Genomic DNA, 256,733 nt, shown 5'->3' on the forward strand with positions numbered 1-256,733 from the left:
ACAGTGAAGGGACAGTGAGGACTAGCGTTTGAGCTCCTTCCTGGGTCCTGGCCTAGTGCCCTTTCCCCTCTGTTCCTGGTCCAGTTGTGAGCAGAAACGGATCGAAGTGGGATTACAGGAGTTGTCTAAATCTTCCTTTTGCATGTCTCTGTTTTCTGATGTTTCTATAAGAGTATAAATTGCTTTGGCACAAGATAAAAACACAAAGAGTAAAAGAAAGAATTAAAGAGTTCTATGCAAGGTATTTCACCTGAACTCCCCCTCTGCCATGCAGTATTATTGCCCTCCCATCAGCACTGCCTCTCCAAAGACAGTGGCCTTCAGGGACATTCTGGTTCAGACTCAGGGTCACACAGATCCCAGCTTTGAGCCACAGGGTCCAGGAAAAGCCAGTGTGTTCTGGGAGCACAGATCCCTGGAGCCTGCACACCAGAGGTGGATGAGATGCTAAATGGGGAGAGGCAGGCCATAGGGAGGAGGGACTGCGAGCCCCAGGGAGCCCAGCAGAGGGCAGCAGAGGAAGCTCACCCAAGGCTCCTGTGAGCCTCTGCTGAGAATGTGGAGAATATCCCTGGGGGTCCAGAGGCTCTATGGAGAATTTAAGTCAGGTTCTGAAAGAAGGGAATGGGAAAGCTACTCTAGATTTGTGTAGGGGGGATGATGGCCTGTGTAAAGCTAGGGAGGCAGGAATTAAATCAGAATTGTCAGAGGTGAGGATGGGGACTAGATGCTCCATGCAGGCAGGGAGGAACTGACTATCTGATTCATGCAAGCAGCTATACTATTAGAACAGTGCCTAGCACGCAGTGTGCATTAAATTAATAGTCATTGATCAAATGCACAAATGGAGATACTGTTGGGTTAGGGGAAGGAAGGAAAGGCATGGCAAATGTTTGAGTGGATGACTAAAAAGAAAGGAATTTTTACTTATCGAGCCTACTATTCATTGGGCAATGTGCTAATAATAAGCTCCTTAAATTCATGATCTCTCTTTTTAAAGTGAGTTTTTTAATTGAAAAATAATATACACTTAATGTTAAAAAAATATGAAACAAAACAAAATATCTAAAAATAAGTCTCACTCTCATCCCAGACACTCACGTCTCCTTCTCAGAGGCTAACAATGCATTTTTGCATGTATTTTTAGAAGTTTTACATGCATATCCCTTGAGGGTTACCTGCTCCCTTCCTCATACAGGAAATTGGCCTGTAGTTGGCTTTTCTTGTAGTGTTCTTATCTGGTTTGGGTATCAGGGTAATAATGCTGACCTTATAAAATGAGTATGGGAGTGGTCCTTTCTGTTCAATTTTCTGGAAGAGTGGAGAAGCACTAGTGTTAATTCTTCAAATGATTGGTAGAATTCACCAGGAAAACCATCTGGTCCTAGGCTTTTCATTGTTGGGAGATTTTTGATTACTGCTTCAATCTCCTTACTTATTATTGGTCTGTTCGGATTTTCTGTTTCTTCATGATTAAGTCTTAGTAGATTGTATGTTTGTAGAAATTTATGAATTTCTTCTAGGTTTATCCAATTTTTGGCATATAATTGTTCATGCCAAATGCAGTCTCTTATGATTTTTTGTATTTCTGTAATAACAGTTGTAATGTCTCCTCTTTCATTTCCAATTTTATTTATTTCAGTTGTCTCTCTTTTTTTTTTTAGTCTAGCTAAAGGCTTGTCAATTTTTGTTATGTTCAAAAAACCAGCTCTTAGCTTCATTGATCTTTTCCATTGTTTTTCTGGTCTCTATTTCATTTATTTCTGGTCTCTTTGTTATTTCCTTTCTTCCGCTAACTTTGGGCTTGTTTTTTGTTTGTTTGTTTGTTTGTTTTTGTTTTTTTACTAGTTCCTTGAGATGTAAAGTTAGGTTGTTTATTTGACCTCTTTCTTTTTTTCCTAATGTAGGCATGTATCTCTATAAACCACCCTCTTAAAATTGCTTTGCTGAATCCCATAGGTTTTGGTATATTGTGCTTCTATTTTCAAGATATTTTTAAAATTTCCCTGTTGATTTCTTCTTTGATTGATTTATTAGTTGTTCAGGAGTATGTTATTTAATTTCTACAATATTGCGAATTTGCCAGATTTCGTCCTGTTATTGATTTCTAGTTTCACACCATTGTGGTCAGAAAAGATACTTGATGTAATTTCAGTCTTAAATTTGCTAATCTTAAATTTGTGACCTATTCAAGGTTGCCGGCTCAACTACTGGAGTCCCACAAGGGATGGTAGGCTCTTCCCCCTGCAACTAAGATTGAACACGGCACCTTGAGCTGAGCTGCCGCTGAGCTCCCGGATGGCTCATTTGGTTGGAGCGCGTCCTCTCAACCACAAAGGTTGCCGGTTCGACTCCCGCAAGGGATGGTGAGCTGTGCTCGACTGCCCCTGCAACTAGAAACAGCAACTGGACCAGGTGCTGAGCTGCGCCCTCCACAACTGAGACTGAAAGGACAACAACTTGAAGCTGAATGGCACCCTCCACAACTAAGATTGAAAGGACAATTTGACTTGGAAGAAAGGCCTGGAAGTACCCACTGTTTCCCAATAAAGTCCTGTTCCCCTTCCCCCCCCAAAAAAAAATTGTGACCTATTATATTGTCTATCCTGGAGAATGTTCTATGTGCACTTGAGAAGAATGTGTATTCCGCTGCTGATGGGTGGAATGTTCTGTAAATGCCTGTTATGTTCATTTGGTCTGAAGTGGCATTCAAGTTTATTATTTCCTTATTTATTTTCTGTCTGGAGTACCCATCCATTGTTGAAAGTGTGGTACTAAAGTCCCCTACTATTATTGTATTGTTGTCTATTTCTCCCTTCAGATCTGTTAGTATTTGCTTAATATCTTTAGGTGCTTTGAAGTTGGATGCATACAAGTATATACTTATGATTGTTTTATCTTCTTGACGAATTGACCCTTTATCATTACACAATGACCTTTGTCTTTTGTTATCATTTTAGGATTAAAGTGTATTTTGTCTGATATAAGTATAGCTATCCCTGATCTTTTTTGGTTTCCATTTGCATGGACTATCTTTCTCTATTCCTTTACTTTGAGCCTGTATATGTCCTTACAGTTGAAATGAGTTTCTTGTAGGCAGCATATAGTTGGGTCTTGTTTCTTTTATCCATCCACCGATTCTATGTCTTTTGATTGGAGAATTTAACCACTTACATTTAGAGTGATTATTGATAGGTAAGAACTTGCTAATGCATCTTATTATTTTCTGGCTGTTTTAGAGTTTATTTGTTCCTTTTCTCCTCTCTTGATGCCTTCCTTTGTGAATTGATGATTTTCCATAGTGGTATGTTTTATTCCCTTCCCTTGTTTTTTTTGACTCCAGGGGAAATTATTTATTTATTTCTTTTTAAAAAGATTTTATTGGGGAAGGGAAACAGGACTTTATTGGGGAACAGTGTATACTTCCAGGACTTTTTCCAAGTCAAGTTGTTGTCCCTTCAATCTTAGCTGTGGAGGGCACAGCTCAGCTCCAGGTCCAGTTCCCATTGTTAGTTGCAGGGGGTGCAGCCCACTATTCCTTGCAGGAGTCTAACTGGCAACCTTGTGGTTGAGAGCCCACTGGCCCATGTGGGAATCAAACTGGCAGCCTTCGGTGTTAGGAGCATGGAGCTCCAACTGCCTGAGCCACCGGGCTGGCCCCTATTCCGTTCTCTTTATCTTTTCTTAATCTATTGTAGGTTTTTGCTTTGTGGTAGCCATAAGGCTTACATAAAATATCTTATAGATATAACAGTATATTTTATGCTGATAACAATTTAACTTTAATCGCATATAAAAACTCTACCCTTTTATCCCCTCCTTTTTTGTTTTGGATGTCAGAGATGACCTCTTTTTATACTGTATATTCATTAGCAAATTATTGTAGTTAATTCTTTTTAATACTCTTGTCTTTTATCCTTTATACTGGAATTAAGTGGTTAACATACCACATTATAGTATTAGAGTATTTTGAATTTGTATATGTATTTACCTTTACTAGCATGTTGTATATTTTCATATGTTTTCCTGTTACTAATTAGCAACCTTTCAGTTCAGCTTGAAGAACTCCTTCCAGCATTTCTTGTAAGGCAGATCTAGTGGGTGATGAACTCCCTTAGCTTTTGTTTTTCTGGGAAATTCTTTATCTTGTCTTTATTTCTGAAGGATAATTTTGCCAGATAGAGCACTCTTGATTGGCAGTTTTTTCCTTTAAGCGCTTTTATCATCCCACTATTTCCTCACTTTTAAGGTTTCTGCTGAGAAATATGCTGATTGCCTTGCAAGTTGCTAGTAAGTTACCAGCTTCTTTTGTCTTCCTGCTTTTAAAATTCCCTCTTTGTCTGATTTTTGGCCGTTTTATTATCATGTGTCTTGTAGAGGATCTCTTTGAGTTTAAGTGACATATGAGCTTCATGATCTTGGATACCCACACCTCTCCCCAGATTTCGGAAGTTCTCAGCCATCATTTCTTTAAATAAGCTTTCTAACCCCTTTCTCCCTTTGGAGCTCCAATAATTCACAAATCATTTCTTTTGAGGTATCCTATAGATTGTGGAAGGTTTCTTCACTCTTTTTCATTCTTTTTTCTTTGTTCTCCTCTGACGGGGTAATTTCAAAATTCCTATCTTCTACCTCACAGATTCTTTCTTCTGCTTGATCCATTCTGCTGTTGATGCTCTCTATTGCATTTTACATTTCATTCATTGTAGTCTTCAGCTCCAGAAAGTTTGTTTCTTTCTTTATGATTTCTCTCTTTGTTAAACTTCTAATTTTGTTCATGTCTTGTTTTTCTGATTTCAATGAATTGTCTTTCTGTATTTTCTTGTAGCTCATTGAGTTTCCTTAAACAGCTATATTGAATTACTTGTCAGGTAAATCACAGCTTTCCATCTCTTTGGAATTGATTACTACAAGATTAGTGTAATCCTTTTATGGTGTCATGTTTTGTTACTTTTTCATGTTCCTTGAAGTTTAGTGTTGCTGTCTCTGCATTTGACAGAGCAGTCACCTCCTCTAGTCTTTACTAACTGCCACCTTCAATGTGTTCAAACTTGTATTTTTTGCTCCAGTGATGTGCTAGAACTTCTCTGCTGGAAACCTGGACTTCCACAGACTCCCTCATCTATGTGCAATTATCTAAGACAATGTTTTCCAGGGGCTCCTCCACTGCAGCCAAGATGGACTAAAGTCAGTTCTTGGGCCACTGCAGTGTTTACAGAAGGACCGAGGTCTGTATGCCAATCACCTGATGCATGTGTGGGTAAAACTCCTCCTGGGTTTCTTCGCGTATGGTGCTGGATCCCACACCCCTACAAAACACTTTTTGTCCATGGACTGATGCCAAATCGTTGTTGGGGGGGAATGCAAACAAGGCATATCTTATTCAACCATAATGCTCCCTATATATTAATATTGTAGCATACCATATACACAATTCTGCATCTTTCATTTAATATCTTAGAGACCATTCCATAGCAGTACATAGAGATCTATCTCATTCTTTTTAACAGCTGCATAGCATCCCATTGTAGTATGACATAATTTAATCTGTTCCTTTTTTAAAAATTGAGGTATAATTGACATATAACATTGTATTAGTTTCAGGTATATAACATAATGATTCAATATTTGTATATATTGTGAAATGTCACCACAATAAGTGGTCTAATTAATACCCACCACCCTAGAAACTTGTTCTTTTTTGATAAACATTTAGGTTGTTTCTAGTCTCTTGTAACTATTGACAATTCTGTAGTGAATATTCTAGTACACAGGCCTTTGTGTTCCTGCTTGGGCACTAATGTAGGATAAATTTCTAGTAGTGGAATTGCTCAAATTTAAATACATATACATAGTCAAAAGGTATATGTATTTAAATTCTAACAGCTATTACTAAATTGTCTTCAAGGAGACAACCATTTTATAGTCCCACCAACAATAAACAAGAATGTTTTTCTTTACAATGTGCTTTTTTTTTGTGCCAATTTGATATCTAAAAAATAGTATCTGACCTTAATCTGCCTTTGTCCTATTATGAAGTGGCTGAATGTCTTTTCATTTGTTTAAAAGCCACTTGTGTTACTTTTATGTGAACTGTGTTTATGACCTTTGCCCACTTAATGTATTATTTTAAATCAATGTTTAACAATAAAAACACTATTTTCCGATTGTCATTTGCTCAAGAACCTCCTCAAAGGAAGGATGCCCTCTCAGTATTTTGGGTTCTCTTCCACAATCACACCCATTCCCTCTACCTCATATCGGCCTCCTTCCCCAATACCACCGTCTGTTTCCAAGAAAGGGTGACTATATAGTCTCCTCAGCATCCCACAGCCGGCCCACAATCCTCTTTGCTCTCCTACCCTCCCCATCTGGAGTGCTCTCTTCCCAGTCAAACCTAAGCAGTCCTTCAGGGTCTAGCCGAATTCCACCCTTGGTACGTTTCTGATTAACTAGTGCCCACATTACCTACATCTCACTTTCATGTCAGCCTCATCCCACCAAACTATAGCCTATGTTCCTCAAAGGCTAGGCCTCACATCTCCCAGAGTCCAGCTTCCTCTCTGTCTCCGCTTATTGTGCAGGAGTGTCAGTATGGAGTGTGTTTCATACACTTATTCAGCATTTATTGACTGCATACATGAGTCAGGCACTGTTCCAGGAGCTGGGGACATGGCAGTGTATGGGACAGGCCAAGGACCCTTCTCTCATCCAGCTGACATTTTAGTGGGGGCAGAGGGCTAATATACAACAAGGAAGGTAATAAACAAACAGATAAGAATGTCAATTAAGGGGGCCAGCCCCCGTGGATCAGGCGGTTGGAGCTCCCTGCTCTTAAAATCGAAGGCTGCCCATTGGATTCCCACATGGGCCAGTGGGCTCTCAACCACTCAACCACAAGGTTGGGGTTGGACTCCTGGGACTCCCGAAGCTCCTTGACTCCCGCAAGGGATGGTGGGCTCCACCCCCTGAAACTAACAAAGGCAATTGGACCTGAAGCTGAACTACGCCCTCCACAACTAAGATTGAAAGGAAAACTTGACTTGGAAAAAGTCCTGGAAATACACACTGTTCCCCAATACAGTCCTGTACCCCCTTCCCCAATAAAATCTTTTTTTTAAAAAAAAAGAATGTCAATTAAGTGTACACAGTAATAGAATAGACAGTGAAGGGAAGGAGGGGAATGGTTTCCTTTGGATAGAGGGCTCAGGAAGAGGGATCCCTCAGGAGCTGAGATTAGAGCAGAGACCTGAAGGTGAGAAGGCTTCAGCCATGTAACTTTCCAGGGCCCTCAGGAGAGGCCACACCTGGTGGCTCTGCTCTTCTAACAGATGGAAGAAATTCAGTCTGGCTCTCAGTACCTCTTTCTGTCACTTGACAGGAATTGAAGGCAGAAGCCTGTGATCCCTGCAACTTCAGGGCCATGTGTGGGTGGGTGTGAGTGTGTGTGAGTGTGTGTTGTGTGGGAGCACTTGCACCCTTCTACTTCACGTGCCAGCTGCAAACCTGGGGGCAACGAAATCACGCTTGACTTGGCATGAATAGAGCACCTACTACGTGCCAGGTCCAGTTAAGCATTTCACACCATTGTCACTTCATTTAATCTGCACAACAATCCTGTGTAGTATTTATTATTAACTTTATTTTACAGAGGAAGAAACCGAGGCTCGGAATATGGAAGTAACCTGTTTAAGTTCATATGGTTCAGAAAGAAGCGGAGTTCCGGAGAGAGAAGTTCTGTCGTAGGGATCGGGTGGGGTTTGCTGGACCATTCGGGGTGCACCCTGTTTTCGGAGTTTGCCCCCGACGCCAGGACAGCGGGTCCCCAGCCCCGCCCGGGTCTCCCGCCTCAGGGGCAAAGGGGCGCGCGGCGGGCTGGGGGCGGGGAAGGCGCGGGGACAAAGGCCGCGGCCACCGCGCTCGGCCGGCGGGTGCGGCGGCGAACTTCCGCGGCGGTGCTGGGACTCCGCACGCCCGCGCTCCGAGGCGCCCGCACAGCGATGGAGCGCCCGTGGGTGCCGCCCGGGCCCGCGCGGGCCGAACCCGCAGGCCCGCCGCCCGCACCGCCCCCGCCCCCGCCCCCGCCCCCGCCCCCGCCCCCACCCCCTCTCCCCCGCCCCGCGGCGCCCGCGGCGGCTCCGAGCTCGGCGAACATGGCGGCGGCGGCGATCGGGCGGGACACTTTACCTGAGCACTGGTCCTACGGCGTGCGCCGGGACGGCCGCGTCTTCTTCATCAAGTGCGGCGCAGGGATGCGGGGCCGCGGGGGGTGGCGGTGCGGGGCCGGGCAGGGGTGCGGGCCGGCGGCGGCGCTAACAGGTGCACCTCTTTCTCCGCAGTGACCACCTCCGCTGCACGACCTGGCTGCATCCACGCACCGGGGAGCCCGTCAACTCCGGCCACATGATTCGCTCAGGTGGGCTCCAGGCCGGTGGGGTGGAGCACCGGGGGGGCGCGCGCCGGCACCGCCCAAGTTTCACCCGACTTTTCTCGCGTTTCCGCAGACCTGCCCCGCGGCTGGGAGGAAGGCTTCACGGAGGAGGGCGCCAGCTACTTCATCAAGTGAGTGACCGAGGCGCCGCCGCACTCACACCTGTGCCACGGGGTCCCACCCGGTTCCCGCCGCGCGCGCCGCGGGGGAGAGTTGGCGCGCACAGCGCCGCGCCCGCAGCTGTGTGAGGTTTTATGTGCGGAGTGTGGGCTGCAGGCGCGCTGCAGACGGGAGGTGGCGTGGGGTCCGCATCTCCGAGGGGGAACCGGGGCGGGGGTCCGGGATCCGGCCCGCCGCGGGGCTGGGGCCGCACTCCGCGCCCGGGACCCGCACTTTGGCTGCGGGCGTTGCTGGGAGGGACGGGACACGCCTCCTTGCTGGGGTCTCGGGTTGCACCGGGCCGCGCGGTGCCCGGCCAGGCTGGGCGGAGGGGGGGCGGAGGAGAGCAGATGAGGAGTTCCGTCCGCGGTCTGGGAACTGGAGGTGGGGCGGCTGCGGAGGGGAGAAGGAGACGGTGGGGCTCTCGTTTGGGGAGGCCTTTCCTGTCGGCTGTGCTCCCTGGGGTGGTAGTGGAGAGTCGGAAACGCACCCGACCCCGTCCCTGCGCCGCGCGGGCCTGGCGGGGAGCGGAGGGGGTGGGGAGGGGAACCTATCAGCCAATAAGGTCCCTGGAACTCTTCGGCGGCTCTTTAACTGGTGCTGAGCGGGGACAATCGCTCCTGCCTCCGCTTAGTCAAGTGGTAGTTTTTCTGCCAAAGCCCGGGAGCCTTGTCCCACCAGCCAACTTATCCCCAGACCCGAGTCTGTAGAAATGAACTAGTCAGGTCTTCCCGGACCTGGGTCTATAGAAATGAAATGAAGGCGCCGTTCAGACTCTAACACTAGTATAGTCTTCACTTCCCCACTCCGGGCCTATACTTGTGTTAACAGCGTTCCTCCCTCTGCCTGCTCAGCCAGTGAGCTCCAGGAGGTCAGAAACTGCTTTTCATCCTTTGCCCCAGTGCCCGGCACGGAGAAGGCACTCGGGAAATGTTTGTTCACTGAATAAACGAGCTAAAGGTCCGGAGGTGGTCTGACTATGACTAAGTGTAGGTTTGGGGGCCGAGTCAGAAATTCTTTCTTCACCGAGTTGAAAACACTGCCCGCTGGCAGTGGAACGGCACATTGGAAGCTCAGATGGTCCTATGAAATCCCCGTCTCCCTCCCGCGTTTGGCTCTGGCAGGAGGGTGGAAATCCTAACGGATGAGATTTATAGGACTGTGGCTGTGGTCTTGCTGTCCTGCCATGGTGTGTGTGTGTGTGTGTGTGTGTGTGAGAAGTTGGGGAGCTGGCTGGGACCATCAAAAGCTCTCCATCAGTGGGCCTCTCTGCCTCGTAACTGCATCCATTGATATTTACTAGATTTCTCTGTGTGCCATGCGTTATTCTAGGTACCGGACCTACAGAAGTGAGTGAGGCAGACAAAGTCCTCGTGCTCATAGATGGTCCAATCTACTGGGGGAGGGGAGGGAGCAGAAAATAAGTAATAAACAAGACTAATATCAGACAGTGAGTGGTAACTACTGTGCAGAAAATTGAAATACGGTGATGTGATATCAATAACTGGGTGGCTTAGTTGGATTGGGAAGTCAGTGGGGGGGTTTCTGAGTAGGTGACATTTAAGGTAAAACGTGAATGACAAAACAGATCCATCCTTGTGTTGAGGAGGCAGCAAAGCTTTTCTGGAAGAGGGAACAGCCAGTGCAAAGGCTGTAAGGCAAGAAAGAGCTTCACGTTCAAGGAGCAGAAAGGCCCGTGTGGCTGGAATGTGCTGAACAAGGGAGAAAGTGGCATGACAAGTGGTCACAGATAGGCAAGAGCTAGATAATGAAATGTGAAGCTTTGTGAGCCAAGGTTAGGGGTTTGTAAAATTTGTTCTAAGTCCAGTGAGATGTCACTGGAGAGTTTTAAGCGGAGGAGCAACAATTTGACTTGCTTTTTTAGGAAGATCACTCTATCTGCTGTAGAGTGGGCTGTGGTGAGGACCCGTAGCTGAAAGGATGGCAGTGAGGGGCTGTTGTGGTCCAGGCAGGGCGGGGTCAGTGATGGCATGATGGGGAGTGGCGGCCCTGGAGATGGAGAGGAGTGGTCCGATTCGGGCCTGATGGTTTGGATGCAGTCTGTGGGAGAAAGAGAAGAGACAAAGACGACTCCTGGAAGCTTGAGCACATCGTTGAAATGGAAGGCTGGGGGAGGAGCATGTTTGGGGTGGGAGAGAGCGTGAGATATTGTTTTGCCTTGTTACATTTGAGATGTGAGTATTTCAAGCAGTCAGATGTGTGCATCTGAAGTTATGGGAGAGGACTGAAGAGATACAGTTGGTTATTGGTATAGGTGTTATTCAAGGCCACAGGATTAGATAAAATTACCTAGGAGGAGAGTGTAGACAGGAAAGAATAGATGCCCTAAGCCTTGGGACAGAGCAGCATTTAGAGGTTGGGAAAGAGGCAGATCCAGCAAAGGAGACTGAGAAGGACTAAGAAACCCTGGGAGAATGAAGGGGTCCAGAAGCCTAAAGGACAAAACCCGGCTGGAGTAGGTGTAAGTAGGTGGACTAAGAGAAAATACGGAGTGAGGAAATGGAGACAGTAAGTTAGGGTGAATCTTTCAGGCAGTTTTAATATGGAGTCGAGAAATTAACTGAGAACTGGAAAGGATGTGGGTTTGAGGGAGAGATATGGGAGATTACAGAGCATGGTTTGTTCTGATGGGAATGATCCAGTAGAGAGGGAGAAACAGGGGATGCAGGAAAGAGCTGGGATCATTGCTGGAGCCGTTTCTGAGAGGTGAGGGAAGAGACCCGAGGCATAGTCGCACTGGTGTCAGATGGGAGCGGGAGCGGGGCACTTCATTGATGGGAGGAAGGACTGCAGGTGTCAGAGCTGATGCAAGGAGGCCGATAGGTGTGGTGAGGGGAGAGGTGAGTGTTCCTGTTTGATGGTTTCTGTCCTTTCCCTGAAGTTCTAGGCGAAATCTTGAGGGTAAGGATCCTGGACCATTGTTACAGCCTTCTGCCCTTCATCTCTTTTGCTGACTCTTCTGTGGAAGTCCCTTGTGGTTACTCTTCAGCGGGCGTTGGCTGAGTCCTCTCAGGCCAAGGGGACATTGGCTGAGTCCTCTCAGGCCAAGGGGAAAGCAGTGTGTGACAGTGCCCCTGCCATCGAAGGCAAGCCATGTGGGGCGGCTGGGACCCTCTGGCACCTGATTATATTTTCTACCTCCTTCTGTGACAAGTTCTTGAGAGACTTAAGGGTTTGGGAGTCATTATTCTCCTTTTCCTCACATAAAAAATGTTTTGCGTCACTCTGCTTTCTTGGATTTGTCAGGAGCATTTCTGAATTTTGTGGCATTTGTGTGGGGGGGGATGAGGGGGGGAGTGTTCTCTAATATGGCTCAGTTAGAGGGACAAAGCATCGGCAAAGCTGATTTTATTTTCCCCAGTGTATCCTTGGACTGGAAAGTTGTGTGAGGTTTTCAGGATGTATCAGTCACTCCTGATATTTAGCAGATACTTGAATACTCTCTAGAGCCCATTTCTTGAAGCGGAAAACATTGAGCTAAGGCAAGTGGATTTTAGTTTTGGTTTCTGCATTTTGGGTTCAATTGTGAATTAACTAGGGACAAAATATATGAGGAATCTATTCCCAGTTCTCCCAGTTCCAGACTATGTGATGCTGATATCCTCATATTAGTTTCAGATGACATCCCCTTTAAGAAGACTTCCTGTACTCTACAAGTTCTCTACTTGTCTGGGAGTCTCTTAGCGAGGAAGCAAAATACGCTAGTGCGCGTGATAACAGTGTCGGTAACAGCGGCAGCAATACTAGTGGTAGGAGTTATGTAATAGCCTCATCTTTTCGAGTCCTTGAAAAATGCCAGGAACTGTTTCGTTTTTAATCTTGTAGATGATAGGTCTTCTATCATCATTATTTTTTTAGTTAATTAGGTTTATTAGGGTAATGTTGGTTAAACCAGGAACTGTCTTACAATTAGTATCTGATTCAATTCTTACAACAACTCGATGACATAGGAACTATTACTAGTCTCATTTTACCAATGTGGAAACCCATAATAATTCTGGGCATTCCGACAGCAAAGGCAATTGGCTTTTACTGGTACCTTTTCTTCCTTGATCCTTGTAACAGCCCCTAGAAGCAGAGAGCAGGGGTTAATCCAGGTCTGCAGGTGAGGCAGCTAGGGTCCATGAAGGTTCAGTGATTCGGCCGGAGCGTTAGAGCTGGAGCTAGAAGGTGGGTCTTCAGTCTCTGATATGGTAACCGTCGTAGGAGTGGTGGCTCCCACCCCAGTCCACAGGAGCCCTATGCCATGTGTCGCTGCTCCTACTTAGGCCGTCCAAGGCTCAGGGGGCCAACCCCTTTTTCCCTTTTGTCAGAAGGCGCCTTGGAAAGGCAGCTGCCCATGATCTCTTATGCTGATTGGTGGTGGTGCATGTCTGATTAGTCAGAAACGAGGACGTTAATTATTACTTGGTAAAAACAGTTTGACGGACAGCCTTTCAAACATGAGACCCACGAGGGAGAAGTTCTAGAAGAGGCCTTGGGAGCTAGAGTGAAGACACTGGGCTGGTCTGCAGTGGTTTTGTGGAACCCCGTGCATTGGGTTCTCCCTACAGCAGGTTTTGAATAGGCCCTGAGTCCATGAGGAGGGTGCATGGCAGAGAGGAGGGGTCTTGGCTACGCTGCCTGTGCCAGGGTTGCTCCCTGTCCCCCACCTCTGAGACTGGCGCTCATCCCAGCACTGGGCACTGATTACACATTTGGTATTTATTAAAACAGCAGTGTTTAAAGGACCCAGTGAGTTCAGTAGGTATTTTAGGTCTTGAACTTTTTTTCACAAAACTTTTTTGTTGGGGAGGAGATCAGAGTGTGGGGGAGATCAGGCAAGGTGAAAGAAGCAAAGCAGCCAGGAACCGTGCGTGTCGAGGCTGGTGCCTGGAGCCCAGGCTTCTTGGATGTAGTCACTTGCTGTCAACAAAAAGCACACAAAGCAGGAACCCGGCCTCTGGCTTCTTTATCTGATAGTCTCATGCTCTGCATCTGGGCACGGGGACCTCTGTTGGCCATTGGAACAGGCCGTCCTCCCTCCCTGGTTGCCAGGTCTCTTGGTCCTCTGTGATCTGGCTCCAGGGCCTGGTGGGAAACAGCTGATTGTACAAGGTTTCTTCTAGCTGCATGTGTCTCCGTGTTAGCTTCGGAGCCTTGCAGAGCCATCCTGTGTGGATGCCCATCCCCAAATGAGGGCAGTGAGGCTCTTGGGAAAGGCATTTCCGAGAGTTGGAGGAAGGCTGACTCTCCCTCCCTCACCCTTTGGACCTCAGCAGGTCCTAGGGGCAGGACCGGCTTCATGATTTGCAAGGCCCAGAGCAAAAGGAGAGTGCAGGATCGTTTGTTCAAAAAGCCAAAGAAAAGAGTCATTAAAGGTATTTAAGATGAAAGCTTTTTTCTTTCTTCTGTCGTCTTTCCCTCTACTTGTCATGGTGCTTTTACTTATCATTTAATGTCATTCTGAGTAAAAATATATATATATGTATATATATACATACACATATTTATATACATATATATTAGAATAAGTCTTGTGGTTTGTCTTTGTATTGTGGAACAGACAGTTTTAAATGCAGATATCAGGGCATTGACCTCCTAGGCTGAATGAATCCTACCACCACGCCCACTCCTGAGACACCACACAGGGGAAGAATGCTGGTGCTCAGGCCCCCGGGACAGGAGTGAGGAGGAGGGAGGCTGGCTGGGGCTTGGGGCTCCAGGAGGCCGGGAGTGGGTGGTTAAGAACCTGTCCCAGGGAGGCAGGGAGAGGGGACCAGCGTGAGCCAAGGCTTCCAGCCTCCAAAACGGTTACCCTTCTAGAGATAACGCTACATATTTAGAGGGTATTTTTCAATTTAGCAAACCCATTTGTCAGTCTGACATTAAAGGGGGCGAGGAGGAGTGGGGAGTGAAGGTTGAACGAGAGGTGATAGAATGTCCAGGTGGGGACCCCAGTTGGCCGAAGGCACCAAGTGTAGAAGGCCCTTCGGGCAAGCCTTTGAATACTGGATGACCCAGGAGGCCAGCCGCCTTCTTGAGGTTAATTATACTGTCAGCCAAGGGACGGTCTTCCAGGCCACCCCAGGAAGAAGTCTGTCCTGGCTGCCACGTTTTCCTCCCCAGACAAATGTGGAACTTCATGTTAGTGAAATCTGTCTTGTAGAGTGCCAACCTGTTGGTTCATTTATTTGTCTTTCTCATTGTCATCATTCTGGAACAGCAGTCGCAGAAACTGTATTTCAAAGCAGAGAGCAACAGTTCCACAAAGAATTCCTGGGAAACTAGCAACTTACATCAATTTAGAAGGGAATTTCCAAGATCTCTCGTTGCAAGTTAAGAAAAGGTTCTCCCAGCTTCACAAGTTTTGGCATAATCCCACACTTTACGTTTCATTTCCTGGTTGTGTTATCAAGGGTGAAAGCTGGCTCATGGATCAAAATGTTAGGTTCTGTGCTAAAGGAACAAGAGTGGCGTTGTGCAGAAAGCTGAACGAGGGATTAAGAGCCATGATTTGTACTGCGGTCTCAAAACCATCCCAGGAAAGTTGTGGGAAATCCTCTTTAAGAAACTGGTTGCAAGTTGCTTCTCAAGGCTCTTTTTATCAGAGAAAGGACGGGGGTTGGGTGGTGGGGAGAGGTGTTTTCCCCAATTTGCAGTGCTGTTTGTATGAAGAGGGCGGGTGTAGGTTTCTTGTGCACTGATGCCTCTTTCCATTCTCTCAATGTTTCTGGGAGTAAATTTTGGGCTTCTAAATTGAAGACTTTCGAAAAAGGAGCTTACTTAAGAAAGCACTTCATGATGTGAACCGTTTGGTGATTGAATGAGGTGCCTGCTCCAGTTTCCTGCCTCTTCAGAGGAGAGCCTGGGTTTGAAGCTTTTTGTTCAGCCTTAAGCCCGCAGCATCTCAGTAAACTGGCATGAGGTCATAAGTAAATACTGGTAGAGGGAAAAGCAGGGAGAAATATGGTGTTATGTGCCTGCTGGTTTTAAATGGCTGTCAAAACATTTATGTTTCAATTTTCTGAAACGAGAAGTATTTGGGGTTAACGTTTTGTTTATGAAGTGCTTCATGAACATGATCTGGTGGGAGGCTCACAAATATTGCATTTTTTAGTGTAGAAATGTGGGCTCAGAGTGACAAAGTGACTTCCTAGAGCCACGTGGTGTATTAGTTCAGCGTTTTCAGGGTTCAGAGGAGAGGGTGGGCATGTTGGCTCAGACCAGAACTTCTCAGACTTAGCCCTTATGACAGAAGAGGGTGAAAGCCAACTCACCTGGGAGACTGGATGGTAGCAAACGTCCTCCAAATGTTGGTTCTGTCCAAAAATCCATGTAGACTTTACTCTCAGTTTAACTTATTATAAAATCCCCTCCCATGCCTTCCATTGAGATCAGTACTTTGGCAGGAAGCATCATGCTTGTTGTATGGCTTCTGTTTTCCTAAACAGAAACATATGTCCCCAGGGGCGCCAATTCCCCTGTTCAGTCTTAAGTGACAGGGAAGTGTGGGGAGACTGCTTATTGGCCTGCTAGCCTCTCTGAACCCTGCTTCTCCAAATGGGGGCGTATAGGCCTTGAGGAAAACAACATCAGCAGCTGTTGTGAACCTGGTTTGTCTTTCGCCTGGGCAGAGCTGTGGAAGCCCACTTCTCTCTCTGGCATCCAGCTTATTCACAGTCACCTGGAAGCTGGCCTGGCAGCACGGTGGGTTTTTCTGGAAGCCCAAAGCACAGCCAGGCAACTCCATTGTGCAGAAAAATGCACAGGGGTTGTGCATGTGGTGGTAGCATGTGTGAAGAGGCAGCGGTAAGGATTCTGGAGTCCTGGATCCCACTACTTAGAGCTCCCTGAGCTTGGTAGGTTACCTACTCCCTGTAAGCCTCACTTTCTACCCCAGTAAAATGGGGATAAATGTGAGAATTAAATGAATTAATTGATGGAAAGTTTTTAGCAAGTGCCTGGCTCACCCAATGTGAGCTCCTCTTCTGTACATCCACACAGAGAGATGGGGGTGGAGACGTGGACTCTGAATCCTGATCCCATTCAGCTGCTACTGCAGGAGAAGTCTGGTGACCTTGAACTGGGGTTGTCTGGGTCGGGAGCATGCAAACTGTAGGACTACTCAGAAATTGGCTTGGACCCATAAAAACTGCATAACCATTATAGTTATTAAAAGGATGTCCTTGAGGTATTTGCTCTTAAGTGACTGGGGAGAAAAACTCAGTGTGTGTGCGCGTATATAGGGGAACGGACGACAGAGCAGATGGGGAAAAACGTTACCAACGGGTGAGTCTGGGTGGGGGGCGTCTGGAGGTTCTTTGTGCTCTTCTTACAATTTCTCTGTAAGTTTGAAATGATTTCCAAGTAAAAAGTTAATTGAAAAACAACACAATTTAACCTTGTCCATGAAGGGCATGCTGTCCCAAGGTCACGGGTACCTTGTCTGTCCTGCAAGGAACTGGGGACCAAGAGCCCTGGGTAATGACGTATGAAAACGGCTCCTGGTTTGCCTCTTTCCTGGGCGTTTAGACGGCTGCGCAGATGTCCGCTCCTTAATCCGGGCAGCCACCTGGTTATCGGCTCTGTTGACTAAAGGACAGACTTATGGTCTGGTGCTCCTGGGCCACAGATGTCAGCAGTGATAATCTTCACGCTGCTCTATACGAGTTGCAAGCACATATATTCCTTTTAGAAGCTGATATTTTTATTCTTCTCATTTTGCCGATCAAGCAGTTGAGGCCTGGATGGAGTGGGAGGGGGTTAAAAGATCTTCCCAAGGCCAGAGACAGCATCAGTGGGGGATGGGACCTGAACCTGAGTCTTCTAGGCTCCAAATGTGTGTGCTGTTTCTGTGATGTGGTTCAAGGTGTCTTCTTGCTCCATTGCCACCCCCTCTGTCCTGAATCCTCCTAGAGGGTCTAGTCCCCAAACCTGGTCCTTTCAATCTTTCCTGGTGACCTTGAGACAGAGACCCCCTGGACCTCCCTCAGGAAGTCTCCCACAGGGTAGATGAGTGATGGGTGGATGGCCCCCCAGGCGGGGCAGTGGGTTAGTCCCTGGTGCTCTGGGGGAGTGGATCCTTCAAACTCCCCCCAGATGTCAGCTGACCACAGCTTAGGGGCTGATGAGCCTCTTAAGCCTGCTTAGAGCCAGGCTGTCTCTTTCAGGTTCTGCCAAAAGAGCGCTTCCAACGTCACGGCCAGTGTTCTCAAGATTTTCAAGGGCTTTTCCTGCCAAGGCAGAGCCCTCACCCTCTCGTGGTCTGACAGCTTGGAGTTAGCATGCAGTCTCTTCCAGGGGCTGCTGGCAAGTTTTTGTGCTTCCCTGGAACACTGCAGTGCACGAAGGGTAGGCAGTGTGCTCCGGGAAGGAGGGGGCAGAGGGCCCATTTCAGCCCCGTACTCGGTCCCTGGCTGCACCGCCTTACCACCTGCTGTGTTCTCTCCCCCCCCTGGGTAAAATGGGAGAGGAGACCATCTCCTTCCTGGGAGGAGAGGAGTCAGAGCAGTGTTTTAGGTTAGTACAGTAACCTGTGGAAGCATCATATCCTCTCTATTTGCAAACTCAGTTGTCTGTGCATGTCCACAGATGGCATCAGCAGACCACTTGAAGGAGTGGTGAACCCCTTATTGGGGGAACAATTTAATCAGAGGCTTTTGGTCCAGGATTCATCCATTTAGTCACCAGTTCTGATGAAGGATCTACTGTATGCCAGGCTCCACACTGGGTGCTGTGGAGAGAAATAGAGGTCACCATCTCTGCCCTCTGGCAGTGCCCAGTCCAGCAGAAGAGAGGGACCCTGGACAGTTTCAGTATGGATGACTGGGGCTGGGGGCATGAGGATGGGACCCTAGGGAGCTTCAGAGGGTGAGTGTGAGAAGAGCCAGGCAGCTGTGGAGCAGAGGCGTGCGCAGCCCGAGGCAGGAGAGGCCAGTGGAGGGAATGCGAAGGAGTTGAGGGCGAGGGTGTGTGTGTGTGCCTGTCCGAGCCTGGAAGAGGGTGGTGCTGCCGTGAGGAGTAGGGACTGGTCTTGGATAACATCCTTCACTAGGAGCTGGGCTTCAGGAGAGGGGTGTAATGGGGAATGTTGTCCTAGGGGTTCCCCCAACTCCTGTGTCTGAGGGGTGGTGCCTCATGGGGCTTACAAAACATTAATTCTGGAGTCCAAGTGTCCAGATTGAAATCTTGGCTCTGCTGCTAGCTTGGGCAGGTCACTGAAACCTCTCTATGTCTTAAGATGTTTCTTTATCTGTAGAATGGCGACAGTGCCTTAGAAATGTGCCTGCCAAATCATGCATGCTTTATAAACATGAACTATTATCATCACTGCTCCTAGAAGGAAGCCCCTTCCTATGGGGAAATGTGGCACAGGCAGCAGAGGAACTGTCATGTGTTTTCTTTGGGGAAGTCTGAAGTCAGGCTAGCTGATGGAGAACTGTGCTTTCCTTTTCAGACTTGACTTCAAAGGAAGCTGGCCACTAAATGATCGGTGCTAAATATCAAAGAAATGATTCCTCATCTTTGAAACCCCGTGGGGCTGTGTGCAACCAGAGAGAAAATGCCTAGGTTTCTCACACTGAGGATGGGTGCATTTTCCAAATGGGCTGTTTTGATTTACTCCCCACTTCTTCCACCCCCCCCCCGCCAGTGAGAGGGTTCCCAGGTGTTAGTTTGCACTGCGTGGCAGGGCATCTGTCTGCTTTTTTAAGGCAAAAACCCTGGTTTCTGTATAAGAGCAGTTGGTGAGGGAGCAGTGAGGGTAGACCTGAAGGAGAAGCAGTGTTCTAGAATGCTCAGCCAGAACTTGTAGGGGGTGATTCTATGGACACTGAAAGTGAAAACGTCTTGGGGTTTCAGCTGCCCTAACTGCACAATAATGACAGTGCTACTTCCCTCCCTAGTGTTGTTTGAGAATTAAATGTAATGGCCTATCTAAAGCTCCCAGCATGCTACTTGGCACATAGTAGGTGCTCAGGCATTGTGAGCCCTTTCATTGACAGGAGGCCATGTGACAGAATTGATAGGATGGAGCTGTGTGAAGGCCTTGAGACAGTGTCAGTAAGGAACAGCGGCCTCTAATGTGCTTCCCGTTACCCAGGGTGGATCCTGGAGAGCCAGGCTGTGCTTTCCTCCATAGAGGCTGGGAACGCTCTGCCCTCTCCTCTACCCAGATGATGCTGTGAGTCCCACAGGTGGGCAGTGGGGCTGGTCTTGTAGGTGACCACTGAATGGGGTCTCTGCCTGCTGGGGGGCTGGGCTGGCACCTCCACTGAATGGGGTTTGTGCCTGCTGGGGGGTGGGCTGGCACCCCCACATCTCAGGACCCCATGATCACTCAGAGGGCCTCCTGAGGGCAGAGGAGGACCTGGGGCGAGGGGTGGGTTGTTCTGAGTGATTGCCATTGATAGCCAGAGCAGGCAAGCAGGCTGCCATGAACTGAGCAAATGGAATTCTTCCTGTGTCGGAGAATAAATGTGTCCGGGCAGACAGTGGTGTGATGAGCAAGTCACAGAGGTGCCTGACATTGCAGTCCTTCTGGAGCTGGTCCTGGGGGAGGTGGGGCAGGGGCAGCATTGTGACTCGGTGCCATGAGCAGCTTGCCAGCTCCTGGGGGACTGTGTCAGGCGCAGAGTCGGTGCTCAACCAAATTGGTGTAGGTTAGTTGATTTGACATTTGGCATGACCCTCTCGACACGCAGACATGTAAGAGGAGAGAATTGATTGGAATTGGGGGTAAATTGGGGTTTGTAAGCTGAAGGGGTGAGGAGGGACACAGAGTGAGTGGTCAGAGTTCCAGGGAGGGAAAATGGTTCCCTACCCTGCCCTTGAAAGTGTTTGGAAAGATTTTTTTTTTTTCTCAACACATTTTGACCTGGGGATTTAAAGAAATAAACAGATGAATGCTGTGGAGCTAAGTATCTATAATCACTGTACCCATTAACGCATTTCTAAATGGAATTGGTGGCACCTGAAATTACATCCATTTACTGAGGCTTTGAATGATTATGTTTTTTTAGCCCTGACGTGTGGGTGGGAGCTGGAGAGAGCTCAGTCGGCCTCTGCTTCGGCTTTTCCCAGCCCTCCTCACCTGAAAATGCATAGATGGGTTTGTGTGTTTGGCACCAGATGGTTTCTAAAACCCAGAGGGGATATTAATTCTTTGGAGGAGAGGAAAGTAATTGGCTTCCTATTCTATAGACAGATAGATATTTAAATTAGAATCCAAAGCACACTCTTTTTATTTCCCACACTCCGTGTGTCCAAGAAGCCCAGTGATTTAAGGCGTAATGACCATGCTGTGTGATGAGCTGCTGGGTCTTTCGACAGCGAGGAGCTGGTTGGTGCCAACTGACTTCTTGAGTCAATGGAGAGGTTTGAGAATTCTTTTTGTTGTTGTTCTTTAAGGTCTGTGTTGGATTTTGCTTGGTTTGGGGGTGCAGTAAGCTGAGCATTGGGACAGAGGAACTGTCATACGGAAAAGCCAGTTGCTTTTGTAGAGTCCATGTTTCTTTGTTTATTTTACAATGTTTGTGTAGTGTTCGCCATGGGCACCATTATGAGGGTTTAATAGGCAGGGGCTCATTTAACGCTTGTATCAACCCTATGAGCTACGGCCTGTCATGATCCTCATTTTACAGATGAGAAAGATGAGGTTATGGAACTCGCTGCACCGGTGTTAGGTGGCAGGGATCCACCCCAGGTCCTTCATTGGGGTCCTCACAGTGCCTTTGTGTCCTGCTTGACCTGCGCCCGCCGTGGTCTGTGGCGGGCTGTGCTGTGGAGGCTGGCTCTGCTTTGTTTCAGGGAAACACTCAAGTTTTACTCGTCACTTAAGGGGGAGTGGCCATGGAGAGGGAGGTGAGGGCATGGCCTGGACTGTTGGCCTAGACTCCCTGGGAGCAAACCCTGTGAGGCCTTCTGTCGAGTCAGCTGCTGGACAGAGCCCTGGCTGGTCTGCTAGGAATCGTCCCGACCCTGCCCCAGCACACACACATTCAATTATGGAGAAGCCCCCTGGACTTCACCCTGGGCCCAGAGGGAGGTGTGGTCTGGGCTGTGCCTGGGCTCCATCACGAGGGTCACACCCTGAGCTCAGGCTGAGGCAGTCCCACCCAAAATGGAAAGACTTTTGAAAATAAACTCCTCTTCCTTGTGACAAGTTTTGGCCTTATGAGGCGAGTTAGCATGAAAACCTCTCCCCAGTGCTTTCCTGCAGCCCCTGGGTTATTGCACATGTCTTTGTCCCTGGCCATTCCTGGTGGAGAAGAGGGAGGCAGGAGAAGGTGGCTGGTCCCTTCGGTCCCCATAGGTGCCGCAGGGGTATCGTGAGGTGAGTGGTGATGGGAGTAGTGGCCACCTGGGGAGGGAGCAGAACTGTCCTTAGCTCAGAAGCAGAGCACCAGGGCAGTAGGTCCTGACAAGCCCACCACCCGCCGGTGCTCCTGTGATGTGAGAAAAGGCCCTGGTAGTTGGGGCCAGACCTACAGGCAGAGAGCCAAGAGGTTGAGCTTTTAAGTTATGTTAAGCATTCTGTGGCCCAGGGGACTTTGTCCTTGCTGAAGACCTTAAGGTCTTCTTCTTTTTTTTTGTTTAAATTTTTATTAGGTTTATTTGAGCCAAAACTGATGACATATGCCAGGGAGCAAAATGTCAAATGCCCCAGAGAATAAGTTTTACAGTTTCTTTTATGCATTTGAAATTAAGGAGGGAACGAAAAGGAAGTTTAAGTGAAGGTGGGAGAAAGCAAGACCAGGATTGGATTACAGGATAGTCAAGATTATGTGCTCTCACACTTCAGGTATTAGAAGGAGGGATCTGAAAGGGGCCATTGCAAAGGTGTGTTAAGCGAGGTGCACAAGAACAGTGGACAGGGCTTGCTTAAGGCAAAGATAAGCCTTTTAGTAAAGAAGTTATTTGCCTCGGGTGTAACTACCCACCATGACCTGCCCAGTTAGGAATTTATGATCAGATCACCCTGTGAAGTCACTTTCCATAAAATCCCCCCTATTTTTAATCTACAGTTCCCCCTTTTAGTCATAAATCAATCTGAAGGATGCATTTATGACCAACCTTTTGGTGAAGGGCCTTACGTTCTTAACTTCCTTCCTGTAGGATGATAACATTTCCCTGGCTCTCCCATCCCTGCCCATTTGAAACCTTCCTGGAAAGCCTGGCCTGCCTCCTGTGTGTTTTCAGGTGGGTCAGGTGGAGGGACTTATCTTGAGGTCGCCCTGGAGGCTACGGTCTCTGTGTTGAGCCCTTGTGACTAGACTCAGCCTCGCTGGTGGTTCAGCTGTTCACACTCCAGACTGTAATAGGGCAGCTATAAGGTCGGGAGTGAGTGCACAGGCTTGCCAGCTTCACTTTGTGGCTGTGGAAGCCCGCTGAGGGATTTAACCTCCAAATAAAATGGGGCAAATGCTGGTATCTGCCACATGGATCTTTTGCAATGATTAAATGAGAATGATACATGTAAAGTACTCAGTTCCCAGAACATAGTACACGTCAATAAATTTTAGCAAGTATTTCCATTAACACTGGCTATTTTGTCTTTTCTCTGTAATGGTTCCCCTGGTCCAAGTATATTTGGCGAATTCCTTGTCTTATGTCCTGCAGGGACGCTGTCTTAAAGCCTATACAGAGGGTACCTGTCTGTCTCCGATTCTGTTATGGGACGCCCTTTAATAGAGGGCGTCTGAACATTGGGATTGGTTTCACCAAAGCGTTAAATATACCAGTTCTACTTCCTGTTTTTAACCACAGCTATACCCTAATTATGACCTTGGCTGTTATAGCTTACCAGTTTCGACAGTGTGGATATACCGTGTTTCCCTGAAAATAAAACTTAGCCAGACAATCAGCTCTAATGCGTCTTTTAGAGCAAAAATTAATATAAGACCCTGTATTATGTTATATTATATTATACTATATTAATATTTATATTATATTATGTTTATATTATATCCAGTATTATATTATATTATACTATATTAATATTTATATTATATTTATATTATATCCAGTATTATATTATATTATATTATATTATACCCGGTCTTATAGTAAAATAAGACCGGGTCTTATATTAATTTTTGCTCCAAAAGATGCATTAGAGCTGATTGTCCGGCTAGGTCTTATTTTCAGGGAAACACGGTAGTTGCAGCAAAGGTCGTGTCTGACTCAAGCCCTGGCTTGCTTCCCCTGGGCAAGGGGAAAAATATCTCCAGTGAGAATGGAAAAGTGGAGAGGAGAAGTGGATTCAGTTTAGCATTTCTGTATCCATTTTTGCTGTATTCCTTTTACCATCGTGGTTATCCTTTGGGGGTTATCAGAAAGCCCAGGGAGCTGGCAAAGCAAGATGTCCACACAGCTTCAGGTGCTAGGATGGTCAGGTGGTGATTAGGTGTCAGGATAAGTAGTGCAGGTGCAGCATGGAGAGGAACGTCCAGGAGAAGACAGTTCAGGGGCTGGATGAGTCAGGGAAGACCTGGAGTGTCTTGTGAGCTAGAACAAGAGGAAGAGTGGGTGCATCAGGCAGGGGACCAGCATTCAGCACTCAGGGGTCCCTTCATTTAGCAGCTTTTACTGGGCACCTGGTGTGTGCCAAGCACTGCCGGGGCACTGTGGATACCAATATGAGTAAAACAGAGTAGCGAAACCAGTACTGAGAGGCAGAATGGCCCAGTGTTTGGGATCATGGTCTGGGACAGGATTGTCACAGCCCTGCCACTTACTAACTTGTGGATCCCCAGCATGTTATGTAATCTGGAGCCTCAGTCTCCTCATCTGTGAAATGGGAATAATAATTATGGTGGGGACTAAATGAATTAAAGCACTCAGAACAGTCTTGAATACAGAAATAACTTGTGTGTTGGCTACCATTGTCACTAAAATATTTGTTTTGTCTGTTGTGTTCACTGCTGTATTGATGCTTCCCCAAGGTATCTTGGGGGAACGTAGTAGGCATTCAGGTAATGAATCAAAGTGCCAGTGACCTCAAGGAGCCTGTACTCTGGTGACAACACAGACATGTCAACAACGAGGGGATACTATGCGAATGATTTAATAAGGGAAGCAGGGGTATTGGAGAGGTACAGAGGAGGAGTGGCCAGGGAAGGAGTTCAGGTACGGAGGGAGCCTGCGCTAGACCTTGAAAAACAAGCAGGGATTTGATGGGTGACAAAAGGGAGTTTGGATGTCCAAGAGAGAGGAAGCGGCATGGACAGAGCTTGTGAGTGTGACATGTTCAAGGACACTGAGAGAGGAAGAAGACGGCAGGAAGGGCTGCTCAGAGAGGTTGGGGCTTTGTCCTGAGGGTGAAACGGATCCAGGGCTTAAACGGGATGTGGCCGGGGCCCCACCATGGTTGTGGGGAGGAAAGTGGGGTCTGCGAGGGCTCCAGCTCAGGCTGCGTGTCCGCAGGGGTGCCGCTGGAGGAAGTCGTTTGGCACCTGTGAGGGATCCCACCCGGCAGGTGAGGGGTTTGGCCTCCAAAGGAGAAGCAGGGTAACTGACACCACTACCTGGCAGCACTCCTGCCTTAAAATAGAAGAGACAGAGATAAAGAGTGGGTAGTGTAAGTGTCACAGGGGTGACCTACTTAAAACCTGACCCCCTGGAAGTACAAGAGCCATCCTCACTCTCACTAGAACACCAGGGCCTTCTGAGGGGCCACTGCTGAGGGTGGTGTCTCTCTCCGCGCCTCTCCATCCTTAGCTCTGGGTGGTGGGCAGAAATCCTGCCCTAGAGGGCCTTGGCTCCACCCCACTGACAGGAAGTCTGGTCCCCAGGCCTGTGTGCTCAGTGCTTCTACCTTCTAGGGGAAAGGTAGACTGGCTGAGAGGGAAAGGAAAGGGAAGACGCTGGATTCAAGTTCATGGAACCTATGTATTTAGCACCTCAGACTGAAGAAGACTTTGAGGAAAGATTCTATGTTTAGGCTTTTGTTCCCTTTAATGTATCAAATTCCTCATAAACTTAGTTATCTGACAGATAGTAACATTCTTGCACGCCCTTGTTTCTCCCACCTTCCAACTTCCTTAAATACCACTCAGAGATAGTAGGAAAGAGGAAAAATGGAGAAGACGTTGACTTTTCTCTTAGGCCCACCGCCTTATTTTCCTTTGGTCTGTCCTGATTTTGCTCTGAGGCCTCCAGGACTTATTTCTATGGCTAATCATTTATATGCAGAATCTGCCAAAGCACAGAGCTTTTAAACTTTAACTGAGGTTGTGGGTCTGACAGAAACTCTGAAAATGACGTTTGCAGGCATGTGAAGTGGAACCATCTAACCCCATTGTACCTGATGGGATGTTTTTCTGGTCTGCCACCCAGTGTCAGCAGGGGGCCCCAGGCTTGTTTCCCTCACCATTTAATCACCACTTATCCAGTGCTTCCTGGGTGCTCACTGGCTTTTCACACCAGCCCTGTAAGGTCGGTGCCACCAGCAAGGAGACCTAGCGGAACTGAGACAGCAGAAGTCTCCATGGAGGACCCATAGGTGCCGGTAGTTTCTGGTGGACTGGAGCCTGAGGACACCTTTAAAACTGCCAGGAACTCTTGCTGAGCCCACAGAACTGGGCCACTGATGCTGACCCTGAAGGAGGGAGGAGTGTGAGGCAAGGGTTTTCCTGACGCCTGTTTCCTCCCGTGGTGGGCAGAGTTGGCAGGGCTGAGGTGAAGGCATGGAAAATGACTCAATTGGCTCCGATCAAATATCCCTTGGAGGCCTGGAGGGCCGTCATAGCCACTTAGTTACCTTTCTGTGACCTGTACTTTTCACATGTTATTTGCTGTCGTCCTCCCCATAACCCTAAAAGGTGTCATTTCCCCCACTTTAGAGACGAAGACGCTAAGGCCCAGGGAGGCTGAAGTCCAAGGTCACACACTGGGAATGGTTGGTGTGCTCTGCTTCTAAGCCTGGGGCCAGCTTTGCATCGCATGGTACATTTATTCACTCGTCTACATTGTGAGCCGATCACCACACTCAAGCTAGCTCACGTGTCCGTCACCTCGCATGGTTATCTTCTTTTGTTGGTCAGGAGAGAAAATAATTATTGAATGAAATTATTAACTATGAATTCATTGGTTCGGTGAACTCAATGATATTCTCTCCTTGGGACTCTGCCTGAGAAGCCAGTCAGCTCGGAGGCAGGGAGGCATAGACCGAGCGACCCAGAGGCGGAGCTACTGGCCTTGGACACTCAGCCTCTCCAGTCTGGGGACCACACAGCATCCTTATTTATCTTGGTGCTGGCTACCAGTCACCCCTTCTAGGGAATTATCTGAAAATAGACATTTTCTATCAAACCTTTCTACAGTGACCACAGCAAATTAAAATGGGTTGGCTTAGCAGCTAACCACTGGGAGTATTTAAATGCCCATTGAGTTCTCAAAGTCATACAAATTCTTGTGGCCAGAGGAGATGCCGGCCAGTCATGCGGGGTTCTCCCTGCAGAGTCGGAGCTGAGCCAGGCCCAGTACAACGATGATTCAAGGTCCTGGGATGTAACAGACCAGAAGGAAAGAAACCAAGGTTGAGGGAACATGGCCGCAGTGTTTATACAGTATCTTACACTTGACCATGTTACAACCTTGACGTTGCTAATTGTGTGCCCATTTGATGAGAAAGTAAGGCTCAGAAGTGATGGAACCAAGGCTCTCACTGACTTCAGAGCCTTAGGGATAAGTGGTAAAGGCTTTAGAGGGGAACTCACAAGCAGGCTATGAAGCACGGTTAGTATTTGAGTCCCAGGGACAGTGTGGCATCGAGCAGGGGCACAGTTAGTGAGACAGGGGTACTCTGGCTTGGATGGTTTTGCGATGGCCTGTTGAACACGAACAGGTGTGTCTTTCTTTTTCTTCATATTAATTACCTGGGAACAGGGAGAAGATGTTTTTTAATGAAATCCCAGAGTAGGGTTTCCGGTCAGGAATCCCCGCCCATTCTCAGGAATTTTTTTTGCTTTCCCATTCCCAAATCCCAAGATACAAACTGTTTTTCGTTCTCCATGATGAATCCACAAAGTGATGGCTGATACTACCAACCATCTGGGTTCGAGGAGCCAATTTTCCCGATTTCCCGACCAACTTTTCTTGGGATTCGGAAACGGGAAGGGGAAAGCAATTCCCGAGAATGGGTGGGAATTCCCGCCTGAAAACCCTACCCCAGAGGGCTGGGCTGGAGAAATCCTAGCATCTACACTCCTTCACGTAGGACCTGTGCCATCTCAGGGTCACCAGGGTCCGTTCCAGACAATGCTCATCAGCCTGGCTCCAGGAGCAGCTTAGAACAGACCTCTCGGCACTCTGAGAGTTGTGTGGTGGGGGAGGCCGCACGTTGCTATGTGAAACGGGCTTTATGACTGGGGGAATAGTGCTGGCTGATTCAGTCCCGTAAGCCGGTAGGAAATAAATGCCTCTTGCTACCTAGCTTGTGCTGGTGGGATTGGTGCTGCTGAGAGAGGGCAAAAGAGGTGCCTGTCTTCTTGATATTAGTTAAGCTGTTCAGATAATCATTTGTTCATCAGGATTTACCAGCTCCTACTGTGTAGTAGGTGGCACCATGCCAGATTCTGGGGCTACAAAGACAAAGATGTCTTCAAGGAATTCACAGTCCAGTGCAAGGAGAAAGCTAAACCAGGCAGTGTTCAGTAGGTAAGGGCTGGGGGACAAGAACACAGGGTGGGGCTGTCGTGTGGTGCTTCAGGCCACAAAGGTTTGGGTTGACAGACTTGAGTTTGACTCTTATCCTACTCAACCCAACCGTTTACCAGCTTTGACATTTGGTAATTTCTAGGTCTGGGCTAGGTGCTTACATACTTGATCTCATTCATTCCTCAAATTAGCCTAGTGAGGGGAAAATTTCCCGCATATTATAGCTGAAGAAATTGAAAAATGGACAGGCTAAGTAATTTGTCTGGGTTACTCAGTAAAGAAGTGGCAGGACAAGGATTCCAACCCAGGTGTGACTCCAAAGTTCCTGCACTTTCTCCTCTACCCAGATGAGGAAAATGCGCTTTGTCCATGGCCCTGCCTGGTTGGTGCCCTGTGGAGATGCAGTTCTGGGAAAAAGGGGTTTATTGACCATGGACTTCATAGGAGTCAACAGGATGATGTGACGCCCAGAACACTGATTTTGTTTTAGGTTAGGCTGCATTAATGGAAATATAGTGTTCATAACATGGGAGGTGATGGTGCTTGGGGGAGAGTCCTGGGGCTCATTCAGGGATTATCCTTCTAAGAGCGATGTGGCCAGTCAGGGTAAACCTCGGAGTAGGCCTAGGGCCAGGAGTTGGAGCTGTGGCTAGGGGTAGAGATGGGGGTGGGCCTATGGGTAGGAAGAGCTGTAGGGCCAGAGGTAGGGGTAGGACCAGAGGTAGTGCTAGGCGTAAGCTTAGGGCGAGGGGTAGTGCTCGGGGTAGGGTTAGGTGAAGGGCTAGTGGTTGGCAGAGGCCCACGGGCAGTGTTAGGGTTAGGGCTCATGTTAGGACTAGCACTAGTGGTAGTGGTAGGAGTGGCCGAGGGCTAGGGGTAGGTGTCACGGGAGGGCTCCAGTTCGTGATATGTCTCGAAACAGGTGTAGGGTTCGATTAGGGTGTGGCTAAGGGTGGGTCCAGGGTGATTTCGGAGGACACGGGTTAGTGCTCTGGCTAACGGTAGGGCAAGGTGTACTGGTCGGCGACGGGCAACTGCTAGGCCTCGGACTAAAGGGAGCACTGGGCGTTGGTCTAGGGCCCGAGCTAGGGCTAGTGGGAGCGGTAGGCGTAGCGCTGGGGTAGGCATAGGGCAAGGGGTGGGTGTCGGGGTAAACCTCGGAGTAGGCCTAGGGCCAGGAGTTGGAGCTGTGGCTAGGGGTAGGGATGGGGGTGGGCCTATGGGTAGGAAGAGCTGTAGGGCCAGAGGTAGGGGTAGGACCAGAGGTAGTGCTAGGCGTAAGCTTAGGGCGAGGGGTAGTGCTCGGGGTAGGGTTAGGTGAAGGGCTAGTGGTTGGCAGAGGCCCACGGGCAGTGTTAGGGTTAGGGCTCATGTTAGGCCTAGCACTAGTGGTAGTTGTAGGGGTGGCCGAGGGCTAGGGGTAGGTGTCACGGGGGGGCTCCGGTTCGTCATATGTCTCGAAACAGGTGTAGGGCTGGATTAGGGTGTGGCTAAGGGTGGGTCCAGGGTGATTTCGGAGGACACGGGTTAGTGCTCTGGCTAACGGTAGGGCAAGGTGTACTGGTCGGCGACAAGCAAGTGCTAGGCCTCGGACTAGAGGGAGCACTGGGCGTTGGTGTAGGGCCCGAGCTAGGGCTAGTGGGAGCGGTAGCCGTAGCGCTGTGGTTGGCAATGGGGAAGGGGTGGGTGTCGGGGTAAACCTCAGAGTAGGCCATTAAGGGGGTGACAGTGATGGCCCTGGAGACCTTATCTCCTGAGGAACAGCTGGAGCAGTGGGGATGTTTCACACTGCAAAGTGGAGACGCAAAGGAAAACAAGGGCTGGGTGCAGACATCTTCAGGGCTGTCACATAGAAGAGTCATATTCTCTGGGTAAGAAATTTTGGCTCCAGATTGGGGAGCACTTGAGATCTTGCTCCCCAGCATATGTCATCAGTTTGGCTCATATAAACTTTTATAAAAATTAAAAAAGAAAGAAAAGAAATTTTGGCTCCAGGTATACCAGACCTTATGGAGTATGTCGGGAGGTAGTGAGTTCAGTGTCCCTAGAGATAATCAATGACAGATGGATGTGGTGGAGACCGTGGAGTAAATGCCCCCTGCCATTCTTCTGCCCTGGGTCCCTGGCTGTGGCTGCTCTCTGCTGCTCTGGATGTAACATCTGGTGGTCCTGAGGGAAGGATTTACACTGTCTCTCCCCAAGCCCAGGTCTCCTCAGCAGGCTCCAGGAGTGCACGCACCTCCAGGTGTGGTGGGGAGAACACAGGGTTAGGATCAGAACACCTGGGTTTGGATCCTGGCTCAGCTCCTGAAGCTGTGTGACCTTAGACAACACCTTTGCTCTCTCTGTGAAAGGAGACCATCGTAATCCTCCCCCTGCTGGACTTTTGTAAGGTAGTGAGTGAGAAGGCTCTTTGTCAAGGAGAGAGGTTGCAGACACTGGTTATTAACAGGCACAGTTCTGGCCACGAGGAGCATAGTCAACTTCAAGGAGCCTGGCCTTCTGAAACAGTGTCTGGGAAACTTGACCCAGTGGTGATCGAGGACTTGTTAAATGCAGGTGCTTTCGAGAACTGTCTCCAGCATTGTGCAGAGCCTGAAATATTTTGTGAAACAGTGAGTTCCTCAACACTAGCGATGAATAAGAGTCCTCTGCCCTCAAAGCCTGTTGAGTGGACGAGGCAGGAAAGACTGGGACAGATATTGAGAAGGGGGGGATCCAGGAAGACTTCATGGAAGAAGTGATGTTTGAGTAGAGCCTTCACAAAGAGTTCATTATACAGGGAAGAGGGCAAAGGCCTGGAGGAGGCAGGGGTGTGTGTGTGGGGGGGCACAAATGACATGGAGGGAGATAATAAGATGCTGGGGTGGGTACGGAGTCTTCTTGCTAGGGTGGGGTGTTGCCCCCCAGCTGGAAGACTCTTCCCGATAGCATAGCTTGCAGCTCTCGTTTGAAAGAGATCCAGGTTTAGTACAGTTTCTTGGTGAAATCTGGATCATGGAGAGTCAGGGCAAGAGGTTCCTGGGATGACGCTATTTACATTCCCTTTATTTCTTAGATGAAGGCAAGGCCCAGAAGGGAAGTGGGTTTCCCAGCAGGTGAAGGGTGAGCAGAGGTTGGAACCAAAGCCCAACACCCATTGGGGGCTGTTTTCACTGTGCCCCATGGATGACTCTCTGCCCCGAAGCCATTTTTCCTGGTTCTGCCTCCCAGCTGGCTGTTCTTCCTCAGGAGGAAAGAGCAAAAGTTGTATTTACCAAAGGGGCTGGTTGGGCAGGTCTTTCTGTGGCCAGAGTCTAGGCCAAGGTCGGCTGGGCTGACTCCTAGCGGGTGGAAATGGGTGGAGTTAGGCCTTGGGGGCTTTTGGTTGGGGTGACCCCTGGTAGGAACTGAGGTTTTTCTAAGGCATTGCCCCTGAGAACAGTGGGCTGGAAAACGATTACAACCAACACATTCTTTCTCAGGAGATTAGGGTCATGGGAGATTATGGGATACACAGGAGTCTGTAGGAGGCCTGTAAATTTCCCATTTGCGGCAATTAATTTGATGGATTGTAAAACAGCTCACTACTTCCTCTCCCCCTCCCTGGGCGGAGCTGGGCAGGGCAGTCAGACTGGCCCAGAATATGCCTGAGAATGCCCTTCCTGGAGTTCTGTATTGCCTACTTAGGTTCCTTGTTAAGATATTCCCTGGAGACAGGGGCTGGGCATATCTTTTTCCTGCCTCCTGTTTGGTTCAAGGAAGAGCACACAGTAGGTGCTTTAGAGAGCCATGCAGAGCTGGTTCTTATCTGATTGGAACCTTTCCAGGATGCTGTAAGGGATGGGCTCATGGTGGTAGCTCCCTTTTATAGATTGGGAAGCTGAGTGCCAAGGGGTGAGGTAACCAGCCCAAGGTCACTCATAGGTGATAGCTGGAACTCCCGCCTGGTTTCTGCCCTCCTGGGCCAGGCTGTCTTCTCCCCAGTTCTAGAATGCTCAAAGTGAAAGTGAAATGAATATCGAGTACTTTCTCTGGTTTCTCTTCCCTGACTTCTTCCTTGCCCCCCGCCATTCACAGGGGACCCTGCTTTGGTGACCGTGTACAATGTGTGACATGGTTCTGCTCCCATATCCCCCAGGTAGTTATTTAGCATTTTTTCAGCCCAGGGGCTGTGGTGGGGCTGTACTTTCCTGTGGGCTCAGAAGCGTGATGGGGCTCACCTTGGCTGCCTCCCTTCTCATTGGGGTCTGGTACCTGTGACTGATGAAGGATTCCTGCACAGGATTCCTGAAGGCCTTTCCCAGGTGAAGGCCCTGCCCTCACAGGCTCACTCCTGGACAGGGACAGCTGGTCCTGACTGGCTGTCCTTAGTCCTGTCCTCCCCGGGGACCCAGAGATCCCATCCTGATGTGCTTCCTGTTCAGCGCCTCTCCAGGCGTTCCTGAGTGGGGGCTGCTCCATGGGGTCTGTGTCCTGTCAGATCACCTTATCCTGAGCACATCCCAGCACTACTCCAGTGCTCGTAGCTCTCTCTTGCTTCTGTGCCTTCGTGTTTGTAGTTCCTGTCACCAGGAATGCTCCCTTTCCATCCAACGTCTTCAGACTCAGACATGACCTCGGGAAGCCTTCCCTGACCACCTCCACCCAGGCTTTGGGACCCTCTTCCACCGGTGCTTTCATCCATGTGTTCAATAACTATATAACGAGAAGCTTTTATCAGCCTGACAGTTACAAATGCTGGGGAATGTAACTGTGAAGGAAATGAAGCTGTCTGTGCCCAGTCGCTTACCTTCCAGCATCCTGCTTGCCACATATCACCATAGTGTGCACTGATGTCTCTCTGTCTCGCCCACAGTAACCTGTGACATATCCTCACGTTTTATTTATTCATCTCTCTATCCACTCAGCCCAGTGTCTGGCAAAGACCTTGAAAGTTAATGTTGAACGATGAACAGATGTATGAACGAATGAGCAGGCTTCCCACCTTTGTCTCCCCTCTCATGTGCCCACTAATGTCTAGCTGCTTGTGTGTAGCACTGCCCCCCCCCCCCCGGCCCCATCAGCCCTCTTCCCCGTTGCACTCCTGGCGCTGCATGAGCTGCTCACATGACTGTCCTGCTTCATATTACACCGTCTCTATCTCCCTCACCTGGTTGTAAATTTCCTCAAGGCAGGGTTTCTTTCTAGTCCGACTGTGTACTCAGAATTTCTGCCCTTCCTCGTGTTCAGTAAAATGAAGAGTAATATGTGAAGTGTGCATAAAGAAGTGAAAGAATAGACGGAGTGCCTAGAGGTGGGGTGATTTATTTACAAACGTCTGGGGGCCACCTGCTGTGTGCCCGCTCCGGGCCAGGTGCTGGGCATTAGATGAGGCAGAGGCGTCTGCCTTGAGCAGCCCGATGGAGGAACATGCAGACAGGGTGAGGAGGTGCTCAGCCCACTGTCACCCAAGATACTTGTGTGGGACGCCCAGGGTCTCCCTTTTGGTCCAAGAACATGGCACCACAGAGTTAAGGAGGCCTGGGTTTTCGTGTCGTCTCTGTCTCTTGCTGGCTGTTGTGACCTGAGACTAGTGAGTGAACTTTTCTGAGTTTCAGTTTCCGCAGCTGTGATAAGGGGCTAGTAAGAACACCTACAAAGGGTCATTCATTCATCATTCATTCATTGAATGATTATTTATCGAGTTCCCACTCTGTGCCAGACTGTTCTAGATGCCTGTTCTAGATGCCAGAGATGGGATCGTGAATAAGATCGACAAAGGTCTTGGCTCTCATGGAGCTTCCATTTTAGTGGGAGAGAAAGACTGCAAACAAAAGGGTTCAAACATATAGTATAGAGCACGGTAAGTGCTGTGGAGGAAATTCCCCGGGAAAGAGGCCTGGAGAGCTAGAGAAGTGGGCTGGGCCGGGGAGTACAGTGGTCAGCGGAGACCTCTCTGTGGAGATGACATTGGAGTAGAGATCCGATCAAGCATGTAGCTCAAGCACGGGGGAAGGACATGTCATGAAGAGGGAACAGCAAATGCAGAAGCCCTGAGTATACTTGGGTGTATACTGGAATATACTTGGCTTGTTGAAGGTATAGCAAGGAGGCCAGCGTGGCTGGAGTTAAGGGAGCAGGAGCTGAGGTCAGAGAGGTGTGTGCGTGGAGTGTGGTTTGCAGGCCTTTGAAGGGACTTTGGCTTTCACCCTGAGGGAGGTGGCAGCTCTCACTTGGAGGGCTTTGAGCAGAGGACTGACATCTGTCGGTTGATTTAGAAGAAGTATGATTGTGGTGGTTGTGCAGAGAATGGACTGATCCGAGACCATGTATCCAGCATGGTTAGCACGGGGCCTGGCATAGAATTAGCCTTCATTGAATGGTAGTTTTGATCTGGATGATACTATTATTAACGATTGATTGGATCCCTGCTGATCGTGGCCCGGACCCTCCTCCCATCTACCTCTGCCCTGGCAGGAGCTGCCGAATCTAGGATGCTTTCTCCCTGAGGAGAGCCCGGGGGTCCTGGGCTCGGGAGTGAGAGGAGGGAGAAGGTGTCTGAATCTTTGGCCGTTCCTCTCTAGACCTTCTGTCCAGTGCTCAGGGTGAGGCATGGTGGTAGCAGTGGGGATGGTGGCAGTGGTGCAGGAGACGAGGCAGGAGAACAGTCTGAGCCTTCACAAACCTGGACTGGAGAGGTTGGCCAGCTGACCAGGAGCTGCCTGTCAGTCACACAGTCTCTCTAGGGAACGCCAAGCCAGCTGCCCCCTGGGACGTGTCTCTCCTCCATCTCTGTTCCTCCTGTACCCTGGTTATCTGGGATTCCCACACGCGGCCGGCTCTGTATCCCCAGAGCTGCTCCCCTCCTCCCAGGACTGTACCATGAGACTCTCAGGCCTCGATGGAAAGGTCTTGGGTCCCAGATGTTGTCCCTGATGCAGTGTACCAACTCACCCCATACAGAGATACACGTGGCAGCAGTGCTGATTGAACTGCCTCTACTTGATTCCTGAGGATACCGGGAAGAGCTCACTACCTGACAAGGTAGCCCCTCCTGGAATTGTCACGTCCTCACTGTTAGGAAGTTCCATTTGAGGATGAATTGAAATCTCTTCTGCTCTGACTTCCCTCATTGCTTTTAATTCTGAAATATCGGGGGTCAGTTATGGTCCCTCCTGCCCCTCTTCTATCTCCAACCTTCCTGCCCCAATTAGGGAAAAGTTTCCTAGTGTCCCAAGAGACTCCGTGCAGCTCTGGCTCTGTTACTCAGAGTGATTGGAGAGTACCTGATCCTGGAGTGAGGTCCTAAGGGGTGTGGCTCGTCAGGAAGTGAAGAAAAGCCTTTGAGGCAGAAAGTGAGGTAGTATCTTCAAACAGTATGTGGAGCCCAGGAAGTTTAGGTAGTTCCATATCACTGTGTGCATGCGTGTGTGTGTGTGTGTGTATGTGTGTGTGTGTGTGTGTGTGTGTGTGTGTGTGTGTAGGAAGTGAAGCCGGAGAGGTAGGAGAGGTAGACACAGAATCATAGCATGAAGGGCCATCTGAGACCTGCCAAGGGTCATGCACCTGAGGTCAGAGGGCTGCCTAGGAGAATGGGTTTGTTTGGGGGCTCAAGTAGCACGGGCTTCACATTCTCCTAGAACTGAGGAATAGGTTTCTGAGCACCTCTAACTCTCCTTCCTGCTCTGGTCTGGGTTACTGATTAAACCTGTCCTTGGGACCTCTGCAGAGAGCAGTGGGAACAAGCCAGCACCTTCACTGTGCCAGTCACCCTGGACATCCTGTTTCTGGGTGAGCTCAGGGCACTGAGTGAGCCTGGCTCCTGCCTCTGCCTCTGGAGCACCCCTTCCCAGGGTTGGAGTGGAAGCTGGGAGACTGTAGCCATGGCTGACGGCCTGGCCTCAGCTTGCCGCTGCCCCGGAGTTGGCTGGACTCACAGCCCTGTCTCCGCCCTGCAGGGTTTCTCATTTATACAAGGAGTCTGCGTGACCAGCACCTGGAGTCTGAGCCCTTGGCCAAACATTCCAGATTCTTTGGGTACCGAGATTTTCTAAAAGGACCTGGGGCCTTTCCAGGGCTGTTTATGGCCCATGCAGATAGCTATTTATGTTGGTATTTTACATATTCCCAAAAGTACTTTCCCAGCATCCTGGGGGAGGCCTGTGTGTCTGTCCCCGTCTGGCCCACTCATTGAGAATCTTCGGGCAGACCAGCCTCGCACTGCGGCACATGGAGCGTCCTCCCACCACCGGCTGTCCTTCCTCAGTGTCTTGGATGCTGAAGGGCTGAGGGTGGAGTGGGGCTTTTTGTTTTGTTTTTAAATAGGGGCAGCGTGGGTAAACAGAGTGGTGTTTCTGGTGTTGTCGGGAGGGCCAGGACCCCACATTCCGGTTCCATGACGACAGCCTGTTTCGTTGCCGCTTGCTGGGCTGTGGGCAGTGGCACTTTAGACGGAGACAATGGTGGCTCTGTTGAGATGCTGTTGCTGAGCTCCGGCAGAATGCATTTTAATTGAGCACTTTCCACCCTGAAACCTGTGGGGATCTGGTGGCCCACTCCTCTTCATTCCTTCATTTTCTCTTTGCAGCTCACGAGCCAAGTCCTTGCGGCTCCTTTTCCCCCTCTAATATTAGCAGCCTCTTAGTGGGGGTGGGGGTGGGACGGTGTTTCCAGCCTGGGGATGGTTTACATTTGGCTGACTTGCCAATGGGAAGGGAGAGAAGGGCTGGGGTTGAGGGACTGGAGGTGGCTGGGGGACATACCTGTAACCTGGTCTGGAGGATCACGGCAGAGCAGGGAGCAGCAGGTGCTCCAGGAAGCTTGCCTGGGGTTCAGGAGCAACGACTAGCTCTAAAGTTGGAAATCAGACTGACTGGGTTGGAATCTCAGTGGGAACAATTCTCAGCTTAACTTCTCTGACTAGGCCTCAGTTCACACATCTGCAAAATGGGGATAAGAATAGTGTCTTCACTCATAGGATTGTTGTGAGAATTAAATGAATACAATATAGTGCTAAATGAATACAATATAGTGCTATAAAGTGCTAAAGATAATACCTGGCACATAGTAAACACCCAATAAGAACATTTATCATTATATATGTCATTTTATTTTATTATTATTATTTTTTCATAGATTATGCTACTTTTTTTAAAAAAAGATTTTATTGGGGAAGGGAACAAGACTTTATTGGGGAACAGGGTGTACTTCCAAGACTTTTTCCAAGTCAAGTTGTTGTCCTTTCAGTCTTAGTTGTGGAGGGCGCAGCTCAGCTCCAGGTCCAGTTGCCTTTGCTAGTTGCAGGGATCACAGCCCACCATCCCTTGTGGGACTCGAGGAGTTGAACTGGCAGCCTTGTGGTTGAGAGCCCACTGGCCCATGTGGGAATCGAACCGGCAGCCTTTGGAGTTAGGAGCATGGAGCTCCAACCACCTGAGCCAACGGGCCGGCCCCTTTATTTTATTTTTATTTATTTTTAATTTATTTTACAATTACAGTTGACATTCAGTATGATTTTATATTAGTTTCAGATATACAGAGTAGTGGTTAGACATTTATATAATTTAGGAAGTGACCCACCAATAAGTCTAGTACCTGCTGGCACTATGCATAGCTGTTGCAACATTACTAACTATATTCCCTGTGCTGTACTTTACATTCCTGTGCCTGCTTTGTAACTGCCATTTGTAATCCCTTCACCTTTTTCACCCAGCCCCTCAGCCCCTCTCCCATTTGGTAATCATCAGTTTGTTCTCTTATCTGAGTCTGTTTCTGTTTTTTTGTTTTGTTTTGTTCTTCAAATTCCACATATAAGTGAGGTCGTATGGTGTTTGTCTCTCTCTGACTTATTTCATTCAGTATAAGACCCTCTACTTGTAGGTCCATCCATGTTGTTGCAGTTTTACATTTACCCTTAAAGGGCTTCCTCTGAGAATACAGGAGGAACAGAGCAACAGTGTCTTTACTGTGCCAATTCCATCTTGTCACTCCTTGGCTTAGAAAGCCTCAGTGAGCCCCCATTGACTTCTCTGCATAAGGAGGAAGGAGCTTTTGTTTATTGAAGACCCACTGTGTACTAAATACTGGGCACTTGGTGCAACTCTGCTCATTTAGATTAGGTCCAAAGTCTAGCTTGACGTGTAAGACCCGTCCTCAATTGGCCTTATTTGCCTATCTTTTCTCTCTTACCGACCCCCCCCAAACCAACCAACCAAAAACACACCTCTACCTCAAAGAATGGCTTGTTCTTCTCTGATGTCTGCATGCTTTTGTACATGTTCTCCCTTCTGCTGGAAATGCCCTGTGGTGGTGGCGGCTGTCGATCCAGGGAAACAGGCTGGCCCAGGGGACAGCTTGGGGATTCCCTAACCCCCATCCCCTGTGGACCCAGCCTGCGCGAGAGCCCACTGGCCAGGCTGTCTCTGGGGGGCTGGCTTTGACTGAATCGTGGCTGCACCACTAACTGTGGCCCTAGACGTATCCTAATGATAACACCTGTCTCATAGGTTTGTTGTGAAGAGTTAACCCACATACAGCATTTAGAACAATGTCTGATGTAATGTGAGTGTTCAACCGATGTTAGCTGTTCTTGTCATTGCAATTCTTTCCAGGTGTTTTTCTGCTTGGAGTATTTCTCTTTCCGGGCTAAGACCGGCCTGATTTTCTCTGAGGGAAAGGGAGTTGAAGAGGTACGGTGGGTCAGGGGCCTCTAAACGGGTTCTTTGTCCTGCCCAGCACTTCCTGTAGTCCTTGCTGTGGGTTGGGGCCATTTCTGCCTCACTCCCGTCTACCCATGGCAGGGCCCCTTGAATCTCAACTCCCGACTGAGATCCGCGATGTGGCCACTCCTTGTGGTGACAGCTGGTAACAGACAAGATGTGAGGACCCCGTGTACACAAACCTGCCTGCTTATGGATGAACCTACCTGTCAGCGAATGGGCCACTTGGTATCCAAATGAGGACAAATATTTATAGACCAAAGAGAATTGCTCAGACTTGAGATGAGTCAGATAACCAACCTCTGGTCAGGAAAGGTGCAATATGTCTTTTTTCCCCACCTTGCTGACTTTCTAAAGCCAGGTTCTCGAAGACTGACTATCTTGCAAGTATCTCTCATTGAAAACAATGAAAATGGCAAAAGGTCTAAGAAAGAGTAAGGGGCAGAATTAATTTCAGGGAACTATGGTGATATACGGTTTGTGCCACCTCAATTCTCTGGTTGTTGGGCTCAGTAGTCAGGAGAGCTGGGGCTTTAACCTGGTCTGTCACCAACTGACTATGTGACCTTGAGCACGTTGGGCCTCAGGTTTCATATCTGTAAAATGAGAATAACCATGTTGCTTTGCCTGCCTCCCAGAGTTGTTTTGAGGAACTAAAGATCGTGTGTTCTTATGTATTTGTATTTATTCATTCAACCAGTGTTTGCTAGACCTGTGTCCCAGAGCAAGGCACCTAAGGATAGACAGAATATGGTCTTTTCCCTCTTGGAGTCTAGACATGAAGGTAAAGGTCAGGGGAGGGTGAGTGGAAGGAAATCATGGACATGAGAGTCTGGCAGATGGTTTACCGGCAGATTGCTAGAAGCACATAGAAGGAACGTTGGTCCTTAACTCAGGGAGGTAAGGGAAGACTTCCCAGAAGAGGTGACACTTGAGTGAGGCAGAGATAAGAAAAGGTGGGGTCTCAAGTTAGAGACAAACACACCTTGGCACTGTAGAAATGTGCCAAGGGGTGGGGGTGGGGGGTTGTGGATGTGTGGGGAGGAGGTGGCTCTGCAAATCAGGCCGGAAGAGGGTTAGGGGCTGGGGCTTTGCCCTGGTCGTGTCAGAGGTGGGGGCAGCTGACTTGAGGCACTGAAGTGCAGGATCAGGTTGGTATTTTGTACATCTCAGCTGGTAGCCCTGTGCAGGGAGACCTGGCCAGTGGCAGGGAGACCGGCTGGAGGACTCCCATGGTCATGGAGGAATTCACGAGGCACATTTGTGTATGTGCGTGTGTGTGCATGTTTCTATGTACATGTTCTGGGAAAGGGTAAAGCTCTCTATATGCAATTGGATGGTTTCATTGTTTACTGAGATAATCAAAAGTACAGACACCCAGTGGTTCCATTGCTGTGGCTCCATCCTTCCAGGGTAGTAAGTAGGCAGATTGCAAAGGTGCACGTACAAGGATGTTCACTGCAGCCTTGTTTGTAATTCTGAGAAACTGGAAACAAGCTGTCTATCCATTCAAAATCCGTTACCTCAGTTATGGAGCCATGCAGCCATTAAGTGAGGCTGTGGGGCTCCTTTTCTGAGCATCGTCAGGTATACACCCGCATCAAATGAAAGAGGGGAAGAATGGAAGTGCAGCATTTGGCTGCCACCCCTTTGCCCGATTTGAAAGCCGGTCAAGGCTGGGCTCGCTCTTTTTTTCCTGCGAGGTACTTTCTGTCTTATGTTACTTGATAACTGTTTTGTGTCTGGATCTCTATGAACAAGGCCCATGCCTTATTCTTGCTCCCTTGTTTCCCTTAAGCAGCAGGAGTAGGTGGCCGCTAATTACTGCAGAGTTTAATTGAGGGCTGTGAACAAAAGGCCTTGTTATCAGCATTCACTGATATTAAGCTGTAGGCTCATTCTCCCTCCCTCCAACAAACAGAAACAGTGTGTCTGGCCCATAAAGAAGCTTTTAAATTAAAGTTGTGTTAACAAAGACCTTTTCCAGAGACCTCCCTGCTTGGGGGGAGCTGGAGTAAATTCAGGCTTTGTTTCCTCTGTCTTAGGGAGCCAGCTGGAGGTGAGGGGAGATGAGGTGTGCCTGCTGCCCAACCGGTTTTCATGCACAACCTCTGAGTCAGTGTGTTTTTATTAGGGTGGCAATAGGGGTGGGGAGAGATTTGCCTTACATCTGCTGGGTGCTAGCACCTATGTTATCTTGTTTCCTCCTCACAGCAGCCTAAAGATGAAGGGAATCCTAACTCATCTTTCAGACAAGAATACCAAGGCTCAGAGAGGTTGAATGACTTGCTTAGGTTGCCCCGCTAGGAATTGGTCGAGTCAGGATTTGACCACAGGTCTGTCTGCCCTTGAGCCCGTGTGTTTTGCCTTAGCCACCAGTAATCCTAGAGCGGGACTTGGGGCAGGTAGGTGCTATTGCCTTGTGGGTTTGGCTGTGGGTGGTGAGTGAGGGATGGGCGACTGAGTTGGGGCAGGGTGAGAGTTAACCAGCCAGGTCTTTATTTCCTATGTGCTGCGCATACAGCGTGATCTGGACGCTGCAGGACACAGAGAAGCAGCCAGAAAGGCACTGTCCTCGTCTAGTCTACCATCTGGGTGAACTCACTCGTTCTTGTCTGGAGAGATACAGCAGGGGATGGTGAGGGATAAATAGGGGCCCATAAAACAAGCCGTGGAGGAAGTTGGAAGGGAGCAGCCAGAAGCCAGTGGCACTGACGAGTCAGGGAGAAGAGGAGAGAGGGGTGTGAGTGATGGTGTAAAGATGGTGGGTCTAGGCTGAAGTGGGGGTTTCTCGGAGGCAGGCGAGGAGTGAGCGGGAGCTTGGTTGAAAAGGGAAGGAGGCTGGTGGGTTGGGAGGCCCTAGATGCCAGACTGAGGAGTTTCGCCTGATTTTTCTGGGTGATGGGAAGCTATTGAAGGCTTTTGCACTGAGAGTTGACATGTGGGGCACATTTCTAGGTTGAGTCATCTGGCTATGGTGTACAACGTGGAGGGAGGCTGGGAGTTGCCTCACCTCTAGAATGTTTACCCATCTGCAGGCATAGTGGTTCAAGGGATAAGGATGTCCCAGCTGAGGTGGGCCTGGGATGTCAGGTCTACTTTGACGTGGATGTGTGATGGTCCCGACAGTGGAAAGAAACATAGCGGTGTGTACGCTGGTCCCGGGGTGTGTGACCACACGCTGCCGAATGCTCAGCTTCAAGAATGGTCGACGTGCACATGTGCATTCATTCTACAGTTAGTTGGGTGTCTACCATGGCACTTGAGCTAGGCATATGGTAGTGAGTAACACAGCTATGACTCCCCTCCTTGGGTCTGGTTTTGAAAGTAAATGTCATCGGAGAGGGGGAAGTAACAGGAAAAACTCCTGAGTTGCTGTAAGAAAACAATTTGCTCCAATAGGCTGGTTGTTCCGCCAAAGTGAAAACATTGCTTTGCATTGCAGAGTTAAGATCTTACAGAGGAAACTGCTGCACAGAATTTACCTGCAGGGGTGGGATTTTAGACACAGCCCCCTTTTCTTAGAGGGGAGTTAAGCAGTGGGGCCTCCCAGGGGTTAGGGGAATTCCTTTCGCTGTGCGGTACATTTCTCTAAGGCTCTGCTTCTCAGCACTCCTGCCCCACACCTGGCTCTTCTCCCTGGCAGAGCCAGTCTTTCCAGCCTGGTTTCTGCTCTTGGGTGGGAGAAGGGGCTGGAGGAGAGAAAGGGGAGAGGGAGGACATTCGAAATGGAACAAGGAAAACTTTTCACACAGGGCAAGCCAGAGAGGAGCACCTTCCCTTCTTCTGTGGACCAGTGAGGCTCCAAATAGATCCTTGCCAGTTGCCCAAGGTTCAGTCACTCATTCCCAGGGCTGGTTTCTGAAGGCCCACGTGGAGGGGACCAAAATGTCACTCGCTTCAGAATGCCAAACACCCTGTGAAATTCCAGAGGCTTTCCTTTGAGCCTTGGGGCTCTGGCCAGACAGCGCCTGGTGAGCCTCTGCAGGGAATGGGTTCGAGAATGGAGATTCACCCCAAGTACTTTGCTAGCTGGGAGCAGGACACAGTTTTGGCTAGAAGCTTTAATGGTGGCAGAATTGGAGCTTTTCTGCAAGCACTTAAAAAATTACTTTTTTATTATAAAGGTATTCACGTTCATTGTTGTAAATTTAGATAATGCAGACAAGCAACGAGAAGAAAATAGAAATCCATTGTAATCCCACCACCCAGAGATAATCACTGTTAATATTTTGTTGCATATGTATCTGTGTGTGTGTTTTAACAAAAATAGGATAATACCATATTACGTGGTTTTGTATTTTTTCGCTTAATTATATATTGGAAAAATTTCCATGTCGTTAATTAAGATTCACCTCATCAGTCTTAATAGCTGCATAATATTTCCCTGTATGGTTGTATCCTGATTTACCTCACTGGTAATGGATGAGATTTTGGGTTTTCCATAGGGAAGTATCTTTCTTGTGGTAGCTGACCAGAAAATAAATACTTGGACATGAATTAGAATTTCTGAGGTTGGGGCCCCGGCAGTGTTTCTTTAAGTTCCCAGTGATTTTAATGCACAGCCAGGGTTATTTACCCCATGGTGAGACCTGAATGGCTCCTTCCTCCCAGGACTTAGCACAGTGCATGGCATTTCAGGGAAGGCACAGAGCAAAGTCTCGTCTCAGCTCCATGTTTTCTCCCACTGCTGTTGTAGGGAATGTTGGAGGTTGATTTGGGGGCTCCCCTCTCTGGTCCGTCCCGAATCTGATGTTTGTCTGCTGGTGGCCCTGGAACTGGGATCCTGGCCCCCACATCTCTTTACCTGATGCGGACATGATTGCCAATTTTGAACTTTGCAGTTGATGGTTTTGTGTGGCCCAGGCCCTTGCCCACCCAGAGGGAGGGAGGGGCTGGTAAGGACTGTAAGAGCACTGATTTGGGGTGTGCTAAGCGTCTCGAGGGACCAGAGGGAGGCCACGATACTCTCTACATGTCCAGCGCGCTTTGTTAGGTCCCAAGGAGCTTTCAGATGTCGGCTTCCCAATCCTCACAGCCAGCCCGTAGAACACACGGGCCCTGCGGTCTTAGTCCTGTTTTATAGTTGGGGAAACGGAGGCTCTGAGAGGGGCTGGTTCACAGAGGGACTGAGTCAGACTTGAACCCTTGTCTTGATGACTAGTCCACTTTCCTTTCCCCCACAGAACCATCTAGGTGCATGGATTCGCTAGAGGCCTTGGTTTTATGCCTCTTTGGGAAACCCTTTGTTTTATTGTGTATAGCAAGATGTATGGTTACTGGCCAGAAGGTTTTCCAGGCGTTTATGAAAATTAGCTGCTGAGTGACAGTGCATGTATGTCTATTGGTATGTTAATACCCATTCATCAGAATGTTCAGAGGTGTTTGGATGACAAGAAGGAGGCAAGATTTTAAAATATGCCGATATCTGTATTTTTTTTTTGGCTTCCAAAGAAACATTTTCAAAAGCTTAAAATACTCACCTGAACTTGGATACCTGACTGGAATCTGAGTGGTAACAGTCACAGTGGCCATGGTAGTGATAATAGCTGACATTTATTGAGTATACACTACATTCTGGCACTTGGAACACCTAAGCTCAAAGGGTTGCTGAGGAGATTAACTATTTTATTTCAGAAATCAAACCAAACGAAAAACTCCTACCACTCATTGGTTATATTACTCACGCTGCCTCCATATAGTGAATTACTATGCATCTATTTAAAATGGTGCTGTAAAACATTAACTCACGATATGGAAAATGCGTCCTCTATCTTGGCAGATAAAAGAAAATTACGAAATTGGGTGACACGTGGAAGTTCTCAATGAATGTTTAAATCCACATATATTCAAAGCAATACTACCACCCTCCTCGTTTTATTGATAAGTAAACTGACTCGCCTGAAAGTCACACAGAATTTTGGATCTGGGTCTTTTGTAAGAATTTAGTATTTTCCTCACTGTCCTGATTGGTTTCTGTCTATTAAAAAAAACGGAGAGTAAGACAATCTGTGTCTAACAAGGGCTGATTGCTATGTTTAGAGCAAAAAGACAAGTGAGGCAGGGAGACCTGTTTGAGAACCACATTACTTCGTTTCTATAGCTCTTTACAGTCTACAAGCACCTTGTAGCATTTGTAACTTTTTCGTGATTTTAAAAACAACGCGTCTTTATTGTATGATTAGGAAAAGAGAGAAAAACCCAAAGAAAGAAAAAATATTTATAACTCCTCAGTGATAATCATGGTTAACATTTTTTCTTCAGGGATAATCATTGTTAACAATGTAATTTTTTTATTGCAAATATGTAAATTTTATAGACTTGGGGTCATGGTGTACCTAGGATTTAACTCTTGCTCCTTTCACTAATCTGTTGTAAACATTTCTCCCTATCATTAATTGTTCATCTACAACATGATTTCCAATGGCTGTACACTATCTAGTTTTTATGAGTGATCCTCAATTGTTAGGCATTAAGTTATTTCTGACTTTTTCTGGGGGCGGGGGTCTTTTTGAACATCTCTGGTTGTTTCCTTAGGATAAATTCTTAGGAGAGTCATTGATAGGTCCCAGGATATCAGTGTGTGATAATCTCTTTCCATTTACAGTCTTTCTTTTGATCCCTAAAATAATACCCTGAATCTGGTATGGGAGGGATTATTATCCCCATTGCACACACAAATTGGAAGCTGAAGTTTATAGAAATTGTATCTTCTTCAAGATAAGAAACTATTTTGGAATAATAAAGGGAACTGCTTTAATCCAGTGAGTCTGAGGGAATAGAGACAGAGATGGTTTCAGGTTCATCGGTTTTGTTGTATTATACAGACTTCACAGAAATTCCACTTTCCGTACCTTCCACCAATGTGGTCTGCCCTCTGGCGCATCATAGAACAAGCCTTCTTCCTTTAAGTATTAGAAGAGGCTCCCATGTGGCTCCAAATGTTCCCTTTTCCAAGTTAAATTATCCTGTTCTCTCATAAAACATGTTTTTTTCACTTACTTTCTGTCTTTGGTACCACTCTGGGCATATTCTGCTTTATCAGTAATACTTTTAAAGTGTATTAGTCAACTCTTCAGGTGGGAAGTGACAGAAACCCACCTCAAACTAGCTTAAACAGGAAAGGAAGTTTATTGGCTCCAGTAATGGGGAATGGCAGTGGTACATCTGACCTGGCCTTGGTACTGTTGAACCCCAGTGCTCACAGGGCATTTTAAGGGCTTTGCTCTCTCTCCTGCTTTCAATTAGGCTAACCCTCTTGTCAGGAAGAGAGACACTCACTCTCCCAGGATCTGCATATCACTTCTTAGAGAAGATTCTGATTGGCCCTACTTGGGTCTTGGGCCCACCCCTGACAGTTGCAACATGACAATACGGGGAGGCATGGTTTTCTTTGGATATGTGTGAGCAATGCTTGCCCATTAGATGGTGATATGTAGAGTTGAACACTGTACCAGATAATGTCTGGCTAGCCCATCATCTCTCTTTTTCTCAACATTATAGTTTGATCGATGTACCCTACAAAGTATGTAATATTAATTATACATATTGGTAATATGCCTTATTAATATGTAATCATATTACATCAAGTGCTGCTGTTCAGCCTATCTCGCCCCTCTTGTGCTATCTCTGCTGGGAGATTTTGGACTCAAATTTAGGTCTTTAAGCTTATCCCTGTTAGATTTCATGTGGCTGTATTGGGTCCACAGAATCAGCCCGTTGAGATCCTTTCTCAACAGGTGCACCGGTCTCCCTCCCAGCTCAGTGCCCTCTGCAGTCAGGTATGAGACGTGATTGACATTTAGTGTGAAGCGGGAATGATGAGGGAATGAGAGCTCCAGACAGTCACCTGCAATAAAAGGGCCAGAATTTTCTCCCACCTCCCTCTGTCCCCACAAATCTCTGCACTTTTTCTTTCATAGCCCATGAGGTCAACCTTCTGGGTCCATGGTATGTCAAAGGTCACCAGGAAGGGCATCAGGCAGTCTGCTTTTCTACTGAGGCCCTTAAATGGAAGTAGGAAGGATCCAGGTTAGGCATTAAGAGTTTCTTTGCATATGTGGGTACGGGAGGCATACTAGAGAAAGTGGTAGATCCATTTCTGGAGGCTGTCAGGTACTAGTAGGTTCCAGAGGAGTCTGCAGTGGTGTAGGGTGGCAAGCAGGGTTCTGGAAGTCCCTATGAGCCTTGGTGAGGGCAATCGTGGCCACCTCTGCATACAGGCATTCTGGGTAGTGGGGGGGGGCACGTGGCATTGCTGTACCAGTGGCTTTTGGCCTCCATTGCTGTATTGAAGGCTCCAAACTGTGTTGTTCAACTGCAAAAACAGTTTTCTTCCTCTGCAAGCAAGAAACACAAAGCAGCCCTTCAGAGAGGGCGGGTATGCATGCCGCCGTTCTGGCAGTGTGTTACATCTGAGGCAGCACAGGGTGGAGCGTCCCAGAGGGCCTGGCAGAAGCAGAGTTGGACAGCAGCATCTGGAGGACCCCTGGAGAATGGAAGGGCAGTGTGGGGGGACCCTGGAAGGCCCTGAGTCCACAGATGATGGTAGGAGGAGACCTGATCTAGGCACCGGCTCGCCTGTGAGTTGGGCAGGAACAAGCCTGGAGAGTAGCCATTTCCATGTCGCCCAGTAGGTCTGATGGAGCCTCATGTGTGCTGTGCATGTGTCCAGTTCTGAGTCTGGGAGCAGTTTTTCCCTTGCAGTTGCCTGGGAGGAGACGGAGGTGGGTGTCTCTGTATTAGGTGCCTGAGGCCTCCTTACCCTGGGATGGGCTTACCAAACCACTCAGCACTTGGGCGGCCTGTCCCTTTGACACCCAGATGACTTCCTGTGGGTAGAGCAGCTCTCTATTCCCTTTGCCTGCACAAGATCCTGGTTGGACTTTGGGCTTGGTTTGGGCTGAATTGGGTTCTGTGTGCTTGTCCTCTCTCTGTCTCTCCCTCCCTCGGACCTTCCATCCCATCTTCCTTCTTTCCTTCCTTGTCCGCATCATTTCTTTCCCCTTTCTTTCATGCCCTGAGCCTCCATTCCACCTCAGAGGAGTTGGTTAGACAGGGAATGGCTTCTCAGATTTAGATGAGCCCCTCTTTATGGGCAGTGGTCCCAAGAGGAGTCTAGAGTCCCAGGCTGCAGTTGGCTGCTGAGGGGAGGGTTGAGGCAGCAAACTGGCAAGTCTGTGTGACTAATGGCAGTGCTGAAATCACTCAAGTACAAGAAGGTGCAAGACACATGCTTGCCTGGGTCTTGTTCTGAGCTTCTAGCCTGTCACACAAGAGGAACCTAGTTTGCAGAGATATCTGCATTGGAGAAGGGGAACTAGTACAGGGAGGTGGGACAGGAGTGATAGCTGGTGGATTGCTCTCCCCTGGAGTCAGGTCCAGTGGGGCCCTGGACTCCTGGCAGGAGGTGACTTTTGTCCATGCTATAGCTTGTAAGGGGGTGGGCCTTAGGAATGGAGGCCTGAGGCATTAAGCGGAGCTGTGTTCTCCCTTCCCCTCCCTCCGCCTGGCAGAGAGTCATATGTTGAGTGTGTCTTCAGCACTTGTCCTGAGCAGCGCTGCCCAGACCTCAGATATGGGCCAAGGGTCAATTTGAATTATCCAGATTTCACCTTATCTGTGTTATAGGAGAACAGAGCCAGTTGGGGAAAATCCTTTGTGTGGGGGATGGAGGAGAGAGGGAGCATTAGTTGAGGTTGGCTCTAATGAAACACTGTCTGGGCTCTTCTGGGGGTTGCTGGAGAAATTGCATTTTAATGGGAATGTTCTTTTCTAAACTTTAACTAGCAAAGCCACAGAAGTGTACACCAGTTAATAATGTACCTGGTGAGTTGTTGAGCTGAAATTTAACTGCCGATTTAAAAAAAAAAACAAGGTAGGGAATTTAAAAAATAGGACATGGAGAGCACGCGTGTCCTGGAGTGAGTTCAGTGTTTTGAAGGAATGAGCAATTTTGTGCTGACTGGGAGGGTTTCAGTGGCCCTGTTACCTGCCCTTTCTAGGAGGCCCTGATGTCGGGTTCCCTGCCCCTGAAAAGTAATTTACTGTGCAGCCCATTTGTGGATGAGCCACTTCGTGAAGCCACAGAGCTGGGGCTGCTCTTCCCAGGTGGGGTAGCCCAGTGAAGGTGGCTGAGGCAGAAAAGGGAACCTAAAGCCACAGTGCGGGCAGACGCTCCAGGCACAGAGCAGCAATAAAATCCCCCTGGCCGATCAGGGGTGAGGCTGACCAAGGACTAAAGCTGGGTGTGGAGTTTCTGCTCCAGTATCTGAGATGACAAAGTCCTTCTGCAGAGTTTGCTTTGGAAAAGAGCAGAGGTTTTTTAAAAAAATCTCTGAATGGAAAATTTAGGGAAACTGAAACCAAGGCTCCTCTTGGATTCTGAGTGGTGTGTGATACTGCAGGAGATCGGCTCCTTTTGTTCGAGGCCCTGGATCTTAGGCCCTCTCTAGCTGAAGCTCCCAATTTCACTTTCACACCCTGCTGGTGACTCCAGGTGTCCCTGCACCTTGCTCGTGCTCTCTGGTGCCCTGGTGAGCTTGTGGTTTACAGAGTAGCACCCGGAAATGAGCTCAGAGAATGGATTCTGCCTGGCTTGCACCTACGGTCCTCAAGGAGCCTGACACTAGTGTTTGCTCAGTGGATGTTTGTGGAACATATGGGGTGGTTACTTTCAGCTGTGTGTGGCCTATACACAGACATACACAGACAGACAGACAGACAGACAGACAGACAGACACACACACACACACACACACCATGCCTCTGGTCCTGCCCCTGAGTCTGGTTTTACTCTCCCAGCTCATCCGGGGTTCCCCTTCTCTTGCTTCACTCCTCCCTGTTTTATTAGAAGGCCCGTGAGGCGGCCAATGCACTAGCACTACTCGTATATGTCGACTGTCTCATTGACTCCCCACAGCAACCCTGAAAAGTGGGTGTTAGTATTATAATGTTGCTATTTGACAGATGAGAAAGTCAAGGTCAAAAGAGATGAACTCATTTGCCACAGAAGTTAATGGTGATACCACTGCGCTCCCACCAGTATCTCTGATTCAAAAGCTGAGCTCTTCACTTCTAGGCCGCAAACCTCCCTTTCCTGGGCTTTGAGCTAAGGTGGAGTGGGTGCCTCAGGGAGAAAAAACATGGCCTGTTCTCCCCTCCTCTGCTCCACTGTCTACAGACGTCTGTCTCTCACTTCCCCCAGGAGTAGGAGCATTCTAAATGTGCGCTGCCAATAGAGAAGTGTCGGGCTCTGAGGGGTGGTGGGTATTGAGAGTTTATTTCCCCCTGTTGTTATTATTGTTGCTGTTGGTATAATATATAAAAACCAGGAGGGAAAAAAAAGCAATAAAGGAGAGATTGGTGTAAGGTGGGGGTCTTCAAACTTTTCTGATTAGGTATATCCCATTAATAAATTAGTATGCACCCCATTATATATATTCTTATTTATAAATTATATACATAAACCTTATGCTAATGTCCCTAAAAGACAGACAGACGGACACACACACACACACACACACACACACTTCAAAGGATGATATAAAAATAAATATGAACAGATGTTCTAATATTTTCTTCCTGAACTGCAGTAGGTCATCTTGACCACCTTATGGTTGAGTGTACCCCACTTTGGAGACTTGTGGTGTCCCCCCAGTTATCTGATGAATGCTCTGCTACCATACCCAGCATCCCATGACAGAGGGCAGATCTGGTTGGACTCTCCATTTTTAGGTGCTCTGATTTTCAGAGCAGATAGGCCCTATCCTTCCAGCCCTCATGCCTTTTGCTTAGAGTTTTATGAAATTGACTGGAACCGAGGGAGAAGCTCTCCCAGCTGCTGCTCCGGCTTCAGTCCTTTGCTGTTATTTCTGAGCTCCTCACTCAGTCCCAGCAGTTTGTAGAGGTCCTCAGGGCACAAGGACACGGCCATTTATTGGGGCTTGGGTACAGCCCAAGGATTGTAAGGAGGTGGAGAAACTGGAAATCTTGTGTATTGCTGGTGGGAACATAAAGTGGTACAGCCACTGTGGTAAACAGTTTGATGGCTCCTTAAAAATCTAAATGGAATTACCATTTGATCCTGCTTCTAGGTATATACTCCAAAGAATCGAAAGCAGGGACTTGAACAGATACTTGTGTGCCAATGTTCACTATAGCATTAGTCACAATGGCCAAAAGGTAGAACTATCTCAAGTGTCCATCAGCAGATGAATGGATAAATGAAATGTGGTGTATACACATCGTGGAATATTGTTCAGCCAGGAGAAGGGACAAAATTCTGACACATGGTACATACAACATGGGTGAACCTCAAGACATTGTGCAATAAGCCAGACAGAAAAGGACAAATATTGGGTGATTCCAATTATATGTGGTACGTAGAATAGTGAAATACGTAGAAGTAGGAAGATTAGAAGTTACCAGGGTCTGGGAGGAGGGCAGAGCAGTGGTCACTGCTAACTAGTGGTTATAGTGTTTCTGTTGGGGTAATGAAAATGTTTTAGAAATCGTGGTGATAGTTGCACAACATTTTGTATACAATAAAATGAGAAACCAAAAAACCCTTTTTGTTAAAAAAAAAAGGAGGAAGCAAGGGGAGAAGGCTAGGGGCTGGGGTGGAGGGAGGTTAATTCTTTTGTCCAAATGCGACGCAACTGCGGATCAGATGCCAGCCTATCCCTACCCCTGTGGGCACCTGTGCCAGGCATCGGGCTGCTAGAATGGGACACCTGTGGCCACACCCTGCCCATTCGGACTGGCTGTACAAACAGCTCTCCAGGCCCCCCAGGGGAATGGTCATCAAGATTTAGGCCATGAAGTGGGGCCATTTGTTCCCCTTCTTGTCCGCTCTGCCCAGTCAGCTGATGGCAGCCCTGGTACTGTAGCCCAGCACCCTGCGATCGAGGACACACCTCTCTGGCTGCTTTACTGTCAGAGCTCTCTAGTTTTCACAAGCAGGTGATGGATTTTCTCTAAGGGTTGGGATCATGAAGTAGGGCAGACAGGTTTCTTTGGAGTTAAATTTAGGGCTTAGAATCCAAGCGTGGCTGAGAGAAGCTGTATTTAACTCCTATCCCACTACCAAAAAAAAAATGTCCTCAATTGAGCAAGGGACATGGAACCTGAAGGTACCTCAACAAAATTGGAACACATACCTCTAAAAATAAAAAATGCTGAAATCTGAAAAATACCAATTTGGCTGCTTGGTCAGGTCCTTGCGTCTCTGCTTTTCTATTTTGCTGTGGCTTGTTCCAATGCCGGAGCTGCCCAGGGATGGCGTCACCCTCCTCCCGGAGGACTGGACACTGGACTAGGCCTGCTTTTCCATGATACGCGCTGCCTGAGGTGGGCAGTGGAGGCCACGTGTTCTGCAGATGGGGCTGCTGAAACCAAGAGGGGCTTCAGGGACTGTCCCCAGAAGTCACAGTGGTTACTTCTGCTCCCGAATACCCTCTTTTCCAAAATGTTCAGCTCTGGGGAGGGCTGTCTTTAACTCAGAAAGCCCCTTAGTACCACCGAATTTAGTTGCGATAGTTGTAGTGGCCCAGCCCCCTAGTTTGAGTGCTGGAGTTTTTCTTGTTGCTCCTGAGCACTGGGCAGATGGGGTGCAGCAGAGATTCTCATAAACATAGGTTCCACGGGCGCTGCCCAAGGGCCACATCAAGGTGCCTATTCCCACGGGTAGAACTTGAGTTTGCAGGAAATGGGACTTCCGGTTGTTTTAAGGAGTAAGTGTTGCATGGAGACGATAATAACCTCAGTGAAAGATATGGGACGCTTGCTGCATGCTGGGCCTGTCTCCAAGGGCTTTGGGGCAGACACCCTGACAACAATCCTGTGAGGTAGGTCTTGTGATCAGAGCTTGCCAGGGCCACACAGCCAGCAAGAGGTAAAGATGGGATTTGAACCCAGGAAGTCTGTCTCCAGGGCCTGTGCACCTAACCCCCATGGAAGTCAGTCATTTCTGCCAAAGCCACAGGTTTATCTCCTCCCCTGAGGCACAGTATCAGGACACATGGCCATGTTGCTCCTCCCACGGCCTCCTGTTTGGGCTAAAAGGACAGAATGAAATTGCCCCACTGCCCCCCGACAAACTCCCCTTCTGGAGTGGGGATGCTGTCATCCCGGCTTTGTCTTCCTGTCTGGTGTGTTTGGTCAGGCCCACCACAGACATATTTATTGGGCACCTACTCCGTGCAGGTGAAGACCCTTCAACAGGTGCTTCAGTCCTATGATCTCACCACAGCCAAGGAGTTAGGCATCACTGCTCCCAATTTCTAGGTGAGAAAACAGGCTGACAGAGGGGAACGCCTTGCCCAAGTTAAATTGCTAGTTAGTGGCAGAACCTCAATTTGATCTCAAGATCATCTGACTCAAGAATCTGTGGCCTTTCCACCCTCTTCCAGGAGGGTGCGTTGGAGCTGCCATGACCTTCCTCATTCCTGGCTCTGCCAAAATCCTATCTCTGGCATTGCTGATGCCATGCTAGGTGTGAGGGCCCAGGTTGAAACCACAGACGCCTTTCCAGGAAAGATGCTGGTCAGAGATGGGTGAAGAGGGTCCTCACTGCCTCCCGCAGGTGTCCTGCCGTCCTGCCCTGGGGAGAGGAACAGCGAGGATGCCCCCTTTGGGCGTGGCCAGGGGCGGGTGCAGGGCTGAGGGCCTCTTTTCTGGGCCACTTCTCCGGTTGCTTGTAGCCCGTAACTGTAAACTCTCCGGGGCTCGTGGCCCAGGGAAGCCGGGGGAAGGTCAGTGTCTTTGAGGGGCCAGGGCAGGTGTGAGAAGCAGGTGCTCTTTCCCCTCTTGAGACTTGTCCTCCGATGAGCTGTGTGGAGCCTGGCGTCTGGATCACCGCACACAGCCCTTCCTGGCTCAGTTGCCGAGATTCTGTCATTTCTTCAGGGGTCTGCTTCATCCTGGTGAGTGGCAGAGAAGTCAGCTCGGGGCGTGGCGCAGCTTGGGAAACCCACTGAGGAAACGTTTCTGAATGACCTGGTTTTTCTAAAACTTGAGGGCTTTATATTTGGGGCTTGGCAAAAGCTATAGCCAGACAGTGAGGAAGAGATGTTTCAGAGAATCAGGTTCTTCAGCCAGAGAGAGCTCTCCAGCCACCCCCCCTCCAAGATCACATCTGGCAGTGGGCTTCCTGGGGGTGGGGTGCAAAGCGGAGCTGCTGGCTGTGTCTATTCATGAGAAGGACAGACGAGATGGGGGTGTGGAGAGCACTGAGGTGATGAAAGGAAGCCAGAAGTCTGAGGACACGTTGGGGCTCAAGGAGCTGGCGAGTAACTGGAGAGAGAGCTTCTTCCCTGCCCAGGGCCAGCCCCGTGTGCCTCAGTGTCCCCGTCGGTGTGTTGGGGGCGAAATTCCCTCTTGTTGGTGTGCCTGCCCGAGGCATTAGGAGGCCTGGGCCGTGGGGTGTAGCTGTTACACAGTCGTTGTTGTTATTTATTATTTAAGGACCTCTCCTGTGGCTGAGCGGGGGCCTGGGTGTGCATGTCCCCCTTTCTCCGCCCTCCCCTGTCCTCCCCCATTGTCAGGGACTGGCTCCTGATCCTCACTCTCATGGTGCCTTGCACCTTGGCCTCAGGAAACATCGGAGTAAAGCCAGGGGGCAGTTTGGAATGTAGATCTTGAGTGGCTTCTCGTCTCATTTCCGACTGGTGGCCCAGCTCAGGCCCTGCGTGCCCATGCCCCCTGCTCTAGGTGCCAGACACCTGGGGCTGTGCTGGCTGCTCCATAGCTGGTGGGACTTGAGGCTGTGATGGGTGCGGGAGTACGAGCACTGCCAGAATCTGCATTCGAGACAAAAGGGCCCGGGGACTGAAAGGACGCCTGGCCCAAGGTGGATAGAGAAGACAGTTCACAGCAAGGGGTATGGTTGGTGGAGCCATGGGGCAGTGTGAGGGGTGTGTGTGCTGGTACTCAGCCTGGGTGGGAGGGTGGAGGGCTGGGACATGGGGTGCATAGGAGTCGGGGCCCTTACTCATCCTCAAGTTATCAGTGGGTCCCTTGGAGCAGTAGGTTTCAGCTCTGAAAATCCACTGGTGTCACCTGGGCTCCTTCCCCTGGGTTTGGCCTGGGTCACCTTGGCCAGGTATGGAGGTGCAGACCTCCATGTGTCTGAGTGGAACCTTCAGCCCCCTGCAACCAGGAGCCACATTTTATGGGAGAGCTGGAGCCAGCAAGCACAACTGATAAAGAAGTGTTTTCATTCTCGGGGGCGTTAATTAACACAGATTAGATTTCAACTGAGTGGGCCTTTTGTTGCAGGAGCCTTTCTAATCAAGGTACTTTCAATACTACTGTGGTTTCACTGAGCCAGTTCAAGTTCATTACTTTGTTCTGTTACCACCCTGGGTATTCATCCCTGATGTTATTACTTATGGCCCCACTGGGTCCAATTTTTCAAACTTGATTTAACTACTGGCCTGGCATCTCCCTCAGACATCACCCTCATAGGGTGCCGAGACTGAAAAAGATAACCCAAGCATGCAGGCACGTTTTGTTGGCTCTGTAAATTTTTTTTTTTTTTTTTTTTACGATTTTATTGGGAAAAGGGAACAGGACTTTATTGGGACTTCCTGGAAGAACAGTGTGCACTTCCAGGATTTTTTCAAAGTCAAGTTGTTGTCCTTTCAATCATAGTTATGAAGGGCGCATCTCAGCTCCAGGTCCAGTTGCCTTTGTTAGTAGCAAGGGGTGCAGCCCACCATCCTTTGCCGGAGTCAAACTGGCAACCCTGTGGTTGAGAGGAAGCGCTCCAACCAACTGAGCCATCTGGGAGCTCAGCGGCAGCTCAGCTCAAGGTGCTGTGTTCAATCTTGGTTGCAGAGGCGGAGCCCACCATCCCTTGTGTGACTCAAGGAGTTGAACGGGCAACCTTGTGGTTGAGAGCCCACTGGCCCATGTTGGAATCGAACTGGCAGCCTTCGGAGTTAGGAGCACAGAGCTCTAACTGCCTGAGCCACGGGGCCAGCTCCCTTGGCTCTGTACATTTTATTAAACATTTACTAATGTGTTTTCTTCAGTTTCCTGAAGTAATCTGGCTCAAACAAGATGGGCTTTGGATGGCCTTTCCAGTTGTCATGTTTATTTATTATTATTATTATTTTTTAATTTATTGGGGTGACAATTGTTAGTAAAATTACATAGATTTTAGGTGTACAATTCTGTATTACATCATCTATAAATCCCATTGTGTGTTCACCACCCAGAGTCAGTTCTCCTTCCATCACCATATATTTGATCGTCCTGTTTATTAATAATTCCATTAGTTCCTATTGTATGGAGAGAGACAATAACCAGACAGTGGTGATACAGAAGCCGGGCTAACCCATGACTGGTGGCCCGTCACCAAGTGCAAAGATAGGGAGCTTCCTGGCGTGGGCAGGGGCTTGGGTGCCACCCCCCACCCCCAACCTTGACTCTTCCATTCTTGCAATGGGCACTGCTTGTGCTTCTGGGTGAGGGACTTTATGCTTCTTTGTCTTTTCAGTGTCTTGCTCTGATTACATCTGCTATATAAGTAAGGGATTAACAAAGAAGAAAATAAATCACCTGTAATCCTACCACCCTACAATAAAGATACCTAAGAAGTTAGCGTATTTCCTTCTAGATTTTTGGGGGGCATTTAAAAAACATTATTGAAGTCTTACACTCTCCATATATAAGTCTATATATTATATTATAATTGGCATTTGCAGAATAGTTATTTCTTTTACTTATTACAGAAATGCATATTTGATTGCAGAAAATTTGGGAAACATAGAGGAAAAGCACAGAGAGAAAAAGTAAAAATTAGACTGATTATTCCTCCATTTAGAGATAACCACTCTTTGTGACTGTTTGCATGTATACATTGTCAGTCTTTTCTCAGGCATGTAGCACATTCTCTCACCACAGATTGGGATTATGCATGTACAGTCATCCTTTCTTTCCCTTTTTACTTAAAACTATCCCTCAAATGTGTGTCATGACATGAAGTTTTCCTTTGAGACATGATTTTAAAAAATAATTTGTTTATGTGAAACTTGTGTGATATAAAATTAACCATTTTAAAGAAAATGATTCAGTGACATTTAGTACATTCATAATGTTGTGCAATCAGCACCTCTGTCTAGTTCCAAAACATTTCCCTCAACTCAGAATTAAACTCCTTACCCATTAAGCAGTTTCTCCCATTTCCCCCAGTCTCTGGCAACCAATCAATCTGCATTCTGTCTCTGTAGATTTATCTGTTCTGGATATTTCATGTAAATGGAATCATACACGAGATCTTTAAAGGCCACCTGGTATGCTTTTATTGATTTACATGAACAGGCCCTGGGTGGTCTTTAGCATGAGGTCCCATCATCAAGGAGCTGGAATTCTGTCTTCTGGATGTACCATAATTTATCTAACTAATCCCTTGTTTTTGGACACTGAGGTTTCCAGTTTTTTTCCAAGTCAAGTTGTTGTCCTTTCAGTCTTAGCTGTGGAGGGCGCAGCTCAGCTCCAGGTCCAGTTGTTGTTGCTAGTTGCAGGGGGCACAGCCTACCATCCCCTGCAGTCAAACCAGCAACCTTGTGGTTGAGAGGACTGGCTCCAACCATCTGAGCCACCCGGGAGCTCAGCTCAAGGTGCTGTGTGTGTCTAGTTTTTTTAATGCCTTATAAGTAATAATGTGTTGAACATCTTTGCGCCTAAATTTCTTTTTGTATTTCAGATTAGCAAGGACATGTGTTCTTGGATATCCCCATGTAATTCAGTTTGAAAGTGGTTGCGAGTAAATACTTTTGTTGTTGTTTCCTTGAATGAAACACTCTTGCCTCTAACCCTGGTTGCTTTTTTGACAGTCTTATCTCTTCCCATCAAAGCAATTCCGCAGCCAGGGTGACTAAGGAATCATTAAACCATGAAGATGATAATACCTCACATTACTCAAAGTTAGCATTTAAGAAGGTAGCACTTAAACCTGCCACTTCCTTTGGGATCATCTGGGCTATTTTTGCTGAATCCTTCTGTTCTTCCAGGGTAAAGCATAATTTTTATAGAGACTGGTTAACCTGCTTTAGATTGAGTTGAAAGGGCTGACCTGTGCTTGAGGAGCTTGCAACTGCCAAAGACCTCAGGTAAAGTGAGGTGCTGTTTCCTGTCTCTCATCCAGGTGCAGGAAGTGCCCCAGTAAGACTGGCTGTTAGATGCTTTGCGTAGACAGATTGTGGATTAGGGCACAGCCAGGAGTGGGCTTCCTGGAGAGGCTTCAGACTTCCTGCTAAATCCAAGACTGGCAGGATATTCCTTTATCCCTGTCACAGACCTGGATTAGGTATTATTAAAATACGAGCTCCCCTTTGACTCTTACTGTGGCATGGAGAGCATGGGATCATTGAAGAGTCTTCCTCTGTTTCTGTGGAAGAGGGAGGGAACGGAGTGGGGGAGGAGAGAGAGAGAGGGAGCCAGCAGATGGGAGGAACACTGAAGTGAGATCTAATCTTGGCTGTGCCATTAATTAGCTGTGACTTTAAACAAGGCATTTCTCCCCTCTAGGGATCAGGTGGATGTTGCCTTGCCCTGGGGATTGGTGCCCCACTTCAGAACTGCGCTTGCTAGGTCATCATTGATGACTGTCCCTCCAAGCCTAGCAGTGTCTGGGACAGAGTGAGCGTTCAACAGGCGCGTGTGTGGGCACCGCCGCGCACACACACGTACAGTCCTCTGAGCTGCTCCATTATGATAGAATATACCTATTTGCCTATACCTGTCTCTATGGAAGATATCCAAAAAGAACACATTTCTATAAACTAGATCACTGGGCACGATCCTCCCCCCACCCCGCTTTCTAAGTGGCTGTGTGTGGTCTCTAAAATTTTTCCTTTCTAGATGACTGGGTCTCTAACCATGCCCCGTCATTTTCGATCCCTTGTGTGGGCTCTCTAAGCCTGCCTTCATTTTGGATAACTGGGAGCAGTCCTTAAAATCCCAGCCTCCCCAACCCCCATTCTAGAGCTTTCTGGAGGTAGGCTTTACTGTCCTTTATGGACGTAATGGACTGCTGGCTCATGTTTGACACAGCTGGGACGAAAGAAACTTAGAACTCCATCTGGATCAGTAATTTCCTTTAGGCTTCATTGATTCTGAGCTTAAGTATATATATATATATATATATACATATATATATATATATAAATAAATAATCTCTATTAATAGTCTGTAAGCAACTGACTTACTCAATCAATTCAAACACTAACTGAACTTATGCTGTGTGACAGGCACTGTACTAGATGCTAGGGGAATCAAAGATGAGTAAATCATGGTCCCTCCAGATGCCCCAGTCCAGTGGGGACAATCAGATACATAAATAACCGTAATGTCACATGTGTCCTCATGAGGATTTGTATCAAATGCAATAGGAACACAGATTGGGGGCAATCCAGTCCATGGGATAGGCTCAACAGGAAACAACATTTGAACTGGGTCTTGAAGGATGAGTAGGAAGTTGCCATACGGATGGATCACGAAAGAGTACTCTGGGAAAAACTTGCCATTCTATTCATTCTTCATTCATTCCATAAATCCCTCCTCTTCGCCTGCCACAGTCTGGGCCACCTGATTTTATAGGAGTTTAGGGTTTCTTCTTTGTATTTTCTAGGGTGTCTAGCATAGTGCTTTGTATACAATCGTTGTTTGGGAAGTGGTTGAGTAAATTAAAAAAAATCCATCTAATAAGGGAAGTAAAAATCACTTTGACATTTGTAGAAACTAACTTTCAAATGAAACGATGGATATGCAAATAAAGCAAGAGACAACCGTAAGATATGTAGTTAGTATTTAATTCCTTGTTAGCTATTTTTATTTACTTCCCTTCCTGAGAAATTTATGTGGAGGGTTTCTGTGAGCTTTCAAATAACTACAGCATCCTCTATTATTAGTTTTTATTCTGTGCTCCCTTAGTGCTGGATAAGAGAACATTTATGGTGATATTTTTATTTTAGTTCATGACTTTTTTTTGTTACTGTTTAACAAAATATATAGGGGTTTTTAATTGGTTAAGTAAATTCAAATGAATTTTTATTTCATTTTGCAAAACCCTCTTAACTTGTGGAGTTTCCTTATCTTTGTGTTAAGTTCATTTCCCACCCACTGAAACCCTGAACTTCCTTTTTGACTCCTTGATTCCGTTTAGCTTCCTGTGGGCCCGAGGGGATCAGCTTCTGAACTTTATATAAGTTTCTGTTTGGTGAGCCAACTTTCTAATCATGATAAAGGACAAATTATTCTTTTATAAACCTGGTGCAATTTGTCACATTACCATCTTACCAGTTTCTTGAGGGGGAAGGGAAAGAAAACCATGAGCACTCTCAAAAGCTGCTTTGTATTTTCCTGCGGAGTAAATAATAGACTTTTAATTTATTTGAAGAAAAAGTAAAATAAAAGAAAATATACACAAACTAGAAAAACATCATCCAATCAACCAGGTAAATTTACCTTTAGTAGGTAGCTTAAGTTGGGCCCTAAATACAGTACTCTTTCATCAAACATTGAAAGTTCATCAGTAAAGGGCTTTAATATAAACTTTGCCAGTGTACGTTCTTCTGTCTATTTCGGTACAAAACTATGTAGAGCATAAAATGAAATCTTACACTTGAAACATGTGACCAAGGGTCTTAGTTTATTATCATTCTAAAAAGCCCTGACCCTCATCACTTGGTCTAGCTTATTTAATTTTTAAATTGGAATGGTGTACATCATTGGTCTTTTTGGGGGGGCACAAAAATCTTAGAACTTTAAGGTGTCTTGTAGATTACAGCCACTGTAGCACTCACAAAAGAACTTTCTCTGGTTTCTTCATATTCATTTATTCTTACATTCATTTAGTTAATCAACCAATAGAAGGCATTTAGCTGATTTCCATGATGAACACCAGGTTTAAGACCAGCCTGTGAGAATATATAAGACCGTGGGATCTAATAGTATCATTTCCATGACTCTATGCATGCCATTCCCTCTGCCAAGAGTACCCTTTCTTTGTCCCTTAATCTTTAGCCGTCCAGACTCAAAACTCCATCAAGCTTTCCTTGACCTCCCTATGTTGTTTAAGGGCAGTGGACCCCCAACCTTGGGCTATCTATCGACTTTTTGAGAGGAACCACAGAATTATTGCAGTGGGTCAGCAAATTCACACGGACACTAAACATCTGCAGACGGAGTAAACAATGTCATTTGTCAAAAATATTTTTCAGACGTATGTAGATGCCATGGTGAAATGAAATAAAAATTTATTTGAATGTACTTAACCATTAAAAAGCCTTATTTAATACATAGTGGGTCTTTATCCTTTTGTATTTTTAAGTCAACAAATACTAAAAGTATACCATTTTGATGGAGGTCTATGAGTTTTTCAAATGACTGTTCTTATTTTCAGTTAGGGTTATGTTTAGCTGCAAATGATAGAAAACCTAACAGTGACTTAAACGAATTCATTTCTTTTCACATCAAAGTCTGGAGGTAGTTATCCCAGAGCTATTAGGTTGGCCTCACAAAGTCTTTGAGCTTCTATAACTTTGAATTTTGTTGCTCTGTCATCCGTACTGTTTAGCTTTCATCTCAAAGTGCAAGAAGGCTGCTTGAGCTTCAGCCCTCATGTTTGTATTCCGGGCAACAGAGGACAGGATCACCTCCCTTCCCCCGCTCCCTCCCTAAACACACGCGGTTACACTTACAGAAATGCTTCCCAGAAGTCCTGCATGGTCCTTCTACTTACATCACATTCATCAGAACTCATTCACAGGGCCACTCATCGTTGTGTGGAAATGTCTTTTTCCTGGGTTACATGTGTGCAGCTAAAACTCAGAGGTTCTCTTGCTGAGGAGGAAGAGGAGAACAGGTCGTGGGAGAATTGCACGTACCCACTTTGGGTCAAGCTGAACACCACAGACATAGTGCATTAGCACTCAGAGGTGTAGAGGGCTAGTCATGATCACGATCCAGGTGCTATGTGACGCCTCCCAGGTTTTCTTCCTCCTCTGGGCCTTCGTGGCCTCTGCAATCACACTTGCATTGTCTCGTAGGGTTGGAAATTGAAGACAAATGGAAGCACCGACATGTTAGCACTTAGATATGGTTGAGAATTATGGATACATCTTTATTAGTGCATTGTCATCCAAATAGCCTTGTCCCTTCTGAGCCCCAACTATATTCTTCCTGTCTTTAAAACCGGCAGCTGTGGACCAGCTCTTCCAAGAAGCAGTCCCTGATTAAAACTCAATAGTTACTCACCCAGAATTGCCTCCAACCTTCTCTTTTCCCATGTTTTTTTTTTTTTAATTGCCTTTCTTTTTTTTTATTTGAATTTACACAGCTTACCTAAATGATAGCATTATCTAGGGGATAAGAGCCTGGGTCTCAGAGCTAGGCTGCCTAGATTTATATCTGAGTTCTGTTACTTAACATCTCTGTGCCTCCATTTCTGCATTATAGAGATATATCTATTAGAAAGTATCTACCTCCTAAGATAAGGATTAAGTGAGACAACCAGGTAAATCCCTTCACCCAGAGCCAGATATATGGTAAATGAACCACTGTTATTAACTATCTTCATTGTGTGTCGCCTCTCAGACAAAACATGCCTGGTGGAGGGCACTGTTAGTCATCTATTCACTCCACAAACATTAACTGCACACCTGCCCCGTGCTGAGTGGGGGAGGCTGAAGTGAAACTGCAAAGTGGAACCTCCTGGGATCCTGTGCCAGTAACCCCCCCCCCAACCCCCCTCCGTTTCCAGTCGAGAGACCTTGGGCCAGATACTTAATGCTTCTGAGCTTCAATTGTTTTCACCTTTGCAATATAGATGTTGACTACACACTTTATAAAGTTCTGAGGATTCAATGAGATAATGCAGATAAATTCTTAGTACAGTGCCTGGCACACAGCAAGCACTCAGTAAATGTTATTTAAAATAATAAGAGGATGCTGGGGATATAAATAAGACTGGTTCTCTGTCCTCAGGGAACTCACAGTTTTGAGGGCGAGACAGGCAAATACCGGATGATTTCTCCTCGGTGTGATGAGTGCACACAAGGATTCTCTGAGTGTCGTGGGAAGACAGAGGTCGTACTGTAGTTGAAGAAATGTGAACAGGGAGGTGGGGTGAAGAGTGGGGTAGGCAGGAGACATTTGATCTGAGGCTTTAAAGCCCAAAGCCCGGGAGTTAGGCAAGGGTACCACGTCAGAGAAAGATGTTTGGAAGAAGGTGTTCCGGGCAGGGTAGGCCTGTGTGCATCGGCCTGGAGGTGTGAAAGGCTCAGGTTGAGACAATGGTGACGTGGTGTGTGAGACTAAGGTGTGCGAGGCTCAGCTACCTGTGGGGCCAGGACAACAGGTCAGGCCGAGTAGGTACTTGAGCATTAATTACATTGGACCTCATGGACCAAGCTTAGGAGTTGGGACTTTATACATGAACGATTTGGGATTTGTTGTAAGTTATCTGCTCAGCAATGTTTCTCAAAGGATTTTCCACAGACTAACTGCATGAGATTGATGTGTGTATGATGGGCTGCTTGTTAAAAACATAGGTTTCAGGGCCCTATCCATATACACTGAGCCATAACCTCTAAAGTGTGTATTTTTTTTTTTTTTTTTTGAGAGCCCACTGGCCCATGTGGGAATCGAACCGGCAGCCTTCGGAGTTAGGAGCATGGAGCTCTAACCACCTGAGCCACCGGGCTGGCCCAAAGTGTGCATTTTTAACAAGCACGCTCCCCCCCACCCCCCACCTAGGTGATCTTATTCACATTGAAATCTGAGAAGTCGTGGTTTAAGGGCCAGTGAGCCAACCTTATAAATGCATTTCAGCTGCAGAGCATCAAGTGTCTTCTAGACGAGGCCTAGGAGGTGAGCAGGGTCTCTGTGCACCCCTTCCCACCTGCAGGGGAGACAGGGCTTGGGGGGAAGGCGTGGCTTTTGTGCAGTGATGAATGGGAGGGGAACCCAAAGAAGGTGGGGTGGTTTCCCCTGAATAGGATGGACAAATAAGACTTGCTAAGCAGAGATGGGGAGAGGGTAAACCGAAGGGGAGTTGAGGACTTTCTGGGGAGAGGAACCAACCTGAGCAAGGCATGGAGGTGAGAAATCCAGAGTGTGGGAAGGACAAGGGGTCTGAGCTGGCTGGAGGCAAATGCACGATGGGAAGCAGAAGAAGAAAGACGCGAGTCACAAGGGCTTGCACGCCACGCTTCCTATCCCAAAGGTAATGCTGAGGAGGCTGGAGGGTGGCCATCTATGTAGACCTGTCACCCACTGGACCTGTGAGTCTCTCTGTCCCTGTTGATGATCTCCATGGGAGCAGGCGAGTAGGGGAAGGGCTTCGTGGAGAGGGCTGGGGAATCCTGGAGTCATGATCAAGTCCTAGAACACATTCATCCATGTTTGATGTGAGAAAGTATCTTCTCATTTCAAGTTCCTGGGTTCCCCCCCATCTTCTCCAGCCCCTGTGAACTGGCTGGAGAGGCGGGTGTGTGTGTGTGGGTGTGGGGGTGTGTGTGTGTGTGTGTGCCTCTCCTTCATCCTGCCACACAGCTCACCCAGCCATCTGTATGTGTGTGTGATATATGTATGTGTGTGTGAACATATGTATGTGTGCAGATACTGTCTTACGTCTCCTCCTTCCTTTCTCATTCCTGTGACTGTTGTCACTTCCCTGGTGTGAGGGACATGGAGGGTGAGCCAGTGCAGGACATTCTGCTACATTCGGATGTGTCTTTACAACCTGCTGCTGGAGAAGAGTAGCCTGTTCAGTGGTCACCACAGGGGCTTACAAATACGACAGCTCCCCAGGTCCTGTGGGGCCCAGGCCGCTGTATCTTTTATAAGCTCCCAGGGGAGCTTCCTGAAGTCGCTGCATTTTGGAACCATCGGCCCAAATAACCCAATCCCCTGGCCCTTTCACCCAGGAATTAGGGGCCTACGCATTCCTCAGCTAGGATGGGGGTTTTTAAACTTGAGGATTCCTTCTTCCACTTTGATCAGCAGAGAGGAAAATACTTTACAGAGCAGAGAGATGGCTGAGGGAATGTTCCCCAGGTCTTCTCTGTGGGCTGAGTGCGTTGCCAGAGCCCGAGTCTAACTGGATGCTCATTAGGGCCCATGGCAGGTTGGGGCCTGTCAGTAACGAGCACTCTTCGCTGTTCCTACAGAAATTGCACTTCCACTTCTGACTTGCCTTCAAATACCCTGATTTGCCATTCTAATCAGGCACTGAAGTCGGGCTTGGTGGATAGACTTGTGGCACCCTCTGTGTGTCCCGGTTCTGGGAACCTCTTGGGAGACATCTGAAGTAACATTCTTTGAACACATCAAAAAAGTCCACACAAACAAATTCCAATGATTCCCAAGCCCTAAAAATGTTCCGTGTCTAATTTCAAAGTTCCTACTTCCCCCCTACTTTAGGGTTGGCATAATCCTGCATTGTGATACGTATGAAGTGAGGAAAGAGAGGGTGGGGGTTCTCAGGGTTGGGGGCTCTGGCAGCTGGGGTTAGTATCCAGTCCTCTTCAGGCTGCTTATCCAGTGACTAGACTGTTTGGGAGACGACACTAGGAGAAACCCCAGAGGCTTCAGCCTTGGGCCCCCAGGACACGGGGTGCCCGCTCCCCTGGCTGACTGCCCACCTTTCTGTCTCTAGCAGGATGAGGGCTGTGGGAGCCAGCAGCAGAGGTGCCCTGATGGCAAAACCTGTGGGTGGTGCCACAGGCGGTTCCTGCTGCCCCCGTGAGGAGGACTCGGGAATGTCAGGACCTTTCCGGATGATGGCACCTCTGACTTCCCCTAAATGAGGTGGCCAAGGAAACCACAGTGGAGGGAGTCTGGCTGGGTCTTGTCTGTGTGGCTCCATCATGAGCAGACTGGGATTGTGAGGCAGAGAATATTTTTTTCTTTCCTCTTAAAAATAAAACCAAAAGCACCGGTGACCTAAATGAGAGAGCAAAGCAGTGATGTCCTTTGAGGCCAGAGAGTGAAACTAGGAGACTTTGTAGGACGTTTGTTCCTGATCAGGTCCCTACTGGGCCCACGGTCCAGCTTTTCCTAGGCCCAGATCCCTGTTTCTTTTGAAACCGCCTTTTAATGTGGCCTTGGCTGCATTCAGGTGCTGGGCCTTCTTCCCTTCAGATCTGCTCTCTGTAGGGCATCCTCACTCCGGCCCCCCCAATCTCCACCCCATGTCACTTTGTAGAGAGTGCCAGATACTCCTGGACTAAACTTTATCCTGTCCCTGCTTAGAAACATTATGGAGCTTCCGTTTATCTAGCTGATAAATGCCACTCATGTAGATCTCTCACCCTTCCTATTAGACGTATATCCCTCCCTCCCTCTCGCCTTCCCTCTCTCTCTCCCTTACCAGGCACTATAGGGCTTTGTGAATTTCCTGGGCACAGAGATACGTGTGACAGACAGAGAGGTACCATCCTTAAGGGACTCTCAGACTGTTGGAGAAGGGAAACAACTGTCAAGTCTGGGGCAAGTCTGGTGGATTGTGGGATAACAGCGGAGCAACACTGTGTAGAGATGGGCTGGATCTGTTAATGGTCATCCAGTATTTGTAAGGTCAGCACACATTAGATGCTGGAAAGAAACCCAGCTGTTCTTAGTATTAGGAGGAATGATGATAGTGAAGCTTTTGCATTATACAGGCCTACTTCAAGTTAAGTTTAATTAGCAGTATTATCTTCCTCCACAGGAAGTGGAGAACAGCATAAGGAATAGAGACAGTGGAAATGTAACGGCTGTGCGTGATGTCAGAGGGATAGTAGATTGGGGGCGGGGGGTTATCACTGTGTGAGGGGTATGAATGCCTAACTAGTACATTGTTTTGTACACCTGAAACGAATAATAAGAAAAATAAATAAATAAAAGTACTATCTTCCTCATCTGTAAATTGGGTAAGGCATAATCATAGCACTGACCTCAGAGGATTGTTGTTAATGGTTAAATGAGATACTGTATCTTTGTGGAACATAGTAACCATTCAATAAATATTGGCTGTTGTCATTATTGTCAAAGCCAGAGCAGGAATTATCTTCAGGAGCCTTAGATGGAAGTCACTGAGTCACTGACAATGGAGAGAAATATATCTCCAACAGTTGGCTCAACAAGTCTGAAAACCTGTCATACCTCAGCATACCTGAAAGGAATACCTCCAACAGTTCAATTCAGTGAATGAAATCTGCTGCATGGAGAGGAATGCTCTGTGTTGTCAAGTGTGGGTCTTTGCACATTAAGTTTCTTTTTTTAAAGGAGAGGCGTTTTAATACTTGCCACATCAGCACCACCTGTGAAATACCTTAAAAACTGCAGATTCTGGGCTCCTGCCTTTGCCCCCGCCCCCAAACTGCTGCAGTACACCTGAGCAGGGCCTGAGAGTCTGTGTTTAAATAAGGGCCTCCAGGCAATTCCGTTTTGTGGCTCAGTTAGGGAACCCAGGACAGAACCCAGGGCTCTGAGGCCAAGTCCTGGGCTTAGTTTCTTCTGGTGCCGCCTCTCTACCTAGGGGAACCTCCTGGTCACCAGGCTGCCTGAGGGCCTGGTTATCAGGAAGGGGTGTCTGAGGAAGTGAGGAGTCACTTCTACAGAAGCTCAGTAGATGGAAGGGATTATCAGTCCTATTTTTCATTATAATAATCCTTGCTTCCCAGCCCCAGTCCTCCCCTAATGATTTAATCAGTTACCACCTCCCAACATTTATCTCTTAAGCCTTGGTTGACTTGGACAGGATTTCGTGTTGTGAAATAAGGAGCAAGAGCCTGTGCTTTGGTCTGACAGCAATTTTTTTTTTTTTTTTTTTTTTGCTGTTAAAAAGCCTCCGATTCCGAGCTCTGGTCTGTCTGTCTGTTCGCTTTCCTGTATCAGGCGAAGGGAGAGACTGTGCCAGGCATGTGTGCTTGGGACTTGAAAGCTTGAGGTCTCTGCTGTCCTAACAGCCACTAGTCACATGCAGCTTTCGAGCACTTGAAATTCGGTTGGTCTGGATTGAGGGGTGCTGCGAATTTGAAATCCTTAACAGTATTTAGAAGACTTAATACTACAAAAATAATGTAAAATGTATCAATAATCATTTTTATGCCGATTACATGTTGAAAATGATAATATTTGGGGTATACTCGTATTGAGTTAAATAATTTTATTAAAATTAATTTCACCAGTTTCTCTTCATCTTTTTTTAGTGTGGCTTCAGGAAAGTTTAAAATTGCATATGTGGTGTGAACCACATATATATAATATATATATTTTTTAATTTTTTATTGGGGAAGGGGAACAGGACTTTATTGGGGAACAGTGTGTATTTCCAGGACTTTTCCAAGTCAAGTTGTTGTCCTTTCAATCTTAGTTGCAGGGGGTGCAGCCCGCCATCCCTTGCGGGAGTTGAACCGGCAACCTTGTGGTTGAGAGCAGCTCATTGACTTCATTCTAGTTGCGGAGGGCGCAGCTCGCTGGCCCATGTGGGAATCGAACCGGCAGCCCCGTTGCCCAGAGCTCGCGCTCTAACCAACTCAGCCAGCCATCTGCCCCCACATTATATTTCATCAGATAGTGTTACTTTAGCTTTTAGGTTAATCTTGGGAGTCAGTTCAAAAAGTTTACAGTGTTTACTTCTTTGCAAATTCAAAAGGTGTGTTTTCCATTGGAAATGGACGTCCAGAACAGTTATTCTCAATCGTTGAACTCGACCTTGGATGTTTGCGGTGTTGTTTATTATCATGGTACTTTTTTTGAAGTGGGAATTTCATGAAATTTGGTCTGAATGTCATTTGTGGCTTATCTATTATTTTAAAAGAGAGTCTTCTAACATGTCTAGGAGGGGCAAGAAGAAAGCCTAAGTGGAGAAATTGCTTTGCTCAGATTGGACTTCGCAGAGCTGCAAAGACACCAGTTTACAGTGGACACTGAAATTCATTTTTCGACTATGGGCTGGGGATGAAACTGCTATGAAATATAATAGCAATGAGAGTTCTGCTTGTCCTTATCATTTTTGGCCTCTCCTTAGCCCTCTGCCTTTGCTCCCTCTGCCCGTGATGTTATTTCTTGATTACCGTGTGTGAGGCCCAGCCAGGCACTCACACAGCAAGGCCGAGAAAAGCAGATTTAGCTCCCAAGTAATGGCCAAGCTGGAGTGGGCACTGGCCACTGAATTTCTCTCTAACTGGGAATTCAGAGCAGTTTCTTCATCTCGAAAGTGGCAATGTCAAACTCTCATGGTAGGATTATGAGAAATAAAAGGCAGGCCGTCAGGGGTACAGAAATAGTCTTTAGTAAAAGCCACCTGAAGAAGTCCAAGGTCCCTGCTATTAACTATTTCTGTGGCAAACAGTCTATCTTCTATAACCTCAGATCTTTCTCCTGTTATAAACTAAGGGAATAGAGTGGTTTGATAAAGTTAAAAGAATACAAAGTCTGACCCGAGTTTCAATTCCAATTCTGTTGCCTACTTAGCTTGAGTGACCTTGGGAAACATACTTGACCTCTCTGCCTCATTTTCCTGTCTATAAAATGAGGATAATAGAACCCGTGGTGAGGTTAATCATGCTAACACCTGTAAGGTTCTTAGAACAGTGCCTAGAACATAGTAAAGGCTCTGTGAATATTGGGTTCATTGAGTCACCAATACTTGTGGAGTGTTTTCTGTGTGGCAGGGGCTATTCTAAGTATTGGGCACGGCAGAAGACAAAGCAGCAAAACTCCCTTTGAGAGAGTTACTTTTAGTAGAGGAATTCAAGATGTGTTTATTAATTATAATTATCCGAGTATCTGCACTGCTTTAGGGGTCTTCACACAGTGTTGCTTTATTTTATTTATTGGGTTTTGACAATAAGGTTCTGTGTATTAAATTTTTTTTTAAAAAACAATTAAAAAATTTTTAATTATAGTTGACATACAATATTATATTACTTTCAGGTATACAACATAGTGACTAGACATTTATATAACTTACAAAGTGATCACTTCAACAAATCTAGTCCCCACCTGACACCAGACATAGTTATTACAGTATTACTGACTATATTCCTTATGCTGTACTTTATATCCCCATGCCTACTATGTAACAACCATTTTTTACTTATTAATCCCTTTCCTTTTTTCACCCACCCCCCAACTCCTCTCCGATCTGGCAACCATCAGTTTGTTCTCTGTATCTATGAGTTTCTGTTTTGTTTGTTTATTTTATTCTTTAGATTCCACATATAAGTGAAATCACATGGCATTTGTCTGTCTTTGTCTGAATTACTCCACTCAGCACAATACCCTCCAGGTCCATCCATGTTGTCACAGATGGCAAGATTTCATTCTTTTTTATGGCTGAGTACTATTTCACTATAAGTATGTTACACCTCTTCTTTATTCATCCACTGATGGACGCCCGGGCTGCCTCCATATCTTGGCCATTGTAAACAATGCTGCAATGAATATAGGGGTGCACATGTCCATCGAAGTAGTGTTTTGGGTTTCTTTGGGTAAATACTCAGCTCGGGGATTACTGGGTCCTTCTTTGTCTCTTGTTATGGTCTTTGTTTTAAAGGCTATTTTGTCTGATATGAGTATTGCTACCGCAGCTTTTTTTTTTTTCCGTTTCCATTTTCATGAAATGTCTTTTTCCATCCCTTTACTTTCAGTCTGTGTGTGTCTTTCAATCTGAAATGAGTCTGTTGTAGGCAGCATATGTTAGGGTCTTGTTTTCTTATCCATTCAGCCATGCTATTTTTTGATTGAAGCATTTAGCCCGTTTATATTGAACATCATTCTATTTTTTAAAAGACTTCTTCTGCTAAACAAAACAAAGCAAATACAAACCCTTGGGTTTCATTCCTAACCCACCTGTGTCTTCACTGGGTGACTTTTGGCAAATGATATTAACTCTCTGAGGCCTCATTTCTCAGAAAAATAGAGCTCATAAATAATATCTTCCTCAAAGGAGACTGTGAACATTAAACGTTGTATTAAATTAGATGATGTCTGAGCATATGCTTGACTCCCAGTAAGTGTTCCATAAATGATAACTAGTATTACCATTGCTTCTAGTTCTAGAGATTCTGTAAGTCAGTAGTTCTAAGCTAAAAGTTCCCCAGATTGGTGGAAGGGGAAATGGAATCACCCTGTTGTCCTGTGGACTCCCTCTCCATGGGCTAGCTTGTTCATGAGAAACCTTGGAAACCTTACGCTTTTTCAGAGAAAAACAATAGAGATCCAGATTTTCAATAGAGCTGCCCAAAGTTGGAGTGGGTTTGCTTCAGAGGTAGTGAGTCCCTCATCAGTGAGGGTGTCTAAGATGGAAAAGCAGTCGGCAGAGATGGGCCTTGGGTTTCAAAGATTGCTTCCAGCTCTGAGATTATGGAGCCTCAATTATTTATGGTCATCAACGTTTGATCCACCTGGGTAAGGAAACCCTAGGGAACAGCACCCTGTCATCCCAGTGTATCATCTCAGTACCTTGGGGCATCCATTTCTTTCTTTTCTTTTAAAGATTTTATTGGGGAAGGGGAACAGGACTTTATTGGGGAACGGTGTGTACTTCCAGGACTTTTCCAAGTCAAGTTGTTGTCCTTTTAATCGTAGTTGTGGAGGGCACAGCTCAATTCCGGGTCCAGTTGCCGTTGCTAGTTGCAGGGGACGCAGCCCACCATCCCTTGAGGGAGTCGAACTGGCACCCTTGTGGTTGAGAGCCCACCCTCCAACCAACTGAGCCATCTGGCCACCCAGGAGCTGAGCCACAGCTCATTGACTTCATTCTAGTTGCGGAGGGCGCAGCTCGCTGGCCATGTGGGAATCAAACCAGCAGCCCCATTGCCTAGAACTCACGCTCTAACCAACTGAGCCACCTGTCTGCCCGGGGAACCCATTTCTAAAGAGCAGCTGGTGGTGACCTCAGACTTTCTGTCTCACCCAGTCAGCCCGGGCACTCACTTTCACATTGCCTCTAATACTTTCCTTCTCCCCAATGTAGTTATTTCTCAGAAGCAGGTGCTAGGGTTGAGTTGGAGAGAGGCACGCCACCCATTCACCCCATTGTTTATCCAGAGAGTGAGGGTACCTGGATGTTGGTGCTACACTCATCCTTGACGTCTTTTTTTGAGGATGGAGAAGATTGAAATGACATTAGAGCCAAGTGGTTAGTGGAGGAGCGTGCCGTGTCAGGACCACTCACGTTTGCCAGCCCTGTGGAAGCCACAGCCAGTTTTTAATTTTGGTCAATCCATCCTCTAGCTTCATTTGTCACCCTGGAGCTACCTATGGGAAGTGAAAAGTAAAAAGCACTGTGTTTGCTGGATTCATTTGCTCTTTTTTTTCAAATGATAATTATATTAAAAAAAACCCAACTTGTTAGTTATGTCGGACAGTTTGATTACTTTTAAAAGAATTATTTCCTGAGCATCTCGCTAGGCAGCAGAGGGCACAAAAGAAGAGATGAGGTGCTTCTTTTCCCTTTCCCAAAAGTAGCTCAGTTCTTCCATTCCCTCAAAGTGCCTACTATGTGCCAGGCACTGTGCTAGGGGATACAGGGCTGAGAGGACGATAAAGAAGATACGAGTTGTCTGTTTCCTCTTGGAAGTTTTAGCCCAGCAAGGGAGACCGGCGTTGAGGGTGTAATTTTAAAGTCCTGATTCATTGTGAAGGGGAGACAGACCCACACAGACGGAATGGTGGTCCTTCCCGACTTCTTGCCCCATCCCCTGGAGGCCCTGGCTTTGGTTTGCTAACCCAGCAACAGTGTCAGATCTCTTGCGTTTCTGACTCACTTCCTGTTACCCTGTCTGGGTCTCATCAGACCCTGGGTGTCAATTTAGATTTTGTCGCCTCATCCTGGTCAATTACCTCTGCCTGGCAACTCAGAAGTCTCCAGCCCTTTCATCCCACGCGTGTCTTCTCTGCAAGGGCAACCATTCTGCCTTTATAATCTTCGCAGCAAACCAGGAATCCTCTGGCTCATGGTGGAAGAAAGGCCCAGAGGGATAAGAGTGACATGGGGAGTATGTCTTGCCAAGATCGCTGGCATGGGGGAACATAAGGAGAGAGAAAAGGACAAAACAGTGGTCTCGAATGAACTGCTTTATGAGAATGACTTTTTAAAAAAAATAGATACTTTTTAGAGCAGTTGTAGGTTCACAGCAAAATTGAGCAGAAAATACCGAGATTTCCCGTGTACCCCACACCCCCATATACACACAGTCTCCCCTTACCAACGCCCACTTCCAGAGTGGTATATTTGCTATAATTGATGAACCTTTACTGACACACGATCACCCAAAGCCCGTAGTTTACATTAGGTTTCACTCTTGGTGTTGCACATCCTGTGGGTTTGGACAAATGTGTAATGACTTTTAGCCTGTTTTGAAGGTTTTAAACCTAGATTTTGTGTCTCCCCTATGCAGTGTTCCCTAACTTTAGGCATTCTTGTCCTATCTCCATTGTTTTGCAATAGTCATGTGGTATTTTTCTTTAAATTGGCTCATTTCAAAACAAAACAAAACACTAAATAAATGAATTTTAAAAAATAATTTCAGGGGGGCGACCGGTGAGCTCAGTTGATTAGAGTGCGGTGCTCTTAACACCAAGGTTGCCGGTTTGATCCCCACATGGGCCACTGTGAGCTGTGCCCTCCATAACTAGATTGAAACAACTACTTGATTTGGAGCTGATGGGTCCTGGAAGGACACACTTAAAATAAATAAAAGTTTAAAAAAATCATTTCATATCCATTTTTTATTAATCTTCGTAGCTTCTATCTACATGGTATAGTTATTATTTACAGTATTTACCTTTGTTCAGATGTTCTTGCCACTCTACCGTTTTGGGCACCCTTAGGTATTTGTTCCATTCTTAGGGAAATTCTGCCTACAAAGCTCGTGAATGGACTTTCCGGAGGTCCTTGAGTCCGCTAAAACTGTCCAGAATTGTGTTTATGTATTTTTTTCCTGGGAGAGACAATTCAAAGTTTTCATCATATAAAGCAGGCCAGGACCAAATAAGGAGAAGAGCCACAATTTGCAGTTCTTGGAATTGCATCTAATTATCATTTACAAAGATTTCATCTTCCCAGGAAGAGAAACAGAGTTTTCTACAAGAAATGGACTTTTTGCTCTTAAAACATCCTATTTTTTAAAAATGAGGTACAGATAAACTGCACATTGAAAAAAGGTAATGGCCTCTCCAACATCAACTCTTATTTCTTCTGTTTTCAGCCTTCAACACGTGTACATTAATTCATCATAAGTGGAGAGTGACTGTTTTCTGATGCAAAAATTGTGACATGTGGTCTGATGAAGGATTTGTATGTACATATCATGCCTCTCAGAGGTATAAAAGGAAAATGGCAGTTATATATTTAGTGAGTTGCCTTTATTAAGCAGAAAATTGGGGGGCACGAGTGGTAGGTGAGAGAGCACCTATCCTTGAATATCCAGAATGTAGGCTCTATAAATATAGGTCAGTGAATGTTTCAGAGAAAAATGAGCGAAAGGAAAGCTGCTTGTTAGGGTAGAAATATAGCATGATAAAGTGGCTCTGGGGAAAAAGCACTACCATGCTACATCACACAAATCACACGAATGCACTGCTTGTATAAAATTGGACCAAGCCACGTGTCTTTCTCTGCTTCTGGGGTAACACACCAGGCAGGGACACAAAGGGCAGTCTGTTAATTCTTTCCAGCTCAGCCCTTTAGCCTTAGAAAGAGTATTAATAAGCTTCTACTTGTATCCTGCTTCCTCCCACCAAAGATCCATGAACAGTAAGTGCAATAATAAAATAGAAATTAGGAATTTGAAATCAGGACTAGGGAAAATATAAGTAAGAGGAAGAAGACAAACCAAGGCAAATGGGGAGAATATAAATATGCATGCTTTAAGGGTCTGCATTATTGTTTCACCTTTGACTGAGACTGCTGCTGCTTCCTGGCAGCAAAAACAAAAAGGGAACACAGTAGGTTTTCTGGGTGTTACTGTTAGAGAAGAAAAACATCCTAGTCATGAAGAGGAAGCTAAGTGCTGCCTGGTTTGTTCCTTTAGTTAAATTTCTTACTTAGGGCCCACTGAAGGTATGGAGAGAAGGTCTTCTTTAGCTTTCTTCGTTGTCTTATTAAGCTCTCACCCACGTGCGGCTCCTCAGACTGGGCCTTTTCCTCATTTGAGGTGGCCCTGTCACAGATGGCTGTGTACCGCTCCTTTGTAGTACTTCTCACAGATGTGCATTTACATCGACTCATGAGATTATTTTGAAAGCTTGTCTTCTCCACTAGATGATGACTCATGAGGCCATGGTCATAGTGTCCTCAGTGCTTGGCATAATCCCGGCACTCTGTAGGCCCTCCGTAAATACTGATATGAACACATGAATATGCAAAAGCATGTGGGGATTTTATACGACTGCTTCTTGTAGTGAGTGCTGTCCCAGAAGATCAAGGTCCTTTCAAGGGTGCAAACTGTCTCTTGTTCAGAGAGCCTGATTTCCATGGTTCTCAGGACATCTCCAAATTCATTTTACCATACCCTTCAGAGATTGTTAATAATAATAACTGCAGTGTATTGTGCACCTGCTCTAAGCCCAGTCCTGCAGTAGGCACTTGGTACACATTGCTGCTAGTCCTTCCACATGAGAGAACTGAGGTTCAGGGGAGAGAAATTTTTGCCCAAGGTCATGGAAGAGTCAGAACGTAGATCTGACTCCAGAGCGCATGCTCTTTCCTTCCTGCCTGCTGTGCCTGAGTCTGAGCCACAAGTGTCTGTGTGAGTTACGAGTTCTTATCTCTTGGCGGTTAGAGCTGCACAGCAAGGGTATTTCTGGCATGGGCTGTGGCTGCTTTCTGACAGCTGTTACATTCCGGTCTCTCTTGAGTTTGAGAAAAGAAAGCCCACACCTGGGGTTGGCAAAGGCAGTCTCAGAACTCATTTTCCCTGGTTTTTGCACACAGAGAATGTGTTTCTCGCTCTTTACACACTGTCTCCTGAAGTGCAGGCACATTAAAATTGAGTATTATTTTCATAAAAGTCATTATAGAGAAGAGAGGCTCAATTCGGTCGTCTCAAGGAATAATTGGATTGGCCCAATGATTGGGCAGTGGAGGTGGGAAATGGCAACATGCCAGGAAGTACATTTGGTGGCGGCGCATTTGATTTCAAATGTGTCAGGCATGTATTTTTAATTACTTTCCTGTTGTCCTTATTTTAATAGAGACCGAAATATTTATAGTATAATGGGGCTCATTATTATATGAAACTTTCTCTAGGCAGCAAGACTGGCACATGGGATTGTCTCATGGCTCAGTGTTGCCACCTGCTGTGAACTGCATGGAGTGTCAATCTTTAAAAAAATTGGAAGGCAATAAAACACACTTCAAACTGCTACAAGGTGATATTTGATCTGTCTGTTCTTCCACAAGGTTGCAAATCCTCAGGGTGAGCATTATAAGCATCTGTCATTGCTGCTTGCTCTCCAGTGCCAAGATACTGGTTCCAGGGACTTCTGATGATAGAAAATGCTAGTCAAAAATACCAGTTTTCCTTTGCTCCCTTGAGAAAGAGCCTGCTCAAAAACATTTGCTGCCTACACAAGGGGATCTGAATAATTGCTACATTCAAGTTTATGGGAGAGAGAGAGAGTGTTCTGGAAGAAAGCACTTAGGGGGCTGTTTATAAATGTGGTAAAGCTTTGGTTCTGTCTTTGGCCTCCTCGTCTCAGTAAGGATTTTAGCTCCTGTCAGTGAGTTAGAAAACCTCATCATTTTGATGTCTCCAAAGTTGTGTTCCCACACTGCGGGCGACTGCATATTCTAAAGCTTGTCTGCATTTAGAAGGACACCTGAGAATAGTGGTGAGCACGGACATGCTGTACCTCCCCGCGCCAGAAAGGACTGACAGATTCCAGCTTTGTTTGTGGGTAGATTTAGATTGAGTCTTACTCCGATTTCCTTCTGTGGTTTTGACAAGTCTTATTTGGAAGATGAAGTAGCACAGTTCTCGAACTGGCATCCTGTCATTCCCGGTTTGTATGGTGAGAGCCATGAAATCATCCACATGCAAGTAGGACATAAGATTTCACCCACTTTCCCTATAAAGTATTATTTAGGCAGTTAGGGACAGAAAAATATGAAAAGTGCAGATGATGGTTATTACGAGACTCACTCTCTTTTTTATTTGTTATATAAGGAGATCAAAATTTTAAAGTGCTTTACCCTATTAATTACGTTATTCCCTCCTCCTAACCTCCAATTAATATCCACAATAAACAACCTTTGTTGATTACATGGATCTGAAAGTTGAATATCTCAGAATGTCAAGACTGTACACTATTTGTCTCGTTATCTATTGCTTCACCCTAGACCACCATGGATTTGAGGCAGCTTATGGGATAGGGATAAAATATAAATAAAAAGTAAAACAGTCAGCATCAGCAAGAGGATAAATTATATTAGGAAATTAAGCCTGAGGAGACAAAGAGAATGAGAACAGCCCGGTACGATTTCTGTGAAACTAAAAAGCCATTTCATTGGACACGTTGATGTAGCCTTTTTTTTTTAAAGCTACTTGGAAGCCGCTATCGGTTTGGAAAGCTCTGTGTAAACATGGGCTGCTTCATGTTCCTGATATTTCAGCGAAACTTCAAATATTGCCTCCCCCCCCCCCTTCCTGACCTCCGGCACACACCCATCTGCTTTCTCTGAGCCAAGGAGGTGTCAATACCAAAAGTGTTTTATCATGCTTTTCTGGAAATGCTATAGCCTGGACGCCAGCTGCACATTTGGAAAGCTTGGATGTGGGAGGCTTGTTTTGGAAACTCTTTCATTATTGTCGCACTCAGACCCTTGTGAGCAGTTCCAGGGACTCAGACCCGGATTGGTTTTGATGATAGGGAGACTGATAAAAGGAGTGTTGAAGTGGGAGAGGGGGGCAGAAGTTCCCTCTCACAAGCCAGTAGCATGTCTGATAACCTTCCTTCCGTGGCTATTTCCAACCTCTCCTCCAGGACCTCCAGCCCTTCTGGAGACCTGGTATGCTGCTGGAGGTCATCTCAAAAGAACGCCGCTTGCATGGACTTCCAGGAAGCTGGCTCAGAGGATGGGATTGGGACGCAGCTTTTACTGGACCACAGAGGATGGGCCGGGCGGGATCCTTCAGTCTCAGCAAGTTGTAATCTTGTGCTGAGATGCGGCTATGTTCTTCCCTGTTACAACCAACCAGAGTGGGTCGTTCTCCCAAACACACGGACACTAAGGAGTTACAATGATTTGTTTTCTAGCCCAGACCTCTCCCCTCTACTCCTGCAGTGATCTCTTTACCTAGACTCCCTACTTTTCCCCACTTCTTTTCAAAGGCATTGGAAAAACATTGCAGTCAGACCTTCTGGGTTTGCATATTGGCCCCTTCACTTACTGTGATGGGCAAGTTACCCAATCTGTCTATGCCTGGGTTTTGGCATCTATAGAAGCAGGTCAGTAATGACTGCTATCAGAAATGTTCGTGAGGATTAAAGGAGATCATACATATAAAGTTCTTAGGATAGGTCAGAGCATAGAGCACGTAAGCACTAAAGAAATATTAGGTTTTTATTTCCTTCTTGTCCCCAATCCCCAGGCCCTTCTCCATGTGGCAGCTACAGAAATCTTTTTCAAAAGCAAATCAGATCGTGCCTCTTGCATGGCAGTCTTTTCTTTTAAAACCTTCCATGGCTTCCCATTGTATTTGGAAGAGAAACTAAATTCTCACCAGGTGTCACACGGCCCTGCATAATTAACATAACCGTGACTCCCCAGCTTCATCTTTTACTGTCCTCCCCACTGAGTTCCAGCCTCACTGTCCTTCTTCCTTCCCAGGAATGTACTTCGTTTGTCCCCACCTGTTTTTATGCCAAAAATCTCTTCCCCTAGGTCTTAGTATAAAGGACACATCTAAGGTCTTCTTTACATGTACCCCGAACCCCCATGTCACTCTATCATATGACTTTTTTTCAGAGCACATGTCGATCTCTGAAATTATTTGTTTACTTGTTTATTATCTGTATTTTTGTCCCTCTGTCTCTTTTACCATTACTGTGTCTCCTGTGCCTACAATGCCTGAGGTGTAGAAGACCCTAATAAATAAATGTTTATTCGTGGAATGAATGACAGCCACCATTGATTTAGGACCTGCTTACAAAATTCTGTTATTTCATCCTCAAGACAATACTGTGGGGCTAGATATTTTTAATCCCATTTTAGAGTTGAGAAATTAGTGGTTTAGGGAAGACAAATCTTTCCCAAGGCCACCCAGCTGGTAAGTGTTTTTAGTTAGGTTTTTATCTTATTGTAAATTTTAATTTAAATTTAATTTAGATTAAGTTTAAATTTTAGTAAAGCCCAGATTTTAACTCAGGTCTGGCTGAGTCCATGGAGTTTTTAGGTGATAACACTAGTGAGTTCAGAGTTCCTACCTGGCATATGAGTACAATGTGAGATCAGACAGGTATCAAAAGTACGACATCTTCACCCTTTTAAAAGATACCAGTTTTAGAGGAATTCCTAGGTGTTAAGTGCTTCCTTTCCTTGTTTTCGCCTTTTTCTGGCAGTCTTCATCTTGTCCTAGTTTTATTTGTAATTTTGTTGAGGTTTCACAAGACGTATCAATTGGATTCATTCTGCTTCAGTTATGAACTGATTTGAGCCTGTTTGGGTGACGCCTGCTATTAGGTTGGTGCGAAAGAAATTGCGGTTTTTGCAATTATTTTTAACTAGGGTTTCCGGCCATTCTCCCGCCCATTCTCAGGCAATCTTTTCACTTTCCCGTTCCCGACTCCTGAGAAAAGTTGGTCGGGAAATCGGGAAAAATCCGCTCCTTGAACCCAGGTGGTCGGTAGTATTGGCGGTCACTTTGTGGAAACGATTCATTGTGGAGAACAGAAAACAGTTTACATCATGGGATTCAGAAACGGGAAAGGGAAAAAAATTCCTGAGAACGGGCAGGAATTCCTGCCCAGAAACCCTATTTTTAACCTTTTAAACCGCAATTACTTTTGCACCAACCTAATAGAAGGTAAAGGCAGACAGGTGTGATAGGCCATCCTGCACTTTTAGCTTTGAATATCTGAGTGTGGGCTCCATACTATAAGCAGCCAAAACCTGGGATGCTTGCTAAAATGCAGATTCCTCAGCTCATCCTGGGCTTCTGCCATGATGTTCTCTGGGGGTGGACCCCTGGAATCCATTCTTTTTTTTTTTTTTTTTTTTTTTAAACAATCCCCTGAGGTTTTCCCGATTAAAATGGATGTATGAAGATCACTGGTCATAGACATGTGTTCTAGCTAATTCGGTGTTTTGTTCTTGCTTTAAAAACAAAATATGTGAAGATATATTTACTTATTAATTGTTCATTTTATCTAAACTCTTTTGGGTGTCTTTTGGTCTCTGACAATGGAGCAAGTAGGCTTTCTCTCCCATCTTAATGATCCTTAAGCTCCAAGTCCCAGGCCCAAGTTGGCTTCCTTGGTCAGTGTGTTTAATATTTCTCACTTATGAGGTGCTTCATTTCTGTCCCTGAGCTGTTGCTTGGCTGTGTGTGTGGGTGTGTGTTTGGGGGGGGGCTGTTCTGCCCTCATCGGGACTGGATAGTTGTACAAGAGTGGACCTTCTGATACATTTTGGCCCTGTTAAAGTTATTTCTAAAAATCAGACTTGTTCTTATTCCTTTCTTCTCAGAAACAATTCTGGAATACTCAAAATTCCTAGCCCTTGTAGTCTGTGTCTCCTCTCTGTTCACTCTCTAAACAAAAGCATCGTGTTTTAATAGACACCATAACTGTACCATTAGCTTTATTTGACTCTAGGTGGGTTTAAACCATAATCTAATGGCAACTCTGACTGGCTTGGAAGTCATGTGTTTTATCTGGAGCAGAAAACGTAGTTGCAATACCTGGTAGGGGATCAGATGGTTATTGAATTAAGTTGGCCAAATAACACCTCATCCTTAGATCCTGCCCTGGTGGTTTTTACCAATTGTGTTTTGGGAAAACTGGGCCCCTGGCTTGGAGTTTTAATCCCACCTGTCTTCTGTCCTTGACTTAAGAGCTCCTGAGTTATGCCACAAAAGAACTTTAGCACAGTTATCTTTCTCACTGCAGCCCCCTCACCTTGTTTGCGAGCATCTAGGTTCTTGGAAAGCTGGAAATATGAGGCAAATTGCAGTTTACCAGCCTTGTACCAAAAGCTGGTAATTAGCCAGCTGCCTTCTCCGCTGCAGAGTCCCAGCATAGACCTTCATTAAGTAACACCCTACGCTGAGGTGATGCTGTTCACTGTGTCCTAATGTTTTTATATCCACTCCTTTGAAAGAAAAGGAGTGCCTTTATTAGGTTATTTAACAGAGGGAAACCGAGGTGCAAATAGTCCAACCAGTTATTGGCTGAGCCCTGTCTGATTTATGGCCTCTTCTTTTTCTACTGGTCTTTGCTAGTGTGCTTGGGGGCACCATCAGGTCTGGGAAAAGCAGGTTGAACAGTTTTTGGTCCTTAGGACTAAGGGTATATGTCTTATGTGTTTTTAGCATATTAAGAATACTTGGTACAGTTTCAGGAGTAGGGGACAGATCCATTAGCTGATGGTCATGGCTGCTTCATTTCCGACCCTTCGTTCTAAGCTTCTAAGCCTTAGTATAAATACAGACCAGGAGGTAAATGTGAAAATAATTTTTTTGCTAGTTTTTCCTGCATGATTATCCTAGTGACGTACTGTAATATCTGTCCTGGTGTCTTGCGGCACCAACTGGGGCAGTCTCAGAGCTTACAGAGGGGAGGGATATGAAGGGCATGGTCAGAGTCACCCCTTTTTAAAGTCAAGACATAGCTTCATTTTATTTTATTGTTTGGAGAGTTTTTAACCCACTTATTTCTAAGTAGCATTTTATTTTCTGATTACTAAGGTAGTATATGTTTATTGTCAGATAACTTCAAAATAGAAAATCTCAAGGAAGGAAATAAATATCTAGCATTGTTAACATTTTGGTAAGTGTCCTTCTGATAGTCTTTAAAAAAAAAAAAAAGAAGCACACAAAGCAGTGATTAGGTTCTAAACTCACAGTGTGAGGAGAAAAGAATCTCAAAGTCAAAATTACCCCAAACCACCATGGACAGTCAATGCACTATAAGTTTGGAAACCACTGAACTAGACTCAAGGAAACATCAACTGAAAAATCTATATGAAATGAAAAGTCTGGGGGTGGAAAACCATTACACCTACAAGATTATCTTCAGATTCCTGATGGGAGTGGATGGTGGTGGGAAATTGAGCTCTGTTCCTGCCTGCTTGTGAGGTTTATTTCATTCTGTTTTAATATTAAGCTTCTATAACTTTAATATAGGTGAATAGATTTATTTGTGAGGATGACATTGCAATAGTGGCATCCTGTGTTGCTCTAGGGGCTTGGCTCTGAGTCAACAAGTAAGAAAAATGAACACAGTGCAACCCCACCATCGGTGCTTACCTCACCTCCACCCCCCCACACACGTGTACACATAATTGGGATCATTTGTTTTGTAATCTTTGTTTTATTCAACAGTAAATATTCTATATATCATTTTTAAAGTTACATATATTTCATTGTAACCGATCTCCTGTTGTACATTTAGATTATTTCTAATTATTTGCTGTTACGAAAATGGTGAAATGAACATCCTGTGGATAAATCTTTGTGTTCATCCATAATTGAGAGTAAATTCTTAGATGTGGAATCCGTGGTTCAAAGGAGATGAACATTTTGAAGGCTTTTAATTCATATTGCTAAATTGTCCCCAGGAATATTGTATGCTTCTTTCAAAGTGTCCATTTCCCAGTATCACTGGAAATGATCTTTCAAAAGAATCCTCCACAGCATGCCTTTTTTTTTCTTCTTTCTTTTTCTTTTTTGAATGACCCAGGGCTTCTGTTCACTGCCTGGCCAATTTATCCTGGAAAGAATAAAAGAAACAAGGCGAGAGATGATAAGTGCTGGTGACCAGCGGTTCACATGGGAGGGACGGAGACAGATAACAGGGAAAGGGTGAGCTTGGAGACCGTTTCTTTACTCCTGCCTCCAAGTTTTCTTAAGCAGACAGCTAAAGATAGAATATTGCTGAATACTTAAAGGGCATACACAGCTTTAAAAGCTTACTCAATATTATAATTTTTGATTTGGAAAATTATTTGCTGGCTTGTCATAGATGCTGCAGGATGGGAATGACATTTGTATATTTACCCAAAAGGGAGTATGGGTTTAAAAAAAAAATTCCAACCCCTCATTTTAGATAGAGAAACTGAAACCAGAGAGTGGAAGGGATTTCTGTAGAACCACACAGCAAATTGATGGTGAACTTGGAGCCAGAGGTAAAGCCTCCCACTCCCTGTTCAGAGGTCTTTCACTGAGGTGGGATAGCATGGTTAAGGGGAGATGAGATAAAATATATGAAGTCCTCTCTGGGTAGACTGCCAGGCTCTCTGTTAGGGCCTGTGAGCTGCCCCATGCCCTCACTGGACAAAGGCTCAGGTGTCTCCAGCATGGAGACAAATCTGCTTGGTCATCTCCATCTGTGAATGGAGTGAGCTTACACTTTAATAACCAGGGTCTTTGTTTGAACTTTCCTTCCCCCTAGGTAACTTCTCTTCATACCTCAGCAGCTCAAATGTCACTTCCTCAGAGAAGCCTTTCCTGACTGCAGAGATAATTTAGGCTCCCCTGTGTGCATTCGAATAGCACCTCTTACCTTTAATACCCTTGTCATAATTCTAATTGCCTTGCTTTGTATTAATATCTCTTTCCCTGACTAAACACTCTATGAGTGTAGGAACATTCTCATCTCTGTTGCTCCTGGCACATATGAAGCCTTAATAAATGCTTGAATGTTTCACTGTTTGGATGGATGCTAATGAGTGCATTAGAAGTGTGTGGGCTGCTGGGTGGTGCCGTTTCTCATTGCCTGCAGAACCAGGAGAGCTAGCTGTCCCTTATTGCCAAGGGCATTGAGAAGAGAGAAACGAGACCCAGCTGAGGCCGTTAGTAGAGAGACAAGCTAGAGGGAGGATATGGTCTGCTTCCCTGGGTGCCCCATAGCGGTCTCCTGGGTGACGGGGCTAGCAACCACATCCAACCAAGCGTTCATTGCTGGCTTGGCAGAACGAGCCCCGGATATTTAGTAGGGGTGCTTAGAGAAGAGCTTCCTTGAGTCATTCTGGAGAAGAGAATTCAAGGTCAGGGCTCTCCTTGGCAGGGAGAGGACAGCAACCCCGGGCACCTGCAGCCTGATCTTGACAGTGGATGGGCACTTGCGGCCACGGCTGTAAGGGCTGCTGGCGGCTGGCTGGGCGCCAGAGCAGCGCTGCTGTTAGGCGGCAGGTCCTGCCCCCTCCGCCGGTTTCCCTTCCCCTCCTCCTCCTGCCTACCCACTCCAGCCTGCAGCATCCTCCGCGAGCAGAGGAATGTGCCTGTCTCGGACGCGTTGTCCTGGTGGCGCGGCGACACCTGCGGCGCGCTCTGGGCCGCCGGGGGCTGCCGGCTGGAGCCGCGCCACGTGCTTTGATTCGCGCTGCTGTCCAGTGGGTGTGGGCTCTCGGGGGAGGCCCGGACCTGGACCCGGAGGGCGCGCGGAGGCCCCGGCGCGCTCTGGTGCCCAGCGCCGCTGACGCGGGGCCCGCCAGCCCCGGGACGATCCCCGCCGCCCGTGGGGGCCAGCTCGGGCCGCCGCAGGGGACCTGCAGGTGTGTCGCGCGCCCTAACTTTCGGGGGGCTGAGGGCTGTTGAATCGGCGGGGTGCACGGGCTGCACTGGGGGGCGTTGGTGCCTGGGCGCCCGTGTCGGGAGCGGTTTTGTTCCCGGCCGGCCATCGGCGTGGGCGCCGCTGGAGTTGCACGGAATTCAGTGCTGGTGCCCGGCTTCGGTTACTCGTCGGGAAGGGAGCTGCCTCGTTGCTTTGAGAATTGGGTCTCTAAGTGCAGCCTGCGTTCTCGGTGACAGGATTCTCTCTCCGCAGCCCGCGCGGCTTCCCGAAATCGGCTGCGGTCGGAGGCACCGGCCGGTCCGGGGTGGGGGACCCGGCAGACGCGACCTCGGCACGGGTGTCGCTCCGCGCGCCGCGGCGCCCGCCCCTCCCCCTCCTGCTTGCAGGGAGCTGGCCCTAGGGGAGGTAAGGGGTCAGCCTCTCGCCGGTGACAGGTCTGGTTTCAGACACACCTTTCCAGAGGAATGCGGAGGCTTTGTTCCAGGCGCCCGTCCCAGCCCCGAGCCCCGAAGCCCGCGGGCGTGGGGCCCGGGCGCCGCTGCCATTACTCATCTTTTATGACCACGCCGGAGAGCGCTCGGGTAGGCAAGTTAATTATTAATGTGTCTAGGCTGCACAGAGGGAATCTGGGAATGAGATTGGTGGGTTGCAGGCTTTTCTTTCCCTTGCTTTTGACGCCGGCAATCAAGGTTTAAGCCCAAGCTATTGCAGCCTATTTCCTGAGAAGGAAGCTGGCACCCCCATTCCGCCCCCCCCATGACCCCTCACTGGCACTCCAGTCAAGGAAGGGACCCCCTTTCCCCATCGGTGAGCTAGCCCTGTGTCCCCTGGGAGCGCGGAAAGGGAGCAGGGCTCGTGTTTATCTGCTTTCTAACCAGCTCCTACCCGATCCCCTTTGCCTTTTTTCGAAACCACCCTCCTATCCCCCTGCCTCAGGGCAGCTTCCTGATGAAACTTCCAGGCCAGGTGTGTGAGAGACCTGGGTCCCCTGCCGGCAGTGGGAAGCGTTCTGAAAAGTGCTGCCCTGTCGCAGCCCCAGTGCCTGAAAACCTCCACACCCGCTCAACAAGTGGCCTCGGGTGTATTTCCAAGGCATTGGTCTCTAAGACTGTGCATAGAGGCAAAAGTGTCTGCCAGATGGTCACCTGACCTGCCTCTGAGAACCGAGAGGAAGAAGGAGGTCAAGGTGGGGAAGAGCCCAGGGGGAGTGCAGCTCCTGCTCAGTTTCCTCCGCCCCTGGCTGGGAGAAGGTGGATTCTAAGAGGCGGCAGTGTCACAGGTGTGTTCTGTGTATGCTGGTGTATTGGGGCGAGGTGGGGGGTGGCTACCGAATGGGAATGGAAGGGCCCAGGCTTAAATGGTGGGCTGTAGATACCGTAGGGCTTGGCTTTGTGGTGGTGGGTTTGACAGGGGCTGGTGGGAGGCAGGCCTGAGGAGATTTTGCCCCAGTTTGGGCTGGAGGAGAGTTGCCACACTCAGCCTTCCAGGCAGCGCTGTGCCTTAGAGACCTTGGGAGCTTACTTTGTCCATTTAGGATGGAGTACTCAGCCTTGTAAACTGAAGGGTTCATGGGTCTGGAAAGTAGGCGTGAGGAGAAGATGACCAGTCTTGAAGATGCTGACTCTTGGGAGAAGGTTAGAAAGAGGGATGGGCTTATGCGATGAGGAATGTGTAGAAGGAGGTGGGCTAATGGTTGACAACATGTGCGGGGTGGGAGATTTTAGCTCTAATGTGAGCTGTGCATTGGATCAGAGAGGTTCTGTGAGACAAGCTGCTGTAGGTCCCCACATCTGTCCCCTGAGTAACTTGGCTTGCTAGGCCTCTGGTCTTCAGGGCTGCACTGTTCTAATAGCTGCCCAGGGACACATACTTCCCGTCTCACCCACCCAGCCTTCCAGGAAAAGAATGAATGAAGCAGGGCTTGGCTGCAGAGAGGCTGCTAATCCTGACACCTGGGTTACTGTGGAGTCTGTACTACCTGTCATCCCACCTGGGTTTGTTGTATGTGCCCTCAGTGACACCCCTCCCCCCACACATGCTTTTAGAGTGCCACCTTCTCCACCAGTGCCCTGTTCTGTTGGTGATCTGCTAGCACTCTGTGAGTTGAGTGTTTGGAGATGGCATTGATTAGGAACAAGTTTTTTCTATTCTGGGAAGTCTGCCCAAGGCTGCCATCTAATGTCTGCTTATCTTGCAGCCTGCTGGTCGTGACTGAATATTCATTGATAATAATGGCCTGACTACTGCCTGGGGAAGCTACTCAAGGTGATTCTGTAAAGGGTAGTTGGGTGGTAGTGTCCCTGTGGCACTGTGAAGTGAGCAGGTCATCAAAGGTTGTGGGGAAAGCTAGGCGGCTATCAGAAAGGCTGTGGGATTGTGGGATAAGGAGGGGGTCAGGTCAGTACGGGTTGTAGGGTCAGAGGATGGAGCAGGGCTGATTTGGAGATTCCCCCCTGTTCTGGTCCTAATGTCTGCTGGGCAGAGCGGGCTGTGGCGAGTGCTCCGCTGAGGGCACTGTCCTGGGGTCTGGGAAAAGGGGCAGCCTGTGTCTGTGTACCAGCTCCTGGGCTTGTCTTCTCCCTTCCAGCTTCAATGAGGCATCGGAGTTGATGGTGGGTGTTACTGTGTCCCTCAGCAGCAGCTGTGGTAGGGAGCCTCTTCCTGAGACAGGCAGCTGGAGAAAGTACCCAGGCTAAGAGAGAGGTGCTCTGAAGGTTTGTTCTGAATCACACCAGATCAAGAGGACAAACACAGTAACGACCCTGGCAGCCCTTGCAACCTTGGTTTGCAAAAGCACAAAATTCATCCCTGGGGTTTATACTACGAATCTCTAGTGAGGAGAAAAGAGGCCTGTGTCGGTGGGTGTCCATGAGCGAGTGAGGCCAATGGTGTGTGGCGCTTTCTCTGCACATTTGAGTTCAAACTCAGTCTCTGCTGTTTACCAGCTTTGTGTCTGAGCTTCTGAGTCTGTTTCCTTGCCTGTTAAATAGGGACTGGCTGCCTCTCTTCACCCCACCTTCCACAACTGTGCTTGTTAATTGCTATTATATTTTATTAAAGGTAATTATCCAATACTTGGAGCAGCAGCTGAGAGTTGTTTTATGATGTAACAAACGAGAATGTCAGAAATGCTCTTTGGTGCCCACCCCAGAGGCCATACCCGGGCTCCTCGGGTCAGCTGTGACAACTATCTTAGAAGAGTGTCTTCCAATTGCACATCAAACCTATTTCCAGCCTCAGGTTATTGAAAGAGGCCTTGGAGAGCTGTGAATCCTTGACTGCACGCACACAGCACAGTGGAACTGGAAAGGTGGCGTGCTCAAACTCCTGCTAAAGCAGCTGTCTCTGGTCCAGCCAGGATTACGGGACGTTAGTCCTAAGAGCAGCCAGATACCTAGCACTTTTTAGCTACATGATTCTGGACAAGTCCTTTGATCTCTTTAAACCAGGGTCTGGTGAGAATAATAAAACCTGCCTCAGACAGTTCTTATGATCAAATGGGATACTAGACGCAAAATTGTAAAGCAGCATGCAAACAGTTATTGACAGCTTACTATGTAGCAGACACTGTTCTGAGTGCTTTCATGTATTATCTCAGTTAATTCTCACATAGGATGCTGTTAATTATTGCCCACACTTCAGTGATAAGGAGGTTGAGCTGTTAGGAATTGTCATTCTTAACTGTTGGGTTGCTGACCTCCTGTGGAAATCATACTTCTAAAAGAAGACCTGTCTGTCAGAGTAGGAATAAACCGAAGTTTCTGCACATATGTTTACACACTGCCTTTCTTCCACTGACTGAACATCCCAGGCTAATTCTGGATATAAGTTTTGTAAAAGGAGAAAAAGAGCTCCTTATTGGTCAGTTCTTTGGGTGCCCTTTTCCTGTTCTCTCTGCCCCCACTCACGGAGCTTAGAGAGACAGCCCCTTGGCTGCGACTTTTAAGTGTCATTTGTGTGGGACTGCACCCCTCTTGTGCTCACTCTCTTAATGGTGCCTTTTAAGAAGGAGCTTGCTAGTTGGATCTGAATTCAGGCAAAGTAAATGTTTGGTTTAGAGGTGACCATGAGGCTTGACATTTTCAAGGTCCCATCTTTCTTCCTGATGGTTCTGGTTAGCTGTTGGCCTCCTTCCGTCAGGTCTGAAGTTTTAAATGTGTTAGAAGAAAAAAGAAAAGGAAGAAAGAAACAAATACCTTGTATATACAGGGGTGCCAAAAAATGTATACAAGTGGACACTTTGGTCAACGTTGCTAAGTAGTAGTTTGTCGTAATCAGAAGTGTCTGGATGCTGATGGTAACCACTTTGGGCACCTCTTGTAATTGCAGAAGTCAAACGTGACTTGTATTCATCTTTTGTTATCGGTGTATATTGAGTATTACAATTTTAATACAGTTTTCCTTTCTTAAAATGTGTATGCATGTTTTTGGCACCCTCTGTATAAGGGCTCACGGCTGGTGGTGTTTTAAACACAGGTGGTGCTCATTAACAGACAGTTATACTCACAGCCTCAAATCCATTCTCATGACTTTGGAACATATTTATAGGATAAGAAAAAGGCTGCAGTTTTGTGGGTTACTCTTTCTTTTTATGACAAGAATGATATTTATGACGGTGTGACACAAAGGAATAAAGTAGGGTTTGGAATAAAAAGTAAAAAGCCACTAGTGGGGCTCCAGGCATGTGGAGGGGTTCCACTTTACAATTGCAGAAACTAGGAGGTTAAATGGCCTCAGGTGATAAAATTAACAGCCACCCAAGCTGAGATGGAAATCCAGGTTGTCCCATTACAAAACTAAATGCTCTCTCTTACGAAAAACTGCTGATATAATTAATCCCATAAAAGAAGCACAAAGTCAGTCTTTCAAGATGAGGAAAGGTATAGCATTCACCTCTTTGCCACTCTGTCTCTCTTATCTTTTCCCTCTATCTGGTTTTAAGATGAGTGATTCTAATTATTTTGAGTGGTATTCATTACCTTTTAACAAAGTTCCCTGCTTGGATTCTTTTGCTTATGTGGACCACTTGATAATCTCAGAATGTTGGAACTGGGAGGAAATGGAAAGTTTGTTTAGACCATCCTCTTTATTTTCTTATTTGGGGGAAACTAAGTCTCAGAGAAAGAAAATGACCTGGGCATCAATAACTTTAGTTGAACTGGGACCAGAACTCAGGTTTTTTTTTAGCTAAGTTTCTCAAAGTGTGCAAGGATGAAAGCTAACACAAGAGTAACTATTTTGTATTTGAATAGTGTTATACGGAGTATATACATTTTTCATGTGTGTTTGGAGAGAAATATACCTAGAACATCATACTCATCATTTGTCAGCAGTTATTAGGATGTGGCTAAAATCTATGTGGTCTATTTAAAGGAATAAGTGGAAGTACAAGTTGGACAGGGACATGGCAGAAATCATGGAGGCAGTCAGTGTATGGGCAACACTAGGGAAACTGTGTATACATACCAGTTTGCCTTCTGAAAGGATTTACTTGCCCTTCCTGCTTTATTCTTTCAGGGGCAGGAAGGAGGGGCCAGCCCCTAGTGGAAACATACTACCTGCTAGTATTTTACCTGTGGGTCAGTATTAATGAGCTCATTGTGGGTATATTGAGAAAGCTCAGAGTGGTTGTTTACTATCCCATGGTCACACTGGATACATTGGAATCCGGGTTCAGATCCTAGCTTGAGCTCATTCCATTGCCCCTCGTAGACACCATCTGCCACATTCCACAAGTTGAGTGAGCCCTGGATCCAGCCTGTCCCTGTCCTCTTGGGTTCTGACTCCTTCTTGTTCAGGTACCAGGCTCACTTGGAAATGAATGTGGTTGCGTTGCTAGGTTGCCACCGTAGCTTGCTAATTTAAAGCTTGATTTTGATAGAATTTCAAAGAATGTGCTGTATTTTTAATATGTGTTATTTATCCAATCTGACTCACGCTGCTAAGTGATAGAACCCTTATCTTGCTGCCTTTTGGCTTCTGTTCACATTGTGATGACGCCATGTGGATTGTGAGCTCCAGGAAGACGTGGACTATGCCTGTCAGTCTTTCTGAAGGGCAATTGCCAGATGCTTTTTGAGAGTGATTTATCTACCATGTTTCCCCCAAAATAAGACCTAGCCGGACAATCAGCTCTAAAGCGTCTTTTGGAGCAAAAATGAATGTAAGACCTGGTCTTATTTTACTATAACATAAGACTGGGTCTTATATAATGTAATATACTATACTATACTATAATAATATAATATAATATAATACAATATAATAGATATAATATAATACTGGGTCTTATATTAATTTTTGCTCTAAAAGACGCATTAGAGCTGATTGTCTGGCTAGGCCTTATTTTCGGGGAAACACGGTATCCATACTTGGAGAGTTCAGAGAATCAACTAGTCGGTGCTTACCTAGAATGGGGGTATGGACGTGTAGATGTGGGATTCTTCCAAGTTAGCTGAAGAAACCCAGAGTTACAGGTTATGAAGAGAGGGCCCCCTTTGGGAGATTCTGGCTGGAACAGGTGCTCTAGGCTTTGGGTCCCTCCTAAACCAGCAAAACAGGCTCTATTCCTCAGTGGTTGAGGATCCCATGGAGCATGGCCTCTTTCACGAGGCAGTCACTGCCCATCTGCCATGCAAGAGATGCTGTGATAGTGGGATAAGATGGCCCCTTACCTGAAAGAGGTTCATGTTCTCATCCCCCGCAGCTGTGAATGTGTTACCTTATGTGGTCAAAGGGACTTTGCAGTTGTGGCTAAGGGAAGGATTTGCAGATGGGGAGATGATCTTGGATTCTCTGGGTAAACCCTGTGTAACCAGAAGGGTCTCTATGAGTGTCAGAGTGAAGGAAACACAATGGCAGCAGAGGCTGGAGTGATGCAGGGCCACTGGCCAGGGAATGTGGGCAGCCTCTAGAAGCAGAAAAAGGCAAGGAATGGATTCTCCCCTGGAGCCTCCAGAAGGAAGGCGGCCCTGCTGACACTTTGAGTTGAGCCCAGTGAAACTGACTTTGGACTTCTGACTTCCAGAACTGTAAGATGATAAATTTCTGTTGTTGTAAGCCACTACATTTGTGGTGGTTTCCTACGGTAGCAGTAGGGAACCAGTGCAGATGGGTACTGAAGATCAAACAGCACACAGTCCCTGCCTACAGCGGGGGCGGGGGAGGGAAGTACAGAGCTAATTTTGATAATAGTGGTGAGCACCCCGCCAGAGTATAAGTCCAGGAGTGTGTGGGGCCTAATCTAGCCTGGGGAGAGAAGGGAAGACTTCCTCATTTGGTGCAGGGAAGAGCCTTTACGGCAGAGAGAAGAGCATGTTCAAAGTCATGTCAGTAAGACCTGAAAACTAGGTGGAAGCTAACGGGCCAGGCCTTGCACGGCAGAACCTGCTTCTCCTTAAGTTAGCCTAGGCCCTCACGGCCCTGGTTTCAGACTCAAGCCTTTTAGGCAACGCGTAGTATGGAGGTAAGATGGGAAATTCTTGCTGCTACTCCCTACAGGTTGTGTGATAATAGTCAGCAGCATCCCAGGCACCTGCTAGCTCTTTTACATACGTTGTCCCATTTAATCCTCACAGCCACTGCACCAGATAGGGGCTATTATTTTCTTCATGTTGTGATTGCGGAAGATGAGACTTTGGTTACGTACTGGACCCAAAGCCACACAGCTTGTAAGCAGTGGGGCTGAGATTTGAATCCAGACCTTCAGGCTTCAGAGCCAAAGTTCTTTGCGTTCTCCTGTGTGGTCGAAAGGTCACCGGGCCAGTTGGCCTGAGTTCTAGTGCTACCTGCCCTGCTTGTTAGACTTAGACCAGGTCAGCCCACTCTCTCACCTCGGCGCTCCATCTGTGAAAGTGAATAAGAGGCCTGCTGCTTCAGAGATGTGAGCAGAGGCAATCCTGAAGCAACATGTTTTTTACTGTGAACTACAGGGCTCCCTCCTCTCACCAGAGTCGCAGACACCTCCAGCGAGGGCTTTGTTAGTGAGCCCTGTCTCTCAAGTCTAGGTCGCCCATGACGGCCAGGAAGCAGGCTGAGGAATCGGGCCACAGGGGATCACTGAGCTATCCCCATGGGGCTCATGTGTTCGCATCCATGGGTAGGGTAGAAATAGCAAGTGGGCAAGAAACAGGCTATCTCAGGGTACCGAGAGTGGGGTGTAAGTCTGGGAGGAAGAAGTGTGGTGTGCGTCGTGTTCCCTGCAAAGATGACAATGCTAGAGGAGACTGAGAAGGAAACCTTCCCTGACTTGGAGTCAGACGAGCAGCATTGAGTCCCAGCCCTGCCCCTGATGGTCTGTGCGATATGAGGCAAGTTGATGTGAGTTTTGGAGCCTCGGACTCTTCAGGTGTCAAATTGGGCTAATGATTCCTGCCTTGCAAAGTATGTGAAAGCATCCAGCCCGGTCCCTGGCATGAAGTGGGCATTCAGTAGACAGTGGACGTCCCCAGCTCTGGCAGTGCAAGACTTCTCAGGGTTAATCTAATAAATCCCAATTCTTTGCAGGATTCTACCTTTTTCCCTTGCCTTTCCAACTCACATAGGAACATTGTAATTGGATGTGAAGGGAGGATCTGGCCATAAAATGAGCACGCCATGAATCTTTGAGGGAGAGGACCCTGTCTGTGCTTCCCAGTGGGAAATAATGACGAGTAGTTTTCAGGTGGCTGAGGTGGATATGCTGAGCCATTTTGGAAGCAAGAATATGTTTGTCTTGCCAAGTACAAGATTGAGTGTCACCGTTTTGCTTTCTGGGAATAATGGCCGTGCAGATAACGTAGGTTTATGGCGCTGAGGTACGTCAGAGAACAGACTGCTCTTTTTTTTTTAATGCTTACATTTTCTGATTATTATGTTAATGTGCTTATTTTAGAATGATTGGAAAAGGCAAAAAAAGAGAGAGTAATGTTTACTTCTACACCTAGAAATGGTTACTGCTAATATTTTGGTATATTTCTCTTCATTCTTTTTGAAATGCACATATACTTTAAAAAATACAGTTTAATATGCTTTATTCACTTAACATGATGTCATGTGCATTTGCCAGATCATTGCATATTCCTTAAAAACATTTTTTACTTGCTACATGTGTGATATTTAATCATGCCTCATTCAACAGTTGGGTCTTGAGATGGTTTCCACTAAAATGCATAAATACATATTTTCTCCTAAAATACATACACATATTTGACTTTTTTTTTCCTGCACCATTTTCTTAGATTCCGAGAACTGGAATTCCTTGCTCAAAGAATAAGTACATTTAAAAGTGCCCATTGGTGTGTTCATCAGACTGTTCTATTTCCCTTATATTAACAGGCAAAAAAGTATGGCACGTTAGGGGGCTGTGGGCCAGCCGGCTGAGGTCCCCGCGTCTGCCCATTGCGTCCACAGGCTGCCTCTCCGCTGCTCACTTGCTTCCTGGCGGGACAGTACAATTGGCCTCTTGTGGCTCTTCAGTGAAATTTAAGTAATGGGTCAGCCTTTCCAGTGCTTCCCTCTCTGTCAGGAAGTCCGTCTTTGAATCTAACCTAAATCTCGTCTTCTGCATTTTAAATCCTCACCTGCTGCGGGTTCTCCTCAGTGGAGCAGAGCAGAGCTGGGCACTGTCTGCAGGCACCCTCCTCGCCTGTCTCCCCACTGCCTGACCACCACCACGGCTGCGGCCACCAGCCTTATGTTACCCTGGAGGAAACTTGAGGGTCTCTGGCTACTGCTGTCGCGACTGGGAGGGCGGTCCCTGCATCGAGTTGCTGCCGATAACGCCAGGTAGGGTTTCTGAACCCGAGAATGCGCATGCCATGGAGGCCGGCATCCCGGCCTCTCCCGTGCCCTCTGCAGAGCTCGTGGGGGCAATTAGCATTCACAGTGGTGCTCTCCTATTGACATTGCGGGTCTATCAGATTCGTTCTCTGGGAGAAAAGAAATGTGGCTGGAGCAGGGATTAATTGTGTTTCAGTCCCAAGCGCATTGGCCAGGTGGTAGTGTGCCGTGAAGGAGGACTGCCAGGCAGGGAGAGGCTTCTGAGTGGATTCTGGTGATGGGAAAGTGGGCTGTCAGTGTGGGACGGGAGGGTCCCACTCCGGGCCTCCCACCCCGGGCAGCAAGCAGTCGCTGCGCCCTCCACCCCAACAGCCTGTCTTAGCCAGTGTCCTTTGTTGGGAGCTGACAGCTTTATTACGGGCAGTAGGATATTAATTTGGAAGGGAAATGAATATAACTGCCACTTCATGGGCAGCAACAGGCCCCTTGTATGTCGCTCACTGAGGCATTTTAGAACCGGCTGGCAAGAGGCCAGCAGGGTGGAACGAGTCACACAGGAAACAGACTGGGAACTGAGTCCCGCAGCACCTGTGGGAGTATCTAACGGTGGCTTGAGCCCAGGGCATCCCTGGGGCCCAGCCCAGCCTGGCCCACCTCCTCCAGCTCCTTGCCCTCCCCTCCCTGTCAGCACCAGGAGATCTTGCCTTCATAGGAACTGCTGGATGCTCTCAGTTTTAGCCCCCAGAAGGTCCGCACTCTTAAGATGAGCTACCTTGTTTTGTAATTGCTGTTCTCTGCTTCAGTACCTGGTACAGTGCTAATGATTGATTAACATGAAACCCAGTGGTTTTATGCCCTCTATAAAGAAGCGAGTTCTCTGCTCTTCAGCCCCCACTTAAAATTTCCATGTCAGATTAGTTTTCCTCCTTTTGATGAGGGGAAGCTTTTTCTTCTGGCTATCTCTGTTGCCCCAAATTCCCTTTGGGGCTGGGTATCACTGGTACTTTTAGCTTAGCAAATTGGAGCTCATCCCCACTGCAAGGCCTTAGCCCGAGTGAAAGCCATCCTACCTCATATTAGAATCCCTTGGGGAGCGTTTAAAAAAATATTGATGCCTGGGACCCAACAACAGAGACCAATTTATTTGGTCTGGGTAGGGGCTCTGGCATCATCAGTTTGAAACCATTCCACAGGTGATCGTAATGTTCAGCGATCGTCCCCGTAGAAGGAGAAGGTGTGTGTGCCATGTCCTATCAATACTTTCCCTTCATGGGACGATGTGTGTTAAAAGCCGGTGATATCGACAGCAGAAGGTTGCTCCACATCCTTTATGGAAGTGGAAAGGGCAAAATGACAAATGCCAGGATTGTCTCAGGCCTTTCTTGTGTGGTGCTAGCTTAATGGCAAGCCCCTGTGGACATACCTAGCACCCTGTTCTGTTACCAGGGTGTGCTCTGGCTGTGTCAGTCAGGATGAGGGCACTTTAGTGAAAGTGAAAGATAGCAAGGAACAAATAGAGTATGACTCTGTTTATAATTGGTTCATCAGCCAGGGCGTGGATTCACTTTTTTCCTCAAACTTTTGAAGCGTGGGGTACATGGGGTGGGATACAGACAGTCCTGTGAGTGAATGGCAGGGGTTGGCTTTCAGTTTGGGTCTAGAGGACAGATAGGTACAAGTAGCAGGTACCTGCAGTGAATGTTCAACCCTTCGTGGCTTTTGGTTACTCCTCGCAGGCGGGGATCCCTAAGGCCTCACTTCTAATTGTCCCTCGAATGTTGTAGACACCTCTTCCCAGAGGAGTCAATAGGGGATGGAATTATTGCCATGAATGAATGAGCCCCTTCCGTAAGTGTGTTTGGGTTTGCCTGTGGGTTCCTTTAGTTGATTCGAGAATGTTTGTGCTTCTTGTTGGTTAATACATTGACTTGATGTTCTAAATCCTGCCACCTTCCCCCATCTTCTTTGGGGTGTTTGTGATTGGGGCTGTTCCATGAGCTGCCTCTCAGGTAGAGGGGCTGCTTTGGTGGTGTCAGCTGCTCCTTAGCTTCTGTCTCATAGTTGGGCCACCTTCTCTAAGTTTCTCTCTGCCTTAGATAAGTTGGAGCTCCCTTGAGAGAGCCCCCTGTAGTTTTCCCACAGGGGAGGAGGCTTCTAGACTAACCCCTGGGGTGCTGATGGCACCATTCCTCAAACTCACAAATCCCACTTACAAAAAGCTATACACATTTTTTTTTGGTAGTTTTCTAATGCCATTCAAACTGCAATTTGCTCACCATCTATAACAGGTTCCCTTGGGGTACTTGTTAAAAATGAAGTCTCTGGGAATAGAACTTAGGAATTTGCATTTTAGCCAGAATCCTCGGCCATTACCAGGTATAGGAATGTTTGGGAATCACTTTGTTAAAAAATGTCACTCCTTGTTTTACAGGGAAAATATGACACAGAGTAGTTAAGTGACTTACCCAGAATCACACAGGGAATTAGGACTGGAGCCAAGCCTAGAAGAACCCAAAGCTAAGTCCAGAATGTTAATATGCCTCATACTTGTAGAGAGCTTCGTTCTTTGAAAGGAGAGCCTATCTTTCTGCTTCTCTAGTTTGCTAAGATGGAGAGTGTCATTCATCATCTATTTTTAATAGATTATTCTTTGTTGGGGGGGAGTTGTCCTGTGCATTGTATGATGTTTAGCAGCATCTCTTGCTTCTACTCCCTGGATGCCAATAACATCCCCCAGTTGTGACTATCAAAAATGTCTTCAGGTATTGCTAGATGTCCCCTGGGGCAGGGGGGCAAAATCACCCTGGTTGAGAACCACTGCTTCAGCAGCATAAGCTGTGTGTGAAGGATGTTTCCCTAATGGCATCCTATGACATTTATTTTTATGTTTGGAGACTTCACTTTTAAATTTGTATAGCTGGCTTCTTCCCAACTTGGCTATTGTGCTTGATTACACACAAAAACGAAGTCACACTGATTATAAGCTCTCTTCCCCCTCTGTTTTAGCCTACAGAGGAAAGGCATAAATAAGCTTGGAAAGACACTGAATTTGGACTCCAGTCCACGGTTTCCCTGCCAACCCTACACTGCTAAGCTGTGGGATCGTGGGCAAGTCTCTTAACCATCTTGAGCCCCTTTCCTCATTTGATTATGATAGAGGTGTTTGTTGTGAATGAGAATTAAGTGACACCTTGAATGTGGAAGTGTTTATAAAACACTACTCATCTATTAAGTGGCGATGATAAGATTCAGGTCTAATTACCACTCTTGAGGTTTTCTCAAATTCAAAAGTGTGGAACTCAGCACAGCAATTTTAACACTCGTATTTGTCCAAGTATATTACCCTTGTCATCTTTTGGCCTGTAAAGTTAATCTTCCCCTCTCTTGTCATGAATTTAATCTCCTCCTTCTTGGTGGCCATTGCGATATGTTTTTTTGGGTCATTATCTCTGCAAGATTGGTCCTTAGTTTATTACCTGTGACTGATGACAGCCAGTTTCTTTTCATGGTGAGGTTTCCGAAGGGCTGTCAAATGTTTTGTGAAAATCAAAACCAGTGCCACCTTTTCCCTCATTGCCAGCACACAGAGAGGTGCGTGGTAATTGGTGCAGGAGGCCTGAATGCAGGTGCTGAAGCCAGCCTTAGTCTGCAAGGAGATGCATGCAGATGAACTTGGAGATTAACGTCCCTGAGCAAAGCTCAGCTAGTCCGGCACTTTATTTTGCAGACAAGGAAACTGAGCCCAGAGAGGGACCACGTCCGAGGTGTTGCAGCGGCAGAGTGAGATCATGGCCCAAGCTTCCCAGGTGCTTGGTGCTTGGTGCGGTATTCACACGCGTCCAGACTGCTGTCTCAGATGGTGCCGGGGTAGCAGGCCCTGCTCCATAGCCACGGTGCTATGGCTGCCTTCTATTTTACTTCACATGTTGCCTTGTGGGTCTTGTAAAATCATCTCTTTCTGCTTAATAATTTATGGATGGAAATTCAGCAGAATTCACACAGTGCATAGCATGATTTTCACTGATTCTTCTAGCAGGACATCTTGAGGGGTAAAGGCACTGAGCATAAAAGGGGCTCCACTTTCTGTGTGAAACTGAAGCTCCTTTTGTTTCTTCTAGAGCCTCTAATACCCTGCCTGGGCTACACGTTTTCTCCCACTGTGATAAGCTCTTGTATCGTCATCCCTACTAATAGTCATTGTTATTAGTACTTGCTGCTCTTTACGGAGTGCGTGCTGTATGCCAGCGCATGTGAAGTGTTTCCTCAGTATACATCCTATTTGATATTCCCCAAAACTCTACACAGAGGGTGGTATAACTATCTCTGTTTTGTAAATGAAGAAACAGGTTAAATAAGTTACTCAAGGTCACAGAACAGGAGGGGCAGCTCAAATTCAAACCTCTCCAATTGATGAAGCCCAAATGGGCTCAATCACTGTAAACCCCACCACCCTGCTGCTCCTCTCCAGGCAAAGTCACTGCCTCCAAGGACCTGGTGTTTGTCAGATGGCCAGTGTGAACCTTGAGGGCTGTCCTGTTGTGGTGACTCCCAGCTTACTAGGCCACCACCACCTGCCACCTGGGCGTTTCCTCTGATGGTGTGCTGAGAGCCTGAATGAGAAGAGTTGTCCCTGACTCAGGAGCCTGCAGGTCCCTTGCCAAGGGACACATAGCCTTTACAGATTAAGTCCTGGATTATGGTTGGACATGTCCCTTAACCTTCTGGAGTCTCATTTTCCTCGGCTATGAAGTGGAGGAGATTCCTGTATCACCATTTTTTGTTTGTTTGTTTTTTCCTGAGAGTATTAAATGAAACACTTCATATTGAAAGTGTTTGTAAACTCTGGGGTTAGGTGGGATCGTGAGACTAATGATCACTCAGTGCCTAATCCATCATCATGTTGATATCACAAGAGGTGGAGTAGGAGCCTGGAGAATGGAATATAGGGACAGTTGGGAAACGAAGCCATCTCATCTCCCTTGCCAGTCATTTCAAAAGCCTTCTCACCCAGGCTTTCACCTTCATGCACCTCCATGATGTCATGCAGGTATGTGGAGGCATTTCTGCTTCCCCACCCCGTCTGGAGGAAGTGCTCACAGGCACTGATGGGGGACTAGGGTTTCCTGCAGGTCACGCGTTCCCCCCAACCCCCCACTCCCCTGCAGATAGTCACCTGAGGGTCCCATACTGCTGTTCCCTGGGACTCTGCAGCAAAGAAGGCTGCTTGGGGTTGGGGGGGGGAGTTGAGGAAATTGCTAATATAGTAGGTATTTTGAGTTATGGTGACTTTGAGGAAAGCATAAAATTTTTAAAGTTTTTTTGTTTTATGAAGGTAATATAACTGCATTACATCAAAAATTGGATAATAGAGAAGGGGGGAAAGATACCGATATTTATTTCACCTTAATGTATTTCTTCTGGATTTTGGGGAGGAGGTGTGAGAATAATAATTTTCATTTATTTAATATAGGTAGACATAACATGGCACAAATTTGACAAGGTACAAAGCAGTGAAAAATGTCTTTACAGAACATGCTTTTAGTCATGTTGTACATATGATTTTGACTTTTTTCAGTTAACATTACATTATCTTCATATGTCTAAATATTCCATATTCCCCATTTGAAAGATTAAAAAACATTTGCAAGCAATAAATGCAAAATATATTTATGAATATTTAAATTCATAAACAAAAATTTATGAATTTTTATTCTAAGCAACATGCCAAACTGATAACAGTGGTTGCATGTTACAGGTGATTTTTATTTTTTATGCTTTTATTTATTTTCTTAAATTTTCTACATTGAGCAAGAATATTCAGAGAAGTGTACAGAGATTTTTCCATAAACTTAGAATTAACATTTTGGCCTATTTTTAACCTTCTGTTCAGTCTTTGTGTTTTATAAACATAGTTGAGATTATATTTTACATCAGTGTAGGTCCTGCTTAGTTTTTATTTAAATAAGCATTTATTAAGTTTAGATTCTTTATAAACTTTGTTTTTAATGGTGGTGCAATATTCCATCAAGTAGAGACATATTTTGTTTAACCATTCCTTCATGGTTGGTTACATTCAATTAGGTATTTTTCTAGTTTTTTACTGTAAAAAATAATGCCATAATGAACAACTTAGGAAATATAGAAGTTAGAAGCATCGAATTTGAAAAAAAAATCAGCCTGAAGCTTAGATGAACTGTATACCCAAATGGATGGGTATACAGCAGACACTCAGCAGTTGCTTCATGCGTGAAGGAGCGTGAGTGAAGGCATGTTCTGTATATGATTTCAATGGATGATCACATGAAAGAATAAAAAATGTTTTAAGGCAACAAAGGCCTGTCAAGAGGGACCCCAAGAGGGACCCCAATATTCAAATCTGTCATACTTGGATAGCTCCAAGGTTTCTGAGAGGCTTCTGCAGTTTCAGCCACAAAAGCTATCTGGGGAAGATAGTGATCTGAAAATTGGTCAGCAGCATTGCTCTGTCTTTGCGCCATGTCGAAAAATCAAGTGGCAGTGATCTTCTTCCAGTCTCCGAAGGAAGGGAACTTGGTCAGAAGGACAAAAGCCTAAAGATGGTTTGTTGTCTGACTGTGTGCTGACCCAAGTGGCTGCTGAAACCAGATCAATTTGTGGACGGCTGTAAAGGTTTTCTTGGCTTGACTCTCTCGTTCAGAATTAAATAGGGAAAGAGAGTTTCTTTGAAAAGGGTCTCTTTCTTTGTGCCTGGAGCACTCTGTAATTTGGGCCTTGTCGGAACAGGCTGTCTTTATTTTGAATGTGGAACCACTGAGCTCCCCTTTTCGTTCCACTCTGAGCTATTTATACGCCAAAAAGCGTAAGTGGAGGCCTTTTCACCTTCTCGCTCATGAATTCAAGAAATAAAGAAAGCAGCATTCTCTAGACTCTATAATCCCTGAGCGCTGGCAACAAAGCAATGAAAAATATTCTAATGTAGATGTCTGTGCAATGGGGCTGAATTGTGGACAGGCAGTGAGCCACTCGGCTGTGGGGTCCTAGGTGCTACTGCTCAGCTCTGGGGTCGGGGGTCCTCATTCACTTTGCTAAGCACATATATCCCCAACACATTCTGTTGGTCCATTTATTCATTCCATCCATTCCTTTACACACTTGTGCTATTTGGTTCGGTGCAGTTAGTGGTCACCTGATGTTATATGTCATACAGTGTGCAAGGCTGTAGTGATAACAGCTGACTAAGATTTCATTCCTGTTTCAGTCAGCGTTCAGTGATGATCATGAGAAACAAGCTATTCTACACAGAAATGGGTGTAATACAGGGAACTGGGTGCTTAATCATTACTGGAAATAGAAGCACGACCTAAGCTGGACTTTGGCGGGGACACCCAAAACAAGACTTGGAAAATGAACCCCTAGTAAAACCATTTTTGTTTTTTTTCTTTTTTCTCCCTTTTGTGAGCTCCCCTTGTCTCCCCTTGCCCCAGCTTCTCTGTCCCAGATTTAGATTTTCTCCATAGGGAAAGAACCGTTTCAAAGAATTAATGGATTATAAAGTGTTAACATTTAAGTCTGTTGTTAATAGTAGCTGTCCCTTGCTGACCCTTTACTAGAGTGCCCACTTGTGAGCTAGGTCCTTTCTATGCCTTACCTCAACTCTTAAATCCTCTGCGAGGTAGTTAAAGTAGTGTTTCCGCATTACAGAGAAGGAACCTGACGCTAATAAAAGTTAACTGACTTACCCAAGATACTTCATCTAATAAATAACATTTGAATTCAGGCAATATCCCTGTTCAGAGGTTCTTGCAGTTTAGTTTAAAAGAAAAGCTGGGCCAAAGAAGATATACAAATGACCAATAAGCACATGCAAAGATGCTCACCATCATCAGCCATTCATTAGCCTTCAAGGAATGCAAATCAAAACCATGAGGAGATACCACTGAATACAGCTAGGATGTCTGTATTCAGAAAGACAGGTAATGAAAAAGTGCCGGTCTGGCTGTGGGTGGAGAAATTGGAACACGAATACACTGCTGATGAGAATGTGCAGCTACTATTTTGGAAACCAGTTTGCAGGTCTCAGAAGGTTAAACATAGGACTCATGAATTTCAATCGTAGGTATACACCTAAGAGAAATGAAAACATACATGTCCGCATAACAACTCATCCATAGATGTTCATAGCAGCATTGTTCATACTACTACTATCCCCAAAGTGAAAATAACCCAGAGGTCTACCAACTGATGAGTGGATATATAAAATGTGGTACAGCTGTACCGTGGAATATTATTTGGCAATAAAAAAGTGGAGTACTGATAACATGCTACAAGAATGAACCTTGAAAACATGATGCAAAATGAAAGAAGCCAATTACAAAAGATGACATAGTGTGTGATTCCATTTATACGAAAGGTCCAGCATAGGGAAATCTACAGTGATAGAAAGATTAGGGGTTGCCTAGGCTGATAGGGGATGGAAGATGGTGTCCAAAGGGGTTTCTTTTTAGGGTGATGAAAATGTTCTAAAATAGATTGGGGTTATGGTTGCACAACTTTTGACTATTACTACTAAAAGCCATTGCATTGTACACTTTAAATGGGTAAATTGTTTGACATGTGAATTATGTCTCAAAGTTACCAAACGAAAACAACAACAACAACAACAGAAGAAAGGCTCAAAGGGTGGTGCTTACCCGAATAAATGAATTGCTAATGGTGGAATTTAGGGAATAGTAGATAAATCTCAAATGATTCTCTTAAGCTTGTGACTTAAGTTAGTTTGTCCTCACTAGAATTGACTGTGGGGAAAAAAAAAAAAAGGATTTAACTTAGCACAAAATTAAGTATTTAGTTCCCAACTGATTATCTGGTTGGTGGACTTAGAGGTGATTTCTTTTTCCCCCCTCTGTTTTCTACTTCTCTATATTTTTTGATTTTTCACTAAGGGTTGTGCGTTACTTTCTATAAGTAGGAAACCAAAAATAATGTCATAAAATACGTATTCCATCTCATTATGCAAAAAAAACATCATGACTTCCACATGTTGTGCCACTTGAACTAGTTTGAGAACTTTTGTCCTAGGGAAACGATTTTGGGTGAAAAATAACAAGAGGTATCGCTAGTGTTTGTCCCTGAATTAAGCAGGCGTCAGAATCCAGCCACTCCTTGCAGCTTCCTGCCTTTCACCCTCTCATTTCTCACTAGCCCTTTGAGTCTGGCCAAGGACCACCAAGCTCTTAATGATCACAACGTTGTGTACAATTTTGTGCGCAACTTTGTTTACCCAGAAAAGATGATGGGAGGTGGGTGGTGATGGAGAGTTACGTCAAATTGAATCCGCGTAAAAGGAGAAATGGAGTGGGGTGTCTGTGCCCTTAGGTAATGTGTTCCATTTTATTTATCCAAGTTTAATTGCTGATGCCAGCATTTCATGGTCTACTTGTAACCCAGTAAAATACCTCGTGAAAGTTACAAGACCTTCACAGAACGGGAATTCACGGTAGCGCCCTCTTTGCCACCTGAGCCAAGGGCGGGCTGGAACATATGTATGTTTTTTAAACAGGATTTATGGATCAGCAAAGTTAAATTTATTGAGATCCAACTGTATGTTTGAGGGTAGAATTTGCTGTCAAGCAATCAGAGTAAAAAGCTGAGGATTTACAATCTGTGAGAGGCTTAAATGTGGAGAGTTCTTTTCCCATTACATGTTAAGCTGGTGACTTGGAGCGTGACCTGGATTTCTCGTGCTTGAGGTGGCAAGCGCTGGACTCCGGGGCTTCCTCATTTACTGTATACATGGGTATTTGTCTGCAAGTAAGGTCCAGGTGCCTTCCAGGTAAAAGGGGGAGTGGGGAGTGAGGGTGGGGGGAACAGGTCAACCAGGTGCCTGCACCCCATCCCCCACGAACCCCAGTGAGCCTGCCAGCACTTTCCTGCTCAGCCCTGGCACCTGGGCTCTCTGTCCCCCTGCTGACATCTGGGGCTGCTAAGAGCAGCCCTGGCACAGCTCACAAAGTAGGGTCGAAAGAGAAATCCCAGAGAGAAAGGTCCTTCACCACTTACCAGCTCTTTGCCTATGGGTAAATCACTTATCCTTCTCAAGGTTTTTCTAATCTTTAATAGAAATAATACTACCTGTTTTATGTGCTTGTGGTGACTATTAAATGCACTTCATATGGAAAGAACATAGCATAGTGCCTGGGACCCATTAGACCTTTGATAAAGATCATTACCTCTTTCCTAGTCTGCTTTTCTTACGTGCCTCCCCCATCCCTGGCCAATTGAGGGGGTCAGAGACAGTTACCCACCTTCTTCCACCTCCAGTCAGGGGCCACTTCTAAGTATTTTTATTGAAATAGTTCCTCTCCACTTAACTATTTTTGTGCTACATTTTAGTCTATATTGAACACATGTCTCTAAAATAAAAACCACTGAGACAGATTATTTACTTTAGAATGACATTGTCTCGTAGAACTTTCCAGGATGATGAAATGTTCTTAGCTATTCTTGTCCCTTTGCTCTTTTAAACTTACAAAATCGGTTTGTAAACATCCATGAAAAAGCCTGTGAGATCTTGGTTGGTTTCACAAATAATTTATAGATTAATTTAAGGAAGAATCAACATCTTTATGACAATGGAATTTTCTAGCTTTCCTTTCATTTCGGCCTTTTAAAATATTTATCAGGAAAGTCATATATTTTTTTTTCCATAAACGTATCAGACGTTTATACAGAACAAAGTGATCAGCACAGGTCTGGATTTTGGAATATTGGTTGGGTGGCCGTAAAGACATGAACTAAAGAGAGCAGGTTTGAGAAGGAAGAAAGTCGGTTAGAAGGCTGTTGGAATAGTCCGCATGAGAGGTGAAAGCTTAGATTTAGGGGTGTGAGAAGGGACAGCAGCCAACACATGCCAGAGACATTTCCTAAGAAGAGTGGACAAGGCGTCTAAATTCTTTCAGGGCAAAGTAATAATAATACGTGCTGCCATTTGTTGATAGCTCACCATGTACCAGGGGAAGTGCTGGCATGTTACGGTTATCACTGTTTCTCCACGCATTATGCTTTCCTCCAGATGAGGAAACAGAATCTCAGAGAGGTTAAGTAACTAACCCAGAGTCACCCAGGGAAACAAAGCAAGTCTTCACATCTCGAACGGCTCCTGCCCACAGGCCACAGAACACTCATTTTATCTTGGGTTGTTTCAGAGTTTATTGGAAGTACTTTATAAAAATGTGCCAGACCTTTTGAATTTTATGACTGAAATAAAAATGACCGAAGTCCTGTTCTCAATCACAGTCAGAAAATTAAATTGGAATGTTTGCCTAGTTTTATAATGTTTGATAAAAGATCTGGTCAAGTCTTAATTTATGAGATCTATAAAACTTGAGTTGTTGAGAGGGCAGGAGGGAGGGCTTTGGGGAGGTAGGGACAGATCGCATGACTCTGGAAAGCAGAAGTATTTTTGAATTCTGAAAGTGTGCCTGGTCATGTATTTCTGGATAACATTTTGTTGTTTTTCTTCCATTGGTCAGGAAAATAAAAAAAAGGGAATGGCCTTAATTAAAATTTCTATTGTCTTTGCCCTGGAGGAAGGAAGCCTTTTTGTGGTTGTCATGGTGATATCTGGATGACATTTTGCAGTGGGTAGTGATTGCCATCCAGAGCCCTGAAATGAGCATTTATCATTTTCCTTGCCCTGTGAGAGGCTTGCAGAACCAAACTGCACATTTCCTTAATCGTCTTTGATACTCGTGTTTAAGCCAAATGCGTTCTAATACAGCGGTGATTAGAGTCGTAAAGTCTTGAAACCATATTTCTAATTGCTCTGTGTTCTTGAAGCAAAATGGCATATGTGAGGTGCTCGTGAAAACTCTCGGAAAGTAATTAGGAACTAGCAGCCTTTCGTGTGTCACCATGGGACAGCTTGCCCCCTCCCAGCTCTCCTGCCCCCTCCTAAACACTCAGAAGTCTTACCTGACACACCTTCTCTGTGGGCAGCCCATTTAAAGTGGCTTGCACTTAATGCATGGCAACTTTAAATGCTGCCACTTACTACCAGTCCTCCTGTTTCTCCCTGCACCCAGCCAGCACACCAGAGCCAGCATGCTGCATGCAGGCAGAGTGCGGCTGTTTCTAATAGGAAAACCAGGCTCTTGGTTTGACCATAGCTGGCTTTGGGGTTTCTGAACAGTATGATTGGTGTGTAGGAAGCGTGTATGATGGGGAAGAATAAGATTATGCAGCTGGCTAATGTGGATGGGTTTTTCTGGGCTCTGTCTGCACATGGAGGTGGGTGCACCCCCACCCCAGACCTGAACAGGACAGGACAGGGATACCTATCCTCCCCAGTGGTGCTGTGCAGCTGCATGATGGGGGCGGGATTTTCCAGAGCTCATTCTGCAGGGGAGGTTACCCCCAGGTCTAAAGGAGGCAGGCTTATGACATGTTCCACCCCCAACTGGGTATGTTCTATAATCTTTGATGTAGACTGGTGTTGTGACAATTAGCAAAGAATTTGCCATCAGAAAACCGGGCTGAAGTGTAGCTTCACCTCTTAGTGAATCTAGACAAGAATGTAACCTCTCGGATCCTTGATTTCCTCTTTCATAAAATGGTAAGAATGGCGATAACAACCTGTAGGTCATTATATTGCAGAAGAGGATGCTTTGTCAGCTGTAACTTCTAATTCCTGGGTTGTTTATCAAGCTCATATTGTATACGAGGCTCTGTGCTGGAGAATCAGAGCGGACAGAGAAGTAGGACAATCAGAACAGGATGGTAAGTGCTGTGACCGCAGCAGGCACGTAACTCCGCCTGATTTCAGGGAAGGCTTCTAGGAGGAGGTGACTCTTGCTCTGAGTCTTGAAGGATAGATAGAAGTTAATCAGAGAGCCAGGGAGACAGTGCAAAGACCCGGAGGCCCCACTGGAGCGTCGATATTCCCCGGGAGTGGTGAACCATGAGGCAGGCAACAGAGAAAGGGTGGTGTTCGCCTGTATCCTGAAGGTGAGGGGAGCTATTGGACGATTTTAAGGCAAGGAGTGACAATCTGTAGGTTGAGAGATATTACATGTAGTTGTGTGGGGTGTTGTTGAAAGCTAGGCGGGAATAGGTGGGCAGGTGCGTGCAGAGACAGCATGACAACCTTAGAGGCTCCTGCAGTTGTCCCAGTGAGAGTGGAGGTGCTGTGGGGGTGGAGAGGACGGGCTCGCTGGATTGGTGCTGTAGGAAGTAGAGTTGACTAGGCAGCCACGCATAGGGAATGAGGGACAGCAGTAGGATCGCTGCCAGCATTTCTAAGTGGCATTCGGGGAGGGACAGATTTTCATTGTGCAGGGCCATGCTGTATAGCACCCGGGGCCTCCTGCCTACTAAATGTCTCCCTAGCTGTTGTGACAACAAAAATATCCCTGTCATTCTTCCAAATACCCTGGTTGAAAAATCACTAAACGGTGATTTCACTAAGATGGGGAATAAAAGAGGGAAAATAGGATAGAAAGAACGCATTCCATTCTGGAATATGTTGATTTAAGGGTGTCTTGCGGACATCTTGGTAGACGTGTCCTGTAAGCGGTTGGATCTAGGGATCCGGGGCTCAGGAGAGTGGACAGCACTGGAGGTACAGCCTCAGGAGTCATACCCGGAGCAGCAAGTGAGTTTTCTCGCGGAGGATAAGTGGCATGAGGAAGGGAAAGAGGACAGCAGGACCTTGGGGACCATTGTGTATCTTGTTTGATCTTGCGAGCTGGGGAGGACTGATAGAATTCTAAGGCCATTTTACAGGGAAGGGGAAACTGAAGCTCTGCAAGAACAAATGACTTTTCCAAGTTTCTCTTTTAATCACCTTTGGCAAATTGTGTCCTTGACCCAGCCAGTGTCTAGATGAAGCCGGGGAGAAGTGGGTTGTTTTTTTTTTTCTTGTGTAAACCCTGTTTATTGTGTACAAGTATACCAAAGTATGGCCTCCCCCCAGCACAACCAGAAATCAACATAAATAGACAAATATACAGTGAAAAACGTTTGTATTTAGAATTAGCCAGCTGGACTCAGTTTAGATGATCCCAATTTTGTTGGCATCATCCAAAGCATCGTAGTCAGGAGCCAGTCGAACATATGCCTTCTTCTCTCCATCAGGCCTGATCAGGGTGTTGACGTTGGCCACGTCAATGTCACAGAGCTTCTTCACAGCCTGTTTGATCTGGTGCTTGTTGGCCTTGACGTCCACCATGAACACAAGTGTATTGTCTTCTATCTTCTTCATGGCCGACTCGGTAGTTAGGGGGAATTTGATGATAGCATAGTGGTCAAGCTTGTTTCTCCTGGGAGCGCTCTTCCGAGGATATTTAGGCTGCCTTCGGAGCCGCAGTGTCTTGGGCCTTCGGGAGGTGGGTGACGTCCAGAACTTCTTTTTTGTGTGGCTGTGGACGCCTTTTAGGCCTGCTTTCTTTGCCTTCAAAGCCTTCTCTTTGGCTTCGGCTTTGGGAGGGGCAGGGGCTTCCTTCTTCGTTTTCGGCGCCATCTTCGTAAAAAGGGAGAAGTGGGTTTTGCCTCTAAAGAGTTGAGGGCTCTTGAATGTCGTGCTCTGTGGCCATTAGGAAGAAGTGTCCCCATAACCAGACTATTGCCATCACTTCCCCATCTTGGGTTTGGAAGTCTTTGTGCCTTAGGAAGGCGGCATTTCATGATTTGCTTTTTCCCCACAATGGCGCATTTTCCTTTGGTGCCCTCTATGCTCTTGGTTCACCGATTAATAGACACTTGAGGAATTGCAGGGAGGCGTTAACGTGCATCAGATACCATCACTCGCAGAGAACGTGATTCGCTGAGCTCTGTCTCTGCTGTCGGCATCCCTCCCGCTGACAGTTTGGCATTGGGGAACTGAGCCTGGATCTGGAAACATGCAGTTTAAATGTGTGATTCAGAGTCAGTGATGTGTGGCTGTCTCCCAAGTGGGGAGTGCACAGAAAGGTGGGTGGAGAGGAGTCGGGGAAGTTTTATGCTCCCATTTCCTTTCCATTACCCTCTTCAAAGGGGGGAGTCAGTCCATGTTAAAGATCACCAGCAAGTTCTGAGCTCAAATGTACAGGCTTCCTGCCAGTACCCACACCAGGGAGCTGGGACTTCCAGACAGGGATGTGGAGGGAATGTTTTCAGAGCATGGAAACCCTCAGAAGAATGGCTTCTTCTAGGAAAGCCCTTACCCTGTAACAAAGTTGTCTTCTTGCCTTGGAAATGTAAGGAGCCAGGTGGTCTTCATGGAGAATTAGCTCAAGCTTTGACTCCAACTGTGGAGTCAAAGGACCTAGGTTTGAATGCTGGCTTTGCACAAACCCCTTCATTTTTCTCATCCTTAGCGTCCTCATCTATAAAATCAAGATAATAGTATCTACCTCCTAGGATTATAGCAAGGTATCCGATCATGCCTACAGAGTACCTAAAATATGACACGATGTGCGCACTGAAGTTACATGCATCTCTCTCTTTTGCCTGGTGTGGTTCTTTACCCACTACCCCTCCCCCCTGCACACGGTTTTGCTATCTACAGAAGTCTGGCACACTGGCATCGCGGGCCCTCTATTTAGGGATGTGGAGAGCTAGTAGGTTTTGTTTAGGGAGAGGGGACTTGGAGAAGAACAGTGACCCTTATTGTTTAGCTCCGTGATGCTACGCACCATTTAGAAGTCTTTCAAAGGCCACACTGCAGTGTGGGGCTGTAACGGGAACCCAGTCCTGGCTCCGAACCCACACTCTTCCACGGACTTTGATGTCTCTCCCCTGCCTCATCCCCTCTCCTGTCCTTCTTTGCCCCCACCCTCAAACCAAAAAGGAAAAAGAAAGAAATACTGGAATAAAACCAGGAAAGTCTGTCAGGATATTCCAGCTGGGGTCAGTGGTTTGCTCACTGGAAAGTCCAGGTACTCAGGGTCAAGCGCTTTCTTCCTGCCGTGTTCCCTAACCTGGGGCTCCCTTCCTGAATGGGCATCAGTAGGAAATTGAGTAGGAAATGGGGTTGGGAGGAGGGTTTCCGAAATCATCCCATTTTGCCCTTTTCTAGAAGTGAGATAGGCAGAGAGAACCCCTCCCTGACCGGATGTCCTCTCCCGCCCTATCACTGAGGGTAGGATGGTCCCCCTTCCCCAGGTCGTAGAAGGATGCTGGGCCAGTCCCCGTGTACAGTTGGCTCTGTTCATACCGTTGCCAGAAGACCCATAGAGCGGCAGTTGGGAAACGGGCTTTGGGAAACGGGCGGCCTTAGGAGGAGGCTGCAGACGGGTGTGTGAGAAAGCAGCCATGGAGGGTGGAAGGGTTCCCTAACCAAACAGGCCAGCACCAGGCTGTGGGGAGCAGCTGCACGAGGCTCCTCCCACTGGAATGTGGCTGGACTGCTTTACCTCTCACACCCCACTGACAACTTTATCTTTTCCAAACAAAGACCCTGTGCTTTTAATTCCTCATGGACGTCCCCTGGGCTCTGGCACAGCTAGCCTTCAGATCTGTGTGCTGATACTTTACAGCACAGCTCCGATTTATGGAGTAAAGTGCTAAATGTCAAGATTTATGTGGGTCATTCTACACTGCACACCTGTGAGTGAGCTCATACAGCAGACTTTGTGCCTGTTCTTGGTTTCCTTCTTCCATTACTGCTCTGACCTCAAGGCAGCATGGGAAAAGTTACTAGCTATGTCCCCCTTGTGGTGAGTTCTAGAGTTAGTGCCTCCCCTGTCACCATTTTCTCGGGCCTACTGGTGTGCAGGTGACATAGGGAAAATGAATCCAGTAGAGCAGTGCCTCATGTTAGAGCTCGCAGGGTTCCCTGTGCTCACTCTCTCCAGCCTTTCCCCATTTTATAGATGAGTAGACTGAGGCCCAGAGAGGAAGAGCCATCTGTTTACTTCCCACTTGCCTGGTGGTGTTATTACCTTGAACAAATGAAATGTCCAAAGAAGGGTGTAGAGGAGGCATCGTGATGCAGGGAAGGAGTTTCGCCTCTGGGCTTGGATTCCAATAAGAATCCTAAATCCTTCTGAAATGCGTGGCTTGGACAAATGACTTAACCTCTCTTAACCACACTTCCCTCAGTTGATAATACTTGCAGTGAAGTAACCAGGAGAGGTAGGGAATACGTGCAAGTATCTCATGCAGTTACTCACATTCATAGGTGTTCAGGAAACGGTGATTGTTAAACTTTTCATAGAGCTTGTTATGGATATTGGCCACACTGGACTATTAAAGCTGTGGTTCTCAAAGAAAGCTTCACATAGCTATTATCAATCTCAGTGTAAGCCGCCCGTGAGAAGGGGGCTCACGGAACCAAACCCAGCCTCCCCTCTAGGGCTGTAACCACCTGCTTATGCGGCCGGATTCCTGGGAGTTGAGTCTTGGTTGTAGCTCTGTACAGGGCCTTGTTTCTTTGTGTTCCCACCAACATACCTCCCAATGCTCAGGATCTCTTCATCCTACCCATGTATTTCAGAAACCTCTTGACTCAAATAACTGCTAAATGGTGTTTCATGGATTCATAGATTCACAGAGCTAGCGAGGAACATAAGGTCATCTTGGCAGATTTCAGGCCTGGGGTTTGTGTTCTTTCTTTAGCAACACCTCGCCAGATGGTTTTTTGGCCTAAACTTGAGAACTTCCACCAACAGGAGGCAGCTAGGAGGCAGTCTGTTGTTCAGAGGCCACTCTTACTGTCGCGTTGTTGACACTTAATTCCTTGACAAATAATGTCTCCCACTGACTACCCCACGGATCCTAGCTAGTTCTACTGTCTTAGACCTCGAGGAACAAATCAAATTACTCTTCTTCACGATAGCTCTTCAGAAATGACAATAGTGACGCGCTTAGTCTTCCTACGCCATTCACCTCCAGTTCCTTCGGTGGCGGGGCTTTGATCCATTGGTGTCTTCCCAGACCTGGTTTGTCTTTCCTGGACATGCTCCAGCTTTCCGCTCTGGCCTGTAGGCGTGGTTACTGAAAGTGAACAGAATGTTTAGGTGGGGACTGATCAGTTCAAAATAGAGCATTTTTTTCACCTCGCTTGTTTTGGACTCTATACTCCTATTAGGTAAGTCCCAAGGTCCCAGTGGCTTGGGACAGATTCTCCACACTGTTGACTCATTGGGTTTGTATGAAATCAAAGCCACCAAACCCATACAGATTCTGTTATTTCCTAGGGCTTTCATAACAAGGTACCACAAACCTGGTGGCTTAAAACAACAGAAACATACCCTCTTAAAATTCTGGAGGCCAGAAGTCCGAAATCAAAGCGTTGAAGGCTCTGAGGGAGAATCCATTCCATGGCTTTCTCTTTGCTTCTGGTAGTTTCCGGCAATTTTTGGCATTCCTGGTAGATACATGACTCCAGTCTTTGCCTCAATCTTTAAGTGGCCTGTGTGTGTGTGTTTTATATGCCACTTGAATCCAGACCAAATGCACTGGATTTCTGAGCAAGGTCTTTTGACTGGACATAAGGATTCCCAGCTGTAAAATATATTTTTTCATGTTTGTTAGTGGAAATTAGTCACTGGAAAATGACTGCCTTTGTTTGAGGCAGGAAATTGATTTTAAAACAATGTATGCTTTTTTTTTCATAATCCCTGTTTTCAGGAACCTAGTGTTAATTAATGGTTAGTAATAACTATGATCTTGAGCAATTTTCTAACCTTCCCAGACCTTAGTTTCCTCATCAAAGAGATTGGATGAAGTGAACTCTGTGTCATTTTCGGCTCTAAAACTTTTAATACTGTGATTTCTGGAAAGCGAGGGTTATTCTTTGAGACAAAAGGTTTCAAGTTGATAAAAGATCTCAAGTAGGCGTAATAAACTGAGAATTTATAGCTCTTGACTAAGGAAACAGATTGTCATTCACAAATCTGGATAACTGAAAAACTCTGTCCTTTGGTTCACCTTTGACAGAATATAGAAACTAAGCTGTTACACATCCCCTTTCTCTGCTTGATGACTCACATTTTGTAAGACACTACAGGATTTGTACCTAGTTGGCTCTCAAATATTTGTTACGTGACTGAACGAATATACTTATGTCACATGTCATGATTGGGAGCAAGCAATGCAATATCATTCAGGTCTGATCATCTAGTAATTGGGGGCCTTTGAAGATTCCGCCTAGTGGAGCTGTTATTTTTAAAAGATGATGGTGGCAATGTTTCGAAGTTGCTTTGTGGGACAGTTTCCTTTTCTGTGATGTGGGCAGCTGCCGAGGGCCGGACTCCAGGGCCTGTGCTCTAAATACCACAGTGGACTGTGTATTTTTGGCTTGGGGAAGGGAGATGTATGATCTTGGCCCAGGCAGCACCTGGTCAGATGCTTTCCTGTTGGAGGAGCCCCTGCCTGCTGTCATTGGCTCCTGGGGGTGTCCGTCAGGGGCTGTAGCCACTGGTACCTCTCTGCCTTTGGAATCTTTAGGGACAGCTCCGTTGGTGGTGACGTTCTAGATTTTTGTCACTGGAAGAACAGTCTGCTGGCTGTCTGGGGGCTTACCTCTTCAGGAGACCAAGGGCGAGTCCACTTGGCATTGCCGTTGGGAAGATTCTTCTAAGATATTTTTTGTGAGAAGGAAAATTTGGGGCGTATGTTTCCCATCTTCTTTTAGTTCTTAGTCTTTTGCAAGAAATCCTTACCCTTTACAACAGGTCTCCTTCCTCCATGGAAGATCTCTAGAATCAGTGGTGTTGGTATAAGATTTGGGTCGCAAACTCAGCTGTCTGTAGAGGATTGGCAGATTAAAAACCACACAGTGTTTATGCTCTCCGATTTGCTTTTGCAATACTCGGTCCACTCCATTTATCTTCTGTTTTCCCAATTCTGGTTGAGATATAAGTACAAAGAAAGTTCTTTCCTGTAAGAAAATTAGTAATGCAGGTGTGGTGGTAAATAGCACCCCCTCCCCACCAGGAATCAGCAGGCAATGAAGGGGACTGCAATGAACTGGAAGGGCCGTTCCACCTCTCATGGGGACCCCGTGTTGCCATAGCTATTGTTTTCCAAGATGAGCTGGATTTCACTTGATCTTAGCCAAAAGGCCGGGAAGCGATTGAGCTGGATTTCTATATGAATTTTTCCTATTTTTAAACTTTGCCTCAATTTTAAAAATCTACGTGGCTCACATAAAACTAATTTTGGGGACAAATTGGTTTTCTGTTGGTCATCAATTTGAAAACTTTGATGCATTGTTGGAGCAGATTAGCACATGGGATGGGCTCCCAGATCATTTCTCTCAATGGGTTGGTCTGGTGTGGGGGTCCTAGGGGAGTGGTGTGTGCAGGGGACTGCTTATGTTCATCCTTGCATGCAGATGGGGAAGATTCAATGATATGTAAAGTAAAACACAAGTTATAGAATGCTATGTATAGTTTTATTCTATTTATGTAAATTGTTTCCTATATAAAATTTTAAATGCATACGAACTTAATAAAGGCAAAAAGCCAAAAGCATACACAAGAAATTGGTAAAGGTGTTGCCTCTAGGATTGACATTGAATTGGAGGCAAGAAAGGGAACTTCTGCTTTTTTTAGTGTATACGCGTACCCTTGTATGACATGTAGTACTTAGTTTTTGGAAGGTGAAAAGAAAAGAGTTGTTGGGAAGTATTGCTATATGAAGAGTGTAAGCCTTCAGTGCTGAGAGTATTGAGAAAGTAAGAAAGCAGAATGGCCTGGAGTGACCTGGAAATACGGCTGGGAAGAGAAGGGAGCTTGAAGGTTGGGCAGCATTCTTTAGGAAAAAGGACAGCAAGAGCCCACGCCCAGAAGGAGGAAAGGCAGGGTGAGTTGGGGACTGGTGAGCTGCTAAATAGGGCAGGAGCCAAAGGTACGGGGAAGTGGTGAGAGATACAGAGGCTTAGGAGCCACAGAGGGTGTGTGACAAGAGACAATGGAATGAGAGCTGTGCTCCAGCATGATGGGTTTGGCAACAGGGACAAGGAAGTTTGGAGGCAGGGCCACAGGGTGGGAGCCTCTCACGTGGCCTCTTCTGGCTCCCTGGTCGCTGTCACTGATTTCTGCTAGGGTGGTGCTTGATGAACAAGGGGTTTATCTATACACCTTTTGAATAAGCTCACGGCATTTCCTGTTCCTCTACTCCCAGGAGTGTGGGCTTTGGAAGCTTGCCAACCTCTGCTGGGGCTCCAGGTGGTTCCAATCCCTCTGAAGCCAGCGTGCCTCCCCAGACAGTTTGGAGGTTCTGTAGAGCGACTGGCCATTGACTGAAGTGGAGCCACTAAGAACAAGCCCACACTTTGGAGCCAGGCAAATCTGGGCGTGAATTCTGACCCTGTCACTTACTGGTTATGTGGCCTTGGGATGGCACTTGACTCCTTTGGGCCTCAATATCCCCGTTAGCAAAATGGGGGTGATATGATCTACCTTCTAGGATTGTGGTACCTAACAGATTGCTGCTTCGCCAGTAGGTGTGCCTTGCTTTCCTCTTCTATTATGGCGGCCACTGTGATCTGTAGTTATGTATATTTGCATTATTTATGTGTGACATATAAAATATGTGTTTATTTGTATCTGTATATGACCACATCAGTCTATTCTAGTGGGGATAATTATGTTCTAATCATCGTTTTGCCCGAAGACACTCAGAATATTAAACACATAGTAGGGCTGAATAAATGTTGACAAATGGAGTTTGTGCTCTCAAACCTACTCCAATCCTTACAGCAATTGAATTGTGACCAAGGAGGCTGTAGGCTAAGGCACGTCTCCTCTGTGGTTAAAACAAGTTTTGTCAAACCAAGTGCCCTTGTTAGGATGACGTGTCAGGATGGCTTGTGAGTCATTCCTTCTGTCATTCTCCTGTGGCAGGTCTGTATTTTTATATTTTGTGGGGCTTGATGTTTATACATTTCGGGAGGCCCTTTTTAAAATTATATAAAATTGCAGAAAGCATGTCAGCACATTGCTAGCACCCTTCCTGGGTCCTTGGAAAGGGCTTGTGAACGTGAGGGGCCTAAAGCTTTAGCTTTATTCGTTTCACAGTAAATCAGCTCCGCATTTAAAGATGTATGGTCTACTCACGCTAGGCAGTAGTAGGCGTTAGGAAGGATGTGGAAATTTCTAAAAGGGAAAAAAACGGTGGTAAGGAATACAGAGTTTAGGCAAACCGACAACCCAAGTAGACTCAGAATAAAATCTCCTTTTTTCTTTTCATTCAGTAAATATTTATTGAGCACCTACTGTGTGCCAGGCACTATGTAGGCACTGGAATAGCTTTGAAAATGGAAGTCCTTCTCCCACGGAGCTTATATTTCAAGTGGTCACCTGCATGATGACTGTGTTTAGACGTCGGTTGCAGTGAAGAACCACGGTATTGATCTGAGGCTGTGGGGGTAAAACCACAGGCAGCAAAGGCGCCGTAGTTTCTCTTTCTGACCCCTCTTGCTTTCTCTTTTCTGGGCCTGTTTTGGGAGTGAGAGCCGCATGGTTAAGTCAATGCTGACTGGACCTTAGCCATCCCAAGCAGTGATGAAAGAATAATAGATTGATAGGGGGAGTGCGTATGGCGGCTTGTAACTGCTCAACACCTTCCTGGCTCTGACAGTGTGAAATACAGGTTTCCCCTGCTATCTGAAAGCAGAGCCTTCCTGCGAAACTTCTCGTAAGCCGAAATGGCGTAAAGCGAAGAAGCAATTAACTTAGGATACATCTTGCTACTGGATACACAAAATAAGTCGAGATAAAGCACAGATGTTCAGCGGCTTGACGCTGAGTGTAGTTCCCTGGGAAGGAGCTTGGCAGTGCCCCCCTCACTGCTCAGGGTACACAATGCCTCTCTGCCGGCTCGCTGCAGAACAAACGCTGGACACTAACGTGTTTCCCCGAAAGTAAGACCGGGTCTTATATTAATTCTTGCTTCAAAAGACGCATTAGGGCTTGTGTTCAGGGGATGTCATCCTGAAAAATCATGCCAGGGCTTATTTTCCGGTTAGATCTTATTTTCTGGGAAACACGGTAGTTTTGCTTTTTGCCTTTTTCTGTAAAAGCACCAGTCCTCTTCGGATTTTTGTTGGTTCGTGAACACAGGTACTTAATGTAGGTCTTTCGTAAAAGCTAGAGGTGTGACTTGAACTTTTGAAATGCAGGGGGATACCTGTAGTAATAAATGAGCCATCGTTTCGCCATCAAACCCTATTTTGGGGCTGATTTCAGCCACAGCGTGGCAGAGCAGATCCGAGCAGTTCATTCTGACTCCAGAGCTCAAAGGTGGGGTGTTTCTTACGTCCTGTTTCTAGAGGGGCAGCCCATCCCACAGTCTACGAATAGAAGAATCGAGGCCTGAGGCCCAGAGACAGGGAGTGCCTGCCTTGCTATTGACCCCCAGCCAGTGTTGTTTGGCCACAGCGGGGCGGTGACTCAGAGCTAGAACTGAGTTCCTGCCTTGTTGCCAGATTTTGCGTCAGGGGAGGGGAGGAAAGAGAATGAATGACTCGGAGCCAGTGGCTGCGGGATTTGTAACACCTTGGGAGGCAGCTGCTCCAGAACCGAAATTGAAAGCAAGCAGGTGGCTGGAAGCCTCTGCTTCACCTCTGCAGGCGGTTAGGTCCTCCCTCCCTGTCTGAACTGGATTGGGGTTTTCACAAGACCAGCATGGAGCTCAAGGGAAGAGTGAGTGTGTCTGCGGCCTTTCCCAGCAAGAACGGGAGAACAGGTCAGTATGGTACTGGTTTCATAGGGGTTCAATGTACTGCCATGCATTCTGGTGCATGATAGTCAGTCAGTAATGCCTGAGAAAGGGAGCGTTTGATGGCTTGACTTGGAGCACCTCTAGTTAAAACGAAAACGAAAACACCCCAAACAATCTGATTTAATTGGGAATAAATAGGACAAAAGTATCATTAGCTACACTCCCCCATGTCATTACAAAGGCTATATCTGTTGGCACATGAGACTGGGGAGGACAGCTGGTCTGCCTGTTTCTTTGTGTTTTCAGTTATGCCTAGGTAGTGTTGTTACATTTCTGTCTGTGGCTCCCGAGTACTCTGAGATGAACCTCAGCGTCTTAAGATGTTATAGCTAGAAGATCCCTAAAACATCACATGGTCCAGCCTTTCCATTTCACACTTAAGGAACTTGACTTGCTGAAGAGTATTAAACAGAAGCATAAAACTGGGTGTTCTCTGAAATCGAAAATGTTTCCTTTGCAGTTTTAAAACTTCTCTAGAGTGTGTGTTCCTAGCTCAGTGTGCAGGCTGTCGGGGGGCCTCTTGGGCTGCGCTTTTTGAGCCACGGGACACAAGCCAGTGAGTGTCGTGCCTACACTCTAAAGGAAGAAAATGTGTTTTTGAGCCGCTATTCTATGGAGTATCTAATAATACGAGAGTTTGCAACATGAAAAAAGGCAAAACAACTCAATTAGAGTGGAGTTTTAGAGCTAGTGAGAGAAAAATCTGACAGACACTGAAGGTTGAATGCCTGCTGTAGGCCAAACACATTATCAGCACTCTCTTCGTAATAATCTTGTCAGGTTGGAATGGTCTTCTCTTTTCACAGATAAAGAAACCAACTTTCAGAAAGGTCACTAACTCATTCAAGGTCGTGCATTGCTAGTGTGTGGCAAAGCAGGGATTTGAACTCCAATCTGTACGACCCGGAACAGTTTGGGGTTCATGCTCTGGAGGCCTCGTGTGTGGCTTCTCCAGCTGGAGAGTCTATCCCCCTCTTGGACAGATGAGGAAACCAAGACTATTTGCTCAGCGGCTGGAACTGGTTTGGTAGTAACAAAGTTGGTACCTCAGCTCCTGCGACATTGCTTCTCTGCCACTTTTCTTTAAAAAGAATTAGGGAAGGGGACGCTATCTGGGTTTGATTTCCTCATTATATCAGGAGTTTGACTTTAATCCTTTCATGATTTTTGAGGTCCCATGAAGCCAAAATTAAAACATCATATTAACCAAGTAGCAATCCTGAGTATTGGGGCCCCATGTGAGAGCTTGGAAAGCAGACGGGTTTGCAGCGTGGGTTACTGGGTCGGAAAAGATAATTTATGAAATGTGTTGGACACTGAATGGATCTGAAAACATCTGGAGAGCCTAATGAAATAGAGTTTTTCAAATTATGCTGGAAGGCTTTAGTCTGGTAAATTCAAAATTTGGAAAGGACAGACTTCCTTCTTTGCAAGAAGAGCGCTTTAACTTTGTGCAGTTAATTTTGTGACTTTCTTATGCCCAGCTGTCTGTGCCAGGCTCTGCTCCTTTTGGCACCTTTGGGCAAGGAGAGAAGTTACTGACTGCCCCTCCAGGTGGTGTGTCTGGAGTTTGGCTGGATTTCAGTGTTTCTGTCTAGTTGGATGTGTGAGTGAGTGAGGTGGTGGGAGTGGGGAAGGCTCTTCCTGGATCTGTGTCATGCTCCCAGGACGATGGAGTCTTCCAACCTGGGTGTAGGATCCTTTATCAGGGCCTGTGGGGCCTTGCCTCCCCCACTCTCTGGGGGATGTGTAACATCAGAAAGTGAGATGGGTTCTGTACAGCCTCTCCCTGAAGGTGATGTGTGTTTGTGCTCAGGCTGTTGAGATAAAGGAGTTCCAGTGCACGCTCTGTGGGTATTAATGTTCTGTGCTGCAGGAGGTTCATGAGAAATAAGTGAATGACTGCTATCAGCCCTCCAGGCACGTAGGATCTTACTGGAGGTAGGGGTGGGGGGAGGAGAACAAACACATATGAAATATGTAGAGAGCAATATGAGAGAGCATATAATCTGTCACCAGATTGCAGGTTGCATACCATATAGTCTCCCAGTTCACAAAAGGGTGATAAGACTGATGTTTGTATTACCCTCCTATGTGTTTTTAATCACTCAGTCATTTCCTCTTTAGCATTGGTTGAGTGTATTCACAGCCTTGCAGGGGTCGGGGGATGTTTCAGGGAGGGCTAATTTCTCCAAATTGTACTGTAACATAGTGGGGAGAGAGCCAAGGATGATGCTTCTTGGCATGTTGGTGTCTCATTCTTCCTCTGGCAGAGAGCAGAAAGCCACTGCCTTCTGATGGCTTTTGACCCTTTAGGGTCCTGTCTCTTTGTTACCTGAATCTAGACTTCTGTAGGGTTAGTGAGCCTATTTGGAGGCATGGCCTCACTTTAAGGTAGGAGTCTTCGTCATTTCTCATTCATTCATTCAGCAGCTATCACCCTGCCAGACGCTATTATAGGGTGAAAATAGCAGTGAAAAGGCAGACAAAGTCCTTGTTCTCCTGGAGTACACATATTAGCCAGGGAGACTGATAATCATCAAACACATACATATGTAAGAAAAATAACAGTAATAATTAGAATAGGGTGGTGTGATACGAAGTGACTGGGAGCCTACTTCAGTGGGTGTTTGGGAAGGGCTCTGAGACGGTCATGATTCCGCTGAGGTCTGAACTACAAGAAACCAGTCATGAGAGTATGGGGGAAAGAGCATCCAAGCTGAAAGGAAAGCGGGTACAAAGGCTGTTAAGCAGGAAAAAGGAAAAAGCTTGTGTTCAAAGAGCAGAAAGGAGGCCAGTGTGACTGAGGAAGGATGGGGAGTGAGGAGAGTGGTACAAGAAAGAGGAGGATCTAGGCAGGGATCAAGTCATCTAGAATCGTCTAAGCCAAGGTAAGGAGCTTGAATCTTTTTCTTTTTTAGATTTTCTTGGGGAAAGGGAACAGTGTGTATTTCCAGGACTTTATTGGGGAACAGTGTGTTTTTCCCAGGGCCCATCAGCTCCAAGTTGTTGTCCTTCAATCCTAGTTGTGGAGGGCGCAGCTCAGCTCCAAGTCCAGTCGCTGTTTTCAATCTAGTTGCAGGGGGCGCAGCTCACTGGCCCATGTGGGAATCGAACCGGGAACCCTGTTGTTCAGAGCCTGAACTCTAACTAACTGAGCCATCCGGCCACCCCAGGGGCCTGAATCTTACTCTTCAGTGATGCTGTTACTGGAAGTAGGGAAGCCTGCAGGAGGAGTATCAGGTTTAGTGGGAGAGTGGGGAGGAGGCTCATTCCGTGTTTGGCCCTTTAAAACGTAGATGCCAGTGGTCATTGCCACCGTCAAAGCAGAGTCAGGTTCAGCAATCATTAACTGAGTACCTTCTGTATGCCAGGCACTGTGCGATTCTCTTTAATGCATGTTCCCTCATTTTACCCTCACAACAACCTTTCGGAAGGATATCATTATTATTCTTTATTTGCAAATGGAAGAACTGAGGCTGAGAGGTGAGGTGGCTTGTTCTGTTTTGAACTCAGATCTCCTGACCCTCGGGCTCTGGGCTGACTTGTTGCCCGGGGTGGATACTGAAGGAGGCTGGTTAATGCTGTTTCCACTTGGAGAGAGTATGGGGACCATATGTTGGCTCATCATGGCCTGATTCCCATGCTTCTGGAAGAAGGGCCTGTCAGAGTAATGCCTGTGTGCAGCGAGCTGTTGAAAATCTTGACAGTTTCAAAATAGTGCAAGCTCCAAAGACTACTTTGGTAAGACTCCCAGCCCCCTTACGAAACACCAGCAACGCTGACACTTTGCACTAAACGAGCAATTTTGTAAAAGTGTTAAGTAAAATAAAACCAAAGGAGCTTAAGAAATGTTGAGGAAATGTGGAATGCTGCTTCAACTCATGATTGCTCTCTCGTGACTCTGCACCCCAAATGGGAATTGAAGAAGGCGGGGAGGCAATTTCTTGTGTTCTTGGAGTTTCAGGTACCAATTTTGGGACCTAACTAGGAGCATGTTAGGTAACCCAGAATCGTTGGTTGTCTTGAGACACTGGAACAAAGATAGTAAGTGCCTTAACAAGCCTGGAGGCAGTGCTGAAAGTGGCGTCAGGCCTGCAGGGTGACTCTCTTTACAATATTCTGGGAGCCGGAAGGTCCCAGAGTGGCAGATGCCGCCGAGCATCCCAATGAGAAGAGCCTTCAGAGCCCCTCCTTAGGCTTTGAGGCTGGATACTCTTCTTACATTTTAAGCTGTTTCTTCTTTTTATAGCGTGGGCCAGATAAGGGCTTATGCTGGCAGAGCAGCTTTGTCACACTTTCAGCATATCAATAGCACCGCTGTCAAAGAGCCAGATCAAGGAGCTCTGACCTCCACTCTTGAGCACAACTCACAGAACTCCAGAACTTCTTGTCATGCCCCCAAAATTGCCATGCTGCGGAATTGGTACCTTTATGTTTAACCAACCAGAGGCACTGCTCACATTATAGTCAAAATCTATATGCGTAGGAAATTAACCTTGCAGAAACATTGCAAGAAACTACAGGACCCATTTACATTTGACTAGCCCTGTTTGTGGTTGTAGGTGCACTCCTCCTTACAGCGAGCTCCCAGTAGTCTCCACTTCTCCCTAGTTCTCTTATCAAGTCTTTTCTGTTTGTTGTTAGACTTCTTTAGGGCCTAACCCAAGTCGTTCCCGGCCTGGGGCCTGTGAAGACGTGCTTATTTACGTGGATGGTTACCTGTGGCCTGCCTTCACGGGGATCATCCTTCCCTGTTACCTTCCATTTGTTCTCCCTGTTCCTCTCCCATTGGCTGCCATTCAATGTGGAGGGGCTGCTCCTGGGAGGAAGAGTAGGATTGAAGAATAAAAGCTAGGTCGTGTTTTACCTCGTTCGCCAAGTTGCTTTCTCAGTAGCCTGAAGAGAAACAGAAGCCCTTGTATGGAGGAGAGTTTCTGTGCTCCTGTGAAACCAGCCAACTGGCTCCTAGCCGGGCCATCTCCATCTCTACCAAGGAACAAGGTGGCAATTCAGGTTTAAGAACAGGTATTTCGGGGGATTTGTCTGTGCCTGCTACATGCGTCTTGAGATAGATAGCGTTGTAGTACATGAGGTTTTTCATGGGTTTTAGAAAAATCAGGAAATGGAGCAGGTTAGGGGCTTTGTGGGCTAAGGGGTCTCAGGAAAGGAGATGGAAGTGGAGGACTTGGCCATCTCCAAATGGGTGTGGGGATCCAGCATTTACTAGGAAGCCATCGTTTAGCAGGGGTGAGCCTGGAGTAGTATGATAGGAAGAGATCAGAATGATGGTGGTGTGCAGAAACACAGGAGTTGACTGGGGGCAAGTCACCTACTCTTTTCGGGCCTCACTTTCCTCACCTGTGGCCTGGTGTGATGAAACACGGCCTGCCCTACTGGGTATTTGGGAAGACTGAAATAAAATAGCCCAAGGACCGAACTCATCTTCCCTTTGATCAAAAAGTTCTGAACCAGAAACTTTGCCGTTAGCAAGGTGGGTGAGTTTGATCTTAACGATCAAATGTTAAGACCTCAATATTCTGGAGACATGACTCTGGTTCATCTCTTTTCTCAATGTAGGAGTCATCCCCCCCCCCCCCCGCCTTTTGTTTTTTTTTAAATTTAGTGTTCTGATAACATTCTGTAACCTGATCTTCCTAACATGGGGATGAGAATATCTGCCCTGCCCAGCACCGTGGGAAGGTCAGATACTATAATGAAGGTGACCGCATTTAAAGCTTTGTGTGAATGCAGGAAATTTGGGCAGAAAGGGCAGCATCCAGATTAGGGAAGAAAGGTTGGGGAGCTGCCTCTAGGTCTGATGAAATGACTGTTATATTTTTGTCCACTTTTTTTTTCTATTTATTTTTTAATTAAAGTTTATTGGGGTAACAATTGTTAGTGAAATTACATAGATTTCAGGTGTACAATTCTGTATTACATCATCTATAAATCACACCGTGTGTTCACCACCCAGAGTCAGTTCTCCTTCCATCACCATATACTTGATCCCCCTTACCCTCATCTCCCACCGCCCACTCCCCTTACCCTCTGGTAACCACTAAACTATTGTCTGTGTCTATGAGCTTTTGTTTCTCATTTGTTTGTCTTGCTCTTTTGTTGTTTTTGGTTTATATACCACATATCAGTGAAATCATATGGTTCTCTGCTTTTTCTGTCTGACTTATTTTGCTTAGCGTTATACTCTCAAGATCCATCCATGTTGTCACAAATGGTCCTATTTCATCTTTTCTTACCGCCGTATAGTATTCCATTGTGTACATATACCACAACTTCTTTATCCATTCATCTGTCGAAGGACATTTTGGTTGTTTCCTATTTTTGTCCACTTTTAAAAACTATCTTTCTTCTAACGTTAGAATGTAAAATTCATCTTAGTGGCTATACCATCCAACTCAGGATTTATATACCTAAGACTCTGGGCTTATTGAAGCTGGTACAAGTTGGGTGTCGGGAGCCCCAGTTGCTGTTAAAACTGTGCATTGTGTACGAAGTGGGTGCTGGATGCTGTTCTAAGAGCAGGGAACATTCGCTCTTTGCCTGCGTTTACCTGAGATCAACCAGCTGATCTCCTGATGGAACCAAAGGCTGTTTGGGGGCTACTGAATGCCACATTGGTGTTGTCATTCGGAACCTTGGCTCTGGGCACAAGGGGTAGAAAGGAGAGGGGAGGAAGATGGAGTAGCGGTGGATGGTGCTGTCTTCCTGATGCTTTGTCTTTAGGGATTTCTGATCATGGCCAGGAAGCTGCCAGCCCCACAGACTCTTACCGGGATGGCAGATTATCATGCAAAGAGCATCAAATGTAGAAATAGAAGACCTAGATTCATGCCCTAGTCTTTTCACTTACTGACGAAGTTATCTTGAGCGAGTCACTTAACCTCTCTGAGCTATGTCCCCATTCAAAAAATGGGGGTCAACAGTGTTAACAGTTAAGACGTGTAACAAAAGCCTTTGTGGACTGAAGAACCCTTGAGAGGTGACAGTGGGTAGTGGTGGTGTTGCTTTATTGTTATTCCCATTATATGCAGGGCATTTTTTTTCCTCCAGGTGGAAAGGAGGCAGGCTCAGCGCATGCATTTTCAAATTCCCTGATGAATGGAGAGGATTCTCTCAAAGAAACTGGGTGTAAATAAAGCCAAACCCTTAAACGTGGTGCAAAGATTGCTGAAACAGGTGTTCAGCGGCCTGCTTCTCATTCTTATCTAGATGCTCATGTCTTACTCTGTTTTGGGGGCAAGATCAGGCTGCTGCCTGCCAGATGAGGTCATAGGATTCCACGGGCTTGTCTGGAACCAGGAGCTGGAAGTCGGGAGGCTGGCAGTGGTTGGGAGGAGTGTGAGGGTGCTGGGTGGTGCAGAGTCGTGGGGCCAGGGAGCAGCCTGGCTCTGCCTGCTTCACATTTGGCTTATTCGGATTCAGGCTGCTCTCACCTTAGTGCCAGCTTATCCCAGACACAAGAACTCAGGACGCTTTTACCAGGCCCCAGGGCAAAGTAAGAAAAAACATGATAGACCCAGAGATTTTTTTTTTTAACCTTTATGCTATGCTCATTTAAACCTACTAATCTCTGGGATGGCTCAGTGCTTAATCTGGAGATGAGGCTAATATTTTAACACTACCAAACTGAGATGATACCGGTATATTGACTCTGACAGTGAAAGCATTTTAACAATCTGTATTAAGAGACTTAAAGAACTGACCATGTTCTTTGATTCAGTAATTTTACCTCGGGATTTTAGCCCAAGGAAATAATTTGAATTGCAGAAAAAGCCTGTATTCAAAAATATATTTATTATAATAGTCGGTGGAGGGTGGGGGAGCACCCAAAATGTCCAGCGTTAGGAGAATGTTAATCTTTCTAGAATGTAAGCTTCATAGCGTAAGGAATTTTTTTGTTCACTCTGTATCTCCCGCACCTACAACAGTGCCTGACACACAGATGGCCAGTAAATATTTTTTGGTTATATGAAAAAAATTTTATATCCATATGATTTGACTATTATTCAGCAATTTCAAATGAAGTCTTCATTTGGCATAAGACATTTTCTATGTTAATAGATTTCTAAATACAGTAAAATCACAACTTTTTTTTTAATAAAAGGGGGAAAAAGCTAGGAAGGAGAAGATACCCAAGGTATATCTCTAGACAGTGAGATGATGGTGACCTTTTTTTCTGTATTTTATAAAATTTCTCAAATGACTGTGATTTTGTGATTGGGGAACAAAACATTTTTAAATAAATCATATTATTTTTTAAAAAGGAGGAGGTTAGGTTAGCCCGTTCACGGAGCAAACCGGCAGCATGTAGAACTAGCCCCTCCTCCCTTTCAAAGAACCAGGTAGCCTTTGCCAATGCGCAGAACACCCCCATGCTTTGGTTGTGTCTGTCAGCTTGGCGTGGAAGCTGATCCCTTCTAACTTCAAACGGGTGCTCGAAACTACACAATGTTGAAATTAGGCAGATCATGTTGCAGAGACGTGCCCATACATTTATATCCCATCACCGAAGTGAAGACATTTTATAGTAGAGAGAAGAATTTTAAGAAGATCTAGTTTTCTGGGTGTGGGGGGTGTGGGGGTGGTTAATTCTTAGAATTCTTTCCCTGGTTCACGGTTTTTGGAAGCTGTTGAAAGTGCCATCTGCTTTCCTTCACTCTTGTTTTAGCTCGTGCCATCTGAAAGTCACTTTTTGCTAAGCCTCTCAATTTGTTAGAGTCAGTGCTTCATGGGATGTCTCTCTAAGAGGCAGCGTTCTTTTGGAGCCAAGACGTCCCTAGAATTAAAATCCCCTCGTCTTAGGTGGCCTCTGGCACCTGAGCTGGAAATTGTTGGCTTTTAAATGCAGCTGGGTTCTGACAGAGTAAGTGCCTCTCAGCAGAAAAGCCCACATTCTCCACCGGGGAGGAATGTGATGGTCAGCGTCCTGAGACGTTACTGACCTATTGTTGTGTCTGTAATCCTTTCCATTCAGACGACTTTTCCTTCATTATCTCTTTCTTTCTCTTTAGCCATAACCAGCAGACCACAGCGTTCCGGCATCCTGTGAGTGGGCAGTTTTCTCCAGAAAATAGCGAATTTATTCTTCAAGAAGAGTAAGTACTTTTATATATTCTCCTTTTCCAGGCAGGGTTTGGGAGCTTAAAGGCAGTTGCTCAAAACAAACCTTGTTGGATTGTTTTCTCTCTCAGATAGAGGGGCTTGGTGTGGGTTGGTGAAATGCGAGAATTGTGTGTTTCAGTCTCTAGATTTCTCTCTGTGGGAAGAGGAGGAGGGGGGAGATGATAGGGATGTGTTGTGATTGATGTTCTCGAGACCCTTCAAAGCTCGCTTTCCCTTGAACAAACCCGTTCCCCTCAAGCAACGTGTAATGCACACTCATCTGGTGTGAAAGGACCTTCAATACAGCCTCAGACTGAGCTAAACCAGCCTCCCAAGGAAGCCACACACAGGAGTCCAAAGCCAGGGCTTAGTCTGTAGCTAATCTCAATGCCATCTAGTTTCCAAGGAAAAGATATTTTGAGTTCTTTCTGCTTGTTTTTCCTAACGCTGGAAATTTGCTGCTCCTCAGTCCCATTCCAGCAGGGCCTCTGGGGTGCTCAGAGGCAGGGTCTGTCACCCAGGGCGGTCTACCTGAAAATGCACATGCAACCTGAGTAGGACGTGTTCTCCTGAAAATGAAGGCAGAGAAATGTGTGCCAGTGTCTCTGTTCCCTGCTGCTCACCTGAGATACTTTTCTTTGAAGAAAATAAGTCTGTTAGAGAAACTACTGGAGACGTTGGCCTTTATGTTTTTATTCCCTTCGGATCATTTTTCTTGTGTTCAATCATGTAGACCAAATATGATCTTAAAATAAACTATCAGTATTTATGTTTTTGTAGCATTTCCTTCCCTTCGTACTTCCACCTTTAAACTTTCTTTTCTGGAGAATTTCAAACATATACAAAAGGAAAGATACCATAATAAATCCAATGTATTCATCGCCCATCTTCAGTGATTTCCAAAACACGGCTGATTTTACTTCATTTGTACCCTCCTCCTCACCCCCTGTATGATTTGAAGCAAATTCCCAACATATTATTTCATCTCTATCGTGTTTTCAGCTTAGGATCATTATTTTACAGAACTTTTAAAACTAGAAATCTATAATTACAATAATACTGACATTCCCTGTATGTTTACTCTGTGCTGGGGATTTTACATGCGTATCTCATTTAGGACAATAATCCTGAGAGAAGGTCATCATTAGCATTTTAGAGGTAGACACCGAGACTCCAAAAAGTCCTCACTTGCCCAAAGTTGCATGGCTAGCAGTAGAAACGCCAGGATGTCATCCCAGCTTGAACTCTTTAGTCAGGTCTAACCCTTGCCCTAGTCAGAGGCTGCCTGTTCAATTATTTTGATGCTGGTGGCCTATGAGCCATGGTTGCCAGACTTTGGGGTTGGGGTCTGACTTTGAAATCATTACTACTTTAGAGAGAGAGTGGGAGGAAGGTAAAAACTATCCTGTCTCCTATAAGGAGAAAGAGCTGATGTGTAAAAACAGAGCCAGAAGGTGGATTCTCCGAATTCCAGCTTGGAATGAGTTTGTTTACAGAATCCTGAAGGTTAGAAGCTCTTGGGAGGTCACTGAGTTCAGCCTCCTTTCTTAGGCCTCCTGGAGATGTGGGTGCCTGTCATTGTTAAAGGTCTGGGTGGGAAATCCATCAGAATTCTTGATCTGGGAAATTACCAACTTGAATGAGAGCTTCTAGAAAAATGCTTTTTTCCCGGACCTTTTCTCACTAAACAGCGCTGTCACACACACCTCTTCCTTCATTGTTAACAGGAGATTTTGTCCTCTGACCACTTCTGAGAAGGTAGCCTCTATAATCCTACTGAAATATCTCTGTAGCTAATCTCAATGCCATACAGTTTCCAAGGAAAAGATATTCCTTCTTTCAAGGGTCATTGTTTCCCTGTAGATTCCATCCCTGGATGGCATAAGGAGTGCTTGTCTCAGGTGGTGGGTGCAACGATGTGGCCAGACATTCCTTGAAGGAGATAGAATGTGCTTTAGGCATTGAAAGGAAGTGGGGACTCCTGGGAACTGAGGCGGTGATTCCTGCACTGCCTCATTAAGTACTTAGTAAATGCCTACATTTTGTCAGGGGCTGTGCCAGACTCCGCAGTTACAGCAGCAAGTAAGACAAACATGGGCCCGTGTGTGAAAAGCTTACGGTTGAGTAGGGAGGATAGATACTTAAACAGGAGATCACAAATGGATCCATGTGACAGAGGAAACCAAGGGTTCCATGGGGGTTGATGACAGAGTTCTAAGCTGGCTTAGGCATCATGGAAGCCCTCTCCACCCTGGGAAGATCTGTTGTTTCAATTGAGACCTGTTCAGTCAAGGTGAACAGCCTGAGCAGAGACCTCGAGGGCAGAGCGGATAGAGCCTAGGGGGATCTAGTGAGTTAGAGTGAAAAATGAAGAGCGCTGGATGGATCCTGGAGATACTTGGGAGGTAAAATCGACAGGACTTGGTGATTGATTGGCTGTGATGGGGATGAAAGAGGGAAGGCTCTCTTGAAGTGTCTGGCCCGAAACTGGAGAAAGGGGGAGAATTTGGATAAGTGTGCACGTGTGTGAGGGTCGTTGACAGCTGAGGGAAGTGTGACCCGCCTTGGTGGGTTCAGAGAGCAAGAAGACTGATGTGTAGTAAAGATAATGTTGGAGAGGAAGACTGCAGCCAATTATCTAAATAATTTCCTCCTGAAATATGGATATACTTCCTGGTGGAGATCTGAAGGGTGAGACATGATTTCCTCTCTCAGAAACCTTTTTTTTTTTTTTTTAACGCTCCAACAGATAAGATTACTATTATAGTCTTGTAAAGAGCAGCTTGATTTGGTTGTGTGGTGTCTTATGTGCTCAGGAAGAAAGGCCGAGATGATCATTTTTGTCTTTGACACATCCGCTCGCAGATTGTGTTGGGTAGAAAAAGGAAAATCGTCTTCTTTCCTTTTTCAAAGAGGGTCTTTGCAGGCCGCTTGACTCTTCTTGCCAGAGCCTTCACCCTATTTCTTTCAGTGAATCTTTCTAGAGCAGTGGTTCTCAAAGCATGGTCTCGGAAGCAGCAAATTCTTGTTAGAGATGCAAATTCTCGAGCCCACTCCAGACCTACTAAATCAGAGTCTGGAGGTGGGACCCCACGTAACCTGTGTTTTAACAAGCCTTTAGGATTCTGATTCTCGTAGAAGTTGGACAACCACAATTGTAGACAACTTTCTGTTTCCATCCTTCCTAAATTATCCCCAGATTCTTCCATTCATCCTTAAGTCTCCTCCAAATACTCCTTGTTCTCGGGGCTGCAGTGACAATCATAAATGGATTTTAGTCAAATAATCTTGGGTTTCTTCTGTGGGAAGAAAATAAAAATGGTCTCCATGGTGACTTCCTTTAAAGTATTACTGATGTGAACAGACAACACTTCTCCCCCACTGTTGGCAGGTGGGGCTCACCTGAGTGTCTTGGTGGAACAGGTGCATGCCCACCAAAAGATGGTTTCCCATCTTACAGATTACAAGCAAGGCGAGGAGACATAATGTGAAAGCTGTCATCTGGTGAATGCAGAGAACATAAGCTCTGAGTATTCTAGTTTCTGTGTCAGCAATACAGTCAGGATAGGCTAGGGTCTGTTTGTAACATCATCAAAGAAAATCTCAGTGACTTAAAACAACTAAGGTTTATTTCTCACTTTTACTCCATGTCTATCACAGGTGTCACCTAAGGGGTTCTGCTCTGTCATCTTTACTGAGGGAGGCTCCATCTCTGGTTCCATTATTGCCAAAGGCAAGAAAAAGGGAGCTTTGGTGAACTGTGCACAGGTTCTTTCACACATTTCATTGGCTAAAGCAACACATGACCACTCCTAACCTCAAGGGGGCAGCGATGTGCGTTTCTACCATGCACCTGGGAAGAGAATTAGAAGTATTTGTTGGTCAGCACTAATGACTGCACGTAATAACCCACAGTACAGATTTATTAAAGGAAGCAGGACCTTCAGAGTTTGTCACCAACAAGCTTCGTTTGCTGCATGACTAGTGTTTGCTTTTACATTTCACCTTTTCTGTTATGCTACCTAGTTTTTTGTTAGAATCTCCGAGGTGGGTGGGTATCAGCCAGTGGGTTCTGCAGCCTTGTCCCCCGAGGGACACCCCTTCACACCCAAGCCAATAGGCATGTGAAAATCCCTGTTGGAAGAGCCCACATAAGCTTAGGCTGCATTAGTAAAAGTGCAATGTGTAGAGAAAAAGGGAGAATAATTCTGGTATAGCATGGTGTTTGTGGACTACTTCATTCATTTCAAGTTTATGGAGCACCAAGGACGTGCCAAGCCACAAACATTCTCATCTGGGTATAAATTTCAAGGATGTTAAGCAATTGAGATTCGCCTGAGGAGGGGTACCATAATCGTGAGGGGTCTGGAAACCTCATCCGGTGACCTGGCATGTTGAGTCTGCAGAAGAGAAGATGAAGGAGGATGGGCTATGAGTCTTCAAGAAGGGCTGGCAGGTGGAAGTAGGGTATTTATTGCAGGGCTGCGAAGGCAATGAGTAAAAGTTATTGGCAGGTAGCTTTGTCTAGGAAAGAGATTTTCTAGGAAAGAGATTTTCCAGCATCCCTTGTTTCAGGATCTAGAATTTTATATTTAACATTTAAATGAAGTAATCTACCTCCTAGAGTTGGCTTTTTCCATTAATAATGATATTTTCATAGCTAACGTTTAGAGCCCTTACTATTTATTATCAGGTACTTTTCTAAGTGCTTTATATATATGAATTTAATTCCCACAGCAGTCCATTGAGTAAGATACCATTATTAGGTACCTAATAATGGCACAGAGAGGTTAAGAGTCGTTAAAAGTCACACAGCTAGTAAGTGACAGACTTAGGATTTGAATCCAGGTAGCCTGGCCCCAGATGCTGTGTTTCTAACCACTATACGTAGTGCCTCTCATTTCACTGGTCTTCAAGAGACAATCCCTTTCCTTGGCTCTACTCAGGCATTCATGTGCTAAGTAGGCTACTACTGCCTAGAGCTTTTAATTGCAATTGTATTTGCAATAATGAAATTTGATCTAATAACTACATTTGCTTAAAAGATGCCAAGACTACACGGTAGTCTTTTCTCCAGAAAATGTTTGCAGGCCTTTTTGCAGGGCCTCATTTCCAGTGATTGGATCTTTTGGGCTTCTTTCCTCATTCTCAGTGATGTTCTTAAGTTGGGAGCTTGTGGTTGCCCTTTGTGGCTTACAGGGCCACACACAGCGGTCCTCCTGAAAAGGTAGAGCTGGGTACGAGGAACTTCCAGGCTGTGGTTTTAAACGGTGGTTGGTGCTATGCATTAGGAGCATTTTCTCTTCAGTGCTGGTCTGCGGTGGAAGCCGCTGACAAACGCCTCTCAGCTCTTGGGGAAGAGGAAGGAGGCATTCCGGAGCCTTGACGCTGGCAGCTGACTGACAGCACGCTGTGTACCCTGATCCCCAGGCTCTGTCAAGCATTTGATGTTGAGGTGGGGCCTAGATGAGAGAGAGTATGCGCTCTGGAAGTTCAGAAGCGTGTTCTTGTGCTCAGAAGCCCGCGGCAAGGCACCCAAGATTTCCGTGGAGTTTCTTAACACAGAGAGGACCCTGGCCTGGCCTGCCTTTCCCGGCATCCTAGCGAGTTTAGCTTATTTCTTCCCTTCTGTCTGAGTGGCCCTCTGTTTTCTCATTGGATTGTTTGGAAAAGAACGACAAGTTCAAATTGCCTGGAATGTTCTGCATGGTGTTTGGAGGGTAGTACTTCAAAAGATACTATCTTGCTGAAGGTAAGAATGACCTCCCTTCCCTTTGGCCTCTTTGGGGGTTTATTTTGCAGGCTTCAGGGCAAGGCTGTCCAATCCTTGGGCCAATGATTGGCCTTGGGGTGGGATATCTCTTGCTGCTAGGAGGTGGCTGTCTCCCTTTCCTCCTGCTGTTACAAGTTGGGAAAAGCTGATGGAGATTCAAAGCACAGGGTGGGGGAGGGGTGCACTACAACTCCGAGCCGGGAGGAGGAGTCTGTCCTGTGGCTCCATGGCTGAGCCCTGGGCCGTGAGGCTGATGTGTTGCTCTCTGCAGCTGTATTGCCAGCACCTTGTCTCTCCAGACTGACAGTCTTGGGCTAGCTTTGCCTGTTGCATTTGGTTGCCATGGTAGCAGAAAAAATGAGGCAAAATGGAAACACCTGGCAAGCAGATACAGAAACTTAGACTGTTCAGTTTCCTTCTTGGTCTAGGAGACGACGTCTGTGACAATCACAGGTAGGGGAAGAGGTGGTGACAGTGTCCTTAGTTCATTCAGACACCTGTGTGTTGGCTTGGTTTTGGATGTTGATGTTGGGAAGGGCATTGGCATGGGGGGTACAGTCATTGCCACACAGCTACCACGTCTCCGGCTCTGACTGCACTGGGTGAAAACACTGCAGTGGCGACTTCCTTATGTATGGAAGCTGCTGCTTACACACAGTCATTTTGTTTCTTCCTGTGACTTCCCTTGTCCTCTTTTTTTTCCTCCCCCTGGTCTGGGAAGTGCCCAGCTCTCCATTAGAAAGGTTGTTTTCTAATGAGAGCAGTGGCTGCCTGGTAAGCCAGGAGGAGCAGATAGGCTGAAAGAGGGCTTGCCAAGGGCTCAGGTTGGGATTGCAGATAGCACCTCTGAAACAGCAAAGCAGAGGTGGAAGGAGCAGTAGAGGTAGAGGTCTGGTTCTCCTTTGGTGCAGAGAGAAGCCTGGACAGCGGAAGAGACTGGCCCATGAGTATTTGGCAGAGTAGGACTCAGGCCAGGGCAGTACTTTGGTTTGGGGGTGCAGGAGGGGAGCCCTCAAGGCTCCCTGGCTAATTTTCATGCCCAATGAGGAGTGCTATTTGAACTGGTTTCCACCTCCCGAGGTGGGGTGGGGTGGAGTGAGGAAATGGAGCTTGTGTTCGAGAGAGAGGAGTTGTGGAGGATGGGGAAAGAATACAGAAAGCCATAGTTGAGTAATGAGGCCATAGTTGCTGAATGAAAACCCGTGTCAGACAGCCTCCCCCAGGGTGTTGGGAGTGCACAGTGAGCGTTGGCGGTCTGTGTGTGTCTCTTTCTCTGGGAAGAGGGGGTGTGGAGGTGTGTGCCTGTTTGGGACAAGAACGTTCTTTTATTTTTGCTTTTCATTGTGCATTGCTTTCCCAAAACCCCTAGGTGGTGGGTGTAAGTGCCTTAAAAAATATGCTGGTTGTTTGTGAATGTGCCTGTTCTCATGCAGCCCTCCTTCCAGAGCAATAATTTTAGCTGAGTGCTCTGTGTAGGATCCTTGAGGACAGAGTATGAATTCGGGGTCCTATTTTTCCAGGCATTAATGGGATATGGGTATCATCTAATGATGTCTTGTCAGTAAGAGATTCCTGATTCCCCATAGCTTGCTAACCTTGTATAATAGCCTGGAAGAGTCGACATTATCATTGTCCTGGGGAAAGAATGGCAGCACAGTCAGGCACAGGGTTACTGTACTTTACACAAGCCCCAGATAAGGTGTTTATAAGGAAGTTTGTAGGAAATGATTGTTTAGAAGTTAATTGTTTGGCTTCTTGAGCTTTCTGGAGAGAAGTACCTTGGAAACAAAAATAAAATGTCTCTGAGATTTAAATTCTGGGGTCTCCACTGGTAACAATCACAGTGCTTTTCATTTAGGGCAGTGCTTTGCGGTTTTCAAAGTGTTATTTCAATCCACACAACTGCCTTGTGAGGGAGAATAGTTTTCACCCCATTTTGCAATAATGGAAACTGAGGCTTCGAGGTACAATGCAACTTGTAGAGCGTAGGGGAGTCCGTCAGCCGCAGAGCTTTGTATTCTGGGCTCAGTCTTTCCAGCACCCCAGGATCCTCTTGGTTTGGGGGTTAGTCTTGGCCCTGAGAAGAGCAAAAGCTCTTTGTCAGACTGTGGGACTTGCCATGGGCTAGTGTTTCTGTGGCAAAGCCCAGGGTTTTGGAGTCCAGCTTCTGTCTTGGGCAAGTCACTAATTTCTCTGAGCCTCAGTTTCCTCATCTATAAAGAAGAGATGGTGAAAGTGGCTTTGCAGGGTTAACTGAGTAATGCAGGCAAAGTGCCTGGCACACAGTAGGTGCTACAAGTATAGCCCAGTCCCTCTCCTTGCTTGGCCATGTGCACCTGTCCCTGATACTTAGCTTGGTGACCTACCTGTTGTGCTGGCAATAGGGTAGGAAAGGGTCTGGCTGGGATCCCACTTTCGTCAACTCCTGTGCAAGATCTTGACTGAGAGGCCACTGAGGGTCCCATGAACCAAACTCATGTAACTTCAGACCCTACAGAAAAAAGTACCTTCTGAATTATAACCTCCCTTTCTTACTACATCCATTGGTGTTACATGCATTTGCCCCTGGGTATGCGGGAAGCAGAAGCAGCTCCTTTATAGATGGGGAAGTAGAGGGACAGAGGACGTAACTTTCTGCCCACGCTCACCTGACACATCCTTGAGGAAGCTTAGAGTAGAATGAAATCATTTTGCTATTGAGCTTCTCCAGACTATGTTGTTTTGGTTTGTTTTTTGTTTTTTTGGTCTGGTCCTAACATCTTTTGTTACTTTCAGATGGGAGGCAGTTGCATTCAAACTCTAGCTCATTGTTTTAAGCTTCAGCCAACACCCTTCCAGCAAAATAATCAGTATTCTAGTAGCCCAGGTCAAGGAAAGCGAAGTCTTTGTTCCTCTCATCCCAGTGTACCTTGGGAATCCAGATAGCACAGAAACCTGGCAGACAGGCTTTTAAGTTAACAGGATTTTAGTTTAGGGGAGAGAGAGAGAGAGAGAGAGAGAGAGAGAGAGAGAGAGAGAGAGAGAGAGAGAGAGAGAGAGAGAGAGAGAGAGAGAGAGAGCTCGCACACAGGGTTTTGGTCTCCTCTCCCCAGGGTCCATGTGCCTCGTGCCTGAGGGCAGCTTGTTGGGAACTGAACCATCCTCACAGCTGCTGAGCTCAAGGCCACATGTGTATTTCTATGGGGCACAGGGGATGGTTCTTGGGTGAAACCTGCTAGGAAGATCCCTCTCTGAGGAGGACGGATCAGTATTTACCTCACCAGGCTCTAAAGTGGGACATGCCCTAAGATGTAACTGGCTGAAGCGAATATACCAGAATGCCCACATCCAAGTGACTGATGACCCCATCAGTGAGTCTCTTCAGGAGGTTCCACACATGCACCACTGATGTTCCCATTACTTAAAATGGTGTGATAAACGACCTCTAGAAGTTTCTATCAGAGCCAGCATTTTAGCCAAGTGAGAAAATTATTTTTTTGAGACTTTTCTAATATTCTAATTTTTGGATACCAAGTGGTGTCCAAAGCATGACCACTACCTTTTTTTTTTTTTAAATATTATTAGTTGTAATTCTGGGTAACTTCTAGTTATTTCCAAAAGTCATATTCACCCATGGGAGACCTCCAAGGTCATAACCCACATTCAGGAGAGTCAGAGGAACGTCCTCTGGAGACAGGTCTTGTTACTTGGCTGAGAGTGTAGCTGTGTGCACCTTGTTCTTTCAAAGAGCCAGGGACCACCAGGGAATGGTTGCATCTGCTGCTTCAGTTGGGAGCCCTGGTGAAGATTCACTCCTTGTGTGTAGAGCAACACAGTCCCCTTCCTGGGAGCAGATTGAGTTTGGACTTAAGCCGTCTTTCCTAACAAGCCAGCTTTCTCTGGCGTGGCTCAACACAGGTCTTAGCAGTAGCCATGAAGAACGGAGCGGACGTCCCATGCTTCTTCCTCCTTCCCATGCCCCACCACAAACTGTCCTTCACTGGTGATCAGTGTGGGGGCCACAACCAGTCCTTCTCCAGCTGAAATGTGTTCACAGCTGGCTCCATAGGCGGTGGTCGTGCTCTCTTTCCTCACTCCCCCAAGGCTGCAGGACGGTCTTCTTTGCTCCTGCACTCTTGGCTGGAGGAGCTCCCTGGCCAGCCAGCATTTCAGAAGCCAATGTGGGGAGGAGACATGGGTTAGAGTGCAAGGGGATGGTTAAAGTTAGAGCTGAAGATTATACAGTGCAGAAATGGCAAAAGTGGCCATCCGTCCCGGATTTCCTGGGCCCATCACAAATCCAGGTAGTCTCTGGCCCACAGAAGAGAAATGGCGTACTTGTGTCTGGTTGGTGGAATGTGATGCATCCTTTAAAATGATATGGATGAGTTCAAAAGAATGGAGAAAATGTTTATAATAAGTTTTTAAAAATCAAGATGCAAAATCATGAACACAGTATGACCCCAGTTATATAAAAACAACCTCTCCCCACCCCCCAAAAGAGGCATAGAAAAAAGAATGAAAGTAAATATACCACGTGTTAAAAATGATTTTCCCTTGGATAGCAGGACTGTGGTGGTTTTCTTTTCTTTCCTTTCAGCTTTTTTTCTTATATTTCTCAAGTAGTCTATAATAAACCTCTATCCGTTGTCTTTAATGGGAGTGAGTTAAACTTGATAAAATCCCAAACAAACTTGTTTTTATTTATTATTGGACTTTGTGTGCTGAATTTTAGCTTAGAGATACAGCTGCCATAACTGAGAATTCTTCCTTGTCTCAAACCTCGGAAATCTGAAAAGTCGGGCAAGACCAGGTTCCAGGAAGGCAGAATTCTGCCTGGAGGCAGGGCCTGGACAAGGCAGGCTCTCACAGACCTTCCCACCCCTAGTAGGCGATTATCTCTGTGCTGTACACAGCGTCTGCCAACAGTGAGCCAGCTGAGTGTGCTGACATTCTCTGAGTGGGGACCAGTAACAAAAGTCTGGCTGGGATGGAGGCTGGGGGTGGGGAATCCAGAGTGAGTGCCTGAGCTGATAAGAAGCCAGTGATCTCTCTGTCTGGAGGGACTTGTATCTCTAGCCACCAAGCGTCTGACAGGGCCCAGCCCCTTCTGTGAAGAACTTGCCTCACCGTGTAGGGTATTGGGACTCTGGCTTGGCGCACGGCAAGAATCACTTATCCTTTGAGCAGCCAAGGTTTTTGAAGGAAGCAGCATATCTTATCTCCAAGGTGGAAACTAGGATTTTGCCTCGTAGCACCTCTGTACAAGTGAGACTGGCACAAGGACATCAGAGCGCTTCTTCCTGAGCTGTGCGCTGCCTGGATGCCCCATCTCCATTGCCTCAGGGTCCTGCTGCACGCCTCCAGATCACATTTTCTCACTCTTCTGGCAAAGAGCCTCAGTTCACTCCAGCTGCCTGTCAGAACGGTGAAAATACCCAGCCACATTCCTGGGACTTCCGTTTTTGAGGAAGACTCACTGATCTTGGAGTTAGCAGAGTCTGGGAATCAGCCTCAAGTAGGTCAAGGATAATATTGAATTTGTGTGGAGGCATTTGCCCCTGCTGCCTTGAAATACATCCTGACACATGCTGGGGCTCTGTGGAAACAGGTGAGAAAGTTCTCTCTGGTGTCTCTTGAGTGTGGGACCGAGTTGTTCCCAAAGTGCTGGCCCTCCCAGGGCAGGTGGAGCTTCTCAGTTTCTCAGCAGGAAGCGTGACGTCACTGGATGCTGATGGGGACACAATGGGGAGACTCGTTGGGGACCCAGGCACGCTTGATTACAACCTGCTCTCCAGACAGGGCTCAGGGGTTAATATCTCTGATGGCTCTATTCTGGGGCAAATAGAGTGTTCCCAGAATAGGACTCTTTGTGGAGTAGCCTATTTTGGGAGGCAGGCCCTACTGGTGTTTATGTAAGCGATTCTCTGTGTGTAGCTGGGGGTGTAGATGTGTGCGCAAGTGATTTCTCGTTACTAATTATAAACAGTTTTCTTTTGTGAACCAGGGAAATGAAGGTGTGTATGTGTGTGAGTGTGTGTGTCTGTGTGTGTGTGTGTGTGTAAGGCGTATGGATTGCTCTTGCTGTGAAGAGTGGTGTGTGACTGTGTGTGCCCATCTGATGGGCAGTTGCCACAGACACACGAATAAGAGAGTAAATGTGGGGACCTCAGAACAGCAGGCAGGGATGACTGCCTTGGGCCCTTAGTGGGGTGTCAGGCTGTGGAGATTTGCCCACCTGTTATCCTCTTGATTCCCTGAAGCCCATGGGTATGCTGGGCATCATGCCCCTCTGGCGGCAGTCTGGAGTCAGGTGGTCTCCAGAAGGTCGGTCCTAGGTTATCCAAGGCCCATCAACCAGTTCTAACCTGGAATAAATCTCAGATTCCTCTTCCCACTGCAGCCTGATACTTACTCACTGGATTCCCCGTGTCTCCCCACAGGTCAAATCCACATATGTCGAAGCAAGAGAGAAACCTAAGACCATCCAGCATGGTCAGTGAAACGTCCACCACTGGGACCACTTCCACCATGGAGGCCAAACCTGGCCCCAAGGTGAGCTTCTGGCTGCTCCATCCTTCCTTCCCCTTTTATATTTGCCAACCCCTTTTGTAACCAGAAGCCCATTTGACTTTCACCATAGTTTTGTGAGGGAGACATGGAAGAAGTATTCTTCCCAAACGATAGATTGAGAAATTGAGGCCAATTGGGGTTATGTCACTTGCCCAAGAAAACAGGTGATTACCGACAAAACCAGGACTGACAATCTAGGTCCTTGAAGGTATTCTTAATTTTCCAGACGTGCCTTGGAAAGGCCGAATGTGTTGGAGACACAATGGTGAGATTTGTGATAGATGAGTCCTAGGAAGAGTGCCCTTGAAAAGGGCCCAGAGGTTTCTGTGCCCAAGATGTGGGAGCACTGCGTGAGGAGGAGGTAAAAAGACCAGCATTGAAGAGAGGGGGAGAGTGCTGAGGATTGAACCCAGATACCGTGTATCCCTAAAAATAAGACCTAGCTGGGCAATCAGCTCTAATGCGTCTTTTGGAGCAAAAATATAAGACTCGATACTTTATATTATATTATATTATATTATATTATATTATATTATATTATATTATATTATATTTTATATAAGATCCGGTCTTGTATTATAGTAAAATAAGACTAGGTCTTATATTAATTTTTGCTCCAAAAGACGCATTAGAGCCGATTGTCCGGCTAGGTCTTATTTTCAGGGAAACACGGTAGGAGGGATAAATATCTGGAAATTGGCAAAGTCTGTGACCAAAAAGTAGCTTTGTTCCAGAAAGCTGTAGGACATATTAGGGCCAACAGCTGCTGGTGAAAGTTGATTGAAAATTCCCTTTACATATTTTTCTCTGTGACTTAGATGGGAAGCTTGACAGGTCTTGGACTTGCCTTTCAATTAGAATGCTGTGGCCATGTGCACGCCAGTTCCCTATCTCCCTGCTGTTCTTTTGATCAAAGGGTGCTGCCACTTAGAGGAAGGCCGAGGGGACCTACACTCAGTCCTCCTATCATTAAGGGCTTTTTTGTGCCTCCTCAAATCCCTCCCCTGCTGCTAGAGTTCAAGTCTGCTTTTTCCTAGATCATCAAGTCCAGCAGTAAAGTCCACAGCTTTGGGAAGAGGGACCAGGCCATTCAGAGGAACCCCAATGTTCCAGTGGTTGTGAGGGGCTGGCTGCACAAGCAGGTGAGCAAACTGAGGAGGGCGGGTGGGAAGGAGGAGGTTGTTCTTGCTGATTTTCTTTCCTTACCCCAAGCCCTGGGAACTGGGAACAGGCTCATAATAAATGTTCTATTTCTGAGTTTATCTGAAGCAAGCAGATTCTGCCCACTGTGCTGAGCGATTTGCCGTTCATTTGTATGAGTGGACTGTCCATTAAATGACCACAGCTTCCCTCCCCAGATCCAGCTGACCACTTTCGCCTCTGGTGCTATTGGCTTCTCAGGGACCCAGGCGGTAGTGTGGGTGGCTCAGCATGAATCCAGCCTTACAGCACTTGCCTTCCTGATGTTAAAGAGCCTTTGTTGTCACTTGCTGAAAAATCCCGTGTTTTCTTCTCCCCCAGTCTAGCACACATATCTAGCTCTCTAGCACCTCTGATTCCAAACTGACCAAACTCAGCTCCTTCTCTCCTCACCCTGTTGCCTCTCTTTCTCCCCATCCTGCTTTTTCTGAATCTTGGTGATGATATCACCATTCCCCCAGGTACTCAGGGGGAAATCTCAGCACTGTCACCAGCTCCTCCTCCTCCCGCACTCGTTCGGCCAGGAAGCCCTGTCAGCGCCGTCTCCCTTGAGGCCATCCTTCATCTCTGTCCTCACCACCAGTTGTTCTGCCTCTGGTCCTCTGGCCGTGGTTAGGCTGTGAGCTCCCAGGGCCAGAGACCATGTCCCTCTTGCTTCCTTCCTTCTCTCCTTGCCATCCATCCATCCATCCATCCATCCATCCATCCATCCATCCAACCATCCAGTGCCTGCCATGTTCTAAGTGCTCTCACAGCAAATACAAAGAGGTGAATAACATGTGGTTTCTGCCCTCAAGGCCCTCGTGGTCTGCCAGGGAAAACAGATGGACACGTCTCACATGTCATATCATCACCCAGCAGAGTCTCTCACATATCATACCATCCAAAAAAACAAACACAAAAACACCCACAAATCAAACTCCAAGAGCACTGGTGTGAATTTTTACTAAAGCTTTTATGGGAAGACAGAGGAGGGCATTACATTGCACACGACAAAGAAGAAGTCCCTTAAAAATCCCTTTGAAATCTCTCTCCCCGGCTCTGTTCCCCATGGCAACTTCCAAAGCTCTCCAACCTTTTTTTTTTTTTTTTTTTTTTGTAGGGTTTTATTGGGAAATGAGAACAGGACTTTATTGGGGAACAGTGTGTACTTCCAGGACTTTTTTTTTTTTTTTTTGCCAAATTAAGTTGTTGTCCTTTCAATCTTAGTTGTGGAGGGCGCAGCTCAGCTCCAGGTCCAATTGCCGTTGCTATTTGCAGGGGGCGTAGCCCACCATCCCTTTTGGGAATCGAACCGGCAACCTTGTGGTTGAGAGCCCACTGGCCCATGTGGGAATCAAACCGGCAGCCTTTGGAGTTAGCACGGAGCTCCAACCGCCTGAGCCACCAGGCTGGCCCCACTCCAGCCTTTTTTGTCAGACACACCTCTGGCACCATGCTCTCTTAACGATACCCCTGCTCACACAGCTCTGTTCTCTTACCTCTCTGCCCATCTCTTTTCTTACCTGAGTAACTTAACTCTGACTTTTTCCAATTGCATGCCTGTCCCTATTAAACAAAAGGGTGCTCCTTTGAAATGTGGAGGGAGAGGGATGGGATTTTAAAATAATTCTCCCCCACACCACCTCCTAGCCCAGGCCCCTTGGCTATGCTGTAACTATAACAGAGGTCTGTGGAATGTTGTGGACACACAGCAGAGAGAATGTAGCTGTGTTTGGGGGAGTCTTGGAAGGATTCCCAGAGGAAGTGATGTTTGAACCAGGTATAAGTGGATGGAGAGGAGTTTTCCAAACAAAACAAATATCATATGCCAAGACCTTAGAGATTATCTGGTCAATACAGAAGATAAAACCAAGAATTGCATGAACTCAGCAAATTAAATTTATTTTTAGCACTTTAGTAAGTGGAAAATGAACGAATGTTATGTTGTTAGGTTTTGAAACTGTCAGATTTTTTTTCTTTTAATTTTAATTTAAGCCTGTCAAACTTTTGCAGAAGGGAGACAATTTTAACAGCTAAAAGCGGCTCTGGAATTTTTCTAGGTTTGGGAGAAAACTGACTCTAAAATACGATTATTGTCCTACCTTGGCCATTTTTCCACCCCGCAGTTTACATTTTAGATGAAGACAGATTCTTGTCATGAGACAATTTGATAGCAAGAAAATTCAAGTCTCTACATCGAATGGAAGGAAAACACACAACAAAATCATTTCTTTATGGCAGAATATTGAACTTAGTCAAATGAGAACTTTGCCTCACTGATGAATTATCTAAACCTAAGCTCTTTGTTCATACTATGTAAATCGGTTTTCTAATCAGCACAAATGAAGGTATTTTATAGCATATCATTTAAATAAATTAATAGCTTCCTTTTTGTTAAAAGCTGATACCTTTCTTAATTAATGGAAGAACCGTATTTTTTAATTCACAGTTTCCTTTCTAAAAGATGGATGCTTATAATATATTGATCTGGTTCCAGGAAACAAAAAAATGCTTCCTGGGGATAAACCCTCATTGCATCTAAATTTTAATAACCTAGTCAAAGAATGGCTGTGCAATAAAAATTTATTAATTTATTAAAAGTAACAATGAATATGGGCAAGTCAAGATTGGGGAGGGTGAACAGTATGCTCAGACATTGCCTAATTAGTTTTCTTTGCTTTGCAGGACAGTTCTGGGATGAGGCTGTGGAAAAGGAGGTGGTTTGTGCTCGCTGATTATTGCTTGTTTTACTATAAAGGTGAGCAGAGGCTCGGGCCACTAAGGGCTCTTTGTGCTAGAGGAGGTGGTAAGGTGAGGCAAATGGTGGTCTTCTCAAATCCAGTGATTGGACCAGTGGCCTGAGATAATTAATAACCTATTGACTCGCCAGTGTGTTCACTTTTACATATGTGGATGGTTGACGACTTCATTTTTACCAGTCCTGGCGCTGGAAGTGTCATTTGTTGAGTTAAAATAAGTAGAATCCTGTTTGCCTGCTACTCAGGGTCTTAAGATCTGGGGTTGTGTCAGCTTCTGCCCCACTTGGGACATAGGCACACCTTTGATGCTATCTGGAGAGGTGGGAAGTTAGGTAAATCGTATTTTGTAACCTGTTACCTGGATTTATCCACTTTGATATTGGATGGGCAGCTGGTGAATTGACTCGGTCATATAAACATTTATGGAGCCCCAGCATGTAGAGTTAGGGGCTATGAGACGGTGAGAAGGAAATAAGCCTCAAAATATGGAGGAAGAGCTAGATTACTTTTAAGACAAGACTAGGCTGTAATGGGTGCTTTAGAAAACATCCAAAGCGCATGGGCAGTTCCAGGGGAACAAGAAATTAATTCCATATTGGAGAATTTGGGGAGGCTTCTTAGAAGAGATGGGATTTGAGTTGGGCTTTCGGGGATGGGTAGAGCTTTGCTTGTGTGTAGGGGAGAGATGGACATTACAAGCAGAGGAAACAACTTGAGTAAAGTTCTGGAAGCCGAATGCAGTGAAATGACAGACCTGTGAGGCCAGAGTGAGTCTTGCACGGAGGATGTACTAGGAGAGAAGGCTCAGGAGGTGGGTCAGGGCCAAAAAGCTAAAGGGCTGTGGCACCAGGCAGAGAGAGGGCTTCTTTCTGTATCCAGTAGGCAGTCAGCAAATAAGTGCCTTTGAGTAGGAGAGCAACAGGACCAGCTGTGGTTGCTTCTGGTGATGAAGATGGTTTGGAGGAGGCTGAGAATGGGTGTAGGAGGTAGGATGCCCTAACTTTGCTTGTGAGGTTTGCTCCACACAGAATGCCCTTTCCCATCCTTTAAAACACTTGAAACCTCACCTTCTGAAGCCTTCTTGACTTCCCAGACCATGTGGCACTCCCGCCTCTGTGTTCTGCAGCATTTGGTTGACCATTGTGTGTCAGGAGTTAGCAGACCGAGTTGAGCGTGTTTACATGCCTGTCTCCGTCCTTGGGGACAAGGCCCTGTCTGATTTACCTGTGTAGTTCCAACATGAGCACAAAGGAACAGCTGAATGGCTTGTCAGTAAATGAAGTCGTTCTGGGAGAGATAAGGAGCCCGGATGTAGGACAGTGGGATGGACCAGCCCAAGGAAGGTGCCACAGGAGGTTGTTCTGATGTGTTTTTCGATTCAAAGACAGCCGAGAAGAAGTGGTCCTTGGGAGCATTCCTCTGCCCAGCTACGTGATCTCGCCAGTGGGGCCTGACGACCGCATAAGTCGCAAGTATTCCTTTAAGGTACTAACCCCTCTCCTCCAGCCCTGCAATGCCACCCCCTCCGCACCCCCCCAGAAAGTGTGTTCCCAAAAATGACTTCATAAAAGCTGTTGGTTTTGTGGGGAGCGGGGAGAAGGGAAGAAGCGAGAGCATTTCAGACTCATGTTAACAAAGGTATAAATGCTATACACAGGAATAATATCACATCACAAGTACTTGCATTTGTATCTGAGCTTTGGACTCCCCCAGCCTTGCTCAAGTACTTACACCCCTCTTTTCCTATTGTTTCATTCCCGTGATGACAAATTGGACACAGGCCTTCTCGTGCTTTCTTATCACTATAATCAGCCAGTCTAACTAGAATCCAGCCACTCAGTGCAAATGACAGTCCCTCGTAATGGATTTATATCAGTTATATTGGGAAAACTCACCCTGAGGATGATGGACCTGCCTATTGAAGAGATTTTCAGGTTTTTCCATTTTGTTTATCTTGTTGACAAGCAATGAGGATCAAATTTGGTGTATTTTCTGGATCACTGAAGATTCTTAGGGAAATCCCTTTCCCAGTAAAACCCCTTTTCTACTTCCTTCATCACCGTACCATTTAGGGTAAGTGGGGCCGTGGTATTGATGGCTGCCCTTTGACAGCCTCTGGCATCTTCATAGCCAGATGTAGAGGCTTCAGGAATGTGAGGAATCATGAGGCTATCTCCTTCAGTGGCCTCTACAGTTCCTTCATGGCTGATATTTTGGGTCCCCTAGGGATGGTGAGGGTGGGATGGGTTGAAGGTCCACTTTACTGGCACTTGGAGTGGAAGTCTCCGAGGGCACTGAAGCAAGTGGCCTTTGGTGTCAGTAGCAATGGGGAAACACACTTATGCTGCTCAGGATACGAGGCAATGACATGCATCTCAAGCTGGGGTAAGGGGTTCTCGACCCCACTACTTATATAGCTTGGCTATTCCCATGTTGGGGGTACAAGATGAGTTCTAGGCAGTAGGTCCTAAACTAGAGATTGAACAGAAGTCAAGTTTTCCAGCCACAGATACTTAGAGACCATGGAAAAGCACCTAAGGGCCCATTGTTCTGGAAGGGTTAAAGGAAAGTGGTGGTCTGCAGTGTCCATGGCATCACTGGCAAGTGATAATCTGCGTCAGTGTATTGATCTGGAGTCCAGTGGGGTGGTGATGGTTGGAAAGTCAGTCTCATCTTCCCCTACCTTTCCGTCCTGAGCTGATAGTTTAGCTTTGTTCATCGACAGGCTTGAGTTGTCCTTTTTCCCTGGACTGTCACTATCCCCAGTGACTCGAGTTGCTGTGGGTTGAAGATTCTTGGATCCTCCCCCACTTCATGGTGCATGACGCAGTATTGCCTTATCTCTGCCAAACCTTTTATGATTTCAGAAGTACTTTTATCCATGTTACCCCATTTAATGCTTCTGGGGAGCCTGTGAGGTCAGGATTATTAGCTTTATTTTACAGATTTAGAGACATGAGGATCGGAGTACTGAGGAAACTTGCCCAAAGTCACAAAGCTGGGAGATGATGGAGACGTAACTCAAACCTGAATTCTATCTTCTTTCGATTGAATTACAGGGAGGGAGGACAGTTTCTTTCTCTTCCTCTGCTTTTCTTCCACATCTTGTTTTGATCACCTCCTGCGCACACATTGCTGGAGGTGGGAGGTGGTTCGCAGTAATGTTCCTTGTTATTATTTTAGCAGTACTCTTCTATTGAATAGTTTAGGAGCCTCTCCTGCTTATTGCTGGCTCTGAAAACATTTTGTTCATTGGGTTTCAGACTAGTTTTTTGTAGCCTGAATGTCTTCCTCACAGAACCTTCCTTTCTAGGGTTGTATGTTGCTACTGGGCAAACAATTGAGATGTATGAGTTTTTTTTAGGACAGCATTTGAAATATCATCAGAGTAACTGATCGTAACTAAATATATATTTCATCTAACACTTTATTGGGAGGTGTGAAAATAGATTTTAGGAAAACATCTTTTATGTTTTCTAGATTCTCTTTAAAAAAAAAAAAGTTTTCTTTTTCTTAGAAAGACTTTACCAAAAGTGTTTCTTAAATCTTTTGTCTGGGAGACAGAAGGCCAGCAGGTGTTTGGGGGATCTTTAGGGGGGCCCCTCAGGGTCTGAGAGCAGAGAAAAGCTACTGCAGACAGATCTGATGGTGGTTAGCTGGTTCTCCAGAAAGGGCTGTGGTTTCCTGAGTATTAAAGAGTACCCGTTCCCATTGGGTTGCGGCATACTTCTTTTAGGAGCCAGACAGTCGCCCCTTGGGCAGCTTGGGATCCATGTTCTTGGACGTACTGGGGAGTGCACAGTGTTTTGTTTCTTGGGCCTTATGCCTGCCTCTGACGTCAGTTCTCTGTTTCCAGAGCTAAAATTCTCGGACTGTTGCTAGGGAAACTTACCTGGGATTGTGCAGAGAATCTGTAGTGATAGATGGGCCCAGGCTAAAAGGTTATATGGTCCTCTCCTCATCTTTCTTTTCTGACTGTGCCTGCAGCCTAGCAGCCCCTACACATGACCGGGGAGGCTGGGTGCTAGATAGACCCTGAGACACAGCTCAGTCTGCAGGGTAAGGAAGGCCAGGCCCTTGGTGGCCTCTAGGAGAACTTCTGCCCTGCCCTACTGACTTAGCGGGGGCACAGCCACCCTCAGCCTGTTGGTCACCTCTGAGCAAACTTGGCCCCTCCGATCCAGGATCTGGAGCAGAAAACATCCCCCATGCAGTCAAGGGTCCAAGGATCTTCAATGGGGGAAAAGGCCTTCACTGCCTCCTTTTGAGCCGTTCTCCCTCTCTCAAGACCAACAAAGAGGTCCTGACCTGAGGTCCGCAGATGCCCAAGTATCAGTGGATAAATCCCATCTTGCCTTTTTTAACCTATAATGTTTCCCTTGATGAAGAAAGCAGGCCATAACAGGGGTCAGCAACGCCTGGGCCTTGGTCACCACTAGAAACCTGAGATATCCTCCTATCCCTTTGCAAGTGTGAGTATCTTGACAGACCATGAATGCACATCATCACTTTGAAATTAAAATAAGTATTACGACGTGTGTTAGGTAATGCAATAATAAAGAAGCACCTGCATCACTCTCTCACATTTAAAAATACTTTGATAACTATATTTCAATATAATAGCTTTCCTGTGTTTTATTTCTGCACTTAAAAACGTTCTGAGAAGCGTTCATAGGATTCACCAAGCTGTCAAAAGGATCCATGCCCTTAAAAAGATTAAGAACCCCTGCTGTAGAGTCTGGCTGAAGGCCAGTCAAGAGGTGAGGTTTTTCACTTGTCTGTATCCACAAACCTTTGCTGTGCTCTGTGCTGCTTGGCAGGATATAGATCCTGGAGATACAGCAACGAAAAGGACAAAGTCCTTGCCTTCCTGGGACTTATATTCTAGAGTTTGCATCAGCATGGGGGTTCTTAGGGAATAAACAGAGAACAAGAGCAAGCTGCCTTTTTCCTCTCCCATTTCAATATTGTTCTCTGTGTCTCTCAAATCCATCTCTTGCTCTCCACTGCCGCTGTCACTATTCTGTCTCGGCTGCCGTTATTTCTCCTCTAGGTAACTAATTTATTGTCAGAACAGTGCCTAGCACATAGTGAGTATTCCGTCACTGCTGGCTATCACGGCTTCAGCCTTCAAGCTCTTCTGCAGCCTCTAGTCCACCTTCCACGCTCTTCCTAAATTGCACATGTGTTCAGGTTGTATTCTCACCAAAAACTGTTCAGTGGCTCTCCACTGCCTAAAGGATAAAGCCAGTCTGGGTTTATAAGGCCTTAGCTTCTCTCTCGTTTCAGCCACTCCCATCTTGTACTTTCCTTCCGGCCATGTACAATTGTCTGAAGGCCCAGGACATTTCTTGCCCATAGGCCTTTGCTTGAACTTCAGCCACAACCCAGAATGCCCTTTCCCCAACTATTACTTGTTCTTCAGGTCTCTGCTCAGAGGTCACCTCCTCCGGGAAGACTTCCCTGAGCCCTGTGGACAGGTTAGGTACCCTCCTTCTGTACACTGACAGCTCTCGTATCACTGCACTGTAAATGGTATACTTACCCATCCAGAGCTTTCACCAGGAAAACTAGCTCATCCGCGAGTTCTGCCTCGGTAGATGGGGCTTGCCCCATTCTGCCCACAGACACCACGGGGATCAGTCATTTGTAGTGGGAGTTGCACTCAGTGCCACTGCTTCTACTTCCTGAGTTATGATGGATTCCTATAGATTAGTGGTCGGGGGAGAGGGCAGAGAAGAGTCTTTTAAAGTTTCTAGAAAGCTCATTCAGTCAACTTGAGGTTACTTAAGTGACCTCTCCTATAATAACATCAAGTAACTTCTTTCAAGCCTTACAAATGGCCAGCTGTGCTGTAAACACCATTTGTGTGTTATCTGATTTAATCCTCACATGGCCTTACAAGGTAAATACTATTGTTACCCCCAGTTTCATTTTCAGGCTGAGGAAACAGAGGCATGGGGGAGGCTGAGCGATTTGCCCAGGGTAATCCTGCGGCAAGAGGCAGAGCCCACCGTGAACCTCAGGCTGAGTAAGAGCCCGAGTTCTTACCCAGTTTACTTGCTGCTCATAAGGTTGGACGTGAGGAGTTCCTTCCTTAATCTCAACCCATGGGCACCACTGTTTCTGTAATTCATGAACCTGAGAGTCTTACCCTTGACGCTGGTTATTCTCTCACCTCTGATCCGGTCCATCACCAAGTCCTGCTGACGTTACCTGCTAGTTCTGCCCTGACTCTCGTCCCCTTCCTCTCTTCTGCGCCCACCACTGCCACCTGTACTCCTGTATTGGCTTTCTGACCTGTATCCCCTCACCTGCCTGGCTGTAACCTCTTCTCCATACTATAGCCAGAGTGGTTTTTCCCAGCAAAATCGGATCACATTACTTCCCAGCTTAAACCCTTTAATAGCTTCTCATTGTTCTTGTAAATGAGACAAAACCCTAACATGACCACAAGGCCCCAGTGACCTGGCCCTGCCGACTGCAATAGCTTCATTTCATCCTGCTTTCTCCTTCATTTCTCTGAGCCAGTCACGCTCGCCTCAGCCTTGAAACATACTGTACTCTTGTCCATCTTGGGGGTCCCACATGTCCCCTCTATGCTACTCCTACTAAAAATGGTTGCTTGTTATGTCGATGGCAGCTTACATGTCATTTCCTTCCGTAAGTCCTTCGCCAGGTCAGGCCAGGTTCCCGTTACACAGCCTCCTGAACTTTTTATTTTATTTTATTAATTTATTTTATTCATTTATTTTAGTTTTTCCTGAACTTCTTGATGGCACCTACTACAATTGTAGTTAACTTGTCCATGGCCATTCTCTTCTACTTGGCTGTAAACTGTCTTGGCCTTATTTAAGGCTGTCCCTTCGACTTCTAGTATAGCTCAATAAATGATCAATTATTGTTGAATGAATAAAAGTTAGAGAGGAAATCAGTGAGCTGATAGGCTCTGGCCTTTTGAGTGCCTCTGTATTTCCCCACCTGTGACCCTCTCTGCTGACAGTTGATGTTGTTGGGTTTTGGGGTGTGAGCATTCCACTTGCTTCACTAGTGGTCTCTCAGGACCGGAGTTCTAAGAGCCCGGAAGCAGTCATATCCTGGGGGCATTACGTTTGTCAGCTAAAATCTTCTTTGCTCACTTCCTTTAGGCACAACCTCGTTTCTGCTCAGTCACGTGACGTTGCCTAGTAGGGTGGTGTTAGTTAGAAAGTGACAAGCAGAGGGTAAGGGAGCAGCCTGGAGCTGCTACTGCAGATCGTCTTGGCTCTGGCGTCTTCCTCAGGCTCAGGGCACGTTGGTCTCTGGTCACGTGACCAGATGGAAAGGGAACCCCCTGTACTTCTTGCCTTCACAGTTAATATGTTTAGTATGCCCAAGCACGGGCAGAATGTAATTGGGAACTTGTTCTTCAGAGCCAAGGGCAGCTGGGCACAGCACATGCTGGCAGTTTGATGCGGGACTGAGGTTATATTGTGATCGTGTGTAACTCCTTTGTAAAGATGGCTGCAACTGCAGACACACATGCAGACTCTCCTTGTTTGAAGTGTGTCCCACGTTGATTTCCTGGACAAGGCTGGCCACTCTTGTACAGCAGGGACCTGTTCTCTCATAGCCCTAAGGGATCCCTATGCTTGTGGATGGCTTTATGTCTGGTGGGGTGAGTGCCTATCCCAGAACCCTCTGTGACTGGGCAGAAAATCTGGAGGAGCTGTCAGAGATCTTGTGGGTCATTGTTCAGGGAAACTTTTCCGAGAATATCTGCTGATTCATAATATGATATGCATTCTTTCCTTATTGCCACATCTTCACCTTGCTAAAATAGGAGGAATCCTTCCTGGGACAGTGGATGACCTCTTATACGAGGTGAGATAAAAAAATACAGTGAATGTTTACATTTAAAAAAATTATTACAGAAGACACACTGCCATTAATCCCCTTCAAAATACTCCCCCTTTCTTCGAACACACGTATCCCATCATTCTTGCCACTTTCTGAAGCAGTTCTGGAAGTCCTCTTTCATGAGTGTCTTTACTTCATCATATGATAGTGAACAAAATAGACAAAGTTCCTGTTCTCATGGAGCTTATATTCTAGAGGGAAGAAACAGACTATAAATAAGTATGTAAAATAAATCATGCCAGGTAATAAGTGCTATGAATAATCTGTTACCAGATGTGGAAATCTGGGGAAGTTACTTAACATCTCAGACCTTCATTTGCCACATCTGTAAAACAGAGATTCTGTCCCTACCTCTCAGGGCTGTTGGGATTAAAGTGAGATTAAAGTTGTGGAAGTATCCGGGAGACACATAGCGTAGCAGTCATTCGGCAAATCTTCCTTTTTTTACACTATCTTTCTATGTAGATCTGATAAGGCTCTTCCTTGCAAATTTAAAAGATAGGCCTCTGCTTATCAGAGCACAAGGGGAAAAACCGGTGTTGCCTCTTGTTTGCTTTTCAGTGGTGATTCCCAGTACCTCTTAATAGTCTCTTTGCCGAGATCCATGTGAAAGCATCTTCAAGCTTCTTAGCACATAGTAGGTGTGCAAGAATTTTCCATTAAATGTTAGTTCTGTGTCAAACTTTGTAGTTCTTCTTTGGTGAGGCAGAACACCAGCTTCTTTGACGGGCACACAGCGCATTTCATGCCCAAGCTGTGAAGCACAGTGACTATCTGCACCAAGCCACCTGCTGTTGCAGCTGGGTTTTGACTCAGTTCCAGTAATCGCGTGCTTCAGAACCAAAACGGGGATTCCCGAGAGTCTGCTTCTATGGAATGAGGGTTTATTTAGTCTCCTTCTCACACGCGCCTTGATGTGTGCCCCTCCCTAATGAGGCAGGAGGAAGATAAGTCAGAGACAGGTACAGCTGCAGGGTGTCCCTTTGGGGGTACAGGAACAGCTGTCACTGGGCCCGACTGCACTAAGGACGGGAATCCACCTGTGGCATCTGCCAGGTGTGACAACAAGCTGGGTGGCACTTGGACTTTCAGTCTGGAGGGGGGGCGACATGGCCTAAGTGTCACGGTGTTTTTGATCCTGGAAGTGAAATGTGTGCTAACCCTCTGACCTGGGTTTCCATCTCCATCCTACAGGCCGTGCACACAGGGATGCGAGCGCTCATCTATCACAGCTCCTTCAGGGGCTCTCAGGCTGAGCAGTCGGGCATGAGGACCTACTATTTCAGTGCCGACACCCAGGAGGACATGAATGCTTGGATCAGGGCCATGAACCAGGCCGCACAGGTGCTGTCCCGATCGTCACTGAAGAGGTCAGTCCCCAAGGAGGGACCCTGTCAGAGTGCTTCCTATGCTAGGGTGGGGACCCAAATAAGACCTCGTGGGAGCCCACATTTCCACCGTTCATTCACTTGCATTAAGCACTGCCCTCTCTGTGAAGTCTTTTCTGACAATGAATTCTTCTGGAAGGAGCATGCATATATGGCTAACACATGATGTCTGTCAGACCTGGAAGGTCCCCTAGAAGTTATCTGGTCCACTCTCTTCATTAGACAGGGAAACACGAAGGCCTAGGAGGGTGCAATGACCTCCTGGGATATACAGCCTCTGAACTGGGTGTGTGTTTCCCAGTTTCTCTTTTTTTATGTGTGGTGGAAGGGACAAGCTTGGGGCACCAGATAGGGAGGAGGGAGAGGGCAAGAAAGAGCTTGCAAACTGAAAGTGTGCCACAGACCGCCCACCATGCTGCTGGGGTCTGACCGGGAAGCTATCTTCCATCTGCCCCTTCCCTTGAGGGGGCGAACCAAAGGGATCTTGAAATTCCTGAGTCTGTTTTCTGTGGATGATTCCCTGAGAGAAAGCAGAGTGGAGTCGGGCTCGGAGACGGTTGGGTGGCCCTGGAAAAGTCAGGGCGTGCCCTTAGCCATTTGTCTCCTACCTGGGCCCCATTCGGCACTATCCAGACACCTTGCTCCACTTGCTCTTCGACAATGGTCTTCTTGTAGTGAGGCCGCAAAACAAAAGGGACCTCCAGCAGCCTAAGGCAGGATTTTTCAGTGACTGAAATGGATTTCACACGTTGTGTTTCAGCTTGTCAACCTTTTCCAACTCAGGTGTTTGCTATTTTGGGTATTTGTGGTCCTTCCTAGCTCCATGCTTTCTTTCTGGGGGTGAACCAGACCTTTGGTATAGATGGTGACCTGCTTCAAGGGGCCAGGTCAGGGTCAGGCCCTACACTCAGAGCTTCCATACTAACACCTCAGTCGAGCATTTGTCATGCTGGTTTTTATTATTGTTATTATTCCCTTCTGTCCACTTTCCAGTATCCTAGGCTTCAGGTAGGGGTCCTCTTGGTATCTTCTGTGTGCCTAACACATAGTAAGCTCTCGAATGTCTGCTGAGTGAGAGATTGAAAGAATGAATTAATACGTTAAGTTTCCACCTGGGCCCTGAATCAGTAACTTTTAACTACTCAGTCAAGTTTGACTGTACCTCCCAACACTGTCATCCAGCCTGAAGTTTTCGGTTGTGTCCATGACGATCATGGGTAAGCTCTGCCGTTAGCCTGTGGGCACTCTGTTCATAGAGCCATTGGCATTTCCTTTCTCATCCCAAGAGAATGGAGCTGGATAGGCTTGACACGTCTTACGTGTACTTCTAGTACACATGTTGGTCCCTAATGCTCACTGTGTTTCCTACTTTTTGTTTTATATATATTTGTTAAGTAAATATATATATTAATGATACAATAAATGAAGACCTTTCTAGTTATAAAAGATGCAAGAAAAAGTAAAGGCAATGATATCCGTAATCTCCTTCCCGGGGCCATCTCTGTTGCCAGATTAATGAATATCCTCTTAAACTATTTTTCATTTATATATATATATATATATATATATATATATATATATACATACATTTATAGAAATATATAGGTATCTTTTGTGCTTTATAAAAGCATGAATGATAATATAATAATCATTCTATATAGATCACTTTTTTTTTGACTATCGTATGGTATTTCATAGTACCATAATGTATTTAAGCATGCACCAAACATTTCATCTTTGACTGTTATAAATAGTCCTCTAATGAAAAACCTACAAGCCTCTGCATGTGCGAGGCTTGCTGGGTCAAAATACAAGGCATTTTTAATTTTTAAAAACGATTTTATCGATTTATTTGAAGCACAGTAAAAAATAAGGGTACACTTTGAAAATTCAGTGGCAATTGCTTTTTAAATTTTAATCAACACCACCAAATTGCTATTTAAAGAAAGCCGTATGTTCCACTAGTGAGAGTGCTTTTTTCCCTGCATCTTTGCCAGTATTGGATATTAGCAATCTTTTTAATTTTTGTTGAGCATCTGGTTGTTTTAATGTATATTTCCATAATTTGGGGGACCTTTTATATTTATTGGCCACTTGTATTTCCTCTTCAGTGAATTGTCTATACCTATCCTCTGCCCATTTTTCTACTGAGTTGTTTGCCTTTTTCTCAGTGCTTCCTTTTCTGTGTGCTCTGAAATCTGCCCAGTTAAGAATGCAGCTTAGCCTCTTGCAGAGGTTAGTGGGACGTTCTCCAGCCTTGTGGTTAATGGAATCTGTTTTTTCTTTCTTTGGAAAATCAGGATGCTGTACACCAGTCTCCAGCATTCTGGCATTTTCCCTGTTCTCTTTGATTCCTCAGAGATCACCTGAGATGTTTCTTGAGCCCATCTCCAAGTTCTCTTAGGGCTCTGGGATGCTGATGGCTGGGCCTTTCCCATCTTCCTCCCCATCTTGGACTTTCAGTCTCTCTTCACCAAGGTTGTTCTTCTTTTCATGATGAAGATCATTTTTCTTGATGAAGATATAGAACTAAACCCAGATGTTGAAGAATTCAACTTTATATATGCTGTGTCTTCTCTAAGCAGAGATACCTATGTTTCATACTTTTCTTAAAGCCCTCTTCCCTCCTTTATTTTAATTCTTTGAAAAATAGAAAGTTTGTTTTCCTTTCCTTCCGATAAATAAACATCAGCACTTGCTAGATTTTACCCTTTTGCCACATCCACATGGGTCTATTCCAGTGTGGATTTGCACTTGCTACTGTGCCCCACCTTCTTTTTCTTGTGCATGTCTTTATAACGTGAAGTCTGAGAGCACCCTGTGTTGTTCCATTGGTTTCTTTAGACCAGCAAGGACAATTCTTGAGTCCCAACTTTGCTTCGTTCATCATAGAGACTGGGTCCAAGATAGCTTGAGAATGAATGAGGTTGGGTTTAACAGGAAACAGTGTTGTGATTGATACATGACGCCTGCCATAAACCTTTCAGGATTAGTTTGCTCGCTGAGATTTGAATATTTTTTTTACTTTTTTCTACTTGAAGATTTTATAATTAACTATCTGATGTTGGTTTCGGAAGGGCTCCGTTCTTTACCTATTGAGATGCCTTCCCTTTTAGGGTCTCAGGCCACTGTATTGTCCCTATATTTTCTCCGAACTTCTGAAATCTGTTCTTATTATGCTCTTATTAAACTTTTAAAATCCCATTATTATGTTTGCCCAAGGTTCCTTCCTTAAAAAAAACAAAACAATTTGTTCTACCCTCTGAGTCAGAATAAAGGCAGAATAGCATTTCCCCTTAACTTTCTGAGAGCTGAAATTGTCAGCCAAGGAAATCCAGACGTATTAAATGTTCTGTTTTTCCAGAATAAGATGTTCAGACATTTGGTTATAATTATTCATCAGGCGGGACTCAATCTTGCCTCCCCTCCAGTTCGGTGATCTGTATTGGAAACCTCGCATCTCTGTTAAGTGGGTGGCCCCAGGAGTCCTTGAGTCTCCCCGGGGGCTGCTATCCTTATTCATAGGCAGTTGCCTTCTGTATGAGCGTGGTCTGCTAGGACTCCTCGTGGCAGGTAGCAGGAAATGCAGACAAATTTACCTTTAAAGGGGGGATTTATTGGCTCACGTCACTGAAAACTTCAGGATAGATCTAGCCTGAGTAACAACTGGGTTCGAGGCTCGGACATCATCATCACCAGTCTTTCTCTCAGTCATTTTCTGGGCTCTGCCCACCTCTGGGTTGGATTCATTCTCGAACTCCATGGCAAAGCGAGGATCTGGTGGCAAGAGAGCTGCAGTGGCCCCAGCGGCATATGATCCAGGTCAACATCCAGCAGGAAAGCCAGAGTCTTGTCCAGGAGCTCTGAGACCCATTATTATTAATAGGCTTAGATCACATTTATACCCTAACTGTGTACTCTGGCTCGGAAATACACGTGCAGATTGTCACACGCCTGGGCTACACGCTCACTTCTGAGAACCAGGTCATGGGACAGAGTGTGAGGTAGGGATGCCCGTGGATGCCCGAGTAATATCAGGGCTGCAGGCAGAGGAAGGAGGTAAGATAAAGGAGATGCAAACAACCAACGTCCAGGCCAGCTGACTGACCCCTCACTTCCTGCTATGTTGATTTCTTTCACCTTAAGTATCTCCTCGCAGAGCTTAGTCTCTGAAGGCAGATAGACCTGGTTCAAATCCCAGCCCTTCTACTCACAAGCTGTGTCACTTGTGCAAATTTGGTATACTTTTTAAAACTGTCTCAGTTTGTCTTAGTTGGTAGGGTTGTTGCAAGTATTACATAAATAAATGTATAAAGTGCTTACTTAGCATGATGCCTCAGACATAGTCGATACTCTGTATCAGATATGCTAGCGATCATAGGGTTTGGTTGAACAGTGTCATTGGCTCTTTCTTTTTTACGCCCTTCCAGTTTCATCGTATATCTTCTGAATGACACTGATGATGAATTGCCTATGAGCAAATTGCGCTGTCTCCCTTGCCAGGATGGGCCCCTCCCCTGGCAGTGTGAGTCGTGGTCCGACAATCCTGGTTCCTGCAGCACCACCCCTCAGCCTGCTCTCACCTTCCTTCTCCTCCAGCCCCTCCGCCATCATTCCTCTGACCCAGGAGCAGAGCTGAGTGTCCTTGCTGTGCCTCCTTCCTTTGTCCTTTTGTTTCCTACACAGACGTCGGGGTCCCTTGATAGACGTTCATTCAAGTATTCTTGAGAGCCCACACCGCATGCTGTCAGGGGCACCAAGCATTGCTGCCAACCTCCTCCTTCTGTTCATACCCCGCCCCACTCAATCTGCATGTGCTTCCACTTGCCAGACTTTGGACCCTGGTTTTTGATTCCCTATAGCCTCCTTGAAATCTGTCTTCCCAACTCCCCCCGTGGGGCTGCTTTTTCTCTCTTATGTTAGGACGCCTGTCCACTCTAACAAGCTACAACTCTAAGCAAGAGGTCAGCTTGTCTTCATAGCTCACAAAACTGACAAGCAACCTAGATAGGAGGGCCTATCGGAAGACAACTTATCTCTTTTCTCGGTTTGCAAACCTCTGTAGTCTCTGGTGTAACTGTAGTCCTGTGTTGGAACTGAAGGAACTTATAGTCTAGTTACCTTTGGAGTAAAATCTAATTTCCTTGGCAGGGCTTTTGAGCACTGCATTTGTCTGGTTCCTGCAGACACCTTTGGCTCATGTCTTGCCATTCCCCATTCTTTATGCCCCAAATATACTGAATTTCTTGAACTGGGAGAATTTATGCATTCATCCATTTAGTCTTTTATTCTACAGATATGCATTGAGGGCATATCGTGCATTAGACACTGTTAAAGATGCTGAGAAACAAAGCAGTGCTCAAGGGAGAGGCAAAGTCCCACGTATTCTTGGGTGGGAGTGGGGGAGACAGACCGTAAACAGGCAAACACAACAAGACCATTTTCTATTGTGATCTATGCATGAAGGCAGTGAATTAGGGAGATGGGGTGGGGAGGGGTAGCAGGCAGGCAGTAGGGTGGTCAGGGGCAGCTTCTCTATTTGGGAAGATGTGGACGTGAGGCCTGATTGATATCAGAAAGTCACGTATGCAAAACTTCGAGGAAGAGTGTCTGGACAGAAGGAATGGCACATACAAACACCCTGAGGCAACAGTGAGTTTGGTTTGTGGCTGAATCAAAGGGAGCAACGGGGAGGCCGGACTGTGAGGCCATCTGGGAGGCAGATAGAGGTCATCTTACGAGGCACTGGGATCCCTCTTGGCCTTGCTCATCTGTTCCCACGGGCCTCACCTTTGTTACAACTTCAGCACGTCCTTCAGGTCTTAGCCTTGTCTGGCCCTTCAGTGTGTTAGATGCCCCTGCTTATAGCACTCGGTTGTTCCTCACACATAGAACTTTCATGCTAAAGTTAGATCGGCCTGCTTTCTCATTGTCACCCCTACTAGACCGTGAGCTCCTTGAAAATGAAAGCAGTCCCTGGCACATAGTAAATGTCCGGTAAATGTATGGATGGGTTTATGGATGTTTGGCTGGCTGGGCGGGTGGGTGGGTGGATGAAGAAAACAGCTGTAAGACCTCTACCTGTACGATGTTCAAATAAGGACTCAGGATGCCTGAGAGCAACCTGAGCACTGCTGTGCGCCTGCGTGTGGGGAAGGGGCCTGTTCAGAAATGGCCCCGACGTGTCTGGCTATCTGCACTCTCTTCGGAGAACTACATGTTTAGCCTTCCAAATTATGATCACTTAAGTGTAGCAGGAGTACCTGAGGTTGGACAAGCCCCTTGGCCCCTTGGCAAAAGTAATCTGTGGACATGTTTTTCAGCCAGGTGCAGGAATTTGGGGTCGGATCAGGTGGGGTTTGAGTCCTGCTGATGTCACTAGTTGCGTTATGCAAGGCAAGCTGGTGAACCTCTCTGAGCTTTACTTTCATTACCTGTCATGAGAGAATAATAACATCTCTAGCCTTGTGGGTTTGTACGATGATAAGAAGTGGTAATAGATTTAACGTGCTTACCTCAGGGTTTTGTATAGTCAGTGATGGCTGTTGCTGCTACAGTCTCTTCAGTAGAGACAACTTATTGTCCGTAATCTGGTCGCTGCCCTCAGCCTCTCTGGGCTTGACAGTGCTGACCCAGAAGGATTTTTGTAGGGATTAGAGGTGGGCTGTGTCAAGATGCTGGCACACAGAAGGAGCCAACGTATGGTAATAACCAAGCATCGGACACAAAAACGGATGACCTGGAACGGTGACTGCCTTATAGGGAGATGGAAAGTGAGTGAGGTTGGCGTGTGCAGAACTCTACGCTGGCTCAGGTTGAGCTGGCATAGTTGAGCATGCCTTGCTCAGGTAGAAGGAAAAGGGAAGGACTCTTCAGGCAGGAATGAACAGAGTGAAGAGACCTGGCAGACATTGACTATATGTCCTTTCTTCTTTTCAATCCTTAAAACTTCACAAGGGGCTTCACCAATATCCACTCCACTGAGGCAAGAGGCAGTCTGGGGTTTTCATTTATTCTTCAGCCTTGCTCTTCTCTAGGGGAGACGTGGTCAGAGTTGTCAGGCCCTCTATTGTTAATTTAGAGCAGAGCATGAAAGGTAGTCAGATATCTTTTCCCCTCCCACGGGGACTGACCTATTTAACTCGGGGAAAAAGAAGAAACCAACTCCTGTCTCCATTTCACGTCAGCCATTTTCTTCCTCAAATGCTAGGAACTCATTCAGGTGAGCAAGCTTGCCTTAGGGCTCCCTAGAGACTTTGGCTCCCTTTCTCTTCAGCCTTTTGTACAAGTCCATGAACTGCACCCAGGGTGGGTTCTGGCTTCTGAGCCCGCTGTCCTCCTGAGACGGAGGGTCAGTGCTCAGAACTCGGCATCTGTCAACACAAGCTGAGCTGGTTTCCCAGGACAGGACTTCTGGCACCTGACCTGGCTCAGACCAAACTCTCCAGGAGTATCAGTGACCTGGCCCTGGTTCTTGGGCTGCTAGTTTGGTCACTTAGGTAAGGTGAGGGGGAGGGGTACTCCAGTGGGATGGCAACCAAAGGGCGGCATCTATACCAACAGGACTAAGGTCCAAGCCCACTCCAAGTTGTCCTTACTCTGCCCACCCGAGTCTTTGAGATTCAGTGTGTGTTGGATATGCGTGTGTTTAGCAGTAAGATAGAGGGAAACATCATTCCTTATATCCCGGTGACATAAAGGGTTGGGGGGCCAGAATAAAATAATAATCAGTGCACAAGTGCTTGGTATGATGTTAACTTCCAAATTCTTGTGAAGAAACGGGCTAAGAGAGAAGTATCCCTGGTCCGAGAGGTGTTCTCTTCCCACTTGCAGTGGGAAACAAGAATTTGCTCTAAGCAGACATACAGCATTGCTTGATGTGCTGAAAATGGAGGGAGCCAACCCCTGCTAATAAAAAGCTTAGCCCCTCACGCAGTCAGGGGTTGCCTTGGGAGGTAGTACGGGCTGGTATAGTAGCGCCATGAGACCATCAGGGGCCCGGGCTCTTGCTTTCTTTTTACCCAGCTTTTAGCAGGTGGCTTTCACCCTCGTTTTTGTCACCTTGCTATCCAGCACAGAATCTAAATTCCAGGTGGGAAGAAGGGAAGGGTTAGCTAAGCCGGCTAAAAGTGTCTTTTTAAAGACTTTCCTGGAAGACCCACCCAGCGATCTCACTGTACATCTTATTTGTCAGATCTGTCACATGATCACCCTCAGCTCCATGGTTTGGGATCAGCTCCAAGGGATACTGGGATATACAAGGTTTTCACTGAGCGTATTGCTGCTTTGAAAAAAATGGGGCAAGGAAGGAGGAGATGTTGCGAGTCCACATATTTGTATTTGAAGACACACTGTGTGCCAGACACAGTGCTCTGCTCGCTCTGGGCATTGTCTTCAATCCTCACAACCTCCGAAGGAGGCGGGGGCTATTGTCCCCATTTTGCAGATGAGGAACCTGAAACCAGAGAGGTCAAGGACTTGCCCAAGGGCACCCAGCTTATATTGGGGTGGAGGCAGCTCTTGAATCCAGATCTGAATGGCTCTAACTCCTATGCCCTCTGGGGTCGTCATGCTTGAGAAGTGACATCTATGGCCATAATGGTCATCAAATGTCAGGAATTCCCTGCGTTTTGAACAGTCACTGACTGCAGTGGCTTACCGTGATGGTAATGACCTGCACAGGAAAGGCTTGTGTCATCTTCACTACATATGTTTGTCCTGCACAGCCAACTTCTCTGAATGGCGCAGCCATGGACAGCTGAGGGTGCTCATTCTTTCCCACCACTATGCTACATTGAGCACTGCAAATCTATTTTGTGACAGGTCTCCTGATTTGAGAAGTCATGTATTAACTTGTTGGGAATGCAAGGAGACGGGAAAAAAACCAAAAACATTTTTGCCTTAAATCCTATAACTTAGTAAGTTAAATGCTGAAGTCAGGAAAGGTGGGGATCTTACCTACAGCCATAACCTGGACATGGGCACAAGAGCCTCTTCTTCTGTCCCAGCAGCCATGGGACTAGGAGCTTTCAGAACCACAAGTCTTAGGGCCAAGAAATCTGCCAGATGGCAACCAGAGTACCATTCTTTTTAGCCACCCTCTAAAGGTTTGTTTTGCAGCAAATTCTGGTGTTAATCTGAAGAAATGATATTATTCCCTATCAAATTTATTTTTGGGAATCACTGGCATACATGAGGGTGTATGCCCTCATATGTACACACACAGTAAAGACTAAGATTTATAGATGTAAATCAGCTCCAAGACTAGAAAAGCCTGGCAAACACCATGATTTAGGGTCAGTTTTTGAGAACAGTATTAAATATGGTCTCCATGATTCACCTGGGCATTAAGGCCGTCTGGCTTAGACGTCAGAGGCTATTTGCTGTACTACTTTCTTATACCCCCTAAGCACCCATCCCATTGGGGATATATAGAGGCTCAGTGAATACATGATGGTTTATCAGTAAAAAATGAAAAATCCACATTACAGTTGGTTGTGCTGAGACATTGTACCACAACCCTTGGGTCCTGGAGTTGAGGAAACCTTTTTCCCTTCAGTTCTAGTGTCATGCATGTAGGTGGCATATTTGTTTCACTATCTGGCTTTTATGACGAAGTGCTGTTTATCTTGGGGGTGGGGTGAGGAACTAGCAGGTGTAGTTAGTTACTCAGGTCTCACCATTGTAGTGACCAGGTTGCAAAGCTTTGGTGACTTGGCCAGGGTGTGACCCAGAGGGCAGCCAGAGCATTAATCTTCTAGGCAGCAGCCTTAGCACATTCCCTGTGGGGCGTGTCCTAAATTTGGGAAACAGTCAAGAATGTAAGGGCCAACTGAGGCAACTTGAAGGCTACTGGTTGGGGTTACAGTGACATGGTTATAGAGAATTAAAGGAAGAAAGGAAAGACAAAGTTAAAACCTATAGTGTGTACATTGTGGGACAGAGTTGTCTCTTTATAAATTTACAGTAGGAATTGCTTTTTCTAATAAGGTAGGCTGCTGAATATTTCCCATGTGTTCCTACTACTGGAGCTTATAGACCCATTCCACATTAGGGCTGGAAGCGCCCTCAGAGGTGATCATCTAAATATGTCATTATAAAATGATATAATAGGATTCCTTCCACTATAAGTAATAGATCAAACTCAAACTAGCTTAAGTGAGAAAGAGAATTTATTGGTTCCCAACCAAAAAGTCCAGGGATGTAGCTGGTTTAGGTATGGCTAAATCCAGGAGCTCAGGCCAGGTATTTAGGATTCTGGTTTTTTCCATCTGCGTTCCTAAGTGTTGGTTTTATTCTTACATACCTGCTTCCCACATAGTTGTAGTAACTCAAGACCAGCTCGAACCAAAGTCCCAGGGCTAACTCTGATTGGCCTGGGTTGGGTCACGTGTCAATCCCTGAACCAATCAGCAAGACTTTGGAGCCTCAGCTGGACAAGGATGAGTAGCGTCAACAGCACCCAAACCACGTGGACTGAGAGTGGGGGAGGGGATCCCGAAGTGAAAATTGAAATGCAGGTACAAGAAAAAGGGGTAGGAGGTGGGGTGAGGATGTCCCCCTAGTGATGGGTAAAAGGAGAAACCCCCCACCCCCGACACACAAACACACACGAAGCTTTGGGTTTTTATGGAAAAGTCCCGAACACATGAGCAATGAGACGTGCCTGTGCTTCTCTCAGCTCTCTGTGCTCAGGTTCAGGCCAACAGTTAGGCCTAACACACTAAGAAGCAGACCCTGTACGAGACGTTGTATTTTCACTTCATATTGACATTTTAACTACCTCCCAGACTGGATTGATTCTGCCCTGGATCTGTGCTGATTATTGGTAGCTGAAGTTCTGAGGTTGTTGCAAGAACACCTGGGTCTGGCTACCTAAATATAAATGCAGCAGCATTTCTGTTGTATGCAGTGGAGAACCCTCTGGCTTGGCATTTGAGTAATGGATCTTAAGGCCAGGACCTTTTTACAAAGAAGTACAAGTAGACTGGCTGCCGCACCCAAGGGTCCCTGGTAATTTTTCTGGCCCTGCTGGGCTAGGCTGGAGGGTGTTCCCCTGCCTCTCCAATCTAAATTCTGCAAAGCTTGTAGAGCGGCTGCTGTGTTCCTGGAAGCAGGTACCAGTGTGCAGGGATGCAGACATACCGAGGACCCTGCCTCCAGGAGGTGGGGAGAAAGGCAGCTTAGAGTAGAAGACGGGTCATGACCGAGGACTCCTCTGTGCCCCAGAAGCCCTTCCTCTACCCTCAGTTCACACCCTGACCTATCACCCCCCCATTCTCCTTTACAATTTCCAGCTTTGCGTATAATATCTAGGCCATTGACATGCGTATGGGGAGGCAGCAGACAGCAGTGGCGAGAGCACACGGGCTCTGCCGCCTGCATAAGACTAAGCCCTGGCTCCACTCTTTTCCAGCTGTATGATCTTGGGCAAGTCATTTATCTTCTCTGTGCCTTAGTTTCCTTATCTGTAAATTCTGACAAATAATACTTCAGAGAGTTGTTGTTAGGTCAGTGTTCTTGTGGGTTTCTGTTTGAGCAGTGTCCTGATGAGATCGATACGTGGTCATATAATGAGATCGCTGTGCCTATTCACTTCGTCTTGCAGAGATGTTCATTATGCTGACAGTTGTACTTTGGGCTGTGTCAGCTGCCAGTGGGAGAGGCGTTGGACTTCTATCCAAGGCCTTCTATCCAAGCTGGACTGCCCCAGGCAAATAGATAACAGATAGCAAAAGGGAAAGGCATGACTATGTCATATGTATCATTTATTCATTCAGTAGTATTTACGGAGCACCTATTTCATACCAGTCATTGCACAGAATTTCTGGGCATACAATGATAGGCCAGATGGGCGTCTCTCCTGCTGGAACTCATAGTCTTTTGGGTACTAGAAGAGTAAACATGCAATTATGGTCCAGTGTGATCAGTGTGACAGTGGAGTCCGCTAAGGTCCCAATCTAGACCTGGTGTTTGTGGCTGGGGTGGTTTCCTGGTGGAGGTGACATTTTAGCCAAATCCCAAAGGAGTATTAGGTCAGGTAGGCAGAGTAAGGGACTGGGCATAAAAGGTGGTCCAGGCAGAGGGAACAGCCCAGGCAAAGGCCTGGAGGTAATTTGAGTGTAAAGTGTACTCTTTGGGGAGTCTTGGCTGCCCACTGTGCTGTCTGGAAGCGGCTGAATGTTCTGCTGTCATCGCAGGGACATGGAGAAGCTGGAGCGGCAGGCAGTCCCCCAGGCCAACCATGCAGAGGCCTGTCGTGAGTGTGGCCGCGTGGGACCCAGACATGCGAGGGACTGTCCTTATCGCCGCCATGAGGACTCCTTTGGCTTTGAGAGACGGGAGCAGGAGGAAGAACGGTACCGTTCCCAGAGGGACACACTGGAGGGCAAGCGGGACAGGAGCAAGGCCAGGTCCCCGTACTCACCAGTTGAGGAGGATGCCTTGTTCGTGGATTTACCCAGTGGCCTGCGAGGCCAGCAGGCACAGCCCCAGCGGGCAGAGAGGAATGGCATCCTGTATGGCCCAGGAGAGCAGAATGGGACTGGCAGATACCAGCGGGCCTTTCCTCCCAGGACCAACCATGAAAAGCACAGCCAGAGGAGGAGCAACCTGGCCCAGGTGGAACACTGGGCGAAGTCCCAGAAGGGGGATGGCAGGAGGTCAGTAATAGGATCACAGCCATTCATGAGCATAATAATGAAATAACAGTAGCTGTCATTTACCCAGCATGTGTTGGATAATGCTGGCCTTAAACTTTCTACCACCATTATCTCCATAAATTCCCGTAACATCCCTGCAAGGAGGGAGCAGTGGCCCTCATTTATAGTTGAAGAAACGGGGGCCTGGAGAAGTGAAGGATCCTGCCCAGGGTCCACAGACAGGAGGCAAAGCCAGAGTTCAGACGTGGTTCTGTGAGCCTCCTAAATCCACACGAGATTATATCAAGAGGCCTCTCTGTTTCCCAGGGAGCGTGCCTTGAGACAGTCCGCATGTAGATAGTAACTCCTCTTCTCCTCTTACACTGCTCCTTCTCTACATTGGGAAATATTTGTAGAAAGAAGAGTAAACACAGACCCTTTTAACTTCAGCCGCGTGAAGCCGTGCGCTGGCACTGTTGACGGGCTTTATCATACCCATTCCTTCAAGAGGCGGTTTTTAATTATTTAGAGGAAATGTATCCTTGCCATTTGGAAAGCACGGTCTGTATTTTATTATAATTTTAGATGAATTAGGACACATTCATGGACGTGAAGAATTCAGGGTCACCCAGCTTCCCCATCATGCCCAGAAGCCACTGTTTTGTTTTCATTGTGAAGACAGCTCCTCCACCTTTCCATCCTCAGGCTTATAAAACAAACCACCAACGGAGAGGAAATAGAAAGGCCATGGTGCATTCAGAAAGCTCCCCAGGGGCTGGCGGGGCCACAGTGGATGTGCCAGAGCTCAGACCCCGTCTGCCCCAGGCCCGGTTCACATGTGCGAAAATGCCACACTTCATTCTCCCTGTTGGGGTGGCCCGGACTCTCCCCCTGTGGGCTCGGGAGGCAGCCGTGCTCCTAGGGGAGCAGCCGCGACCTGCTTTCAGATGTGTGGGTGTGGTGTGCATGTGTGGATTGTGTAACTTCTTTAATCTGGTCCACCTGAGCAGTTGTGAGGGTAGCTGGTGGAGAAACCACAGGGGAACAGGTGTCAGTTCTGTTTGTTCACAGTTTGTCTTTTATCGAAAACAGAAAGCTACTGCCCAAGGACATAGGGGAGGGAAGCTGCTGGTCTCGGTGCTGGACTAGGTAGTTCTAAGTGGCCTTCCTGCTGACTGAGGCTGGAAAGCTGGCAGGGGCTGTGCCATGCAGGTCCTCGTACTCCAATGTAAGGAACTTGGATTTTATTTGAAAGAGCAGTAGGGGGAACCCCTGGAAGGCTTTAAACGGTAAGTGATGTAATCTGATGGATAATTCACAAAGAAGTTAAAGGTCTAAAGAGAAGGCTGTTCCAAGAGTCCAGGATGGTAACAGGGGACATAGAAATAAATTTGAGGTACATTTTGTCAACAGCAAAGCTTGTCAACAAATTGGATGTGTGGGATTAAGGAAAGAGAGGAGCAAGGAGGATCCTTAGAATTTTGACTTGAACAACTGATGGTTGTTGAGCTGGGGAAGGCTAAGGACCAAGTTCAGGGGAAATCAGGTTTCCGTTTTGGACATAGAAGTCTTAGAAACCTATTACTTATCCAAGGGGAGATGTCAGGTAGGCAGCTGGCTATGGCTTGTGGTGTTGAGGTTTGAGGTCTGGCTGGACGTACTCATTGGAAGCAATCAGCACATAAATGATACCCCAACACTTAGAAGTTAACAACAAAAGGGGACCCAGCCGAAGGAGACAGTGTAGTCAGAGAGAAGCTACTTGTGGTAAGTTAATAGTTTCCTCTTGTATGTAACAGCTCTCAGGAACTGAACTCAATATGGGGCTGCTAAGGGAGGTAAACGTAGAAGAAACCAGAAATAGCGGCAGATAGGAAGGACAAGAGTTTGGCCCTGGTGACGAGGCGGTGTTTCCTGCTGAAAAGTTTGGATTTAATGTTGAAGGCTCATGAAAGCCATCGATGGACTTGAAACAGGAGCCTGCATGATACTAGGTAATATTCAGGATGGTAGTTCGAAGGGTGTTAGCAGGAAAGAGGCATCTGAACCCACCTGGGGAGGTTTTTTTTTCAGACTAGATAGCCAATTCTACATCCCAATTCTAACACAGCAGGTCCAGGTATATGTTGAAGAAATTTCCCAGATGATTCTGATATACCTCATCCAAAATGAAAATGGCAGTTTTAGTTACCCTTGTTTAAAAAATTTCTTCTACTAAAATAATACGTTTATGTAGTTAAAGGTTTAGGTAGCAGGACCCCTCTTCACCCCTACTCCTGACTCTTGCCTCTTGAGGCAACCACTTTTGATTTTTTAAGTAGTTTTCCCAATTTACCTCCATCTTTCCAAATAAAATACTTATACTGCTCTTGCTTGACTCTGCAGTTTTAGTTATCTATGGACATTCTAGTCTAGGAGATAAGGATTTAAGTCTCTTATTCCCCCTCTACGTTTCCTTTCCAACAGACATACTTACCCTTTTCCCAGCTTCACAATATACTTATGGCCTTATTTTTGTTTAGATCACTGGTCAGTTTTTATGTTTTTATGACAGTATAGATACTCAAAGCCGGGCCATATAGTATATTATGATTAAATTTTGTTTGCCGTACAATTTTTTGTTTTCCCTGGTGTTGCTAATTTTCATGCTTTTAGTTAATTTTCTCTGTGCCGATTACTAATTCATCACCACATTCACAGCTGGGTGTGTCAATCTCCTAGATAACCAGTGTTCCAGTCACAAGGTAAAAAATACAAACAATACCGAACAGGACTGAAAATTAAGTCCTCCCTGTTTTATTTCAGAAACCTAGTTCTACTTCCCAAAGACTAACCGCTATGTTTAAAAAAAAAAGAAAAAGCTATGTTCTTTACCTTGAAGCCCTTTTCACTTACTGTATCAATGTATATGTAGCTAGCTATACGTTTAATAATAATGTATCTTGGCTATCTTTTCATATTGACACATAGAGACATATATCATTAATTTGAAATGGGGCAGGGGACTCCATTGTATGGATCGGCAGTGATCTTCATACCATTCCCTTTGGACGGACAATTAGGTTGGTGGCAAACATGTGCTATCACGAACTACCGTATGCTGCAGTGAATACCCTCGCCCACTTGACTGCATACAAGTGCAACTGTACTTGAAGAATAAATTACTTGAAGTGGGCTTACTGGGTCGAAGGATATATGTGATTCGTATTATGATAGATATGTGCATTACAAAATTGCCCTCCAAAGATGCTGTTAGCTCAGTTTATAAGCCACCAAGGGTGTCCATGTTTCCCCACCCCCATATCAACACTGAGAACTGTTTTAGGTTAACTGCTTGCTCCGGTGACAATATGGAAGATGATTTAGATGGAAAAGAGCCCGAAAATAGAAAATGATCGAGCAGAAGGTGGTTATAGTCTGGGGAGAAGGGAAGACCTAAGCAAAAGCAGAGAAGATGGTGTGGACCGTGGGGCCGGGATGGACAGTATACGTGGTTGGCTAGGTGTAGGACTTGGTTTATCTCGGTCTGGAAGTGGGGAGCGCCACAGGTGGACTTGAGGTTCATTTAACATTCAAGTCTGGCTTGGTTAATAGGTAATGTGGGGCCACGCACAAGGGGTGAACATGAGAGAGAAGTGAGCTCAAGGAGTGTGGTCCCGGTGGAGTGGCCAGGTGGCGATGACCAGTGGATTATAGTGAATATGGGTTCGTTCAGGTTAGAGATTTGGAAATCATTGCCCCAGTCGTGGTAACTGATGCCGTGGCAGTAGGGGACGTCACTCAGGTTGGAATGCTTAGAGCAGTGGTTCTTCATCCTGGCTGCATCATTTGATTATTTGAGACCCTGCCCCAGAGATTTTGATTTACAGCAGTACCTCAGTTTTCGAACATCTCCGTGGATGAACATTTTGGTTTATGAACGCCGTAAACCCGGAAATAAATGCTTCGGTTTTCGAATACAACTCAGAAGTCGAACATGTCACACGGCTTCCACTGAGTGCAAGATCCTGAGGCCTAGTTGTCGGCTGTTTTCGAATGTTTCAGAACTTGTGGATTACGTTCGAAAACTGAGGTACCACTGTAATTGGTCTGGGGTAAGATCAAGACATCGGTATGTTTTAAAAGCTCCCCAGGTGATACCAGTATATAAGAGAAGTTTGATATTTACTGAGGCCTGGGTCCCATGTACAGAAATCTGATTCCACCTATCTGGGTTGCAGCCTGGACATCAGGAGTTTTAAAAACACCCCCTGCCTCCGGGTGAGTCTAATGTGCAGCCAGGGTTGAGAATCCCTAGCTTAGTGTAAACAATAGCAGACAGAGACGGAACCCTGGGCATCTCCAGCCCGAGGGGTGGACAAAAGCAGAGTGTCCACAAAGGAGCCTAGTAGGAGATGGAGGAGGAAAACCAGAGTATGGGGCAGGAGTTGCATTTGGAAGGAGTCCTGTCGGCAGCACTGAGTTTTGCAAATAAGGACTTCTCCCTGGGGGTGGTGCCTTCTGAGGAGGCTGGCACCCCTGAAGGAGAGTCTGGAACCTCAAGTCTCTGCTGATTTTTTTTTTGCTCAGTAGCAGAGAGTGGCCTTTGGTTCCACTGAGCATCTTGATGGGCTTAGATGGGCAAACCTGAATTGCCTTTCTTAATAGGGCTAGAATTTTAAAGTTAGGAGGCAGAAAAATAGGAGGGGAAGGTGGGAGGGAACCCGAAAGGTGGCACAGCCAGTGAGAAACCCTTCGTGTCAGGGGCGCAGAAGGGACTTCCAAAAGCTGCGCAATTGATAAAGCAATTATAAGTTGTTGGTTGTGAAATGTCTCTACGTAACTGCTTCTGGTGGTGCACAAACCTACATAATTCTGCTACACACAATGGCCTGTATTTGGGGGTGGGGGTCGCACCTAGGAGCAGGGAGCTAAAAGATGAGATGTCAAACGCAAGGAGATAAGAGGTGGCTGGGGGAAGCCCTTGGACTGTCCCTAGGATGTGAGATGGGAGTTGGAGCCATTCTTATCTAAGATGTAGGACGACATAAGGTCTGTAGATAAAAACAGTTCACTGACCTTGACAGTCATTGAACACACTGTGAGAGGAATTTCAGTCTAGTGGTGGAAACACTTTGCAGTGGGCTGAAAAGTAAAAGTGAACAGTGGAAGGCAGAGTAGGGACCACCCTTTAGAGAAGAAAGCCATCAGTCTGAGTAAGCAAAATGCTCAGTCTCTGATCGTTCACTTGTAGCTTGAAAGGCCTGAACCTTGCATTCCCAGAGTTGTTTTTTTTCCTTTAAGATATATTGGAAATCTAACATCAAGTAATAAGTAGATCTGGCTGCTTAATAAAGGAACCTCCTCCATTTGAAAAATATAGAAGATGGATATCTCTGCATTGTGTATGATTAGGACTGTGCTAAGCTCATTAAATTGAGCACGTTGGATATCGGAAGGAAGGTTATTTGGGCTGAAATATGATCTTGTATTCATGGCTCTAGACCACACAAGAAATTATTTCTAACTGTTCTTTCAGTACCTGGAGATACGTATTTCACATCATTAAACTCCCTTAGAATAATGGTTTGCGGGGGACAGACTGACATACCCTTAGAATCTTACCACATTCTAAGAGATTGTTTTGAAATCCTAGCCTTCTGGTTTTTTTTCTCCTGGTGTTTAAAGTAATACATACTTGTAAAATAAAAAGGCAGAGGTGGGGGTGGAATCAGGGACTCAAACATTATAACAAAGGACAGAGCAGAAAAGTGAAAGTTCTGCACAATTGATATGGAAGTTAGGGTGAGAAATATATGCTGAATTAAGTAATTGGTTATAAAAATTGATGTTATACTTTGATATGGCCATTTTATAGTGGCTGTGTCAGAATATTCTGTTTGGTGCCTTTTGGAATAGGGAGGCTCCGAAGCCACAGAGCAGGGTGTGAGGGCAAGAGACCATCAGCATTCTTTTGGGGTACAGCTGGAGTTGGCGGGCAGCACACGGATCTGCGATCAGGGACAAAGCTGCTCTGGGGGCTCCTGCCTTCTCCGAGGGCGATCGTTTGCTCATCTCACAACCTACCTCCTGTGTCCTTCCCTCCACCATTGGTTAGTTACATGGTTTGGCCTGTGGAGCCAGGTCTCACGATTGTACTGGGACCTTTGGGGTTACCCCCAAATGGCCAGTTCCAGGGGGATGGCAGGCAGTGTGTAGGCAGAGGGCACAGGCTAGAGGACAAGCTGAGGGCTTTGCGGCACTGCCCAGTGCAGGGACCCCTGATGGCATTGACCATCAGGACCCCGTGGGCAGGTAACGAGAGTGGGCTGCAGAGCCAGATGGAAGGGGTGCCTGGGTGGGAGCATAGGTAGGGCATGCTTTGCCCAGTTTGTATTTTGCTTCAGGCAGAGTGAACAATGGTTAGTAAAGTCATAAATCCCTAGGGGAATCCCCCCGCCTGGTTTGTGTCACTGCCAGCACCTCTGTTAGAGGATGCAGGCACTGCCCCTTCCTCAGAAACGCGCCCCTCTGATTTGGGGGAATCAGTAGCAAACCCTGCCACCTAGTGGCAAGGAGACAGGCTAGACAGACACCCTAAACAGGTCTGGATTGTTAGAGATCTTAAAATTACCTCCTGTAATTGCAAAGATAATGATAAAAGGGGAGGTGAAAGCTACCGTTTTTGAATGACAACTATTTCTAAAATCCTCACAACAAGTGGTTCTCAGTATCCCCATTTTATAATAAGGAAAGTGAGGGCGTAAATGACACTTACATGAGGACAGGCAGTTAGGAAGTGATTAAATGAGGTGAGTTTTAAAACAATTAGAACAATTTTAGAAGTTGTAGAACATAAGCCCTCGGAGGGCTTGTTAAAATGTGGGTGTCTGGGCCACACCTGCCACTTTCTGATTGGGCAGGTGTGGGTGGGACCTGATAAGCAGCACGTCTAACAAGTGCCCTGGCTGTGCTGACGCTGCCTGTCCCCTGAGCACAGTTTAAGTAGCACTGGCTTAGAACCATGTCTTGCCTGTGGTAAATGCTATGTAAAGGTTTGTTAGGTCAAATTGGTAGATAAAAGCATCCAGGCCTATCTGACCCCAGAACCTCTCTTTTTACAACATAATGCTGTCTCCAGGTTAGACTTTTAAGGCCACATAAAACTCTGTACTGTGCTCTCGGCTGCAATTTTTCTTTCAGAAAATAAGTTGGCTGGCTCGTAGTAGTTTTCACAATCACATCCAGCTTTTGTGTGCTGGGATATTTGTTGAAGGGCTGGTTATGCGTCAAGAGTTTCTCAGCCCGTGGATAAGACCACAGAACGTGAGACATGGTTCCTGCCCTTCAAGGATTTACAGCTTGGCTGAGGGAGAGGTGTTTTGCAAGTATGAAAAGTTATGTCAGGACCTTGGAAAAGTTACAGACTATATAATAACTAGGTCAGAGCAGGGACCCTGAGGGCTGCGACATCGCAGAAGACCTCTATGGAAGAGGCACGGGACAGTGTCCTGGAGAAAGAGTGAGATTAGGGTGAATAGGGCAAGGGAGGGCCCATACAAGTACGGGAGGGAAAAACCGTATCATGAGAATAAGAGGAGGTGGGAAGGAAGCACCCACAGGTGAAGTGCCTTCTGTGTACCAAGCATGGACCCAGCATTCTTTTAACTTGTCTCATTTACTCTTCAGAACAGTGTCATGAGGCAAGTAATACTGCCCTCATGCCACAGGTAAGGAAGCTGAGGCTCAGAGCAGTCAGGCAAGTTGCTTAGGGGTCACATAGCTGGTGGAGAGTGGAGCTAGGATTCAACCCCAGATCAGACTGCCTCTGCTTTTTCAACTGTGAGAAGTTGCCCAGGGGTGTAGGAGGCAGGGCGGGATTCAGGTGAGGCTCTTGGTCTCAGTAAATACTGGAAACGGGGGCACCTCCTCGCCTATTGGGCCGTAGACGCCTGGCTTGCCCCACTAGGAGGGGCAGTGAGAAAACAGCAGGACTTGTGAGGTGGGTTGAGGTCAGGGGCTAGAGAGCTATGCCTACCAGGTTAGGGTTTAGATTTTATTTCTTAAGCAGCAGGAAGCCAGTGAAGTTTTTGGAGCATGGGAGGGTTTAGGTCCAAGCAGCTGATTGTGTACAATGTGGGAACTGTTAGGTTGGTGCAAAAGTAATTGTGGTTCAAAAGGTTAAAAAAAAAAAATTTGCAAAAACCGCAATTGCTTTTGCACCAACCTAATAGTTATGAAGGTCTCAAAATTGGGGGGAAGCCATTCATCAGCATCTAGACTAGAGCTGTAGAAAAAGGAAGGAACTACCACAAGCCTTTTTTTTTTAAAAGAACCTCCAGAACTTGGTGCTAGGATACGGGGCAGAGGGAAAGTCTTGGTGAGAATTGTGAGGTGCTTCCCAGAAATATGCATACCCACCAGGAGAGCGGACAGGTCAAGTGAGAGAGGAGAAGGCAGGAATAATCACGCTGCATTTGAAGTGTTGGTCGAGGGGCAGCCATGTTGTCGGCCTTGACACTCCGAGGCTGACAGGGAAATTTGGTTTTGGAGTCCTCTGGCAGGGGAGGAAGAGACAAAAGTCCTGGATGTCTGCTTCGATTATTCTTTGAGGTTCTTACAGGGCTCAGACACCTGCCTGGATTGGTACGTTTACCCAGCCACGTTTCCAGAAGCCTGGCAGAGCCTTGCTGGTCAGCTTACCTGTCCGTCTCCTTTCTCCTCAGCCTGCCCGTGGACCACACCCTTCCTCGCTACGGTGCCCCGAGCCAGTCCCTGTCCTTCCCAGAAAACTACCAGACGCTCCCCAAGAGCACCCAACACCCCTCGGGGGGCTCCTCGCCCCCTCCCCGCAACCTGCCGAGTGACTACAAGTATGCGCAGGACAGAGCCAGCCACCGGAAGATGTCAAATGAGGAGCGCCGGGCACACAGGGATGGCACCGTGTGGCAGCTCTACGAGTGGCAGCAGCGCCAGCAGTTCCGGCACGGCAGCCCCACGGCACCCATCTCTGTGGGTTCCCCAGAGTTCACTGATCACGGCCGGAGCAGGAGCATGTTAGAGGTGCCCCGTTCCATCTCTGTGCCTCCATCTCCCTCGGACATCCCTCCCCCGGGCCCCCCGAGGGTCTTCCCACCCCGGCGGCCACACACACCAGCAGAAAGGGTCACTGTGAAACCACCAGACCAGAGGAGGAGTGTGGACATCTCTCTGGGGGGTTCTCCCAGGAAGGCATGGGGCCATGCCACCAAGGTGAGGCTCTGGAGCCCTGCCTGGCTGCTGGGCTCCAGCATTAGGGTGTCGGGACCCTCACAAATTTAAGCAATTTGGGATAATGATAGATAACACTTATGCAGTGCCTATAGGTGCCAGGTACAGTCCTAAAGGCTTTACTTTAATTCTTACAACAGCTCTAAGAACTAGGTGCTATAATTATGCCCATTTCACAGATGAGAATTCTTGAGGCATTAAGAGACAAGTAACTCACTCGGGTCACACAGCCCATAGGCTGCTTCCTTGCAGCTTGGAAGGCAGGAAAAGATGTCAGTGTTCAAACAGTTAAATTATTTATTGTAACCTAATTTAAGTTTTAACTCTCCAAGGGGCTTTCCCAGTTTATCATTGCTGCGACCCTGTGAGAAAGGTGTGTATCCCTATTTTACAGATGAAGAGTCTGAGGCTCAGAGAGGTGACGTGCCATGGGGTAGGGTGCCATGGCAGTGAGTGGCAGAGGTTCTGGCCCCAGCCCTCTTGCCCAGCCCTAAATGTGATGTCTTGTCTTCCCACCTGCAGAACTCTTCTCACGTGGACCGCCGCTCCATGCCCTCCATGGGTTACATGACCCACACTGTCAGCGCTCCCAGTTTACACGGAAAATCGGTAAGCAGCACTTCATCTGTCCCTCCAGGTAAATGATACAATACAGCCTGCAAAGGGCTTAATCTCGTCCATTTGTTTTCCTCCTAAGCGAGTCAAATGAAGTCTACAGGGCAGTTATCACCCCCTCCCCCATTTTAGAGATGAAGGAACTGAGGCTCAGATAAGTTGAATGTCACCCAGCCAGCATTGGGTCCTCTGCCCAAGATCCAACAAAGAGCTTGGGGAAGTGGAAGAGAATGTGGGCTTTTCCTCTCTTTCAGGTTGTATTTTCCAGCCACGTGCCTTTCTCCTGTTACCCTGTTTTCCCAAAAATAAGACCTAGCCAGATAATAGCTCTAATGCATCTTTTGGAGCAAAAATTAATATAAAACCAGGTCTTATATTACATAAGACCCAATATTATATTATATTATATTATATTATATTATATTATATTATATTATATTATATATTTTCATATAAGACTCGGTCTTATATAAGACCCGGTATTATAGTATAGTATATAATTATGTAAGACCTGGTCTTATAGTAAAATAAGACCGGTTCTTATATTAATTTTTGCACCGAAAGACGCATTAGAGCTGATTGTCTGGCTAGGTCTTACTTTTGGGGGAACACGGTAGCTCCTCTCCTTTCTTTACAGTCTTTGCTTTGATTAGTTAACTGTCTGCAAAGTATGACTCTGGTGAGGGTGCACTGGGTTGGTTGCTGTTTCCTGAAAAAAAAAACTACATTCCGTGGTCCCTTTTCTGCCAGTGCCTTTATTTGTCCTAATGACAGAATTAATGCAATAATTGCTTCACGGTGTCATATCAGTACTGTCACGGCACCGAGGTGAAGAGTAATTACAGTGTCGCGCTCCTGCCGTGGCTAATTTCCTCCATGTGTCTACACACCTGCAGCTGGAGGAGCTCTCACTGCTTCTCACCCGGTTACGGCGGCACCAGGCCCAGTTGGCCAGTGTGCGAAATTTCGCCATCAGCCAGTTACTGCAGCATCACCTGACCTTTCCCACATGCCAGGTCAGCGCTGGCGGGCTGTCTCAGGGCCGGGGATCCCCCTCCCCTCGGGGCAAAGGAATGACATGCCGGCCCGTGTCCCTTCGTGCCCGCACTCTAGTCTGTATTTGCTGTCCAGTTCTCTCCCTCATTCCCTGCCTGTTTGCTTCTGAATGCAACTGCCAGACTGTGCAGTGGTGGGGGGCCCACGCCCCGGGCGCCGGGAGGAGGCTGCATGTGGTGTGAGGGACCTGATGGTGGCTTCTCTGGCTGTGAGTAGTGACTGCCGGGCCGGTGTGTAGTCACGTTCGAAAGGCTGTGCTGGCTGTTGTCCTCGTTGCCACCTGGGGCGCTGCTGAAAGGTGTGTGTCAGCCTAGAGCCAGGGGTGTCCAAACTGCGGCCCGCGGGCCAACTGCGGCCCGCAATCCATTGCTAATTGGCCTGCAGCACATTCCAAAAATATATTTAGTTTACTTAAATAAACCAGATGAGGCAATACATACTTCACCTCGAGTGAGTGGCCCAGCTGTTTGTGTATTTTACCGCATATGGCCCTGGGTAAAAAACGTTGAAAAAAGTTTGGGCAGCCCTGGCCTAGACGGGGAAGGCAGAGTGAGCGCCGTGCTGATTGACAGAGCATCCTCACATCCCTTGACCTGGTCGACCTCACCGTAACCTGGGACAGGTTAGGTAGCACAGGAGTTATTACCACATACCAAGCAGTAGATCAGGAAAGGGAAGTGACTTGCCCAGGATTCCTTGGCTAAAGCCAAAACTCGGGTCCTTTCTGGCACAGTATCCTAAACTTTCTAGGACATGGGCGTTTGTAGGCAAGCTCCTCGGGGACTGGCCAGGAAGTTGCTCTCCCAGGCACCTTGAGCAGCTTAAAGAAGATGCTGGTCCACATAAGGCTGGTCCCCTTTGAGCTGCACAGTCGGCAGAAGACAGATGAGGACGGTGAGGGATGCTTGCCTTCCTTACCTGTCCTGTTTTAGTGGGATGCTAGGGACTCAGGACATGGATGTAAGGGAATGCTTACAAAACCCTAGGTTATGAATTTGGGTGATTTTTAATAACATCCCTGCACTCTGTCCTCATGACTGCTGTGGAAAGTGTATAGCAACTGGGCTGATTGAAGAAGTAGGGATGGGTGAAGGGATAACTTAGGGACAGAAATAAGATCTTGCCAGCCACTGGTGTCCCTGGCAATGGTCCTTCAGGCCTTCTCATGTTTCAAAGCACTGCTTGAACATCTCCCATTGTTTATCTTGTATGTTTGTTTTGCATCAGAGCTGTAAACAGGGACCACCTTCCCAGCCCTGGCTTACCTAGGCTTGCTGGGAGGCCTCTTAGTCTGCTGAGAATGTGATGTCTAGACTGCTTTTCTTAAGTTTTCTCAGCCCCTCCACCTCCCAGCGTCTGAGATCTGTTACATGGGAAACATGCGTTCTGGGAAATCAGCCTTTTCCTTAATCTTACTTTTCCTGTTAATTATACTAAAGAAGTTGGCAGGCTGTCAGGGGTGACACCGGCAGATAGGTCTGACCCTGGACTTTCCTCGACTAGATCCAGACATAGCACATCGGTTCCTTGCTGAGCAAAGGAAGCCAAAACTTCCAGGAAACTTCCAGGGGCTGTTGGTGCTTATTGTTCTGAAACCCAAGGTCCTAAGGGGACCTGTCTGGGCCACCTCAGTCATCTCCCTGCCTCTTCCAGGCATTTTCCCATACCAATCGGGGTCACTTTGCTTCATGCATGTGAATGACCCCGGTGCAAACAGTTTGATGACAAGACTTGGAGCCTTGCTACTACTCAGGGGGACTCTAGCTCAGGTGTAGCCTGCCCTCTTCCAGGCAGACCTCTCTCTTCTTTCTCAGAAGATCACCTCCACCTCAATTCCATTGCTTTTCTAGCCTTCTTGTGGGATGTGTGCTGTCCCTTTCCTTGCCATCAAACTGTCCCCTCAACTAATGAGGGGACAAGCTGGCTTTCCCCACAGTGACCTGTAAGACCCACCATGTTGAAAGAGGGCTCTGAGCTGCACTGAGACATTTGCGCTTCCCGTGGCCCTGGATGTGTTGGTCTGCTATGGTCCTTTGTCCCTGAAGCTGTGCAATGTAAATGATTTACATGCAAAGCCCCGAGATACGGAAACCCTTGGTGATAATAACTGGCTTTTTTCTCTCTCTGCTTTATCTGAAGGCTGACGATACCTACCTCCAGCTGAAGAAAGATCTGGAGTACCTGGACCTAAAGGTGAGTGGACATCAGGAGTCTTACTTCTGTGGGACACTCACCTTTCTGAGAGTGTCTGCCCCACTGGAGCCGAGCCCAAGCCAAAGGCAGTGCAGGTCTTACCAAATCTGGATCCCAAAGGAGGACATCTGCGGTCTCCATCAGAAGAGTTTTGTTTCTTACAGCCTCAGACTCGGGGCTCAGTTTCTTATGAATTCTGCTGTAAGGTCTCTGGATTATGGAACGAGGACACAAGATTCTGATCTCTTCCTGTCCTTGGCCAAAACCAAAAGATCCTGCCAAGTAATAACCGGTTGCTTCTTCAGAGCCTCTAGTGAGGTGGGAGTGAGTTTGGTTCATGAGGTACCACTAGTAGGTGTTTTCAGCCACCAGTAGTTTGGTGGATTGTTTGTCACTGAGGGAGAAGGTCCCACATGGAATTCTGTGGCGCTACAGGGACGCAACCTCCCATCCTTATTTAGGAGACGATCACTGGGCCCCTGCCTGTAGGTGATAAAGCTTCAGGCAGTAAATCAGCCTCCACAGCACTCAGAGCCCAAGGAAGCCACTGTAGAAGTGAGATGCCTTCTGCCTGAGAGAGCTGCTATTGTTTCATTGGCACAGCTCTGAATGTTCCTACTGTGAAGAGCACTTCTTATGCCTGAGCCATGAAATAGACTGAAGGGATGTGACCTTTAGTTACCTACGGGTGTGAGGGCAGCGGAGGGCCCCATAGGGAGGTACCCAGCTGACCGCCTTGGAAGCATGCCTCCTCCAGTCCCTGGGGTACCTGGCTGAGATATTTTTAACCCAGCAATCATATTTCAGCTTTGTAGAAGCAGGAGGATGAACATTGGGCCCTATGGCAAGAGATGGGGGGGGCCTCCCTATGCTGAGGCAAGATCAAGGCCTTTGCTTAGAAATCAGCTTGTTAACTTCTGTATGTATTGAGTATTTGCTGTGTACCCAGCTCTAGGGAAAGCCTAGGGGAGATACAAGGGAAAAACCGAAGCTCTCTGGGTTGGGGAAAGGATATATCCCCAGATAACACAGACTTATTTACAAGTCTGTAAATGAAAGTACAAAGATCTGTCTGGCTGGGTGTTCAGAGCTGAAATAATGAGGATTACTGCGGGTTGCAATGCTGGGAAGGCTTCTGGAGGAGGTGGCATGTATGCAGAAACTTGAAGAGCCAGAGGGTTTGAGTTGGCTGAGAATTAAGGGAAAGGGAAGGCGGGAGCCAAGGAGGGCCCTGGTGAGGGTGGGGTGTCTAGGCCAACGGGGGGAAGAGTAGGCAGTCATCCAGGTTCCTAATTCTATCCCATGCTTTTCGAAGGAAGGAGCAGTGAACAAAAGTCTGACTTGGCTTCTGGACATAAGCACAACAGAGGGTTCTCTCAAAACCAGGGCATTTTCTAGCTTATGTGGCATATGTTAAGTATGGTAGTAATACCTCAGTTTACAAAGTGCTCAGACATGGCAGTGGGGGCTAAATGTGCAGTCCAGCCCATCCTTCTGTGCCCTGATGGGTCCTTCCACCAACCTTTACCACCCCTACCTGACCTGGGGAGAGGTCCACCAGCCTCCAGCCTCCACGTGCTCTGGGTACCGCCATATCCCTGGTCCCCTGCCTTCCTGACTACCAGTCACCATGTTGCCTGCTTATTTCTTCTCGCCCCTGCCCTGGGGCCGTGCAGTGGGCGCAGCAGTATTTGTAGGGCATCCATATACCTTAGCGCCATCGGCAGCCAGGTGTACCTTGCAGCACTCTTCCCAGGGCTTGGTGCACAGTGCAAGGCAGAACGTAATAAAGTGCCGGAGCCAGAAGAGTGGGAGTATCTGGTGTCTGAGCCGAAACTCACAGTTGGTCCTGGACGAAAGATCCAGCTCAGGTTTGTTTTATGTCAAGATTGCAGAATTTGAGTTAAAGGGGAGTTAGAGAGAGAGAAACGGAGGCACAGGATAGAAGATCAGAACCAGGAGTCCCAGCAGAAGCCTAATAACAATAGAAGGTGTAATGTGTGCCACTCACTGTGTTGAACTGCTATTGAAATTGTAACCCCTGCCTTAGCCCTGGAAGGGAGGTGGTGGCATCTTTGTTACTGGCTGAGGCTCAGGGAGGTACATGATTTGCCCAAGGCCACGGAGGTCGTTATTGGGGCGTCAGGATTTGCATGTCGCTCTGACTCTTAAGCGCATGCACTTAATCCCCTTGCCTCCCAGATCCTCTTAAAATGTTGCTTCTACTACTGTGGACCCAGAGGAATTCAGTGTTTTAGAACTGAGCTGGGGTCCTTATGCCAGGAAATGTGTTTGATGTGCCAGGGGCAGGGTACATCCTTGGGGTGTTTCGCTAGCTAGGTAGGAGCTGCGTGTGCCAGGAAAGTTAGTCACTGGAAGTTGTCACTGTCATGGAAAACAACTGTTTTGATCTCAGAGTTTCCCTGGTCCGCATGTCTGCTGGTTGCTCTAGTTGCTGGCTCCTCTCAGAGACCTGGTCCCCTGGAGGAACTGTACCAGCAGCACACGTGGGAAGAGATGCTGGGGCCTGTGCTGCATGTGAGTCACCAGTCTGGCGTGGCTGCCAGAAAGGCTGGCACCACCTTGGCCTCCCCCCAAGGGATGGGGTGCCCAGATCAGGGAGGCAGGGGGCCTGCTCTGCTCTGACCCAGCTGTGGTGTAGGGTTCCCAGATGAGTCTCACTTCCGGATCCAGACGAGGGAAGGGCTGCAATCAAAGGAGAGGTGTTGAGGGCCTGCAGGCATTGTGGCTGAGAGGTGTATTAGGCCGCATGCTTTGGTTTGCAAGTGTCTGAAACCCACACCAACCTGCTAAGCCAAAAAGGGAATACAGATTCCAGGGGCTCCGGCCGTGTTGTCAGTGTTCTCCTTTCCCTGGTGGGCGGGCTCCCCCACACGGCCAGGGAGGGCGGCCACCTGCAAACCCAGGCTCACTTCCTCCCAGCCTAACCTTTCCATGGTAGGCGGCTACAAGTAGGCGGCTTTCATTTAGTGCAAGGACTTTTCTGAAAGGACCACCACAGGTTGTGGTGAGCTCCCCATCACTGCGGTGTAGCTGAGGCTAGAGGAACACGGGGTGGGTTGAGTGACTCGATCAGGAAAACCCTGAGACCCACTGGCTCTTGAGATGCTGTGACATGCTAGACAAGGCGAGCGGATGCGGAGCCCAGCGGGGGTCCCTGAGACGAGGGCCTCTGTGGACACAATTGAACGGGCCTGGTCGTGGAATAGTGATGAGCACAGCCCCCGCTGGCACAGCTTCTTGGGAGAGGTCCCTCCTTGGGGAGTGAATAGGAGGTGAGCCTCTCTGGAGGATGAGGGTCTCCCTGCCCCCACGAGGTTGGCCAAGGCACCCCTGTGTCCCTGCTCCAAAACCCAGAGCCCATCACCGGCACCATCGCTGGATGCTCCCTTTCCACAGTCAGCTGGTGGTATCTGCTCCTGCCGTGTGTGGAGCTTTTCCTTCCGGAAATGAGCATTCCTGCTGTGCTGCCAAGTGATCACGCAAAGGCGTACCCTACTGTCTTAGAAGATGGTCTGTGTTCATGTGCTTTTTGGAAATGTTTACTTCTCTGGCATTTTACTTGCTGCTGCCGGGATGGAAAGGACTCTACATTGATGAAGCATCTGTTCCTGCCTGGCAGTGTTTGGGCATTTGGTGTTAGTAATCTCACTCAGTCCTCCCAGCATCCCTGAGCAATAGGAATTAGCATCCCCACCTTAGCAACCAGGATCCCACGTATCAGGTGACTTCTGCAGCTGGGATTCGAACCCAGTGCCTGACTCCCCACTTGCCTTCTTTCTTCTGTACCATGTACTTTGCCCACCCTAAAGGTATATTCGCTGAATTGTATAATAGTTCTGGCATTGACATTCTGCTCTCTAGGACCCTACCTCCCCCTCCCCCCGACTAGGTCTGAAGAGGGCATGTGGGGGTTGGCTCTTGTTGGCAGCTTGAGTTGTTTTTCTGCAGCTGTGAAGCACAGCTGGGACAGGGAGGTGGCGGGGAGGGTAGCACAAGCTGCTCAGGGGGTGCCTTTGTAGGTAGAGCAGGTTGCAGTCAGCCCCAAAGAGGCTCTTATCCCTGGTGAGGGCTGTGTTATCAGCAGCTCTGGGTGCCTGGCCTCCACCTTCTTCCTGTTTGAGCCTGAGATCAGGGCATCTCCATTCAGAGTCCGTTTCCAAAGTCAGCTTCTGGAGCAAAGTTCCTTACATTGTGGTCTGGGACACCACCTACTTCGGGATCACCTGGGAGCTTGATTTTAAAAATTTGCATGTCTGGAGGGTTCTGTTGAATTAGAACCTTTAGAGGTGGCGCCCAAAATTCTGCATGTTTTAAATCAAGCTTTGGGGTGACTCTTGGACACACTAAAGTTGGAGGTCTACTGTTCTGGAGCAGAGATTATTAACCCTGGCCTTGAACTAGAACAACCAGCTTTTTCACGGAATATAGATGCTTGGGTCCTACCCCTTAGAGACTCCGACTTAATCAATAACACTAAGATTACTCTTTAAAAAAGCTCCCCAGGTATTTCTAATGTGTAGCCACAGTTGAGAATCATTGTTTCAAAGCAGTAGTTCTCAAAAATGTGATGCCAGACCAAAAGCATCAGCAATACCTGGAAGTCTGTATGTTAACAAGCCCTCCAGGTGATTCTGAAGCATGCTAAAGTTTGAGAACTTGAGCAAGTTTTAGAGTCATGGTTGCCAATCCTGGTTGCCCATTAGCATCACCCAGAAGGGCTTTTAAGAATCCCGATGCCCAGGCCCCACCCCACACCAATTATATCTGAGTCTCTTGAAGTTGGGACTGTCTCTACTCCCGCTCCCCACATAAGAACGCAGGACATGGCGAGGCCAAAAAGGAACACCCATGGAGCCATAGGTAGGGGAGTCATACCACTATAGTCTCGCTGGCGGCTGCGTTGGAGACAGGAAGCAGGAGCCACAGGATCCACAACCTGCTGTCTACTTGTCTCTGGCAACCAACCTCACTTGCTAGCTGCAATCCTCCTCTCTGCAATCCACACTCCACCACGTCACTACACCACCGTTTGCGAGCGTAGCCGCGGCAGTTATATCAGTGGCCAATGGCTAACGGGTAACAGCTGACAGCCAACTAGTCACAGCTGACGGCCATTTACTACCCGAGCCAGCACCTTTCGATGTGAGGCCGAGAGCCTGGAAACTGCTCTCTGGGGCTCTGTCCCCACAGGCACTCAGGCACCAGTGTTAGTTAAAGCTCCTGGGTGATTCCAGTGTTCAAGCCAAGGTTGAGACCCACTGTCGTAGCGGTTCGGACAGTCTTCTCTCAAGGGAGCGGCAAGCATTTGGGATCATTGGCAAGACATCATTACTTAGCTGTAACACAGGTGTGGAGGTGAGGGTCTAAGGGCCTAACGGTGGCACCGCTCTAAAGTAAAGAAGCCTTACAGTATGTGATGAGGGAGGGCGAAGGAAGAAGCAAAGTTTCCTCTTGCTTTCTGCACAGAACCTGGAAGCAGATGGGCACTGAACTTGGTATTCTCACATAAACACTAAAGTTGCGCAAAGACCCTTCATGCAGAGTTTGTCACCCCCTTTTGTAGACCAGGGACCTGACCTTCAGAAAAGCCCAGCAACTGGCAAGCCATGCGAGCCAACCGAGACACATCTTCCCAAGGCTCCCCTTTGCCCATTCCCCCAGATTCCAGCTCCTTTAAGGGTTGTTTGATGTCTCACCTGTTGTATTTTGTTGTATTTGCCTTTGTGTTTGGAACAGATAAAAAATAATGAACCTTTGATGAACGTGCTTTACAAAGTGCTGAAGAAGTCAGCACGGGGCTGTCGGCCCAGGAGAAGCGTAAGATGATCTGATCTGTGTCTCCAAGCGGGGCCATTCCATTGCTTCTGGCTCCATCACTTGCTTAACCAGGGGCTCTCCTGACCACCCCCAGGCGTCCTGCAAGTCATTTTGGTTTATTTTCTTTCTATTGAAGCTCCCTTCAATAGTTTGGCTGGTGCACCAGGCTGAGCCTCACATCTGTGGTGCTGTGTGACTCCATCTTTTGTGCTGCCATGAGGGAGGCGGGGCGGGGGGGCGGGGCTTGCCTAGCTTGCTACCAGCTTGTGTCGTGTTCTCATTCTCACTGTCTGCCTCCATGGCGAGGGCTGACCTACACAGAGACCAGCATGGTCTCGGTAGTCGAGCATGAGTTCCTTGAGAGGGAGCAGCAGTTCCTGGTCACCTTGGAGGAGGAGCTGGGGTGTCCTCAGATTGCACCCTGGCCCTGGGATTAGGGTGCCTTTTCTTCAGGGCAGGGTGTTGATATCTGGAGCTGGACTAGAACGGGGACCCCCATCCCTCCTTTGACTGATGCAGAAGTAGTCCCCGAAACGTGGCCAGCTTTTGCTGCATTCCAAGGGAGGCTGCAGGTTGGGAAGCAGGTGCTGTGTCCACTCATCCTGAGCCCTGAGAAAAGGTGTCTGGGGATGTGTTGGAGGCGGGTAAGATGCCTGGGTGGCCTTCAGTTCCTTTCTGAGGCAGACACTTTCAAATGGATGAGTGCCCACTGACTTTCACTTTTTCTGGTGACAGTGAAGCTGGGGACCCAGAGTTGATGTTTTCAATGGGTTTAAGCATAGCTAATACAAAGCACAAGTGTAAAAGGAAAATTAGATGTAATGCAGTACTTGTGGGTATGTCGTAATAGCCTCGGCTGTCTGGAACAAAGCTAAATTCAGAAGCCTCAAGGGCCGCTGAGCTGTGTACCCACTGTCACGGAGCGTACACTCTAAAGCCTGTGGTCATAGGAGGAGGTCTCGGCCCCGCGCACAGCCCGCTCATTTTATTACAGCCCCAGACTCACTGCGCAGACACGTCCTGAATACCCTCAGTGTGACGGGCCGTGGCTGGACTTTGAGGATACGGAGAAAATAGGTCACCATCCTCACTCTCACCCCTAATTAGGTTAGCACCTAGTGAGGGGAGACAGGACATACCATCTGAGGTACTGAGGCCCTTAGTTGTGGAACACACAGCGTCTGGAAGGATCTCCCTTGCAGGGCACCAACCCAATTAGAGGGAGGGAGGTGGGGAAAAGCAGCAAGTGTGTCACCTGGGTTGAGTTTCTAATCCTAACAGACTCAGTCTGAGTTTGAATTCCTAACTCAGTAGCACCTGAAAAGCAGCACCTTAAAGGGGACAAGAGAAGCCTACTTCTTAGAAGAGAGCGAATGCTAATATCCCAAGAGAGAAAAGAAACAGTATATGTCAGTCTAAAACAGAAATGAAAGCACAGAGATTTGAGAGCATTTATCAAGGGGCAAATAGTCAGTCCTAAAACAGTCGCTTCTAAGAAATTCTCTATTAACTGGTTTTTATAATGACGATGATTCATCCAAAAAAGGTTGAATTTATATCCGGGATTCTGTGAAGGCAGCGAAGCACGTACTGTTAGTAAGCTTTTCATCAAAAAGTTTGAAAGATTCGGCTTTTCTCAAAATGCCCTTTTTGTGTAGAACACCTTATTCCTTCCCTGATGGTGCTTCATAAATGAAGCATCACTCGATTAGAGTCCCTGCCTTGCTATTTCAGTCTCAAAAAGATACCATCTGTTAAATTAAAAAATATATATATAAAAAAAAGGTTTAATGAAATAAGGGTAAGAGTTTTGTTAGGAGGAAAAAAATCCCCCAAGCATGTCCATATCTCATTTTGAAAATGATTTCTTCCTGGGAAACAAGCCAAGGGTCAGCCCCTTGGAGGATAAACCAACTCATCACCCTCTGCTTTGGGGACACAGGGAAGACGCCTACCTTTACCTGTTGGGTTCCCCTGAGTTTAAAGGCCCAAGGCCTGCCAGCATGCGGTTCCCCAGGATTAACCCCCCTCGCCTCCCCTTGGCCCACCCCCGCCCCGCCCTTGCAGGAGCCAGCCAGCACAGCCTGCTGTTTGTGGATTGTTGCTGTAGTCAGTGTGTTCCGTGACTGTGTAAACGTGTATACATACATCATCTGCTAGTTTTGAAGAGCAGAATTTGGCTGGAGTTCTACTTTTTCCAGGAACTCGACAGCACTGACCTATCTCCAGTGCAGTAAGCGTTTGCCAGGCCGTACATGTTCCAGGCTGACTTTACCCAGATAAATAAGACAGTGGTCACGGCCCTCTGTGTGACCAAAGGGAACATGGGAATGGGTGAAGGTGGGTCTGCAGCCAGACTTAGTCCTCAGGCCAAGGCATGGAGACTGTATTGTCCCTTGACCTTGACCTTTGGATTTGCTGCTGATGATTGTCAGGGAGAGAGGAGTATAAGACAGTTGGGCAAATGGGTGGCTTGAGTCCTGAGGGGAACGTTTGCCAATATATTTGTGCTTCTGATTTACATTCACAAACTCGACCACCGAGATGGAATAGGGACAAAGCGAGGGCCTTCTCTCCATCAGCTGTCTGTCCATGCACACGGGGACCCTCTGTACCGTATACACGCCACCTCTCTCGGCCGTGGTTAGCTACCCTCTCCGTGTCCCTGGTCAGATCTGCAAAATGGAGTTCAGCGAGACGGCCTCCCCTACATGGGGCACATTCCATCTGGCTATTCCTGACCGTGGGTTGGCCATGGAGGGGACTCTGTGAAAAAGTACCCCCTCCCCTGCACAGTGTTGGGCAAGGAGGAGATTTGGGGTAAATGAAAACATGGGCTAAAAAGTTGGGTGTAGCTTCGTAGGGGTCAGTGAGAAAGGGGCAGCATGTTGCCCATGTTGGGTCAGGGGAGGGATAGGAAATGGGAAGTTCCACATTGCCCATAAGTTCGGGTGATTTTTATCTACTGCTTTGTGGTTTCCTTTCTTGAGAGAGGACAGGGTAACTTGTAACTTACACCAGTATGACCTAGCTTCAGTTATTCAGGGATCAATTAAAAACCCCAGCCAGGAATTATCCAGGTTCCTTCTTCCCTTGGCCAATTCCTCTACCCAAATAGTGTCAAATGAGGAAGGCTGACCTTGCTCATGGGGAGATGGGCTTCTCAGAGACTTCCTTAGCTAAGGCTTGACAGTGCCCAGGGGATTTGCTTGTCTCTCCTGGTCTGTCCAACACACTGCCTTGGATGGTGGTTATGGACTTCGGTCACTTGTGTTTGACCCCAGATTCAATAGCAAAACTCTTATTGGTGGCAAATCATCCAAACCTCATATTGAACTAATAAGCTCCTACAGTTGATAACAGTGGTATAACTTGAACATCTACATTTTCTTTAATTTGAGAAGTTTATAAATGCTCCTAGGATCTCAGAAATGGTTTTGATTTTTCCCTAAAATAAAATAAGCATTTAAAAAAGAAAAAAAGTAGGTATTGCCTGGTTTTTGCCCTTTCTGTGCCATGACCCTCCCTGCCACTGCCAAGATTTCCACACCCACCCCTCGGGGGACTAACTCTCCTTCCTAAGTTCTGATCCTGAAGCCCGTGGGTAAATCGCCTTTACCTTGTTCACCTCCCAGATGACAGGCCGGGACCTTCTCAAGGATCGAAGCCTAAAGCCAGTGAAGATTGCTGAGAGTGACATTGACGTGAGTGAACAGTGACAGGCTGACCCCTTGGCTGCCTGTTGCCCCAGACCCAGGGTGGGCAGCTTCAGGCAGGGTTTCGATGGCTCTATAGCTACTTACTGATGACACTGCAAGGCCGTGCCCTTTACTCATTATCCCAGGTCCTCTCCAACCTGTTCTTCTTGCTCACAGGTCAAACTGAGCGTCTTCTGTGAACAAGACAGGATCCTCCAGGACTTGGAAGACAAGATACGAGCCCTCAAGGAGAACAAAGTATGCTTCAGTTTTGCATAATCTTAGGCTGGGTGGGGAGGGGGTTTATCTTCTCTCAGTCATGGACTGGATGGTATTAAGCAACAGGTGTTAGTTTATCCAGAACAATGTCTTTGGGATTAAAGCGTGCTTCTGGGGCGGGGGACGGTTGGTTCTTTTCAACTCTCCCTGGAGGCCTGGTGAGGTGAGTAAGCCCAGGAGAAGAGGGCTCCACTGGCTTGTATGTGATACTCCAGGTCCCTGAACCCCAGAGGGGAGTCTGCCTTGGAGAAAGTCGCCACAGTCATAACAGGGCAGAGATCTTCACTTGCTGAAGCTCCTTTTCTTCTAAGATCTGGGCTATGGAGGAAGCAAGTCTGGATGGGAAGGCAGGAATGGGCAGCGGAATGGTGGGGGCGCTGATGTTTGGTCTCTTAGACACTTAGTGAATTTTTTTCTTTATTGTATTTGAATAAGGCATTATATTTGTGATGCTGAAGGTTTATAACATGGCCTTTGTCCCAAGAGCTTAAAGAGTTTTCCATCGACTCTGATTTATCCTCATTTATCCCATAAGTTGATAGCCTTGTGCCCATTTTGTAGATGAGAAAACTGAGGCACAGAGCTGTTAGGTGACTTGCCCCAGGCCACCCAATGGGCAGAGTCAGAGCTGAAATCAGAGGCCCTGACTCTCAGGCCCCAGCTGGATGCTGGCCCCTTCAGCCACAGTTAGATCTGGCAGGGTTGTTTAGTTCCTGGCATGGCCTCCTGGGGCTGTCCTTCTATCGTCTTGCTCTTTGACCCTTGCCCCGTGTAGGACCAGCTAGAGTCTGTGCTGGAGGTGTTACACAGACAGATGGAGCAGTACCGAGACCAGCCCCAGCACCTTGAGAAGATTGCCTACCAGCAGAGATTGCTGCAGGAGGACCTCGTTCACATCCGGGCGGAGCTCTCTAGAGAGTCCACTGTGCGTAGAGAGTGTGGAGGGCGGCAGACACTTCCCCCTCAAGATGGGCTGGGCAGGGGGGTGCTTTCTCATCTCCCAAGCTATAGTTGAACTGGTGACCAGGGGCAAGACTCTTGGGGTAGCAGAACTTGTTCAGGCTGCCCCCTGATGTAGCTTACCTTGTCCAGGGGTGACATGTCTGTCTCCACCAGTGCCTTTGGGTCCCTGCCATCAGTGACTCCTGGGGAGCTATAGTAACACCCAAGGGACCAGAGTTCTCAGAGCAGCTGGCAAGGGTATTCATTCCCTCATCTGTGTGCAGTTCATTCTAAGACATCAGAATTTCTACTTTATTTGTTCATCTGATGTGGTACAGGCCCTTTTTGCCAGGGCTGAGAACCAAAGCATCCCCAAGGGTGGGAGAGGGAACAGTGCAGGTGGCCAGGGTCACTGTGTGAATGAGAAGACACCCCTGTGTCTCACCAGGTCTGCCTGAGACCCACAGGACTCCCCTTCCCTTTGCCCCTGGCTGGGTCAGCAATGGTCAGAAGCACAGGTACTTGTGGGGTTTCTGGGGGGCAGGGGATAATTAAGAATCAGAAGTGTTTCCCTGGCCAACAGGAGATGGAAAATGCCTGGAATGAGTATCTGAAGTTGGAGAATGATGTGGAGCAGCTGAAGCAGACCCTGCAGGAGCAGCACAGAAGAGCCTTTTTTTTCCAGGTGACCCAAGGGCTCTTCATCCCTTCTGAGCTCTGATGTCGCCTGAGAGCCTTCCTGTGGGGGCTGTGAGCCTGACCCAGGGCCTTCTCTTTCTCCACTGGACACAGCCTTCTCACCACCCCAAGCTCTCCCTCAGGATCCCTTCCCCCAGTGAGGCTGTGATATGCAGCCTCCCCCCAGTTTCTTTGCCTGTCTGCTCTCAGAGACAAGCTCTTGGGCATTTGGGGGGACAGTTTCGAGAGGACACAAACACCAACCTTGAGAACCTTACAGAGCCTTGAGAGTGATCTGTGTTCCTTGGTTCTTGGCCCATCTTGGGTTCCTAGCTGCTCACTCAGAGAGCAGCAGGAAGCCCCGCCCCCTTCCTTCCTCTGATCCCTGAAGATAGATGTTATCAAGCCTTCACCTGAGGAGGTGGTGTGAATCGAAGTGTCTCTGGGATCTAGGCAGTCATTAGCTTTTCTGGAGGCCAGGCTGGGAGATACCCATCGCAGCGGCCTCTGCCCCACTTAGGAAGGGCAGCCTTAGAGCCCTGCCTCCTTCCCTCTCTCCTTAAAAACCAGGCCACCCTGTTGACAGCTGCCTCTGCCCCCAAAGGGGAGAGAAGAAAGGACCTGTGTGGTTTTTCTTCCTCCAGTTGAGTCTTCCAGCTGCCTCGTGTTCCCTCACTATGATGCCCAACCAAGCTATCCCTCCCCACCCTCAACATTTTAAAAATGAAAAAGAACCTACTTTCGAACCCAGCTTTAGATCTGTATCCCCTCTTTCAGGGCACTGACAGAAATTCAATTTATTTGAACTCAGCCAGCATTGATTGAGGCCTGCTATGTATGCGGCCAGTTTTGGTGCTAGGCTTGCTAACTGATGAACTAGTTCTAACCAAGGCTCTTCATTCAGGTGATTGAATGAATTATGTTGACTCACCCTAGACATCAGCCTCACCCCAGAAAAGTGACAGGAAGTTGGGACGGGAAGTTTCCCCAGGCCCTGCTGTCCCTCCCCTCATCATTCGGAGCTGGTTCCCGAGAGCCCAGCCCAGGGCCAGGCGGAGGAGACTCTTGCCTGTGGCTCAGGGGTGGCCTGCGAGGCTCCCCAGAACTTACCTGTCTCCTGCTGCTGCTGTTGTTGTTCCGATAATTTCCCTTCATTCGAGCTGACTAACATTTTCCTATTCTTTTTTTGTATCCCCAGCACTTAGCATAGTGGCTTGAAAATACTGGGTGAATATTGTTGACAACGTCCTTCAAACAATTATTTCTAGTTACTAGTTCCTTCACCTGTCCTGTCATACCTATCTTCTTGGACTTCAACGAGCCACATTGATTTTAGCAGTAACTTTTTTAGCTTTTTATATACAGACGACACATGAATGCTTCTCTTTCCCCTTCCCCTGTCTGCCCCAGACTACCATCTTCCCTATATATGGAACGAGTGCCATCAGTTACCTTTCTGACCATTTTCTATGCATTTCCAAACATGTGCACATACCTAGAATTATATAGTTTATTTGGGGGCGGGAGTTGGGTTTAACTTACAGAGGAATCATACTTACACATTGTTTGGTGACTTGCTTTTTTTGTCATAACCTGATGTTGTGGAAATCTTTCTGGGAAAGATATTGTTCAACATGGTAGCTATTTACATTTAAATGAATCAATTATAATTAACTAATATGAACAGTACATTCCTCAGTCACACTACAGTCATTTCAACTGCCCGGGAGCCATATGTGGTAGTAGCTACACGATTGGACAGCGCAGATGACAGAAGATTTCCATAATCTCAGAAAGTTATACTGGACAGGGTTGGTCTAAGTAAATGAAATTAAGTTGGTTCTGAACTGCTGCGTAGAATTTCGGAGTCTGGATATTCCATACTTTATTTAGCCATTCTTCTTCTGATGGCCATTTAAGTTATTTGTAGTGTTTTATAAACGGTGCCACAATGAGCCTCTGTGTAACTGCCTTTTCAAGAGTGTTGTAAGCATCTATCTAAGATAGGCTTCCAGGAGTGGACTTGGTGGGTTGAAATGAGTGCACATCATCAGTATTGACAGATGCTGCCAGGTCACCCTCTAAGCGGCTGTACTCATTTGCCCTCCCACCCGCAGCCACGAGAGTACTTGGGCCTATCTACCCTCATCCTCGCCAGCACTTGATGTTATCAGTCTTTTTAGTGCTTGCCTGTCTACCTGCTGGAAAAGGACATCTTGTTTTAATTTACATTTATTTAATGACTAGTAGGTTAAACATCTTTTCATGTGATTATTGGCCATTTGTAATTCTACTGTGCCTTATCTCGTGGTGATTTAATATACAACAGGCCCAGAATCCTTTTTTCCCCCCTCTAAAAAAAAAAAAAATGGGTACAATGTACAGGTCTTGTCACAGGCTCCCTCAAGAACTTAGCCCTGTAAGTTACTAGGAGACAGGCCAGTTTGAAGCCTGGTCCTTGCAGTTTGATTCCCACCTCACTTGGTGGCATTGCTCATGCTTTCCCTGAGTGCCACAATGACCTGGGAAGCTCACAAAGCCCTTCTTTGAGCAGGCTCTGTGCTAACTTCTTTGATGTAATTCTAGGCCAGGCAAGCTGTTAGAGTCCTGAATAAATCATTAATGCTGGAAATATGCTTGCGGCCCCATACACGCACTCTTTGAGTAGTGGGAACTAGCCTCCCTTGAGCCAGATTTGGCTGTGAGAAAATTCTTAGCCTTTTCAAGTAAAGATGAGTGGCTTTATTTATGAAGATTTGCAAGGCCAACTGGGTAGGGAAGGCAGTGGATTGAAGAACATCCAGGTCACTGTGTGAGAGGCAGTGATTGGTGAGGCTGTCTGTTCCGGATAGTGAGGCCCTAGTTCCGGATAAGAGTTTAAGCCTTTGCTGAATGTAGTCCTCAGGAGTCTTCCTACCCTGCGTTATGTGAGGATACAGGAATGAAACCCTGCCTCCCTGCTCCCCCAAAGCTTCCTTCATCTTGTCATTAAGTTCTGACATTCCGTCGCTCTTGGAGAAAGATAGAGGTTCTCTGGCCTTTGCTCTTCTCTGCTCTTCTCTTGCACATGGGGGTGACAGGAAAAGTGAGGGCAGGGTTGTGACCTGACAGGTAGAAGTATGCCAGGTAGACTGCCAGCCGAGACGAGAACTGATTTTCTTCCCATGTCCCTCCTTCACCTGTTCCCAGCACTCTGCTTAGGGACCTCAGCTCTCACGATAATCTCGTGAGCTTGTACCTATACTCTGGGCTCAATAACATGTCTGCTTTAGGACACTTGTACTTTAGTGAGGAGCTCAACATCACGCCCGTTATTTGCTTGTCAGTCCTGAGGATGTGTGTTGGTGTTGGAAGGGTGGAGAGAGTATGAGCATGGGAACCCCTAAGAGGGAGGCCTCAGACATCTGTTGTCTCGGCTGTTGGACAGCATTTGATCAGGGAGTTTTACATGATTGGCCCTTTATTCATTCAGCATATGTGGACATGTACTGAGAATCTGCTTAGTACCTGCCTATGGGATACATCAGGGAGCATATAGTCTAGTTGCAGAATCGGACCCGTCTATAAATAATCACGCATGCGAGAACTCTTCCAATTGAGGGCGGCCCGGTGCCTGAGGGAAGGTGGGGATGTGAAGTCTTCCATTTTCAGTCCATAGGGAAGGACCAAGGCTATCTTCCCCCATGATACTTTAAAAATGGAAAGAATACTATATTTGATGTTTAAACAACTCTATTAAGAGATGCTCACAATCCCTTAATCACGACAGACCCTGTTCATCTCTCTTTTCTAGGGCCTCTTCCCGGCCGATTTCAGGCGAAACTTGTCAGAGTCTGCATCTGGTCGTGTAGCCTGGCTCTTTCTCCATTGATTTTTTTTTTTTTAACCCAGCTTTATCATATAACTCACATACCATAAAATTCACACTTTTAAAGTATACAATTCAGTGGTTTTCAGAATATTCACAGAGTTGTGCAGTCATCCCCATAGGCAATTTCCTAACAGTTTCATCATCTCCAAAAAGAAACCCTGTGCCCATTAGCAGTCGCTCCCATGCCCACCCTCAGCTCCCCACCGTGCTCTAGCGAACCACCAATCTACTTTCTGCCTTTATCGATTTTCCTATTCTGGGCATTTCGTATACATGACAACTTCTTGCACTAGCATAATATTTTCAAGGCTCATTTCCATTGTGGCATGTATCAGTACTTGATTTCTTTTCATTGCCCAATGATTTCCAATGCCCGTTGTCCTCTTATCTGAACTTTAAATCCCAGGACTTAGCTGTCAAAATATTCTTGGGATGGTTTAACCTCTAGTTCTTGCCTTATCTTTCCTTCTGTCGTGGTTGCCTAGGATAGTATACTTTTTAAAATTGTGGTAAAATACACATCACCAAATTCACCACCTTAACCACTTTCAAGTGTACCATTCGGTAGTGTAACGTGTGTTCATGTTGTTGCACCCATCCCCACAACTTTGTGTCTTGCAGAACTGGAACTCTGTCCCCATGAAACAACAATCCCCACTCTTCCCCCACCCCCACCCCCAGCCTCTGGCAACCACCCTCTACTTTCTCTCTCTGAATTTGACTACTTTGGGTACCTTATATAAGTGGAATCGTACAGTGTTTAAGGCAGTCTATTTTCAAATTAAGTGGAAATAGGCAAGTCGGACTGGTGAGAGCTCCTGAAATATCTCTTCTGGGCCTTGGGCATCTTTCATGTCTGCACTTCTCTACAAAGCTATCAAGCAGGCTTGGCTCTCGCCCTGGGGGGGTGGTTTCCCAAGGGGCTGCTGGCTGCTGTTTCCCCCCACCCGCCCCAGAGTGAGGGCCTTGTCTGAAATGACAGCCTAAGTCCTAAGAAGAAACTTCTGGTAAGGAGCTAAGAAACAAATGAACCACTACCTCGTCTTCCTCAGGAGAAATCACAGATACAGAAGGATCTCTGGAGGATTGAAGACGTCATTGCAGGCCTGAGCGCAAATAAAGAGAATTTCAGATTCCTGGTGGAATCGGTCAAAAACCCAGGTAAGGGAGCCATCTTCCAGGGCCAGCACCCTGGCAGGTGGGATTGGCCTTGGGGAGGTCGGCTCTTCCTGGCGTAAGTCTCTCCTCCGATCCTCCGACCAACCGACCAAGAGGGTTTTTGTTCCATCCCATTCTTTGTTTCCCTCCACGCCCCTTAGAGAGAAAAACAGTGCCTTTGTTTCCTCACCCGCCTGTGCCTTCACTCTCGACTTCTGAGAGCAAGCCGCCCCTGCAGCCCAGCCCTCCCACCAGCCCTGTGCGGACCCCTCTGGAGGTTCGGCTCTTCCCACAGCTGCAAACTTACGTGCCCTACCGACCTCACCCACCCCAGCTGAGGAAGGTGATGTCCCCGCTTCAGTCACCAACCAAGACAAAGCCCAAAGTCGTAAGTATTGATGACCAGGAATTGAGTGCTGTTTCCTCTCTGGCAGATGATTGTCCCTCTCTGTCCTCAGGTTAGCTTCTCTCAGGAGAGAATCTTCTGGGGGAACTTGGAGAGAGAGCACCCCCCAGAATCCTGAGCCATGCGAAGTTAAGGAGTAGTACCTGCTGTTGGGCCTCAGGCTCCCAGAATTAGAAGGGCCCTTAGAGATGATCTAGCTCAACGTTCCCATTTTGCAGCTGGGAAAACTGAGGCCCAGCAAGAGGAAGGAATTGTGTTGAGTAGTGGAATCTGTGATATACACTATGCAGAGAGGTGTGTGGCTGCTCCTTGCAAACCTGCCATTAAACATGCCTGCGGGCCATGAGCTCATCTCAGCAGAAGAGTATCCTTATCTTCATCTACAGCTGACCACTCTGCTGGGTGTAGAATACATTTGATCTTCACAACAAACTTATGGAGTATAGACAGGAGGGTCAGCATCCCCATCTAACAGGGAAGAGAACGAAGTCTCAAAGATGTTAAAATCTGCATAAGGTCTCCATAGTAGTTAGTGGATCCAATCCACATCTGACCATTCTCTGTGCCATCTGCCATCTAATTGGATGTTTGGCCCAGGTCCTCAGGTCAGGTACATCTGTGACCTGTGTGGTTGCCTGGGCCAACACCTTGGCTTCCCTGGCATAAAGAGGGGCCTTTTGCAGAGTTGGCAGCACTTTAAGGGAAGTGCTCCAACTCCCTTAAAGTTGGAGACTTTCAGGGAACAGAAGATGTGATCAGGTACCATGATAGCTCATATCTCCAGGGCCAGGCCAGCCTTGGCTGTAGAATATGAGGGGTCTGTTCCAAGTGCCAGGGAAGCTATAGCACAGGGTACCTTGGAAGGGAGACGTCCAGGATTTTGCCAGCAAAGGCTTGGAGGAGCTTTGCTTGGGTACCATGTGTGCCCAGGACCTCTGATGAGGTGGGTGCACAGCGCTGGTTTAAACACACAAGTTCCCATATCCCCATCGTCACCATCTACCTGCTTCCGGCCACTGCACAGGGCCCAGAGCTGGAAGACAGGTGCCAGGATCCAGAGCCATTGTGAATTTTCTCATCTGGAGATCTCCTTCCCAATCCCAGATCGAAGAGGTACAGAGCACCAGCCATAAAGTGGGAGGTAGAAGTAGCAAAACACACAGCAGGAATGGCTGGGGCAGACGGCTGACGACATAAGGCAGTGTGCTTGCCAGCCAGGATGAGGAGCAGAGGGAAATGGTGCTGGCCTGGGAGCTGGACCTCCTGGAATCCAGCCCTTGTTCTCTCACTGGGTCCTGGAGAAACAAGGCGCATCTTGTCTCTGAGTCAAAAAATAAAAATAATAAAATGTCTCTCTCCCACCCTCAGTGTCCAGATATTCTATTCCCTTCACTCAAAGTCAATCAATGTTTTGTGTTTTCTTTCTGGGGGAGCATTTTAGAAATTGGTGATTCCAAGATTTTGTCAGGATTGGAAACCTCTGGCGCTCAGAGTTTCTGTGGGTATCTTGGGCAGGCAGCTTACTTGCACGCAATACCGAAATATGTTGCATTGGAAGAATGCTGATAAACCTTTGCAAAGAGATTGCTGTACCCTTTCCTGAACTCTGCAAAATTCTGAAAAACAAAGCAGAATTAGACTGAGAAAGGGGGAGTTTAGGAGGAAGGAGTCTTGACGGTCATTTGTCCCAGGAGTAGGTGTTCATGGCAGTTGGGAGCCAGGCTGTTGCTCTGTAGAGAAGTCACAGCCCTCCAAGAGCATTGCAGACTGGGCGTTTTGAGGAAAATTGTGACATTCGTCATCCCCTGGGGAGTGGGCTGAGAGGCAGGCAGTGAGTCACCGATCCTGACCGACTGCCTGTCAGGAAGGAGGAAATATTTGATAACTGCTCACATTTCTGATAGGGCAGGAGGAGGTGGACTGTCCTTGCTCAGCAGTCCAGCGTGCTCAGGGTCCCAAGACCGTGCAGGGGCGGTGAGCGGCTCAGTGTGAGCCCTGTGGGGTGGAGCAGACGTGTGCTCTGGGGCGTGTGCGTTGCTGTCATAGACTTAGCAGTTGTGCAGAGTTGCCAGCCTGCCCCCCTCCCCCATAGTGCACTCCAAGCAAGTGGAGTCAGGACATGCGCCTAGGAGACCTGAGTTCTGGATTTGGGGACGCTTTGAAAAATGGCAAATGTGTGAATCAAAGGGAAGAATGGAGTTGGGTCACAGGTGTCCGCCTTCTTTACAGCTCAGCCAGGGGAAATGCTGGCATCTTTGGGCTGAAGTGGTCGTGCTCTGCAGGCCCGAGGCGGTCTGTTCCTGCCCTTTGGGCCACTACTGTGGTGGGGCCACTTGGCATCTTCCTTCTGGCTCCCTCTCACTGGGCACTGCTTCTGGTCCTTTTTTTTTGAGCAGGAAGACGAGGCACCTCCCAGGCCCCCACTCCCTGAGCTCTACAGCCCAGAGGACCAGCCACCGGCTGTGCCACCTCTGCCAAAAGAGGCCACCATCATTCGGCACACTTCAGTGAGGGGCCTCAAGCGGCAGTCGGATGAGCGGAAGCGAGACCGGGAGCAGGGCCAGTGTGTGAACGGGGACTCGAGGGTGAGCATGGAGGACCCTGGGGATGCCCCACTGTGGGTGGGGAGAGGGAAGGTGACATGATGCTCCTCAGATGTGACCGCCTCCCACTTTCCCACAGGTGGAGCTCCGGTCATACGTTAGTGAGCCTGAGCTGGCGACTTTTAGTGGGGACATGGCCCAGCCGTCCCTGGGACACGTGGGCCCTGAGAGCAGGTACCAGACGCTGCCAGGCAGAGGTAAGACAACGCTCTCCATGGAGGCTTTCTGGGAACCCCCAGCACTGCCAACCACTGCTCCCCAACCCTCACCCAGTACCTCTCACCCTTCTGCCTGCAACTCTGAGCCGTGATACAGGCAGCAGCTGTCAGGGGGGCTCTGGGCTGCAGGGAAAGGGCCTGTCCTCCTTTCCTCTGGCTCACATCCAGATTCTCTTGCTCTTTATTACATCTGTTCCTGAAAAGAATAGCAATTCTGTAAAGCTCGACGCCGTGTTGTGTTAAGCACTTTATATTCACTTAGTTAATATTCTTCGTAATCCCATGAGAGAAGTACTATTATTATCCTCGCTTTGGAGATAAGAGAACCAGGACTTAGAGAAATGAAGTATTTTGCCAATTAGTTAATGAGTGATGGAGCCAGAATGCAATCCCAGTGTCCGGGATCCAGATCCTGCAGGCTGCGGTATTGGGTGACTGTGTCAGAGTGGGCACCTCGGGCCTTCAGAGGGTCATTTCCTCTTCTGTGTCACTTTTCTTCTCAACTGGGTCTCCTTCTCCCTGTCCTCCCCTACCCTTTCAAGACGGCGATGGGAATAGACTTAGGCCCTTAGGCTCCCCCATATCCCATTTTCCCCAGAGCCAGACGCTCTCAAAAATCTACTTAAGGGAAGGATTCCCGCTTCCGATCATTCTGCATCTGGGCCTTCTGCAACCCCTGAGCAGGCAGACCATGCACCTTCATCTGTTCCTCCTGTCTGCTTCCCGAGGTGGAAGGTCAAGTGCTTTCCACCACTGGGCAGACGTGGACGTGAAAGCACACGCAGCCGTGGCTGCAGCACCTGTGGGGTTATGTGACTCCCAGCCCACCACACTGTCTAGGCTTGCTGTGTCCTGAGCTGGTCTCTGCAGGGTGTGGGCTCTGCATTTTGCTGAGTAGAGATGATGGCGACCCATGGCACTGTGCCCAGGGGCCCTGTCCCCTTCCTGCATGGTGGCCTTAGAGGTGTTTATCAATCGCATTGGTTTTGGTTTTGGGTATTGGTTTTGGGCAGGACAGTTTTTTATTGCTTGGAATTCTTTGGGCATTGCAAGGCAGTTATCATTCTTTCCCACGTGACAAGTGCCAGTGGTATCCTCAGTCAGCAGGACACCCATTTCCAGTTGTCAGGGACCACCCCTAATAAGAATCTCTGCTAGTGGAGAAACCACAGGCGGTGGCACCAGCCAACCAGGACGAGACGATTCCTTGAAGCCCTAGGACCCAGGCATGGGTCCCTGTGACCTTGGACAAGTCTCTTACCCGCTCTGAGCCTTACATTGTGTGACTCTACAATGGTCAAGTATGCTTACTTTGTAGGGCCAGTGGGACAAAACCTATATAACGGTGCCGGCCCTGTTGCATAGTAAGTAAATGCTTGGTGCCGCCTTCTTTCCCTTCATTCATTTACTCATTCAGTCAGTCAGCCAACCAGGTATTGTAGAATTTGCAATCTAGTTAGACAGGTATGTTGACATGGTGGTCATTGCAGTAACCAGTGAATATACTGAGGGATATAGGGGATAACCAATTCTGCCTGGGGCGTTTAAGAGGCCTTCACACAGGTAGGACATCCGAGCTGGGTCATCCAGGATGCATGAGAGTTCATTAGAAAGAAGGGATGAGGGCATTACTACCCCTCCTAACTAGCCCTGGTCCTCTGCATGTGACAGAAGAGTAAGGTAGTCCACAGATCTATAGGGACATTGTCCCCCATTGGGGACAGAGGCCACCCCTGGGCTGGCCCCTCATCCTCTACCTGGGGCCTTGCTCTTCCAGGCCCTGGGCAGAAAAAAGGGTAGGTAGTTGGTGAGCCCTTGTGGTCCCCTCACAGGAGTGAGACGTGATTGGGGAGGGGCTATTGGCTTGTCCACCGCACCAAAAATATACTTTCATTTCTCTTTCCTCACTAAGGGCTCTCAGGGTCCACATCCAGGCTCCAGCAGTCGTCCACCATTGCTCCCTACGTCACCCTCCGGAGAGGTCTGCATGCCGAAAGCAGCAAGATGACCTTCCCTGTGAGTGGCCTTGAGACGTTTTCAAGGAGCTCACTGCTCCCTATCACACAGAGGTAGATATGACTGGCGATCCTGTGAGCCCTGGGGACGGTCTCTGAGGCGACCTCAGTCCTGAGCTCAGGGGCTCAGGGCCCTGCCACCGTGTTTGCAGTGATGTCTTCCCCACTGCCTGCCAAGAAGAGCATCACACTGCCCTTTCTATTTCCTGATGACCCACCGCCGCCGCCACCACCACCACCACCACCTTTCTCCCCAGCCTAACAGGCTCACAGGAGGGAGCCCAGGAAATCTGCATCCTGAGTTCTGACCTCATCACATGACACATGCAGTCCTCAGGGTCTGCACCTGCAGAATGGGATGCCGCCCAGAGATCCTGGGAGGTCTCATGGCCATGAGTGTGCTTGGAGGAAGTGGTTCTCTATGGCCGAAAGGAGCCCAACGAGAGAGAGAAAGTGAGGGAGAGAGAGACACACACAAAGGATGGGAATGAAGTCAGCAGGGTGGCTGCCCTCTGTGTTCCCAGCCCAGCTGCTCTGTTTCTCACCCTCTTCCTTCTCAGAGACCCAAGAGTGCCTTGGAGCGCCTGTACTCAGGGGACCACCAGCGGGGCAAGATGAGTGCGGAGGAGCAGCTGGAGCGCATGAAGCGGCACCAGAAGGCCCTGGTCCGGGAGCGCAAGAGGACACTGAGCCAAGGAGAGAGGACGAGCCTACCCTCGTCCCGCTACCTCAGCCAACCGCTCTCTGGAGATCTCGGCTCAGTATGTTAGGAGGGTCCAGGCAGGTGGGGCTGGGACAGGGATCAGAGCTTCCCCGAGTCCCCCAAACACAAGCACGTTACACGTCTGCGCGAGGGGGCTGTTGACCTAGATGGTTCAGAGAACATCCCCGAGGCTGTTTTGTCCACAAACCAGGACTCACTAGTGACCTGGTCAGAGGGTGACTCAGAACCAGAACAGGAGTGAGGATGTCACTGCAGGGAGCATAGGAGCCTGAGAAAATGTCCAAAGTTAGTTATCTGAGCTCAGCTTGAAAGAGGCCTTTGTAGGCATCAGTCTCTCAGCTGAAGGATTGGAGGATTCGAAGCGTGGAGGAGGAAGACGGTGATACGATTTGATGAGAGGAGCACAAGCCAACCAGCCTCCCAAACTTCCAAATGGATGCGCTGTGGGTCATGTCCCACAGCTCAGGGCTGTGGTCTCCCACCGCTTGTGGTGCTCACGGGCCTCATGGTGCCCCAGGAGAGCCAGGGAATTTGTGCTTCCCCCTGGCGGTGCTTTCAAGCACTGCACCCTGCCCACAGTCGCCTTAGGTTCCTTTTGGAAATATCCTATTTGAATTTTCCATTGTTTAAGTACCGCGCACGCACTAACCGATTGCGCCACTGGAGCCCCAATAAACTTAAAGAAAAAAAAAATTTCCATTGTTTGAAATCAAGAATTTCTTTAGACCTCTAGCCTGACTGTTCTTTCCCTAATTCATTGCACAAGCTCTTCTGCTTTTAGTGTTACCGCTCGTTGCCTCTCTAATCCTGCCTGATTGTGTTTACAGAAGCTTCTGATTTGCGTTGAACATTCTCTAACTGGCCTGTGCTCTTTGTTACCAGGCTTATAATAGCAGCTCTTGTCTCCATAGCCTAGCGAGCCCTCCCATGCGTGACTCACCTTTCTGCTGCCCCCTTCATGCAGGCCTACTGACTCACAATTAACTCATCCCAAAAGCCACCCCGCGAGACTGAGCCAATCTGCCGCCTGAGGGCTGTGGTCATTGGCAGAGATCTGGGCATTACAAGTTTATCAAAGTCCGTGCCTTACATCTGGACAATAGACACGGACTTCGGAGATGGTACATTTGAATAAATTCTACGAAGTCTAAGGTGGTTTGTTTATAATTCCTCCAGTCCCATTGCACAATTTCTTATGGAAAACTTTTTGTGTTTCTAGTATTTAATAACTTGAACAGATAGCAAGATATATTCTGTATCCAGAGGTCCTCTCTGCAGCTATTATCTCAGACACCAAAGGGGTAAGACCCAGGACACTCATATCCTGAAAAGCTGCAAAGCCGGTAATTTCTAAACTTTATAAGCAAATGTCATGTGGGCTAACACTGACCTTTTACAACCTGATGTCTCAAATGTAGAAAGATTATCTAAAAACCGTAACTTGAATACCTTGTAATTTTTCTCTTAAAACAAGACTTGTGTAAGTCTCTGTATTGACGCCAATAAACATGTTGCTTAATGATAATGGATTGGCGTGGTTCTTCCCCAGGATATACCGTAGAATCTAGTGAATTTTTTCTGTTTGTGGAAACAATCAGGCTGGGTTTAAATGAGGATTTGTCTCTATCCAGGACACTTGTGAGCATGTAAGAAAATGTGCTTTTTCCTTTGTGAATCATTAAATTAATTTTTCATCCTTGAAATGTCAACTGCCTAATCCTTTCCTACTGTGATTGGAAACAATCACCTAAGAGCGATTATATTGATTTGGATTCTGTATGGAGAGCTTGTGCATGAATGGGTGAAATGTGCCAGTAGGGCTATGGGTTAGGAGCTTTGGGGGGACTTGAGGGGTCATCAAAGACAATTGTGACCGCGTGGGGCTCTGTGAGGTGGGTAGGATGGGAGGGAGGAGGTGACATGGAATGAAGAAGCATCTACTTGGCTTCTGCTCAAGAGATGAGAGGCTTGGAGCTTGTGCCCTCCTTTCAAAACCTGCTCGGTGTCAAAGGCCTCTGGACCACGGGCGATTAGGAAGGCTGCCGCGGAGACTCACAGTGGTGCTTGGATCTTAAATGGCTGGTTAGAGGTTCCCTCTGTGAGGAGACATTTGAAATGTTGATAGTAGCAAACAGCCTGAGAAACACGGGATCTGATTTGGCATTTCAAGTATGCATTGTTTTCTTTCTAACTTAAAGAAAACATCTGCCCCAAATAGATGCCATGATGCACAGCAGTTTATCAGCGTCAAGCTGCTGCTTCTTAGACCTCCCCAGCCCCACTGTGGGTGCAAGACCCCCACCTCTATCCTGTTGGGAGTACCCATGAGAGAGGCTCTTGGCCATTTCACTTGCTTACCAGGGCCTCTAAGCACTTGTTTCTTCCATTATTTCTGAGCTGAGACATGTGGCTCCTGAACCAGAAAGCCTTCCATCACTGGGGCAGCAGAAGGGGCAAAGCCCTCCCCTGGAGCTCTGTGCCAGGTTCTGTTTTAGGGTCACCCTCTTGGACCTGGGAGCCTCCTGTATCCCTGGGGACCATTGTGAGTCTAAAGTCGTAGGTCTTCGACCTGTGCCCTTGAGGGACCCAGATCAGAGAGAAATCAGTCTGGAATCAGGCCACATAAAAGGGGCAGAGGCCTCATCCTCCGTTACACAGAGAGTTACAGCGTATAGCAGGGATTAGACGTGTCATAAAATTTGTCTTATTTTAGAGAGCAGGAAGTTAAGGTCCACGGTCACACAGCTTTTCTCTGGTGGGTCACAGGCCCATCTTCCCAAGGACCCCAGGGCCTGTAAGACCCATCCGACAGGTGACCGATGTGGCGCCTGTAGCAGTCAGGAAATGACTACATTTAACCCTCTTGTTCTGTTGCCAGTGGAAGCGTGAGCAGGACTTTGACCTGCAGTTGCTGGACCGGGCCATTCAAGGGGAAAGAAAGGACAAGGAGGAAAATGGCTGGTTGAAAGTGCAGGCCATTCCTGTCACTGAGGTGGACCTGGAGCCACAGGATTATGACTTGGACATCAGCAGAGAGGTGAGGCCCGGCCTGCAGGCTCCCAGCCTGACCCGCCTCCAGTGGCCTGGGGGGTGTCATCCTGCATGGGGACAAGGCTCAGCTTCAATGTGGCCCGGGAGATAGGACAGATAGCAGCTCGAGGCAATCGCAGCCCAGTGTTTTGATGCAAGTTGAAATCCATATTCCTCTGTAACTTTGGACAAGTCACGTGCCTTCTCTGTACCTCGGTTTTCTTGACAGGAAAGTGGGTTGTGATGAGGATTCACCAACTTAGTGTGTTGCCGGGGTGATGAGCAGTGATCAGAAGGCCAGGAGCACTGGGCCTGGCACATAGTAGGCACGTGATGAGGTAGTTAGTGTTCGGAAATGTTCCCTGGGAAACCCGGGGTTGGCCTTGCAACAGTTGGGCTGACTTGGGCAATCAGAGTGAGGGAAAAGCGGGGTGCAGGTTTGAACATCACGGGAAATTTCCAGCCAAGGCCGAGGCTGGGAGAGCCGCATAGTTCTGGGCTGTATTCTTTTGGTGCCCTCTGGTGGCTCAAATGAACCATTACTGGCAGGCCCAGGAAAGCAAGGAACGCTGGGTCTTTACCAATCAGGAATGTCTCTACTCAGGGGAAGAGAAAGGTAACCAGTGTCTTCAAGACATAGGTTGGTATCCTGTGGCCTATACTGTGACATTTGTAAGCTCAGTAGGGCAGAGTCTAAAGGCTGTTTGGTTCACTTTTGTCCCCCTAGCACCGGGCCTGCACATAACAGGTGTTCTGTAAATATTTACTGAATGACGACTCTATTGAATGAAATATACAGTGGACTTCAGATATTCCAAAAACATTTATATGAGGATTTGCCTGCCCTGAACTGCGTGACAGGAAGTGCTCTCACCACATGAAGGATAGATTAGCAGTGTGGGGGCAAATCGACACCTATGACAGTGAGTTCAGGGGTCATCTGGGGCTCCAGGGGTTAATGAGTTCCATGCCCTCAGACCTTTCGCTTTGGCACCTCTGGAACAGCCAAAGGTCTGCGCTTTCTCAGATTCACAAAAGAAGCTTCTACACGCTGCCTTGGCAATGAAAGTGCGTTCTGTAGTGTCCTAATTGGCCTGCCAGCCAGAGGAAAAAGTCTTTCCTTATCTTTAACCTAAATCCCTCCTGCTACAATGTAATCTACTTCCTTCCTCTGGATCTGCCCTCATTGGAAACAACAGAGAAGAGCTTATTTCTTGCCATCTTACACCAGGTTTAAATTTAAGTCCAGATTTGTCCAGGGATTGGATTTAGCTTCTTTTTAGAAGCTTCAACCAACCCCATTTTAATGTGCTGTTGTAGTTCAAGGAGAAGAAAAATTCCCTGGGCTGTGCAAACAATGCCTTTAGCATTCTTAGCCCAAGCGAGGCTTCACCAAGCTGGGTTTGCTACTCGGTTCATGTGAGAGACTGGCAGGGAGGATTTGGAGCCATTTTCCTCCAGAAAGCAATATGTCAGCTTGGCTGCTTCCTGTCTAAATGGGAGGAGCTTTTGTAGGGACAGAAAGCTCTGTCGCTTCCTTACATGCAACCACCCAGCCATCCAGTCAGCCTTCCCTCCATCCACACACCTACTCACTCACCCGTTTTACCTACCCACCCACCCACCCATCCAAGGAGTATTTGCTGAAGGGCTACTAAGTGACAGGTCCTTGCACAGACAGTGGACAAACAGAAAACAGGAGGGAATGACGGGCAGGTGGGGAATTCAGTCAGGGAAGGTTTCTGGAGGTGGTCAGAATGGAGCCAGGGAAGAGCGTCGCAGGCAGGGGAGCGAACAGGAGCAGAGGCCACACGCAGGGTCAGCGTGGCTGCAGAGGCTGGCGGGGCAGATCTGCAGAGGCAGATCCCACTGAGCGTGGCATGAAGGATGATCATTTCTAGCTTGAGGGCTTCTGGTCCAGTTGTTTTGCCCCCCACCCCTTCCCTCTCCTTGGCCTGTAGGAAGTTGTCTGGTCTAGTGGAAAGAACACAAGCGATGGAATCAAGTCCCCACTCCACAGTGGGCAGTCGTTGTGATCTTAGCGTGTCATTTAACCTCTGTGAGCAACGTGTGCTTCCTCAGGGTGGGGGACAGGGTGGGGGAGCAGGTCCCAAACCCAACCCTCTGAGCCTCCCTCCATCACCTCCTGGTCCTCTCCTCAGCTGTCCAAACCAGAGAAGGTCTGCATCCCTGAGCGTTACGTGGAGCTGGACCCTGAAGAGCCACCAAGCCTGGAGGAGCTGCAGGCGCGGTATCGCAAAGCGGAGAAGATTCGCAACATCCTTGCCCGGTCCAGGTCTGCACTCACGCTGCCCCAGTCCCGACAGCCTGTGAGGCCCGACCCGGGGGGTCTCAGTTGAGTGTGCCCTGGGCTAAGCTGGCGAGGGTGTGTGTTTTGCCAGGCCTCCTCCTTGCAAGGGGCAGGCTGGCGTGCAGCACGTCACCAGCAGATTAGCGAGCAAGCGTGTCTCGGTTATGTGGGAATTGCTGAAACGCACATGGCAGGGTCCCGTGTCCCATGACCCTGGCACGGTGGGGGGTGGAGTCAAGGATGGCAGTGAAGTGAGCACAGTTGGGGTTCCCAGCGTTAGGGCCCATGTTGCTTCAGACCCAGAGACCAGAGCCAGGGACCCCAGCCTTGTCCTGAGGTGCCATGGGCCTTGCCCATGTGTCTGGAGGTCCATGACAGGGCCCTGAGAAGTAGCTTTCCTGTCCCCTCAGCCTCCGTAGCTTCAGAAACGTAAAGCTGGTGTTTGAGGGCCTCCCTGTCAGAGCTAATTAGACATTTTGCATCTGGAGTTAACAGGAGTCCAGAGCTGGAACTCTTATCCCCCCGACAAGGAGGAACAAAGCTGGGATTATTTGGGGAGGAGCACCTACACCTTTGTCTAGAGAGAAAGTGCACCGTTTTAGCTGAGAGCCCCTAAAAGGATGAGATGCTCCAAGGCAGGGGGACACCCCTCTCCTGAGGTGGGTCGGGGGTGGTGGGGACCCACAGCCTGCTCTCTGGCCCTCCTGCAGCATGTGCAACCTGCAGCCGACCTCAGGCCAGGACCGGAACAGCATGGCCGACCTGGACTCGCAGCTGCAGGAGCAGGAGCGCATCATCAACATCTCCTACGCACTGGCCTCCGAGGCCTCCCAGCGCAGCAAGCAGGTGGCAGGTGAGGCCATGAAAGCCAGCCTCCAAGGCCTGCTCACTGCCCCTTGGGGCTCAGGGTCCAGCAAGGCCTGTCAGGGAGTCTGTGCAAAACCGGGTGTCAGGCTTGGTAGTTGAGGGCCCATGGTGTGTTCTCTTGCCCCACGCACACCACAGGGCTCGGAAGGTGGGGTGGGGCAGGCCAGGCAGTGGGGGACCTGCAGCTCAGGAGTGTCAGAGCAAGGAGGCCTGGGAGAGGGGGTCTCTGGCTCATTCTGAAACCTGGGAATGATGCTGCCGTTCCGCTTTCTCTGAGATTGTGTGGGTTAACAACAGGTTTTTCAGGCCTTTCAGCCACGGGGTGAAGTCTATGGTTTGGTTAGTGTTGGATGGCTTGCTGGGGCAAGGCAGAATGGGGCCCTCCAGTCCTCCCTGGGACCCCTGCTTTTGTCCCCAAATCAAAACCACCATTCACCTTAGTGTGACCTGTGCCAGAAAATAGGACTTGGAAAGTGGGACTTTGCTGGCCAGTGGGGAAAAAAGACCGTGGGATGAGAGGGTGTGTGTGCGTGCGTGCGTGCGTGCGTGCGTGTGTGTGTGCGCGCGCCTGAGCCTGCAAATACTTGTGCATGTAAAAGGCTTTCTCTCTCATCCAGGAAAGAGACTCCTGGCTCCTCCCTCAACCCACCTCTGCCCTTCCCGTGTGTGCCCTCAGTTTACCTGGCACTGTTTCTCCCCAAATGCAAAGGCCATTGTCTGGCTAGGTGGTGTCCTTGGCAGGTGTGCTCTAGGCCTTCCGGAGAAGGGATGGTCATGGAGTCTGACGGGGTGTCACAGTCGCCACCAGTCTTTCAGCCCTGGCCAAAGGGTCTAGAAGTGACCAAATGTGCAAGGCTGTGCGGTGACTGGCCCTGGGGAGTCTGGTTTGGGGAGTAGAGCTTTAATGGGGCCTCAAGAAGTCATGAGAGTGACCAGGGACAAGGGGAGTGGCCGAGATCTCAGCAGAAGCCTGTTCTCTGTCCCCATGCCCCGCCATGCACGGAGTCCCTGAAATCCTACTGTCCTGACTCCCTGTGAGGACGTGCTGAGTGGGCTGCGAGATGGTCAGTGTGGCTTTCTCTGGCCGGGGAGACAGTACATGGCTCACCCAGAACCTTCCTCCTAATGATCTCCGGGCTCCCTGTGGCCCACCTCAGCAATTCTGAGCTCCTCCCCACGTCAAGGGATCTAGTGGGGTTACCCCCCACACACCCTAGTACCCTTCTGTCCAGCCTGTGTTGCTCTGTCCATGGGGACCTACTGTCCTCAGCTTCCTTAGCACCAGCAGGCTCCAAACCTAATACCCGCTCAGTGAGCAGGGTTTCCCTCACCGCCCACGGAGTGGCCCCCTTTGCTGCAGCCTTTCCTCCTTCTTGTTCCCTCTCCCCATCCCAGAGACACAGCTGGGATCTGCACATCAATCTCAGCCAGGACCCACAGATGTGCCCCCCAAGCCCAGGCCATTAATGGTGGGCAGTGGGGCCCATGCCACCCAAGCCCTGCTAAGTGGGGTGTCTGATGCTATGAGAACAGACGAAGAGCCTAACACACCGCTTAATTCCTGTGTGTCCGTCTAGCGCAGCAGCTGGCCCTCCTCCCGCCTAAAGCCCCCCTGTCCTCCAGGAGCGTGCCACCTTACCCCCCCTTAAGCAACGGACTCCACTACACCTTTGTCTAACACCTTCCAAGTAAGAGCCTCTGCCTGGCGTGCCCCTCCTCTAGTGTTGAGCATGCCCCCTCTTCTCCCTCCTCTGCTGAGACGAATGCAGTGCCACCTGCTGACGCTTCCCTCCACTGGCAAAGCGGCCGCTGGGGAGACCACCCTGGACTGGTAGGCATGTGGGGGATTGATGTGTTTTAGGAACTCACCCTCAGTGGCTCCAGTACCATAGAGACTGTAAGATCCAAGCCCCCTGCCTCTTGGAAGTCTCAAGAGCTGAACTGCACCCCTGCCCACCTGCTCTCCTTCCCACAGGCGCGAGAATACGCCAAGGGATCAGTGCAGGCCAGCCTGCCAGCCGGGGGCATCAGAAAGGAACAGTTAGATCCTGGCCGTTCAAGGTTCTGGCCAAAGAAAGCAAAGAACCGAAGACTGGAAAAAGTCCAGTGTACAGATGATGACACGGGGGCCCGGGGAAGGGATGGGGCCTCACTGCAGGTCGCACAGACTTGGTGCCCGAGCCAGGACTAGGACGGCCTTTCAGTCACGTGAGCACCTTAGGATGGAGAGGAATGGAAGCTTCAGGGGGAGGCCACCCAGGGCAATGTGAAATTGGCCCTCAGCCATTCAGAAGGTTCCAGCACAACCCCTCTCAGTCTTCCTCACGTGAGTGTTTCATGATGAGACATAGTGTGGGATTAAGGAAGGAGCACTGGACCAGGAGTCGGGAGCACTGGACCCAGCGTCTGGTCCAGTCCTGTGGTGAGGTCTCAGCCTGGGCCCCTTGCTTCGGAGCCCAGTCGCCGTAACCTGGACAAGGAGGGGTCCGATCAGAAGTCTCAGCTGCGCTTGCTCTGACCTCCCAGCTCGCCATCGTGTTGTAGGGTTCCCCCTCTCTCTATACACTTAGGGTTACTGTTGTTGAGTACCCACCGTGTGCCAGGCGTTGTGCTAAGCATCTGCTTTGGTCCACACAACCTCCGTAGGAAGATACTCACGCGCATTTTCCAGATGAGGAATCGAAGCTCAGACCTTGAGGGATTTGCCCAAGCCGAGGCAGCTGTAAGTGTCAGAGCCAGGCTTTGAACCTCACCCCCACCTGTGGACTCATCTGGGCCACCCCCCAGGAGCTCCAGCTGGTCTGACAAGGGAGTGAAGTGAGGGAAGTGAGGGACAGACCATGTGAGCCTAGGGGGCAGGGGCATGGTTCTCGGCATGTGTCCGCCAGCCTGGGCACAGCCCAGCCTGGGGCAGAGTCAGCAGGCCTGCCAGCCTGAGGGCGGAAGGAAGAGGTCGGCCTGCTTGGGCCAGGCTCTCGGGAGGTGTGGGACAGAGAGCCTGTGATGGAAGAACCACAGGAAGTCCTCCAGCTGGATCCTTTGTCAGGGCCGCAGGGACCTGCTGGTGCCGTGGTGCGGTGTGGAGTTTCTCCTGGAGACCTGAGGGTAGTGACACTGTCCAAATCACAGAGGGCCAAGGGAGAGGCTCTCTTCCTCCCAGCTTTCGGTGGCCCCGTGGCTGTGAAATAGGCCTTTCATGCTCTTTTCAGAGCACATCCACGTATTCTTTTACCCTCAAAGAATCCTCACGAGGAACATTTTTTTAGATTAAAAAATAAGGCTCATGGAGGCACAGAGTGTTACCTCAACTCATTCAGGAAGGGTAAGGGCAAGGCCAGAACTGGATCCCAGAGTCTTCTTTCCTGAGGCCGTTTACTCTATCAGAGCAGGAGCCCAATTTAGGGGCCAGCATGTGTCTGGCAAACTTCCTAGAAGTGGTCGGGGTGGAGGGAGGGTGGGGCCAAGCACCTGTGAATCCTGGAAGCCGAGGGTCCCCCAGCGGTGGCCACATTGCCCCAGCCCTCTGCTCTGCTGCTCTCTGTCTGTCAGCCTTCCATGCCCTGTCACGTGTGTGCCGACATGCCCACCGCCTGCTCCCCAGATGTGGGCAGGGTCCTGCCAGTTTCTCATTGTCTCCTGTGCTTTTTGCCAGCTCAGGCGGTGACTGACCCGTGATCCAGCATGCGGAGGAGAAGTCTAGAGCCAGGGGTCCAGTGGAACCAGCTTCCCCTGAGGAGACAGACTTTCCTTCCCAGAATGAAATCCCTTCCAGCTGAGTAGGAGTTCTGTCTGGAGGAATGAGTAGCCCATCACCTGCAAGTGTCCGTCACAGGGCCAGGGCCTCATCCCGACCCCTGGACTTGTGTTGTTGGTTCAGACTTCTTTTTACATATGACAAACGCACTTTTGATACGCACTAAAATACTGACACTGTATTTTAGAATCAGAATATATTTTATAATGTTCACCTCAAGGGCTGAGTGGCTGGAAAGATGAGGATGCAGGATTTTGGAGCTGCACATACAGATCCAGGTACCACTGGGTGGGAGGTGTGGGTGGGGGGAGAAGGACAGGGCAAGCAGAGGCCAGTCCAACATCCGATGAACTCAGGTGAAGGCTGGATGTGAGAACGTGCTTCCAGAGGATTCCAGCATTAGGCTTGTTGGTGTGCAGTCTGGAGGAAGAGGGGCCCTTTGGCTTCAGAGAGCAGCCATCCCTGACCTGGCCTGATGACCAGCTCTGGAGTGTGAAATTCCACCGGGATGGCTCGTGGACCCCAAGTCTGTGCCTTGACCCTTGGGTTTGATTTCGGGGCAAAAGTGAGTTCAAGAGCTTTGGCTCTCAACCTACCCATGAGGGTCTCTCAGCAAAGGGCTCTTCTCAGAAAGAAAAAAGCAGTTTGCTTCGATTTAAAAACTACACTTTGAAATACGAAAAGGTGAGAGGAAGCACCTCTTATTGTATCATAAGCAATAAACTCCACACTGGGTGGCATCTACCTAAAACCGCAAGACTTCACACGAGGCTCTGACTGATAGACATCCTGGGACGTTTGCTGCCTGCCCCTGGAGAATCTAAGTCACCTTCCCCAGGACTTGGCCTCGTGGCAGGACGGCTGGCAATGTGCCCCCACCACCCCTGTTGACCAGCAGCCAGCAAGGCATGATGGCAGGACTTGGGTTTGACTTCCAGCCCCAAATGAGGAGGGGGTTGCTGAGCCAGGCGCTGTGTTTGTGGCCCTTTATTTAAGTCATGAGCTCATGATATTCTGCGTACAGAAAATGATGTTTAAAGGAAAAAAAAATCTCCATTGGGTGGAGCCACACTTTAAATGAAAATTTGTCTTTGACTATGGTCAGAAAAAATCTTGAATATATTTAGAAGTTGCTGTCTATTTTTAACTAACTCCATATGCTGCCAGTATCGACTTCATGACATTTGCCAAAATAAGATTTTATTTTTGCCTTTATAAGATTTTGTTGGAAAAATGAAATGAATATTTTGCAAGAAAAAGTTAATTTAAATAAAATTGTAATGGTTTGCAAAAAAAAAAAAAAAGTGATGTACAGATTAAAATATTAACCTGATAATGCTTCCTGCCTCTTGCTGGCTCTATCTCACGAGTGGCCTGTGTTTGTTTGTTTGGTTTTTTTCTCCATTTCTTTGAAAAATTCCCACTGTCAGCTCTTGATCCTGCTTGTGTTCACCTATGAAAAGTTTCTCCTGATGACAGTTCCGTGACACTTGATTGACTTCAGAGCCCTAGGGGAAGAAGCCCGTCTCCTGGGCCTAGGCAGCTGCTCAGGCTAGGCCCTGCCCCCACCTCCCCACCCTTGTGGAGGAACCGCCGGGCTGTGGAGACCGTGTGGGGCAGGTTTGGCAGGCAGACTGCAACCCAAGATGGCAGGAGGGACACCACGGGCCCCCTTCCAACCCACACGCAGCCCGATCTTTCCAATGAGGTAGGTTAGTGATGGACCATTGCAAACTGGGTTTGTATTTAATTCGTTTTGACTTGTGATGTATGCCTAAAACAGAAGGCAAGAGGCCAATTCAATTTAGGGATGTGTATATTTCCAAGTTTGTTGTTATGGCAGTTTTTCTCTATTGCCAAGAAGAGCACCCAAGGTTTAGAGTGACTTTCCAGCTATTTAAACTGGAGAAAATAGTTTCCAAGGCATTCAGAATAGGGGATACGGCTCCTCTTTTAAGCCATATTTTAATCTGAATTTTAAACTGAAAAATACTCTCCTGTTTTAAGCATTACTTGGAGATATCTCCATAACAGACCAAAGGGGGTTGGCAGGGGAGGATTCCTCTATGATTGATTGCAAAGGAGAAAAGAAACGGTATAGGGGGCAATGCCCCCCACACAGAGTGGCTGTCTGTAGACGTTTTCTCAGTGAAACCATGTCAGTGGTTTTCCTACTGTTGGTCTCAGTTTCTGTTTCACACACACACACACACAATCCTGTATAAGAGGGAACATGGCGACTCTCTAACTGTTCTCTCCAGCTCCAGCAGGAAGGAGGTGTAACCTGTTTAATAAGAAGCGTGGCCCAAATTTCAGTCCACACAGAGCATGACAAGCCCCAATCTCACTCCGTGAGGAGCACAGGAAGTTTGGAAAATGCATGCTCCACCTGCATGACGTATAAGTGGGCAACATGGCACAGCCTCCTTCTCATCCCCCTGGAGAGGAAGGACTCTTGTTACCTGAGGTAAGACGGGGCCATCTGTGAAAGTACTGGCCGCCCAGGGACCCTCCCGTGGGGACAACTCTGGGAAACTCCATGTGGCCCATGATTCCAGCTTCACTTCTTTACAGGGGACCACAGGGTGAGCAGAGTTTTAAATGATGGGATTGCAGTTGACAAAGGGGACGTGAACGGGCTTCTCCTGCATCTGTTTGTTGACTTCCACTCCTGAGTTTTAACTTTAACCCAGGCCCAGGTTGAGAAACAGCAAGAATACTGTAGGATCAAGTATGAAAGATGGGGGCTGAGAATTAAATCTTTTCCTAATCCCTGCTTGAGCCTCCTGAACTGCCCAGATTGGCAGTCTGCCCAGGGCATTGTTTAAATGATTGAAGTTGAGCTGTGTGCACATTTGTGAGTACACATGAGGTAGATGTACCCAGACTGATGGGAATGCTGAAAACAAGCCTCTTGTTTGCTCCCATCATTCACTTTTCTGCATACCTTTGTGTCTGGCTGTGGGGTGGAAACTGCTCTTAACCCCTTCCCCCACTTGGCCCTCTTCAGTTAAGCTGATTCCCCAGAATTTCCTGACTGTTGTACGTTGCAGCCCAAGGCTAGGGAAGCCTCCTTCTGCCCATGGGCAGCTAGGGAATGGAAGGTGTTGGAGGTGGGTGGATGCAGACCCCGACTCAGCCAGACAAGACCCCGTCTTAGGCTTTGGACATTTCCCCAACTGCGGTACAGTACTCCATGGCAAGTCTTTTTTTGTCCACACCAAGGGTGGGAAGAAAGCAGCAAATTATTTGTCTAATCCACAAATCACATTTCTGAGACATGGCAGGCAAATGCTGCGGGCCCTCTGCTTCCATCAGACACCGGGGTGCATGAGGACTTTGCTCATGTGGGTTTCGTGCTGTTATGAAAAGAACAAAGAGACAAGGCTGGGGGGATGTGAAAAATGGCAGCCCCTCCCGTCCGGTAAACATGCCATTGCTTTGCTGCCTCCACTCCAAAGGCGACCACTTTCATTGCTTTCCAAGCAAAGAAACCTTTCTTCAGAGCGAGTGGCGGGGTACAAAGGCAGAGTACAAAATGTGTGTACATCACAGTCCCCGCAATTCTGTTTGAACAAGTGTATTGATTGGGTCTGACCCCGTTCCATTTTTTCCCTATTATTTGAAAAGGTGCAGCTAAGTGTACTGAATTGAATCAGCAGAGCTGAACTTTCCATGAAAACTTCTCGAGGTATTTCTTTAGTTCAAAGCTTTTGAATTTTAAAGGGCATTTTTAATATGAGTCTGTTGAGTATTCTCTGCCACAGCCCAACAAGGGATGTTAAATGCAGATGACGCTGGAACGAGGGCACATGTGGGGGTGGACATGCCCGCACAGCGGAGGGTGCCAGTCGTTGTTGGAGGGTGTGGACCAGCCAGGAAGAGCTGTGCTTCAGAGTGAGAGGCTGAGTCCCACGCTGTGGAGCAGCACGCACAGACTCTCAAAAAAAAAAAAAAAAAAAAAAAAAAAAAAAAAAAAAAAAAAAAAACCTCTCTGAGCACCCTGGGGACAGCCTAGGGGACAAGGCAGAGGCATCCCAGTTGCGCTTCTCAAAGGCTTTTACATGGAGAGCCTGGAAGCACTTGCTAGGGGCTCCTTGTGATGGACGAGGGTTTTGTCCTCATGAATCCGGGCTCCTTACTGCTCAGCTGCTTGCTTTCCTGTACACTGTGCTTTAGAAGTGAGAAGGAATGAGAGGCACAGTCCCTTGGCTGAGGTCAGGGATTCAGACAGGAAGCGCCACTGTCCTCAGCCCTGGGCTTGACATCTCTAATCAGTCGCAGATGCCTTCCCGCTGAGCCCCATTCCAATCCTTAACTGATTTGACATCTTGGGACATTTTGCTAGTTGTGTGGTCCAAAGCAGTGGTCCATCTTGCCATCCTGGCCCGGGGCCTTGGAATCATCCACAAAATCTCATTTTCCCACCGCACAGTGGGGCTGTGCTGGCCCACTGAAGGCACAGAGCCCTCTTTGACTGAGTTCCTGGCTTATTGTTGGTCCAAGTCTCTATTTGCCTCCAGAGACCTCTTGGATCTAGAAACCCCCTCCTTCTCAGACACGGAATCCAGGTTCGGAGGCTGACTCATCCCTGGGAGGAGCTGGAAAGTTGGGTCCTGTGCTGAGAGAACCCAGGGCCTGGGCAAAATCCTCTCAGTGTTCTTGCCAAAGCTCCAGCCTAGGAGACTGGCCTGGGAGCTCAAAATAGGGTCAGAACTACAGTAATAAACAGGCTTTCTCCACCAGCCTGCTTCAGATTCCTCCCACCTGGTTTTGGGAGCCCCTAAGAAGGTTTCATGTATGTTTGAATTTAGTTTTTTGGCTATCACTTTCAGGCCTTCCTGCTGTTTTCTGTGTTTCCTGGGGCCACACTAGCCAGGTGGGCACACACGAGGTCCCAAGGACAGTGACAACTCAGCTTTCATGGCCTATGCCCCCTTTTCACAATGGGGGTCCTCGACCCAGCTCTCCTCTGGTCATTTCTGGGAGTCCCCAGGCATATCTTATGTGAGCTCACAATAGTCTTGTCAAGTTAGGGTTCTACTTGCAGCTTCTTGCTGTCTTGTGGCCATGAAGCCCCTGCTTTGGTGTGGGGACAGAGTCCCATAGGGCAGTTTCCAGGCTCTCGGCCTCACGTGGGGAGGTGCTGGCTGGGGTGGTGAATGACCATCGACTGTAATTGGTGGGCCGTCCGCTATAACCGGTTAGCCTATTGGCTAGTGATGTAACTTCCGGGCTGCGTTGATTGGTTGGTTGGTTGGCAGGCAGAGAAGTGAATGGCGGACAGTGGATCGTGTGGATACTACTGTGTGTGTCTTGCTCGGCCGCCAGAGAGAATATAGTGGTATGACTCCCCTATCTATGGCTCTGTGGGTGTTCCTTTTTGGCCTCACCATGTCCTGCGTTTTCATGTGGGGAACCGGACCAGAGATTCTGAATGACACCCTGCATGACATTTGGGAAAACTGTCCCTGCCTAGCTTGCAACACTTTCCTCGGGCTGCAGACCCTTGAAGTGCCAGATGACTGTTTCTCTCCACAGAGTTCTCCCTGGCCAGTTTCCAGGCTGCAGTCGGCCTACGTGGCAGCACTTTTGCTCCCTAATTTCTTGTCTCTTGAGCTCCAAAGCAGGGCTGTGCATGCTCTCATTCACTCAGGGCCCTGGGGAGAACCACTTCAAGCTTCTGCTCAGGTCCTCGGTCCTAGGGCTCCAACATTCTCTTTGTCTTCCCCTACCCCTCCCTCAGGGACAAAACCCTCTTTCTATTGCTGGGTAGTAAACTGGCCCCAAACAACAACAACTTATTTCTCATAACTCTGCACTCTAGGCTGGGCCCAGCTGGGCAGGTCTGCTGCCCCACGTGGAGATAGAGGGCTGCGATGTCCAAGGTGGTTTCTTCACTCGTGTGTCTGGCCCACCAGCTGGAGTGGCTGGATGAGCTGGGAGTTGGCTGGGCATCTCCATTTTTCCACACAGCCTCTCCATGTGGCTGTTTGGTCTTTCTTACAGCATGAAGGTCTCAGAGTATTTGGACATTTTACCTGAGCTGGCTTCCAAGGACAGCAGAGCAGCCAGGCCTTTTATAGAATAGGTTTGGAATTGGCACAGGGTTATTTTCGTCACATTCTCTTGACCAAGGCAAGGCACAAGGCCAGCCAGACTAAAGAAAGAGGAGGGAAGTAGACTCTACCTCTTGATGGGTGGGGTGGCATGCGCATACAGGAAGGGAAGGAATGGGCAGCCGCCATCTTTGGATATTATCTACCATAAGACCCTTTCCTCATTCTCCTACAGGCACGCTGAAACATTGAAGAGCCAGTGCGTTCTCTTTAGCTTTCTCTTTCCCTGCAGTAGCCACCTGGGAGCCACATATTCTGGATGGTGTAACCACAGGATGTAAGCCGACTGGTACTGAGTCTCCCCTTGGAAAGGAACTACCCAGGAGAAACCCAGAGCCCACAGTTCACTTTGCAGGAGTGAGAAATAAACTTTGATGTATTCATCTCCCGGGATTTTAGGCTTTATTTTCTGTGGTTGAATAATTTAACCTACCTAGGTTGTAGGTATTATTATTATTCTCCTATCACATATGGAATATAACCGAGGCACAATGGTTCCATGACTAGTAAGCGACTGAGGATGTTTGAGCTTGTATCTGACTCCAGAGAGCTTTGAACCACTACATTGGCTGCTGTTACCTTGGATAGAGGAGCTGTCCTGTGGGCCTGGATTCCGGGTTACTTGAGATAGAATTGCCCCTGCTGAGAATGATGACCTCACAGACCCTGGGAGAGTGCCATACTGGTGCCTAGTGAGTAGCCTGTGTTCGGCGAATGGAAGCTGTCATTATGGTTGTGATCTAACAGCGAGTATCGCCTGGGATCCCACGGAGAGGACTTACTTTGGCACATTTGACTGGCCATTGGTCCCCAGGCTTTGGGGCTCAAAAATCAGATTTGTCAGCACCAAGCGTGGGGCTGTCTCTTTCAGCTACAATCACACTGACTGGGCTTAGGAGACAGTCAGAGCAAATTGGGTAAAAACCCAACTGCCAGGACACTAGTGTTCACTGACCATGTTAAAAGCAGATGAGGTTGGAGCGTCTTCCTTAGAAGGGGTCAAGTCTTCCTTGGAAGGTTGCCTGGCAGTCTTGGGACCAAGAAAATCTTGGACAGTCCTGGTGTCCTAGAGCAGCACCAGCCTGAGGTCCTATCCCAACTGCGGGATGCCCCCATCCACAGACCTGGTGCCTACGTTTCTGAACCAGGGCTTCCTCTCTCGGGACAGAATAAGATGGCACTGCCCCGCAGGTGCCCCCTTTTTATGTGACCTTGGCTGACCAGTCCCTTATTAATAGGTTGACATCACTGGAAGGAGGCAGAGGTAAGAAGCACAGGCACTAGAGCCAGGCTGCCTGGAATATAATCCTGGCTGTGCCATTTTGGCAGCCCTGTGACCTTGGAAAACTTAACCTCTTCTGGTCTCAATTTCCTCACCTGTAAAATAAGAATTTATATCACCAACTACCTCAATAGAGTGGTTATGAGGACTAGATGCGTTATTACATAGAAAATACTAAGCATGGTTCCTGGCCCCATGGGAAGTACTAGCAAAGTACACATATTCGTTATCATTTATCTGCATAAGTTATAATTATTTAATACCTAACACACTCTTATTCTTTACAATAGTACCTTGGTTTTTGAACGTCTCCGTTGACAAACATTTTAATTTGCTAACGCCATAAATTTTATGGATCTATGGTATCATTAGATAGTAACATTCATGCTAAATTTGCAGTTTTAGGGATTGATTTTAAAGGTCTGGAATGGATTAATCCATTTTGTATTGCTTTCCATGAGGAAACCGCGCCTTGGTTTTCGAACATTTCAGAACTCGAACTCAGAACTTCCGGAACGAATTATGTTCGAAAACCAAGGTACCACTGTATTTGTTTACTTATTGCCTGTCCCCATCACAAAATATAAGCTTCATGACAGCAAGGACATTCTCTTGTTCATTACATTATCTCAAGTGCCCAGACATCTGCCAGAAGGTGCTAAGAAATAATTTGTAGAATGAATGACAGAATGAAAGAAGTCAAGCCCAGTTGGCCAGGGAGCCTTCTGTCTTCTTCAGATGACTTTGCTTATCTCTGTTCTGTTCCGTGTTTTATACTCCAGCCTCCAGAGAGCATCCCTCGTGCCCTATTTTAAAGTTTCTTGAGTAGTGGGCAAGAGCAGGAATTGTGGAGTTCAAATCTACCCTTATTAACTCTGACCTTGGGTGAGTCACAAAGCCTCCCTAAGCCTCTGTTTCCTCCTTTGCAAAATGGAATAATGGTACCTGCCTTCCACGGGTGATTGTGAGGATTGAATGTCATCCTGAAGCACTCGACCAATGGTCACCGTGCTGGTTGGCCTTCATGTGTGATCCTTATTGTGAACAGCAGGGCTCCAGGTCATTCCACCACATTTAAACCCTGTCTTCTTTCCCTGACTCGGCAGGATAAACAGCTTTGGGGTCATCTCCTATCTCCCTGCCCCCCAACCTCTCTCTGCCATTTTAGAAAGTTGCCTGCAGCAAGTCCCAGGGCTTTTGAAGTTGGGGTTCGCCCGCAAGGCTGTGTCACTTCCAGGCTGCCTCAATGAATTCTCCAGGGACTGAGGACAGGCAAATTCTCTTGTGGCCTCCCCCTGCAGCCCGTGGCCATCCACCCCTCCATCAGATCAACCTGTGCACTCCCCTTTGATGTCAATTCCCAAACTGGAGCCACCTGCCCTGCTCTGAGGACCTGGGCTTTGAAGTTGGCTTATAAACTGAGCTTTCAGGAGGAAAGTTGTCTGTTGTGCCTCAGAGCACGGCTGGGCCCTGAAAAGGCATGTGGAGTGCCGCGAACACCTGATAAATAATTCTTTCTGGGCCCAGGAAAGATTCGTTCCATTTAAAGGAGAGGAAAATTCCCTTGACCTTTTCATTGAAGTTCTGGGGGTGGGGGTTGGATAGAGAGGGTTTTCACATCTTCTCACGGCAGTCATGGGGCAGGCAGCTTGTCTCCGAGAGCCGAGCTCCAGTGACAGCTCCTAAAGGGCTCCTATCCCTGACTCCTGACCCCAGGGCCTCAGCCTGCCCCACTTCCCCTCACACTTGCCTCCTGCAGTGACCGTGAGAGAAGACTGGGCCCTCTCCCTGGAAGTGAGGTCTCAGCCTGCTTCAGGCCAAACACTGCTGCAAACAGCAGGGCTTCTGGGAGCCACAGGCCCGTTGCCTTCCTTTCTTTCCAGTTCCAGGGACCCTCAAGAGGTGAAGCAGATAGGATTTCCCACCTGAAGTAGTCCCGAATATGTAGTGCTCACATACACTGAGCATGTACTTCCCATCAGGCCCTCTGCTTTTGTGCGTGGCTGGATAATAGGATGTGGGTTTGCGTGTAGTTTTGTGACAGTTTTCTTTATGGCAAAATGTAGTAGAGAAGGTACACACAATAACAATGTACAGCTCAGTGAATGATCAGAAAACAAAACCCTGGCTCAGATTCCTGACATAAACTATGAGATAAATGTTCATTGCTTTAAGCTGTTAACTTTTGGGGTAATTTGTTACACAACAGATAATATACTCAACGGAATTCTTTTTACCCGTTTTGATGTGTATGAAATAGGTTTATTAGTGTCTCCCTGATTGTTAATGATATTGAGCATCTTTTCAAATGTTCTTTGACCATTTGGATTTTCTTGTTTGTGTGAAGTACCTTTCAAGACTCTTGTCCTTATTCTATTGGCTTGTATGTCTTTTTCTTGTTGATTTGTAGGGATTTTGGATCTAAGTCTATCTTCATCCGAGTTACCCCTAGAAAGTAGCGCTGGTGGGAGGGGCTTGAAGTGGTGTTGCTTAGTAAGGACAAATCTGCGTACCCACTGGGATAGTGGATGTCACCTGTGACTAGCTCACCTCGGTTTTGAGGTTATGAGGTGCTACCACTGTGGTGGGGTTATATGGTGGGTGGTGAACTGGTTTGATGAGCTCCGAGACTACATTTTTATTTTTAATGATTGCTGGTCCTGTTGTATTTTTGGAGGGGGTGTCTCCATCTCCTCTACTGAGCTCTGTTGGGATGGATGGGGCAGGGGAGCAAGTTCAAGATTTCATGGCCCCACTGTACTGTGTAAGGTGTCTCAGTTTTCTCTACCTGGCTCTGGCAGTTTGGGTGGGGCAACGGAGGGACGTGTGAGATCTTGCAGCTTCGCCACCTGCCAGCAATGGCCCTCAGCACTTCTGTGCTGCTTTCTTTCCCGGGCTCTCGCAGGACGAGTGGGGCTATGGAGGCAAGTTTGATTTCCAAGCTCTGCACCCTGCCTGCCAGCAACTGTCATGGGCACCACCATGCTGTCTGAAGCTTCCAGCTTTCTTTACCTGGCACTGTTGGGATGGGTGAGGCTGTGGAGGCAAGTTCAAGGCCGAGGCTCCGTCCCCTCTTCCATGATGGGTGTCGGCAGTACTGTGTTGGTTTAAGTTTCTTAGCCCCCTCTTCTGGGGTGGCCGCGATGAGGAGGGTGGCTGATGCCTTTTCTTGGGGGAACCACTGCTTCTGCCCTTCTTACACTTCAGGCCCAGCAGCTGGACTCCTCCCCACTACTGTCCTCACTGGAGCGGCCATGGACACCGGCCTGCATCTGCAGCAACTGTCCCTGTCCTTCCCGGCGACCCAGCTCCCCTGCTAGTTCCAATCTGCTCACCTTAAGAAGTACTGATATGTGGATCTGTCAGGTGTGTTTCTGTGTTGAGCAGGGGGTACTTTGTTAAAGTTATAGTTGTCAGAATTGTAAATGTAAGGGGAGAACCAAAGGAAACTTCTCACTCTGCCGTGATGCTGTTACTTTTTCCCTTGTCTTGGGTTCACAGCACTTTTACTAATAGGCTTAGATGTGATGTTTGTCTTTATCCAGTTTGGGATTTGTTGATCTCAAATCTGGGCACATGTCTTTATGTCAGTTTGGGAAGATTCGTATCCTTTCTGTCTTTAAAAATGGAATTTCCCCCATACTCAATCTTCTTTCTCTTAGGAATTCGTTATATGAATGCTAGCCCTTTTTACTCTATTTCCCACTCCTGGGAAACAATATCTCATTGTGCAAGAATCCGTTACAACCAAGGTGAAAAGTCTTTCTTTTATTGAAACGCGATTACCACTCAAATTCTCCTGTCCTCTGAAGCCGGGTCTGTATGTGCCATTAGAAGTGGCAAAACCCACAGGCATTCATGGAATTTGGACATAATCACCTTTGTTTCAAGGACATAGGACAAAAGATGTGAATCTTCCTGGTCATAAGGTTAACTACTTAACGTCATAGGCCGCACTGTGCCAGTTCTCTGTGGTAGATTCTGAGTGACAGAGGTGTCCACATGCGCTTTGGTAAGGAAGTGTTGGTGACATGAGGGCCCTCTGATGCATGGGCCCCAAGGCTCTAGCCCTTCTTACCTGGATATAAAGGTAGGGTTTCTCCATAGGAACACGACATTTTGGGGGCCAGTTCATTCGTTGTTGTGGAGGTCTGTCCTGTGCGGTCAGGTGTTTAGCAGCATGCATGACCTCTACCCATTACATACCAGTGGCGCCTCCCAGTTGGGACAAACAAAAATATCTCCAGACATGGCCAAATGTTCCCTGGTGAGAAAAATTCCTCACGGTTGAGAACCACTGATCTAAGGATAATATTCCAGACAAGAAAGACCCATATGTACGTTCCACTTGGAACTTAATGCCAATTATCTGCTTTATGAAAGAAAGCACGCCACCTGTTTGACTAGAGACACAGGTATGTTTCCCGTTGGCTTTGGTTGTTTGGCAGCTCAAACCTCAATTTCATGTTTCCTACATGAACTGAGAGCCTGTTTTCAGGACCGACCTTATTCCTAAAGGAACAGTCCTTTAGAAATGGCTTCATGTCACTTGAAGATTGGCAGGCAAAATGTCTCCATATAAAAGCCTTAGGAGGCAACATCTTGGTACCAGTAATGGCATAAGAGGCACCATTTTTAGTAGTTCAAGCTGGGCTCCTTAAAGCAGCTTTGAGGGCACTGAATAAGCTTTGGGTGTCAGCAGAAACAGCAAAGGCATTGTTTGGTAACTGCTGTTGGTATACCTGTGGGGAACATGGAGGAGGTATTCCTTTGGCTTTTCCCATGCCAGAAGTAATTGTGGAATGTTTTCTGAGAGTGGGAGAAAGGTTACTGTGAAAGGAGATAGTGTTAAGGGAGATCAATTTAGGAAGTACGGTGAACCCCCTTATCCGCGGTTTCACTTTCTACAGTTTCAGTTTCCCACAGTCCACTGCAGTATGAAAAGATTAAGTGGAAAATTCCAGAAATAATTCATAAGTTTTAAATGAAATGCTCTTCTGAGTAGCATGATGAAATCTCAAACCACACAGCTGTCCTGCCCAGGATGTGAATCATCCTTTTGTTCAGTGTATCCACTATCTGCCCGTTAGTCACTTAATAGCTGTCTTGGTTATCAGGTCAACTGTCTCAGCACTGCAGTGCTTGTGTTTAAGTAACCCTTATAGTAGTAGCCTCATGTTATGTCACAATGCCTCAGTCATTCACCTCACTTCATCACGTAGGCATTGTATCATCTCCCATCATCACAAGGGTGAGTACAGTATGATAAAGAGAGCCCCCATTCACATATTTTATTATAGTATATTGTTATAATTGTTCTATTTTATTATTAATCTGTTACTGTGCCTAATTTAAAACTTTATAATAGGTAAACTTTATAATAGGTATATAATAGGTAATAGGTTTATAATAGTTAAACTTTATAATAGGAATATATGTATAGGAACAAACAATATATATACGGTTTGGTACTATCTGCAGTTTCAGGCTTCCACTGGGGGTCTTGGAATGCATTCCCCGCCAATACAGGGAGACTACAGTACATATAGATGTACAGGGTCAGGAAACTGATTCTGTTGAACCCCTTCATGTACCTCAGGAGTGTATATTTATTTGAAGACTACTGGATAATAATGTCAAGTGCTGTTTACAGACCAAGCAAAGAAAGAACTGAAAAATTCCTACATTTTAGGAAAATGAGCGTCATTGATTTGATGAAAGTAGTTTTCAGTGTGATTGTATCAAAGTTGAACAAGTCATATTGGATTGCATTGAGGAGGGAGGGATGGCAGTGTGGAAGTAGACAATAATAGAAACAAGTTATTAAAATTGGATGTGGAAGGTATGGGATTAGGATTACAGCTGTAGTACATGGTATCTAGGAACAATTTTTACAAAGATGTGAAATATTTTGGGGGCTTGGGGTACAAATGTTGACAGAAAAGCATCAATAGATTGAGAGAGAGGTTGAAGACTCAAAAGAAGATAATTAACAGCACTAGGTTCATGAGAAGATGCAAAGGATTAACAGTAGCTAGCATTTATTAACTATTGGTGCGCTAAAGCTTTTTACCTTTTTTCATCTAATTCTCACAGTAACCATACAGGGTGGAGTTTGAGAACAGAAGTTTTAAATAGTTAAGGGGAATGGAAGAAGTCAACTACAGAACACACTAAGGATAACATGCAGTGTCGAAGTCAGTTAACATTAATTTTTAGTAATACTAATTTGTGCATTTGATGTTTTTCTCTAGAAATAATCTATAGAGGATTGGATACATCAAGGACTGGGATTTTCCAGGAAGGTATGACATTGGCGAGGGTTATCTGGGAAGCTGACAAGTGATATTGATCAATTAAAAATCTAGACAGGGCTTAAGAGACAGGGCTTAACAAGACTGATAATCTAATTTGAACATGTGTAAAGGAATAGAGCTATTATGGTCGAGGTGAATTTCTAAATTTGTGATTTCAGAGGTAAAATTGTTTTTGGATATTGAAAGGTATCCAGGATGTGGTTGTCATGGAGACAAATGGAACTAACACCCTGTATGAAAATGGTCATTGATGTCAACCAGATAGTTGAAATCTACTTGCTGAAAATTTACTCAATGTGACCTATCTTTCTGCTCTCAAATTCTTTAATCAGAACAATCACTTCAAATTTTCTTTTGTACAGTAGTATCTTGGTTTTTGAACATCTCCGTTGACGAACATTTTGGTTTACGAATGCCATAAATTTTATGGATGTATGGTATTAGATAGTAAAATTCATGCTAAACTTGCAGTTTTAGGGGTTGATTTCAAAGGTCTGGAACGGATTAATCCATTTTGCATTACTTTCCATGGGGAAACCGTGACTCGGTTTTCGAATGTTTCAGAACTCGAATGGTCTTCCAGAATAGATTACGTTAGAAAACCGAGGTACCCAGGTTTCAATTCTCCCAGGTTTAAAAAGAGAATACACATAAAATTGGAACCTGTGTTCCTGAATACTTATTCAATCAAAAGATGGTTACCCTTTCTCCTCAGCCCACTCCTCTCGCTCCCCCGCCAACTCTGGGCCCCAGTCTTGGGTGGGTGCAGGGCAGGTGGACAGCATGCTGAGCCTCCTCTACTTAAACCACCCCGCCGGAGCAGTAAATGCAACATCTTAGGTCTAGCCTTTTCTTTCAGCAGCTCAAACAAACTTTTTGCTTATAATCCATTATAACCTTATGGGACCACCACTGTATATGTGGTCCACTGTTGACTGAAACACTGTGAAGCAGCACATGACTGTATAAGGTTTTTAAAAGAAAAAAAAAGTAACATAGTAAGGGGGGTCTAAAATAGTAGTGTAGGAGGACACTGAACTTGCTGCCACCCAAGAACACATCGAACGTACACCTATACTTAGGACAATTCCTCTGAGAGACAACTGGGGGCCAGTGAAGCTTCTGAGTGGCCACATAGAGAAGGTTGGAGAACTGCAAGGGCTCTTGAGAAGCTGAGAGAACTCTTCAAGACCAGAGGAACCAGTGAGCACCACTGTTTACATTTCCCCTGCACTTGGATAGCAGGTGGGAGCCCTATCCAGGTGCATGGCCAACTTGCAGGGCCAGTCACTGTATTGCGTTCCCAGGCACCCGTCCCGGAGCTAACTCCAGCAGTAACAGGAGGGCATCATAGCCAATGCACACAGGGCCCGTCCACTTGGCCATGGATGTGGCAGGTATAGCAGGCCCTGCTGCACACACCCACTGGGCTGTATGTACACACAGGACTGCCCATACAGAGAAAGCGCGGATGCAGTAGGGCACTGTTGTGTGCAAACACAAGGCTGCCTCACTCACACCCGGCTCTGGCAACAGACAAAGCAACAGGGGAAATTGCACGCACACTGGGCAGCTCAGATCAGAAGGGCAAGGAAGTGCCCACACATCAGACGGCCCCACCCCAAATCTCTTCTGACGGTGGACAGCCAGAACTGGGAGTTACTGCACAGGCGTGTACACCAGGCTGCCCTGCCTGGAACCTGTTCCTTCTGGCCAGCCAGCACTGCATGCACCCGCCCTAACTTCAACCAGCCTGCCAAAATCGGCTGGCACAGTCGACACAAAGCTAGTTCTACACAGGACCACTTTTTCAAGATTAGGAAAGAAATATTTCATCTAACTCATAGGTACAAACACAGAAAGTCAAAATAGGAAGACAGAAGACTATGCCCCGAATGAAGAAACAAGAGAACACCTTGGACAAAAACTCTTAACGTAATGGAGATAAGTAATTTTCCTTATAAAGAATTCAAAGAAATGGTCATAAGGAAGCCCTACAAACTTGAGAATAGAAGAACTCAGAACTTCCACAAAGAGTTAGAAAATATAATAATCAACCAGAGAGGGTAAGTACAATAACAGAAATGAAAATTAGAAAGAATTGACAATGGACTAGTTAACACAGAAGAACAGATGAGCTACCTAGAAGATAGGACAGTGGAAATCACCCAAATAGAACAGCAAAATGAAAAAAATAATTTTAATAAATAATAATACAAGAGACCGCTGGGACAACATCAAGTGCTTTAACATTCCACATGTGGGGATCCCATAAGAAGGGGCAGGACGTGTATTTGAAGAAATAATGGCTGAAAATTTTCATAATCTGGGAAAGGAAACAGACATCCAGGTCTAGGAAGCACAGAGAGATCCAAACAAGATGAATCCAAAGAGGACAACCACACCAAGACATATTGTAATTAAAGTGGCAAACGTAAGATAAAGAGACAATCTTGTAGGCAGTAAGAGGGAAGCAAAAAGTCAAATATGAAGAAATCCCACTAAGGCTATCAGCTGATTTCTCATCAGCCACTCTACGGGCCAGAAAGAAGTGTCAATAAATATGTAAAGCGCTAAAAGAAATGAACCTACAATCTGGGATACCATAGCAGGCAAGGTTATCATTTAGAATTTAAGGACGAGTTTCCCAGAAACCCCAAAACAAAAGTAGTTACCTCTAAACTTGTTTTATAAGAAATGTTGAAGGGGCTTCTCTCTGCAGAAAAGCCCATAACCAGAAATAAAATCCAGGATAGAAAAAAATTATTGCTGGTAAAGGCAAATATATAATAAAAACAGTGAATCAAACATTTAAAAACCCAATATGGAGGTTAAAAGATAAAAGTAGCAAAATTAACTATAATTACAATAACCAGTCAGGGGATATACAAATATGAAATATGGCATCAAAAGCATAAAATGCAGAGGGGGGTAGAAAAAATGTAGTGATATTAGAATGTATTTGACTTAAATGTTTATTTGTCTAAACTAGACTGCTATACAGATGAACATGTATGAACCTAATGGTAACCAAAAAACCTATAAAAAATGAAATGAACCCCAACAAAACATTAAAGACAACCAGCAAACCAAAATAAATAAATCAAGGAACAGAGAATACAACAACAACCAAAAACAATGAACATAATGGCAATAAGCAGATACCTATCAAAAATTACAGGACTTCCAAATGGCAGAGTATGTAAACTCTTGCTCACCTCCTCTCAAGACCACATCAAAATCACCTAATTATAGAACAACCATCATTGAGAACCATCTTAAGACTAGCTGAACAGATTCCTATCAGGATAAAAAGAACCCATGTGGAGACTGGTGGTAGGGGCGGAACAGGCAGATCCCATACTCCTGGTGTGGTGATTAAGAATTGTGAGGGACATCTTGGCTGTGGAGGTGCCCTTCAAGGAGTGAGGGGTCCAAGCTCCACACTGGGCTCCCCAATCTGGGACATCAGTGTTGGGAAGGAGTCCCCATAACATCTAGCTGCATAAACGAGCCCCAGAAAAACAAAGGGCTGCTAGAGACTGAGGTGGTTCTCTTAAAGGGACCATGCACAGGTCCACTCGCTCACAAACCCACTCATTCTAAGCTCCAGTGCAAGGACAGCTGATTGAAAGCACCAGGGACATACAAGAGGAAATAAATTGACTAACCTTATCGTGAGAACTGGAGGTGCAGGGGTTGGTGCAACTGTCCACTCTCCCCAGGGATGGAAGCACTGGCAGGCGCCAAGTCTGAGCTCTTCATTAACCTGGCTAACACTGGTTAATCACCCACCCTGGTGTTTCCACAAGACCTCGCCCCACCCAACTTGCATGCCTGGCTGGAGTCTCTTCCAAGGGCTCCTCCATACAGAGGTCTCCCTCAGCTTGTACTGCGGATTTCTCCCAAATCTCTCAAAGTTCCAGAAACCCCAAACAAGCAGCAGCCAGCCTTAGGGTGCCTTGTAGCTAAGGTGACCCCAGGCTGAGCACAAGTGGCAACCAGTCTCAACTTGCACCGTAACTCCCATCAGCTGTCCCCAAGCCCAGCATAAGCAGTAGCCAGTCTTGGACTGGAATATAGCGTCAACTAAGTGACCACAAGCCTGGCACAAGTGGCAGCTAGCCTCAGATCACATCATGGTGCCCACCAAAGCATCCGAAGCACAGCACAGGTGGCAATAAACTGCGGATCACTTTGTATCTCCTACCAAAAGGAACTATGTCAGGCACAAGCAGTGGCTGGTCTTGCCTGTACCAAAGCCCCTCCTCAAAACAGCCAGTGAACAGTTTCAAACCACACCGAAGAACCATCAAACCAGCTCCACAAACAGCTAGCTCCAGAGACCCGTTAAAGCGACTCCCACTCCATGGGGTCAGCCTCCACACAACAGCCCATCCTTACAGCCGGACAGCCTGAGGGTCAACCCCCTCCCAGTGATGTGCCAACAGTAATCAAGGCTCAACTAAAACAGAAGGGCACATCCAAACCATACAGGGGACACCCCTGGAACACCCAGCTCAAGTGACCAGGGAGACTGCACCAGTGGGCCCCACAGGACACCTTCTACATAAGGTCAGTCTGTCAAGGCAGAGAGATGGAGTAGATTTACCTAATACATAAAAATAAACATAGGGAGTCAGCAAAATGAAAGAAAGAAACATGTCCCAAATGAAAAGACAGGACAACACTCCACAAAAAGGACTAAAGAAGTGGAGATAAGCAACCTACCAGAGTTCAAAACACTGGTTATAAGGATGCTCAATGAACTTAGAGGAAGAATAGATGAATTCAGTGAGAAGTTTAGCAAAGAAAAAGCATAAAAAAGGAGATAGAAAACAGGTAAGAACTAGTCAGAAATAAAGGTTACAATAACTGAAAGAACACATAAGAGGTAATCAACAGATTAAACAGAGAATCACAACAGTATTCTGGAAGACAAGGTAGCAGGAAACACTCAACTGGAACAGGAAAAAAAAAGAGAAAAAATGAGGATAGTTTAAGGGGCCTCTGTGAGAAGTATACCAACATTTGCATCATGAGGGTACCAGGTGAAGAGAGAGCAAGGGACTGAAAACCCATTTGAAGAAACAATGGCTGAAAACTTCCCCACCTGGTGAAAGAAAAAGACATGTTAAGTCCAGAGAGTCCCCAACGAAATGAACCCAAAGAGGCCCACACCAAGACACATCATAATTAAAATGTCAAAAGTTAAAGACAGATAATCTTAAAAGCAGTAAGAGAAAAGCAGTTAGCCACATACAAGAGAGCTTCCATAAAACTACCAGCTAATTTCTCAACAGAAATTTTGCAGACCAGAAGGGACTGGCAGGAAATATTTAAGGTGATGAAAGGCAAGGACTTACAACCAAGATTACTCTATCCAGCAAAGCTATCATTTAGCATTGAAGGACAGATAGAGCTTCCCCGACAAAACAAACAAACAAACAAACAAAAACCACTAAAGGAGTCCACCACCATTAAACCAGTATTACAAGAAATGTTAAAGGGATACCTTCAAAAAGAAAAGATCAGTATGAAGAAAATATAAAGAAAATATTCTGACAAAGGCAAACACAGTAAAAGTAGTGCATCAACCAACTATATAGCTAGCACAAAGGTTAAAAGACAAAAGTAGGAAGATCATGTGTAACTACAACATGAGATACAGAGAAACATACACGAGGTAGAAAAAACAAACTTGGGTTGTGTGTAAAACTTCTTGTGATTTTAGAATATGTTTGAACTGAAGTTACCATCAACTTAAAATATACTGCTATAAATATGGTTGATGTATGAAGCACATGGTAACTGCAAACCAAAAATCTATAAAAGACATATAAGAAATACACAGAAAAGAACCAAACATCATACTATAGAAAGTCATCAACATAAAAGAGAGCAAGAGAAGGAACAGAGAACTACAAAAACAAAAAACAATAAAAAGGCAGTAACTACATACCTTTCAATAATTACTTTAAATGGAACTTAAAGAGAAAGGATCATGAAACAATACTATGAACAACTATATACAAAGAAATTGGACAACCTAGGAAAAAAAGGATAAACTTTTAGAAACAAGACTGAACCAGGAAGAAACAGAAAATCTAAACAGACCCATCACTAGCCATGAAATTAAAGCAGTGATCAAAAAACAAAAGCCTTCACAGGTGAATTCTACCAAACATTTAGAGAAGAATTAATACCTATCCTTCTCAAAATATTTCAAAAATTGAAGAGGAAGGAAGGCTTCCAAACTCATTCTATAAGGCCAGCATTATTCTGATACGAAAACTAGACAAAGACATTACAAAAAACAAAATAAAAAGCAGGCCAATATCTGTGATGAAATAGATGTAAAAATACTCAAAATACTAGCAAACCAAATTCAACAATGCATTAAAAAGATTACACACTGTGATCAAGTGGGATTTATACCAGGAATGTAGGAATGGTTCAATATCCACAAAACAATTAATGATACATGACATTAATAAATTAAGGGATGAAAATCATGATCATTTCAACTAATGTAGAAAAAGCATTTGATAAAATTCAACATCCATTTATGACAAAAACTATCAACAACACGGGTATAGAAGGAAATAACCTCAAACTGATCAAGGTTATATAGCACAAGCCAACAGCTAATATTATACTCAATAGTGAAAAGCTGAAAGCTTTTTTTCTTAGATCAGGAAGAAGACAAGAATGCCAACTCTCACCACTGTTATTCAATATAATGTCAAACCACAGCAGACAAGAAAAATAAAAACTAATCAAATCGGAAAGAAGTAAAACTGTCACTATTCAGAGACGACATGACATAAACTCCTAAAGAATCCACCAAAAAAAAAAAAAATCAATAGATGAATTCATCTAAGTAGTAGGATACAAAATATACAGACATCCATTTTTAAACACTAATAATGATCAGAAGGAGAAATAAAGAAAACAATCCCATTGACAACTGTATCGAAAAGAATAAAATACCTAGGAATACGTTTAACGTAGGAGGTGAAAGATCTATTCAGACACTTAAATTGAAGAGGACACATATAAATGGAAGGATATACCGACATAATGGATTGGAAGGATTAATATGAAAATACCCGTACTACCCAATCTATAAATTCAATGCAATCCCTATCAAAATATCATGGCATTCTCCTCAGAACTAGAAAAAAACAATCCTAAAATTTATGTGGAACCAATAAAGACTACAAACAGCTAAGGACATCTTGAGAAATAAGAACAGTTCAACACATAACACTCTCTAATTTCAAAATATACAAAGCTATAATAAAACAGTATGGGTAGGAACAGAAACATAGGTCAATAGAACAGATTAGAGCCCAGAAATAAACCCTCATTTTTATGGTCAATTAATCTATGAATAACAAAGCAAGAATATGTAATGGAGAAATGAGTGTCTTCAACAAGTGGTGTTGGGAAAACTGGATAGGTACATGCAAAAAAATGAAACTGGACCACTCTCTTATACGCAAATAAATTCAAAACGGATTAGACTTAAATGTAAGACCTGAAACCATAAAACTCTTAGAGAATCACATAGGTAGTAAACTATTTGACATCAGTCTTAATAACGTTTTTTTGTATATGTCCCTTTGAGCAAGGGAAACAAAAGTGAAGATAAACAAATGGGATTACAAACTAAAATGCTTCTGTAGTGACAAAACCATCAACAAAAGAAAGAGACAACCTACTTAATGGGAGAAGACATTTGTCAATGATACATCTAGTAAGGGGTTGATATCCAAAACGTGTAAGGAACTCATACAATTCAATAACAACAACAAAATAGATAAATTGATAAAAAAAAAATGGTGGAGGATGTGAAGAGACATTTCTCCAAAGACGTACAGATGGCCAACAGACATATGAAAAGATGCTCAGTATCACTCATCAGGGAAATACAAATCAAAACCACAATGAGATACTACCTCACACTAGTAAGAATGGCTGTTATCAAAACGTCAACAAATAAGTTGGCAAGAATGTGGAGAAAAGGGAACCCTCGTGCACTGTTGGTGGGACTACATGGTGCAGCCACTGTAGAAAACAGTATGGAGATTTCTCAAAAAAACTAAAAATAGAACTACCATGCAACCCAGCAATTCCATTTGTGTATCTGAAGAAAACGAAAACACTAATTTGAAGAGAAATATGCACCCCTATGTTCACTGCAGCATTATTTACAACAGCAAAGACAGGTAAACAATCTAGGTGTCCATCAATCGATGAGTGGATAAAGATGTGTATGTATGTACACACTCATTACTTATCAATAAAAAAGAATGAAATCCTGCCATTAGTGACATGTATGGAACTAGAAAATATTAAGTGAAATAAGTCAGACAAAAACAAGTATCACATGATTTCACTTATATGTTGAATTAAAAAAATCAAATGAAAAAAAAAAAAGACTCACAGAAACAAAGAACCGCTGATTGCCAGAGGGGAGTGGAGGGATGGGTGAAAAAGGTGAGAGGAACATAATCAATGACTGTGGTAACTTATACAGTGACAGATGGTCAGCAGACCTACTGTGGTGTTCCCATCTTTAGATACATAAATATTGAATCACCATGTTGTAAACCTGAAACTAATGTAATATTGTATGCCAATTATACTTTAAATTTTTTTTTAAGACTGTTAGATCATTGGTATAGGCAAACACTTGAGAAGTGTATTTCACTGCACAAAAATAATTTCTCTCTCTCCATGTGGCACTTTTTAAATAGGGATATCAAGATGTAATAGCATCTGTCTTCCTTTGTTTTCTTCCCCCAATTTAATAAGGAAAAAAAACAACCACTCAATGTTCATGCTTAAAAGACAGCCATGATATTTAATGTAGGGCTGGGACACTAGGCCACATGGACCAACAGACCTAAATTTATTCCAACCCTGAATTATGTCAATGTCCAATAATATATGAATCTAAATGAGAATTTTCTCTATTTGGAGATGAAGAAAAAATGTCTTTCAGTGTAGTTATTTTAGAAGGATCGTCTATTTACATATAAGAACCAGGATTTATAAACAACCCAGCACATCTGAACAATAAATTGATGAAAATGCTTTTAAAAAAATGTAATACCAATCTTGCCCTCTTCCACTCTTAAACGTGAATCAGTCTTCATATTCTTTACTTATTTGTAATAAGCAACCCAACAGACTAGATTTTCAGAAATCAGTGGCCAAAGTGAAATTTGTTGAATAATGCCAAACTTGTTTAAACCAAATTTTGTTAGGTATCACACAAGCTGTCTACTACCCCCTTACTCAATATTTTGCTATACTGGGTAGCACCTATTATAAAACAATGTGAATAAAAAGAAAAATAAAAAGACATGTTGGGGGTCTAATATGAAAAATATTTCAGGATGGATTGCATAAACCAGAAATTACCTGTTCTAGTTCCTACACTCCTCTAATACATTCTGAATTTCAAAATGACATAGGAATAATTTAAAAAACCCAACACATCTCTTACAGGTTTGATTCAAGTCTTTGAACATGTTACTTAGAAACATTAATATTTTGGACCCCATTACTCAAAGATCACTGACTAGTCCATAATTCAGTTTGTGTAAATCTGCTGTACAAATCAACCAGATAACAGTAGTCAGATAATTCTAATCTTACTCTAACAGAAGTAGCAATAAAGTCAGAAAGCCATAATTCTTTGTAAGAATTAGATAATCAAGATAAACAGCACTGGGATAAAATGAAGAGAATTTCTTTCAGCTTCTTGTTCAATAAGCCTGTTCCTCATTTTTAGACAATGAGGATAAAGGTATCACAACCAAGTACGGGAAACTGCTTTCTCTTTATTTAGGCCTTAAGAAGAAAATTAACTTTGGTCACATATTACCTTAAAAAAAAGTTGTTTTACATATTCCTAAATAGATAGGACCAAATGATCAGAGAAATAATTTCTTCTGTAAAAATTGGCCAGATATTACCAAAAACCTAACATACAATGAAATTCAAATTATATACAGACTGCTTGGGATCATAGCATTCCAAACGTATGACAGTGGTAACTACATCCTAACAGGTGTAAAAAGTATTTGCTCTCATGTTACTTTGGTCCAAAAGAGTAGAGCTGAATCAGAAAGAGTAAACTAAGTACTTAACCTTTTGCCAACATTAATTTAGATTATTACTGGCAGCAAAAATAGCCATGATGAATAGTTCTACTATAACAAAGTATAATAAAATAATTTTTTCCATGAACACATCACAGTATCAGATAAACATTTTATGAGAAAAATAGGAATAAACAAAAAGACAGCTACCACGAACAAAAAACAGTGTCTCCCACATAACTATTTGAAGGGGTAAAAAGCTGAGATTAGAGGTTTGATGATGCTAATATGAAAGGAAATTGAGTACTGTATTTATTTCTTATTTTATACAACTCTTACTCTTTACAAAAATGGTTTTAGTCATGCCCATAAAAGTGTAACCCATGGCATCTGAAAGCAAACACTCTTTGTAATTACTTAAAAGGGCCTTTTTAAAAATTATAATACAAAGGTCTGTGCTCTATAAGCAGTCCTCCACTGTGCATTATAACAATAAGGCTTACTTTTAATACAAAGACTAAGTGTTTGGGAGTTATGACCCACTGGATTTAACAAACATCATTTTGTAGTTGCTCTTTGCATCTTTTTTGTTTTTGGGATCCTCCACTTCATCAGGGTGCTCAGGAGCCTGGAGCTCTTCAGCAGATTCTTCTTTCTCTGACTCTGAATCGCTTTCAGAGTCATCTGGACTTTCCGGGTCAGGTGAATCATCATCATCATCATCATCATCTCCAGCCACATGATCTTCTCCATCATGGTCTTCTACCTACAAACAATAATTAACAAGCTCTTGAATAAATACGATTTTCAAGTACAAAGAGCTGGTTCTCTGAAAAAATATACAAGTTGATAAAACTTTAGACAGACTCAAGAAAAAAAGAGAGGGCTCAAATAAATAAAATCAGAAAGAAAAGAGAAGTCACAACGGACACTACAGAAATACAAAGGATTATATAAAATACTATGAACATTATAGCCAACAAACTGGACAACCTGGAAGAAATGGATAAATTCCTAGAAACATATATTCTTCCAAGAATAAACTGAAGAAACAAAATCTGAACAGACCGATTACTAGTAACGAAATTGAATCAGTAATCAAAACTCCCAATAAACAAAAGTCCTGGACCAAATGAATTCTACCAAACAAAGAATAATTACTATCTATGTATCTCAAACTATTTCAAAAAACTGAAGAAGAGGGAAAGCTCCCAAACTTATTTTAGAGGCCAGCATTACCCTGATACCAAAACCAGACAAAGACACTAGAAAATAAAGAGTATAGGCCAATATCCCCAATGAACACAGATGCAAAGATCCTCAACAAAATATTAGCACATCAAATTCAGCAATACATAAAAAAGATCATATACCATGATCAAGTGGAATTTATTCCAGGGATACAAGGGTGGTTCAGCATCCACAAATCAATTAATGTGATACTCCAGATAAACAAAATGAAGGCTAAAAGTCATATGATCATATGATGTAGATTTGACAAAGTTCAACATCCATTTATGATAAAAATTCTTTGCAATGTGGGGATATAGGGAACATACCCTCAACATAATAAAGGCTACATACGACAAACCCACAGCTAAAAGCATACTCAGTGGTGACAAGCTGAAAGCTTTTCCTTTAAGAATAGTTAGAACACGAGGATGTCCACTCTCACTAATTTTATTTGACATAGTATTGGAAGTCCTAGCCACAGCAATCAGACAATAAGAAATAAAGGCATCCAAATTGGAAAGTAAAACTGTCATTATTTGCAGATGACATAGTATATATAGAGAACCCTAAAGACTCCACCAAAAAACTGTCAGAACTAATCAGTAAAGTAGCAAGATGCAAAATTAATGTTCAGAAATTGTTTGCATTTTCACCAATTGTTACTGCTGTAAATTGTTATTTACACCAATAACTATCAGAAAGAAAAATAAAGAAAACAATCCCAATTAGTATTGCATCAAAAAGAAAATACCTAGGAATAAACTGTTATCAAAGGCAGTGAAATATCTGTGTTCAGAAAACTATTAAGACATTGCTGAAAGAAACTGAAGACATAAATAAATGAGTTTCAATAATTAACATCATTAAAATGTCTATACTAACCAAAGCAATGTACAGATTCAAAGCAATCTCTAAAATACCAGTTTTTTCCACAGAACTAGAATAATCCTATAATTATATGGAACCACAAAAGATACCGAATAGCCAAAGCATACTGATAAAGAACAAATTTGGAGGTATCATGCTCCCTGATATCAAACTATACCACAAGGCTACAGTAATCAAAATAGCATGGTACTGGCATAAAAACAGACACAAAGATCAATGGAAGAGAATCGAAAGCCCAGAAATAAACCCACACTATATAGTGAATTATGTCATAACAAAAGAGGTAGGACTATACAATGGGGTAAAGACAGTATTTTCAATAAACGGTGTTGGGAAAACTGGACAGATACATTAAAAAAGAAAAAAAAAATGGACCACGTTCTTATACCATATACAAAAACAAATTCAAAATGGACAAAAGACTTAAATGTAAGACCTGAAACTATAAAAGAAGACATGCAGTAAACTCTTTGACACTACTTCAGCAACACTGTTTTGGATATGTCTCCTCCAGCAAGGGAAACAAAAGAAAAACAAATGGGAGCACATCAAACTACAAAGTTTGCACAGCAAAGGAAACCATCAACAAAACGACAACCTACTGAATGGGAGAAGATATTCGCCAATGATACATATGAAAAGATGCTCAGCATCTTATATTGAGAAAATGTAAATTAAAATCACAATGAGTATCACCTCACACTGTCAGAATCACTTTCATCACTAAATCAACAAACAGTAAGTGTTGGCAAGGACGTGGGGAACCCTCATGCACCAGGGCTTGCGAATTGGTACAGCCACTAAGGAAAACAGTACGGAGGTTCCTCAAAAAATTCCACTTCTGGGTATCTCTCCAAGGGAATTCAAAAGACTAATGTGAAAAGATACATGCACCCTTATGTTCACTGCAGTATTATTTACAATAGCTGTGATATGGAAGGAACCTAGGTGTCCAGAGATAGACGGACGGATAAAGATGTGGTACATACACACAATGGAATATTGTTACTCAGCCATAAAAAAAGAATTAAATCTGCCATTTGCCACACATGGAAGGACCTAGAAGGTAGTAGGCTAAGTGAAATAAGTTAGGGAAAGACAAATACCATAGTATTTCACTTGTATGTGTAATCTAAAACACATACAAACAAACTCGTAAGACAGAACAAATGGATGGTTGCCAGATTAGGGGAGGAGTGAGGCTAGGAAGATGAGTATAAAATGTGAACAGGATTAAAAGTACAAATTGCCAGTTATAAAAATAGCCATGGGGATGTACAGTAGAACACAGGGAATATAGTCAATATATTGTAATTACTTTGTATGGTGCCAAAGGGTACTGTAGTTATGGTGGTTATAACTTCAGAAGGTATATAATTGTCTAATCACTATGTTGTACACCTGAAACTAATATATTTTACATCAACTATAACTGAAAAAAAAAAGATGTGCCCTAGTGCTTAAGCAGAATTTACATTAAGCTGGTATCAAAAAACTTACTGATCTCTCAAAAATATCTGTTCTTATTATCTACAAAGACCTAGTTGAGCATATAAAAATATTTTAAGCAACTTTATCAAGAAAGCTTTCTTAACTGCTACAAGGAATCTAACCGAAGTAAATGATATCAAAGTGGAAATTGATTGTCTTCCCATTTAATGAAAACATTAATTACTACCTCACTGAAGCCAAGTCCACAATGTCGTCGATATCTTCCTGACAGTTTACTGTCCATACTTTGCTGATATTGAGACTCCAGTTCTTCATTAATTTTCTTGTCTTCTTCCCCTGCATGTCCAGTGTACTTTGGTTATATTTCAGTCAAATCATAAAAATATTTGATTACACAAAAAAATCCATAATACAGATGCTATTATATTCAGGGCTGATTTCTCCAACTGTGACTAACGTATAATTAATTTTCTGGATGGATTTCTATACCATAGCTAGTTACCTAATAGACATAAAATAATTGAAGGATGTATTTATGATTACTTCTTTAGGAACCAACCCTTTGAACTACAGAAGTATTTATACATAAAAGATGAAAAACTTGTATTTTTTCATGTGATAATTCACACCAGACATACGAGGCTTAGAAAGAAGTGCCTGAAGTTCAGATACAGTGGTACCTTGGTTTTCGAACACAATCCGTTCTGGAAGACTGTTTGAAAACCGAGGTTCGGCTTCCCCATAGAAAGTAATGCAAAATGGATTAATCTGTTCCAGACCTTTAAAATTAACCCCTAAAGCTGCAAATTTAGCATGAATTTCCCTATCTAATGATACCATAGATCCATAAAATTTACGGCATTCATAAACCGAAATGTTCATCAACAGAGACGTTCGAAAACCGAGGTACTGCTGTACTGTAAATATGAATTACCAAGAATTCTGGGCATTATATATTTTAGCTTATCGTCTAATTGTTCTCCTGAAAGTCTACTTCTAGTCAAATACAAAAAAACCTCCAAATGAAAGCTTGTCTCTGAACAGAAACAATGAAAAGACAAGCAATTCTGTCAGAGAATGGGCAACTAAAATGACCTTGCAATGGCTCTCCTTTATGTCTTTCTTTGCATATCAATTTATTGAAGCAACATAAACTTATTTTATCATGCAACACTGCTACATATTTTTACATATATTCTGCTGTATGCAGTTATGAAGCAGAAAACTAAACCATCACCTATGAATTTACCACACAAGAACTCAACATTACAATACGAAGTTTTCTGTACATGACATTTTAATTTATAAATAAAAGAACTTCACATTTTAGTCAGAAATGTTGGTGCTTTCCATTATTTTGATTCATAAAGCCCTCAGTTTAAAAGAATAAATGTAGCAGTTAAATATATTTCCATTCTGCAAAGGTCAGGGACTCTTTAAACCTTTTGTAGCAATGCAAATCAATTTGAAATTAACACCAGAAAAATACAAGACCTATTAATTTCTAAAATGTGCTACATATTCCAGGTCAGTATAAAGCTAATTTAAATCATTTAATTAAAAATTTTGTTAAATATACCAAGGTCATTATGACCTGTTGTTATTAAGGTCCAAGATTAGGGTCAATTTTACATAGGAGAAAACTGCCCTTTTTAGCAATGAATTCAAATTCATTTTCAGTTCTTTTAAAAAGTTTCCTCCCCACAAGAGTTAATTTCTTTAGGCTTTGCAATGAGTTCATAGTCTTCAAAGATTTCGGAGCAAACCTTAGTGAATAAACTGTAAATCAGTATAATATGCCAACTATAACATTATATGCTAAATAATTTATAAAGTAAAAAATATAAATTCAATACATACTACAGTTGGCAAGATGAGGCATAAGACCTCACTACAATTAAAACACATGTTATAATCAGTAAAAATGAAGACAGAAAAGGATCAGTTTCTTAGTCAGAACATTATATTGATGTATACTCCCAAATCTTTTAAAAATCAAAGTAAATACTAATTGTTACATGATATGTGTAACATGTTTACATACACTACATACATTTCCAATTCTAATATTTTAATTGTCAACACAATTATACACAGGAGTTAGAATATCCTGAAGTATGTACAAATATCTCATGTTCCAAATTTAGCACCTCTACTTTAATTATATTTTAGTGTCTTACCTGTTCGGAAATGAGATGTTGATTTATGATCTCCTATAACAAGACGACCAGTATGTTCTTTCTAAAAGGCAGAAAATGTATTAGAATTTAAGACCACTAATTTAACGTAATTACTGAGTGTCTACTATGTGCCCAATATAATCTAGGCTTCTGGGATACACTGCAGAAAAAGATTAAGATCCTCATCTTTATGGAACTTAGCACATTTTAGCAAGGATAGGGATGGGGAGGGGACGAAATCACTTAAGTAAATTACAGTGTCTTAGAAGATTGTAAATGTTACTAAAATACACAAAAACAAAGCATGGCAAAGAGGAAGAGAGTATATAGAGATCAAGTTGGAATTTTAAATGGGAAGGATAGAAAACTAGAAAATTAAGGGAATCTAAACATTTTCTTTCCTAAAAGGCCAGTTAAATGAGTTACTCTAACTTTTCCACCTTCTCTTTCTGATGCCTCAGGCATGTCTCATGGAGACAAAGCAAATGAGATTATTTAGCTAAATAAAAATGAAATAATTAAGACTTATAATGAACAAAGTGACAGATCTTTAAATATAAAAAATGAAAATAATCATTACTATCTACAACATATCACAATCAAATAGCTAACTCATTACTATTAGGTTGGTGCACAAGTAATTTTGGTTTTTGCAATTATTTTTAACCTTTTAAACTGCAATTACTTTTGTACCAACCTAATATTTGACTACAATGAACACTCAATCTCAAATTGTCAAAAAGAACACAATTTAAAACAATCTTAGTTCTATAGAACATAATAAATCTGATTCAAAGTTACCAATTGATTTGGATACATAATTAGTACTCTCAATTTATCAGTTCCAATCCACTATTTATAGTTCATATCAGTTTCATAAGGTAAAGAAATAAACTGTTCATTAAAAGAGTGACTTTGCAATCTTAATTATCTGTGAAGATATAGCTAACAAATCATCCTATTGTGAAAGGATTAGACACATTCTCCAAACCCAAAAATGACACTACTGCAGCTTCAAGCATTAATGCTTATTGCCTTACATGCCATTAACACATAGCAAATCAATGATTCAATATGCTGCTTCTTTACAATGCAGAAGACACCTCATTAAAAAGATAAGAATATATAATGGCACCAAATTATTCTAGGATGATAATAATAGTACTACATTGGTCTCTTCATACCTTCCCAGCTAGTTCTCCTTGTGACCAATAAAATACTCATGTAACTGGCTAGGATTAGGATCTACTTTGTGGCCACAAAACAGAATAAATCTAATCAGCCTATATAAAAAGATCAAAGCTACAATCTTTGCCCTGCTAATGAAGAATTTAATGTATGCTAAACAGCTAATTTATTGGTAGCCATATTTCTTTTTCAATCGTTCAATCTGTTCTATCTTCTAGTTTTATTGAGATACAATTGACTATTGGTAGCTAAATTTCATACTTTTTGCGTTAAGGTGTTCTTCCTAAGTAATTAAAGAGTTTTCATTACACTAGGTTGAGCATCCCCCCTAAACTATTACTTACTTTATATATTCTTAGCAAATTTTTTACCTGCATGACCCAAGACAAACTTCAGGCTACTTTCTATGATAAATTATAAATTATGGGAAATTTGGATTAATGAGGTATTATACAAATACTTCCTTTGTATAGGTCTTTATGTTTGTGCATCTCCTCTCCCTACCTCCAACCCCACTGTTGTTGTCTGGCTAACTCCTCATCCTTTCAGATTCATATCAATTCTGTTTCTGAGCAGCTTTCTTTACAGCTAAGCCATAGTTAGCTACGCTTGTCTGCTGATCCCACAGCACTACATGCATAGCTCTTTCATAGCAATTATAATTCCATATTGTTATTTCTGGTTTCCTCCATTACATCATGGCTCCAAACTTGTATTATTGATCTATGTAAGCCCCACCCCAGTCCTAGTACAGTGCCCAGCATATATTGGTCAATAATTGCTGGTAAAACGCATAAATACATTTCTATATGAATAACAAAAATATAAAGCAGAATTTCATTTTAAGGATCTTAAGAGAAAAAAGTTTTCCTACTTCTTCAACATTAGGAAGCATGAGATTTGCATGTAAAAATGAACTGGTAGGAATAAGAAGGGTTTTTTCCCAATAGGCGATGTTTTCCCAACACCTCTATCTTTTATGCCTTCTATTACGTTAATCAAACTGAAAGGGATTTCTCAAAATATGTTGAACATTTTAAGTATTAGGTTTTTCATAAAGGCTACTCCCTTGGCTACTACCTCAAGGGTTGGAAGGAGTTATAAACTATGAAAGACCTACCAAATGGTTTGCCCAGAAATACTTTGTATCAAATCATCAGGTGAACAAATGGCAAGTCATAATCTTTAACATCTTCTTTCTTCCACAGGTGTTTCCTCAAACCCAAAATTTTTTCTATATAGCCTCTAAACCTTACTGCCCAGAGGCCATGATAATCCTAAGAAATAGTATAAATTTTCAAATGCTTGGTTATGTCAGTTCTATTTCCCAAAGTCTAAAATAATCTAGCTGAACAGGAAAATAGGATCCAAGTTTATTTAGTCCTTCTCATTTTATACAAAAAAGGACATTATTTTCACAGAAAAGATAATAATGCATACTATCTGATGCTTACCTTTCCTGCACCCATAAGTCTCAAGAACTTTTGTTTTCTTTCTTCATTACCTAAGTCTGCTGCCTCCCAATTGCTAGAGCCAAGCTAGAAAAGAAATTAGTAAATTAATTTTGCATAATAATAAATATTAAACATTTTAAAGTCTACCAATAAATCCTAAGTTTTTCCCGTCACTTTTAATTATAAACAGGGCTCTCTTGTTTAGAAAGTTAAGCATGTGCATCACTTTGAATTAGAATATACAGCCTGTCCCCAACTTACGATGGTTCCACTCAATATTTTTCGAGTTTTCGATGGTGCAAAAATGATATCCACGCAGTATAAACTGGCCAGGCTAAACTTTGATGTTTGGTACGTTAAGTTTGCATTTTTTATTTACAGTATTTTCAACTTACAGTGGGTTTATCAGGATGTAACCACATTGTAAATGGGAAGAGCATCTGTACTCCTTTTCTGTTACCTCAAGGTAGAATCTTTTAGTTCTTTTGCAGCCAGACCTGTAATTCTCAAAAGTTTGCTTCTATCAGAATCACCTGGAGGGCTTGTTAGAACACAGACTACTTGTTAGAAACCCAAGTTTCAGAGTCAGCAGGTCTGAAGTGGGGCTCGTGGATTTCATATCTAACAAATACCTACTTGTGATGCTGCTGTTGATGTGGGGGACCCACTTTGAGACCTACTGACCCAGAGCCTTACAGGGCCCTAGAGTACCTAGGACTGCGAACCCAGACAGCTGCCGTAGTTGTTAATTGAAGTTAAAAAACTCTGGCTTTAGTGATATTCTAAAGGACAGTATGACATCAGAGACTACTGGACCCCATTTAAGTTTTTCAGTTTCTTTTTTTTTGTAAAAAAAAAAGTTCTAGCTTTTGTAAAGATTAAATATGTTCAGACTTTCATTCTTAGAAGTCTTCCAACAGACAAAGAGAAAATTAATTTTTTGAAAAGGACAAAATAAAACTCATTCTATAATTATCAAATGGGTCAATCAATATCAAATATTGAACCCTTTTATAAATCCAAATATGGAATCCTAGTGATATTTTTCCCTACAGCTTGAGTAAATGTAAGAATTATTTCATTTTAATCCCCTACATCTTCAAACAAAGGTAAGATTTCGTTGTAATTCATCAATTATTCCCAACTATGCTAAAAATGACTAAAATAATAAGAAAATAGAAAAATGGTAGAAGGGTTTTCTCATTATATTGTCCAAAGTATTGCATTATCTTTCAAGAGTCACCCCTCTGTTGATTACTTCTAGCTTTCTTTGGACATAGCTGATAATTCAGAATTTTTCATTTCTACCCATAATGGCAAGTGGGTAAAAACTGAAAATTGACAGAAGGCATTTACGAATAAATAAGTGAATGAAAAATGATAGATGGTATACTCTCAATTAATGATGGTGGAAAAATTAATTGTATATGCAAAAATTTTAGACTGAGTTATTTGCCAGATGAAATACTAGATAACTTTTCTTCAATCCAGGAATCAATGAGACAGAAAAAAAAGGGGGCAGGGGACAAAAAAGATACATAATATTCTCACCTAGAGAGTCACTCAAAAGGAGGAAGGACTCCTTTATCTTGCAATATTTTGCAATAATAGCCTGGACCATCCTGTTTTTCTCAAGATAACCCCCTTTCAACATAAAATCATGAGCTATCAAAGGTTTCAAAAAGTTCAAGTACTTTTATATTTTGATGATGTAACTATAAGAACTAGAATAGTATAATAAAGCTAACATCTATTAGAAATAGATTTGAAATCTGAAATTATATGTTCATTTCACACATGACAACTGATAAGTTGTTAGATGTATTCAGAGGATGCTAATCATTTTGGAATTATGTATCATGAAAATGTGGGACAGAGATTTTGTTTTTATGGTTAAATTCATATAGGAATTTCTAATGGTTGTTTTTCACTATCTCTTTATTCTTCTGAAAATTATTTGTAAAAAGCTAATAGAATATAAAACAATGATGATCATTTCTCCTGGTCTTACGAGTTGTAAGTATTTGTACCATAATCAATATCCACTTATGGCTCTTCTAAATTTCTTTTGGTGGGGGTGGGTTATACGTTCTCATAATTTTGGCTACCTAAGTTCCAAATTTCTTTTTTCCATCTGACATCTGACATCTCATTTCTTTTCACAGACCAGTTAATTATTAACTATTTATGGCTCAATATAGTTAAAAAATAAGAATCAAACTACTAGTAAAGCTTAAGTTCTGATTCCCACTAAATTATCTGCTTTCTGTGAATCTGAACTTGGCATTTAACTTCTTAGTTTTAATTCGGTATCGATAGAGAGGCTTCTTTAAAAGACTGTCTTAATAACAACACCTAAAAATTGCCTCGTGTTTTACAACTCACAAACCACTTTTCACTTACATTCTCTCAAGAGTCCATTTAATAAATGAGGACACTGAAGCAAGAGGCTAAGGGACTTGCTTCGATCCTCTGGCCTTAAGTCCTCTGCTTTTTCCACATCATACTGTACATGATCAAATGAGATAGAACATGTGAAAGTAGTTTATGAACTACAGTTATAAAGATATGTAAAATTAAGTTAAAAATAATTGTATAAAACCCCCAACTTTCTCAAACTCTCTATGAAGAGCAAATGTCATCAACGTCTTCACATCTACAATTTAGAATCCTCATGTTTTTTTCAATCATGAAGTCCTTCTGGTTCTTCCTTTCAAAAACCTCAGCATACAACAGCAGGTACCTTGTCCAAGTGCTGTATTCTGAAAGGCACATGGGCACATTCTTAAGAGGTTCTCCACCACTGACTAAAATTAACCTCCCCACTTCTCCTTAAAAGATAACTTCCATTTCTCCACTCCATTCAAACCAATAAAACTATTTTTAAGTTGTCAGCATTCTTAATACCCTTTACTATAGAACTGCAATGAATTTACTACCTCCAGTACATACATAAATTTCAGAATTTACTTCTAACATTGTCAACATTTTCCTAGAGTGGGATTCCGTGATTTAATATCTACTTTTAACATCTTTAAAAATGTTTTGTTACTCCCATTTAACATGTGAAGTCAGTGGGCAAAGAAAACTTCGATTATCTTTTACATGCAGTGAATGGATGTTCATTAGAAACTGTTGATCAACTATGTACATATTATAATTAGTTGATTTTCTACAATTTAGATGTATTTTAAAATATTTTTAAATGTTTTAAAAACAGTAACAATTAGATAACAATTAGGACAATTACTTAAATATAACTCCCAATTACCAGCAAAAATAAAATTCATATGAAAAGAAACTGACTAAAAAAATCGCTATCAAGAGATAGGTTACTGTATTGCACTATAACATAAAATTAGCAAAATAATCAATTTTAGGTAGTGTGTGAAGGTACTAGGTCCTGATTTGATTTGCAACTGCAATCACCTTCTTCAAAGACAATGAATGATGCGTTTAAGACTGGAAAAGGTCTTGAAGGTCATCTAATTTAAAGTGATCCCATGAGAAGCTGTAGAGACTTAACTTTCTGTTAAATTACTTCATATCATCAAGAGCTTTCGGTCAATTTAGAAAATTACCTGAGTCTAGCAAAACAGGTGACTAACATTCTAGCAATCAAGTCACACTTAACTATCAGGAGGAAAACAATGTAATAGCTTTTAAAATGGGACCGAGGTTACTCAGAAGCATAAATTGCTGAAGTAGTGGATTACTATATTAACAAGAAAAGATCTAAAAGCCAGTTATAGGAATACAGAGCATGAAAAAACCTTACTATATAACTATCCACCCTCAAATCTCTCCTGATTACTACTCTTTCTGCAAAGCTGAAAGCAATTTCCTTAAAGAGCCTTACTTACTATTCTGGACCTAACCCCACCACCCACCCAAAAGGGGGCGGGCCTTAACATCACCTCATTTGCTACAACTGATGATGCACTAGTAGTATTTCAGTGAGCCTTTTAGGATTCACATGAAAGGCACTCAATTGCACTGTAGAAAATAAAGAACTCCACGCATTCAGAATCACAAGCTGACAGTTCTTTAAATAATCAACCGAAAGAAAACTAATATTGTCCTTTCACCATTTTCAAAGCTGACCTTTCCATGCTCCCCTCCCCAAAATTTCCCCATCAACGTTCCTACAGCCTTTATCCACTGTATGAAGGACCTAGTTGCATGTTTACCGGTGACTGCAGTCTTCATGACAATGCGCTAGAGCTAGGACAGATACACAACACGGCCTAAGCAAAGCACATACTTATTCATCTTTGAATTCTCCACACCTGGCATAGCAGTAAATATTTAATTGACTACTTTAAGGAGTGAATGGCTTGCTATTTAAACTGACAAGCTTAAGGGCTAGGGAAAGAGGGGAGGGGAGGAGAGGGGAGAGGACGGAGGACGGGAGGGGAAAGGAGGGAGGAGGGGAGGAACTGGACATCAAAACGGACTTCCAGGTCTCAACGTCTAAGACCTCACGACCTTGCGCCAGTACCAAATTACTCCCTTGGTACCATTTTTTCGTTCAATACCGTTCTGGGTTTACTCTTAACGGTAACAGTGAAGTTTAATTCTTAACAGTACGTCGCAAAAATAATCCCGGCCGGAAAATCTGCCCAAACTGCACGAACATCTTGACATTGTCACAGGAACATTGTAAGCTTCAAACAGGGAGGGTCTTGCCGTCTCTATCCCTAGTAGAAATGCCCGACTGAGAGGCTTCATCAGCCCCCAAAGAGCCAAATATGATCTCTGGACTATTCTCTTTCACTTCGCGACCATTCAGTATTTCCTTCCTCGATCTCCCATCCTACGCAGGCCTCTAGCTCTTAGGTGTGTGGACCTCTTCAAACCTTCCGACCCTAACGAAGGCAGGGAGACGTTTCCCATTCCTCTAGGTCTTTTTCCCTCTCGTCCTACCTCCCTTTTCGGGCCACCTCAGGCGGTTCCTCCTTCTACATCCACCCTTCCCGGCCTACCCTAACTTTTAGTAGGCCTCAACCCTCATCCACTTCGCCATTGTTATTTACATCGTCGTCTGGGGAGGCTGAACGCTTCACCCCGTGCGGATGGGACTCCCTGGCAGCACTCATCGTCGCGGGGAACCCGACCGTAAATGCCGAACCGACTCGCCGTTCTCCTCAGCCGAGGCGTCTGCAGCTTGCTATCTGCCACCCGACCAAGCAGCGCCACTCCAGAACGCAGAGTCCCTCAGGCCTTCTCTGCCACAGTCGTCACGCCGCGGCCGCTAGCCACTCCAGAGCACTCTGGGAGTTGTAGTTTTCTGGCTCACTCCATACTGGCCTGAACAAGAGAGAAGGGTGAGTGACTAAAACTACAATTCCCAGGAAGCCCAGCGGCGCAGCTCGCGCTGTGTGGCGGGAGTGTCCTCTGAGGCTCCGCCTTTTTCAGCTGGTGAAGGGAGCTTTCCCGCGGATGGGTATGGCGGTGATCGTTGTAGCAAAGCTTTGTCGCCACAAAAAGAGGCTTAGAGTGGGTTTTCGCTTTTTGTTGTGAGACGCTGCACCATTGACATATGTATCCGTCATGGTTAAGCACGAAGGTTTAAATGTAACGTTTGCGGCTTAGTGAATCCTCACGAGTAACCTCCCAAGACAAAAACCTTAAAAAAAATATGGCTTCTTCCATTTCCACCCTGGTGTTCTCTATTGCTCATAGGACTCTTTAGTAGGGATTTCTAGATGACCGCGGGTACAGCTTTCTAGAAGATTCTAGTCGACATTTTGCTGCTTTCTCAATCTCCAAAATGAGTTCAGTGTGGTGGTCAGTGCTGGTGAATTGGCTGTTACTGAAACTAGGGTCCACCTGAGGAAATTTTGTAAGCTTTCCACCTGGCTGTGTGTGAAGTGGGAGTGACCTTACAGGCCTTGCTGCTGATGTGTAGGCAGTGTACTTTGGGGGGCTTCCCCTCTTTGCCGGAAAGCCCTGTGTCTTTTTCCTTTTTAAAAATATTTACTTTTTTTTTTATTAATTGAGGTGAAATTCACATAACAAAATGAACCGTTTTAAAGTGTACGATTAAGTAGCATTTAGTATATTTACAATGTGCAACCATCGCCTCTAGTTCCAAGACGTGTTCATCACCCCGCCCCCCCAAGAACTTCAGTACCTATTATGCAGGCCTTCCCTATTCTTTCTTCTTCCCAGCAACAGCTACCCTACTCAGAAAGCAGTTTCTGAAAGTACTAGTTGGATACTGAAGATTTATTCAAGTATCCAGGTGTCTTAATTTTTAACCAGGCCTGAACCTGGCTGCCTTCGACCCTAACATTGTCAGGTATCTTGTCCTTACTTCTTGTGAAGCTTTCTGAACCTTGATCAAAAATGTGATTTTTGTTTTTAAAGCAAAAATCAGTAAGTGGGATGACAGTACATATCTACTGTGCATTTTGTACTGAAAGCAGCGTGTGAAACGGCTTAACTATTAGCTTCTGAACTCAGCACTTATTCTAATTTGGCTGCCTGTATAGCAATAGGATTACTTTCCTAGATTTCAGACAATCACTGAGCCATTTATAGAACTATAGAAATGGGACCAGTGGAAGGTAGTTCTTTATGCTGTCGTACATCCAAATTGTGCGCCTATGTTTTGGAAGCAAAGGGATAACAATTAGGATGATATGCAAAAGAAATCTCAGGTAGGGTCATATTTTATAACCAAATCAGGTCACCTTAATCAATTAGTTCTGTGGTAAAAATAAACCACAAGGAGAAGAAAAGCCCATGAGGAGAAAAAGTATTTTCTAGAAGTGGTTGCTTGCTCTTTACTATGAATTAAAGTATTTTGCCTAGTAACTATGCTTCTATGAAGATTATATAAATATAGTTACAATGAAATTACAGTTAAGTTATAGAATTTTCTAGGATGGACTACAGTTTGCCTCCAAAGGGTTTGACAGACTATTAATATATACAATTTAGAACTCTTAGCTTTATTACCAATAAACAAATGAGATGCTCAAATAGAAGACTATGGTAAAATAATTTTGAAATAAAAAAGGACTATCAAGGCCAGTAGTTACTAAATAGTTTTAACTTTAATTAGTGAAAGTCTAGAACAGCTTATGAGCTAGGAACCTGTCTTTTATTTCTTCACCAGAATTACTGGCACCCGTATGGCTAAATCTTCAAGTTACAAAACAAGATCACAAGTCCAAAAGTAACATAGAAGATAATAAAGACTGGATCATTTAATCAGATTTTACTCAGTTTCATACACAGAAGACTATAGGTAAGGATGAAATTATACAGTGCAACAGAAATGCATAAATGGCATAGAAACTCAGCAATATTCTTCTTCCTGGTTTTGTAAAAACAAGAAGATGCTCTGTACCAGGTAGAACTCTGAAATATTATTACCTTCACTGGGATTGGAACTGTTTCATCTTTATTTTTTTTGTTTCTGTATCTTTTAGCACAATGCCTGTTATGGAGTAGTTAATAACTTTTTTGAATTAATATAGGAAGTCTGAAATTATCTAATGTAATAGAGTGATATCTCATAAAAGGCCCAGAAACGCAGCAGTGTCCTTCTTTCTCGGGTAATAAAGACAAGGAGAGGAGACTATGTTGCTAACAGAACTTGGAAATACTTTCCTGAGGGTAGCGACCATGCTGTCCTCATTTTTCATATAACCAGAGTTTAGCATGTAGTAGGTATTCATAAATGTTTATTGAGTGCACATATTAATATTCTCTCAACCCTGGGTAGTCATAACTGAGCATAGTTAACAAACCTAAAGGACAAACAAAAGCTCTGATGAATATGCTCTGTACAAAAAACCTGCTACTGAGACTAAAAAAAGTTCCTGGAGCCATAATTATAACTATTTAATATCCACTCTGCAGCATACATTTTTTTATATTTTTATTTTTTAAAATATTTTTTGTTGTAAGTCATAAATGATTTATTTGTTTATTTTAGACATCATTTATATCCCTCACACAGTGACAACCCCCCTCTCCCCATCTACTACCCCTCTGACATCGCATACAGCCATTACATTTCCACTGTCTATTCCTAATGCTGTACTCTGTTTCTTGTAACTATATACACATATAAAATTGTAGTTGACATTCATTATTGTTCAGCTTCAGCTTCAGGTGTACAGTGCAGTGATCAGGGATCGACATCATCCCTGAGGTGGTCTCCCTAATGAGACAAGTGTCCATCGGATACCCTACAAAATCTTTACGACATTATTCATTACATTCCCCAAATTGACTTTCATATCCCCGTGGTAATCTTTTCACCATACATTTTGCTAGATGCTTTTTATAATTAATTTCAAAACTTCACAGTAATTTGCAAGAATTTTTATTTTGTAGATAATAAAGCTTAAGAAAATCATATAGATAATGAATAAATGGCTAAGCTGGGATTCATTCCTTAAGTCTGTCCAACTCCAAAAACCCATGAACTTTCTGGTGCTAATATAATTCAGCATTTGTATAGGGTGCTTAATATGTGTCAGATAGTGTGCTAAATTTGAGGAAAACCGGAATAAATAATATGTAATTCCTTACCTCAAGGAGTTTGTAGCTTGGGCATATAAAAGAAACACTTGAAAAAGAAAAGAAAAAGAATATTTAGGGGTAGAATGAGGAAAAATAGCCTGAAATTAAAAGATACATGTGGAAGTAGAACAAGGTAAATTAAGTGTCATTGAAGCCAAGGGGAAAATAAAGAATGTGTTGTTCCATTATGGGAGACTAAGAGATGAAGCTTTTTTTTTTTTCAATCTTTCTTTTTTTTTCTTTTTTTTTTTTAATTTATTTATTGGGGTGACAATTGTTAATGAAATTACATAATTTCAGGTGTACAATTCTGTATTACATCATCTATAAATCCCATTGTGTGTTCACCACCCAGAGTCAGTTCTCCTTCCATCACCACGTATTTGATCCCCCTTACCCTCATCTCCCTCCCCCCACCCCCCTTACTCTCTGGTAACCACTAAACTATTGTCTATGTCTATGAGTTTTTGTTTCTCATTTGTTTGTCTTGTTTTTTGTTTATATACAACATATCAGTGAAATCATAGGGTTCTCTGCTTTTTCTGTCTGACTTATTTCGCTTAGCATTATACTCTCAAGATCCATCCATGTTGTCACAAATGTTCCTATATCATCTTTCCTTAACGCCGAATAGTATTCCATTGTGTATATATACCACAACTTCTTTATCCATTCATCTATCAAAGGACATTTTGGTTGTTTCCATGTCTTGGCCACCGTAAGCAAAGCTGCAATGAACATTGGAGCACACGTGTCTTTATGTATAAATGATTCCAAATTCTTTGGGTAGTTACCCAGGAGAGGGATTACTGGGTCATATGGTAATTCTATTTGTAATTTTTTGAGGAACCTCCACACTGCCTTCCATAGCGGCTGCACCAGTCTGCATTCCCACCAACAGTGTATGAGGGTTCCTTTTTCTCCACAGCCTCTCCAACACTTGTTGCTATTTGTCTTGTTGATGATAGCCATTCTGACTGGGGTGAGGTGATATCTCATTGTGGTTTTTATTTGCATTTCTCTGATGATTAGTGATGTTGAGCATTTTTTCATATGTCTGTTTGCCATTTGTAAGTGAAACTTATTTTAAAGCTAATTTTAAAGTTATACTATACAGTGAACTGTAGGGTCTAACAGAATCCTGAAGACAAGGTATAAAAAATAAATAAATGTGGTTGATGATGGTTGATGGTGAGAGATGAATTCTCATTTAGTCCATTGGTTGAACAGATTTCCTACCATGCTACTGTGATTTAAAATGTGGTGACATCAATATTAGTTTGATTATTTTACGCATACCTAGAAACTCACAAGAATAAAGAATTAAAAAGAAGATGAAAATGTATTTACTTATAAAATTGCTTCAATAAAATTATTGTTGATGCATATCTTCTACTCTGGTCATAAGAGTAGTATACATACATAAAGCAGCAATATTCCAAATGTTCAAAAGTTGTGAAAGAGAACTTATGAGCTTAAACAATGGGTGATATCCTTTTTTTGAAGGGAAAATTACAATTAGAACATTCTAGTTTTTCCTTCAAAATTACTTTGTTATTCTTGTCAATTATAAAAGTAATATGTCAATACGAGGCTGGCTAAATAAATTATTATGGTAAATCCATACAGTGTACCCATTAAAAAGAAAGGATACTCAGATCCGGGACAGTCTCCAAGATATATTGTTGAACAAAAAAAAAACAAATTGGGGAACAGTATACATTTTATACTGTATTTGTAATCACACAAAAGAAAAGAATCAATGTGTATGCATAAAATATTTCCACAAAGATACCCAAGAAAGTGATAATATTTGTAGACTCCAGGCTTGAGGTTGTGGTGGCTGGGGCTTGAGGTACACTGGTAGCAGGGGGACTTTTCATCATACTTTTTATATCTTTTGAATTTTAAATTATCGGACTACATTAACCTATTACAAATTAATCATAAATGAATACATAAAAGTAAATTGGATTTTAAAAAGCTTAGAGTCACAAAGATAAACAGACTCAAACAAAGATAAAACAAACCCATTGTAAAAAATGTGGAAAACAAAGTATAAAGAAGAAATAAAAGTCACTTATAGTGTCATAGTTCTGAGGTAACACCATTAACATCTAAGTGTAATTCCTTTTAGTTTCTTTTTTCTAGTGATTTGGAGGGTATACATTTAGTTTTTAATACTATTAATGGTTACATTTTAGTTTTTACTCCACTCAAGAGTAAAACAATATCTCATTGTCTCATGACTCCTTATACTGTATGGGTGAAGAATTGAGCACCTTTTGCCCTATTTTCCCTTCCCTCATTCCAGTATAATATAATTTAGGTACAGATTATTGTTATTACATTAATTTTTATATTACATGTATTTTCCAACACATAATATTTTGGCATGTGCCTTCAAGCTTTCTAAATAACAGCTTTATTGAGATACAATTCACATACCACATAATTCACCTATTTAAAGTGCACGATTAAATGTTTTTGTTTGTTTGTTTCTGTTTTGTTTGTTTATTTTGTTCTTTAGATTCCACACATAAGCGAAATCTCATTGCATCTATCTTTGTCTTTCTGATACTCCATTCAGCACAATTCCCTCCAGGTCCATCCATGCTGCTGCAGATGGCAAGAACCCGTTCCCTTCCCTGGCTGAGCAATATTCCATTATATATATGTATCACCTGCCCTTTATCCATTCTTCCATTGACAGACATCCAGGGTGCCTCCACATCTTGGCCATTGTAAACAATGCTGCAATGAACATATGAATGCACACGTCCCCTAGAAGTAGCGTTTGGGTTTCTTCAGATAAATATCCTGAAGTGGGATTACTGGGTCCGTTTTCATCTCTTGTTACAACCTTTGTTTTAAAGCCTATTTTGTATGGTATAAGTATTGCTACCCCAGCTTTTTTTGTTGTTGTTTTTTTATTTCTATTTTCATGAAATATCTTTTTCCATTCTTTCACACTCCATCTGTGTGCGTCTTTCAATCTGAAATGAGTCTCTTCTAGGTAGCGTATGTGAGAGCCTTGTTTACTTATCCATTCACCACCCTATGTCTTTTGAGTGGAGCATTTAATCCATTTACATTTAAAGTAAGTGTTGATAGATATGTAGCTATTGCCATTTTATTATTCATAATTTTGATCTTTTAAATTTTTTCCATCTTGAAGTCCCTCTAACATGCCTTGTAATACTGGTTTGGTGATGATAAACTTTAGCTTCTTCTTGTTTGGGAAGCTCTTTATCTGTCCTTTGATTCTAAATAATAGCTTTGCTGTGTAGAGTAATCTTGATTGTAGGTCCTTGCTTTTCATCACATTAAATGTTTTGTGCCAACCCCTTCTGGCCTGTAAAATTTCTGTTGAGAAATCAGCTGACAATCTTTTGGGAGCTCCACTTTTTCTAGAGTTTTCTCCTGTTCTTTCATTTGGGATGTATTTCTTCATTTCCTCATTTTGGCTGCCTCTCTGTTTGTTTCTATCTGTTAGGTAGATCTGCAATGTCCCCCAGTCTTGGCTGGTGTCCTTATGTAGTAGGTGCCCTGTGGGGCCCAGTGGCACCCTCTCCCTGGTCACCTGCACTGGGTGCTCCAAGAGTGTCCCTTTTGTGTGTTGTATGTATCCTCCTGGTATAGTTAAGCCTTGGTTGCTCTTGGCACATTAATGGGTGGGATTATTGATCCACAGGCTGATTGGCTGTGGGGTTTGGCCATGTCCACAGCTTACAGGCTGCTGTGTCTGGGGGGGGGGTGAGGGTTATCCCACTGAGTGCGATTTGCCCCATCAGGCTCTGGTGTCTGTTAAGACTGCCCTTTGGGTATGCTTCTTGAGGGGCTAATTGGGCAGTGTTCTGCTGTGGTCTGAAGCTAATCTCCAAGTATGTTGGTTCTGGGGCCTCTTGTGAGGGGCTCCAGTGCAGACCCAGGTCAGCCACTGCCTGGGACTGGCAAGCTACAAAGTGATCTGAGGTTGTTCATTGCCGTGCTAACCCTGGAAACTCATGAGAGAGGTCATGCTGCAAACTGAGGACGTCTTCCTCTAGAACTGGGCCTGGGGTAGCTCCGCAAAAAGTCAGGACACCCTAAGGCCTGCTGCCACCTGCCCACTCCCTTAAGGTTCAGCCACTGATAAAGCCTCATGCGGTATGTAGGTTGGGTGATGCAGGGTCTCAGGGAGTCACTAGAGTGGGAAGAGTTGTTACCATGTTATTGTCAACTCTGGTTTGGTGCCAGTGCTGAGCCTGAAGCTACTAAGCAAAAGTCTCAGAGCATCCCAAAGTCAGTTGCCACCCATCTGGGGTCTGTTAGACTCTGACAGTTTTCCAAGAAAGAGTGCAATTTGGATGGGGCTAGCTGCTCTTGGATAAAGTGCCTCTGACATTGGATGGGGTGGGGTTCTAGTGAGTGAGCAGGGCAGAGCTGCAGAGCTCAACAGACCAATCAGATTCAGATTTGGCTGTAAGCATCGGGGGAGGGCTCAATACAAGAAAGATGGCACAAGCCTGCTGGCTGCTTGGGAGAAGGACCCCTCACAGCGAAAATGCCAACTGTCCTTCAGCCTTCATCTGAAAGCCACACAACTCAGTCTGCTTCCCCTCCCATCCCCCATATGTCTCTGACACTCTCTGAGTTACGGTCCCTTTGCTGGAGTCCAAGGTGAGTGCCTGGTAGTGAGGGCGTCAGTGCACGGGCCCTTTAAGAGGATGCCTGGGTTTCCTGCCGCCTTCTGTCCCACCCAGATAGTTGGAATCTCCACTGTTTTTCACAGTCTGATGTTGTGAGGCCTCCTCTTCCCAGCACCCGTACTCTGGGCTGGGGAGGTTGGTGTGGGGGCTGGGGTCCCTTCCTCCTTTGGGGGAAACCTCAGCGGCCAAGATATCCCTCCTGGTTCTCAACCGCCACATGGAGTTTGGGTTAGCGAATTCCACATCTCCGCCCCTCCTACCAGTCTCAACATGGCTTCTTTATATCCTTAGTTATAAAACTTCTGTTCAGCCAGACTTCAAAT

The 256,733-nt window shown here is 46.0% G+C and overlaps 3 protein-coding genes across 23 annotated transcripts; 1 reads left to right on the plus strand and 2 right to left on the minus strand.

Moving 5' to 3' along the window:
• Window positions 1–8,137: 8,137 nt before the first annotated feature.
• Window positions 8,138–212,304, plus strand: PLEKHA7 (pleckstrin homology domain containing A7; the record flags this gene model as incomplete). Of its 20 annotated transcripts, none has more annotated exons than XR_013994149.1 (30): window positions 8,154–8,239; window positions 8,340–8,416; window positions 8,505–8,562; window positions 127,152–127,235; window positions 139,438–139,549; window positions 140,605–140,709; window positions 143,435–143,507; window positions 144,893–144,993; window positions 152,602–152,777; window positions 164,996–165,457; window positions 174,142–174,667; window positions 175,208–175,294; window positions 176,197–176,316; window positions 178,496–178,549; window positions 184,310–184,390; window positions 188,026–188,094; window positions 188,266–188,346; window positions 189,143–189,292; window positions 189,893–189,994; window positions 194,911–195,019; window positions 195,178–195,404; window positions 197,819–198,007; window positions 198,105–198,222; window positions 200,156–200,259; window positions 200,819–201,019; window positions 203,861–204,019; window positions 206,175–206,308; window positions 207,034–207,176; window positions 208,773–208,878; window positions 210,848–212,233. XR_013994149.1 is itself a non-coding variant. In XM_081062125.1 (30 exons), the coding sequence occupies 29 exons, from the start codon at window positions 8,154–8,156 to the stop codon at window positions 208,866–208,868; spliced, it is 4,089 nt and encodes a 1,362-aa protein (XP_080918251.1). In that variant the 3' UTR covers window positions 208,869–208,878; window positions 210,843–212,304. The 20 variants fall into 20 exon arrangements, 18 of the variants coding, with proteins under 18 accessions (XP_080918250.1, XP_080918238.1, XP_080918249.1 ...); XR_013994150.1 differs by having other exon boundaries at window positions 210,843–210,973; XM_081062125.1 differs by having other exon boundaries at window positions 208,768–208,878; window positions 210,843–212,304.
• LOC308503058 (large ribosomal subunit protein uL23-like) lies at window positions 108,093–110,224 on the minus strand. Its single transcript, XM_081061851.1, has one exon. It carries the CDS (start codon window positions 108,926–108,928, stop codon window positions 108,461–108,463), a length of 468 nt encoding a protein of 155 aa, XP_080917977.1. The 5' UTR covers window positions 108,929–110,224; the 3' UTR covers window positions 108,093–108,460.
• A 22,195-nt stretch (window positions 212,305–234,499) lies between the features above and the next one.
• LOC308503084 (small acidic protein) lies at window positions 234,500–248,440 on the minus strand. Of its 2 annotated transcripts, none has more exons than XM_081061946.1 (5): window positions 248,212–248,440; window positions 243,176–243,259; window positions 240,534–240,594; window positions 238,580–238,689; window positions 234,500–235,546 (listed from the first exon to the last, which is right to left on the minus strand). In XM_081061946.1, the coding sequence occupies exons 1-5, from the start codon at window positions 248,272–248,274 to the stop codon at window positions 235,313–235,315; spliced, it is 552 nt and encodes a 183-aa protein (XP_080918072.1). In that variant the 5' UTR covers window positions 248,275–248,440; the 3' UTR covers window positions 234,500–235,312. The 2 variants fall into 2 exon arrangements, with proteins under 2 accessions (XP_080918072.1, XP_080918073.1); XM_081061947.1 differs by lacking the exon at window positions 248,212–248,440 and adding an exon at window positions 243,571–243,667.
• Window positions 248,441–256,733: the final 8,293 nt, after the last annotated feature.

Source organism: Rhinolophus hipposideros (assembly GCF_964194185.1).
Source record: "Rhinolophus hipposideros genome assembly, chromosome: 10".
Lineage (NCBI taxonomy): Eukaryota > Metazoa > Chordata > Mammalia > Chiroptera > Rhinolophidae > Rhinolophus > Rhinolophus hipposideros.

Coding starts and splice junctions, on each gene's coding strand:
- LOC308503084 (XM_081061946.1), bottom strand. CDS start 248,274: ATGAGTGCTGCCAGGGAGTCCCATCCGCACGGGGTGAAGCGTTCAGCC. Junction 240,595..243,175: donor GACTTATGGGTGCAGGAAAG/GTAAGCATCAGA, acceptor TCTGCCTTTTAG/AAAGAACATACTGGTCGTCT. Junction 235,547..238,579: donor GTGGACTTGGCTTCAGTGAG/GTAGTAATTAAT, acceptor TATTGTTTGTAG/GTAGAAGACCATGATGGAGA.
- LOC308503058 (XM_081061851.1), bottom strand. CDS start 108,928: ATGGCGCCGAAAACGAAGAAGGAAGCCCCTGCCCCTCCCAAAGCCGAA.